The following is a 243,793-nucleotide window of genomic DNA, read 5'->3' on the forward strand; positions in this document are numbered from 1 at the left end:
TGTTTAGAGGAAATACGGAAAATTTTTTTCCATTAGAACAATTTTTTCGTTCAATTGTAAGACAAATAGAGTACTCAGAAAAATATTAGGGTTTCACTCAAGATCGAGATTATATTGGTCTTGTCTTGACCTCGTCTTGATTTGTCAAGACAAGACCAAGACGATATTATAGATCGCGATTCAAGACCAACACCAATATAATTAAAAACATCTCGCTAAGTCTTGAAAAGACATAAAAATGCAATAAGTATAAGTATATCGACGTTCTAATTAGCAAATCGTCTAACTCCATTTCAGAAAATCCTCCATTTATACGAAACAAAAGTAATTAAAAAATTTTTTTTTTTCCAAAAATCAATTCCATATCTATTATATGTATAATATTTGTGTCTAGGTTACTCAAATAATATTTTTTCTGATTATTACTATCTGAAACTTGCACAGAATCACCTACTAAAAAATATTAAGTTAGACAATTTGCTAATTAGAATGTCGATATAAGAATTGCTCGTAATAAGACTCCATCCTTTTAAAAAGATTATAACTATTGACTTTATTATAGCTTATTGATGATTTTAAATGACAGTATTTTTGGTATCGATAAAGCTTACTCTTAATACGACTGTATATACATATCTATACCTATATTAATATACTTGTATAAATTCCAAGTAATAACGAATTATGATTGATATTAAGAAAATTTCAGGTTACTCAAGACCAAGACGAGATCTTGACAAGACAATACAAGACAATATTATTAATAACTTATTTTTCGAGATTGATGCAAGGCTTACATTTTGAAGTCAAGATCAAGACGAGATCGAAGCTTTCGAGATCAAGACAAGACTTTCCCAATCTTGTCTTGTCTCGGCTCGAGTAAAGCCCAAGAAAAAATATGTAGATTTCAGTGTAGATTTTAGACAGAAATATAAGCAAAATGATTTGGAAATAACTGCGCCAAAGAAAAGAATATCTTGAAAAAATGAAATTTTGAAAAATGAGCTCTGGATACCGTCAATTGAATTTAAAGTTATTCGAAATAAAAAGTAAAATATTCTCAGCTCTCGTTTATATATTTTGAGAAATGAATGAAACGAAAAAAAAAATAAGTGAATTAATGAGTGATTTTTTAAAATTGTCAATCTAGCCACTGGTTTCTGAATCATCGAGTCGGAAAATTTTTTATCACTAGACACTCTTTGCAATAGATACATTTTAAGATCTTTATTCCGGAAATAATAGGCGTTTAATCGAGTATCCATATTTACATTGATGAACAATAATCTAGTAACACCTCGATAATTCTCTTGTGGCTACATATCAGTAGCTTCCGTGTTCCACGTTACATGATTCTTTTATTTTTTTCCATTTTATATCTATTATCAAAAAAGAAAAAGAATTAGAAATATTTATATAGATATAGAGGAGATTGAGACACAGTATCAAGCGGATCATTGAGCTCGAAGCTGTGACACACTTCTATCAGTCTGTTTCATAGCTTGTCAGGCTGAACTGTCAAATCTATAATTATCTTGTCGACAAAGTGAACACATGTCGTACTCCACTTCTCTCAATATCGCTCGTAATAATAATTGAACGGAAAGAAAGAAAGAAAAAAAAATTAAACATGTTTGTGTAATTTCGATAATCGCTTGAAACTCTTTACTACCTACGCTTTGTTCATTATTTGATTATGCACTTACAATTACTTGGCTGGCTTTGTTTTTAAAACTTTCAAATCATTGATTTCAACATTTTCAAATAATTAATTTTTCTATTTCATTAAATTTATCAAATTATTATACAATTTTTTTATTCAATTTCCGTGTCTTTAATTTGTTTTTTCATATATTAAATATAATTTCATGCTAATTACTTTAGTGGATTCGGGACAAAAGTTTTCTAATTAAAATTAATTTATCATTATCAAAAATTAAAATATTGTAAAGATTTGTTTAGTTTCTTAGTATTAACCCTATTCTCATAAAATGAATCAGTAAAAAGTACTCCAATCAGTGAATATTCACTGCATAAATAGTCCCACGTATGTCACTGATTCAATCAGTGATATACTTGAAATTGATTCGCAGCGAATATTCACTGATTTGCAGCACTGTTCACTGATTCATTTGAATAGAGTGCGCTCTTTCTAGTAGAGGTGGGTAGTTCCGGGAACATTCCGGATTGAACCTGGAATGTCTCCGGAGCGAAAAGGATCTAGTTCCTGGAATCATATCCGTGGAACTACTTAATGTTTTTAATTCTCATGAAGGCTCAGTATTTAGAATGTAGACCTACGAAATATTCTAGTATACACAACATTATGCTATCCGACCTATGTGTTTAAGAGGCATTATCACGGCGAACTATATTATTTTATACTAAATAGAGAATGAATTATGATTGATGTTCAACTCAAAGTTCCATAAGAAATCACTAATCAAAAATTATTCTGCTGCTTTACTGCTTGTTGGTAATGACGGCAGTGGTGGACAAAAAAGAACTAGTGAGTATACTAAAGTGAATTTTGAGGAACGATCGGACGTATCCGACAAAAGACATAGTTCATGGAACTATACAGGTCCGGAACTACCCACCTCAACTTTCTAGCATCTCACTTACACCCAAACAATCACCATAAGTTGAGTATTGATAGGACGGCACAACATTCATAGGGCAAGTAATGGAAGGTTAAGGAAATTTAAAAAAATTTATAAATTATGACTCCCCAATATTTGATTTACAGCGAGGTAGCCACTACATACATATTTCATAGACATATGTGTCATACATATTAAACGTCTAATGCGTATATGTGTGGGCTCATTTTAAAAAAAGGAAAAGGTCACTACATAAGTAACCGTATCTAAGTAATTTCTTTACATACATTAACTACAAGTCAGTTACTTTGAATTGTACTCTACATAATTTATTTGTAATTTTAAACAAATTCTAAACTAATTTTTCCATTACTGAGGAATTAAAAAAATTTTTGGCAAAAATTATTTGAATCACTTGGAAAATTATTGTCATTATAACTGTAACTATTTAGTTTTTGAAAATACATATGTATGCAGAACATCATTGAAATACTTGACAAAATATTATGTTGCATACAAATTTACCTGAGTATAATGATAATAATATTAGACTGGACTTTACTCAAAGTATCCCGAGTGGTAATAATTGAATTCCAGAATAATTTGCAATCATAGTGTATCCCAAAATTAGCGACATATCTCTCGTAAAGTAAACTTTGGAAATTGTTAAGCAATTTCTCGAGTGTCGTGAGTGAGATTTCTCCCCTGACAATTATAACCCTATATACATACATATGCATATACAATACATACATTCAGTTATAAATATATACTGCTATATAAACATTTATATACATGTCCGTATATTCCTCGATCCATACAGATCTTATATACATATATTACCAGATCTCCCGCTGTTTCTGCCACAGTACGCCCCCAAGGTGTCCATCGCTAAGCAGCTCGAGCATGAAATCAAACTAGTAATTCTTGTCCTCCTATCTTTACTTTTAGTGTTTGTTCTTCTTCTCATCTCATCTCATCTCTTCTTTTCTCTTTTCTTGGTTTCAAAAATTGAAAACTTCAACTTCAATGTTTACTACCCATCAACAGAACATTTTTTTAGCTCACTAGAATTAACGCATAAATGAAGTCATAAATATGTACAGAAGAAAATTATATCCGTATTTAAGTCTTGAGCTTCATTAAAATAAAATTTTAATTTTATGAAATCTGATTACATACTTCAGTTTTTTTTTTTTTTTTATAAAAGGTACACAAAGTGAAATTTATAGTAACCGTTCCTAGTACGTTTATGAAATATCATCCTATACCGTTATGGTAATAATTACTTGGAATTATGGGATATAGGCCTATACTGCCGTGATAAGGAAAAGGGCAGTAACTTCATTTACTGCTTTTCTGTTTAACTAATGTTAAATTAACATTGGTAAGATAAAAAGGCAGTTAGAGAAATTACTGCCCTTTTCCTAAGCACGGAAGTATGCTTTCTGGGAAAAGTTCCCATCATTACGATAACAGTTCTCATATCGAATGGTAATAGAAATATCAGGAGACACGGTAGTGTCTCGCGCCAAGTACACGTTCAAACACATGTATACGTGTGAAGTTTGTAATGATTACCATATTCATAGGAATCGTTTCCATCATTACGGTTACAGTTCTCATATCGAATGGTAATAGAAATATCAGGAGACACGGTAGTGTCTCGCGCCAAGTACACGTTCAAACACACGTATATGTGTGAAGTTTGTAATGATTACCATACTCATAGGAATAGTTCCCATAAGCAAATTGGAACAAATCTCATAACCACATTGTAACGGTTCCTAAGTGCATATGAAAATAAGCCCTATATCAATCATGGTAACCATTCACATAATATCATGGTAAGTATTACCATAATTTTAAAGCAACCATTACCATAACATTATGGTAACCATTACTATAATCTTATAGTAGCCATCACCATATGGTATGGTAATCTTGTCTATACATTATAAAAATTATTGCCATAATATATGATAACTAATATCATAATATTATAGTAATGGTTAACATAATATTATGGGAATGATTACCATAATATGTATGGTTGCCGTTCCTATAATCGACATTTCAAAAAACCGGTTACCATGCATTATGGGAATCATTCCCATAATATATTGTAATTGTTACCATAAATTTCTCTCCGTACAGTCAATAATCTAATACTCCTAAACATAAGAAATGAAAAGTTATTATTTTATTTAAATAATTCGCCAATTATTTGACCGATTAGTACCATAAAGGTTTGTAATCACTTTAAAAATATTAAGTAGATAATATTTTTAAAAGTAATTTCCTAATTTTTTTCCAGGCACTTTATTTCTAGAGTAAAAATTGGGAACACAGAAATCCAATAAATATTTTCATTAAATTAATTTCAGTCAAGTAATATATCTTGGTCGAGTATTATTGGATTCAAAAATAAAAATATTTATTATTTATTGCATTTCATCATCACGTTGACGATATCCGTTCGTCTTCTCGTAAGCAGAAAAAAAAAAAATAAAAAAAACAACAATAACAATAAAAAAACAGTACTAGAAGAAAAGCTCGGCACTCGCGGCAGCATCGCAGTAAAGAGCAAAAGCGAGATGAGCTCACAGTAAAGAGAGTGAGGGCAAGAAAGAAGTAAATATAGAATAAAGAGGGTAGAGAAACTCAAAGTCAGAACGTCACGTTTGCAGCAAACGACGCACATGGCGCAGCTGGAGTCTCTGCACCGTCTACGTGCCTTCTATCGGTTGTACGCGTTTACGGGCCCATCCCCATGCCCCCGTAGCTCTCATAAACTTCACAATACTCTTCGCTCTTTGGGTACATCCAGCTAACCCTTTCATTGCTATCTCTCTTTCTCTCTCTCGTTATTCTTTCTTTTTCTTCATGTGCGCCACCAACAACGGGAAATGGGGCACGTCCGCAGACGCATAGCCATCGTACCAGCTATTGTCGCAGCTGTCCAGAGTAGAGATCCAACTTGGTCTCTTCTACTCTCTTCTCTTGTACAAAGTCACAAACCAGCACATAACAACCTCTGAAGCTGCACTAGCTACACTAGTTGGTACATTTTCTCTCCTTCACTCTGCCCTACTCTTCACTTCACTTCTCTTCTTTACTCTACTGCTGGGTTTCTTCTTTATATCACAGTGCACATACAACCTCATATATACCTACATATATTTTAATGTAGAACGTTGTCATAATTTTCTTTCTTTTGTAATAAAAACAACCCGTCGTTAATTCAGTTGACCTTCTTAACCACTAACTAAATTTCAGTTTTTTTTTTCAACCGTCAACAAAAAATTTTATTTATTAAAACAAAAAAACAGTTCAAATTAATATGATATTTCATTATTTGATAGAAATATATATAAGTAATATATTTCATTTTTCGTTAAGTGACTCGAGGCTCGGCCGTATAACTTTCACTTGGACCTGATAGATCAAAGCTAGATTGCAATTTAATGACAGAGTAAAGAGAGGAGCTTGAAATTGGATCCGGATGTGAATACGGCTGCGAAGGAAGGAAGACTTTAGAAAACCTGAATACGTCGCTTAAGAGCTCCGTACGAACGAGCAGAGACCGGGAAGAGAAGTAAAGACAAATAAAGAGGACAGACGATTGAGGATTGAGGGTAGAAACAAACAAGAGATAGAGTGGTTGTAGAGTATAGAAAAGAGGAATCGAGACTAGAGCGACTAGAGTATATAGTAATAGGAATAGAAGTGGGAACTGGGGTGGGAATGGGAGAAATAGGAATAGGACAGATAACCGGGATCCTAGAGTGCCAAGATAACCTGAGTCGACCCGCGGGTCCTTGCTGAATAATTATGGAGGCTGTACTTACAGTGCATTTGAGGCAGCGTAGCAGGAGACCTGAACTTGCTGGCTTTTACTTCCTTTATTTTTTTTCTATGTTTATTTTTATTAATCTGTTATCTTACACAGTTAGAAATTTTATGAGTTTGTGTTAAAAAATTATTTGGTTAAATTTTTTGTGTTAATTTTCAACACAGAAATCTGTTAATTCAACACAAACCGGCTGTGTTATTTTACTTTAACAGATTTTTTATGTTAAATGATTAGAAGCTCTGGAACGTTACACATTTCTTATGTTATTCGAAAATTAACACAAAACTTGTGTTGTTTAGCCCAACACTCCCGCGCGTTTCTTCATTACTGTAACCAAGCAAAGCATTGTAGTAGCATTGTCTGCAAGGAAACTTGGATTATAATTGATTTACAAATAAATATAATCATAGATAACTTTCATATTTTTACACGGAAAGATTGGGACCCGACTGGTTACTGTTCTGCACCCGACTCAGTACGGTGCAGAACAGTAACCAGTCGGGTTCCGATCTTTCCGTGTATGATCAGATTCAATGATTTTTTTTTATTCTCATTTTACGGGAGAATAAGTTACAGCTCCGTTTTTTAGAAAAATCACGGAAACGCGAACTAATTGCTTGCTAAATAGACATAAGTTGTACTAAGGTTAGATCAGTATACTTGAGTTGATTAGGTTATGTGTTTATATTTATTATTCAATTTTAACACGAAATGTCTGTTAAATTTACACAAATTTTCTGTCAAATTAACAGATTTTATGTGTTCAATTATTTAACATAAAATTTGTGTTAAAGATGAACACAAATACAATGTGTTGAAAAGAAAAAAAAATAGCTTTATTTTTTTTTTCACCGCCACTTTGTTATTTTTGCATCTACATCTAAAATCCTAGTTCAGCCGGTTCCCAGTGATATATTGAATCTAAAAATTCAAAAACTTTCTGTTTCAGATTGTCTATTTTTAAAATTTTAACACCAAGTGCAGACCTACCTACTAATCGAGGCGTTGTATTCGAATCATGTCTTTGTATGTTAAAAGCGTATAAAATATAAAAAAAAATTTTTTTAAATGTATTTCGATAGGGTATTTATTAAACCTAACAAACCCTACTTGTATATCTTTATTCATAATCTTATTAAAACTTCATAGAAGACAGCCTTTTTTTCGAGCGTTCAAAGTAGAATACTGCCTTGACACAAACATTTGTGTAGACCGTTTGCAACACACGATTTGTGTTGAATTTAACACAAAATTTCTAGCTGCGTCCTCTTCATCTACGAAGACGATTGTTATCGACTTTTATTAAACCAAGAGCTTTTTTTTTTACGAACTCTGCGGTTATTTTATTTTATTTTTATTGCTTTGAAAAGTTGATTATGATTCTGAGTGAAAAAAGCTTTTCACACTTGGATTAGTTTTATAACCAGTATTATTTTGTGGTTTTTTGGGTTTTACTTTATTTGTTTTTCTGACGATGATAGTGATGGTTTTTTTTAAAGTTGTGCTTTATTTCCGAACCACGTAGCTCACTCATCGCCGAAGTACCCAAGTCCTGGCACTTGCATTTTAGGATCTACTAGTAGAGAGTGGAGGTACCAAGAACAAGGAGGAGAAAGGAGAGAAAGGGTTGCAACGTGACCAGCACTGAGTACTGGAGCACACTTAAGTGCATTCGGTGGGTACCGAGAAACAGTGAGTCTGTGTACCTAAGACCCAGCTTCTAAACTAAAACCCAGCGTATATGTATATGTGATGTGCACTCTGGAGCAGTCTGAGCATGTATGTGTGCAGTGGAATGCATGGATATGGAAGGACGAAAGCAAACCGAGTCACGAACCAACACGCACGATGGAGATAGATCCTCTCTACCAGAACAATATATAGGCACTTGAGAAAACGCTGAGTCGCTCTCTAAATCTCTAGACAATTGTCTCATTTTTTTTATTTTTCATTTTTTTTCATACTCATTCTCTTTGCTGTGTTATATGAATCTCAATAAAAGTTAATGCTGGTTTTTCCGACTCATTGTTCATTTTTTAAATTTTTATAAAAATATACGCGGGAATTTTATGTTTTGTGGTGAAATTTTCTCTAAAACGTTTGTAAATTAAATTTTTTTGTTTTGCTTTTCTAAATAGTGTATGTAATAAATAAAAAGGATTTCATAAAAACCCCAGTGTTTATTTGAGGATTATAAATATAAATAATGTACCAGACCTACATTTTGGTGAAAATGTCTTATTTACTCGGGACTTTCGGCAAATCATAACGTTGCAAATATCATAACGCAAAGCTTTTATGGCACCAATACCACGAACTTACACTTTTCAAATTTTATTTCTTATAACTAAAACTTTATTTTCAATTTTTTTACTATCTACTATTACTTAGGGTGGAACGGTGCCAGAACTTCAAAGACTATTATTTAATAACTTGAGCATTCATGATTTCAAATGATGATTATTATTAATTATTATTTTTGTTATTTTTTATAAATATAATTATGATTAATAAAAATGCATGTCTCCTTCCAAGGTACATATTTTTATGTTTATGTTGCGTAATTACAACTGCAAATTCAAACGCAGTTGTACTCACAGCAATTAGAGACAGCACTTATTTAATGTATATAATTTTTATCAATTACTCGAGCTCACTTACTCAATTTAAATACAATTTATTAATAATAGTGAGCTCGAAATATATCAGTATTAAATAAATTAAACCAACGATTTAATGTAACCCAGTAATGTGTGCTGTGACAAATAAAAATAATGTAATATTTTTAAATATCCCACACTCAGAAAATTAAATAATAGGAATTACTATCTAGTTACGGTAAAATTTTTACCATCAATCTGATATTAGTGAATACTATCTAAATTATTGTATAAATTATCTAGATTTTAACAATTATTATCAATATGGTGAATGTTACAATCTAGGTGATTTATATAATCATTTAGATAGTATTTACTACTATCGGATTGATGGTAACATTTTTACCATAACTAGATAGTAATTCCTATTATTTAAGTTTCTGAGTGCAACCACCAACCAGTCCGGGCATGCATTTATCTAATTAATTATCCAACATTTTAACATACTACAAATTGACTATGTTTCTGTGTTTTGAATTTGCAATTAAGTGTCGAAGAGCCGGAACTTAAACTTTCTCATGTTTCTTCTATCACAGAACCTTTGAATAAAAATAGTCTTTACTATACCGAATATTATTATTTTCAAATGTTTTTTTGCTAATTAATCAAATAATTGTAGTACAATTTTTTAATTCAATATTCTTTGACTAACAGAGATCTTTTTATTTTGGTCTAAACTGCTCTCCGTAAACTAAAGTCTAAAAAGAGTGACTCATGAAACAGTAGAATCCAAAATTTCGATTTTAAAAAGAGCTTTCGAAATCTCATAAAAAGAAAACAAATAATAATTATGGATTTTCTCTAATTCGCTCTATCACTTGACTAGTTTTAGACCAATCATGTTATTTTTATCTTATACCCTCTGTATTGTGTTACGTAAATGCCAAAAAAAATTGCTGAGTGAATCAATAGTAAGTGGCTCAGCTGCACATAATTTCTCATATTTCCTCGGATTCCGTTTATAGCACTCGTATTATGTAGATTGCTTCACTAGCTGCATTGATCGGTACTGCTCTGAATTATTGAGCTACAATATATTTTTAACAGTATATATTTCATTTAATTACAATATTATAAATTTCAAATCTCTATTAATAACTATAAGTGTTAATAACAATTAATCATTCATTTTAAAGTTTCCAATACATAAATTACATTATAGCCAATCGTAACGTAATCCCTTTCCCTCGTCATTAAAAATTAAAACAAAATACAAACAAAGTTTAGGTCATCAATTTCATTTAAAAAATAATTGAGTCACTTTTCATCAAATGCATCAAATGCAAATGACCTATTAACATACCATTATTTTCAACGACTCTTCAACCAAATATTTATCTTTTCTCAACATTCAATTAATTTAAAAAAAACTGTATTAGTTATTGATTTTTAATAATATCATAATATTTAATAAAATAAATCATAATTGATCAGTATCTTGAGCTCTCATGGCAACTAATCATTACCATATACTCCAATAGATTGAGCATTGATTAAACCTGTCCTCAAGCACTTAGCGTATAAAATGCTATCTATACATATCATCAATATTAGAACTACACACACACACTTATATTCACACATATATTTACATGTGTGTGATGTTAGTAGACATCAAACATTCATTTTTTTTTTTTTCAATCATACTAAATTCATTACAAATTTGAAAACGTCTATGTCTTTCCAGCGTGGACGTGTACACGACTACTCGTACTCTACTCTATACATTGAGGAAGAAGACTCTCTGGTGTATATACCGCTTATGCAATATGCATTAACGCACATCTACGTTACATAGACAATTGTATACATATATATACATATATATAAATGTAGTCATGTATACAGTGAGTTCATGTAAACACAATGTGAAAACATGCAGACATTACCAAGTGTAAGAGTAACTAACTCTAACCTCGGGTATATATCTAAATTTATATATATACATATATGTGTGTGTGTGTGTAATATAGAGTACAAGCATCAGAGAAACGCATAAAACCGCTCCCCGTGGAAATGTGTCGAGTGCAGTTACGTCTAGTCGTTTTCCCCATCCTGACATTAACCTACCTCTTAACACTTTGGTCCTTGCTGTAGCTGGAAAAATATCATCCTCACGTCCTTATTCTTTTTTATTTTATTTTTTTTTTTCAACACTTTATAACATGTATATGTTTATTTACTGGATTATTTAGTGTTTAAATAAAAAAAATGCCAGTGAATGCAAAAGTGCATGTTTCAGATGATTTATTAATCAGTGAGTTTTTTGAATACACTGTAAAAAATTAGCGAAGTGAACGCAGATTAAATCCAGAGTGAATGTGGAGCGGATGGCTGTCTATTTATTTAATTCTCTCGGAGTTAAATTTACTCCGAAGGGGAGTAAACTAAAACTCCGAATTAGAGTGAATGTGGGTTTGAATAAAACCCAGATCACTCCGAAATCACTCCGCTGAAAAAACAAACTCCCTATTTACTCCATATGCAGAGTGATTTTTTTAAACTCCGTAACTCCGAGTGTCGGAGTGAAATCGGATTAAAATAAAATTCCTAATCACTCCGAATTCACTCCGATTTTTTGACAGTATATTTCATAAACTTTAATAATGCAACTTCAATTTATTTTATGGACATGAATATGATGATTTTAATTGCGATACTCCATAGGATCATGCTTTGAGATACGCTAAAGCTGATTGGAAAGAAAACGAATTGATTTATTGCATATTTTTAAAGATAATGTGTACTATTGGACAATCAAACGCACGGACAGACCAACTGCCATTGATAAAATAAAAAATGAAAGCAAGTTTTGTTTTTGGACATAAATTATGGTTGATTTTACAAGAAAGAAATTTACTTTGTGAAGTAGCAGAAGGTTAAGGTAATATACGTTAAGAATAAGGAGAATAGAATAAAAAAGATGGCGCGGGTGTTTTATTTGCATCGGTAAATCGCGGGGTTCGTTTATTTAAAGGCGATGCAGCGTGAAGATAGTCGAAGAACGATGGATGGAGTCAGGTCTCTTGGACGTTTAGCAAGAGCCGTTTGTAACGAGGGCTCGTTTTGTTGGCCAAGGCTTAGAGACTACTCGCAACTATAATGAGAGTGGTTACATGAGGAGCCAGAAGAGCAAAGGATATAAGAAAGAGGCAGATGGCCTGATGAAGGATAGGGTGGAGGTGGAGGAGGAGGAAAAGAAGATGAGCAGTACCTGCTACCATTACTCGCTACTGTGTATCTTGGTTCGTAAACGCTATCCTAACCGAGCATTAACCCATCATCCATCACCAGTTCAAGTCTCGCATCGGGAAATCACTGCTCAGACCGTGGACTTTAAATTATTCTTTGTATTTTGTTTAACAGTCGTTTAATTATACCAAACGATGCATTACTAAATTAATAGTTTGGATCACATTTTTTCATTCAGTTTATTAACGAGAATTTCATCAATCATCGTTATTTTAAATGTTTTATTTGTAACTTTTATTAAAGCACTTATATGTTACCACTTGCACACCTCGAACGCAAAAGCGCTAAGGCTGCTTTTTTGAATACACTTTTTAGAGTATATTAAAATAGGTTTAAACATGTCATCATCCGGAGAATTTATTAAGGAATAATTATAATGCAACATAAAGTAGTTTCCTTAATATGTTATTTTTAAAATAAATAGTTGAGTTGAGAGGAGCCCTGATGTTAATAAATTTACTGATTTTTTTGTGATCCCGATAACTCCGAATGAAACGGCTCGTAGGCCAAATTTTTCTTTTTATTAGCGTTAGCTTGATCACTAAAAGAGCCCTCTCATTAATTGTAATTAATTAAAAACGTACAACTGATTATTCACGAGGCATTTAGCTGCCATTTTTATTGTTACTATTGTTATTATTTATTATATTTTCCTTTTTTCTCTTCATCAACAACTGGCAGCAGCACTAGTGTAACAATAGGATTGGAAAAAAGAGCGACATCTAAGACAAATAGGCGGGACATTTAAAAAAATATAAAACTGAAAAAATGAAATTGATAATTTATAAGTTGAATAAATATTCGTAATTAAAAAAAAATTAATATTGTAAAACAAAATAAAGGAATGATTTAAAAAAAAATGAGCAATTGAGGTGTACACTTTAGGATTCTCCAAAAATTTTTTTTTTTTAGTCTATTGCAGAAACTAAAAACGGAGCTTATTAAACACATGTACAAATGGTTATACTGAAAGCTGGTGTATAGCCAATTGGTATGTATTAGACAAACAAACATTACAGTAGTCAATTGAGATAAAAATATTTCCACATACAAACAAAACATAGGGTGGTGGTAAACAATTTATTCGAGCGTAATGTAAAATGATCGAATGTATGTAAAACAGATTTTTCCATACCATCGAATGTGTAAATCGTTTAGGATCAAATGGATTGTTGTATTCAGTTTGTGAAATACCTGCTTGTTCACTCGCCCGTAATTTTCTCTGTTATTATGTATCACTTTAATCGTTTTTTTTCATCAATATTAAATGTACGTGTACATTAACGCAATATTTAATTGTAAAACTATTCTACTGTAATGAATAATTTTATTTATTATTTACACGTCATTTGCAGACTGTCAATAAAAAAAATCGTATCAAAAATACGTGATGCAATAGCTTTGTAAATTATTTAATCGAATCAACAGTAAACTTTTGTATTTTCCACCTCATTCTGAGCGATACTGTTTTCGATAATTGTAACGTTTCAGGACCCTATCAATTTCATGCAGTTATTGAATAAAATATAACGTAATTATTATTTTCGATATTTGTCACTTTCTTTGTTGCTTATTGATACTTTGCAACCAAAATAAAATTATAAACAACAGAGATGAAAAAAAAATTTCGAATTTTAAGAAAATAAAACAAATTTTCAATTGAAATAAGAAATGGTCTTTTTTTTTGTTAATTCTCCAACAAAACGGGCTGACCACAAAAAAGATGAAAAGAAAAAAATAAATAATAGGGGAGGGAGAGGCAAAACGGGGTAGGAGGCATAATTCTCAAAATTCTCTAAACAAAACGTTTGTTTTTAAAAATTTTTTTTGAACATTCCAAAACTATTTTTGTAACTACAATTAAGCATTGTTTTTAAATGTAATTTTTCTTTATGTAAATTACTTCTAAAAAAATTTATTTTAATCAAATTTATGAAATTTCTTTCCGGCTTTTTTAGGGGGTAGTCCATTTTCCCCGTAGGAAATAAAATTTTTCTTTTCACCGCAGCTGAAAATTTTTCTATTCACTTTGAATGCCATTAAAAAGAAAAAAAAAGATTTAACGTTATTGAGTCCCCGAAAACTCAATATTTCTTTAAGTGGCCCGTTTTGCCCCTTCCTTCCCTAAATAGATTTTTTATTCAAAAGCTTTAAACGGAACGCTTAAAATAATTAACTCAGTATCAAAATAATTAAATTAATTTACTAGATTCTGTCATGTAATATTGAATATTGAGAAAATACAAAAAAAATAATTGAAAAAAAATAAACCTTCGAAACATAACACAACGTAAGCAAGCTCTAAACGCACAATTTACTATATGATCAAGTCAAAAGATACTGAAGGCATTTGAACTGGATTTATTATCAAGTAATCCTGTCGACCTGCTCACCTTCGCTGTCGAAGAAAACTCGGATTGCGACGGATAGGAATGTCGCGTATGTATTGCCGCACGGAGGTCATTATAACGAGGTGTGTATATATATATATATATATATTCCTTATACCCTTTATATATCCCTAAACGGATAGAGTAAAAAGCGAAAAAAAACTACAAAGGATAAGAAGAAGGTTCTCGAATAAAAGAGAGACGGTGAGGGATAGAGAGAGACTGAGTTGGACATGAGTAGAGTATCAGCACATGAGGCTTTGGTAATGGGAATCTCACGACAACGAGGACGAGTCAAGTGAGAATAGCAGTGAGAGAACGAGGCAGGCCTTGTCGCGAACGTGTGGAACCCTCTGTCCCATTCCGCAGCAGCTGTTAATTCGACAGGGATGGTACGGCACGTACGACCAACGCCGGACATCCAACATCATTGAACGCCGAACGATCGCCAAAGATGTTAAGTATAGGTGGTTGTTCCATCTCACAGCATGCGCTGTGCAGTGTTGCTGGAACGACAGACAAGGTGAGCCAAAAAGAATAAAAGACGAGAGAGAGAAGGTATTCGAGTGGTGGGCATATATCCGTATGGAAAGAAGCCCCCGTATCTCACTGGTCAAAGCCACTTAATTGACACGCGGCGCGTCCCTAACACGTCGCGACCCCCCAACCGGACGGTTCCACATGCGGCACATCGCGAATCTCCATCTGCCCCGTCACCGATTCTTCTACTCGCACTGCCGTCGGCCAATCACGGAAAGTGGAATGCTTCATACGCGTATATAACCACTACATTTTTGTTTCCATTAATTCTCGTTACGCGGATCAAAAAATACGGCCTCACTTTTTTCCCTCTTTTTTTTTAATTTTCAAAACGTGGAATCGATAAAATTCATGATAACAACAGTATCAGATAAATTATTTACATTTTAGACAAGTGAAATTTTTATTATTTTTAATGATACACTAAAGTAATTGAACAAAGTGAATATCACAACTTAAAAATAAAAATAAAAATTTTTAAAAAGGTCTTTAGTTTAGGTAAATTGTATTATGATCTTTAAATCGTTAACAAGAGGAACTTAAGGGCCAAATGCACGCAAAGAAATACAAGTACCTATATATACATATATATATCGAGTAGTATAATCGATCACGCCTATTTATCCAAGCCTTTAGGGCTCGGGAGTAATTTATGGCGCTCTACGGCCGTCACTCGACCGCTAGAGCTGTGCAGCATAACCATAAGATCGTGCTACGATGATGCTGCTCGGGGTCTCCGCGTGGCGTTCTTCACGACGAGGATGAGACAAGGTCTCGTTCGTTTGCTTGGCACTCTTCCCCCACTCACTTACACACTCATAAAAGATCCACACACATTAACCGCGAAGGTGGATACGGGGACCAGTAGGCACAAGAGATCCCCCGCGAGTCCCGGAGCCGCATAACCGTGAACCCTGGCCTCTCGTATGAGAATATAAAAAAACGCGAAGAAGTAGGAGGCACAGTAGATGAACGAGGATACCGCGATGTTGAACTAGAAGAAGAAAGAGAAGCAGAGGAGGAAAGAAAAAATAATAAGAAAACGAAGAAAAAGAGGCAGGTAAACAGGCAAACGAACAGGATGGACAGGACTCACAAGATGAGAGAGGGAGGATATAGAGGTTGCTCTGGATTCCAGACGTGACCCTCAAGCTGACCCGACGAGAACACATCTTGGTATTTTCTCTCTTACTTGTTCGTTTCCATCGTCTCCCTCCGCAATTATATACTCCCTTTTCCCCCTTCCCTCCTATCTCAGCTAACAGTCTCACACAGTCCACTCAGTAAGTACTGTGGGGATACATGAGTGCTTTAGGTGGTATTACTGTAACGCGGATGTGTCTGGACGAAGTATGCCCCCAGGACACTGGTGCATGCATCCGCGCTTGAAACGTGATCCTGATGCGTGCCTATACAGCCACCCCGGCAGAGTATGATGGTCACATTCGTGCATCGATCTGATGTGTAAATGCCACGCATTTCAAGTTACTGGTCAGTAATAGCAATAGCTAGTTGTTGGTTACTGGTGTGGATATGTGAGGATCATGCTGCCTCTAAACTTGCTCGCTTGCTCTGCGTACACACAGTCATACATACATACAGAGATAGATACATACGTACATAACATAGAACACGCTTTGCCACATTGTGTTACGCCAGCACTCCGGATGAAATGCGAACATTGTTGACTTGCAGTGTGGACATGTTGAGCCTTCCGTAGATGATCCCAGCTTGGGTGATATTTGTCCCTGACATTATGCTGACACATATGACGTCAACATTTACTACTACATATTACTTCTCTGTACCTACTCTTTATCAATGATGAAACATTTATGATAATTTAGGTTACAAGGTTTTCCGTATCAATACTATTTTTAATCAAAAGTTTTAGATAAATATAGGGGAGGGAATGGCAAAACGGGGTGCCCCCAAAATTTTATAAAAAAACTTTGTTTTTTAGACTTTTGTTTTACGAGAAAATCTATTAGAATTTTTTTTTACTTCCTTTGCATCCAATAACTATGTGAAATGTAATTTTTCTTTATGTAAATTACTTACACTGTAAAAAGAGCGGTGTTAAAAATGGACTCATTTTAACTCCGCCCGGTGTTAAAATAAAATTACACCGGTGTAGGAGGCGTCATTCGGCGGTGTTAAACTGGTGTAAAAGCGGAGTAAACTGCGTCCTCTTGGAGTATGAAATTTAAAGATTATAAAACACAAAAAATGTCAGTTCTTTATGAAAATTAATAAAGAATATCATTTATTAACAAGTATAGTGATCGAGTAAGTGAAAATATTCACAAAGTAAAATATTTTAACATCGATAAAAAATATTTACACCGGCGGCGACATTATTTTCACACCACTTTCGGTGTTGAAATTTAACACCGCCGATTTTAACACCTACACCGCTTGGACTGACCCCGGTGATTTTTTACAGTGTATAAGAAAATTTAATTTAATCACATTTATTTATTTTCCAGAAATTTTTCACTTTTTTCAGAGGGTAACCCATTTTGCCCACAAAAAATGACAATTTTTTCTATTCACTCTGAATATCATTAAAAAATAAAAAAAAAAGAGTTAACGTATTTGAGTCTTTAAAAACTTAACATTTCCTTAAGTACCATTTCGCTTCTCCCTTCCCTATAATAAACGTATTCTTCTGTTCTAGTTAGTTTCCAGTATACAGTAATTCCGTTCGAATTAGTAACATTTGAATTATTTGCATCAGACGTATAAATCAACAAAGCAATGCCAGTAATTGAAGTAAATAAGATTGAAAGTATAATGACAGAAGATGAAGGCGCAAGAGGTAAATTTAACAGCGGTTTGACCCATGGATTCGAAGTAATTCGATGATCAATGTACGCGTCTGGCGGATTCCTCCAGGGCTCTTCGTTTAACCGCAACGCGCGTTTGCTCCAACAAAGGACCGCACGGGCAAACTAGGCGGAGAAATTGCTCACGTGTATTACAATGGAACAAATGCAATCACTAACAAAAGACACATTTGTTATTCCTTTATATATATGCGTATACACCGTCGTCGTGCCCGTATAATCCATTGTTGTTTCACTGCTCTATTGCCGAGGTGTCAAATTTTCATGCTACTTAATCGCTACTTTATTTCAATACCCATATTTTATGTCATACATCATAATTCCCGCCCTTCCACTTTACTTCATTAATTACTCCCATTAACTTTATTAAATATTACTATTATACAATACTCTTTCTCGATCATATATACTCGGTTTTCTACTTCTTCTTCATTAATTGTCTCCAAGAGTTTTATCGTCTGACAATTTAACGAATAACAGCCGATCTATTAAAATTATCAGCAACTCAACTTGATTGATTGTGTACAGACATAATTGAATGCAAACATTTGCATTTCATAAATTTATAACAAAAATATATAAATGAATACGATTCTGTACCCTGTAAAAAATTGTCGGTATGAAAATGGTCCCCGAAGACTTTACACGGTCTGCTCGGTGTGAAATTTTTTTGGTATGAAATATTAAGCGGTGTACTTTTAACACCATATGAGTGTTATCTTTCACATCACTTGGTGTTATTAGCGGAGTATTGTCCGATATTATAATCTGTAGTCAACAATCAATAATTAACACAGAAGTTACAGCACAAGTATATAATTATTATCACTGATCTAGATTATTTTAAAATAAAAATTAAATGCCTAGTGTTGCAGTGATCGATAGTTTTAAATAAAGAACATACATTTACACCATTGATAGTGTAAACGTTCTAATTCACTCGGTCCAAAATTTAACACCGTACGTCGTGTAACTTTCTCACCGGTAATATCGAAAATTTCAACACCAAATCATTCACACCATACCGTGGACTCAAAATTTCGTTACGGTGTAAGCGTAAGAGTCAAAGTTATATAAACTCAGCAGCTATTGTTGTCGATCAACTGCTGGTGTGATCAGTTTGTTTGCATTGAAAAAATGCGATATAGCTTAGTAACATGTGATCATGCGAAGCGTTGCTGTTGAGCTCGACACAACTCATCCATGCGAATATTTTTGCGCCGATTACACCACGTAACTATTATTAAATAAATATATCAACGACGTAATCTATATCCGTAGAGGGTCGTATGTCTACCAGCCACCACCAAGTTGTAATTGTCTGCGATAGTATATCTTTTGTCTTTAGTCTCTATTTTACATCAACACACGACAAACTGTATTGTCCACTGTCTACACATAATGGGCACTGATGCATAACAAGCATTAGGTCGTTTGTGCGTAAAAATTGTAGTATATTTACGTATAGGAGTGGATTTGCGTGTGTGCATGAAGGAGAAGACAGTATAGAGAGGTAGAAGGTGAGATATATTTATGCAGTGTAGAGTAGTGGAGTTTATGTGTGTCTTCGTAGGGCATTCAATATCACGTTTGAAAGCGTAAGGCTTTAATTGACTTTAATTTGCGTTCCGGAACGCGACGCTGAAGACTGTAAACAACTGTAGATGTGGTGGAGAAGCCGACGTGGTGGCAATGTAGCCAGCAGAAGTTGCAGTAGGAAGGTTGCCGACCTCCTTTGCAAATGGTATACTATAGAAAACCTGAGCTAGAGGTTGCTTGCCTGAGCTAACTTACTCTCTTGCAGAGAGAGTAACCTTAACCCTGGAATTGCTTGATTTAATTTCAACTCGAGCTCCCTCTGTGAATAGTACTAGGTATAGTCCTAAGACGTTGTCGAGTCTCTGATGCTCTCCCTGCTGTTTGTGATGCTGTTGCTGCTGGTTGCTGGGTTGTTTGGTTGTTCGGTTGCTTATTTGCTCTTATGCTGTATGTTGTTTGCCGGCGAGTGAATCGTGCATGCGCATGTACCTATCTAACATCCTGGCCGGTCGCATTACAAGCTAACACACTTGTCTGACCTGAGCATTGCAACCAAGAGACAATCCTACAATTTGTGATTCCATTTTCTCAAATTCTACATTACTTTACTTTACTTTACTCTAAGCTACTCTACTCTACTCTACTCTACTCTACTCTTCTCTCTCAACTAGTAATAACGTTGAGCAACTTATAGTGCACGACTTTGATGCTAACTTGTTTTACTTTTTTTGCTACTGCCATTACTTCCCTAATACAAATAATTACTGAAGCAATAATGTTAATTTACTATTATTAAGAAACTAATTAACTTTTTTTACTAAAGTTATTGGTTACAAAAGTTGCTTATGGGAAAGGAAACAAGTAGTGCTCAAGTTTATTACTTATTGGTTATCAATTTATAAAGGAACAAAGTGATTCGGTGGAGAAAAAATAAAAATTTTAAAACGGATTTTTATTGGGCAATAAATGTTTCTATTGAGAATGATAATTTATCCGAAAATTAACCTAGAGAGACATTAATTAAATTAAGAGCTTGCAACGTGGAGCCATAATAAAAAGTAAAATGCTAGTGAACTGGTCTGGGCTCTAGTCTAGTGGAAGTTCAGGTACATATTCCTGTCTGGCCACCGTCTGCAACCACTTTGACGAAACGATCGCGTCTGGCAGCTATAAAGTCTAATGCGTTTGTTGTTGGTCGGGATTAAAGAGCTAGAGGTTGCTTTCCAGAGCTCTGCTGGCGGTATGTTATGTACAGAGATATTTTATAGTAGGAATATATTGTGTGTAGGTATGCTTATGGTAAAACCCGTCATGGAAAGAGACGATGAATTTTCGTAGTGCTCATAAAACTGGATATGGATTGACGCGTTAACGGATGCAGTAAATGCTGCAATGTCAATGCGTTATGAATGCAAAGTACGGTTTAACCAACCGAGCAAACCTATCCATCAACTATCCCTTGCAAATAACTCGTGCTGGTAGAGACAAAACGTGTCTACACGTTTACAAAATACACATACACGCACACATATATATAAATATGCATACAAGCATTGTCTAGCTTACTTTCACACCCTTCTATTCTAGCATCCATACTCTGAACCATCAGACAATGCATAGATACGTGTTGTTTCCACATACGCATACACCCTCAACTGTACTCTTGTGTCTTGTTTATCTCGTAATTCAATTTACATCGCTTCGATTTATGATAGTTGAATGTTGACCGAGTTGCTTTTGTATACGTTATTACCACTATTACTCGTACTATGATATTATTGTTGCAGCTTGTGAGATGACCAAATTAGTAAGTAGTAAGATTAGCAAACAACTCAATGGCTCGCATCAACAAAGAGAATATATACTGAAAAAAAGTAATACTCGTCCCAAATAAATCAATTTATTGGTGCAATTTTTTGAATACTTCTTAATCAGTGCTGCCAATCTCCTAATACCGTAAGAAGGACGGTGACGATAGAAAGGTCTAACTAAGAGTTGAAAATAATTTGAACTTTTGTAATAGTGAAAATTGGCATATTTTTGTTATTTTAATACTTTCAAGGTGTACAACAGCTCACCTGACACTTTGTTGCAAGTAGTTTGAACGGTATCCGCCTTCCCTTGCCAGTATAGTGTCTGACTGAAGCCCACAACACAGTTTTACGCCAGCGCGTACTAGTAAGAGATGCAATCTAAGGTAAGAGTGCGTTAACATAGCCTTACTGACGAGTCTGTTAACGTACTCAGGACGAAACTACAAAAATCATGCAAGTAGGCATATACCTTGAGTTATGGTGGTTGACTTATAGCTCAATACACTGAATTACAAGTAATATAGTACAGTGTAGCACAGAACAAGTGCATAGTATAAGGATAACCAGTGGAAAACAAGCGTTACCCAAAAAACGGGTAATTACCCGGAGATTGGCAGCACTGTTCTTAATGACAAACAAATATATTTAGGGGCCATTCATAAAATACGTTAGGTAAAATTCTATCATTTTAGACCCCCTCCTCCCTACGTCACACTATGCCATATTTTCTTTTCTGTAATCCCCCTATCAATTATGCACATAGAAATATTTATATATTCACACATATGGAACGAATGACTTTCTATCGTAATATAAAAATAAAATTTTAAAAAACCGAGAGAAAAATTTGCAAAATTGTCTGATAAGCTGCGAACGTCATGTTTCCTTAGACCCCCGACCCCCCCTTGTTTCATCTTGTCGCAGTTAGCTACATCCCCTCCTCCCCCATAGGTGCGAACGTATTTTTATGAACGGCGCCTTGATACAACTAAATATGACAGTTGATTCAAATAATTTTGTAATTTGACTGAAATATATCGTTCATTTATGGTTAAAATATCAAATTCGTAACGAATAACGGAAAATTTGGTGATAATTAACATATATTTGAAGCACGAGGTCCAACTAACATTTCCTACATCAATTTAATCATTTCTTTACCACAAATAAATCACTTATTTCTCACAATTAAATATTTATTCGACCATATGCAACTATACGATATCTTTGGCTCAAATAAATCTTCTTTTCAGTGTACATATATAAATACATATGTATATAAATATTTAAAGTAAAAAAGAGAAAGCTCATTAACTGTCTGTCAATTAAAGATATAATTATATTATATATAACAGCGGTTGATCTGGATGAATTTACCTAAATGTGAATTTATTAGCTACGAAAATTACGTCTTTGTTCTTCTCTGAGTATAAAAGCATTATGAATGAAATGCACTCTTGATTCAAAACAGTTATATATTCGTGGATGCGCAAAATATAATCCATTCACTCTACTCGTCTACACTCTGCCAGAGAGGGTCGTTTCTCTATTGCATTAGCTTAACTTTTTAATTTAATATCAACACGCGGTATACCGGAAACAGTGCATTAAGCAAAATAAAAAAAAAAATAAAATCATAATAATAAAACGCTGAAAACAAACTAACCAAGTTTATTCAAATAAAAAAGACTTTTATAAAATGATAATAATAATAGTAATGGTAGTAAGTTAAATGATTTAATTAGACTTCTGAGTGTGACATTTAATCAATATGATTATGGAGAAATATTTTCATATTTTTTTAAAGAGCTTAAGTTGAAAAAAAAAAATTGTAATTTTTTGTAGATGGATTTTTTTTCGATACCGAGCGGAAATCACGATAGAATACTTTACATGGCTTTATTCATAGACTATCCCTAGTAAAATTTAAATCGAGGCACTAGCCAGCGCCTGGTCAGTTTCGCTAAAAATCATCTTAATCGAATATGACGGCTATTGAAATGCTGTTACTAATTTTAGAGTTTTAATCTATACGTTAGAATATTGAAAATAATTAATTGTAAAATCAAACTAATAAGTTGATAGTGATAAATTAATATGATTAACATAAATATATGCAAGGGATTAATATCAATTAATTTAAAGGAATTAACGAAGTGACTATAGATACATTCAAACAATACCAGTGAATTCAATTAAGTGACGTAAATAAGCTACAAAATTTTAAACTAAGAAATTATTTACTAATTAGAATCAACTATTAGATAAAAGAATTTGTTGAACATATTGATCAGTATATTATTATTTTTATTAATATTAATTTTAATGATAATAAAGCAAGGGAAGGGGGGCAAAATGGGTCCCCTAAAATTTTGGATGTCTCGAAATATGGGGGCGAAATAGGACATTGAGGCAAAATGGTCCCCTCAAAATTTTTAACATGGAAAGTGTTGGGGGGGGGGGGGGGGCTAAAATCTTCCAAATCTTCACTATCAACTCTTTTTTATACTAAATACATAGCAAAAAGTTTCAAAACATAAAACAAGCGAGAAACATACATTGAGTTTTGTAGGGGGCCCGTTTTACCCAATTTTTCAGGATTTTTTAATTTTGATAGACACAGTAAATTAACACCAAAAACTCAGCAGAAGAAAAAAAAAAGTGAAACAAGCTGAAAAACTTACATTATAAAAATTTTTTGAGGGGGGCCCATTTTGCCCCACATTTTTTAATTTTTTATTTTTAATTTGCAGAACAAATTAAGGTCAAATACTTGACAAGGGATTAAAAAAAAATGAAACAATAAAAAAAAACTGAGGATTTGAAAATTTTTTTCTTAAGGGGCCCATTTTCCCCTTCCCCTCCTTCCCCTATATTACAAATTATCACATCATAAAATATATACAGCGTTTTATTTTTTGATTTAGCAATGGTTACTACAATTGAGTTTTAGGTTATTCAGTGTATCATGTAAATAAACACAATTATTTATTGACGTACGTATTCCATAGATGTATGTAATGTCAATTTCTTACTTCTAGGTGACGCACAATCTCCAAAATTGTCTCGATCTCGTTTAGTTTGAAACGAGCCGGCCCTTGTCTATTTTTATTATGGATAACGAGGGAATATTAATATAATTTTAGTTTTTCTACATTTGTCAGCAGTATTCAAAGTTGACCGTTCAAAAACTGGGCAGGTATGCATATAACATATCAAAGGGGCTGGTAGTTTATTGTCAGTGCTAGTTAAAGTTGATGAAAAGACAGTTTTCTGACTACGCCACACATTGCGTGGCCACAAAGGTTATTCAAAGACACAGATACAGAAAAAGTGGCTTGGAACAAAGACCTTCAGGTCAGTTCGCTAGGTTTGCCGACTCAGTAAAAGGGGAGCGAAAATATTTTTCTAATACGTGTCGTTTAACGACCCTTACGATGTCAAACGTTATTTCAGCTATCAACCAACTACATTAAGTATGTTCTTTTTACTTCATCAAACAGTTCTAATAATAGTTACATTGCAAACCCTCCTAAATTATTCCACGTTTGTATACTTGATTAGTCGGTTATCATTCTCATGCACGTTCTTTCTCCGAAATTAAAGATGTTTTGCGATGACGCCGGGTAATCCACGTGTATTTTAATCACTTTACTTTGCATAGTATAAATACTATCGATCGTCCTCAACAAAAATATCACTTAAAAAATTATACGCATATATTTTTTAGTTATTTTAGTATCATAAATTATAACCTTCACATTTAGCTGCCAAATTCGTCCTGTCTGCGTAAAATTTTTTTGACCCCATAATTAAATTAAAGACTTTGAACCATTGAAATATCTATATAATTATGTATTTCATGCATCAGATAAAGTATATCTACATACATGCAGGTTAATAAAAAAAAAATAGTAAAAAGAATTATGTAACAGAATAGGAATAAAAAAAAGCTATGCAAGTATTTTTTCCTTTCATTACGATGAATTTTATGAATACCGAAAACACTTGGTACGTTCGTTTGCAAGTATCGCACAGAGGATATAAACGTGGTGCGTGAGAGAGTGAGTTGCCGAGTTGCACAATTGTCGTATATTTGCTGCATATACCAACGAATAAACGAAAATAACCCACACGAGGATGAATATACACATATATAGAGTAACCAATATTCGCACATTCACCCTTTCACCCGATCACCTACAAAGAACGTCAGTACAGGGAGAGAAAGAGACTTTGAGTCTACCAAACTATGTATAGGAAAATATATGTGCGTGTGCGTTTGCGTAGACTGTGTGACTACGCCGAGAGACGCGATAGTAGTAGAGCCACATACATAAATAAATATATATATAATCTATGTATATGTACATAGAAAGGATATAGTATATAGGAATAAGGATGAAGAAGAGGGTGTGGGTTAGGGGACAATAACGGTGCTGCGTTTTCGGGCAACGACCTGTCGCCATTCCAGCAAAACCCATCCGACCTAACCTTTTCGCCTATTCCGGGAAACCGACCTACCCACCCTCATCTCCGTTATCCAACCTCTCTGCTTCTACGTCCTGAATTTCGTCGAGCCTGTGGGGCTTGAGTATTCTCTGTATACTCTCCCTTTTTCCATCATCTTTTTGCTCTCTGCGAGAGGAACCTTTTTTTTTTGTTTCATTTCTTCCTTCGATTTAATATTTTTTGTTTATTTCTACTTTATGTTAATGCTATTTTGAACTTTTAACGGACTAAAAAGTTACTATAATGAACTAATCACGAAGAAGAGGACGAATCGTCAGAAGTACTAATCAACGTCCTCTAAATTAATTAGAATGATATGTAAAGGATTGATCGGTCAACTTTGCGGATAAAGGTATGCCTCTGGTATAGTGGTTGTGGCAGGGCTTGTGAAGCTTTGCGGAAAGCATCACTTGAGAATTCGAGGCTTTAGTAGAGGACCGAGGTTGAACTCTACGGCCAACAGGAAAATGTCGTTATAACATGTGAATGTGTGTGTGTATGTGTGTGTGTGTTTACCACTTGTGTATAGTCGCACAGAATTTCACACTGCACACGCCCAGAAACTCACCAATTTCTCTGTATACGATATACGTTACTGCTATTTATTTTCCTTCTCTCTTATTCTAGCGAGCGACGTACTCTCGGTTAGTAATTCGGTAATCAATACTGGAGAGACGAGTGCTCAATTGAGATGCCAATTGGTGAGCTTCAAAATCCTTTGCAAAGATCCTATGTACTCTTGCATACATCATTCCTGTACCTATATGCTGATATTGGTTATCGTGGATTAAAATTTTCCATCACATTTTTTTTTATATTTCACGTATAAAATAATAAAACCATCAAATAAAATAAATGATAATTTAATATTTAGTTAAAACTATTTTTGAATTCCCTTATGTCTTAAAAATTAATTTTCCCAGACTATCGTCGACTGGCGTTTTAACCCATTTACTGGGGTAAGAAAAGTTTAAAAGAAAAATGAAGCACAAGCAAGTTTTTTTTTTGTTTTCAAGTTTTTTGCTTGTTTTTCTTCTTTATTCGAATAAAGTAAAAGTAAGTACACGCAGAGGGAAAAGACAACTCTTTGAAGACAACGATTATCACTGTTACCAAAAAAGCCTAAACTTTTTGGCTTTGCGATTCCGAAAATATTATCGTGCGCCTCTGGGTTCAACAAAGTCAGACGTTGGCTATTCTACTAGTGTGAATGAACTCCGAGCTGCTATATATATATAGCTGAGTGTGTAGATACATATATATAAGTCTACGAATGAGGAAAATGAGAAACCGAGAAGAAGCTAAAATTTGATAGTGTTGGTAGTGATGGAGACCGCCCAACTCAGACGAAAGTTAGCTAGACCTCTAGCCAGACGGGATATATATTCGGCTTCGTGCGTGAGCGAACCTTCGAGGGTTGAGGATTTCACCCTCGGGGATAAGTTATGTCTGACGATCAGCCGGCTGCAGGCTTCATAAAATTTTCTTCGAAATACTTCTTCTTCTACTACTTCTTCAGTTGTGGAGTAAAAAGTAAAAAAAAAACAAAATTTCCAATTGCAACCCACGTATTAAACTTAAGAAGTGGAATAAAAAACAAGAACAACAACAACAACAGGAGCAAAAAAACAGCGAAACCTCGAAGTACACTTAAATCTTCTCCACTGAAATTCCAGGCCGTTAATAAATTGAAAATACGTGGGCTAAAAAAAATAAAATACTGTAAAATAAAGTAAATCGAGCGGAGGTTGCGGGGGGTGATTCAACCCCGTGGAGGAAGAGATTGACTCTTCCGAGAGTAAAGTAAAACCTGCGGGTTTATCCCAACGACTAATCCCTTGATCTGGGAATTCTCGACGGACTTGCTTGCTATATACTTCCTCAATCCACTGTCGTTCCCCCTCTCTCTTTTATCTTTATCATTATTTTTTGCTCATTTGCCATACACTGAGAGCACAAAACAGTTCACTCTCGCGGGTGCACCAACTGATTTTCCTAACCATCCGAAAGAATTCGAAAGCAGCTTTGGCTTAAGCCCCGCAAATTCTTTCTTGAAACAATACAACCTAAGGCTCTATACTAAAAATAAAAATATTTTTAAAATTAAATAACAACCCAAAAAGAAATAAAGAAAAAATAAAAAAGCAAAAAGAAAGTTAACGAAACAAAGGAAAATCTTTAAGAAATAGATATTTTCTTCAGCGTGTATTTTTCTTTCTGTCGTTTATTTTATCTCGAACCCAAACGTTAAAGGAATAACAAAAGACGTCGGTGTGAACGAACTCGACGGCTCAGACAGAAAAAGTTTGATGCCCAGACGCACATTTTTCTTCGGGTGTGCGTGCGCGCGTGTGAATCCTTGGGGTAAGGACATAGTATATAGAAGTAATATATATATATAGGCTCGTGAAGAAGGGTAGGTTGATGGTTGGAGGTAGGCCAAGGGTTGTGAGCGTGGGCTAGGGGATGGTGGCGCGTCGTTGTCGTCGTCTTTCGTCCCGGAGTTTGGGAGTAGAGGGAGGTCGCGTCTGGTAGCGCGACTTGACCCCAGTTGACCCGACAACGACTATTTCTCCTCTCTTTTTCTTTCTTCCCCTTTTCTCTACCACCTCTCTGACGCTGTCTATCTTCGTCTTTGTCTCTGGCTCTTTCTCTTTTACACTGCTACCACCACTGACGTTTTACTACCTGACTGCTTTTGACAACCGTACTCGGAACCCGCGCATTTCACCCACGCTTGACAACCCTCACGCGCCCTCTTTCTATTTCTATATCTATATCTTTTAACGTCTTGTCATTTTCCTGGACGTAGGTAATTATTGATGTGTCTTACGTCGATGACCACCAAGACTACGTTAGTAAAACAGAGGATCAGCTAGAGGTTGTTTGTCTGTGTTGTTACAAATCTACAGTACACGCACTTATTTGTATTTTATATAACATTATTATCGTATTTTTTATCACTGTCAACTTCGTCTTTACACTCGATACATTATTTATAGGGCCAACAGACATGCACGAGAATATTATACTGTTTAATAAAGCAACTGAATTATTAAGAAAATAAAAAGATAAAAAAATTGAAATGAGAATAGTAAAAAATAAAGATAAAGATAAAGATATAAATATTTATGATTCGCTTCGATCGGTTCCAATAAATATTTTACTTGCGTATATATATTTCTGATACTGAGTAGTAATTTAGTAAGTTCGGTATTGGTGGAATAGAAAATTATTTAAAAAATGTAAACTTCCAAAGTGTTTCCGACAGTGTTAGACTTCTTAGCGGATATACTAAAGATGAGGTTGTAAAAAGAGAAGGAAGAAGCAAAGAAAGAGATGGAGAAAATTATCGACCAGGTTAAGTCGACAAAATGGGTAGCCTCGTTAAGAAACTTCGTTACCTATACACCCTTCCAACGTCTCGTGATGTTTCACGAGGGTAAAGTAGCTTTTGAAACTTACAACTTTCCACTTTCCCGTAAGTAGCGTCTACGGATAGTTGCATCTTTCATTTGGCTATTTTTATTTTTTATGCGTTGGAAAAAAAAATTTCATAATTTAGATTTATGTCAGTTACTTTATTCTGCCTAAATTTAACTTTTAAATTGAGTCGAAATATAATAATGTATTTTGTTACTGGATTATTCGTATGATTATTATTACTGACAGTACTTGGGATTTATTTTGATGCGAAATTACTTTATTTGTTAACAATAAAAGAGAGTGAAATACAAGTTATAATTCAGCTATTGTCTAATTGAATTCACTGTCTACAGATATCTGTTTATTTAATAATTTAAAATCTACAAAGTTTTAAAATAAAAAATCTGAAAAACGGTTGATCCCGTGGGCCAACCCCAAGAGTTCCCGCTCCGAGAGCTTGACAACATTATTATTAGTAAACATTTGAGCTCTTCGAAGTCAAAAAACTATTGGACCGAAAAAACATCCATTTCGCTAAAAATAAGTATTTTTTGTCAAATGTAACTTTGGAACAAATCGACCGATTTGCACGTGATCTGCGATAATTGAAAGAGTTTGATGAGAATCAGATTTAATCGAACTTTGAAATGAATCGGTCCAGCAATTTACGAGTTATGCAACAGAAACTTGAAACACAATTTTTTTGTCATTTTTATTTTTCGTATAACTTGTAATCTACTTAATCGATCGACTTCAAAAGCTAATCAGTTCTAAGTCTTGATAAGCCGTTTCGATTGCCGCCAAAAATGTTCAAATCAGTTAATTCGTTCCAAAGATATCGTCGGACAAAAAAGTTTACACACACACACACGACCGGAAATAGTCAAAATAGTTTCCTAGGACCTCTAAACGTCAAGATCTGATAAAAACTCGATTTTCGCAAATTGGACCGAAACCAATAACTTCCTTTTTTTTTAAACTTTTCAATTTTCATAGCAGGAAGTTAAAAAATAAGTATATTCTAGGTTGGTAAATAAGAACGACAGTAAATTTTATTCTGATGTTTGAAAAGATCACATTACGCCCCTATATAATGCGATGCAGTTACCGATGTATATATCTATACATTTAGTGGGACATTAAATGCTTCCAACGCGCGACCTACTAGCACAGTTTCCATGCAAATTCTGTTTACTCCCTACTACCTTTAGCTCTTTCTCTCACACTCGTGTGAACGGATTTGTATACACAGAGAAATCCATGTGCTTGCACTCACTCTCGTACAAAAACCAACACTATACAGGTGACTATTTAACGCGCTTTATCACCCCTTTCTGGTTGCCATCTAGCTTCCTATACACTCTCAACTCTCAATCCATTTAATATCTTAATGTCGCGACAATTGAACACACAATTAAGTATATATTTATTAATAATTTACATACCGGTCACGATAACTCTATTACATCAGATTAATCCTATTCTATTATCTTGTTTATAGTAAGGGGATTTGTTCCACTTATTTATTTTTATTTTTATTTTAATCTTAATATTTAGTATTTAGTAGATGTAAATTTACAAATAGATGGAGTAATCGAGTACTAGTTCCCTGACCGGGTACTGAGTCTCTTACCTTACCCAGAGAGGGAACTACCACGGGCCCAGACTTGGCCCAACTTTGCAGAACCTTGGACCAGGCTTGTAAGCCAGTCTTGGCCCAGTTTTTAGTAAAAGTCTGGAATGATAATTAATCTTGGGCCAAGTCTGGTTGCCAGACCTGGACCATGCTTCGTTGCCAGTCCTGGCCCATACATCGAGGAAACGAATGAATTTAATTAGAAAAAAATTTTATTATTATTAACCTCGTAGAACTCATGATCATTAACGTTTAAATTATCTAAGGGAGGTAAATGATGTGAAAAAACTCAGTGAAAATTTTGCTGGGCTCTGGGCGCGAACTGCCGTCCTTCTGATTGCTGGGCCGAACGGTAGCTACTGGACGAACCTACTAATGTTGTACTGATACATTTATATGATCTACTTAAATAAACCATAGATATAGCCAAACTTGGGTAATCCTACCTTGGCCCAAGTCTGAGTTGCCATTAGACGGCCAAGGCAGGGGCATTCAGTATTGACCCAAGCTCGGGTAATCATTGTAATGGCCAAGGCTAGGTTATCCAGTCTTGGCCCAAGCCCGGGAAATCATTGTAACGGACAGAAATGAGTACCCAATCTTGAGCCAAGCATGGGCCAATATAGGTGTGCCAAAGCTAGGCTCCCCAGTACTGGGCCAAGTAGCGGCCCGTCGTTCAACTCTGAAACTCCTGCATGGATATATGCAAAACAACTCAGAAATCTAGTCATCTAGTAGGTTTTTTAATTTTCAATTTTTTCTTTTTTTCTTTTCATTGCGCGATAGACGTTCCGATGTTCAGGTACACCCATGTCCGATTTCGGTCAATTAGCATCTGCTGTATCATTAAATAGTCGCTGTTCTAAATCGTTTGTTAATATAAAAAATTTTCGAAAACGTAAGTTTTGACAGCGAAATTAGTAATACGGAAGGGTTGTTCTCAGTGGATATTTTGTGAGTAGTATTACATTGGCATCACAGCAAAGCGAGGATTGGCCGGTATACGATATACGGCGAAAATGTTGCTTAGCCGCACGCGAGTTATCCTGACTGTAGAAACAATCCAGTAAGCACCGGATTGGGGTTATTAACGTTGATTTATGTGGACGGCTGTCGCTTGCCGTTAATTGCTGGTGTTACTTGATGTGAACGTATAATTCAAGCTTGCGTATATTATCATTGTGAATTTCTACGCAAAATTTCATGTATCTCTCGATGCATTGATACATTGGTATATCCATACTAAATATTTAAACACATGCGTACATATTATACATCAGTCACTCTCGATTATAACGATATATCAGCTACTACTACTATAATACAAAATTTCCAACGAGAGTAGCAACTATATCCTCAGCATAAATTGCATTGAATTTACGTCAATAATCCGTGGTCATTCTGTAATCATACAATTTAATTTTGTCGTTTAATTGAATTCGTAATTGCCACGCGAATCGCTGAATTCACATTCGTTCTCTCTTTATATACAATTTCGCTTTTTGACAATAAAATTCTCGTGTATATGGACATATTCTATTTATTTGTTTCTATATAAATGTATTTATACTTTGTACTAAAAGCTATTTTATTTTATCGTAACGTTGATCATAAACCGCAAAACCAAAAACTCTATATTTTAATCGCCATTATACGACAATTGGTTTTTTTTTAATTTGGAGTAAAGCCGGGTCAAGTGGAGCGCTAAAGAAAAAATTAACTTTTTTTATATAGTATATGCAAGCGGTCTACAAAAATTTTTGTATTAAATAAACACATAAAATCTGTTATTTTGACAGAAAATTTAACAGACTTTTCGTGTTAAAATTAACTTATTAATGTAAGCACATAACCTAACCAACTCAAGTATACTGATTTAATCTTTGTACAACTTATGTCATTTTAGTAAGCAATTAGCTCGCGTTTCTGTGATTTTTCTGCAAAACGGAGCTATAACTTATCCTCCCGTAAAATGAAAATAAAAAATCTGGGCATTGGTTGGCCCCGCAGGGCCAGCCCAAAAACTCCTTGAACTGAAAACATTGAAGTGAATACATTTTCGAGCTCTTCGAGCTCGGAAATACTTTTGTATGCCATTGTTTTCTTATGAGCTTTTCAAACTCAAACACATTATAGTACATTATACAATAAGACCTCGTTATAAGACTCTTCCCCTCAATTTGTTAAAACTCGCTCGGAACGCTTTCCCCACCAACAACTCAATAAAAGTTTTGCGCCGAAACCTCGCTATAAGACTAACGTCCGGTACGACTAAAATCGGAGATAAAATGTACATACATACATAAAGATTGTAGATTAAATAATTTATTTTCATAAAGAATACTTGAAATCTCGTAGTGTCAGATAATTAATTAACAGAAAAGAACGACAAAATTCTGTTTATTTATTAAATAGATTCACGGTATAATAGAGTAGAGTTGAACCGAATACATAAATAAAACGCAAAACGGTGATAGTCTTATAGCGAGGTTTGGGTGCAAACACTGTTAAGCACAATAGTGGAGGTACCTCAATTCTAAGAATTTTTTCCTCTACAGCCCCGAGCTAGTCTTATAACGAGGTCCTACTGTATCATGATTTATCCGGGGAAAATGACATAAAATGTTATTTTTTCAGCTCTTGGTCGTCGATATCGTTTAAACTAATTGAAGGATTTTGATGTTCAATGTAGCACGGCTGCTCAATTTCAAAACACAGTAAGTGACAAATTTTTCGAAATCGATTTTTTAGTATTTTTAGTTCCAGTGGGGTCTTGTGAGCATGATTCGATGCATATTTCAAAAATTTTATTTTTGTCAGTTACTGTGTTTTGAAATTGGGCAGCCGAGCAATCATCGCGTTTTATTGAGTTTTCGAGCTCGAAGATCGAAGTCTGAGGGACTTTCAAAAAAATAGGAAAAATTTTTGTCTATCAGATTGTTAATGAAATATAATAACTACTGAGATTCTCGTTTAAGTTTAAGTAGTAAATGTGATTTGCAATAAAATTTATAAGGAAAAGTGTCAAAAATAAATCTGCATCTCATATAACTTATAAATATAAGTTGATTAATAAATTTCGATTTGAAATATTAAAAAAAAATTAATCATAAAAAAAAGAACTTTATTTTAAATCAGAACAGAAAAATGTCTGATATAACTTTAGTCTCTTTGGATAATTAATATGTGAATTTTTTAACTCATTTTATAATGTATCATGTGACGCAATGCGAATAACCAACGACTTTAACGATTAAACGGTATCCATGGAAACGCAATAATGATTTTTATAACTTCATGTGCCATGATCGAAACCAATAAGATTCGCTAAATGCATTTTTATACATTCATATCTTTAAATCGACGAAATAAAATATATAAATAATAGCAATAAAAAAAAACGCACAAGCACGAGTTCAAAAGATATTTTAAAAGCAAATGCTTATTTTATATTTTATTAAATATCATTCATTTCAATTTGTCGAGCTTTTAATATTGCATCCATCCAGATTTTTAATACATATTTCTATAAATTATTTTTTATAACAAATAAACTATACACTTTATATTTTTTTTAAATTTATCAAAGTAATAAAAATAATTAAACAGTTATTTCAATTTGAAAGTGTTTGAATAAAAAAAAAAAATAAATTAGCTACCGACCTACCGCAGAGGAAAACGATGTACGGGTGATTTATAAAAGGGTTGTCTTGTCAAGTTGTACTTCTCTGGATGTTGTTGCTGTTGTTGTTGCTGTTACCAACTACCAATGTATATAATGCTCCAATTCCCACGTTCCGTGTATACTCTTGCTCAAGTACTACTCGGCGGCTTGCTCAGCCGTCTTGGCTATTTATGCAGCGTGTATCTATCCGTAGTACGCAGTGCGCTTTATAGGACATATCGTAGTGGACTTGAGGCTGCTAGCAGCCGAGGAATTACTCAGAGCAGCATCTAAAGAGTAGAGAAGTAATGTAATGTAAAATGTTAAGAGAGTTTTAGTTTAACATATAGATTGTATGGTAGTTGCCGTTTTATCCAGTAACCAATAAAAAAGCTGGCAACGCGTGAACCCGGAACGCGCTCTCGATCACGAGTGACCTCCTCCTACGATCAAAGAATCATCCGTGCCGCGTCAAACTCATTGTAACGGTTTGTCCTGGCATATCTGATTATCTTTTTTTATGTTTATTATATCACTGGGTACCATTATCATTTTGTAAGCGTTTTATTCTTATATATTTTCAAAAAATTATAAAGAATTATTTACGCTTATTTTTTTTTTTAATTTTTAGGCCATTAAGTACTTATAGAAATTAGTCTTAAGAAATTTTTATTGTCATTTATTTCCGTTTGAGAGACAAAATATTTTTTATAGTTTGAAAATATTTTCTTACACGGATAAATTATTCTTGTTTAAAATGCTTATGGTGTCATAGTAAAGCCGGGCCAGATTGGCCGCCTGACGGAAATTGAAACAAACATAAAAAATTACTACACAGTAAAAAATTTTTGGTGTGAAAATAGTCCTCGACGACTTTACACGGTGACCTCTGTGTGAATTGACGGTGTAAAAATTTTTCGATGTGAATCATGAAGAAGTGTACTTTTAATACGGTATGAGTATTATCTTTCACACCGTTCGGTGTTATTACCTCAAAACTGTATCTACATTGTACAAAATTTGGTGTAAAAATAGTCCCCAAGAGCTCTACACGGCCGTGTAGTATGAAATAACGGTGTGAAAAATCATCGGCGTAAATTATCCATCCGTTTCATTTTAACGCGGTGTAACCTACTTTATTACACCAGTCCGTGTTACTCGTTATAATTCTGATATTAATTTTTGTCAGATATTAAATAGTACTTTTACTATTTCAATATTTTTATGATTATTCTTCTGAACGCGAAATTATCATAAATTACATATTTATACGTTCGATGGTGTAAAGATTTTTAATTCACACCACCTAAATTTAACACGATATTTGGTATAATTTTCACACAAAAATTTCTACATCGAGTCATTTACACGACACCGTGTAGGAAAAGAGGTGGTAAATTTAACACCTCGGGCAATGCAATCAAAATTTTTCGAGAAGGGTAAATTGTATTTTCAAAGCGTTTGCTAGTTTAATTTTTTTTTTTTTTAATTAGGGAGGACTACAAATAAAATGGAACTCATATTAAATATGATTCGACTAAGTCGCATAATTTTAGAACGAGTAGCCATTTTTTTATTTTGTAAGTGGTAGGATCACTTCAATTCATAATTTATTTACATTATCAATTTATAAAAAACTACAATAAAGAAGTTTTTGTTGTTATCATAAACCTATGATTAAAAAAAAATTTTTTATCTTCTTTTATAGAAACTAGGTTTTAGATTTAATTATAGAATTATGGAATATTTTAAAGAACGTACAACATTAAAAATTAGCTCTGAGTCAATAGTACCAGTTTATTAATTTTTTTTTGTAGATATCGAAAAAATAAATTCCTTTTGTACCTCGATATTAATATTAGATGCAGTTGAAAAAATACGTCGTCTTTATATTAGCTTCTGGCTGAACAAAAGTGTAGATTGCTCATTTTTCCATCTATCGAGATATTTTTAAAATATACAAATGTAAAAAATAAAAAGCATGAAGGAAATATAGAAATAAAAATATAGGATAAAGAATAAAAGAGAGGGAAAGAGGAGAGAAAAAAATAATGATGGGTGGATGAATTCCGCATTGTCGATATAGTCAAGAGGAATTTTTTCGTTATGCTTCGGGTTTGGATATATTTTTTTTTCCTTTTTGCGCACATACCGTTTTCACGTTGGGTTTGTCTTTTGTTCGGGGGGACAGGACCGCGCTAAGATGAAAAACATCAAGTGAGCCTTGCGGCCGATTGGAGCCACGCCAAATAATATACTGGCACACCCTATCCGACGAGGACTAGGCCTCTAGTAGTTTGCATTTACGCTACCACTCTATTCATATTTGTATGTATATCTATACCTATATTATTCGGTGTCCGCTATTGGACGAATAGGGGGATTGAGAGAATACTTTTATATTTATTACAAGCTATGGGTTGAGATTACGATGGAAGTAGTGTGCCATAGTAATTTTTAGTATGGCTTTGGTAGCGAATCCACCCTAGATTCATGTCTTTTGTCATCCATGTTACTATCCACCATTTTTATTTTTTTTTTCATAGCTGAGTGCACAGTGCAATCATTCTTACAAATACGTCATTTTTATATCTGTATTGGATATTATTTTGATATTTTTTTTTCTATTATTAATGATTAATGGAAAATATTAAGTGAGAAGACCGAAATGGACTCGCTTAGGAAATTCGCGGTCTCAACTTCGAAACCCACTAATAGCCAAACTTTAACGAGCTGATGTTTCTAGTATATCGATACTCTATTATATCTTTTACACGCTATATGTTTTTTTTTTTTTTTATACAATAATTAGAATAATTTTTTTTAAAAAACGAATTTCACACTAAGTTAGAATCAACTCTTAATTTTTAATTTGGACAATAAAAATAACATGCATTTAATTAAAAAACGTCGAATTTTTTAATTTCACTGAAGTCAAGAAAATAAAAAATTTTTATTACTGTTGACAAATTTTTTCTTGGGCGTCCCAAATATATTTTCTATATTTTTGACCAAATTTATGAAGATTTTTCCGGGAAAAAAAATCTCAAAGGTTATATACTTAATTACAATTTTGAAAAGTCGCGATAAATTATATGACGTTGCCAAAACTTTGTTCCATAAAAAAATCTTTGTTCTGCAACATAAAATTTTCTACGAAATAGTTTTTTAATTTTTTTTTATGATGTCAAAACTTGAAAAGTGGTGACTGATTTATCGGAACGGTAATAAAAAATTAAGTTCCAGACAGTTTTCCAGCTATAAATCTTTATGTAATGGGCTTTTTTGTTGAGAATATTATGCCTTATAAAATCGTATTATTGATAACGCGAGAAATATTTTTCCAGAGAAGTGCTTTTTAAATTTCTACCGAAAAATGTCATCATAAAAAAATTTTGACTGCTAAATGACACTAATTTTGACTGTTTTCACCGAAATAAATCACTTTAAAGAAGAAAATAAATTAATTTAAGACGCATTGTAATTTTTTTGCATAAAAAATGGGTTTTAGTTTTTTTTTTTTATAAAGATACTGACATTTGATTGCGATAATAAATTTAATTTTTTATGAACTCAAAGTGTTCTCTAGTATGCGTTATAATTTTAGATGACGTCTTTTAAAGTGAATTATTGAAATTAGAATAATTATATGATATATAAAAAATGGAAAATTATAAAAATTAAAAAAAATGTGGGCCAGAGAAATGACCGGATTTTCACGTAAACTACAAATCATCTAATCCATAGTCATGTAGAATAAAGAATAAAGAAAAATAAATATTGCATGGACTGCACGCATCCGCATATTGTTCTCACATTGCAAAACCTCCCACTGCAAATATGGTATACATATATATATATATGTATAGTATATGGTATACATAGAGCACTATATATACAAAGCCTAGAAATTGAAACGTGACGACTGTACAGAATCGTTAAATCATCTGTCAGCACGATCACGAGGTGAATTGTGCGGTCCGTTCACAAGAGAGAAACGATCGATCTTGGATTCTCATCCAATCTGGATGCTGAGTAAATTCCGCGAAGGTGGAGATCGACTCATCCAAGTGAAGAGAAAGATAGAGGGAGTAGAATAGGCAAGAGAAGACAGCCGAGATGAGTAGTGAAACGACAGTGGCTATTATCTACACACACACACATACACACACTATACACATCAAGACTATAAGACTAAAACTAAGACAAAGACTATTTCAAATAAAGGAAAAAAAATATCCGGATAAAAAGAGAGCTCTCTGTGCGATCCCAAAGTACAGTTGAGCGCACACCTTCCACGAACACTCTTTTCCCTGGTCATGAAGTCAAGCCCGAGGCGAAGATTGCGGCGTATACAGTGCGGAAGATTCTTCGACGATAGCCCACGAGACTTCTTTACTCTCTATCCTTATCCTTTTTACCTCATCCCAGTATACATACAACATATAAGAATCGAGTCAAACAAGAGTTCGCGAAGAAGAAAGAACAACAAGAAACAAAAATGAAAAAAAAAAAAAATAAATAAGAAAGAAAGAAAGACAAGTGAATGCACACGCGGAATGAACCAGATTATTGGCTGAACCCTGACCGTGGAATTACGTATTCGGTAAAACTCGAGACCGTGGCGTCGTTTTTTATCCTGGATGCGTGCAGAGCGTTCCCACTACTTGGGTATACCTACAACGCTCACACAGGGAGATCTTTGCGGATGTACGTGGACCCGAGCATCTTAACTCTTTCTCTCTTTCCCAATGTGTGTGCTATGCAGTTTGTAGCTGTATAAATATATTGCGAGTGTGTGTGGAAGGTAACAACGGTAAGCGAGATTGTATAGCTGAAGCGCCGGCGTGAGGATGGTCCTGCTGGATGTAGTTAAGAGAAACAAGGACGGGAATAAGCTGCTGAGAATAAATTCAAGTAAGATGAGGACAAGTTGAATAAGGTGGTAGTGTCGATGCTGGTGGTGGTGGAGAAGCTAAATCGGTGGTGAAGAAAAGAGAAGTCAAGAGAGTAAGAAAGGTTTGTCTGTGGTAGGGAGGATCCGGGTCACAGATCAGCGTCCCGCGTGAGCTGAAGAGCCGTTGGATGCCCAGTCCCATCGAGAGCGCGTATCGCGAGCAAAAGGGTACCTTGTGCTTTATACCTGCTATTCTTCTCATCTTCCTCCTTCTCCTCCCCTCCTCGCGGTACCTCGTCTTATAGTCCTTCTCATGCCTCCCCCTCTTCTTCAGCAGCAACGCTTCCTCGAAGGCTCCGAGATGATCTTGACTGCGTGAGCACGTTGCGTAGCTGGAATCTGCTCCTTTCCAATCCTCGCTTCTCAGACTTTATTCTAGGCCAATGGCAATCAATTATTTTAATTATTTTTTTAAGTTAACTAATCATTATATACTTTTTTTACTTTATTTAGAAATTGTTACAGATATTTATTTACTCTACATATTATTTTATTCTTCTCGTACTTATGTAATGGAATTCGTTAATTAACATTTTTCACATAAGAATTCAACTTTTAATTATTTAAAACATCTAATGAAATCAAAAATAATTATCATAAATTTTTGTTATCTATTTAAGTTGGTATAGAATTGTAAAAGTAGTAAAATTAATAAGTTAATAAATGAGTAAGTACATTTTAAAGTTGTAAATATTAAATGCTTTTCTACTGTTTCTGTCAAAATTTGAATTATTAAAGAACATAAATTATTTAAAAACTTTAAAAGTATTTAATAATATAAATACTTTTTACGGATATTACTATTATTATTATTATTATTATTATTACTATTATTATTAAATTGTGATAAGAGATGAAGTTGAAGTGATCAGATTGCTTCAAAAGATGATTAGATTAATCAATATCTGATGATTTTTGATGGTTAATCGAACACTAACATAACTTTAATTTCAGTCTATTCTAATTTCATGCTCAGCTATTTTGATTTCAGTTTATCGAACTGGAACTATCAGTGCTGTTTAGTAGAGCACTTTGACTAAAGTTCCAAAGAGCGTAACCCGTGGAGCAACAAGCCTGTTCTCTTGTCATTTAATCAACCATCACACGCACAAAATCTCACTCGTCTTCAGTGCTAACGTGTTTTTTTTAGATTTTATTATTGTTGCACTGTAAAAAATTTGCGGAGTAAACGCGAAGTGGATGACTTTTTATTTATTCACTCCCCTTCGGAAGTTTCGGAAAATATTAATTACACGGAAAAAAATGAACTATATAAATTGAGAATGACAAGTAATATAATGATAAAGTTATCAGTAAATACCATCATTCTAAATGTTAATTTTTTTATTTGTGATTAAAACGTGAATAATTACAGGATAAGTATGAAAATTTATTGTCTATGTAAGAAAAATTACTATTTGAACTTTAAAAATCGTAACTGATACTTTGATATTTCGACATTTATATTGAGTACGGAAATAATTACGAGCTTCCTTTCCATATATTCCATATTCCATATATTCACGCGAAATGATTTTTAAAAATTATAAGCAGCTGATAATAAAACTAGAATAAATATAATTTCACTGAGTATCAAACTATTGTATGACTTACATCAGTCATACCACGAGATAACATTTCATATTGTACCGAAATATCAAATGTTCCCATAAAAACTATGTCACTGTAGCTATTCAATAATTTCATATTTTCACTATGTATTAAATATATGAAATTATAATTTAGTGTGTTACTAAAACATTTTATAAATTAAAAACATAATATTTTAAGTTAAATTATTAATATCTGAATGAATTATTTATTGAAAAAATTATGTTTCTAATTAACAGCTGTTTTTATTAAATATAAATTTATTTAAGTATTAAAACTTGTACTGCAGCTTTTACTAATATTACAAATAGATTACAACTTAAATGACAAAGGAAACTGAATGCGTGTGTTAGATTTATTTATAAAATTGCTAGGTTTGAACATGTCAGTGCGTATTCTAAAAGATTAGGTTGGTTAAAGTTAAAATCGAGGAGAGACTTTTTTATTGCTTGCCTATTTTATAAAGAAATGCATTTGAACTTTAATCAACTATTTAGATCGAAATTAGAGTTTCTGCCTGTTTTGTTACGTAGAGGAGATATTAAGCAAGACTACTGAACAATACCAAAATGTAGATCATCAATATATGAAAACTCGTTTTTAATTCATGGTATGCACTTATGGAATTCTTTACCGCCAGAACTAACGACAATGCAAACTTTTGTAGAATTTGAGACTGCTTGTTTTAATCATTTTTTGAATGTCAATAATTAATTAATTAATCTTTTTGTTAAAAAATGTAAAACATGCACATGTATATATTTTATAAGATTTTTTGTATTTTTTGGCTCTGGGATCAAATAAATATATTTATCTATCTATCTATCTATTAAAACTCCGGACCGGAGTGAATGCGGATTTAAATAAAATCCGCGTCACTCCGAAATCACTCCGCCCATAAAAAAATCCCTATTCACTCCTTGTGCGGAGTTATTTTTTTTAAGCTCCGGAACTCCGTAGATTAAAATAGAATCCGTATTCACTCCCAATTTTTAACAGCGTGTTGCTATTATTTTTCTATTCGTTTATATATTTCCTATTCATGAAACGACAATAAACGAAACGCGATGAAATATTTCGATTGTCATGATTTTATTTTAAAATTCCTCGTCTCTGTCTCCAGTCGTAAATTAAAACAATCCTGTCCTGTCCTCTATACTCTATCCAGCCCCTTTGTTTAAATAAAATTCGCCAGTCCATTCGCGGAACAAAAGATTGCGTAATTTTAACCTTCGCCGAAAGTTAAACCGCACGCACGCACGCTATTTTTTCTTCACAACTTATTTTTATTTCTAAATAAACCTAGGTTATTTATTTTTTTACACACACTTTAACCTTTTTACTCGCTTAATTGGCCAATCTTTAAATCTTTCTTTAAACTTGAATCAGCTATTAATTAAGATTGCGAAATAACTCACACGGTGGCCCCGGACGCACTTTATTTCTCTCCATTACTATTATTTTTAATTCAACTTGTTTCTTATCCCGACTTGATAAATTTATAAAAATAAATTTACTTCTTGATAAATTGCTACAAATTATATTTTATTTATAAAACATAATGTAATAACGTACAGTAATAATTGTAAAACAAAGTTATTTGAACGATTTTATTACAAAAAAAAATAAAAATAACATATTTATCGCCATTATTAACTAGGCATAATGCACAAAGGATTTTTTGATTTTCAATACTTATTGCCTGGCGATCATTGATCCTAATGCCACGTCATAAGGTCATATAACTTTCGTTCCGCTCTCTTAATCATAAAACTCCGCGAGAGCCGGAAGGTATCAATGTTTTACAGATGAGTATTTACCTGCTTTCTTTAAGTACATTTCTCATTGTTATTATTATTATTATTATTTATATACCTCCCCGGAGATAACTTGGGCATTTTTTAATTTTATGTACCCACTTTGACTGTATATGCTGCGCTGTATACTAGCAATCAATAACATTAACAATAGTAATAGTAATTATTAGTATGGTAAAAAAATTTTAAAAATAACTGATGTACGAGACATTTCAAGATTGATTGCAATTGCGTGAAAGCAAAGATGCGTAGATAAATATTTAAATTATAACTATACTTCATATACATTTGCTAACACTTCCGCTAACTTTATATATCTAGTCTGGCTTCATGCATTCTTGACGTTCAATTCTTGTATTCACGTCAAATAGTCTGTTACGTATTGGTGTGTGTGTGTATGCTGTAGTAAATTAGTATTCATGCGTATTTGTATATATGTTTGTATGTATTTAAGAGTTCATGAGCAGGATCCTCGGCCGCACCTAATATAAGACTTTTCAACTGTGACCAACTGCATCAGAGTACAACGAATGATTCACGCTACTCAAGATAATACTCATTACTAGTTATTTAAAACATTTGATAATTAAAAATGATTAATTTCCTATTAAAAATAAAATAGATTTCATTTTTATTTTAAATATTTATGTGTAATTACACAAGTTGATGTAAAATGTTTAATTGCAGTAAAAAAAATTTGATTAAAATATGTAATACAATTATGCCTGAAGCATATAAAATATATATGAATTTAAAAAAAAATTAAACGAAAACAGTTGAAAAGTATTCGTTATCGTTCAATTGAATTTAATCCCACGCTCTATTTTATTTTATCATCAGTCGCAATTTATACTCGCGCATACCCTCGATCAAGTCCGCGTAGTACTCATCTCTCTTTTATTATTATTATTATTATTTTTTTTTTTTAAATATACCATCTCACTCATTTAATACATCTTCTCTTTCTTTCGCAGACCCGATGGGTGTATACAACAGTCGCGAGAGATGATCGCGCGGAGATCTCGTTTCTCCCAACGGAGTTCACGTTCGAGACCGCGAGGTCATTGGGCAGCCTGCCCGACAACAAATCATGGCTAATGATCTACTCGTACCTTTTCCATGCCCTGCCGTACTGCTGTACTTTACCGAGGTAAGTCTCTCTTTTATATATATATATATATAGTAAGTAAATAACTAAAGCAAGTAAAAGAGGAAAAGGTAAGGACGGAAGGAAGGAAGACGAAGTGTAATACAGCTTCACTCTACTGATCTTAAACTCACCAGTCTTATATTACACAGGACCGGAGTCTTCATGTATATATTTCTCCGACAGAGAAAAGGATCTTATGACAAAGCGGAACGGGCGTGCATTTCACTCCCACAGCATTTCTTGTCCTCCTGTATCTCCAAGATCCCTTCTACTATCACCTCTCAACTCGTGACTTGCGTAATTAAATATATTGCAATTATACCCGAGACTCCGAGCCCTTTGGACCAATTAGCTTTGAGCGTTAATTATTTCACTGTCGTCGTCGTTGTAATAATAAAACGCGCTTCACTAATACATTAATGTAATGCTACGATTAATATTTAAATTACTACTCTCATTTGTCAATTGTTTATTTTATTTTTAAATTAAATATTCTTCCTTAGTATTTAATTCCAATGTATATACATTTGGATACTTGTTTAACGTGTTGTTCAAGAAGTTGGCGACAATCTTTGTCGCTGGCAATCTTACTTAGTATTATATTCTTAAATGAAAAAAGTATATTTATATATATTTATATATAAGACTGAACTAATACAAGATGAGGATTTCTCCTTCGTGTAATCGTAATTTCCAATTTAAGTGGCGAGTGGATCGAAAATTGTCCAGCGAATCTCAAGGAGAATAAGAAAAGGAAGAAATAAAAATAAGGAGAAGAATAAGAAAAAAAAAATAAGAGTAGATCGATATAGAAAGAAAACGGGACACACCGAGTACTCAACGCTCTCTTACTCTCGAGTATCCAATTAGATGGGAAAGACGACAGGAGCGTCGTCGTCGTAGTCGTTGTCTTCGCGTGGGTGCGCTGCTCAAGAAGACGGACCAATAATTATGAACCGACGATGACCCTGCACTGGAGATCCTGGGATTAAGAACAGAACTAGTCGGTTTTATGTAGTCGCGAGCATGAGTAGGGTGGCCACACGCTTTTCTTTTATATGTATATGTATGTGTTTACTTGGACCCTCGATTGCCGATAGAGAATTTATGACGCTCGATTTATGACCACTCGTATAGATCAAATCTGCTTTGTTTATAGTTTTTTTTGTTGTTTATTTAATAATGTTTTTGTGTTTGTTAATTACTTTTTTGTTGGATGCTGGAGGTTCTGAATGTAAAGGATCAGATTTTTATGTTTAATGATGGAAAGGCTCGTGTGTTCTTGTTGGAGTTGTATGTCGATGCTGAAGTAGCCGGAGCGAACGAGGACATCCACGTGGGTCAGATGGGGTCAGTGCGACGCAAAGAAGTTACAAGCGCCGTGCACAACTCTCGGTGTATATATAATATAAAAGGGCCTAGTATATCGTTCTCTTTCGAGTGTATTGGAGTGTAGAGTCCGGGGATATTGTGCAAGTCGGCGGTGGCGGTGCCAGCGGTGTGTGTGCCCGCACGAGAAAACGGATCGGAGGCACGAGCGCACGCGAATGAATCGAGATCCTGCTGAAGAGATACGAATACCTAATCGTACATTCCGGATTGCCCGGATTCATGTATTATCGCTTTATCTCAGAGTCTCGTCCGGGTTTAAAGAACACGCGTGTGGAAAATTTACTTTTGTACCCTTAAATTTTTTTTAATTAGGTTTAAGTTATTGTGAATTTTTTTTTGTTTCCAAAAATTTACAAACTGAACTTAAGTCGCAAGATTCAAAACTTTTGAGTTTACTTTTAAAATATTTATGAAATTTCAAAAAAAAATTTTTTATTGATTGAAAAAATTATTCAATTAATAGATTATAATTTTTTTGAATGCAAAATTAATTTTAGATAAAATTAAAAAAAAAAAAAATTGATTACAGCTTAAAATAATTTTTTTTTATATTATAAAAAATTTATAAATGAAATTACAGTGAAGCAATTTATCGATTTCGTTTCGAGATCGTCGTGATGATGATGGGGTATGATTATCCTGCTACAGAAATTTCCAAGGGTCACGTTTGCAAGCTTGTCGATTTATTTTTTTTATCATTTATTTATTTATTTTCATGACTTTTTTTTATCATTCCTTTGTGTCCCGCACGCACGTGCGTCTGAGCAAGGCAACTACGTGAATTGCGAGAATGGAAGCTGAATGTAAACGCAAGCCAAGGGATACTTACAGAGGACAAGAGTAAGATGAACAGTGTAAGTACTAAAAAAGGATAAATATATGGCATATAAAGATGAGACAGAAAAAAGTAAAGTACGAATACGAAAAAATGAAAAATACAAAAAAAAATAGTTGAGAAAGAAGAAGTCGTGGACGCAGTGGGCGGTTCCGCGTGCGTGCGTGATCGTGATCAGGATCGTGAGGTAAGATAGTGAGGTCGCCATCATACGCCTCTCACGTCTTCCAGGGTGGTCCAAAATGCTTGCAGACACTATTATAATAATACAACAGACGCTTTATTGGTCTATACTTTCTATTCTTATAGAAATCTATTAAACAATGGACACTTTAACTCACTAATGTAATTTTTAATAAAAAAATTATTATTTTAAATGTTTTTTTTACCCCAGTCTTCTCTAGTAGGAGAGAGGGGGTCAAAATGAACCCCCCAAAAATTTTTGTTTAAATTAAATGATTCGAGAATAAGGAGCCCTTACGAAGAGTTTGAGATTGTGCTCGTCTAGAAAAAAAAATCTTATGAACTTGAATTTGAAATTAATTATGTTTTTAAAAGCATGAAAATAATCTGGAATTTGAACCAAGACCATGTCCGCTACGCGCCCAGTGCTTTTCGAGTTGAGCTATCCGAGCTTATACCATAGTCCGTTTAATTTAACTGTATACAAAACATTAAAATAATAACGCGCGAAAAATCAATATTTTGAAAAATTTATCAATTAGCTTTTAAGATGAAATAAAATAATAACCGGATTTCAGTAGATTTTTTAAAGAACCCATTTTGCCCCAAATTTTTTATTTTTCGAGCATATTGATTACACAGAAAAAACAGATATCTTGAGTCAAGAAAATATTTTTGAAGACAAACGTTTGCGGGAACCAAGTCAAGATTTTCTTGAGCCAAGAGAATTCGTCTTGGTTGGAGAAGATTTCTACTTTATCTGAGAAAATTTAGGTCTCCAAAATAATTTTCTTGAATCAAGAATATTTACCTTCAGTCGAGAATTTTTTTTTTGTGTGTACGAATTGATGGCAGAAGACTAGAAAAAGTAAAAAGGATAAAAAAAAGCAAATTTTAAAACTTTTTTTAGGGAGGCCATTTTGCCCCAAATCTGAAGATTTTCAATTCACAGCAAACGCGACATATTGAGACCAAATACATGGTAAGGGGCCAGAAAGAAGTGAGACCCCCCCCTCTTCCCCTATTTAAAGAAAATTATATGAATTCTTTAATACATTTAATATTTAATTGAATTAAAATTTCACGAGTATAATTCTTTTTTCAACTCAGACAGAGAACGAAAGTTCAAATAAAAAATAATTTTTTTAATAAAAAAATTAAAATAACGAAACGTTACTAACTTTAATAATTCGTATGTCTGACACATATCATCCTAATCAAATAAACATCGTAGTGGTCGATCGAAATTATTCATCTTTCTGTAATTTGATTCATTAAATAGAAGTTGTAATTTTCTGATATGTGACACATTTAATCAAGTTGTCGCTGAATATTTAAAATAATTATAATTTTATCATTATCCAATGGTACAAAATTAAATAATTAAATTAGCAAATTTGCAAGTGGAAATTGGGCCAAGATTTATTTATGAATTTTATAATTCATGATGAAAATATTATTTATTTTTAAATATTTTAATGGATTATCACTTAAAAAATTAAGAGAATGTTTGAATTAAATTTTAATATTGACATTTCTTCTTTAATTAATCAGGATAATTTACGACTGTTTCCTGTAGTTTATTAAATTATTTTATAAAACATTATTCATATTTTTATCATTCATATTTTATCTCACAGTTAACTGACGTATCATTTTTTCCATTTGACTCGAAGTATTTTAGTAATTTTACTTTTCATCCCTGAAACTGTTTTAATTTTTCAATTATTTTATTTAAGAAAAAAAAAAAAAATTCAATCGATTTGAAATTTTTCGGGACATAAAGTATAGAAAAAAAAATCAATTATGAATTTTATTTTTCCCAGAGCTCGAGATAAAAGAAAGAGGTAGAAAAATAATTTCATTGTTAGATAGAATTAAAAAGAAAATTTCATTTCAATTATCTTCGGGTGCACGTTCAATCCACAGTCGTCATTTCTATTTTTTTTTTTTTTTTTTCTTAATTTTTTTATTCGTTTGGATCGCCTCATTACTAACTCGACACGTGGCGCGACAGAACGTCACGTCCAGGCTCACGAACCAGCTATCGAGGGTTATTTCATTCCCTATTGAAACGCGGCGCTGGCTAGAGAAATTCCTTCTTGTAAGAACGTTCGAACATTCGAGTATCCTGACTATCACACATCTCTTATTTACCAGCACACTGGTGGCTACAACTAAGAACAAAAATAAAAAAAAAAACTGCTATAGAGGTAAGATAAAAAATAAAATAAAATTTTACTGAATGAAGGTACGGAAAAGAAGACAAGAGCCGAATTTAAAGAAATCTCAATGATGTCACATAAAATGAAGAAGGTGTAGATGAGGTTATTGTCGTATGAAAAAATTTTCTACAAGAGGACGTATTGGATTCTGTCACGTTTCACATTTGCACGCACCGAGGATTTTTTGAGGAAAAAAAATTAAAAGTAAAAGACGCAGCAAAGAAGAAGAAGAAAGAGAATAAGGTTATAGAAATAGTGCTGATTCTTTTTTCTGCTCTCGCAAAAGCTGATCACAGCGTGATCGTGCCGTCTTTGCTTCGACGTGATGCAGCGTGACGTCTTTATGTGCTCTACCACTCTCTACTCGGGTTTACCTTTTCCTCTAGCTCTCTCATTCTCGCATTTATCCGATTCCTATATTACCCCCTCAGTCTCTCCTCTTACTTTGGTACATCACATCGTGCTGGTACGATAGCATCGATCGATCAGAGCTCTCGGTACTCTTGGATACCGAGCTGTCTTTTTTCTTCGCGTGACTTATTATTTATCGCACATTCTCCTTCTCTTTCTCGGTTTACCAAAAAAATAAAACGTTTAGGTTCATTTAATGTCTTTGTCGTCTATTAAAAATAATGTATAGATAACGTTATATTTATATAATATATTTATTTTATCATTATCCTATAATTCATTCAAATAAATAGATAATTAGCTTAAATATTGAAAACATTGTTCTAATTCGTTTTCACCATACCTGCGCCGAAAGTTTACATTCCTGCCCTGTTTAGAGGGAAAAAAGTTCTTTTCTTTTATGAGAAAAAAAATGATAAAAATTAGCACATGCGCCATTCTTCTCTCAAACAGAGGCTGAAATTTAAACTTTCAGGTGCAGATATGGTAAAAAAGTGTATACACATCACGAAGGAAGGTAGGACCCCATGCAGGAGCTGCCAGAGTTGAACGACGGGGCCCTACTTGGCCCAGCACAGGGGAACCTAGCTTTGGCACACCTATATTGGCCCATGCTTGGCTCAAGATTGAGTACTCATTTCTGTCCGTTACAATGATTACCCGGGCTTGGGCCAAGACTGGGTAACTTAGCCTTGGTCATTCAATGGCAAGCCAGACTTGGGCCAAGACTGGGTAACCGAGCCTTGGCCATCCAAAGGCAAGCCAGACTTGGGCCAATACTTGGGTAACCTAACATTGGCCGTTCAATGGCAAACCAGACTTAGGCCAAGGCTGGGTAACCTAGCCTTGACCATTCAATGGCAACCCAGACTTGGGCCAAAATAGGACTACCCAAGTTTGGCTATACCTATGGTTTAATAAGTAGATCATATAAATGTATCAGTTCAACATTAGTAGATTCGTCTAGTAGCTACCGTTCGGACCCAGCAATCAGAAGGACGGCAGTTCGCGCCCAGAGTCCAGCAGAATTGTAACCGAGTTTTTTTCACATCATTCACCTCCTTTAAATAATTTAAACGTTGATGATCATAAATTCTACGAAGTTAATAATAATAAAATTTTTTTTAAATTAAATTTATTCGTTTCCTCGATGCATGGGCAAGGTCTGGCAACGAAGCATGGGCCAGGTCTAGCAACCAAGTCCGGCCTAGTGTTATCATTCCAGAGTCCTACCAAAGCTGGGCCAAAGCTGGCTTACAAGCTTGGCTCAAGTATGTAGAACCTTGGCCCAAGCCTGGACCCGTCGTACCCGTCGTACGAAAATTGTACTCATGGTCATAATAATTTTTGCATGTGTTTATTTCGATTTCCGTCAGGTGGCCAACGTGGTCCAGCTTTACTATGACACCATAGCATTTCAAACAAGAATACTTTCTCCGTGTACGGAGTAAATAGGGAGATTGTTTTTCTGGAGGAGTGAATTGGATTTTATTCAAATCCGCATTCACTCTGATTCGAAGTTCTAATACTAAAATAAACTCTCTTTGGGGGAGTTAATTTCACTCCGAACTGGAGTTATAATATTAAAATAAACTCTCTTTCGGAGTGAATTTTACTTCAAGAGGTTTAAATAAATATACAGTCATCCGCTCCGCATTCACTCCGGGTTTAATCCGCGTTTACTCCGCAATTTTTCACGATGTAAAGACGCGCAGAAAATTTTTAATTAAATGAAAAAATTAAAACATGTATATTTTTTTAACTCAATTTGATTCGTAAAAAATAAAAAATATTTAGTACAATAAAAGCAATTTAAAACTACAAAATGTGATAAATACCCACGAATTTTTAGCTGATAATAAATAAAAAATTATTAAAAGATTTATGTTTTTTTTTTCATTAATTCTAATCATAAGTAATAGCCAGTAAAGATAAAATTTCTAGCCTGAGGAATTGATATCTAATACACAAGCACATTTTTTAATGTTAACTTTTGTTATTGATTGCAGTCAGTCGTCTGCAGTACGTTAAATACAATAAAAGTTTGATAATTATAAAAATGTGTTCAATAAAAAAACAGTTATTATTTATTGAAACCATAATACTTGCAGTGATTATTATTAATGGAAAAAACGTACCGTTGTATGATTTGTCTGGTGGTGACATAGTTAATACAAAATATTTGAAAAAATTATCAACTAAAATTTATGGGAATATATTTGACGGTCATAAAGAAAAAAAATTTTTTCATATTGAGGACTTTACAGAGAATCCTGAGATTGTTTTCTACAAAGAAGAATGTTTACCGTATCAATCTTTAGAATCATTTTATCGTCCAAAAATTACCATTGATAATTTGATGTTAGATACGACAGAAAATTTCTTTGACTCAAAAAGACTATATTACAATTACTTTGGCATTAAACAAGATTATATTAATGATCGATATTCGTATGGTATTGTCAAATTATGTAAGATTGTAGAATCACAATATTTAAACGTTAAAGTGTTTGATGATAACAGTTTTCCAATCATGGATAAACACATCAATTATAAATTATTGCTTGATCAAACAGCTATTTTACGATTCAAACAAAAAAATCATACGCATATTGTGTCATCTATAAATACTGGGGACTGTCTACTTCAAGTAAGAACTTGTTTATAATCAGGAGTGAATTCGGACTTCATTTCAATCAGAATTCACTCCGTCACTCGGAGTTCCGGAGTTTAAAAAAAATCACTCCGCATAAGGAGTGAATAGGGATTTTTTTATGGGCGAAGTGATTTTATTTAAATCCGCCTTCACTCTGGGCCGGAGTTTTAATACTTAAATAAATTTAGAGGAGTGTGGGGCACGAAGGCCCCCCTCAAAAATTAGTTAAAAAATTTTTTTTTAATTTTCCGTCAAAAGTTATGACCTCTATAATGTCTTTATCATATTTCAGGCCAATATGTGATATGTGGGGCACAATGGACCACTCGAAAAAAAAAATGGAACGAAAAATTTTTATTTTCCTGGGGCACGGCGGCCTCCTAACCAAAAAATTATTAAAAAAAATTTTGGGGGGCCGTGCCCCAGGAAAAAGAAAAATTTTTTCGTTATAATTTTTTTTTTCGAGTGGTCCATTGTGCCCCACATATCATATATTGGCCTAAAATATGATAAAAACATTATAGAGGTCATAACTTGACGGAAAATAAAAAAAAAAAAATATTTACGTCATAAGGCCGTGAAGTGGCGGTTTTCTGACAGCGACGATATTTCGATATGAGCTTAAGGTTTGTGGCGGGAAGGTTCGAAACGGGCGTAATTTTAACGTCCGAGGCGTAGCTGAGCCACAAAAAAGAACAAGCCGGATTGAGGGGGTCTTCGTGCCCCAGGCTTCCCTATATTTAATAGAAACAGCTGTTAATTATAAACATAATTATTTCGATAAATAATTCATTCAGATTTTAACAATTAAACTTAAATTATTATGTTTTAGATTTATGAAATGTTTTAGTAACTCACTAAATTATAATTTCATATATATAATATAGGTACACAGTGAAAATATGAAATTATTGAATAGCTATAGTGACATAGTTTTTATGGGAATATTTTGTATTTCGGTACTATATGAAATGTAATCTCGTAGCATGACTGATGTAAATCATATGACAGTTTGTGACTCAGTGGAATTATATTTGTTCAAGTTTTATTACAGCTGCTTATAATTTTAAAAAATCATTTCGCGTGAATATATGGAAAGGGAGCTCGTAATTATTTCCGTACTCAATATAAATGTCAAAATATCAAAGACCTAAGCTCACTATGCATCAGTAATTTTTTTTTATAATTAATATTTTCCGAAACTCCCTTTCAGAGTGAAATTCACTTCAAGGGAATGAAATAAATAAAAAATCATCCACTTCACGATAACTCCGAAAATTTCTTACAGTGTAACATTCATAAAATTTAAATTGCAGGTTTATGTTAACAAAGCAGATGTATGTAATTTAGCAGATGAATGCCGAGCAAAAATAGATATTCAAAACTATTTTTTCCAATCTTTTCTACATACAAGCCGCGTAATAATTGCTAGCAATAGTTCCAGTCGTGAAAATATCATTAATGATTATTTGAATAAATCTGGAAATTCACTTTTAAAATTAATAGATTTTCCAAAGAAATCATACAACAATATGTTGAATCTTCTTACTAAACGATTTGTTATTGATCTTGAATTACATTCGCTTCCTAAATTACCGAAAAGAACAAAAGAGAAATTGGTAACTTACACAAGCTTGGTCTCATTTTTAAAACCAGGTGACATTATTAATGTTGATGATCTAACAAAAATCGATTCATCTATAATAATCGATAATATATTAGTTGACATACACGATGAAACAACTGAACCATCTTCATCAGTTGAATATAGTAATTGTTATGAATATATTGAAAATGAACATGTCAAACTAGATTTCGTAAATTATAAATCATACGCACATTATCGCGCAGAATCTTATTATAAATTCAACGTTTTTGAAGAAACAGTCAAATTCAAACACTACGGGGTCGATCGCAAATATTTGGCTGAAAATTATAGGTGTGTTAAGATAACGGTCTGCTCTAAATTTGAAAGACGTAAAATAATTATTCCATCTATTCATGCTATCAATCTTGACAAGAAAGCCATTTATAAAACAAATTTCTTGGACAGTGAAAATATCGTCTTACGTTTTATGATAGGAAATGAAACTCATTATGTCGCTCGCACAGAAAATGGCAATTGCTTGTTTCAGGTAATTTAATATTCATTATTTCTTTAAGTGTTTTGTTATTTTGAAATAATTTTATTGTGTTTAAGGCATTGATATATCCAAATGACGAGAACAGCCAGGAAGATAATAAAATAAATTCACCTCTTTTATACATAGGTAAAATATTATCAGCAATTAATGATACTGTCCTCGAAAACTGGGCAGAAAATTATGTCAAAAATTTTAATTCTTCTTACAAAACTTTAATGGGCGTGATAAATAATCCTGATTTTGAAAAACGCTTTTTATCAGAAATAAATCGGAAGAAGTATGGCAGTGCTCTCATAAATGTTTATATAGACGAACTGCATTAAATGTCTTGAGTTTTATAAAAAACGATTTACTACTCATCAATAATGATATCAGTCAATTAATAGTAACCCTTTCAAAAAAATACATATAGGAATCCAACCTAGATTCCTATGAAGGTTTCCACCTAGGAATCTAAGCTGGATACCCATATGGTTTCCTACACGATAAGAAATGCATGGCAGATACTAAAATAGTATGTGAAATATTCCAAGACAGTATTGTAACGAGTCCCAGAAGTATGGCGTTATTTACTATACTGTATAGTATACTGGAGCTATTGTATTGCTCACACTTATGCATAGCAGGCACAGCGAAAGAGCATGGCCCTGAGACCCATACTACAATGCCGAGGGCACAATGCTACTAGTTTTTCCCGTCATTCATTCTGGTGTATCAATTAATGTATACTAACGTATTACCAACAAAACTATATAGATGTCGTTACACTAGGTTTATCTGCCAGGAGCATTGTGGATACGGCAACGCAGTACGGGTCTGACGACAATACTGACATTGCGGCGTCCGCGACTACTATTGCCAATGTTACTATTCCTGCAATGGTTGAATCATCTATGCATACAATTTTATAACATATAAAAATCTTTGATACCATACAGTATGGCGTTCACGCCCATACTGGCATAGTGATATCCGCAAAATATTTCTTACCGTGTGGATCTATTGTATTGCTCACAAGTATGCATAGCAGGCACGGCAAAACAGCATGGTCCTGAGACCCATACTACAATGCCGAGAGCACAATGCTACTAGTTTTTCCCGCCATAATTTTTGGCGTGACAATCGATGTGTACTACCGTATTACCACCAAAACTATATAGATGTAGTTAGACTAAAATTATCTGCCGAAAACATTGTGGATGCGGCAATGCAGTATGGGCCTGACGGCCATACTGACATTGTGGCGTCCGCGACAACTATCGCAAATGTTACAGTTCCCGCAATGATCGAATCATCTATGCATACAATTTTACAACGTACAGAAATTTTGAATACCATACAGTATGGCGTTCACGCCCATACTGGCTTAGTAATATCTGCAAAATATTTCTTACCGTGTATAGGAATCCAACACAGATTCATGTAGTATCAATAAACGATAGACGTCGAAATCCAGATACCCTTGATTCTACAGAAAATACTTATATAGAAACCCAGATTCCTATATGAACATTCCACAAAGAAATCCATATATTCCTACGTCAATTCCTATGGATTCTTACATAAATCCATACTTATCTATATAAATTCCTATGAGTTCCGAAGCAATCCCACATGGATTTTTTCGATAGGGAAGTTTAAATTTTAACTTGCAACTACTGGTTACTCAATTTTATTGAGTGAAAAAAAAAGATATTTTAAGTATGAAAATAAATTCTAATGATTAATCAACAAATTGTAATTGTTTTCTTTGATTAACATAAAAATTATCGCCTAAAGTATTACATGTTTTTGTTTCGGACATTTTTGATCCAAGTTTTATTTGTTTTTTTAACAATCATTCACTATCCGTCAGAAATACAAAAATAAATTCATAAAAATTTGCGAAAAAAAATGTAAGTTTTGAAACTGTGCTTCAGATTTTTTTACAATTGTAAAAGTTGTGTCTTTTTTTCGTTAATAATTCATAATCCTAAAAAAATCGTCTTAGAGCTATCACTGAGCTCCTTTACTTGATGGGAAATAATCTATCCAAGAAGACATGACATTGAGATCGATGATAAAAATTTTTCTAAAACAGATTTTGGGAACAAAAAAAAAAAAATTGAATATTTATTCTTTGCTATTTTTTAATTTACTAATGATAATTTGAAATAAATTTTCAAAATCATAACTGTACAGTCATAACTAGAAAATGTTTTTCATTGGAGCATTTGAACATCAAAAAATATTTTAATACAATTTTTCAATTTATTTGTATTTTTGGTTGTATATTTTTTTAACTATAAGTCTGTGGTAAAAAAATTATAGAAAATAGCTCGATACAAAGCATTTGAATGGAAACTAAAACCAACAAGATTCAATGAGTAAAAGCGATGTAGAGGATTGTTTTAGTTCTAAAACCGCATCATATATCGTTCATTTAACTTTTATTTTTTATATTCTCATTCATACCCAAAATTGATATTGAAATAGAAATTGAATTGAAAACGATGTTTTTCTTAAAATAATGAAAAATATAAAACTATTTTATTTTTTTAACCGAAATTATCTTTTTATCAATATGGAATAGAGATAAAGATTAAGTTTAAGGTAAACTAGGGAGGAACGGAGATGAAAGTATATTGCAAATAGCAAATGAACCAAAAGTAATCCGCAAAATGTGCAATCGTTTAATAGTAGAGAATTTCGTGATATTTTTACTCAATCAGAAGCATACCGCCAACGCGCATCGATAATTGCCGAATGCTCCCTCTGCCTTCTCTCTTCAATGAGAGGCAGAGAGTAAGCCCATTTAAAATCTGTAACGCGTTTAGTTTGATGAGTAGTTTGGTGAGTCGTGCAATTTAACGGCATTAAATTGCCATCCCATTTCCGCCCGTCAATTGATTTATTGTATGACGAATTTTGCGATTACTAAATTAACCAACCTATCCAATACATTTATATATTTTTAAACCGCATTTTATATTTTCAGAGAAATTAGTGTATTATCAAAAAATTTAAAATACTTACAAAAATAACTAACAATTCAAGTTTTCTTGTTGTTACTTTTGAATGTAAAACAATCCGAGGAAAATAAATTATATGTAGAACTTGAAAGTACGCAGATATCATTTTTTGAGAATTTTTATCCCAGTAGATTTACAAAGATGTGAAGTTCACAAATGATCATGCATGCGAATTAGATCTAGTACATCTGAATAGATAAATATATATCTCTTGAGATTATGGAAATCAAATTTTAGTAAATTGAGGTCTAACAAGATCGAATTAGGTTAGACTAAATATAAGGATGATTCTGTATTATCTTTGTTAGAGAACCAATTCCCTACTTATAAAAAGAAAGACAAAACTTTTTGTTTCAATATATATATTATGAGAAATTTTCTTGATTTTCAAGCTATGACTTTATGGAAATCGGGAAAAAAGTGTTTTCAAAGCAAATAGAATCGAAAAATTTTAAATATTGATTACTTATAATCAAGAAAAGGAAAATTATCTGTCTTATATCTACAGAGTAAATAATTTTAGTCTAAAAATGGCCCCCAAATCCGTTACACGGCAGTGTACACGGAGAGAAATATATGGTTACCGTTCCTAGTACGTTTATGAAATACCATCCCATACCTTTATGGTAATGATTATTTGGAATTATGGGATATAGGCCCATACTTTCTGGAAAAAGCTCCCATAAGTATGGGAACAATCCCATCATTATGGTAACAGTTCCCATATCGCATGTGAAAGAATTATGGTGATAGTTGCCATATATTATGGTAATTGTTACTATATATTGTAGTAATGGTTACCATAATATTATGATAATGATTACTATAATATTATAGTAATGATAACTATAATATATATGAGTGCCGTTCTTATAATCGACATTTAAAAAAAACCGGTAACCATGCATTATAGGAACCATTCCCATAATATATTGTAATTGTTATCATAAATTCCTCGCCGGGTAATGTGAAAAAAACGATGTTAATTATCGATCCTGTCATTTTAACACGGTGTAATCTACTTTTTAACACCATTATTCTGTGTTACTCGTTATAATATTGATTAAAATTATCATAAATTATACATTCACGCGCTTGACAGTGTACATATTTTTAATTCACACCGCCTAAATTTAATACGATATTTGGTGTTTTTTTCACACCAAAATTTTTACACCGACTCATTTACACAACATCGAGTCCAAAAATTTTTTACATCGTATACGCTGTAAATCTAAGTACTTCACACAAACCGTTTATTCTTAATCCAAAACATTTTAGTCACTTTTTGACCCTTCAAAGCGTTTTAAATTTCCCATACCAGTGTATAAAAAAATTAAACACTTCCAAGTGTTTCATAAATAACTGAAATACTTTGCATAACAAGATACTTGCGTAAATCCCATCCCATTATCGCTACGCTTGAATTTATCTCCCGTCAAATTATATCAGATTAATCAAAATAACTTTTTTGATTCCTGTTAAAATAAAACAAAGGCTCGAAAACTTTGTCTGACAAGGTCTGACTGAAGCTTGACTACTATTGGGTGATCCCCGGTGCTTGTATTATAATATATATATATATATATAAATATATAGTCAATACATGTATAAATTGAGAGAACCACCATAAGTGAGACAAGTAAGTGATGTAGTAAGAGAGGAGAGAACTAAAAGCAGTAAAGGCATGTATATATAAGGGGTGGAGCTGAAACTCTGCGCAATAATTCAACTTGACTGTGTTATTCAGCTCGCGATAAGGTTGTTATTAAGAGGACACCAATAACCTCAGCAATACAGCTCTATTACTGCGCACCGTTAATGGATCAGTAAGTTGAACTATCGATTTACGGACATGATTTATGTTAATTCACTATACTCTGCACTCAAATGCACTGAACTGCACTTTGGTATAGAGCTTTTAAATAAAAATAAAATAGACAGTTTAACCATCTCACTCCTTTAGCTCTTAACTCTTTAGCTATCGCCTGTGAAGTTAAATCTGTAAGTGAGTTAAGCTCATAGACATTTATCTATATACATATATATAATATGATCCAATATACCGCAATAAATATTATGTTTTTTACTGACCAATAATTATTAGTTAACAATAATGGTAGTAAAATATGTTAGTGATTAGTTAGTAATATTAATAGCCATTTTTTTTCAAAGAGTGACACACGATAATTGCTTATCATCATCAATCATTAATAACGTTTTTTAAAACCATTTAATACACATATGTATGTTGTATTTAATTTGTTACTCACCATAATTTAACACGGCTGATATATTTTTCATTATCCGTTTAACGTTTTTTCCGATACTCAGATATCGAATGCGAGTTGTAAACGTGATAGATGAGTGAGTATGCACTCAATATCCACACACTTATTCTGCCAACCACCAGCAAATATATCTATATATGTATGTGTGTATATGAGCATAAGAAGATAGCCGATAGTTTCTTGTATTACTTGAACGAATACAGCAAATCATCCACATCCGGGGTAACGATTTTACTGATGACTACTCGTTTACGCGAAATTCTCACGGTATATTCGTGTTAATTTCAAACACTCTTTCGTGACTCTGAAACATTTTCAAAGAAATTAAATTTAATTTTTATTTTATCGACTATAAATCTTAATATATTCATCGCTTTTTTTCAAATTTTTTAAATTATTACTCTTGAGGTTTTTAGTGAAATTACATAAATTTTTTTTAAATATCTATATTTAAATATAATTTATACGGCATTAATTTTTTTTAAATAACTACATCTTTTAAAAATGTGCTTGAGTATGTGGTCAGTAGTTTAGGGGTCAAAGTTGTAAAAAAAAAAAAAAATGACTTCATTAAATATTTGATTAGTCAATATTTTCTTATAGGTCACAGATTTATTGTAAATAGAATAATAATAATAGCAAAAGTATAAAAAAAAATACATAAATCATAGAAGATGGTCCCTCGTTATTTACGCCACTGTCTCAGGTTTGAAAGAGATCGTGAGTCAGCTAGAGAGGTCCCGGTTGGGTTCGCTGCTCGATTGCAACGCGCAGAGTAGAGATCTTCGCTCGATTTTAAATTAGCCGACTTTTAATACGCGTGCTATTGCATGTTCCACGGATACGCTTCGTGCGCGTTAGCATCCTCATCCTCAACCTCAGGCTTTCCTCTCACGCCCCCCCAAGTGTATACGGCAATTCATTTGCCATCCTCTCGAGGCTCGAGCTAGCGATACTTGTGTACCACCAAGCATCCACTACGCCAGAGCTTCGAGGTTTCGCTGATGGCAATTACCTACCCCAATGTCACTATTTTTATCGCCTCTATTTTTATATACCGACGTGGAAATTAATTACTTACTAATAAATACATTGTTTGGCTCAAGATAAATAAATTTATCTACGATTGTTCTTAAATTTATTTCGATATAATTATTTTAGTGTACTCAATAAATCAATGACATTGATCAGTTAATGGAACTTCAGCCATTTCAATATCAATTAACGGATAATTAACCTAATTGTTATCTTCGTATAAAATGTATGATTTTACGGAATAATATATAAGTACGTTTTAATGTTAACTCATTAGTTTATTAAATTATGACTCAAATTTCAAGCTGATAAATTACTTAGTAATGATGGAAGTTTTAAAAGTTTTCTAAAATTATTTGGTTACCTAATTGACATTTATAAGTTTTATTTACATCTGCATCTGCAACGGCATTGCAATCGACGTGAAGCTTTTAATAAATAAGTCAGAAGAAATAATTTAACCAACGATTATTAAAAAAATGAATTTATTATGAATTCTTATTCAACTCTTAAATTATTAATTTGATTTTTAATTTTCGTTCTTATTTTCAGTTTAATTTTTTTTTTAATTTTCGCTTTATTAACTTAGATGTCGCTCTTTTTTTCAAACCTATACTGTTACGCTAGTGCTGCTGCCAGTAGTAAGATAGAGAAAAAAAAAATAATAATAGTCAAAATAAAAATGGCAGCTAAATTTTTCGCGAATAATCAATTTTACGTTTTTAATTAACGACAATTAAACTAAAAGGATTTAGATTATGATTTTTAATAGAGTTCTTGTGATAAAGAATACAAAGATAATAAAAAAAAGTCAGGCTGATTAATTGTGTCTATCGGGAATTATCGTGTTTACTAATAAGTTTCATACACAAAAAGAAGTTACCCATACAAAGTCACCGAGCTTCGAAATTTTCCCATAGATCGGCCGATGCCTGGTTTGCAATGATTGGCCAATAAATGGCTAACTATACTGGCCTGTGCATGGTGAATCATTGGCAGTCGTCTTTTTGCTTATACAAATGGCGCACAATTAACAGCCGTTCGTTGGCCAACGGTTTGATCGAGTGTTCTTTGCACAAGCGCTACTTTCTTTATATTAGCTGATTCTGTGTCCGTTATTTATTTTCTCAATTTATATAAATGATTATTTCAAATTTGATTAAAGAACAAATCTTACATTTCAATTTCATTCACCATGTCAGAGGTTCATATCAACGCGTAGAAACGCGAATTCATCATTTTTATTTAGTATAATTGTTATTAAATAATTGAGATAAATTAAGCTTTGGCTGATGCTTGATACCAAGCTTTGGCCGATGATTGATTGCCACGATTGGCGAATGCTTGCGACTGCCATGCTTGGCATACCGTTATCATCCGCTATTTAGCCGATCTTCGACCGATGCTTCAAAATTGGTAGCCATTCACGACCCAGTAAGAGGCCGATTTTTTTATTTTTGTATGGATATTTTTGCTTTTAGTCGATAATTTTTTTTTCTGTGTACACGACAATTGACAACTCATGTTTCTGTGATTAAAATAATTTGCATTTAATTAATAGAATAATTAATCAACTTTAATATTGGGTCAAAATTATTCTTGAATAAATTGTCCTTCTGTTAGTATACAATTTAACTCATTTTAGTGTAATCAAATGAGTGTAGAGATAATTTAGTGTAAATAAATTAATCGAAAATAATAGATCGATCATGAAGCAGCCTCAGCGATTCGCGCGATATTCGTTTTTTCAAATGTTATTTCAAAGAAAATATTGTTAATTTTAATGATACATATTTCTGAGTAAATTATTAGAAAAAATTGTGATCAATATTGTATTTTCATTTTAAAAAATATTGAACATCATTAAATTGAGTGATATTTTATGTAGTAGCTGTTATAAAAGATTTCTAAAGGGGTTCAATTTTTCACAGCGGCAAAACTAAATTGCAAGGTAACCGATATTTTGCTTGGAGCGAGCACACGCGCCTTGACACAAGATTGTGATGAAAAAAAAACACACACTTGCTTACATCATACATAAACATGAAAATAAATTTACCGAGATATTCTAGTAAGATAAAAGTTTATCGCCAAGATTAGTATTGTGGTGAATTTAAAATGATATAACAGTTGATGGCCTGAATTTATTAATTAAATAAAAATATATTTTTACAAATGCAGTTAAGAGCGTACAGTAAGAGTTGAGGGCAATGGCTGACTTTCTCGCAGTTTAAAGCCGCAAGGCACCAATTTTCGCGCAAGTACGAAAATTGCACGATGCCTCCACATACATTATCGCGGTTGTACCTAATAGACGCCCGACCACTTCATTCTTTACTCGTACTCATACTCATCCTCATTCTCTTTAACTTCCACTTCCTATATTTTGCATCACGCCATTTATTTTTTTCCCACTTTTTTTTTTAATTCCATTCTTCATTCCTCATTATTACGCATTTTAATTTTATTCAAAACTCTTATTAACGACTTTATTACTTCTGCATAATTATTTTTAAATTGGAGTGTAAATTTTTTTTAATTAAAACTCAGTTTTAGTTACAAGAAAAATATTTATATCTGTAACTTAAGTATTAGTACATACTGGTAGTGTTTAATGTTGATACTGGAATGTGTACGTGAAATAACTGGTCATTAGGCAGTTCATCGCAAAAGGCACGTGACACATCGCGGGTGGCTAATAAATGGTCTGCTACCAAGAATTAAAATCTCTATTATAGGCACGAGTGTAATTTACAGACTGTGCTATCTAGTAAGTTTTTAAATTACTCGAGGAATTACACTCTATCAACTTTTTAAAAAAATTTTTTTTTAATTGTGCGGCTATACTTAGCCAGTCATTTTTTTATGTAATTAAATTCGAGGCATGAATTGTGACATTTATTTTAAAATTTTTCTACTGTATGACTATAGAAGACTCGATAAAAAAAAAAAAAATTAATGGTCACACAGTTTAAAAAAACCATCATTGTAGTTTTTATTTCAAGAAATGGTTAAAAGGTATATCAGAGTTCATTAATTCAATCACCGTAAATACCTGCTGTCAAAAGTATTTATCATTATTCATTTTATTACAAGAGAGAACATACACAAAAGATATTCGCGACGACAGTTGATAAAATTACATCATGGATTTGCGTATAGTATCCATGTACCAATAGACTTCATAAGTATGACCCTTTTCATTGCTGCAGAAAGTGCTGACCTATGACACGCATATTATAAACGTTTTACTGTACATTTATAATATATACATATATTTATACAATACATTGAATATGTAGGTGTGTATGTGTCTATAGATGTATATGTTCATACAGTAAGTGTATTAGTGTTGTTATAAGCGTTTTAAAACAGACTGCCTGGAGGACTGTAGAGTATGAGTTGTACTCTGAGAGGACTTAGTCGTTTGTGTCTTTGTCAGGTTTACTGTCATCTCATAATTTTGCTCATATGTATGTATAGATATATATAGTTCAGTTACGATAAAATACACATGTTATATTTACTTGTTTACTGTCCTCTTTCATTCGTCTCATACCATTTCAATAATAAATACATATATATATGTATATAGTATACAAACCACTCAACTTCCGTGTATTGATTTAATATTTATAATTAATTCCATACTACATAAATTTTTCATATTTTCCTAGTAATTAAAATAAAACTGTCTCATACATATTGCTTCAATTTATTTTCCATTTCTCAATATTTCCTTTTTTTTTTTTTATTGATTAATTAATATAAATTTCTTCGTTTTATTTATTTGTTTTCTCATGTTATTAATTGAGAAATTTTTTTTAAAATGTCAGTTTATGCACGGAAAAAAATTTACTGTTGCTGCAACAGGAGGCAGTCATATTGCAGCAACAGGAAAAAATCCTGTTGCAGCGACAGTATTAATCCTATCGCTGCAACAGGATTTTATTCCGATGCTGCAGCATGACCGATTTGTTGCAGCTGCAGGAAAATCCTGTTGCTGCACCCAAATTTTTTCCTGTTGCTGCAACATGACTGCCTCCTGTTGCTGCAACATGACTGCCTCCTGTTGCAGCAACAGTCAATTTTTTTCCGTGTGTTAAGCGTTAACTCATGCAATGTTTTTTAATATGGCTAACAGTAGAAAGGGAAATTGACCACCGAAATTCCGTTAAAATAAAATTTACGGGTACAATCAAATCCTTAGAATTTTTCTGGAAAATGATGAGGGGCTAAATAGTCATAACAGGGCATTCAATTACTTGGGATTTTGTAAAAAATATTTAAAAAATTCAAAATTAACTCTCAAAATTTTTATTTTACTATCAGGTAAGAGACCCAGTACCCGATCAGAGAACTAATACTCGATTACTCTTTAATGAATATAGATATACTACTACATGGAGTGATCGAGTACGAGTTTCCTGAGCGGAGACTAGGTCTTCTATTCTGATAATTTTTTTTCTTCAGTTTAAAAGATTGTCGGAAGAAAAAAAAGTCCAAAGAATTTTAAAATAAAGAAATAAAAAATTCTTAGAAAAGACTCAAGTCTTACGCCACGCGGGACTCAAAGATAAAGCATATGACCTTTCCGCGAGTTTCATTCGGGTGCATCGTGATGCACATCGGTCAAACGAGTGAGAAAACATCCCATACAAAATGAGAGACAGCGTACAGAAGCGCGGGAGGCGTAACTTGATACAACTTTTTAGAACTTTTATTTCTACAAAACTTTTTATTTTTGTCATTATTTTGAATTTTTATTTTTTTATTTCAATGGAAGAATGTGAGTACGAGGATCAGAGAGATGTGTAGTATTACTTAAAAATAGCGGAGGGAAAGAATATTTGTTAGACAAGATCATTATTTTGTTGTTAATTTTTCCTTTTGTATTTATTTTAAAAAAGAGTCTTTTTGTTTTTTTTTGTCATTATTAACAAGACTCCAACATCAATAGAGGGTAATCAACATATTTTTGGATCCATTCCAAATACAAATATTACTTTTCATATATATTTCTCTATTCTTTCTCTTTTGGGCTATTTCTTGATGATGATTTTTAATATTTTTTTCAGCAGTTATGGAGCTAATAATCACCACACGCGAAACCTCAAAGATAATAGATGTGTGAGCACGCGAGTTTGCAATGAACACGATTATTTTACACGATTTATTGTGATTTATTTTTTACTTTTGTCGTCATAGTTACAACTGTAAATATTAATTTGCTCAAAAAAAAAAAAAAAAAAAAAAAAATTTTTTCCTTCCCGGGTCAAAAATAAAACTTTATTCGGGCTCGCTTCACCTTATTTTCTTTTGAAGTTATCGATTTGCCGACGATTTTCCGATAAGATTTCAACTTTCTCGACTTAAAATAAATTTTTTTCAGCTGTTAGAGCTTTTTTCATCTTACTTTGAACTTATTCATCTTCAATTCCTACTCGACAGTCATTCGACAGTCGAAAAAAAGTTATTTATTCGCATTACTGTAGATTTGCTCAACCAAGTCAAAAGAACGCAGTACTTTTTGATACAAAATGTGTTTTTCGCGTTTTACCTTAGTGTTGACTTTTTCGCCTTACACAGTTACTCTCTTAAATTGAATCAGTGAAAAGTGTTGCAAATCAGTGAATATTCACTGATTTGCAGCACTTTTCACTGATTCATTTTAAGGAAGTAGAAATTTTGTGTTAAATTCAACATAAATCGTGTGTTGCAAACGATTTACACAAATTTTTATGTTTATTCAACAAATTGCGTTTGTTTTGATCTTTGACACAATCTTTATATTAAATAATTGAACACATAAAATCTGTTATTTTGACAGAAAATTTGTGTTAATTTCGCAGACATTTCGTGTTAAAATTAACTAATACATTTAAGCACATAACCTCACGAATTCGAGTATGCTGATCTAACCTTACCCGTGTAAAAAAAATTGTTGAAAAAAGGTTAAAAAAGTGTTGACTATTCTAAACTTCAAAACTTGACACAATGACGACCTTTTTTCAAACGATTTTCAAACTTCTAAAAATGCACAGAAAAAAAAATTGACTTAATACTACAAATTAACATTTTTCAGTACACAATTCGTTCAGAAAAAACGGATTTTGAACTATTTTTGACCATTTTTCGTTTTATCTTATCTTAATAATATTAGGACATTTAAGATTTTTCCCCGGAATTTTCAAAAGTTTAAAAAACGTTCAAAAAAAATTCGTCGTTGTGTCACGTTTTGAAGTTTAGACTAGTAAACACTTTTTTAACCTTTTTTAAACAATTTTTTTTACACGGGTACTATCTAAAAATGAATCAGTGAAATTCACTTCGAATTAGTGAATATCCACTGGGAACCAGCTTTAAGTATACCACTGGTTGAATTAGTAGGAGAAATAGTGACTATCCACTGATTCGCAGTTAATTTCACTAATTCATTTATAGAGGGAAGCACAACTTATGTCATTTTAGCAAACAATCAGTTTGACTTTCTGTGATTTTTCTAAAAAACGGAGCTAGGAATTATTCTCCCGTAAAATGAGAACGAAAAAATCATTGAACCTGATCATAAAAATATTCAAGTTATCTATAATTATATTTAATTGTAAATAAATTATAATCCATGTTTCCTTGCAGACAATGCTGCTACAATGCTTTGTTTGGTTATGGTAATGGAGAAACGCGGGAGTGTTTAGCTAGTCAACACAATTTTCGTCAATTTCGACTTGATTTTGACTTCTCATCTCCAATTTAAGTTGAATAAGTCGAAACCAAGTCAATGTCGACGTGATTTAGACTTTTTGTCTTAAATCGTGACTAAGTAAGCCAGTGAAGTCTAAACCAAAGCGGAAACTCAATGTATTTCATATCTTTGTAAAAAAAAGTCGAGATTACCTTGTGAAAAACCGCGCTAAATTTCGACTTAGTAAACCAAGCCTATATCAAGTTTTATTTTTGACCCGGGTTTAAATAAAGAAAAAAAAAAATACGAACCCTCAATAATATTTATTATCAATTAAATAATTTTAAAAAAAAATATGATGAACATTAACAGTTTAAAAAACAAGTAATTTAATATAGTAAACGTATTCTTCTATTTATTTACTCTGGACATTTTCATTACAGTTAGCCTTCGCGTTTCAGATATCGCAGACTGTTAGATCTCCGTCTACGTATTCAAGCCATTACTACTACAATAATAGGTAATTAAAAAATAATACTACTTAAATTGATAAAATACAAACTCTAAAAATGATTAAAAATAAATATTCAACAATTAAGAATTCTAATTACATTAAAAGCGGAATAAAAAATAGTTTTAATCATAAATCAATCACCGTTAACTATAATAAACAAGCAAAGGAAATAAAATATAATAAACATCCGGTTAGTAACTGCAGACAAAGTGTTACAATAAAGAAATCAGCAGCCCGCGAAAATCGGCAGCAATCGTCAGAGGGAAATTAATTGTTTATCTCTCAAGTTATAGTCTGTCTTTTACCGCACGGCCACCGCAAAACGTTAATCCGTGGGGTCTGTCGGTGGCATAACAGCAGTTAAAGAACCAGCATCATCATCAACATCAACATCAACATAAACACTCTTACACCAACACCATTAACGATTTCTCCTCTCACCGTCTTATTCCCAGGATACTTAAGTTCTGACAGACGCACTACTACACATTACGATCGACGAGCATGTGCGCATGAGGACGCACAAAAAAGCAACGCTAATTTACACCAGCACACACCAATACCAAACCAGTATCAATAAAACCGGACATGGTGGATGCGTGCGTGCATGCGTGGCGGCGGTGGATCCAGTAAGATGAGTTCCTGGAAGTGGCGTGCGATATCGTCCAACTCGATTCCTCATGATTCCTCTCTCACTCACTCGACAACTCGTCTTCTGTTACCTCTATTTAATTCTTTTATTCTTATTTTCATTTGTCTTTTTTTTTTTCATTTAAAGTCTCTTTGATTCTTCGTGGGTTGGTGATACAAGACAACGTATCCCTATTCCCGCTAATAAAAGTATTTTTTTATCAGACGTACAAAATACCTACACAGAAAAAAAAGATTTTTTGGCACAAGAAAAGTTTTTCATTATGAAATGAAAACAAAAATTTTCTTAGAACTAGAAAAAGTTTCTTGGGACGAGTAAAAAATTTTTTCATCAAGAAATCATTTTTTTCTGTGTACCAATTCATCAAATAATGCGATAGATTTATTTACCTGTTTATTTATGGGAATTAAATGATGAAAAGAAAAAAAATTAGCAAGTAATCAATCATGTGTTAAAAAGTATCAGTTAGAAAAGTATGGGGAAAAAAATTGAAGACAATAGAGGAGATGAGAACGAGGACGAGGGTGACGTCGATGGTGGCGGATGGTTAAGGTGGACAAGGAAGACTGAGCAGACACAGACAAGAAGAGCAAGAGAATATAAGGCCAGCAATCTCGTGGTAATCTAATTTCAGTGTGCGGAGGGTTCCAAGAACGCGGCGTGACATTAGCGAACCACCTTCAGCACACCACGTCTGTCCGTCTGTACATCTATCCAAGGCGTTCGTGGTTCTTCTCATTTTGCTTACTCGCTACTTCTTCGGCTCTCTTACTTGCTCCCAAAGCTCTAAGTCTCTTGTCTCTACTCGCAAAACCCACAGCTTCTATACATATACTACCTGCACTTGAATTCCGTCTAACCAAATTTCCGGATTCTCTTATTTAAACTTCACCACTTCAACCCTCGGCTTTATTTTTATCTCTTATACCAACAACCAAACGGACGTAAAAAAAAAGTGTCGTGATTATTTTCGCTTCAAGTCAAATAATTATTCTCTTTGATTGAGAATTAATTGAATTTCAACGTCAAAAATAATAAATTCAATTTTACTTTTATTTCACTCCAAATAATAAATAAATAAAAAATACTTGATAAGGAAAATTAATTTAAATGAAAATTTCTCAGCCGACAAAACTTCTTTTTTGATTCCACGTTTTTTCATTACTTTTTTTCCATCTCCGATCCAGAATTTAATTAATTATCGACAGGTTTTCTTTTAACAGTGAAAGCTAATCTCTGGTTGCAAAAAAATTATAAAAAATTCAGATAAGCAAAAAGTACAATTTATTTATTTCTCATTAATTTTCTTATCAGACTTCATTTTTAATTTACCAAACCTTTTTTTTCTTTGATTAACATCAAAAAATATTTTAGATTACTTTTACGGTTAAATAGAATTTTTTATATCGATAGTTAATAATTACACTGTAAAGAGAGCGGTGTTAAAATTAAATAACACCGATGTAGGCGGTGTAATTTGGCGGTGTTAAATCGGTGTAAAAAAATTCCACGTATAGAAATTAGAACAAAAATGTATTGCACATAAAAAAATTTAATGTTGCTATGTACTTATTTAAATAATTACACTGAAAAAAATAATCGCTAGCTGCTAGCGATTTTTTTCTTTAGCAGCTAGCGATTTTTAATCGTTAGCTGGAAGCGATTATTTCGCTAGCTGGAAGCGATTTTTTCTTTAGCAGCTAGCGATTAAAAATCGCTTGCTGGAAGCGATTTATTCGCTAGCAGGTAGCGATTTTTTCTTTAGCAGGTAGCGATTAAAAATCGCTTGCTGGAAGCGATTTTTTCGCTAGCCGGAAGCGTTTTTTTCGTTAGCAGATAGCGATTAAAAATCGCTTGCTGGAAGCGGTTTTTTCGCTAGCCGGAAGCGATTTTTTCGTTAGCAGGTAGCGATTAAAAATCGCTTGCTGGAAGCGATTTTTTCTTTGGCAGGGAGCGTGAAAAATACTGTTTTTATCATTGAAATAAATTTATAAATATACATATTCATATATATTTATACATATATATAAATATATATATATATTTATATATATATATATATATAAATATGTATATATATTTATACATATATATAAATATATATAAATATAAAAATATATATATATATATATATATATATATATATATATATATATATATATATATATATATATATATATATATTCATATATTTATTTCAATGATAAAAACAGTATTTTTAATCGCTCCCTGCCAAAGAAAAAATCGCTTCCAGCAAGCGATTTTTAATCGCTACCTGCCAACGAAAAAATCGCTTCCGGCTAGCGAAAAAATCGCTTCCAGCAAGCGATTTTTAATCGCTACCTGCCAACGAAAAAATCGCTTCCGGCTAGCGAAAAAATCGCTTCCAGCAAGCGATTTTTAATCGCTAGCTGCTAAAGAAAAAATCGCTTCCAGCTAGCGAAATAATCGCTTCCAGCAAGCGATTTTTAATCGCTAGCTGCTAAAGAAAAAATCGCTAGCAGCTAGCGAAATAATCGCTTGCAGCTAACGATTAAAAATCGCTAGCTGCTAAAGAAAAAATCGCTAGCCGCTAGCGAAATAATCGCTTGCAGCTAACGATTAAAAATCGCTAGCTGCTAAAGAAAAAAATCGCTAGCAGCTAGCGATTATTTTTTTCAGTGTATTTATGTTATACGTATTTCATTTAAAAATTACACAATTTTACGCCCACCATTTCAATCACCAATAATTTAATTAATGAATAAAAATGCTGTTTAACTGTACACTGTAAAAAGAGCGGTGTTAAAAATGGACATTTTAACTCCGCCCGGTGTTAAAATAAAATTACACCGGTGTAGGAAGCGTTATTCGGCGATGTTAAAATACCGGTTCTAAACCGGTGTGAAAGTGGAGTAATATCAGTGCAAAAGCGGGGTAAACTGCGTCTGCTTGGAGTATTAACTTTAAAGATTATAAAACACGAAAAATATTAGTTCTTTATGAAAATTAATAAAAAACATCATTCATTAACAAGTATAGTGATCAAGTAAGTAAAAATATTCACAGAGTAAAATATTTTAACACCGGTAAAGAATATTTACACCGGCGGTGGCGTTATTTTAACACCGGGGAATTTTTTTTAACACCGTTCCAGTATATTTACATCGGCGGCGGCGTTATTTTCACACCGCTTCGAAATTTAACACCGCCGATTTTAACACCTACACCGCTTGGACTTACCCCGGTGATTTTTTTACAGTGTAGTGTGATCGATTAAGTAAAAATATTCACAAAGTTAAATATTTTCAACACCGAAAAAATTTTAACACCAGTAAAGAATATTAACACCAGTAATGGTGTCATTTTAACACCGAAAATTTAAACACCTACACCATCTGGTCTTACTCCGGTTTTTTTTACAGTATAGAATTGATTTTTTTTTTATAAGAAAAGAAGTAATTTAAATTCTAGACAGTAGATTTTCTTATATCTTTATTAATAATGATAGTGAATAGATAGAAGTAGAAGTAGAAGTAGAAGTAGTAGTAGTAGTAGTAGTAGTAGTAGTAGTAGTAAAAGGTATAGTAATGCGCAGCAAATAAAGCGGTTCGACATTTACGCCCGAATAGCTAACAGGCTAATCCTCCGATTTCCTGTGGCAGGTTGAAGCCCTAGGGGTATAAGGCTCTTGCAGTATCAGAGCCAACATAGATGAAACTGGAGGTAAACTAACAACAACTAGAGCAGCAGCAGCATCAGCATCAGCAGTAGCATCGAGCGGTGGTATCAAGTATAAGACTAGTACCGGGCTTCTATTTACCTTTACGTCTGATAAAACTTCATATATATACGATCCACGAGTAAACCAATTCTAAACCCAGTGAAGCTGGATCGTGGCCGATGAGCAGGTGGGTCATGGACCTGTAGATGGATCATGTGGATAAAGTTTGATAAGATTCGTTGAATGGCTTGTGATAAGACTTAAACTGAGTAAAGTAGAATCTTCAATATAGAACCAATTTATATAATGTCTCGTCTGATATTTTAGCTTCATTCATATCAAGTTGACAACTAGAGAAGCCTTAACCCCAGTGCAGTTAAGAAAAGAGGAAGGATAACGTGAAAGACTGAATGTGAAATCGAGCAAATCGACGTCACTTGCCGGAAGTGATGACTCTCGACGTTTCTCTTTATCCCTAAGATTCCACCCATCCTTTATAAATTCAAACATATAAATATATATACATATATACATATATATATAATATGTGCACGCAGAAAGACTTGATGGAAGATTTGCACTCGGCAGGTTGCTTACTCGCTCCGAGGCGTCAATTATCCAGTGGCATTAAACGTAATTGATGTTGTAGGTGGAAACACTCGAGTATGTACATATATATAAAGTATGTATGTATGTGAAACATTGTATGCTATCGTAGATTATTAATTAAGGTTTCAAATGTTTTATGAAAGAATACCATTAAGATTTTTTATAGATAAAACGTAATAGCTGAGACTATAAATACTAACTTTGATTTTTATTTTTTCATTAATGAGTTTATTAGAATCTATTACTATATTTATTGGATATATACTACCTACTACTTTATTATAATCAACTATCATTTTGTTTATTAACAATAAGCAAATAGAAAGTTCACTATGATAAATTGAAACATTATTGTTCAATATATAAAATGTAAAGTGTTATCAATATTTATACTGAGAAAATAATTTTCAGATTGGCATGACAGACAGCCTTTAATGGTTTTAATAGGTCACAGGTCATACAGTATGCTTACATCATTTCTTCCTTCAAATTACTTCAGACGTAAATACTCGACTGATCAGAATTAATATTCAAAAAAAACTTTTTTGTAACATAATTAAATTATTAAATGTATTAATTGTAAATATGCAAAAAATTTTACTCAATTTTTTATATGCTTTAGAAAAATATATTACGGAAATTAAAATTTTGCAATATTTATTTTTATATCATCGTCTTGGGGAAATTGGGCAAACCTATCGGCCAACCTCAAAAGTTCTCTGAGCTCGAGAACGTTATTGTTTATAAATTTTTGAGCTCTTCGAGCTAAAAAAAATTATACCGAAAGACAGTCACTTTACTGAAAGAAGGTCATTTTCGTTCGACAATACCTTCGGAAATAGGGATGGGCGATATCTATCGATATTTCAAAGATCGATGTTTTTTTTCTAAAGCATCGATGTTTTCTATCGATATTTTTTGGACAAGATATATCGATACACGAAAATAAAAAACTAAAACTATCGATGTTACGATATCGATGTTTTTTTTTAATGGGGATGGGCGATATCTATCGATATTTCAACTATTGATGTTTTTTTTCTGAAGTATCGATGTTTTCTATCGATATTTTTTGGACAAGATATATTGATAATTGATACTCGATAATAAAAAACTAAAACTATCGATGTTACGATACCGATGTTTTTTTTTCAATATCGCCCATCCCTGTTTGGAAAGAATGATCCGATTAACACATTCTTACCGACTTCTTGAGACCCTGATTTGATTAATTTTTCCAAAAAATCGGTGTCGCGAATTTCGAGTTCTGCAACAATAATCGAAAAATTAATTTCATTTTGTTATTTTTAGTCTTCGAAATATTTGGGAACTACTCGACCGATCGACTTCGAAATCTAATCAGATCTGATTATTGATGAACCCTTTTAATTGGCGGCAAATCAGTTCAAATTGGTTAATCCATTCCAAAAATTTCGTACGACAAAATTATGTTTGAACAAACCGAAAAAAACTTTTTATAACAAGAAGATAAGAGAACTTACAGTTGCAAACTTCTGCCTTAATATACGGATAACGAACAATTCGTTCTAATAACGATGGTTTTGAAACTCTAGCGAATTGTTTGTTAAACCTAGCAATCGTTTGTAACTGCGAAAAAACTGTTGTGTTACAGTAAAAAACTTGATTTGTTAAAATAACAAGGTTAATTTATAGCACTGACAAAAATTTTGTACTCAAAAGCTAAAGTACTTGGGGTAACAAATTAGCACTTGTCCCTATTGTCGACGGCAACAGTTCTCTTAACAGAGAATCTATCACTTTCCATACTTGCTACAATAATTTTCCTAGTGCAGGGGGTCGTATCGAACGCATCTGAGAAGTTGTCGCCCTATGACTTCATTTTTTGATATTTTTTCTTACGATTGTGTGGCCCGAATCGGCGGTTTGGTTCATTTTTGGCCATATTCGAGACCAATAGCTCCCTTGCTAAAACTCCACGGTTTCCCTTAATTGCTATCATAATTTTTCTAGTGCAGGGGGTCGTATTGAATATATCTCAGAAGTTGCCGCCCTATGACTTCATTTTTAGATATTTTCTCTTACGACTATGTGGCCGGAATTAGTTACCTGTTTTAAAATAAGATGATACTGTTATAATGAATATCATGTGTTTTCGTAATCAATTGACTACTTAATTACGACACAATTTTATTCGTAATCATAACAATTTCATTTGTTACCGTAAGCTTATCATGTTGGTCTCTGTAAAGAAATCGTTCGTTATCTCGTCTTTTGTCATGAGCACGAAAGTCTTTTTTCTGTGCACACACACACACACATGAACGTCTTTCTGAAAAGAGTCAAAATAACTTCCTAAGACCCCAATACGTCTAGACCTGATGACAACTAGATTTTGAAAATGTCACTGAAATTAATATCTTCCCTCTCTTTGAAAATTTTCAATTTTCCCAGCGGGAAGTCACAAAAATTATTTTCATAAACCGCCATAAAAGTGGCTTATTCATAAAAAGCAAAAGTATAGAACTTAAGAATTATTTATTCGATCTATTACTTTCACAAAATGACTTTTCATTTAAAAAAAAAAAAAATGATTAATTAAATAAATTTGATAAAAAAAAATGCATCAATGATAAATCATAAAGTTACATAAAAATACATAAACGTCCGATGGTAATGACCGACCAATTAATAATTGTCTTATAATTACCAGAGTGATCATCATCATAATTAAATCCAACAGAGCTTTCATTGAATAATATATATTTATATATACGTAATAAAAATTACCATTCAATCAGTGATATGTAAATGAAAGTTTTTAGTCAGCACGTGTCTTATATTATATGACGGGTGTATGGCAAGCAAGTAAGCAGCCGAGCCAGCCAACGAGCAGCCGAGTAGAGCAAAGAGAAGAGTAACCACGACGATGTAATTGAATAGGAAATCACGAGTGTGTTAAAGAAAGGGTGATTAACGGTGATGGCATTCGATACGCGCGGCGTATAATCTGCCGCTTCTGGTCGACACATTATTAATGTGACGTGTGGCTTCAGATAGCTATAGCTACACTTACACTTCTCTTCTCTTCACTATTCTATGTCTACCATCATACATACTTATATATATATAAATATAATACTATAGCATAACATAACATAATATATATATTGGATACTATAAAGGTAAAGGTAAAGACTTAGATATGCGCGACGTTTAGGTTTTACCTACTCAGCGATAGTGCGCCTTGATGCGAATGAAGGTAGTCGGGAATTTTCTTATGACCCGTGAACTTCTGCACGCAACTATAAGTCGTACGCCATTTAAAATAAATAATAAAAAATTATAAATAAATAAATAAAGTATAAAAGAACGTATAGGAGCTTGGCAGCATTTGCCGCCTCCACTTCTTTAGCATCTACAGGCTGCGAAGCATACGCTGTAAGACCGTATAACCAATGACCTGGTACATTAGTATATCTATATATATATATATACAGAGTTGCTCTTACACATCGCACACAGTACACAGTGCACCTCACTCTTCACCTACAGGCTCCATAAGCACGTTTGCTCGCCTCCGGCCCTAATAAATTATCCCTCTTACATATATCTCCGTGGTCCCGAGCGACCGTTTGAACTCCCGCAAACCATTATACCAGCACCTACTTATGAGAGTACCAACGATTGAATTGCCACGACTATATATACGTACCAAACTCTTCTTCATATACTTACATACATAAGCGTTCCTATATGAGTGTGTACGTCATACATATATATTTTATTTATATCAAACGTGCCGACGTGTCGTACTTTGTAATGAGTTTTCGACAAAAATAAATTTTATTGTATTTATATAAATATTTTTTATTATTTATTTATTATTATAATTGTGAGTGAATTAAATTTATTTGAGATATATGTAAATAATAAAGGGAAAAAAAGATAACGAAAAATAGTGGATGTTGAGAAATAAAATATTATAGTTTTTTAGCGGAGGTCAACCACGATAAAATCTGTTGGAAAATATTCTTAAGGTATACAAGATAGAAGACAATATACAGTCATGAGAAGTTTATTCAGAGCAAAAAATTTCCCGGGCACATTCTTAGCGTTACGTGAAATGCCGAGTTAGGGAAGAAAATAATATAAAAAATAAAAAAATAAGTAAGTTAAGCAAGACACAAGTGGACGAAAAGAATATAGAGGATAAAAAGAAAATAGGAAGAAAAAAGTTCGGGGAGGAGGAATAAGAAAGTGGATAAGAGAACCGGCAACAAGGGAGAAAAGGGTAAGACGATACACACTACAGAAACGTACTCGCGCGTGCATCACGAATATGGAGCGTAGGGCAAGGGGTGGCCGAGTATATTCTTAGAATGCTGGCTGCCGAGGAGTAGTCTCCAAGTCGATGCCACGAAATGGCTGCGCAGGACAAACACGATGTCAGTAGTAGTCTTATTCTCATTCGTTCTCTTTAGTTGCTTAGGGTTTCACCCCCTCTTGCTCTTTCTTACAACTATCTTTCTTAGTACACCTACGTGTGCACTCACGCGCGTGTTATTTTATTTTTTTCATTTTTTATTATTCTTATTTTTCCCTCATTTCTTCTTTCGCTATTTTTTGTACCACCGTCTGCCCACTTCTTTGCCACCCCTTCGTATTTTTTATTCCTTATTCGATAGGCAGCTTAACGAGACGCAACTATATTTCTTTACACGGAAAAAAAAAAATAGTGGCAACTCTCTGAGATAGTACTGAGTACTTTCTGTAAAAAAAAAAATTTAAGAAAGTACTGTATTCGGTACTCTCTGGTTAGTACTGAGTACTAACCTAGACAGAAACCACCAATATCTCATATATTACACTCTTAGATAGTAGTCAGTGGCATCTGTAAAGCAACGAGTACTTTGCCGGAAAGTAGAGGCGCGTTTCTAAGATACTAGAAGATACTATCTGCAGATAGCACGTGTGTCGATCTGTAGATGACAGTGATTACGACGCAAGACAGGACTGTATACTTTCTGAGATAGTAACCAGTACTTTCTTAAATAGTTTTCAGGAATATCCAAGACAGTAAAAGTGAATTACGATTTTGAATTTTATTAATTCATCAAATTAAGCCGAATCAAAATCAATTAACTTTAATTCAAGGAATGAAGTCGTAATATCTAATAATACCTATAAAAAATTAAAAACTAATGGTGTCGAACAAATTTTTTTTAACGTTCAATTTTATAAAAAGGTAGATATTGGTGGTTTCTGTCTAGGTTAGTACTCAGTACTATCCAGAGAGTAGTGAATACAGTACTTTCTTAAATTTTTTTTTTTACAGAAAGTACTCAGTACTATCTCAGAGAGTTGCCACTACTATTTTTTTCCGTATACCTGCTGTTTGAATGATTAGAGTTGAATAATTAAAAATTCAAAAAATTAAATGTAAAATTTTTCAGAAAATGTTACCTGATGGTCAAAGCGGCCAAACACCGCTATATCTGTAATTATTATTGCAGGGACATGTTCTTCGTGAATTACTTTTTTATGTCATTATAATTTTATTATATATTATACCTTAAGGTTTTAATACAGATATCTAAAAATCTACGATGTGTATAAGTCAGCGTTCCTTCCATTACTGCTCTCTAAACATGAATAAGTGAAATAAGTGAATATTCACTAATTCTGAGTGCCAAACGAACCATTTTTGAAATCATTGGTTTGGTTTGCACTTGGAATTAGTGAATATTCACTTTATTTCACTAATTCATGTTTAGAGAGTGAAGTATGAATAAAATTCATTCTCTCAAAGTAAAAATAATTTATTTGTTACACTGAGAAAAAAAAATACTATTTTTCAAACAAGAATTTCTTGGTTCAAGAAATCCGTTCAAAATATTTATTTTATTATTATTAATTATCAAATTCTTGAGAAAAAAGCATCGAATTTATTTTTGTTATTATATGAATTTGATATTATATTATGAGTAAACAAAAGAATAGCTTCACTTTAATTAAATAAAAATTATTTCCTTCAATTCTACGAATTCTTGAGACAAAATTATATATTCTTGAAAATTATCAAAAACATATGTTCTTGTATCAAGTAAATGTTCTTAATAAAAGTATTTTTTTTTCTCAGTGTATAAAGTGTAAGATAGTAAGGGGTGAAAAATATGTATCCACAGAACGTTTACTATTAAATATTTTAAAATGAATTACTTCTTTTTTTCTTTGTTACAGTTTTCACACAGTATTCTTTTTTATTTATATATTATTAATTCAAAAATTATATAGGGGTTGAAAAAAATAACACTTACAATATATATCACATTTTTAAAGGTGAAGAAAAGAATGAAGTTTACTTTATATAAATGCTACTTTTGTAGCACAGAAAAAAAAGTGTGAATAATAAAAAAGTTTGTGAAAAAATTATCACCTATCGACCTATTAAAAAGTAATGCATTGACATTTGTTCGAATTTAATATTTTTAATAAAAAGTAATAAGTTTTATTTTATTGTTTTTAATTAGACAAAAATGTTGATTTTAATTTCTACACTGTGATAAAATGAATTAAATTTTACAGAAGACTTTTTGCATAAATGGAACATTTTTTTATAATAATTATGTAAACTTGACTTAAATATCAGCGAAATATAGGCAGAACAATTTTTACAAAATCGACTTTGAAAATGGTATTGATACTAATTTTGAAAATGCATCTGAAGATCGGAACGTTTTTCGCGGAACGAAAATAAAAAAACTAAATGATAAGTAAAAAGTTCACTGGATCTAAATTTCTGAAACGTTTTGCTTGGGTGCTAGTATGAGCCGAAAATTTCAGCCACCCCTAATTGCCCCCTTAGTCAACTTTAAGCAGTCAATTTACATAAATTTTTTCATTATCGTTAAGCGAAAAACGTTGCGATCTTCAGGTACATATTTTGAAATGAACTGCGAATTTCTGTTATGGTTAATAGTTTTTAATATTTTATACTTTTATTTGAAGATATATGTTTTTGATTTATACTTGTTCTGTTAAGAAATAAAGCAAAAATAAAAATTGTCCACAAAATTGATAAAAACTCAGTAAAAAAAAAAAAACACTTGTGCAGAAATTATTAAGTTCTTTTTCTTGCGATCAAAAGTTTTTTTATTCCGGTTCAATGAACAGATGCCAATAATCATTATTACAAATTTTGTTCTTTATTATTTATGGGCCTGTTTTTTTTAGGATAAACTTTTAATATTTAAGTCATAAAAAATAAATTCAAACAGAGATTCAGTCTCAAGATTTTTTTTTTAATTTCATTCAAAGTAAAATTAGAAACCATCATTTTATCCCCTCATAAACAATTACGGACAGGAATGAGTGATATAAATAATTATAAAGTGAATATCGAAAGCTCCGAGCGATTTAAATATACCATAGAATTTAAAATCCTGTCTTACGGCGTGCGCGTGAAAAAGAGAATCTTTTACACGGCATTCAAATATACACATCTATACACCTACATAACTATTGTATATAATAATAACTATATACATAGATTTGTACCTTTGAAGGAACGAACCAACTTAACTGTGGCCTCGGTCGGATATGTCTCTAGTGAATACGTGTATATAAATGAGACATGTATATCGACGCCATTGTTCTAGAGTCGTGACAGCGCCGCGGGTCAGGAACGCGTGTTGCCACGACGGCAAGCGGCGAGGCCGACGGGGGAACCAAAAGGTGTGTGGGGGCATCGCATTAGCATAACCCTCTCTGGATTGCCCTCAACTTATTTTCCTCTCTCTCACTTCATTTTACCTCCCTTCTTATATTCCATGTCTCTTTCACAATCGGTAGCTTAATCTTACCCCGATAACATTCAACTCTGGTCTCTTGTCTCTTTTGGAATATTTTTTATTTCAAACATAAACCAAACAATGTAATACCGAACAATACAATTTATATTTTTAAAATTAATTATTGTTTGAAAAAGAAAAAAATATATAAGTTTATATATAAATATATATTTCTTGCTATTGCAATTGAAAGATATTCAATAAATTCAATAAACAAAAAGAATTCCGTTCGCGTTTAACGATTGCTGGAGTCTCAACTACAACTAATTGGAATGCCAGGAAGTACATGGAGACAAAAAAAAAAGTAGAGCAACGTTAAAAAAATTTAAACAAAAAAAAAGACGAACGAGTTACAACGAGGAACGTCAGGTCGCGTAGACGAGTGGGATCGCAGCAGGTCGCATTAGCGCCATAGCGCAATTTCGCAGCGCAAACCCTGGCAGAGCGCCAGGGCCATGTATCACTCTGCATTGGAATCCGTTGTTTCTCGTCTCGTTACCGAAAGGTTTTACATTTTTTACTTTCGTCCCCGATCTTTTCTGTCCCATTGCTTCCAACTATCCGTTCACTCCATTGCGGCGGCCAGTATAACCGGCGAAAACATTTAAATGCTGAAACGCTTCCATATATATGTATATGCATATAAGTATATGGTATATATGTAATCTTGAAATCCACAACAAGACACTACTGTCACTTAGTTGTATTTTAGTCTTTTGCAACACTCTCTGTTCATTTCATCTATTATTTTGTGGAACAAAAGCTCATTTGCTTTTTTTCTGATTGAATTCAAATAAACCTAAATTTTAATTTTTTTTTAATTACGCTGTAAAAAATTACCAGAGTAAATCCGGAGTGAATGCGGAGCGTGTAACTGTTCTTTTAATCTTCTCGGAGTTAAATTCACTCCTAAAAGGAGTTTATTTTAAATTAAAACTCCGAATCGGAGTGAATTCGGTTTGAAATAAAATCCGTAATTACTCCGAATTCACTCCCTATTTTTTAAAGTGTAAATATTAAATAATTTAGGTAAGGGCTGATTAAAATGAGATTTTTTCCCATACAAAAAAAAAAAAACGAATCGGCCCATTACTGGGTCGTAAATGGCTGCCAATTTTGAAGCATCGGCCGAAGATCGGCTAAATATCGGATGATAACGGTATGCCAAGCATGGCAGTCGCAAGCATTGGCCAATCGTGGCTATCAATCATCGGTCAAAGCTTGGTATCAATCATCAGTAAAGAGCAATCGATCAAACCGTTGGCCAACGAACAGCTGTTAATTGTGCGCCATTTTTATAAGCAAAAAGACGGCTGCCAATGATTAGCCATGCATGGGCCAGTATAGTTAGCCATTTATTGGCCAATCATTGCAAACCAGGCATCGGCCGATCTATGGGAAAATTTCGAAGCTTGGCGACTTTGTATGGGTTCTCAAAGTTATGATAAATCTCTTTAATTTTAAAATTTTATTGAAAATGTGAAAAGAAAATTTTTAATAATAATTTATAATTAATCTCATTTTCTTCAAATTTACGTGGCGATGAGTAAAATATCTATAATGTATCAATTTGATAAAAGTACATTCTCATTATGTCTGGCCCTTCTCTCCTGTATTCTATAAATTAAAATTTCAAATTTAAATGTAAAAAATACATCGATGTATTTAAGACATATATAATTATGCAAAAAATTAAATTTGCATTGAAAGAAAGAAAAACTTTTATATTAAACATAAAATAAAGTACATGAGTAAAATGCCGAAGCCCTTATGGGTGAATATGTATATATATACATATAACTGAAGTCCTGACAGGATTATGAAACAAGAACCCTTGAAAATGATTTCAGAAGTAGGATATTAATGACTCCCCTGTCACTCTCAAGTATTATCATGATGTTTAGAAATTAATCAGAGTAGTAATCATCGGCATCATCGAAAAGCCTCAGACCTTGAGTGCAGGATTTATAATTCGGCCCTAGTAGTGTAGTTATCTATTGAGTACAGATAACTAGGGGTAGTACTCTTGTCCTAGTCGAGGGCTATTTCATATCTCTTGAAGCTTCGTTCATCCTACACAATAATATAGACACGGATAAATCTCTCACATGAGAGATAGAAAGGGAAAGATGTGTTAAGTGGCCTAAAAGAGACATATATATGACTATTATATGTGCATGACGTTTTGGAGTCATCATGTCATTGCGCCGTCAAAGTAGCGTACGTATATATGTCTACAGAAAGACGCCATAGTAATATTTGAAGGGCAACACCCTGCGTGGATAAACGTCATGATGTAATCATAAAACCTCGACCTACCCCAACGACTAAACAGAAAAGGCACCGATGAAAAGTAAGACTTTGCACGCCCTTCTGTTTCCTCGTCCATACTGTTTTCCCCACTGACACACACAGTATTAAATATACTGCTCCGAGGGGCTGTGAGCCCTAGTCCTTCTGTTGTGTCAGACAACCCTAACCAGCCTCAACGCAACCCTACGTGGGCGGGGTAAGGTGTTTTAGAGGTTACCCTTTATCACGATGGGAACAACTCTAGCATCAACCCTTCAACATTACTGAGACACTTTTGCTTTTCGAACCCCTCGTATTCATCCTCACACCTTTTGTGTAAGCATATGTATATACGTCTATACGTGTATGTTTCTCACGACATTCCCTCGATTAACAGAACAAGTCAGTTATAGTCAGCTCTCAGACTGACCCTAAGACTTGACAATAAGCTAGACCAGTAATTAAATGCCCAAATCAGAGTCGTTTCTAGTATAGTCAAATTATTTTCTAACAAGTAGATCTACCATAGCCATATTTTTAATTTTTTAAGTCGCGGGAACGCTTTAATTTAAAATAAGTTTTTTTAATATCAAACTCATTTATATTCAAGTTAGAAATATAATCAGAAATAGAATTTAAGATCGAATATAATTGAAAAAAGAAAAATTTCCAATAGTAAGCTCCAGACATCTTAAATTAGTTAAATAAATGACAATTTAGAATTATTTATAAAAAATTTCTTAACTGAAAAATATTCATATTAAGTTTAAATAAATAAAACTTCTAATAAATATCGTAGCACTGTAAAAAAATTTGCAGGGTGAACGAAGATTAAATCCGGAGTGGATTCGGATTGGATGACTGTTTATTTATTTGATTCCTTCGGAGTGAAATTAACTCCGAAGGGGTTTATTTCAATACTAAAACTCCGAATCGGAAAGAATGCGGAATTCAATAAAATCCAGACCACTCCGATATCACTCCCGATTTTTTACAGTGTGTAGAGATAAAAAAAAATTTTAACTAATTAAAAAAAAAAATGATTGTAAATCTAGGGCAGAAAAATGAGGTGAAGTTATCTTCGATTATTTAAAACTCTTATTCTCCACTTCTCCCTTGTATTTAAAACCCCTCGATGATGTAACACTTTATATACATATTATAAAGTCTACAAAATATACTATTGCCCCACGTACATACATGTACACACTCTTCCGTCGAGTAACACTTGACAAAACTCAAGATTCCATGACGTAGACATCCGCTGCAATATGTCATCTACTCCGGTGGCCCCTTCAGGTCACTACCAAGGGGAAAAGATCGTGACTGCGTCACTACTGGCACAAGTCGACTAGACCAGGCCTTTTTGCAACGGAGACACACTTTTTTTCAATGAGACACTCTTCTCATCTTTACTCTTCTCTTCTCTGCTCTAGTCCCTCGACGATCCTCCGCACAGTAGCGCAGTCAGCCAGTTACATCATCCCCCTCTAATGGAACACAACACGTGCACTCTGCGATGATCTACTCTATTTTATTTTTTTTTAATTTTCCGCATCCACGATCACCATTAGCTTACATCACAAATTACTTTTTTACAACAGTTTTGCACTTTGTAATAAAACAAAGTCGGCAAAAACATTTTCTTTATGTTTTAGTCTTTTAAAAAAAACACTAATGTGCAGTACAAAAAAAAGTAATGGGATCTATATTTATATTAATAAATAATTCCACGAGTTAAGAATCATTTCTTTAGGAGCCTTAAAAAATAGATAAGTTAAAATTAAAACTTACCCTTCTGGTAGAAAAAAAAAAACTTATAAGATACAATATAATAACATGATTTATTTGTCACTGTAAATTAGTAATTTACCTGTTGCAGTAGTACTCGTTACTCGTTAGTAAGCTGCGATCTAACTTTGTAGTAACAGTATAACTACATCCCCGACACAAGAAGTTGTACGACAATTTGTAACCGACACTGCGAGAAAATCTTGTGTATATTTACTGAAAGCTATTAAAACTCCACTTTAACATTTAAACTATCCCAAATTCATTAGTTTTGAAAAAGAAAAAAAATACCATTTTTCTATTCACCTAGACAATTAAACAAAAACCAAAACTAGTTATCATTAAACTATTTTGAGTAATTTGTAGTCATATGCCACAGGCAAGTTATTATTATCATATTTTAGACTTTTTGTTTTCATATGAAAACAGATTCTCACATGGATGTAACATTTATTTCACCTTTACACTGTAAAAAATTGGGAGTGATATCGGAGTGATCTGGATTCCATTGGATCCGCATTCCAATTCGGAGTTTTAATATTAAAATGAACTTTTTTTTGGAATGAATTTCACTTCCCAAGTCGAAATATTAGACATAAGTTGAATGTTCTTAACGTTTTAAACGTAAATTGAACGTTCGTAATGTTTTAAACGTAAATTGAACAATTTTTTTGTATTTTGGTTCGAAAAAAATTGGTAATTTCATGAGTTATGATTTTAGTTTAATGATAACATTAATTAATTTATTTCAACATTAGTAATCACAATTTTCATAACCTTGATATCATAATATATGAAAAGATATAATAGTGTTAAAGATAGAAGTATGAAACTAAAAAAATTTTTTTTTTCAAAATACGAATTTTTTATTCAAGAGCTAGAAAAGCGGAGGACAAAATTTTAGAGAATTGACGTGATTATAATCCAGGAGTACAAAATCGATGGATAAAATTCTTTGGTATGCTTATGTTTTCTTATTGTAAGTCTAAATAGGTTTTAGTTACGTTTTCGATTTATGATACTCCAATCTACGTTTTGAATAAGTTGAAAGTTGTCAAATTGAGTTTTCAATGTCCAAAACGTTAAATTTAAGACGTTTAAGACGTTAAGAATGTTCAATTTACGTCTAATATTTCGACTCGGGTTCGACCCGTATTTTCAATATTAAGTTAAACTCAACACTGTAAAAAGAGCGGTGTTAAAAATGGACTCATTTTAACTCCGCCCGGTGTTAAAATAAAATTACACCGGTGTAGGAAGAGTAATACACCGATGTTAAAAATACCGGTGTTAAAGCGGAGTAACCGGTGTAAAAGCAGAGTAATACCGGTGTAAAAGCGGGGTAACAGGTGTAAAAGCGGAGTAATGCCGGTGAAAAAGCGGGGTAAATTGCGTCCGCTTGGAGTATTAACTTTAAGGATTATAAAACACAAAAAATGTCAGTTCTTTATGAAAATTAATAAAAAATATCATTCATTAACACGTATAGTGATCGAGTAAGTAAAAATATTCACAAAATAAAATATTTTAACACCGGTAAAGAATATCTACACCAGCGGTGGCGTTATTTTAACACCGGTCTAGAATATTTACACCGGTGGCGGCGTTATTTTAACACCGCTTTCGGGGGTAAATTTAACACCGATAATTTTAACACCTACACCGTTTGGACTTACCCCGGTGATTTTTTACAGTGAATATTAAACTCCTTTCGAAGTGAATTTCACTCCGGGGGGATTAAATAAAACACTTATCCACTCCGCATTTACTCCAGATTTACTTCGCGTTCACTCCGCTAATTTTTTACAGTACATCAAAATAGTGGCAAATCAGATTAGTATAAAACAAAATAGTTATTAAATTTCCCATTGCTCAATTGAGTTTCTCAAGAAAACTCCACCCTGCTTAAAAAATCCGATAGATTCTTATAATTGTATGTATGAGGCCCTATACTTTAGGGGTAACGGTAACCGATTTTCAATTCAATTTAACTCACGGACAAACACTGGAAACCTAAAATAGAGAGGCTTTAGCGTTTTTTGAAACCTTAATAGAAGGCTAGAAGTTTCGTATTTTCAAAAATTCTAATTCGTCTCCAAGAAAAATTGTTTTAAGATTCTCATTTACTCAACGAGTGCAACAAAGATAGTCCCGTTTATTTTTCTGAGTGTGAGAAAGAGGACCGGTAGCGTATCCCCTTAACTATAGCATTTCTCATAGAACTTATTCATTCTTATAAAATTTCTATAGGAATTTATGAGAATCTATTGGATTCTATGAGATTTTCTAAACAGGGTAATCTCAAAAAGCAAAGAAAAATTTCAACGAATCTGTTTCCTTTACATTAAAATAGATGGATCGAAAATAGTTATGAAGTTAACTTCGTATCCAATTATCGCAAGAATACGGACCACGATTCCTGATTGGTTAAAATTAAGAAGCGCAATTTGAATTTCTAGCTTTTATGATTATTATAAAATGAATACTAAATTATCAAGTTACTTAAATTATCTTTTTAACATTCATCTTATGAACAAAAATAAACACACAGTATATTTTTTACATCAGATTAAAGAAGAAAATTTCCAATATCCCTCGAAAATGTTACTTTTTTACGACATCTTTCAATTTTATCACGCAACACATCCAATAAGGCATTTGACCCAAAAATACCCAATATAAAAAAAACTTAATATAAAAAATATCTAACAGTTTTTATATATTCTCAGTTTCCATTTTATCCCTCGAAGCTTCTTGACCTACGTATCTCTATACACTCTCTATCCACATATACCTGGTACATCATCTAACCAACATCTGAAACTTTCTTAGAGCAACGTGACGCAATTTCAACACAGACAAAACTGAGCTCTCAACTTGAGTAGTCTTAGAGTGAACTTACGTGTACGTGACTCTGCAGTATCCATCTCCAACACATTTCATCTTTACTCGTGCACTCAACCGCATACACACACACACACATATATATATACATACAGATACACGTACCAAAAGATTATTCGTAAGTACATAGTCATACATCTATATATACATATATGTGTGTGTAACTAAGATAATATGTATATGTAGATATTAAACGTGTACATGAGAAGACGTAATGTCGCTTAGGCCGTCAATAGATTTTACCATCGGGAAGACGTTACAACGTATCCTTCACATGTATATCTATATATTTATACATATATAAGCTCGATAGTGGGTTTGAACCAACTCCTCTACACCAGGATAACTCTCATATCCTCTGGGCCTCTGGGCTTCTCGAAGAACTCATCTGACTCATGCTCATCTACTGTCACCTGGGCTTTCTAACCACCACAGATGGTTGTACGTTTTATACAACCATCCTCTGTGTGCTTTATAATTATACATAATATAATATGTTATACATGCATTAGTATACACACACATATATATGTTGAATATAATACAGAATACAGGATAGGTATATAGATACAGTTAATATAAGCGACATTCACGCCAAGGAATCATCGTTAACTCAATTATGAGAATCTCTTGCTGGCTGACATATCTCGGATGTATACCCATTGGATTTTGACTCAGTGGGTTTATATAAAAGAAAAAAAAAGCGATTGTCGATCGTAATCGTCGGTGAAATTGACAGATTATACGAATATTGTGTACGTATTCTATATGAATAGAGTGTGTCATGAACGTTCTGGCTCTTCTATATAATAGAGCGTATGGTTAATTATTGAGTGAATTTTCTACGTCGCATGACTTTTAAAGGCTCAAGAAAATAGAGGGTTTTTATTATTAATCATGACGAGATAATTTGGTCATTGAAGAAATGACTTTAAGTCAATCATGTAGAGTAAGGTAATACGAACAGCTGTCTATATTTCAACGTGAAATGGGGCTAACTGTTATTGATCTCTCGGTTACTTGTTTCGGGTTATTTATAATGAGATTAAAATTATTTTATCTATAAAATGTTTGTAAAATTATTTATTGTTATTTTTTGCCAATAAAGTTGGGTAAAATAATTTTTCCGGAGAAGTAGCTATAAAAAATTTTCTAATGAAAAATAATTAAAACCGCAAGGTTATTCCGATAGTTTCATTAGCGTAAAAAAATAGTGTAGGCTGAAAGCGAGATAGTGTCGAGTGACAAACTGCTCAATTGGATTTTCCACATACTCTAGAGAATATTGAAACTTTCTCTTCTCTCACAGAACCTACACAGACCTACAAACACCCTCACCATGTATGTATACCTAATACAGCAATGTTGTCTATCTGCGCTCATCCTCGAGCAGATCCTCGCCCCACTCCCTCGTCGTATCTCACTCTGTTATTTTTTAGCCTGGTTGTTCTCATGTTGCACTACACGAATAAGAGCAGCTCCATGCATGACACACTCAAGGACCTCGTAGTTGGAGCAGAGGATGGGTTACCGGATGTTACTTTGCACCAAGAAAGTTTCCTATGCTGTACTCAGCACTGCATAAGCATTACGACAGTGAGAGTGAAAGTGGCAACCTCATCTGTGTGTATAAAGTTTAAGTTTAGTAAGCAGGTGATAATAGTTCTGACTTGAACTAACTTTGCCTTCTACCAAACATCTTCCCAACAACATCCATGCATACATACATTATTACCTAATCCTACAATTCAATAACAATTTAATTACGTTGCCGCAGATCTTAAAACAAAATGTCCATTGGTAAAAGCGTCTATTTGACAAAATTAAAATGTATTTCCCTACGAGAAAAAAAAACATAACCGAGACTTGTGTAAGTATTTATTCAATTAACAAAATAAATTAAATCACATGATTGGAGGCGGATGTATTTAGTTAGGATTTCCAAGGCAAAACAATTTCACGATCTATCCATCGACCGTTAGTCTCTAGAAGCTGCGGTGGTAGGAATACTAGTACCATCAGTATCTAGTAGCTCTCTAGTACCAAGAGAAATTATCCGTATTGCCATTCCCCGCAATTCCCTTGCAAGCTCGTTTCCGAGACACAGAGCCTTTCGGTCCGCCTCGTTTTCCTAATCCTTCTCGAGCGGTTGCACCGCCGTCGATACTCGACTCGACTCTACTCTGCCAACACCATCAAGAGCACAAAGGAAGGACAACTAGAGCGACCGAGAGAAGAGATAAGGACTGGGAATGTACTGCTGGATGCTGGAATCCGAGTACACTGGAGGACAGAGAGGACCAACAGAGACGGAAAGAGGAAGATTCTCTTGCTCCTTCTTTCTACAATGTTCTCTTTCTCTACGGCGAGTACTGAGTAAAGAGAGACAGAAGCAAAGGCAGAGGTAGAGTAGAGGCGGGATTCCGAAGCTGCAGTTTTTCCAGTGAGAAATAGGGTCTTGGGTGTGTAAACCCGGTTACTTATGGAGGCCATTCCGGTCTGCGGGCTCCGGCCGCCGGCTGAGAGGTTTTAAGGACTTAGCTCGACATTAGCGTCCTCCGTGTGTGAGAGACCGGCACACGATGACGAGCAACCTCTACTCACTATATACCTACATACTGTACGGCAGGTGACACGTGATGTAAAAGCAATAAAAGAAGAAGAAGAAGCCGGGATAGATTAGCAGACAGATGGATTGCTGTAGATATCTAGATAGATAGATATCTAGATAGATTGATAGATGGGTAATAAAAGTAAAAAGAAAAAAGGCGAGGCTGAAGATCGAACGAACGCAATGAGGATAGGGTTGTGCTGAGAACGAACAAGTCTGTGTGGGTGTGTGTGTGTGTGTGTTCGTAACAGTATAAAGATATATAACTACTATCGACTACTACAACTACTACTATTTCAGTATCTAAAGAGTGGCAGGAATCGCGCGGGCGCGGAGAAGACGAAGGAGTGAAGAAAGCGCAGGAAGAGTGAAGAAGCGAGTGAGGATGAGGACAACGACAAGGATAGGATGGATGTGCGGCGATTTGGTTTCCAATCATGGGACGACGGGACGCGCCTCTATCGAGCGAGCTAGCAGGCCCGGCCATCCACCTCATCCTCTCTCTCATTCTGTCTTTCTCTCTATTTCTCTCCTTACTCTGGTTACTCTCCTTGCTTGGAGCAATGTCGGAGCTCTGGTGCAAATCGACCCAACCCAATCCTCGTTCTCTACTCCTGAGCTCTTCTATTCACCAACTCGTATACCTATATATCCACCCGACACTCGACATCTATACCTATATCAGCTCAACCGCCTTGACTAGTCACCCACCGGGCGACCACCCGTCACCCTCTTACGACAGCATCCCGTTCCTCCTCTTCTTCTTCTTCCTCGTCTTCGTCACTTGGTCCTCTGTGCGTTTGTGCTGATGGCACTGCTGTTAGCCTCAACCCTCCATCATCCCCATGTACCTTCGTCACTATCATTCACATGCAACCTCCACACAACTTCCAGTACAGTTTCAACCCCATCGGCCATCAGACTACAATGTCATCTAAACTATCTAACTTTGGACGCCAGCATGAGAATGACTTTTGGACCATCACGTGCGATTTTACTCCACAGTTATCAGCGATCATGTACGCCGGTTGTTTTCCGTTATCGTGAGATCTATCAAGAGAGTCGGTGGGGAAAATAAGTTTGCTAATTTTCGTGGGCTTGATAAGAAAATCTAGTTGATGAGTTTTAAGGAATAGGAAATACAGAAGACAATACAAGTATATATGTATGCATGTACGTATGTATGTATAAGTTTCAGAGAGAGGTATTGCTATTGCTGCGGTATTAGTTGGTAGTACTTCTAGGTCTGGTGTCTAGAGAAATCTACGAGCAGACCCCTTGGGGCGTATGAAAAATCACAGGATCACACGACAATTTCTTGGCAATTGTAAAATATAGACAATTGGGTCAGGTTCATGTGGTACTCAGTGCTCGTACGTGGGTCTTGAGCCAACTTGAATTATGAGATTGTGAAACGATTGAGCTGGTACATTTATTATTGCATGCGGGCTTGTAACAGAAATTTATTTTTATTTGTTTCAACTTTAAGTTGCTGAAAAATGTCTTGAGATTATTTTTTTTTTGTTTATTAATTGTTAGAGGCCACAACTTTTTAGGTATTAAATACCGGCTTTTATTGTACCGTTGTTCCTTATTGATGTTAATGACTCATAACTTCAAACGAACGTTTATTTATTTTATCGAAAACTACTTATAGATTTATGCTTCTGATACTCGAGGGTTTATCAGATAAAATGATTTTTAAGTTTTATGATTTTCACAAGATGGATGAAAATATTTACGGGTATGAAAAAAGTCAAAGAGTGAGTTTATTGGATAATAAACAGAAAATTCAGTTTTTACATCAGTGCACATGGGAATTGAATAGCCTTGACATTTGGTTAGAGCGCCTGTAGCGTCGCAATAAAATCTCATTGAATATCTGTTTGACCTAGAGAGAACACGAGCCAGAGAGTTTGCAAAAGAGAAAAAAGGAGAAGAAAATGAGCTTTGGCTGTTGCTAACATATATGATCCTTTATATATTTCTACATATATATATGTATACTTTTTCCTAAATTTTTTTCTAAACTCGTGTAAATAAACTAGATCCACATTTTTTTTGTGTGCATCACAACTTGAACGAACTAAAAGTAGATACCACACTGCGAGCTATCTATTATAAAATTTGAAAGTTACTTTGCACAATTGTGTTATGTTTTACATTTTAATTCATAACTAGCGATATTTAATATTTACATAACTTTTGTTATTATTGTTTTATGTTATGTATATATACGTTGCTGTCTTTTTCATTTTACGCAGTAATTTATATCATATAGTTTTATTTATTATTGTTAGAACTGCGTGATACGTTTAAATTTACCGTTTATTTATGAGGAATAGTGTAAATTGTGTGTAGTATTTATCATCGATATCAAAACTATGAAATCTATAGATATCATCGGATTCATTGGATTGGAACAACTACAGTTATAACTTGTTATCGAAAGAGTAGTCTAAGTTACTCCTTATTCCGTACTCCTTATTCCTTAGTACACAACTAAGTTTCCATGGAACTCAGTCTCTTTCGATGATCTACAAACATGCTTCGCAGAAGTTTGCCTTATACTCTAGTACTCTTTGTTCTCATGGGAGGATGACTTTTAATACTTTGTGTGTTTTGTACTTATTGTAAATCACTAAACTACAATAAAAAACTATTTTTTCATTTTTTATAATCAATTAAATTTATTTATTAATAAAACCGGGTCGAAAAATTTGGTCTGATTTTAGAGTAACTAGATTGTATTTGGACTTATTGGCCTGTTTTTGAATCCTTATAAAAATTTAAAGATGCTTTTGATCTAAAGACGATCAAAAACAGACTCATAAAAATAATAGGCAGTAAAAGTTTGATTTTGGTCTGGATGAGAAAAAGAAGAATGATATTTAAAATAACCGCCTCCGCTAAAAGCTACTCTAGTAGAAGGGTCTTGCATAGGGATGTTACGACAAGTTTATAGAGTCCCGATACCACGTTCCCTGTCTTCTATATTTCATCATCCGTCATATGCTGTCGTAAAAAGTATTGTTGCTAAATTTAAGTGATGATTCATCTCTAATATCAATTTTATTAAGTATAGTTAAACTATTACAGTTTGTTTAACTCGTAGGCCTTTTTACCCTGTCGTAGTAAAATAAGGCCTATTCGTATGGTTTTTGTAAAAGTTTAATTTTTTGTTTGTTTGTGGTATAAATTACCATTACTTCATTATATTTTATGGCTAATGTATTGAAAAAAAGATTAATGATACGTTTCGATAATTAACTGCAATATTTTCGATTCTATTCAAAATCTCCCTTAGTTAGGCCTTATTACCCAGCGGTATCTTATTATGAGAGAAAAGTCTGATTTCAATTTAGAGGCGACCGAAACCAGACTAAAAATGATTGAAAATATTTTAAATGAGGAATAGTACACTGTACAAAATTGGGAGCGAATTCGGATTAATTACGCATTTCATTTATATCCGAAATCATTCCGCCATTTGAAGTTCCGGAGTTTCAGAAAAAAACACTCCGTACACGGAAAAAAAAAGAAATGTTGCTGCAACAGGACTTAGTTTTGTTATAGCTAAAGGACACCCTGTAGCTGCATCAGGAAAGCTGCGTAGTATTAAAGCTGCTTCAAAATCAGTCCTGTTGCAGCCATAGTTCTATTCTTGTTGCTGTAACAAAGCAGTTCCTGTAGCTGCTACAGAACTTTCCTGTTGCAGCAACAAACTCATGCTACTGGCCCTATTCCTGTCGCAGTGAGAGTTATGTTTTTTCCGTGTATAAGTAGTAGGTAGGGAGTTTATTTTTCCAGTCGAGTGATCTGGATTTTATTTAAATCCGCATTTACTCTGATTAAGAGTTTTAATATCAAAATAAACTTCCTTTATAAGTGAATTTCACTCCGAACCGGAGTTTCAATTCAAAATAAACTTACTTTCGGAGTAAATTTTACTGTTAGGAAATTAAATAAATACAGTCGACCGCTTCACATTCACTCAGAATATTTTTTACAGTGTACGAGCAAAACTCAATTAAATTTACATGTTAATTAAATACAAATAAAAAGTAAAATTGAATGAAGATAACTTAAGATTTTTATTCGATTTAAAACGGATCAAATTTTTCGACCCAGGAAATTGATCACTTTATTGTTTGACTCTACCTAATTTCAAGTGTTAGCTAATTTTCCCAATCTTTTTTCTATGAATTAAAAATAAGTAACATTCGAAAGTTTTTGATGATATTAGAAAAAGACTGACCACTATGACGCTAAGGAGCAAATGCAATTCTCGAATATAAATTTTAATTTCTCTACAATAAACAAAAAATAGGGTAGAGGTACCATTTGTGGCCACTGCTCCATTTTTGGATATTTGATACCTTATTTTAATTAATGAAAAAGTTATCAAATGAAATTTCCAGTTTAGTAGCTGATTAAAAGTATCTTTGAATACATTTTAAAAATTAATTTTGTCATTGCGTCTTTTACAAATTATTTTATTAAAATTTTTCAAGTGTCCAAAACAGGCCCTAAAGTGGCCAAAAACGGTACCTCTACCCTTATCAGAATTATGATTTGAATGAAATTTATAAACATAGCTTTAAATACATGAAATATTAATAAGCTTCGGTATATTTTATCTCAGTCATTAAATTTATTACGACAATCTTAGTTAAAATCAAATTTAATGTAAATTCGTTTGGTTAAATCGAGCAACAATTAAATAATTAACTCCCGCTTAGTAATTAACAACTAAACAGTTGTTTTGATATTTGGAATAAATTAAAGTTTGCAATTAAATATTATACTGGATATTTAACTCAAAACTTTACGTAATTTGGATGTTTTTGATAGTACACACGAAGCCTAACTTTATAATTTCACTAGTTTATTTTCAAGCTTATATGACTGCACATATATACATATATATTTAATGAGTTACATTATGAATCACATACGTTAACCCGTCGTTTTGCAAGAGAATACGAAATTCTCAACCACTATACACCAGAGTTGATAGCCACCTGTGGTTCACCCTTTATTCTCCCCATGAAACACTTTCTGCATGCACACAAACGTCGTTTGGCTTCGCTACTCTTGTACTACTTTCTCTCTTTTTCTTTCTCTCTCTTCCACTATATATATGAACACGTTTTATTCTAGACACGTTTTCCGACCGAGAAAGAGTTTACCAGGATTTTTATTACTCCACACCATCTTCCTCTCAATATTCATATTTTTCTTACCCGCGAAAACCCCACCAACAAAAATAATCTATTACACTCCTCTGTCTTTTTAACCGTACATAAATATATTGTTATTATTATTATTATGCTATACAAACTTTAACAAAACATATTCATTGTATTGTTTATCTCACTGAAAAATTCTATTATCACAACTTACATTAAATTTCAAAAATTAAACAATCATAATTATGATTCTTGTTTCTCGTTCGTTGAATAACTACACAGTTAGAAGTTTTGTGTATTCGTGATAAAAAATTATTTGGTTATTTTTTTTGTGTTAAATAATTAGAAAATCTGTAATGTAAAACATTTCTTGTGTTAGTCGAAAATTAACACAAAATTTATGTTGTTTAGCTAAACACTCCCGCGCGTTTCTTCATTTCTATAACCGAGCAAAGCATTGTAGCAGCATTGACTGCAAGAAAACATGGATTATAATTTATTTGCAATTAAATAAAATCTGAGATAACTTGAATATTTTTACACGGAGAAAAATGTTGGCTCGAAACCGACTAATTTTTATTATGCTGTCTACCAAACTTGAAACAGGAAGTGAAGCATCCAAAAAATTATTGTGCTCATACGAAAAATTATCATGTTGTATCACAATTCTTACTACGCGCGAGGGACTTATCGATAAAATTTAATAACAATTACTTCTATACATTATAATAATTGTGATGCGGCATAATACGTTTCATAAGAGCATAATAAATTTTTGGATGCTTCACTTTCTGTTTCAAGTTTGGTAGACAGCATAATAAAAAATGCTAGGTTTTGAGCTAACATTTTTCTCCGTGTATGATCAGGGTCAATGATTTTTTCATTCTCATTTTACGGGAGGATAATTCATAGCTCCGTTTTTTAGAAAAATCACAGAAAGTCGCCTGAGTCAAAACACAAATTCTAGTTTAGTTCTCAAAAGCCTCAATTACTTTGATGTTTCATTTGCCACCCAGAAAGTAACTCTACTTTAGTACTCAAAATCCTCAATGAGAACTATGAGGTCTAAATGCGAATAATTTATCGATTTTAAATTATAAGTAAGACCTCAAAATCCTCAACGAATGAAAAGTTATAGTTCGGACTTTGAAAAATTTTAGATAGAAAAAGGGAGGGGAGAGAAAACGTCAAATGAGACTTTTGAGGTTCAAATGTGGATACAATTATTCCTGTACGTTTTGAGTATTTTGAGGCTCTAATCCTGCTTACGTTATTCTAGTTTAGTTCTCAAAGTGGTAAAATGGGTCGTAACTACTACTTTGAAGACTAAACTAGGATAACTTTCTATACTGTTGTCAATCGTAGAATTCTAAATTGATCCTCAAAAACCTCATTGAGAACTTTGAGACTTAAACCCGAATTTGTTTTTTGACTCGGGCGAACTGATTGTTAGCTAAAATGACATACTTTGAACTAAGGTTAGACCAGTATATTTGAGTCGGTTAGGTTATGTGCTTATATTTATTAGTTAATTTTAACACGAAAAGTCCGTTAAATTTACACAAATTTTCTATCAAAATAACAAGTTTAATGTGTTTAATTATTTCACACAAAATTTCTAACTGCGTATGCGGAAAAAACTATTGCTGCAAAGAACATGATCCTGTCGTAGCAGGAGAAATCTAATTGTAGCTATACTGACTATTCTTTCGTCGTCTGTTTTCGTAAAATTTCTTTTATTTTATCAGTGCCTTACGTCACTGCAAGTATTCTTCGTAAGCAATTAACAAAAAAAATGATAACAATAAATAAAAAGACTCTTTGAAGATAGTCGCCGAAAAATCCACCCTAAGTAACGAAATAACGAGTTCAACACTTTATTTGGTGAAAATTAAAAAAAAAGAATCAAGAGCTTTGTATTATAACCTAAAAAACTAATTATAGCACGTAGTTAATATACTTGCGTTTAACGGGCGAAAAAATGTACAATTACGGCGAAACAATGGGAGCAGAAGACTCGAGACATTAATTGACGTTGAAAAGTGCGTAAGGGTTGGGCGGCCCGAATGCCCTACATAGTCAAGAGTACAAGTGACTCTTGAGCAAGCAAAGATAGAAAGAGAAAGTACTCAGCTTCATGTATAGAGACAGTGCATAGCTAAGAGTGAGAAAAGGTGTAAGGTGTAGGGTGTGGGGTGTTGGGTGGTTTAAGTAGTAAGGACTGAGAACAAGAGTTAAGAGAAAGACGAGGGAGATCTCTCTTGAGCTCGTCGCACACCCTGATATCCCAGTTTGGAGACGTAATAGAAGGAGTGGCAGTTGAGGAATCGCAGTAACAGCAGCACGAGGAGAGAGCGAATGGAAGAGAAACGAGGCAAACGCCGTAGTAAGGAGAAGAGAGGAGAGAAGTGAGGAGTTGAGTAAAGGAAAGGAAAGGAAAGGAAAGGGGTTGAGAGAGGGCTCTTTGGGCTCTGAAAATGCAGCGTAATTTGTCTTTGTCTGGCGGGGGCTGCGGGGTAGGCGAGCAGTGCGGTATAACGACTAGAAGGAGCTTACGCGGGGGTGTGAGGTCGCTAGAGTTTGTAGGCAGTAAAAGGGTAGAAGAGGGTGAGTTGAAGGGTAGAGATTCCGTGCTTGACCCGCCTGGGATCGATGCGTTCGTCTGCCAGAACACCGTACCGAGACGCCCGCTCATTTCTTCTCTGTCTTCCCCTGAGGACACGACTGCGCCTCTCTCTTGTCTTCAGTGTCTCCTATCTACTTCTCTTTTCCTCCTGGTTCGTGCCTCTCTTTCTTTATCCATACACCTCATTCGCTTGCTCTCATACCCCACGTAGAACTGGCGTATCGTCTCGTCTCAACTTAAAACCGAATGGAATAGAAGCGTACTGGTGGTTTTACCCAGTACCTCTGACGCTCAAATTCTCCTCTACTATCCTATACTTTATTGTTGTGTGTATGTATATATGTATATGTATATATGTATATCTGAAGTATACAGTAACAGCGGCTGTTGGCCGTCGACAACGCACACGCCATTACCGCACTGCACAACGCGTGCTCTTCTATCGTATTCAGCTATCTCGGTATAGTATTGGTAAAGTGTAGTGTGTAGCAACCATTTCTCTTCTCATATAGCCCACACGGTTGCTGATCGTCCTCCATCCCAGAGTAGTGTCCTTCCGAGGTTTCCACAGTCGCACATCCCACCCACGCACCCACTTACCCGCCACCAAAGCCCCTGACGCCGTCCCTGAGCTTTCGACCCTAGGCTAACAGCCTTCTCGCTCTAACTGTATTGTAGAGTTTGCTTTATCGCTATACTGCCTCCTCGCTTTGGCTCGGGCTCAATGTGTTTGGGAGAATATGCGCTTGTTGTAGCTCTGGATGTACCTTCTGCGTTGTACGCGGAAATTCAACTGAGAAAGAGAGAGAAAAAAAACAGACAAAGGGGGAAAGAGAAAGCTTTGGGAGCAAGTGTGGGTGAGATTGTGCAAGTGTACTTGCGTCTTTCTTGCCGTCACATTTCACGCAAACCCCTCGGGACCTCAATACCCTGAGGGACCGCACCCCAAATATCGAGCGCACTGGTTTGGTAGACGTCTTTTTAGAATGGAAAAAAATATAAAAAATTAAACTTTATTTGAAAATCGATTTGCTGGACTTATTTTTTAGAGGAATTAAAATTTAAAGGTTTGTTTTCTTCTGCTGGCAGAAAGTTTTTAATTGTATAGAAAACATTTCGGGTTTAAATTTATTGATAGAGGTTAAAAGAAAATAGTTTGGTATTAAATTTATTGTCGAATGTATGTTGTGAATAGGATTGTAAGCAAACGATGACATTCGAGTCGGATTTTCAAGAGGGAGTTTGAGGTTAAATAAATATTTATGATACGGCGAACCATTAATTTCGCTAGCGTAGACGCGCACTACCCCTAGTAAGGGTGTGTGTACATCCAGTTTGTGGTGGGAGTGTTCTGGCAGTTTGAATTCTTAACTCCACTTTCGCACGCTGAAAGATTTATAACTTGGGGACAACGTCGATTTTGCAGGTGACGTCGCTCCGTGAAATTGGTAATTAAATGCTGTCGATTCGTGCCGCGAGTTGCCGATGACAAGTTTTACTTTTTTTCTTTTTCATTCAACCGAGTTGCGAGGAAACTATTTGCAGTAGTGTCCGGCTTTTAAGCAAGTGAAAAATCCAAGTGGAAGCTTGACAATTTTTTTTTTTTCTGGGTTATACGGAGACTATTTTTACTTGGCTGATGTATATTTTAACATCCGCTTCCACTGCGGTTTTTTTGTCACCTCAGCTTGGACTTATCTGTTATTATATATTTGCATTTCTGGTATGGAAAATTGTCAGAAAGCCAACGGGTCAGATATTACATTTTCTTTATGTATTTTTTTCTTTTTTTTATTACAATATATCACTTCGAATAATTTTTTTTAATTGAAAAAATATTTTTAAATTATTAAAATGTCGTTACTGATAAATCGCGATCGAAAAAATTAAAAATATTATTTTAACGCATGAGTAAATGTATAGAAATACAACAGTTACATATGTGTAATAATAAAAACAGAGTTTTAATGTATTGTAACCAACAGTATAAAGAGAAATGTTATTCCAGCTGATAAATTTAAAAGCTATAAAATAAATGACGCGAAATTTATCATTTTAAATTATTATCACTCGATCGAAAATTGATATTGACTTCTAAACGATAAAAAAAACACACACACACAGTTAGAAATTTTGTGTATTTGTGTTAAATAATTATTTGGTTACATAATATTTTGTGTTGATTTTTAACACAGAAATCTGTTAATTCAATCCATATCGTTTGTGTTAATTTACTTTAACAGATTTTTTATGTTAAATGATGGAAAATCTGTAATGTTACACATTTCTTGTGTTATTCGAAAATTAACACTGAATTTGTGTTGTTTAGCTAAACACTCCCGCGCGTTTCTTCATTACTATAATCAAGCAAAGTATTTTAGCAGCATTGTCTACAAGGAAACTTGGATTATAATTGATTTACAATTAAATATAATCATAGATAACTTGAAAATTTTTATGATCAGATTCAATGATTTTTTTATTCTCATTTTACGGGAGGATAATTCATAGCTCTGTTTTTTAGAAAAATTACAGAAAATCGAACTAATTATTTACTAAATTGACATAAGTTGTACTAAGGACAGATCAGTATACTCGAGTTGGTTAGATTATGTATGCTTATATTTATTAATTAATTTTAAGAGCATTTTCAGACAGTGCCCCCCACGTTTTAAAAATATGCAATGACTTTCAACTGTCATAACCGTATTGAAATGTTATTAATTAATTAAAAAAAAATTAAAACCTTACCTAAAAAAAGGACAACGTAGTCGTAATTTTGTTGAGACACAATTTAAAAAGAATTACAATCGATAATTGTTTACTTAATTTTAGCCAACAAAATTTAAAAACTCGAATTATAAAATTGACATGACAATTTTACTGAAATTTATTTAACAAATTATGTTTAACTCCTAATTGATATCAAGAGTTAATAATTTTTTTTTAAATCTATACCTCGGCGAAATTACTTCTACGTTGTCATTTTTTCAATTAATGTTCTAATTTTTTTTTTAATTAATTGATAAAAATTTGATTCTCTCATGACAGTTGAAAGTCATTGAAAATTTTTACAAAGTGGGGGCACTGCCTGAGAATGGCCTTAACACAAAAAGTCTGTTAAATTTACAAAAATTTTCTGTCAAAATAACAGATTTTATGTGTTCAATTATTTAACATAAAGTTTGTGATAAAGATCAACACAAACGCAATGTGTTGAATTAATACAAAAATTTATGTAGACCGTTTGCAACATATTACTTGTGTTGAATTTAACACAAAGTTTCTAAGTGTGCAATTAAAAAAAAAACAATTTATTTGTCATAGATTAAAAAAAAAATGTTTATATGTATAACCGATAAAATATTTAAAATCAAATTGTCGGCATTTGCAGGTACTTTAGTTTAATGTTGCCGAAAATTTAAGCAGGCAAAAAAAATTTTTTCAATTACGTCTGAGACGGGCTTTCATTTTCAAGGGTCCAAAGCTTTCAGCCTATTCAGATGAAAGACTTAGAATTTGCTGGAAATTTAAAAACTAGAGCTGATATATTATTTATGGACAAAAACTACTGGTGAAAATTTTTTTATTAAAAAAAAACATTTAATTTACATTTTAAATCCTACGTAAATATTTAATAACAAAAATTTTTTGTTCAATTTATTAATTTAAAAAAAAATGTAAATATTAATTAAAGAAAAAAATTTTTTTTTTTTTATATTTGAACTTAAGTAGATACAGATTTATGTTCAGCCATGTAAGGAATAAAATAAAGCTCCAGCTAATTGAAAATGAATATTAATAGTGTGCGAGTACATAACAAGAGAGATAATAATTTAAGCCCAAAAGCATCGTTCAATTCACTTAACACCCGACATCAAACTATGTAATGTATTATATCGCAATGTAAATACACATTAAAGTATCTTTATGGCCATTCTCAGCGAGTTTCCTCTTACCCGGACGATAAAATTTACAACGGCTGGCAATAACCGACTGGGCTTCAATACCTTGTACAACTAAATCTCTCTCCCTCTTCCCTCTCTTTTTCTCTTCTTCATCAGAAACTTCTTAAATCTTAAAATAATCGTCACCGGCTTATCGCTTTTTCTCATTATTACACACGGTAAGAAATGCATGGCGTTCAACACCATGATGGTATGGTCTCCAGACAGATACTAAAATAGTATGTGAAATATTCCAAGACAGTATTGTAACGAGTCCCAGAAGTATGGCGTTATTTACTATACTGTATAGTACTGGAGCTGTTGTATTGCTCACAAGTATGTATAGTAGGCACGGCGAAACAGCATGGTCCTGAGATCCATACTACAATGCCGAGAGCACAATGCTACTAGTTTTTCCCGCCATAATTTCTGGCGTGTCAATCAATGTATACTATCGTATTACCACCAAAACTATATAGATGTCGTTAGACTAGGTTTATCTGCCAGAAGCATTGTGGATACGGCAATGCAGTATGGGCCTGACGGCCATACTGACACTGCGGTGGCCGCGAAAACTATTGCCAATGTTACTATTCCCGCAATGGTTGAATCATCTATGCATACAATTTCATAACCTATAAAAATCATCGATATCATACAGTATGGCGTTCGCGCCCATACTGCTCTTTAAACTTGAGATAGTTAAATTTTCACTGTTTTTCCCAGTGATCAACTAATTCGCTGGAAAAAAGTGAATTTTACGTATAAATAGTGAAAATTTTACTTTTTACAGAGTAGATTTGAAACGTTACTTTTTAATAAGTAATTATCGTTAGAACTATTTACTACTAATAACTACAGTGAATTTCAATGTTTTCATAAGTGCATCATTCCACTGGGTAAATGCGTGTATATGCACTAATTCCAAGTGGCCGACTTTTAGCTGTGGCAAATAGTGAATATACACCGCGAATTAGTGATAATTCACTATTTCAGGTTTAGAGAGTGGCGTTGATATCCGCAAAATATTACTTACCGTGCAGTAATGAGAAAAAAAAGTTATCTTAAGTCGAGAAAATATTTTTGAAGACAAACGTTTTCGGGAACCAAATCAAGATTTTTTGAACCATAGGAATTTGTCTCGGTCAGAGGAGATTTCTACTCTATCCCATGAAATTGAAGTTTTCAAAAAAATTTCTTTGAATCAAGAATATCTACTTTCAGTCGAGAATTTCATTTTGTGTGTATCGACATACATTTATCCGAGCCATCGCTACATTTTAATAGTAAATGCTTTAGATTAAACACTAACACAAATTTTACATCGTAAAAATAACAAACCGCGCAGTAAAAAAAAATAATAAATATATAAGAGGTAAAGTAAGTATTACTCTTTCTTTCGCTAGTAGTTTTCGTGAATCTAGTTTGCATACAATTATTCTACTTTAAATCTTTCAAGAAGGATTCTCAAAACACAAACACTATTTTAGCATTTTTTTACAGTTTTCCCGCTTTATTTATTTTTTTTACTTCAAAGCTAATGCTATGAATTTATTAACTACCAAGTGCTACATGTTAAATAACTTGATCTCATATATTTGCATTAAATAAAATATTTTTTCAATGAAATTTTTATTTGATATCAATTATAAATAATATTTATACTTTTTCATTTGTGGACGTGCAATTATTAAATAATTTTACCTTTCTAGACCCCCCCCCCCCTTCGTCACACTATGTCACATTTTCTGTGATCCCCTTGTCAATATTGCGTCACAAATAATAGCCTCCCCTTCCCATTATGACGGAAATATATATGATTCTGAAGTTAGCCGATGTCTGATAATTTTTGAATTTTTTTCAAAGCGATTAATTATAAGAAAAAAATATTTTTAAAAAATTGCATCTATACATTTTTTAATTTTTTGCATGTGCATTTTTTAGTTTTCCTATTTTTTTAAAATTTTTTTATTGTAAAATAAATCCGAAAATTTTTAATTGTCTGCTAACTTCAGGATCATAATTATATACATAGAAATATTTATATATATTCACAAATATGAAACGAATTACTTTCATCGTAACAAAAAAATAAAATTAAAGAAAATCGAGAGAAAAATTTTCAAAATTATTTGATGAGCTGCGAACGTCACTTTTCTATAAATTCTCCGCCCCCTTGTCGCATCTTGTCACAATAAGCGACACCCCATCCTGCCCCATAAGTGCGAATGTATTTTATGAACGGCCCCTAATTGATTAAACTTTATATTTAAAATATATCCAGTGTTTTTTTCACTTAGGGGAGCCTGAGCATGACACCTGGGGCAAAATGGACCAGCCGAAGATTTTGAAAAACTAATTCTTTCAAATTTTTATCGTCAAATTAAGAAAAAATTTAATTTATTTTCGCAATTTAGCCCTACCCATAACACCTAGGGCAAAATAGACCAGCCGAAAATTCTGAAAAAATGATTCTTTCATATTTTTATCGTCAAATTATAAAAAATTTAATATATGAATCCATTTTTCAGCCGGTTCTTTATAGCTGGGGCAAATTTGGCTACTAAAAATATTCGAAAATAATATTTTATTTTTTAATTGATAAAATTTTTTAAATAATGCAAAATGATTTGTAATCTAAAAAATCAAAAAATACGTTTTTTAGGTTCAAAAGAATGACAAATAAGAAATATAGAATTGTTGTTTTTTTTATTAAATAACAATCAGTAATTAAGCTAATCGAGGGGGAACGATTTAGTACACCTTAAAAAAATTTTTTTGAGTAATATAAAACCGAAAATAGTTGTCACGAGAAAGAAATACATTCTTAATCATGAAATCAATTTTAAAAAAAAATATTTTATCATTTTTTGGAAGGGGTCCTCTCTGAAAAAATTTTTTTTTCAGAATTTTGGCAAAGTGTCCATAAATTTGTTCGAAATAGGGCAAAAGTAAAGTGATCTGATGGTTGAAAGCCACAAAAAGTAATAATTGGCTTAGGGGGCCGCTCTACCCCACCCTTCCCTAATTTAAATGAAATTGTATGTTAACTAACTTCGTAAAGTAACATACTTATTAATGTAATTGTTGTTATTTATTTAGTCTTTCCTTCGTTAGCTCGCGTGTGTCTTTAATACCCGGGTATTAGCGAAATAAGATTGTGTTATTGGATATATATTTTCTCGTTGGAGTAGTCTGTTCTCTCAGGCAAAACGTCCGCGCAAGCAGAAAGCGCGGATCGTGGTTCCGGGAAGAACCTCAAGTTCCGGCAGTACGCACGAGAAATGGGACTAAAGTATCATGTTAGATCAGCTGTAAATGACAAACTGCAATAAGCTTTGTCTACAGTTCCAAGTCTCACTAGTGAAATACTTTTAAATAAATGAGTCATGCATTATTTTTCACGATAAAAACCAAAACAAACAAACAAACAGACAGACAAACAAACAAACAAACTGGAGAAATAAATAGATAAAATTCAAAGTTATGATAGTTGAAATAAAAAAAAAAGTCTGCGGGATATTTAAGTTGTTTTTTTTTTAAATTTTGTGTTTTCGTATGTTAAAAACTGTCGAAAAGGTGAAAACGTTGAGAAAGTTTAATCTTAGCTAAAGTTTTGGAATAAATAGTGTATCTTTGTGTACAAGTATCACGACAGAGTAAAGAATGTACATATAAGAAGAAAAAGAAGAAGAAGAATAAGAAGAAAGAGAACTGTAGAGTGTTGGTACTCGAAGAACAATCCAATGTCACATAAAAGAAGATGGAGAAATGCTTTCGCACTCTAGTCACTCTTTTACTTTTCATTTTATTTTTTAAAAATTTACTTTTTTCTTCTCTGGTTTATTCTTTTTTCTCAACAAACGTAGACGATGTTGAGCCGTTCGTGCCGGATTTCCCGTGAGGAAAGCAAACGTCTAACCGAAAAAAACGCGCGCAGGTCCTACCACTACCACGTACAGATGCGTCGATCTCAAAGTCGATTACTCTTTCTCTTTGCTGAGAGGTTTCTCTCTGGAGAGGATACCGTCGGTCGAAAGGCAATAGACGAGTGTGAGTGAATGAGGATGAAAATAAAAAAAGACAGAGACAAAGACAAAAAAATGCACCAAGAAACGGAAGGTACTACACAGAGTTTGTACTAGAGGGTGTAAAAAATAAAAGAGAAAAAAGTTAAAAGGAGAGAAACTAAAAAAGTGAGTGACGGAAAGGTATAAAAATAGATAGAAAAAAAAAATGAGGGAATTCTGAGGGATCGGAACTGGAGTCCGGAGGAATTAGATTTGCTCGGTGCTAGCCAAGCGCAACGAAGAGAATGCAACGCAATCCTCTGGTAATTTTAAACGCGCTCCTTTAAAATACGGAAATTCTTTCTTTTCTTCGGATTGGGCGAGGTGTCTCTTGACGTTTCTACCACTCCTGTCTTTCCGTCTCGTAGCGATGGATCACGACACTCGAAAATTCACGTGATCGAATCTTTTATTTACTTTTATCCATCTCAATTTTCTGTTTATTCAGTAACCTCAGCAACTATTTTTCTTATCAGCAAAAAAAAACTTCAAGTCATATCACTATTAAATATCAGCCTCTAATTATTATTTTATTCGCGGAAAACAATTCGTTGAAATTTGAATAAAACTAAAAAACACAAAGACAAGAATCAAATGAAAACTAGGTCAAATTGCGTCATGATAACAATATACGTCGGCACCATCATCAGTTTCTCTGGTACTTCTTGGAAATATCTACTGTTCCACTTTGTAATTTTACTCCTGTTTCTCTTCCATTACAGATCAATCTCAAACGAGTGTCTATCTTCACTCTACTCTTTTCCTTTTACCTTTGTACATATATATCTATATATATATACCTCTGATATACACATTTATAGTGCGACGACATAACAACAGCGTCCATTAAATTTGCGTTGAACGAGTCTTAACCAGCGGAGAGAATTGGAAATTTTCTTGCTTCTCAGAATCCAACAAACTGTACAATCAAATTCCATTTATCGACTCTTCTCCGACAATAGTATATAATTACAAAATAATATAGCAAGACAACAAAAAGTAAAATAATCGTAAAAGTATATTTTTTACCCGTCTGTCATAAAAGGGAAAAATAAAAGAGCCATGAGGAGGAAAAAAGACGAACCGATATATTCACACGTGTAGTCATCAACTATAACACGGTCTCAGCTCTTTTCCCCATCTCGTGTGCTCAGCATGCAAAGCAGCTAAAATATGATACGCTTCACCAGAAACGAGTCTCGCGCAGGTGGCAAATACGACGGGGACGCTGACGGAAAATACTTGGTATACACTCTTGAACGGTATTCCTTTAACCTGGTTATGAGTTTCACGTCATGTGGAGCCGCTTCTTGGTCTCTACTTTACTCTAATATTTTCTTTTCTTCCTCCTCATCCCTATTTCCTTTCTACTTCCGTTCCCGTCGACACTAAAAATAAGAAATCCCTTATGGCACAGCAAGAGCGTGCTCTGTTCCCGCCCAACCAAAAAGAAAACAGCCACTTTTTCCTCTCAATACCGATTCTCTTTGACAAACAATAGACTGCAAAAAATATCTCGATATCGACAATTTTCGTTCATTTTTTTTTCGATACATCCAATTTTTTTTCAAAATAAATAAAAATTTATGTGGATAAATCGAGGAAAAGTTATGTATTGGTGTATATCACATGCTTAGCATTTTGTGGATATTTTTACCTAAGCTTTGGGAATATATATATTTATATATCCATGTATTATCCATCTATGTACCCTACACTCATCTGACAATCAGTTTCTAACTCACTCACTCGTGCAGCTCTCGAGTTCTCCACCAGTTAGTCTCTCTTTGGCTCGGTCTGCGTCTGTATTGTGTAATTGGGTGTGAAATGAAATCTAACGAAAACCCTTTTAGGCGTGTGCACAGCCACTGAGGCTGTCGACAAGCCCGGCCCAACCCAACTCAACACAATCCACCACCAGCAACACCATCAGCACCACAAACTATCTATACACTATTTTTCTCTTTCTCCACGTCTTTTCTGCTTCACAACCTGTGCTGATCGCTTTTAGGTCCACGCATCAATGATACGGTCTACATATTTACCATCAAATAATTTTTATTTTTTTTTGTTATCACATCCCGTCAGCCATTATTTTTTCTGCCCCTTCGTGGCTATAAGAAGTTTTTTAAAAACTGTTCAAACGCTCGGTGCGACATAAAGGCAAATGTTTTTTGTGAAAAGTTTTAAATGAAAATTTAAATTATTTAGCCGTCAAATAGCTGCTGTACACAAGCACATGGCGGTAGTTGTCAATTAAAGTAAAATAGGTAAGTAAATTTAAAAAAAACGATAAGGGAAATTGAACGAAGCGCTGAAATGCGGCGATCACAAGAGAATACATTATCTTTCGTAAATCTTACAACTCGGGCACATTGATCTTTAATTTGGTATTGTATTCGAGTGTCTTATAATCATTCAGAGAGACGTTATTATCGTTGATGGTGAGAGAAGACGCCAATCTATTGTCGGTGTGGAAGACAATGTCATCGGATGATCGTCAGTCGTAGGCCCACCCGAGTCTTTAACGAGACATAAGACTTGGGCTCTTGGCTCTTACTCAGTGGTCTTTGGTAAAACTAAAGAAAGATGGGAATCGACAATTGACAATCGAGGATCAATGACAATTGTGAGTGCGTCCTGCCACGATTTTGTGTCCAATCGTTTAAGTACCGCGGCGACAAAAATAATAAGGAAAAGGAGGATAAGAATGAAAAGTATAGAGCCTCGTCACCACAAGTGGAATTGCAACTCGTTAAAAAGCATAAGCAAGACATTTATGGGTACGCGTCGCCCTGGACAGAGCCAATTCTAACGTAATTGTATGCCCGTAGGGCGTGTACGTCCAAGGTACGTTGAAGGCTACTGCTTTTCTTGATGCTTCTCTTTCTGCTGATGCTGCTGCTGTTGCTGCTACTTTTGCTTTACTTTACTTAACTCTCGTCTGGTCTCACTGCTACTTTATTGTACATCTTTGTCTGGCAACTCTTGCTGTCCACATCTGAGTCCAAGTATTCTCCAGATCACTCGCTTGCTCGCTCGCAACTCGCTGGGACTCAAGACGTCGCTGGTTTATTTTATTGGCTCGTAAATAGCGGTCGCTGGGAGCGGAAGTAGTCGACTGCTTAGCTTGGGCACTTCCAATTACGAAACGCTTTTCGTTCCCTGAGCATTAGGGAGGAGAATATGCCAACATTGAACGTCCGCTGTACATTAACGCAATAATTTGTTTAAGATTCCTCTACAGCAATGTGCTATCTTTCTGTGTACTGTTAGACTAAATGTATATATGCCTGCTGCTACTGCTACTGCTACTTCTGATGTTTCTCTAGTTGTTACGCTGGCTGAGCTGTATTTTCTTTTTCCACTAGTTTCATGAGGTTATAAAATCTTACTGAAGCGTACTGCAATTCAGATTCTTCTTTCGACCCCATTATTAAATCTATATCCGTGTCTATGTCTTGTTTCATTTTTTTTTATAGGCAAATAAAATATTTATGCCTTTTTTTATTTATTTAATTTAACAACGGATTAAATAAAAAATTTTATCTAAAAAAAATTTTAATGAAGAAAAAAAAAATGTCGAATAATTGCGAAATTATTTTTAAAGTGTTTTCTGTGCGACCGCGTATCGTTAATTTTTTTAAAAATATATTCGAGAATTGTTTGGCTTCAGTGAACTGGATTTTTTAAATTTTTTTAATAAAAATAAAAATAAGCGCCACGCTATACGGTTGATTATAAACTTTCTCAAATCGTTTTGTCAAGATTTAATTAAACGTTTTTAATTAATATTACCGTAATAACTAATAACTGTTTTCACTATTTAACTATCGTGAGAAAATATGCATATAGATCAGCTGGATAATAATCATAATCATGTAGGAATAACATTTACATTTATGTTTATATTTACATTAACATGGTATATGGATTGCGGCAAATAAAAATATCCCTGTGAAACCTCAAATTGAGTCGTCAATCAATTGTCAGTGTCAATCAATCTGCGGTTAACCTCACGCATTATTACAACAAATATATACTAAATTACAAAACAGTATATTTTTATTTTAACAGGCGCAATAAATAAAGTCATTCAAGGAAATATTTCTTATGTTCATTTACGGAGAGAATTTTATAGTAAAAGTTATCATCTAGTTGTAGTAAAATTTTTAAACTGAACTCGATTGTAGTGAATATCATTCAAATTATTCAATAGACAGTCTGAATCGTAGTATCTACCGACTATGCGGTAAAATCTACAATTATTGATGATAATCAGAAATGATAGCTTTTATGATCTTAATTAATTACAACTATTGCACGCAGAAAATTTTACGGTATTTTTTACATCAAAAATTGATAGAAAAATTACTATGTCATAGTAACATGAGGACAGTATGGAATTATTGAACAAATTACCGATAACGTAGAAATTTTTAAAATACATAGAACAGAATTTTCAAGGTGCATTGTAATTTTATCCAAGAAATTTAAATTTCTTAATCTGTTGCTTTGTCAAAAAATAATTCTATACTGTCTTCATGTTACTATGACATAGTAATTTTTCTATAAATTTTTTATGTAAAAAATACCGTAAAAATCTCTGCGTGTATCAGCATCGTAATTCTTGATAATCTGATGGTAATAGTTACCATCAGCCCAAATAATAATTACTATCGAAACTAATGAAGAATTCAAAGATCGGCGTTACAGATCAAATGATGCTCCATTATTTTATGTTGTAAAAAAATACTGATTATTGATGATGATAAAGTTTTCTTTGTCATTCAATACTTGGATGGTTGCTATTTTGATGATCATACCCAATCATTTAAAGGTATCAATAACAGCTCCAATATTTGGAAAGTTTTATTATATTCGGATTTAAACGATTGTATTGTTACTTATTTTAATTATTTAAAGGACAAAATGGACGTAGCTAAATTATGGATATAAATAAAGGACTTAAATTTATCCTATTTTTTGGTTCATAATTTTTACAACCTTGAATGGTAACAGTTACCATCTTCGATTATAACAATTATAATTATTAATAGTTACAATTAGCATCTTTGATTGTAATCGTCACCACCATCAATTGTTACCGTTATTATTCTCAATGGTAAAACTAATTATTTTGCCACTGAAAAATTTTTCTACCATTCTCGAAGCTTAAATTAAAAACTTAGTATGGTAAATAGTATCGTGTACACGGAAAGAAATGAACTCTAAAAATTAGTGTTTGAAATTATAACCCGGAACCCGGGTGTCAATATGGGGAATTTTAACATTCCAAATAATAAATTTTATAATACGTGTAGTCAATTTTCTACTCTCTAAACATGAATAAATGAAATAAATGAATATTCACTAATTCTGAGTGCCAACCGAACCACTTTTTGAAAATAGTGGTTCAGTTTGCAATTTTCATACGTGTCCTGTAATTGTTCACGTTTTAATCATTAATGAAAAAATTATTATTTAGGATCGTAGTATTTACTGGTCGTTTTATCATTATATTCCTTGTCGTTCTCAATTTATATAGTTCGTTTTTTCCATGTAGTAACAATTAAATTTATTAAAAGTACTGTTAAAATTTTATCAGAATATTTATTAAAAAAGAAAAATATGTATACATATTTATAACAAAGCATCAAGAAAACAAGAATGAAAACTTCCGTAGCGCCTGACAAATTGGTCCATCAGCAAGAACGCTTGAAGGCTTATACACGAGCGCATATATACATTTATTTTTTACTCGTCTTTCTCTTTGGTTTTCTTTGTATACTGGCACCTGTGCACGCGCGTTGCAACAACCTCGACTCAAAAAGGAAAAAAACGAAGAATAAAAAACAAAAAAACTTGATTGCGTTCACAGAGAAGTCAAGAAAACGACAAAGGTAAGTTGAGTAAGGGGCAAAAAAAAGTAAAAAAGAGAAATGAAGAAACTCGTAACGATCGTCGTTGGTGACGTGAAGCAGAGCGACAAGCGATTCGATAATATCTACGCCCGATTCAATCTCGCTTCAGGGTTTATTATTAAGGGTAACACGCCCGTCTCCAGCCGTCTTTTACTCTTCTAGTTTAACGAAATAAAAAAAGAAAAACGAGAGAAGCAAAAAATCGAAGAAAATGTCATACCTCAAGTAAATACTCTCATTCCCTAGCTATACACTGTATGAAGAAAAAAGTACGACAGTATTTCCTATACAATCTCATCGAGCTTTCAGAATAAATTTAAAGTATTCGATAGAAAATGATTTAGATCCGAAGAATAAAAATACTTTTTCACTCGACATCTTTCTAATGACCTTCCTTTCAAAAGAAACTTCATTTCGGATTCTGGAATAAGCTTAAGTTTTATTTCTACTAACAAAATTGAATGATAAAAAATTTAAGAATTAAATAAATTACATTTCATTGTTGCAAGAAATTTTTATCACGATGCAATTGACTAAAAAGCCTTTAATGACAGAAAGTAATTTGTTTGAGCTACAAGACCGAAATCTATAAATCACTGAGGTCCAAAAAATTATGTGATTCAAATAATTAAAAAAAACCCAAATAACTTTTAAAATTGAATCAATTTTTTTAATACCACAATCAGATATTATTTTATTATGAAAACTCTATTTTAAATTAAAGTCGAACGAATGACGACTTTTGAAAAAATAATGAATTTATAAAATATTTAAAGCTGTACTCAAAAGTATCCAGAGAGATAAAATATATCAGTTATATAATTGGAGTCCCTATTATAAATTTATATGAATGGTAGAATAATACCCTTTTAAAATTTTTTTAAAGATCAAGTTAAAAATTTTTATAAAAAACTATTGGATACTTAATATCTGTATTATTTTCTCCACGTCCCCATTTCGCCCACTTGCCCGCCATTTTCCTATCGTTTTCTCATAACCAAAAAAAAAGTAATAAATGGGCATTTCATAACCCGCACATTAAAACGGTGAATGAAATTGTATAAGAAAACTAGCATTCATGTCTACTCATGTATTGTTCTATTGAAAATTTTTACAGTGCACACCCTGATGCCGCAGTTGGAGTAAACAATTTCCGGTACGCGGTATAAGACTCACCCGGTGACCACCAACAACGGTGAGCAATGACCGGGCATCAGTATACTGGACGACGGCAGGCATCTGACCAGTGCATCCAGATACAGGGTTGCAGAGAGGGACAGAAATAAGGCGAGCCATATAACGTACTAAGTATGTGCGGGGATAAACTGAGAGAAGTTAAGAATAATAATAAGAAGAATAAGAATAAGAATCGGAGAAGAAACAACAGAGAAAAGAGGCGAGAATATCTCATATAGGTGTTTCGCCTACTACACCTTACTCCCACTTGGTACATATGGCCCCACAACGACCGTGTGTGTGGCCCATTCAGGCATAATGCGTTGTAACGTCGTAACATAATGCCACGGACGTCCGTCTTGTACCAACAGATGCTCTCTGCATCCGCGAACGCAAAAAGGTGCGCACATTGCCCCTTGCTGAGCTACTGGTTTATTTACCTCGGATACTATTCTACTGACTTTTAAATAGTATGTACGCATAAGCCTACGCTTTAATGCTGATAAATTAAATCCATTTAAATTCTTACATCTATTACTGAAGGACTTAACTATGGAAACTACGGTCTTGTATATTAATAATATGTATTAATAATTGTTATGTTCTCAAGATATACAAGTAGGTTTGCATGTATTCAAATGTCCCAGAGGGCATTATTATAGGTAAGGATAAGAATATCATGTATGCACCAACGCCTGGTTTCTATTAAAACAAACATCATAGAAAACTTAAATTACAAACCCCGGAGGCTAGTTTAATTTAGTCCACAAAAGTTCTTATATTATACAAGCCTGCCCGCCTGCACTTTGCGTATACGTAACTTCTTTTACTTTGTGTGAGTGTTTAGTTTTCAGAACTTGCGTTTACCGGTTATGTGTGCATATATATTTATATATGTACACTCGCTTATTAATCGGAGCCTCAGATTAAAGATCTTTCAGAGATGGAAATTAATCTGCTGGCTGATGTGGATAAAATAAGTTACGTTGAGTGAAAGTTTACTTGCTCTGATAGTTGAATTTTTTTTTTCGCTTAGTAGCATCCAAAGTTTGCTGTTTATTCTGTTTTTTATTTTTCAAGTACTTGATAATTAGGGAACTACTTGAATTTTGGAAAATTAATTTTAAATTGGAGCGCTTTTGCTACACGGTAAAAAATTAGCGAAGTGGACGCGCAGTAAATCTGGAGTGAATGCAGAGCAGATGACTGTCTACTTATTTAATCCCCTTGGAATGAAATTGACTCCGAAGGAAAATTTAATTTAATGTTAAAACTCTGAATCGGAGTGAATGCAGATTTGAATAAAATCCAGATCACTCCGAAATCACTCAGCTGAAAAAAACAAACTCCTTATTTACTCCGTATGCAGAGTGATTTTTTTTTAAACTCTGAGACTCCGAGTGACGAAGTAAATTCGGATTTCGATCAAATCCGTAATCACTCCGGATTTTCCACAGTGAACTTGAAAAATTAAAATGGAATAGCCGTAAAAAAATAAAATATACATGTGTATATTTTTGTTATATTTGTAATGAAATATAAAACAAGTCAATGTAATTTGAAAAATTCAACTATTTTATTTTTTGTGACAGACACTTGAAATCTACGACATTTAGCGCCTATAGCCGGCAGCTAAAAATATTAGATAAGATACAGCTGGTAAAAAAGATACCTAATCGTTCTAATAGTGACGTCATCATCGGATCAAAAAATATTTTTTGGTTACATGTGCGATAGCAAACGACCAAAAAATATCGAAGTAACTTAACGAGCCATCTTGTGACAAAATTTATTATCATTTTAATTCGTCCACTTACCGACTTCTCTCTAATTTTCAACAAATACTCAAAACAATCTTACCAAATAAATAAACGCGGATTTATAGGCACTAAATGTAGTAAATTTCAAATATCTGTCACAAAAACTAATGTATTTATCTAGTACAATCGAGTCTAAGACGCTCGTGTGTTGGTACCCTCGCCTTCGGCTCGGGCACCAATCTTCACACTCGCGTCTTAAACACGATCGCACTCGATAGATAAACTACTATTTCGTCTCCAAGGTCTTTAAAAACTACTCGATTATTTTCATTTGTATAAATGCTGTTTGATATTTATTTATACTTTAGAATTACTAAATTAAGTGTAACAGACCGAATATATTTGAATGGCTATTGCATACGTTGTCATAAAATAATAATAATTACTCAGCAATTGATTGTATTTACTTTATATGCGATTACATACTGTTTGATTTATGTGCATTAATTAATAGTACTTGATTTATCTGTCCATTTACCGTGCAATCGAGAATAAACGTGGATTGATAATAATTTCAGTGTAATTATCAAAATTATGTATACGTGGGGAAAGAATTTTGGCTACCAACCATAGTATTGTAGTAAGACATTGATGATTGTAGTTAACGTTACTACACGTGTGGTTGACGTTATTTAAAGATGGTGAAGTTTCTTTACTTCATTTTGAAGCACAGAGTGACCTCAACTACGCAGTTGCTGTTATAGCAACCACAAGTTTTTTTCCATGTACACGATAAGAAATTTTTTGCGGATATCACTATGCCAGTATGGGCGTGAACAACATACTGTATGGTATCGAAGATTTTTATAGGTTGTGAAATTGTATGCATAGATGATTCAACCATTGCAGGAATAGTAACATTGGTAATAGTAGGCGCGGACGCCGCAATGTCAGTATGGCCGTCAGGCCCATACTGCATTGCCGTATCCACATTGCTTCTGGCCGATAAACCTAGTCTAACGACATCTATATAGTTTTGGTGGTAATACGATAGGGACCGTGCAAGCATTGTAGTAACCAGTATTGGTTTTTTATAAAAAATGTAAAAAATAATAATATTTGGGTTTTAACAGATAAAAAAAAATCGGGTTAGAGGCCAAAATGATAAAAAAAGACGAATATTTGAATTTGGTCATATCTTCAATGTAATAGAAACCGAAGATTCAAATAAGCAATCGGTTATAACCTGCGCAATCGTCGCTCAAATCAGTGTTTCCAATGTTTACAGAGCTACAATTATCGTGAATATTTTCGACGTTTGAAGGTTATCCACACGGTGTTCAGTGAACTTTCGGGGAAACGATAAAATTTCACCTGTGTATTATTTTTATATGGAATATATGAATACAACACGATACTTTTGATGAAGACATCTCGAAAATTAATTTTATTTAAAAAAAAATTAATAATTAAAGACACTGATAATGCTAAACTAATACTATTTATCATCATTTCGCTTGTAATTTTTCTCGGCAGATGGCATACAGGTCAACTTTCTCAGTCCTTATAGTATACATTGATTGATTGACACGCCGGAAAAACTAGAAGCATTGTGCCCTCGGCATTGTAGTATGGGTCTCAGGGCCATGCTGTTTCACCGTGCCTGCTATGCATCGTGTGAGCAATACAATAGCTCCAGTACTATACAGTATAGTAAATAACGCCATACTTCTGGGACTCGTTACAATACTGTTTTGGAATATTTCACATACTATTTTAGTATTTGTCTTGAAACCATACCATCATGGTGTCAAACGCCATGCATTTCTTACCGTGTATGTTTTTTAAAAATAGGGTAGAGGCACCGTTTTTAGCCTCTTTAGGGCCCGTTTTGGACACTTGGATAATTTAAATAATATATTTTGTTAAATATGCAATGACATAATCAATTTTCTAAATTTCTTCAAAGATATTTTTATTGACTGTTACAATGGAAGTTGGTTTTTTTACTTTCTCGTTAATTGAAAAAAAAAATATCAAATGTCCAAAAATGGAGCAGAGGTTACAGATGGTACTTCTACCCTATAATTTCTTGTCCGGTTACAATGAATCGACGATATATATCTTATACGAATTTTAAAATTGAGTTTATCCAGCAATTTAACGATCGTTATAAAAAAAGCTATTTTAACTCTAAATTGTCAACGATTTGATGTTAAATTTCCGTCATCCTCAACACTCACTCATTCTCTTTTTCTCTCTCTTCAATATTTTATTTCATTTTTCATTCTTTTTTTGTCTCTTTGGTTAAGAGTCCGTTGTTCAAATCAAATATCCGATAATACTATCCAGAACAAAAATTTCCACTTTGACAACGAATAATATTTTCATTTCAATAGATACATATATACATATATACTTTAGTTTATAATTGAAAGTATGATTGAAATGGCAGTCGGTCTATATTCAGCATTTATACCAGCGACATGTAAATTGAATCCAACTGTGAACTTCAATCAATCATAATTACTGTCCCATACTCTCAGTATAAATGAAAAAATCAATTGTTTTGTATATATTCTAAAATAAGTTTGAATAATAATAATAATAATAATAATAATAATAATCATCATCATTTTTATAATAATAATATTTGATTGACCTATAGCTATTGTGATATATATAAACATAATTGCTGGACATATGTTGATGGTCAGCTTAATGCAATAATTGACAACTGTTTGAAAACAAATTAAAATAAACTTTTACATGAAGAGAAATAAATATTTTATTTTATTTTCTCAAGTTTTTTTTATCTACACAAAGAAAATTTTATTATACTATTTACGATAATAAATTTTCAATTTTTAACTATTGGATATGGTAGCAAAATTTTTCAGTGGCAAAATAATTAGTCTTACTATAGAGAATGATAACGGTAACAATTGATGGTGGTGACGATTACTATCGAAGATGATAATTGTAACTATTAAAGACTACACGGAGAAAATTAAATGATTGCAGTTACTATCTATTTATGGTAAAATTTTTTACCATCAACCCGATGGTAGTGACAACTATCTGGATGATTGTATAAATCATATTTATGGTAACTGTTACAATCATGTATGTTAATTAGAGATAGTTACAGTTATCATTTTAAATAGTTATATTTACGATCTAGATGGTTACAATTACCATCAGAAATTGTAGTAGTTACCATTAAAGATGATTAAAGTTACCATCTAAGACAATTAATGATGTTACCATTAATGATGTTCTTGTCAGCATTGGATGTCATGAACCCTTACCATACAAAATAGACGACCTTGTTCAAGACATTCAATGGACAAGTTTTCAGAATGATAGAATAACAATTAATTCAATTATAATGAAACCGTCTGACGAACCATCATTTTACCAAGTTAAAAAAATACTAAATATCAACAATGGCCAAATTTTATTCATTACCCAGTACTTGGATGATTGTTATTTCGATGAACACACTCAATCATTCAAAGTTATTAACAGAAGCTCTCTCGCTTGGAAATTTTTATTTTATGCTGATATTGAAGACTGTACAGTAACTTATTTCAATATTTTAGACAATCAAGTGTACATAACTAAATTATGGATTTAAATAATTGTAAAAAATAAATAATTGTCATTTTTTTGTAAAAATTTTATAAATAAAATTTAAGTATGTTTGTCATCATATTTGCAATAAAAAATTTATAATTTTGCACCAGTACTTGAAAATTATTGAATTTTTGATCAATTTTTTTTATAGCATTTAATAATATTTATCAGTGATAAATTATCACTATCCTTGATAGGAAACATTATTATCCTGATGGTAAATATTACCATCCTGATAGTAGCTGTAATCATCTTAATGGTTACTGTTATCATCCTGATGGTAACTGTTACTATAAAAAATGGTAACTGCAATTATAAAAAATTGTAGCACTAACCATCTTTACACTGAAAAATTTTTTAATCATCCTAGATGATTGCAGCTACAAATTTAGTATGATAACTCCAATCATTTATTTTTCTCCGTGTATAATTGTTATAATCGATGATGGTAACTGTTAGCATTCAAGGTTGTAAAAATTCTGAACCAAAAAATATGATAAATTTATACAAATTAAAATCATTTGTTTACATCCATATTTTAGCTATGTCCATTTTGTCCTTTAAATAATTAAAATAAGTAACAATGCAGTCATTTAAGTCCGAATATAGTAAAACTTTCCAAATATTAGAACTGTTATTGATAACGTTAAATGATTGGGTATGATCATCAAAATAGCAACCATCCAAGTATTGAGTGATAAAGAAAACTTTATCACCATCAATAATCAGTATTTTTTTTACAACATAAAATAATGGAGCATCATTTGATCTGTAACGCCGATATTTAAATTCTTAATTAGTTTAGATAGTAATCATTATTTGGGACGATGGTAACTATTACTATCAAGTTCTTAAGAATTACGATGTTGATAATAGTTATAATTAGATAAGATAATAAAAGTTATAATTTCTGATTACCATCAATAATTGTCGATTTTACACGGTAAGAAATGCATGGCGTTCAACACCATGCTGGTATGGTCTCACGAGAGATACTAAAATAGCATGTGAAATATTCCAAGACAGTATTGTAACCAGTCCCAGAAGTATGGCGTTATTTACTATACTGTATAATACTGGAGCTGTTGTATTGCTCACAAGTATGCATAGCAGGCACGGCGAAACAGCCTGGCCCTGAGACCCATACTACAATACCGAGGGCACAATGCTACTAGATTTTCCCGCCATAATTTCTGGCGTGACAATCAATGTGTACTATCGTATTACCACCAAAACTATATAGATGTCGTTAGACTAGGTTTATCGGCCAGAAGCATTGTGGATACGGCAACGCAGTATGGGCCTGACGGCCATACTGACATTGCGGCGTCCGCGAAAACTATTGCCAATGTTACTATTCCCGCAATGGTCGAATCATCTATGCATACAATTTTATAATCTATAAAAATCTTCGATACTATACAGTATGGCGTTCACGCCCATACTGGCATAGTGATATCCGCAAAATATTTCTTACTGTGTACTATATAGTTGGTAGATACTACAATTCAGATTGTTTATTTAATAAATTTATTGATATTCACTACTATCGAATTCAGTTTACAAATTTTACTATAACTACTTCCTTAAATTTGAAATAGTGAAAATAATTACTATTCACTGTTTACTAGTGAAAAGTATGTCACTGATTCGAATAGTGGTATACTTTTCACTAGCAATACGTGACTATTCACTGCCAAACAGTGATCGTCACGTGATTTTTACTAATTTGTTTTTAGAGAGGACTATTTTTACTATAAAATTATCTCCGTGCATAATCATTAAGACTATTTTAGCATTTAAATAGAGGTAAAAATAAAAGATAATAATGTAAGTTAAGTGACAAAGATATCGTTAAGGAGCATTAATTAGTGAATAAGATTGACAGATTTAGTGAATAAGACGGCTGGATAGCGAGTAACGTAGGATGTCAAGTGATTTCAATGTTCTTTATTCTCTTCATGAGACTTGTGAGTCCAGTCCAACAGTTAACAGTAACAGTAGCAGTAGCAATACCAATGCCATTACCAGTAGCAAGGGAGAGTAAAAGTAGCAGTAGCAAGTAGCTAATGTAATGGTGAATTGTCGTGAAAGACGAATGACCGAATCATTGATCTTGAAGAGTCACGAGAAACGACAAGAATCGATCGTTAATGGAACCAGTCACTGAATAAAGTAATCAGTGGAACAACTATCACTCCTGTCACCACCTTTTGATCGTTAAATTTATATATTTTTTAAATATACCATTATTTGAATTATTTATAAATGAAATATAAACAAGTTTATTGTGTCAGAAATTATGAATTACACGGTTTTTATTAACGTTATGAATTATGGGTTTTTGTATTTATTTATTATTTTAATAAATGAGGTAATGAACAAATAGTTATGAATTAACGGAGCAAATCTGTAGCACCGACGCGTTAAATTAATCAAAGCACCATAGCTACTACTTAAATTACAGTAAGGATGCAGTGACGAAACTCTAGCTTCAAAGATTGCCGCTTCGGAAGTGTAAAATAATTACCGCATTACATGCACATTCTACTTGTGACTGTTAGTAAATTCTCGAGAAAATTATTTTTTATCAAGTGCATACCATTATTATTACGGTTATTAAAAATTTAAGCTCTAGAAAATATTTTACCTTTAATCAATTAAATTATTTATCATTTAGTTTATTAATTTTTATAATAATACCGGTGATGATAAAAATAGAGTACATATAAATAAAATTATCATATATTTACGGTGTTTGATAGTAGGCAAGTTTTATGATTTAAATAATAACAAGTTAAAATATTATAAACCTCGTAACAAACGACTGTACAACCGTAAGCTAAAGTACTGAAATGATTGATAGGATAAACTGGTTTCGTCGAAATGTACAATATTATTATTACGACTTTAAGGCGGCACCGACAGCCTCGTAATTTCTGTTTGTAAGCGAAATAAGACGACAAAACACCTGAGCTACGAAAAACGGTGGTAAAAAAATATAAAAATAAAAGTGGGCAAAGGGCGTAAAGAAGGCGTGTAATGGTTATTCGATGGTACATTCGCGAGGGATTTAGTCTGGACTTAAAAAGTACAATCTTACTAGCAAGAGTGTTGGGGACGGTGAGAATTGCCTTTTCACTGGAGGAAATTCCATTGTCGGTTCGACCGTGCATACTACCGTAACGATCTTATACACCCGGTTTTTACTTGTACGCTCACCGACGACGACCGCCGATTCTTTATTATGTACACTCTGCCTCCGAGGTCCTACTCTCTTTGTCGTCGAACAAGAGTCCTTTTATCTGCTGTACTCTCTATACTCTGCTGGATGCTGCAGACTAGTAGGATAGGATTGGAAGGATAGATTATAATAAAAAATACGGACGGAATGCTGAGACAAGAACAACGCAATAGCCACGAAAAAGATTATATTACAACAGGCACGTCTCTTCTTTTTCCTCAGTCATACTCACGCAGATCTTTTAACGAACCGTTAAACCGTTTACGGCCTCATACTTTTGTTAAGTGATGTCTATTTTTATTTTTCAACGCCGATCGTTCTCTAACCGATCTTTGTAAGTATATATATAGCTATGTATACTTGTTGAGTTAACGATCACCTTTGCTAAATTATCCTATGTCTGATTGTGTAAAGACTCTGACTATTAGATCTCCTTAATTTTAAAATTTTCTTTTCTTTTTTTTCTTTTTTTCGTAATTAAGGAAATCAATACCTACATTTTTGTTGCTGTTGCACTTTACATACTTCAAACATATTTTCTTTATTGACTCCGATATCAGATTATTTAAAAAAAAAAGACATCCGGCTTTACTTGGAATTGAGAGATCGATTTCTTATTCAAATACAATAACGCTACAATAGCGTAATTAATACTTATTTTATGAGCTACAACATAAATTTCGAGGAACTGAGTCATCATTCAGAAGTTATTAGAGGACAAAACTGCACAAATAAGTGCTTTTAATTTTTCGTGAAATTTTCAGAAAAAAATCCTAAAAAAAACAAGATATATATCACTATAGTGGAAATTAAAGTTAATCTTTAAGGGGAGAAGGGGGCAAAGTGGGTCTCTGGAAGCAAAGTACGCCCCTTAAAATTTTCAAAACTTTAAAAAATTTGGGGGCAAAGTGGTCCCCTCAAAATTTTCTATACGCCAATAAATCCGGACGGATAATAAGCTTATCGAAATTTCTTACATAATGAGGGCTAAAATAGACCACCAAAACTGTTCATTAAATATAATTTATTAAGAAAATTAAAGACAATAAAATTACGTTTTAAAGTTATATCGCAGCAAACTATTGAAATGATTTTCTATATTATTAAAATACAATTGTTTGATAGTTATTTGCAAACATCACACGTGTAAAAAATAAAAAATATCAAATCTGAAATTTTTTAGAGGGGCCCACTTTGCCCCTAATTTTCGATTTTTCAAGTTTAATAGACGCAGCATAATGAAGTGAAAATAAGTATCAAGGGTCTAAAAAGAAGTTAACGCGTAAAAAAAATTAATGATATTATATTTATTTTCCTTAAGGGGCCCACTCTGCCCCCCCCCCCCCCCCCTCTCCACTACATTTTACAAAATTAAGTTAATACTTTCGTTTCGAAAATTATTTAAGGATAAAGCCAGAAAATTCATTTTTATGAAAATCAAAAAAATTTATAACAACCACAACTTCCAAACTAATCAACCGATTGGGCTCATCTTCGAACTTGATCAAGGTTAGTGTCCGTTGGATAAGTGTATAAAATTTCATGAAGATCCGTAAAGAATTGCGGGCGCTATCGTGATGACAAGACGCGCATATACATACATACATATATAAACTTTTGAGCAAATGGTATTTTTTGACTCTAGAGGGTAAAATAAGACATATGATGGCAAAATTTTTTGATAATTCCATCATGAGACCCATGACAATAGTCCGATTACTAATGAAATCTACTTGATTAAATAAATTTCAAAAAATACTAAAATAATTTACTACTTTGATAAAATAAAAAATTCATGAGAGTGAAGAAGATTAAGTATTTAATTATAATGATTCTATTTAATTAATGAACAAGTGTTAATGAAGTTAATGTTGATTTTCATTTATTTTATTTGATTTCATTTATTTTTTCCGAGTTGTGTGTATGCTCGTGAATTATATCAGTAAAGAGACTTTATTATACGAGTGTTCCAAGTAGAACCAGACAGACAGTCTCAGCGGTTGCTAGGTCCGAGGAATTACGTTCTTCCTGTAGTTCGTGAACGATGCGTATCTTTCACAATCTCGTAATTTCTCAGGGAAGTTAATTGCTCACGCACTGCAGTACAGTGCGAATGAATGAGAGGACGCTAATTCAATCCGTCGGACCGGAATAAAGTTGCTGTAACAGTAAGAGTTATATACTAAGATTTATTTTTTTGTTTAAGTAAGGACTCCACAAGCACTTTGAAGACTATACTGCCTTTGAAGAAACTTTAAACCGCAAAATTGCATTTACCAATTTCTCTCCTTGGTTTTTATTTGAAACATAATTTTTTGTTGAAAATAAATTAACGCTTTTAAAGATAATTTATTTTTTGGTCTTGTGATATTTATTTGTTAAAATAATTTGTTGCTGGTGTGAACAAAAAAAAAATCTTTTATTCATAATACCTTATTGGGTAATCAAATTGATTGAATATTTAATCTTAATTGTATAAATATAGTTTAAATAATGACTACAGTATTTTTACAGTTTAGTTCATCGGATTTTTGAATTTTTTTAATGTTTATAAAATATTATTTTCATGAAAATACATTGAAAATAAATACCCGAAGGTATCACACGCGACTGGTTCTCAATTAAGTTGATATCATCGTCGGAGGATGAACGAGTTCGAGTTAGTACCCGGATCTTACTCTCATTTATCCTTCAACCAAACTGCTTGTTCATCAAAAAAATAAACAAAATATATGTATATATATATCGAAATAAATGTGTTACAATAAAATCTCGTAACGATATCCGACTACACGCTGAAAAACAAAAAAATACCATCTTGCAGTAGAGAATGATTATCATATTGTACGTGATAATCATTATCATGCTTATATGCACTGCAAAAAATTCGCAAAGTGAACGCGAATTAAAACCGGAGTGAATACGAAGTGGATGACTGTATTTATTTAATCCCCTCGTAGTGAAATTCACTCCAAAGGGGAGTTTATTTTAATATTAAAACTCCGAATCGGAGTGTATGCAGATTTAAATAAAATCCAGTCCACTCCAAAATCACTTCGTCGGTAAAAAACCTCCCAACTTACTCCGTATACGGAGTGTATTTTTATTAAATACCGAAACTCTGAGTGACAGAGAGAATTCAAATTTAAATAAAATCCGTAATCACTCCCGATTTTTTACAGTGTGTTAACCATTCTTGTTTCGTATAGTTATATTTGTTATTATCGATATTAGCGTTCAGAGAAAAAAAAACTAGAATTGGGTAAAAATATCTGGCTTCAATATAAATATTAATAATCGAAATTTGGTAGTGATCCACCTACAGAAAGACAATACTTCTAGTTGTAGATATTGAATCTATAATTATAAATAGAACAAACTTTTTGGTATTGATATGGAGCGCTAACTTACTTAAATATGAATTCAATTATTAGTTAAGAGTTAATTTAGCCATCGGAAATACACTCGAAAGTTATAATTACATAATAAAAGTATAGAATAATAAATCAATTTTTATTGATGAATAAAAAATTAACTCAGTCGTACAATAATTAGTTTTGATTTTATAATTTAAATATTATTTAACCTTTCAGTAGAAATCACATATTAAACGAGTATGTATACATGCTACATGCTACCAACTGACCGTTTAATTTGCTCTTCTCATTTTGATGAAAGCTATACAAAAATAAATCTAAATAAACGATGAAAAAAAAGCAAATTATTTTCCGTCGATGCACGTGTATCGGACTATAGATGGATGAGCACGAGGAGAGGAGAGAAGAGTATTAGTATAGTAGAGAGAGAAGGGAAAACAAGGTAGTTCAGCGGTTATCAGGCCACAGGACCAATCAATTACCATGTTGTGCATGCAGTGGCTTACCTGACGGCGCGTTGTCCCGCACATCGGCGCAACTCCATTGGAAATCAATGAAATCCACGAAAAAACTACTACGTTATTGATATACATTGTGATTTAAAGAGAACTGGGTGTACTGTCACGCGCGTTACTACATCAGCAGTACTACTACTGCATTATACCTTTTTATTTTCGATGAGTAGAAGAGCCAAGTTAAATTTCCAGAGCTCATTAGAGGTCATCGGAAACTCGAGAGAATGCACTTGGAGTCGCGGCAAAGATACGTCCAACACGTGGTCCGCAACGAATGCCAAGTAGATGAGATTGTCATATCTCACATTGCAGTCTCTAGCCATTACATCCACCCACAAACGTATAGCTCAAGAAGTTTATATATTTATTGTTTTTTTAATACTTATATTTATACAGCTAAAATTTTTCTGCCTGTACATTTAATCCTGGTATCAATTTATAAATTATCTTGACGTTAACAAGTTAAATACATTAAGAGAATCTCTAATAATTAAAAATACTAATAATTTTCTCCTTTAGTTATACTCTGTAAAAAATCACCGGGGTAAATCCAAGCGGTATAGGTGTTAAAATTCGCGGTGTTAAATTTTATTCCCGAAAGCGGTGTGAAAATAATGCCACCACCGGTGTAAATATTCTGTACCGGTGTTAAAAAAAATTCACCGGTGTTAAAATAACGCCGCCACCGGTGTAAATATTCTAGACCGGTGTTAAAATAATGCCGCCGCCGGTGTAGATGTTCTTTACCGGTGTTAAAATATTTTACTTTGTGAATATTTTTACTTACTCGATCTCTATACTTGTTAATAAATTCACACCAGTGTAATTTCATTTTAACACCGGGCGGAGTTAAAATGAGTTCATTTTTAACACCTCTCTTTTTACAGTGTATTAATAATTGTTAAATAATTATAAATTAAATTGAATACCCAGAGAAGTTATTGATTTATTACAAGAAATAATTTTTACTTTATTTATAACGAGCGTTATAAAAATGTCGGTTGGATTGTCACGAGCATTTATACCCAGAAAAATGCATGCGACGTATCAAAAGAGATAAACGTGAAAAAAAAAACTAAATTATTTCGGAAGCCCATCGTAGCAGGCAGATGAAAATAATCCAAAATAAATTGGACATATCGATCGGAAGTGGCTGCCGGATAGTGCGACGGGATAGGTCGATGGTGGTTTACAAAAAAGGACGAAGAGAGAAAGAGAGTTTACTGGAGTTGTATGAGTTGCATATAATAGTAAGAGAAGAAGTTAGTTGGCACAATGTAGTAGTAGTAGTTGGTTAGCTGTAGTGTTAGCGTGTGGATCAAGTGCACGCTACCGGTCTAGCGCAACGGCGTAAGCATTACGTACACACCAATATCCGCGTAACCTCTTACCCCCCTCTTACTTGAACGAAGCTTTGGCTATACCTCAACTAAAAACTTTTATTTCGTTTATCGGGTTCAACATGCGATTTTCTCCTTCCTCTGGTTCATTCGTTCGTACGTCCGTATACGTACGTCCGTCCAAGCGTCCTACACTTATACAAACGATCGTTTTAGTTTGTTGGTTCGTTCGTTCGCTCATTCGCTCGTTTTATTCCTGAAGTTGCTTCTTGCGACCCCAGTCTACGACCTCAAATGAGATAGGTCGTGATTCGACGATCGTCTGCTGGTTATATCTACACTACTTATATTTATTCCCTTATCCTTATCCTTATCTGTGCAGCTACCAAATTCTCATATCAGTTATAACTTATGTACATTATATAAAATATATAATGATAATAATAATATCCGTGACGATCGTAGACGCGAAATATTGTTAAAATTTTTTTTTAGATTGACAGCTTTTACACTTTATACACATATATATGTGTATATGTATAGATATATATGAGTATGTCTATAGTATAGTATTTACTTATATATTTAAATGTTGGAAAAGATATCAGAGTGTTCAGTGAGTATATAAATTGGATGCAGATTGCCATCAGATCGTACGACATTTGCGCACTCGCGCGAGATGAAGATGAAGTCACGGTCTAGAAATTTTTTGTCATTGTAAATGTTACTACACTGTACTTATTATTGTTATTATTAGTAGAAGTATTATTATTGTTATTATTATTGGATCAGTAAGTAAACGATTTAAAAGCATGAGAAAATAAGACGCGGGATTAAGTCTCATAATATTATTGTCGTTGATTGCCGAGAATTATAGATTGTATTTGTTAAGGTAAGTCTATGATAATTTTTTTTTGTGAGAGAATAAATTTGTGTGTATGTATGGAGGTACGGAGTAAGGTAGATATTTTGCCCTTATGAACATCGGGCACGGATTCGTGGCTTGAGAAGTCGTAATTTCAACGTCGATCGACCTTATCGGTAATCATAAATTCCACGATTGAGTACTCGCCGGATCATCGGTATATATAGTTAATAAAAATCAGATAATATATATGACAAGATTCTGTATAGATATTTTATTAACTAACTATCTATAGTGTGCAATAAAGTAATATTAATTGCGTAATTTTATATTATGTGTTATTTATTTTTCAATAGGATAAATTTTATAAATTTGAGAAAGTCGCACAGAATTGGCGGTGAGAAAATAATGCGAATTTATTTTAAATACACTGTAAAAAATTCGCGGAATGAACGCGGAGTGCATGATTCTTTATTTATTTAATTTCCTCGGAGTGAATTTCACTCCGAAGGGGAGTTTTGGAAAATATTAATTATAAAAAAAATTACTAACACATAGTGAGCTTACACGGAAAAAATTTTTTGTGACCTCAAGATAAGATAACTTACGGTAACAAAATTCTGCCTTAATATACGGATAATAAAGCATTCATTTGGATTACAATGTTTTTGTAATGCTAGCAAATTCTTTGTCGGGCCAAACAATGGTTTGTAACTGTAACAAAACTGTTGTGTTCCAATAAAAAAACTGATTCGTTAAAGTAACAGAATGAATTTGTAGCATTAACAAAAATTTTTGTAATCATAAGCTAAGATTACTTACGGTAGCGAATGCCGGCTTTAAAATACGACGATATAATTATAATCATTATCATGTGTTCTCATAACAAATCGACTTCTTAATTACGACACAATTTCATTTGTTACTATAACAAATTGATTTGTTACCGTAAGCTAATCATGTTTGTCATTATAACAAAATCTTTCGTTATCCCGTCTTTTGTTATCAGGACGAAATTCGTTTTTTCTGTGTAGATCTTTGATGTTTTGACATTTATATTGAGTACGGAAATAATTACGAGCTTCCTTTCCATATATTCACGCGAAATGATTTTTGAAAATTATAAGCAGCTGATAATAAAACTTGAACAAATATAATTCCACTGAGTTGCAAACTATCGTATGATTTACATCAATCATACCACGAGATAACATTTTATATTGCACCGAAATATCAAATATTTTCATAAAAACTATGTCACTATAGCTATTCAATAATTTCATTTTTCCACTATGTATTATATATATGAAATTATAATTTAGTAAGTTACTAAAACATTTTATAAATTAAAAACATAATATTTTAAGTTTAATTATTAATATCTGAATAAATAATTTATTGAAATAATTATGTTTCTAATTAACAGCTGTTTCTATCAAATCTAAATTTATTTAAGTACTAAAACTCCGGACCGGGGTGAGTGTAGACTGAAATAAAATCCGCGTCACTTCAAAATTACTTCGCCCATAAAAAAATCCCTATTCACTCCCCGACTAGAAATTATCTCCACACAGAAAAAAAGAATTTCTTGGCGCAAGAAATATTTTGTATTATGAATTGAAGACAAAAATTTTTCTTGGCTCAAGAATTTTTTTCTCGCTTAAAAAATTTTTTTCTTGTTCCGAGAAAATTTTTTCTTACCCCAAGAAAAGTTTTGTTTTCACTTTATAATACAAAAAATTTCTTGAGTCAAGTAAAAATTTTCTTAGAACAAGAAAAAATTTTTTGCGCCAAGAAATCCTTTTTTTCTGTGCAAGCATACAATGGGACCCCATTGGGTATTGATGGGGCAAGCCCGATAGGGTTATCTCTATTGAGATATGATTGGGGACATATCGGGTAAGCCCAACATTAAAATAAAAAATTGCGATTGGGTCCACCCGATTGGGATAGGATTGGTAACATGTTGGGAAAACCCGATGCTAAAATTAATAACTCGATAATGGGTTTGCTCAATAGGGAAATTTTTAGGAACTTGTTAGGACAACCCAGCGTCAAAATTAACAATCATCTTGGGCTATGCGTTACATCCCAACGTTGGGTTCCCTATTAGAAACCCAATTGGATACCAATAGGTCTTACAACTTTTTTTCTAGTCGGGTCCTTATGCAGAGTGATTTTTTTTAACTCCGGAACTTCGAATGAGTGGATTCGGATTGAAATAAAATCCGTATCCACTCCCGATTTTTCACAGTGTGGACGTAAAAAAATTTTAATTGATTGTCAATTATTTACAATATTACCCGATAAATTACAATAGACAGATAATGGATCTGATTAAAAATTAATGCATCATAATGCGACTCTGCACTCTATTTTTATTAACACCCACGACTCTCGTAAATAAAATCTATAAAAATTCACTAAATAATTTTAGCACTTAGAGCTCTCATATAAACGTACATACAATATAGATAGTATATTGATAAAACATTAACAGTATAAAGTAAGCTGATAACGTAAACGAGAAATATCGTTACAAACTTTTGAGAAATGTACATTAAAAAGTGACAAGCTGAGAATATTTAAATTAAAAGTTAATAATAGACCCGCGCTATTATAGCTTCGGACACTGTCCAAAGTAACTTAACTTACATTACCGTTAAATCTATTCTATGAACTAATATTATATACTTTAGTGAAGAGCGACCGGGGGCGAAGGAAGGAGGGGCCTAAGAGCGTCAGTAGTTAACCGGAGTGTATAGTCAGCCTGACGACGAGATGTCGTCGCTTATGCTTTGCATTATGAAAAAGAAGTTTCGATCCGTTCTGGAAACACTCGAGTCCGTGTTGGACAAAATCCAAGGGTGGGCAAGCGAACGACGACACTTTTACGATAGTAACACGTTCGATCAACGAGTACTTAGTGACTCTTCTTGTGATCACTAAAATTCCATTTGTAAAATGCTTCGCTACTCTATTAAAGCTCTCACCCGTTTTTCTTTATACTTGAAGAAAAAAATTAAAAATAAAGTAAAAGCTTCAGTACATTTTCAATATTAATTATTAATTACTTTTTAAAAAACTGTAATTTGATTTCATTATTTGACGAGTAAAAAAAATTAATGAACATAAAAAAAATTTACTATTTTTTTATGCTGATTATTGTGATGAAAAATTTACAAGGAGTTCATTTTTTAATTTACGGCGTAGAGGCAACTGTAACTATTGTGAATTATAAACAACGAAAATTAATAAATAAAAAAAAGAAACAGAATATGTATTTAAAAATAAAACTCTAAGGAAAAAAAACTTGTCTACCTTTGAAGTTTGTTGCTTACAATATAGAACGACGTTTAAAGCGATGGAATAACTAGTTATTTTGTTGAACTCTGGAAACAACGTGTCGCATGACAGTAATTACACGTTGCACTGATTAAAGACTTGTACAGGGAAAATACGCTTAAGCTTGGATAATTCAAGGGATATTACGATACATTGATTTTATATTATTTAATAATTTACGTGGCTGTTTGTTGTTTTCTTTTATGTGGCTTTTGCTACACTCCGAGTATATGATATCATGATATGAAGTATATGGTAACGTATTATTATGAGTATAGATAAAGTGACACGGGTGTAAAGACATAAAGTTGTAAGTTTGTACTTTATACTAAATGATAAATTAATAAATGAAAAAAAAAAAGAATTGGTCGTTAATGGCCATAAATAATTATTTTATATTGAATGAAATTTTTGAATAATTAATAATAATAGAGAAAAAAAAGTAGGAATGAGGAGGTAGACATTTAATTAAAGGTTGAGATAAGAACGATATTTTAATGCTGTTATAGAAGTTCTTAATATGATATATAGTAATTGGTTCTAGGTAACTGTTATTTTATAATAAATATTGTACTGTGATTTAGATTTAATTCAACAAATACTTGTATAGAAAAAAGAGATTTCTTGACGCAAGGAAAATTTTGTGTTATGGAATGAAAACCAAAATTTTCCTACACACACGGAAAAAATTTACTGTTGCTACAACAGGAGGCATTCATGTTGCAGCGATAGGAAAAAATCTTTTTGCAGCAACATGGCTGTCTCCTGTTGCAGCTGCAGAAAAATCCTGTTGCTACAACAGAATTTTTTCCTGTTGCAGCAAAAGTAAATTTTTTTCCGTGCAGAAAAAAAATATCTCGACTGAAAGTGAATATTCTTGATTCAAGAAAAATTTTGAAAACCTCAATTTTTTCGGATAAAGTAGAAAGAAGTCTTTTCTGACCGAGATAAATTCTCTTGGGTCAAGAAAATCTCGACTTGGTTCCCAAGAACGTTTGTCTTCCAAAATATTTTCTTAACTCAACATAACTTTTTTTTCTGTAAAAACTAGAAAAAGTTTCTTGGGGCAAGAAATTTTTTCTCTTGCCTCATTAAAATTTTCGGTTTCAATTTATAATGAAAAAATTTCTTGGGGCAAGTAAAAATTGTTTACGCCAAGAAAATTTTTTCTGTGTACTTAATTCAAGAAATCGTTCATTAAGTAGATACATTTCCTTGAATTCGTGAATAATTTTTCTTAATGCATTGTCAAAATTAAAATTAATCTAGTATCTGATTTTTTTTATTAGAAATAAGGTAAAAGACCCAGTACCCGATCAGGGAACTATAGTACTCGATCACTCCATGTATTTGTATATCTATATATAGTAAAATTTAGTAAATATAGATATACGAATACATAAGTGATCGGGTACTATTTCCCTGATCGGGTACTGGATTTCTTAAGTTATATAAAAAAATAATGTAGATGTCATTGAAAAAAAATTAATTAAAAAACTTCAGTGTCAGTGCAGTAATAAAATATAACAGCTGGAGGCATTAAAAAAATTGAATTGGAAAAAAAAAATAAATAAAAAAAAAAAGTGAAAATAACAATTCAATTACTATGGGAGTTTCGTGACAACATTAAAGAAGTTAAATTGAAAAAAGTTACCCAAGGTATTTAATCTGTTTGATCTTGACCCAGGAGTAAGAAATGAATAAAAAAATGTTGCGCAAGGACGTTATTTTTTGGATAGAGGGTGCGAGGTAGAGTATAGCGTGAGCTTCGCAAATGCGGGAGTTTCCTACAACTGACGGATCGATATTAAAATGGTGACCGAATTCCACGAGCCACCCCGACCTACCCCAACGGCATTTTGCGAGCACCCTAGCAACTTCCGACCCTCTCTTTCTTCTCTTAGTCGTCTGGGTTTCTTCTCCCTTCGTCGCCCAGTCAGCGACGAGTCACATTCTGGTTACCCAGTCACCCTTCTACTTTCCATGCCCCACTTCTTTATTTCTTTCATCTCTCATCTCTCTTTGTATCTCTGTCCCTTTATCTTTTACCCGGCATGCACGCTCAAATCGAAAATACATTTTGGCCTTTTTTTATTTTTCATTTCATTCAGCGACAGTTTGAAGAGCTAAATTTTTTCCATCATTGAATACTGGGGTTACCAGAAAGGACCAAAGAAAAATTCCAATCGAATATAAAATTCCTTTGATTTTCTCATCCATTGAATTTCCCCTTTATTTTATTTTTTTTACTATTTTATTTTGTTATATATTTTATATAGATGTCTAAATTATAAAAGTATTTAATAATTTTTTTTATGCGCAATGTTCTATATTTTTTTATTGGATTAAAAAATTTGAAAAAAAAAAAAATTCATGAAGGAAAATTTTCAAGCCATTTATATTTTTTTTTTCAAAATAAAATATATTTTTTTGTAGAAATAAAATGCGTATTAAATCGATTTAATTCTATACTCTGAAACTAGTAGTTAGCTTCGTCATTATAAAAAAAAAAAAAAAAAAAAACGTATGTTTAAGCTTTAAAACGACAAAATGAGCAAGGACGATAATAACTAACAGTTGATTCGACCGTGAGTTTTTGCATCCATGACATGCGTGCACATATTTTTAACGATAAGTTTAATCTTATGAAGGTATATGACCATATATAAATAAATATGCAACAAGAATTTCCACAGCATATTTATCGTAGAAAATACTAGTTAAAAAAAAAATTAATAATAATTAGAGATTAATCCAATAAGATAAGTCAGTTTATAATTGTTAATTAACGAGATTTAATTAATAAAGTAATTAAAAAAATTTAATTTTGATAAACGAAAAAAATCTCGAGTTTTATGTGAGACAAAAATATCTGGAGCACGCATTAATGTCTTTTTTTTTCTTCATTTTATTCAAAGGTTTATATATCAACGGGTAACATATTACAGAAACCCAACTAAAATGTTCCAGTTGGTTTTATCCTCGGTGTTGAAAAATATTATTGTGACTGTGTAGTTTGTAGTAGAGAGGCACAACGAGTGAAAAAAGAAGATAAGGACTAAGAGTTAAAAAAGAAGAGAAGAGGAGAGTAGAGAATAAACGGAAGAATGAAAACTCACGAGGGCGTGTATGAGCATACGTACACCGGCGTAGGTAGAAACGTACGAGTGATGAGGTGTCCGTTCATAATCAAGTAATTACACTAAAATGTGAGCGTCAGAATAACGTGATGTACAAGATAAAATGTCAAAAAGATGCGTTTTATATACGACAGCTTGTTACTACGTGACAAAAAAATTCATATACATTTGCAAACACTATCATTCTTTCGACTTTATGATAAATTATAATAAGTATATTATGCTTTCATGTATTGTACTAATGCACATAAGTAATCTTAATAACCAATACCTCAAATATTCACATTCAAATTTTGAATTCGTAAATTTAATTATCATTTAATGAGTTTGTTTTTAAACGCAATAATTGGATTAAAAAATACTTCAGATTTTTTTAAATTTATTTGGATGGTAATAATATTTTTGAAAAACTAAATATTGGAGAAGAAAGGTAAAATGGACATGCCATTAAAACTCGAATTTTGAAAAATAACTCATTCTAAAAAAATTTATTTTTGAGCTAAATATCGCATTTTCTAGAAAATTCAAAATGAAAATGCTCTTTAAAATAATATTTAGAATATTAATGGTAAACATAATTATAGAATAAATGCAAAACACCCGATACCATTCGTCGTTAAGAGAGCACGAAATAAGTTTTAAAAAATATTTATCCGTACATTATATAATTCTGGAATGAAAAGGCAGGAAATGCATGTGGAATTTCTTTTCTGAACACCTGATTAGCTAAAGACTAAAGGGACGAAAGATGACTTATAAATATATGAATTCAATCTACACGAAATATATGTTAATTTAAATACATAAAAAGCGACACGTACACAGAAAAAAAAAAAATTTCGGCGCAAAAAATTATAACTCACCCCTAAAAATTTTTTGCATTAAAAATGAAGAAAAAATTTCATGTATTGAGAAATTTTTTCTCTTGAATTCATAATTCAAAATATTTCTTACGCCAAAAATTCTTGTTTTTTCTGTGCACGCGTTTGCACGTTAAACAAGAATTCTAGTATGCAATTATGATGATTGAAACTATAGTTCACCCCTCGGTCTACGATGTTGAGAATATATGTATACATATATTATAACAGTTTGATTATCATAAAATATCATGTATCTGACAAAAAAAAATCAGTTATAATTATATACATGAAATGCATATATATCATGAAAAACAATTTTTAAAAATTTGCTATCAAGTTGATTAAATTTTTTTTCTCACTTAACCAAGTAAAATATTTTAAAAAAGTAAAAAAAAAAGAGCATAGAAATTTAACTAAATAATTGTGATATCGACTATAGTTGTCAATCCGTTATAACGGATTATTCATAGTGCGAGTGACAAAGGATTCGATATTTAATTTATACTCCAATTCGAAATTCTCTTGTTTTAAAATTATTTATACGAATCATAAAACATTTACTTATTGCTTAATTTTTACAATAAGATATTTATAAACATTAATTTCTATCAATGGCTTCAATTTACCACCGGATTAAACGTAAAAAATCACTTATGAAATATATATTTGACAAGTCAAAAAATGTATTCACTTGAATTTATGATTTATTTGTTTATTTGAGCAAATATTTCATTTTTCATCATGAAAATTCGTTAGCTAACTGCATAACATCACTTAGTTAAAAAAACGTTTATTTATTCATTAAACATGGGTTCAACAGCAATTGCAATCTACATAGCCAATAAAAAAAATAATAGCGATAAAATAAAATCCAATATCTGTCAAACAGTATAAAACACAAAAGTAAATATTGAATTAGTTATTAACCGATTGGGTTTAATTTTGATTTAAAAACAGAGATAAAATTAAAGACAAATATTTGTTTTAAAAAAATATAAATAAATAAAATAAACGTTTTTAAATGATAAAATAAAATATGTGCATTTACACCCTGAAACTCGGTAGATTAAAGATTAATATTAAAATAAAATCTAAATAAAAAAGGTAATAAATAAAATGAAAAGCAAGGGTCCGAGATGGTAATACTGAGCACGTGCGGCGTGGGTTTAAAAGATGTACAGGCGTTATGTACATATAACAGAGGAGCAAGCTTATATGTTAATGCGTTATGTACTGAGATATACAAGCGAATGGTATAAACATCAGGCAACCGAGGATAAGGAAAAAGAAGGAAGGCATATACACCTTACCTCCGGAGACATGGAAAGAGTATATATAATATAGTGTAGTGTAGTATAATGTAATGTAATATAATGTAATGTTGGTAAGTGAGAGAAAGTGTTAAAAGAGGCGCGAGATACGTCGGCTTATTTCTCACACACAATATATATAACTAAACACGTTTGGCTTGTCGAACGACTGGTAACATTCAAACATTACCCTCATGTTGCTCTCGCGGACTTTTATTCCTCTCATCCACATTATAAACCCACCACCTCAAATTAATCAAACAGCCCCAGTGATATATCTTAAGATTTCGAGATACTTACGAGGATATAGAACCGAGTGATGCATTTATATGATATCACTCTAGCATTATCGCTCTGGAGTTTAAAGTTAACGTTATCTTGTTAATGAGTGTGTGCTGAAATGTTTACTCACTCCATTAGTTACTTTACTTATAATACGTTTTCTTAATGATTTTATTCGAGATAACAATTTTTTGTTTTCTTGAATTTTTAGTGGGGCGCTAAAGCTTAAATTTATTTCAATTTACGGAAAGACAAACTTGTCTCGGGCGCTATCGTTAAAAGGACTCGTGGGTTAATTTGTATATGTATATGTATATGTATATGGATGGAATATATATGTTTGGTAGAGTACTGTGAGTGTGGTGGGTATGTATATTTTCGTTATTCATCGAGTGTTTCAAACTATGGCATTTTTGGGTCGCTACGGCGCGACATCATTTGGCACTCGGGCGGCAGTATATCACGCGTTGAAACGCGTAACTTTCACGCTATATATATATATATATATATATATATATATATATATATATATATATGTGGGCTACGGTGCGAACCTAGTATAGCAGTAGTAAAATCGTAAATACTGCCGGACCACTTTGTCGCCGCACGACTGATTGTTACAAACATTTTCATGCTTAAGAAAGAAATTTTGTGATAAATAATAATGATTAATTATACAGAGCGTATAATTTATTCAAATAGTATAATTACGTTGAATAATTATTTAGAGATCAAATCGTGTTAAATTAATTTAGTGAAAAAAGGGGAATATGCGATAAAATTTTGAAAGATTGACATTTAAATTTTTGAATGTTTAATAATTGACAAAATTTTACTGTTTATTATTATTGATCTTTTTTGCGATTTTTAATTTTTTTTGTATGAATTAAAATGTAACTAATTTTTTCTCACTATCGTTAAAAAATAGGTACTAATTATAATGCCAAAAAATATTTTTTTAAATTTATTTCATGCTCTCTTAACAAATACAAGTCCTTTTTTTAGCCCGAGTCGAAAATATAATATATTTATTTTCAATTTTCAAAATTATGCTAAAATCAAGTTATTTTTTTGATCCGGGTAGTAGTCTGCATTTGTAATTTTTCTTATCATTTTATTAAACAATATTCTACTTCTGACGTTTTGAACCCACGACATTTAGCTCTAAGTAATAATTTCTATATATCAATAGAAAGAATAAATTATTTTTTCAAAAACTGAGTTTCAAACTCATCTCCACCTTATTTATAATTCGCAAAATTTAATTTTATTAATACTGTTGACATTCGAATTCAATTTCTGAGTATTCAAATATTTTTTTCAAATCGATAATCGTATTGAAAAAAATATTTAATTACAACTCAATTTTTTGAATTTATTAATTTCATATAAAATTCAAAATAATTAAAAATTCTACTCCCACGCAGAAAAAAATGATTTCTTGACGTTAAAAATTTGTGCATTATGAAGTGGGTACAAAATTTCTGGGGCGAGGAAAAATTTTTCGTGACACGAAATATTTTCTAGTCCAAAAAAAAAATTTTGATGTCATTTCCTAATGCAAAATATTTCTTGCACCGAGAAATCCTCTCTTTTCAGGCAAGTATTCGAGGTATCAATTATTAAGTAATATTTTTTTGCACTAACGCAATCGGTATATATACATTTTCTTCAATAACAAGTCAATATCGACTCAATAATGATATGTACTTTGGAAAAACAAACCGTACTTATATCACCTTTTTATGGATACGTATACCTTGCAACCCTGCGTGGGAATATTCAGAAGCGCATCGAACGTTTTCAACGATAATCATGTGACTGTAGCCACTGACTCGCTTTTCAACAGCTTCAATTTCAGAGGTTCATTACAGCTCCATGCTTTACTATCTCAAAAAAAAACTTCAAAGCCGCATCAATAAAAAAAAAAAAAGATTTTTCCACTCAAAAAATAAACCGAGTAAAATTTTTTTAGCCAACTTTAAAATAACCATTTAAAATTTTAATTAAAAAAAAAATATATCCATTTAAGAGTATAATTATAAATTTTAAGAGAATAGTTACTTATCGACCCAAAATAACTTGTGTATGTACGTATAATTTAACTCAATCGCGCGCTCCCCCGCAATCATCGTTTAAGTGAGTATACACAAAGCAAGCGCACATACATACACACACAAAGTAAAAGGGCAATGCTTTAAAACGTCCCTGTGCACACCGCGCGCTGGACGGTATTAGCGCTTGAGTTTTTTACACCGGCAATTAGCGTTGCGGTGGCCGCGTTTACGAGCCATCAACTCGATGGTTTATCAGAACTTGCGTCTACTAATTTTAAACATTTTTTATTCCACTGACAAATAAGAATAAATCGTATCTCAATCATCATCTCTATAAATGTTATTCACTTATTTTATCCATATGCTTTCACAAAAACTAAACTAAAATATTTAAAATTTATTGATTTTTATTATCATAGTTATTATTATAAAATACAATATGTAAAAATTGTGAGAAACTTTAACCCGGAATTATTGTAGTACGTAAACGTCAAACAAACAAATCTTCTGTTGTCTACAAAGAGAAAAAACATCGGTATTTTTCCAATTTTCGCATACTGTCTAAAAATGAATCAGTGAAATTCACTTGGAATTAGTGAATATTCACTACGAACGAGCTGTAAGTATACTACTAGTTTAATTAGTAGTATACGTATAGCTGTTGAAATAGTGACTATCCACTAACTCGCAGTGAATTTCACTAATTTATTTTTAAAGGGTAATTTTCCAACGGTGACATAGGCATTTTTGATATGTCAAACAACAAAAGAGTCTCTCTTATGTTACATAGTAAATGTATCTATGCTCACATAGGAATAGTGATTTTTTCTATGGTAACATAGTGAAAATAGCTGTGCAACATGGAAAAATGTCTGTGTTATTATAGGGATTTTTCCTATGGCAACATAGTAACAATCCCAATGTCAAAATCGCACAGAAAAAAAAGATTTCTTGTCGCAAGAAATGTTTTATATTACCCAGGTAGGAACCGCCAATGATGACAATTGGGCCAGTGCTAGCCGTTTTTTAATTTGCCAAGCATCGATAGCCAAACATGGCTGAAGCTTGGCCCTATTGTACGACCAAGCTGGAACCAAGCCTCGGTAACCAAGCCTGGCCGAAGCTTGCTTCTGTAGTAACACCAAACTGTAACCATGCAGTCGCAATTACGTATGAAATGAAGACAAAAATTTTTTTAGGACTAGGAAAAACTTTTTGGCGCAAGAGTTTTTTTCTCGCCTCAAAAATCTTATATTTCAATTTATAATGCACGAAATTTCTCGGAGCAAGTAAAAATTTTTTGCGCCAAAAAATCTTTTTTTTTCTGTCTGGATAAGTCTTTATATAACATAGGAAAAACACCCATAAATTATAGGTATTTCTCCCATTTTTACATATGGATTGTTACTCATGTTCACATAGGAATTTTTCCTATGTAAAAATAGGAAAATACTCATTTTTTTTCTTCGTGTAGAAAAAAAACAAAGAAAATCCAAAGATTCGCGCACTATATAAAGTCGTAATGTGAGGAAGCTCTAGCAAAAAAGTAAAAAAGAGAATAAGTAATGATGATTATATAGTGTGGGGTCATTTAATGACTCCGTGTCGAGTGACTGACGTACATAAATAAATTCCAATAGACATTACATGTGTATATACACGGGTAGAACATATCCCAACAATTTTTCAGCAATGCAACTTGTTGTATTTTAATTGAGCTATTACATTTGAACATCATTGTAAGAGCACGGTTAATACCGCATAAATTTTGATATCAAGGTCACACTGACAGTGGATATTTCTCCAACTACTTTATAGAGATTCAACTTCGATTTTATCACGACTGATTAATTTTATTAATTGTCTTGGTCTCAATGATTATTTGACAAAAAATTTATTTATCAAATATTTAATTTTAAAATTGAATATAAAAATTTTTTAACGAGTGATGTTATTTATTGTGGGCAAAAAAAATAAGCGGGAAGAGTTTTAAACGTGAGAAAATATTTTTTTTAAACGTCAATTAATTTTTTATTTACAAGTATAACGTGTATAAAGTAGTAGCTGAGAGTTATGTACCTTATACGCAAGAACGCAACAGCAGCCGATCTTACAACAAATCTATTTCCACGCTCAAGTAAAAACTCAAGACACGGCGGCATACCGGATAATGAACTAATCTAGTAAGAGAAGAACACCGGGAATACTGGTAGCTCTGTAGATCCATGTATATAAAAGCTCGTGTTTATGTTAAGAAATGTATATACTATAGGAGACTACATATATATGTATAGAAGATTGTGAAGTGAAGAATGAGATGGTAGAATTGGATAGAAACAGATGACATGAAGAAAATATAAAAACAGAAGACACCGCGCGAAACAAGAGGACTTTTATTGCGACTTAATAACACGAGTTTTTTCTCAGCTCCACCGCAGACTCTCGTAAACGCTTTTAGAATTGGAATTAAATTTAAAAAAAAAAATGTTAAATTATATAATGGAGAACAAAAAAGTATTTGTATATATTAGTGATGCAAAATGATCGTCATTTTTATTTTCAGTCAGACCGCGAGAAATTGACAGACAATTACTTGTCAATTGACGTCAAAAATTTTTTGATCAATTTTTTACTAAAATTATTTTCTGAGAAAAATCAAGTTGGTGTAGAAACCGCCAATAAATTCAAAAAATGACTGGTAGTAATTTTTCGCTGATCAATTGACGTCAATTATTTGACAATTGCCAGAAAATTTCTCTGCCTTACATCACTAGTAAAGGAGGAGGGGGCAAAGTGGGCCACTGGGGGCAAAGTAGGTCCCTTAAAATTTTCAAAACTTCAAAAAATATCGGGGCAACGTGAGCCCCTCAACTGAAATAGTTTAATGATACACGGAAAAAAATTTACTGTTGCTGGAACAGGAGGCAGCCATGTTGCAGCAACAGGATTAATACTGTTGTTGCGACTTAATAGTAAAATATAGTTACACGGTAAAAAATTTTGCGTCATTACGTCAAAAAACTCGCGTTAAAAATTTTTGTGTTAAACATTTAACACTTTTATGTGTACATTTAACATTTATTTTGTTAAATCAACACAAAAAAGCGTTAAATATTTAATACTAAGTTTTTTGACGCAATGACACAAAATTTTTTACTGTGTAACTATATTTTACTATTAAGTCGGAACAACAGTATTAATCCTGTTGCTACAACATGGCTGCCTCCTGTTCCAGCAACAGTAAATTTTTTTCCGTGTACTTAATAAAATTGGTATTAGAGATGAATCATCACTTAAATTTAGCAACAATACTTTTTTAAAGACAGAAGATTAGATATTTTTTTACGATTTCTTCTGCGCTACGAAATCATATGACGGATGATGAAATATAGAAGAAGGAACTTGGTATCGGGACTCTATAACCTTGTCGTAATATTGCTATGCAAGACCCTTCTACTAGAGTAGCCTTTAGCGGAGGCGGTTATTTTAAATACCATTTCTGTCACTTAGGCCTTATTATCCGCCGGTACCTTAATTGTTTTTTTCTTAATTATCATTTTGTCCATATTTTGTATAAAAAATTAAAAGCTTTTTTTCAAAACTTAACATAAAATAATAATAACATTTTAATGAATAAATGGAATGAAAAAAAATCATTTTATAAAATTTATCGAAGAAAAAAAAAGTATTTCAAAGAAATAAATTATAAAATTATACATTTTTTTTAAAAAGAAAAAATGAAATTAATTCGACTTTTAAGAATAATGAAACTTAGCAAGATTGCACTACAATGTCAGGGATTTTCGACCCCGTCCGACAGTAGCAATAGCAGTATGAGAAGCCAAGACTGAGAGGCTTAATAATAATAACGTTGGGGATTTTCTGTTGGCTGTACCCAGCTATGAGCGCGAATCCTCATTCTGAGAGATAATGATGATCTCGAAGGTAGGAGATGAAAGTGCGCGTACAAGAGAGAGAATAAGTGAGAGAAAGGAACAAATGTTAGAGTGAGATGATAATGCGTGGCTACTGCAGGACGCCCGCTACGCTGTGTGCGGCTCGGTTGCTCTGAAAATCCGACACAGCTTACGTACGCGCGTAAAGTTAAAAGTCCATTGCTTTATTTCCAGTTTCAGTCGTGTATATATGTATTTATATATATATATATATATATATATATATATATATATATATATATATATATATATATATAAGTATGTACTTTGCGAGTGTATTATAGAACTAACGGTTTTGCTATAACGATGAATTATACTGGAAACAAAATGGCATCGGACAAACTCACCAACCGCCACTTCATTATTTTGATATTCAAAAGCTTAAAGTTTAAAGTGCTACTCAAGTAGATATTCATTAATTTACTTTCAAAGAGGATATATTTTAAGCTGCACAAAATTTTTACTACTACAGTGTACGTTTGTTACAAAAGTGCGCTTATCTTTTTTAAAATTTTCAATCTCCTGAAAACTTGTTACACTGTAAAAAGAGCGGTGTTCAATCGGGGTAACCGGTGTAAAAGCGGAGTAAAATCGGTGTAAAAGCGGGGTAACCGGTGTAAAAGCAAAGCAATACCGGTGTAAAGGCAGGATAAACTGCGTCTGCTTGGAGTATTAACTTTAAAGATTATAAAACACAAAAAATATCAGTTCTTTATGAAAATTAATAAAAAATATCATTTATTAACAAGTATAGTGATCGAGTAGGTAAAAATATTTACAAAGTGAAATATTTTAACAGCGGTAAAGAATATCTACACCGGCAGCGGCGTTATTTTAACACCGGAGATTTTTTTTTAACACCGGTACAGAATATTTACACCGGTGGCGGCGTTATTTTCACACCGCTTTCGGTGTTGAAATTTAACACCGCCGATTTTAACACCTACACCGTTTGGACTTACCTCGGTGATTTTTTACAGTGTACTACCGAAATACTAATAAAACAAATTATTAAATTAAAATTTTTATTTGAATTAAAATAAAAGTTGTTCGACTTGAGAAAAGTTTTAATTGATCAAAATTATCGGGAATTAAATAATAAAGTAATTTAAAATAACCGCAGTCTTTTTCCCTCGGGGAATAATAACGTTCGTGTGAGATTGGACGCGTCTAAATGCGTGAGCCGACGCGGCTAAACACGATCCGGACGCAATAGTTGTCTGGGAACCGCACTAACCAGCTGAAAAATATCTTTAAAAAAAAGAAAAAAAAATGGCGCCGGAGGTTACGCACAGAGAGAAGTAAAAAGGGTCGAATACGAGAGTCGTAAAATCGGAAAGTCCGTCGTGTAAATCCAAACGCCTCGATGCCTTTACTACCCTACTATACAACCAACCAAAGCCTTATATCGTTGCAGAGATCCTTTTTTTCTGTAACGAGTCGCACACTCGTAAATATATTGGGTCGTGCACACATCCGACTTCTCCGCACTCACTCAGATTTAAGAGATCTCTACATTCTTTCTTGTTTTCTATACTCTATACTCGCACCTGTTTCCTAAAACATTTACAGCCTTCCAAACTCGCGTTCCTCCTCTTGTTTTTATTATTCAGTTTTTACCTCTATAAAATATTTACACACCCAGTATAACTATAGAGTTATATGTCTATTAAAGGATTTTGAGTGCGTGCATCAGCAACAAGATCGCACACCCTCGGGCTATAAAATTTTTTGGTTAAAAAAGTAATGAGATTCGAATAATTACCCACACTAACACACCAATTAGAGTGAGATAAATTATTTGTTGAGCTATAACTTTTGCGTGTCTTAGAAAATCGCGGTAAGAATTATTCTTATTTCCATAAAGAACAACAACTAAATAAATGAATAAAAAAATTTTTTTCTAATATGTAGTCTTGGGTGATTGATACTGACTACTGTTACCTCTGATGTGTATATGTCTGATCCGTAATGTATTTACGGATCGTGCGACGGGGGCGTAGTAATTGTAAGTACCAAATTGCACACTGGTGTACTGTATAACTGATATTGAGTAGAGGTTGCTTGCCAGGGCCCCTATGGCATAAAATCTTGCGCTAAGCCAGTCTGCCAGACCTTACAAAAGATTTGAACCCATGGCATCGCAGGCATAGATAATCAGTAGCATCCTCGGCAATTGATATCTGAGCGGTGTTCCTGAAAGTCCCGAGAAACCGACACAGCGGGTCAAAGCTTCTATTCCAAGATGGCCGGGAAACCGCGGCTTTAAAGGGCTGGAACCGATTAAGTAGACTCCTGACCAAACATCTGTCACCCCCAGGGATATGCATACGGTCGTCAACGTCAACGTGGGCGCATTGGATGCATAGTATGCATAGTATACATAAAGAAACTCTTCCTATGTGAAAAATTTTTGGATTCGGTGAAGTGTATGACTCGGTGTAAAAATTTAGGTGGTGTAAATTAAAAATTTTTACACCGTCAAGCGTGTTAATGTGTAATTTATAATAATTTTGCGTTGAAAAATAACCATATAAATATTAAAATGTTCAAAATACTATTGAATATTTAAATAAAGTTACACTGAGAAAATTAAATAACAGGAATAACTATCTAGTTATGGTAAAATTTTTTACCATCAATCCGAAAGTAGTGAATACTATCTAGATGATTGTATAAATCATCAGTAGTGAATACACTGTAAAAAATCACCGGGGTAAGTCCAAGCGGTGTAGGTGTTAAAATTATCGGTGTTAAATTTACCCCTGAAAGCGGTGTGAAAATAACGCCGCCGCCGGTGTAAATATTCTGTACCGGTGTTAAAAAAAATTCTCCGGTGTTAAAATAACGCCGCCGCCGGTGTAGATATTCTTTACCGATGTTAAAATATTTTACTTGTGAATATTTTTACTTACTCGATCACTGTACTTGTTAATAAATAATATTCTTTATTAATTTTCATAGAGAACTGTCATTTTTTGTGTTTTATAATCTTTAAAGTTAATACTCCAAGCGGACGCAGTTTACCCAGCTTTTACACCGGTATTACTCCGCTTTTACACCTGTTACCCCGCTTTTACACCGATATTACTCCGTTTTTACGCCGGTTACCCCGTTTTTACACCGATTTTACTCCGCTTTTACACCGGTTACCCTGATTTAACACCGGTATTTTTAACACTGGTGAATTACTCCTCCTACACCGGTGTAATTTTATTTTAACACCGGGCGGAGTTAAAATGAGTCCATTTTTAACACCGCTCTTTTTACAGTGTAGTGAATACTATCAAGTCAATTTTTTTATCAGTGTAACATTCACCATATTTATAGTAATTGTCACAATCCTGTATGTTAACTGGAGTTAATTACATTATTATTCTCAATGGTTATATTTATAATCCAGATGGTAACAGTTACTATAAGAAATTATAATAGTTACCATCTACACGCTGAAAAAAAAAATGCTAACTATCACCATCTTATAATAGGGAATGATTACTATCTGTATGTCATATTCATTATCATGCTTTTATGCTAACTATTTGATTCTCATATAGTAATAATTACTATTGCCGATAGTAATAGTTACCATCTCGATAGTAATATTTCTTATGTCTGAAAAATTTTTAAATTTTGCCTTCTAAGATAGTAATGATTATCATCACGGATAAGAATAGTTACCATCTAAATAAGAATGCTTACCATCTCCGATAGTAATAGTTAACATAAAAGCATGACAATGATTATCACATACAGATGGTAATCATTCCCTATCACAAGATGGTGATAGTTAGCATTTTTTTCCAGCGTGTAAGGTAAGTAGAATTTAAAAATTTTTTCATAGAGTTCAATAATATTTATTACCATCCTTGAAACTAAATATTATCATCCTGATAGTAAATATTACCATCCTCATAGTAACTGTTATCGTCCTGAGTAACTGTTACCATCCTGATATTATTAATTCTATTTAAAAAAATTATAACACTAACTATTTTTCCACTGAAAAACTTTCCAATCATTCTAATAGATGAAAAATTTGGCATAATAAACACAATTATTGAAATTTTCTCCGTGTAATAAACTTATTGGTTGAGTAGTTAAAAATGTTCAATGATCATTTATTGCTCATTAATCAAAATTATAATGAGTAACACGGAATTGTGTAAAAAAAAGTATATCACACCGTGTTAAAATTACACGGATGGATAATTTGCACCGAGGATTTTTTACACCGTTATTTCACACTACCAGCCGTGTAAAGTTCTCAAGGGCCATTTTTACACCAAAATTTTTTCCGTGTAGACCATCGGAAGTCATAGTCATATAACATATATTAAATGTTAAATTTTAAGTATCTATATATGATCTATGACACCCTTGTTGATGCTGATTCTTTTATTATATATGTATATATTAAGGATATAAAAGAACGCAGTGTGCGCGGTGTTGTTAAACTAAATGGTAGGAGCGTGCAGTTGTTGATCGTCTGGGTTGGAGAAAATTGTTGGTGGCGTAATAATATCAGAGGTATATGTGTGTATGGATGTGTAGTATACATATATACATATAAAAATTTAAATGGAATACCATGAGTTTTGCATGAGAAGGGAAAGAAAAATATATACCTTGAGTTTAAACAACCACCGATAGAAAATTTCATGTCACGTGGATACTTCGTTTAAATGTGAGTTAAAATTTTTGCCGAGCATTTAGGATTTTTTTGCTTTAATTATTAAAACATTTGTGGAAAGTGTTGTTTTATTTTTAGGTTAATTTATTTAGCTTTTTTGAGAACTGACCTGCTTTTTGAATTGATGCAGATGGGAAGATAAATAGTAGATTTATTAATGTTAGGTCAGACTGGCGGTAAAGTTTCGTCGATAATAATGGTAACAAAATAAAGGACTGAATTAATTAGTACTATTAATTAATTGATTCAAAAATCTGCTCGGGTAGTTCTATTATTGTTGGCTTGTTATTTATTATTTAAAATTGTTACCGATTAAAATCTACCGATACAGAGGTGCAGCTTCGACGGTATTGAGTCATGACTTTTTAATTTACTTACATTATTTTAGATGCTCGATAAATACTTCAATTTTGATGAATATTTTAATTGTCGTAACGTGTATTACGTGAGTTTTAGTTTATTAAAAGTTATTTTTAATAGTGTTAAATATTGTAGTTCGTGTTAACGAATTTATAAATACGATGGATATTTTTGCTGATATGAACGATATTGAGATATACGTAAAATAGTAATTCAAAATTTATGGATTAGATTAAATTTTGAATATTATCAAGAGCGTTGTTTTATTTTTATTATAAAAAAGAAACTTTGATTTTTTTCAGCAAAAGCAGTGAATTTAAATTTAAAAAACTCTACACTAAGAAATCGAAAGTAAATACGGGTTTTATTTCAAACGGGATTCACTCCGTCATTCGGAGTTCTGGAGCTTAAAAAAAACATGCGGAGTAAATATAGATTTTTATGAGCGAAATGATTTCGGAGTGACGCGGATTTCATTTCACTCCGGTCTAAAGTTTTAACATTTAAATAAATTCATAATTAATAGAAATAACTACACTCAGAAAATTAAGTAATTGTGTTGATTATCCTAAATTTTTAATTCCAATCATCTAGAACGATTCGAAAAATTTTAAATGCAAAGATAGTTAGTGTTATAATTTTTTTTAATAGAGATAATAATATCAGGATGGTAACGGTGATTATCAGGATGATAACAGTTACTATCAGGGATTGTCATTAATATTATTACGATCTAGATGATTTATACAATTATCTAGATAATATTCACAACTATCGGATTGATAGTAAAAATTTTACCATCACTAGATGATAATTCCTATCATTTAATTTTCTGAGTGTAGAGAAATATTCTTCCTTAACTTTTATGTGCTAGCTTTTTTCATAACAGTGAAAATATTTCATTCCTAATTGTTATTGCTACTCTTCTTCCTTTTGTTAGTTTATAACATCTACAAAGGTAGGGCCTATTTAATATCAAGTGAATATTAGACATAAGCTCACAGAGAAAAGATGTAACGGTACGCGGCACGTTGTATAATGCTCGCAAATATGGTGGACGAAAGTAGATAGATATCAAAAGTGCCCACCCAAGTGTAAAGACACTAAACTTTACCCGGTGTATCGCTTGATTAACTTTCAAAGTGTCAACATGAGATGCTAAAATTCCAAACACTTATACACTATTCATACAACAGCTATCTAGACAGACTACCTTCACTCTGATCGTTACATATTTTATAAAGAAATTTTAAGCCCGCATGCCCTTGAGATACTTTTGAAATAATTAAAATTTTATAATTACACGGAAAAAAATTTACTGTTGCTGCAACATGAGGCATTCATGTTGCAGCAACAGGATTAATACTGTTATTGCGACTTAATAGTAAAATATAGTTACACGGTAAAAAATGTTGTGTCGTTGCGTCAAAAAACTTAGTGTTACAAATTTTTGTGTTAAATATTTAACACTTTTATGTGTACATTTAAGATTTATTCTGTTAAATCAACCCAGAAAAGTGTTGAATATTAAACACAACAATTTGTAACACTAAGTTTTTTGTAACACTAAGACATGGCTGTCTCCTGTTGCAGCTGCAGGAAAATCCTGTTGCTGCAACATGGCTGCCTCCTGTTGCAACTACAGGAAAATCCTGTTGCTACAGCAGGATTTTTTCCTGTCGCTGCAACATGAATGCCTCCTGTTGCAGCAACCGTAAATTTTTTTCCGTGTAGTAATTATAATCATGATTGTTATTATATAATAATAATTTTGAACGAATTATTAGTCCTTGTGCAATAAAAAGTAAAAAAAAAAAATTTCAACAAATAATTCTCTTGTTTGAGTGCACAAGTACCCACATTTCTTTTACTTCCGTGACAGACGACCGTGCAGTCGATGTACATGCGTGTTTGAGATTTATCAAAGTGCAAACGTTACCTCAATATATATACATTGATAAATAAATAATCGTATATAGAACTACTGTTCTCACAATAAAATTCTCTGAATCGCATATATAATATTTATAAAAATAATAAATAATTATATACTCATTCAATAATTTTGTTTGCTTTTATCTTTACTATTAACATAATTAATTATATGATTTGTGTTATTCATCCGTTTTTAAACGTTTCATTAATTACTGTATCAACTCGATTAAAATTCATTAAATTAGTATCAAATAAACTTCCAATTGCCATTTATCGTACGTAAAATATCAATATTTATATTGAGTTACATACACTGTAAAAAATCGGAAGTGGATTCAGAGCGAATCTGTATTTTATTTTATGGAAATTCACTCCACTACTCGGAATTCCAGAGCTAAAAAAAATCACTTGTAAAATGGAGTAAATACGGAGTTTTTATTTCAGCCGAACGATTTCAGAGTTATATTGATTTCATTTAAATCAACTCCGATCAAAAATTTTAATGTTTAAATAAACTTCTCCTCAGAGAAAATTTCATTCCGAAGGCGATTAAATAAATAAAAAATAATCGAATCCGCAAATTCTATATAGTGTATATAATATATGTAGCTAATTAATAAATAATAATAATAAAAATAATGAAATAAAAAAAATCAAAATAAATAATAATAATTTGTGACAACATCCGGCGGACGTATTAGTTGATTAAAATCTAAGGATTCGTCGCGTAAGATCAGTAGGCAATTAGCAATCACGCATATTTATTCCGTAACGGTCTTGCGTAATGTAACGATGCCTGACGAGCTGAGATAAACATCGGCCCACATGTAGAGACACATACTACACTACACAAAACTTTAATTTATATATCTTCATATATATAACACTCAACTAACTAACTTCCGTAAAAATTATATGCGTCTTCTCAACTTATTTCCTCTTTTTTATTTAATAATCTCAACAATTCTACACTGAAAAAAAAACGTATGCCTCCAATTACACTTTTTAATTACCATAACCATCTAACAATAAACATACTATGTATTCCTACAGTTTTTAGATCTTTCCATACAACTTTCATGTTAAGATTTTTATCATGGGCGAAAAAAAGTAAATTTAATTTTTTTAAATCTTAATAATTTTAGAGATTCGTTTTGTAAAAAAAAATTTTTTATCACTGCGATCTTATACACTGTAAAAAATTGGGAGTGAATTCGGAGTGATCTAGATTTAATTTAAATCCGAATTCACTCCGTCACTCGGAGTTCCGGAGTTTTAAAAAAAATCACTTCGCTTATGGAGTAAATAGGGAGTTTGGTTTTTTAGCTGAGTGATTTTGGAGTGATCTAGATTTTATTTCAATCTGCATTCACTCTGATTTAGAGTTTTAATAATAAAACAAATTCCGTTTAGGAGTGAATTTTACTCCCAAGCAGATTTTCAATATTAAAATCGACTCCCCTTCGGAGTCAATTTCACTCCGAGGGAATCAAATAAATAAACACTTATCTACTCTATATTTACTCATTGAATCCGTATTCACTCCGCAAATTTTTTACAGTGTATTCAAAAATAAATATTTAAACCATAGAAATTATTAGAATTTCCCGCGGACAATAATTTTTAATTGCCTGTATTAAATACAAAATGCTTCACCTCAATCATGACAGTGTACTTCGAGAGAATTTTCGAATACCACTGTCTGTTCGAGATCGGGCTGTGAGGCATAATCATGTGCTTTTTCAATCGACATGCAAAACTTCGACTTACGAAAAATCATTTTGATTAACAGCTATAAGAACTTGGAATCAACTACCTTCAGATGTTGTTGCACTAAATACAAACCAAAAATTTAGATCAACCTGTTACTCGTTATTCTATGAAATTTATAATGTATAAATGTAGATTTATTATCGTCATTACGATTAACAACAATCTTTGAAAAATTTAATTTGTATAGAGTTAATATAGGGTAGAAGTACCATTTGTAGCCACTGCTCCATTTTTGGACATTTAATACTTCATTTTGATTAAGGAAAAAGTATAAAATAAAATTCCCATTTTAATAGTGTGATAAAAGTATCTTTAAATATAGTTAAAAAATTAATTATTTTATTGTGGCCTTGACCAATTATTTTAGATAAATTTATCAAGTGTCCAAAACTGGCCTAAAGTGGCCAAAAACGGTACTTCTACCCTAATATGAATTACATCTGCACTATTTATATACTTTTATATTAGCGGCCCTTAGGGGACATAATTCTCAGGGTCGATAAAATTAATAAATAAATAATTGTCTTATTGATCTCAATCGATTAAATATTTCGAATTTTGATGACAATCATCATTTAATTTTCAGTGTGTAAGTATTGCTGTAGTAACTACTTAACTTTATAACCGCTACATGTTTTTATAAATATAAACTTATATTTATATAAAAATGAATATATTTATATGCGTTTAATGTAACACGCAAAATACCAGGAATCGCTGCATAATTCTAAGTACGACAAAGCAAAAGGCGTTACGTGTCGCGCGTGTACTCATTTTTTAAACGCTCCACAAACCCCAGAGACAAGTCTCGTCATGAAAAATTGTTATATTATTTACATGGATTTTTTTTATTTTCGTAACTCAGTCCTTGCTTTTCCTCTACTGACACTCAATAAATAATGAGTCATCGACAATGAATTAAACATTTCAATTTGAAAATGAAAATGAATAAATATTTTTAATCTTTAAATCAAATTTTATATTTAAATTTATACTGTTTATGTAAACTGTGATAAAGCGAAGCTATTTGCAAATAATCAAGTTGTAGGACGATTAATATAACCTCTTATAAGCTGCTGATGGGAATGGCGCGGCAAACGCGTAAAGTCATGTAAGGGTTGAGTGCGTGTATAAGTAGGGGCGCGATCATCAGGCATGCTGACTAACCTCAAGACATGAGAAATGATTTCACGTTGAAAGTCACGCTATTGTGAATTTTTAATCTGCAATAATAACTTGGCTACCTATTTTTTTTTTTATATATTATCGTCATTTAATGTTACGTAATTATTACATTTTTACCTCGTACACGGTAAAAATTTTGAGTCCGCCGTGCAGTGTGAATAATATGGTGTTAAAATTTTCAAGACTTCCGGTGTGAAAGTTACACGACGCACGGTGTAAATTTTGGACCGCGTGAATTAGAATGCTGTAAAAAATCACCGGGGTAAGTCGAAGCGGTGTAGGTGTTAAAATTAGCGGTGTTAAATTTACCCCCAAAAGCGGTGTGAAAATAACGCCGCCGCCGTTGTAAATATTCTAGACCGGTGTTAAAATATTTGACTTTGTGAATATTTTTACTGACTCGATTACTATACACTGTAAAAAATCCGGAGTGAATCCGGAGTGAATTGGGAGTGAAATAAAATCCGAATTCACTTCGGATTCACTCCGCCACTCGGAGTTCCGGAGTTTTTAAAAAAATCACTCCACATGCGGAGTGAATTGGGAATTTTTTTTAGCGGAGTGATTGTGGAGTGACGCGGATTTTATTTCACTTCCAATTCACTCCGGACCGGAGTTTTAATACTTAAATAAAATTATATTAATTTATATTAAACTGCTAAACAATGTGTGTGTGTGTGTGTGTGTGTGTGTGTGTGTGTGTGTGTGTGTGTGTGTGTGTGTGTGTGTGTGTGTGTGTGTGTGTGTGTGTGTGTGTGTGTGCGCGCGAGTGTGTGTTTGCCTGCATGTGTGTTTGGGTGTATGCAGGTGTTTGTGTGCGAGTGTGCAAATGTGTGCATGTGTGAAAATTTGTGCGTGTGTGCAAATTTGTGCGTGTGTGTGCGAGTGCGCGTGTGTGCCTAAATATGTATGTGTGTATGTGTGTGCATATCAGCTGATCAATAATGTAATACGCGAATTTTTACTTCGATTTTATTGAGTGGAGTTATATTTTATTAATAATATTTTCAAAACTCCGCTCCGGAGTGAATTTCACTCCGGAGGGATTAAATTAATAAAAAATTATCTACTCCGCGAAAACTCCCCCGCGGAGTGAATTTTACTCCGAGGGGAGTGAATAATTAAAAATTCATTCACTCTGGATTGAATCCGCATTCACTCCGCGAATTTTTTACAGTGTACTTGTTAATAAATGATATTTTTTTATTAATTTTCATAAAGAACTGACATTTTTTGTGTTTTATAATCTTTAAAATTAATACTTCAAGCGGGCGCAGTTTACTCCACTTTTACACCGGTTACCCTGCTTTAACACCGGTATCTTTAACACCGGTGAATTACTTCTCCTACACCGGTGAAATTTCATTTTTACACCGGGCGGAGTTAAAATGAGTCCATTTTTAACACCGCTCTAGAATATTTACAACGGCTTTAATTTTTTGTTGGCAAATGGTACCCCCTAAAAAAGGTGAAAAAAAAACTTCTGGAAATGAAATAAATCTGATCAAATTAAATTTTCTTATAAGTAATTTACGTAAAGAAAAATTACACTTCAAATAATTATTGGATGCAAAAGAAAAAAAAAATTATAATAGTTTTTATAAAAAACAAGCCATTAACTTCTTCGACTGAATCTTTTGATTTTTGAAAAAGTTTAACAAAAAAAATTCAAAATAATGCTCATTAAAATTATATTTACACAATTAATTTTAGAGTGTTTAACAAACATTTTGAAAAACAATCTTTTTTTATCAAATTTCAGAGGTACCCCATAGTGCAACCTATTCCATTTTGCCTCTTCTTCCCCTATTATTAGATCATTTTTAACGACAAGTTATTATTGGACAATATCTGAGGTAATAACACCGAACTGTGTGAAAACAAACACTTACACCGCTTGATATTTCACACCGTCAATTTACACCAAGCAGACCGTGCAAAGTCCTCGGGGATCATTTTCACACCCAAAATTTTGTACAGTATACTTGACCTTTAAACTGCGCCGCGAATTTACAAAAAAATTATTCTGACATTTTTGATAATTAGAATACTACTTAGAATAATGAAATTAACCCACTGAATAAGAATAAGAAAATACTCAAGTAATAATCAAATAGACGGCGTATACTTAACCATTAATGGCAAAACTTTGGTTTAGCCTCAGCCAAGTAGATTGCCGCAAGAAAGTCTCGTTATGTGTGCGTGCATCCTAACCCAACCGACCAACCAGGTACTACACCTGATAATTTCCTAGAAATTGGCCTGACGCACGACATTTGTCGATAAAGAGTAAAGAAAAAAATAATCGATCGTTACTTTACTATTTTCTGGCATAAACTCTTTCATATATATCTATACACACATATCTAATATACAAGCATGTACGTGAGTCTTCTGCTAATATTAATGCACATAAATTAAACTTTCAAGCGGAGAGTAGACTACTTTTTATATACTGAATTTAATTTACCTATTTTTTCCATTAAACCATGTATCGATTTAAAAATTTTTTAAAACTTTTTAGTGTCTAATAAAAAAAAAGCAGCATGCAGTGTGTGATATTAGAGACACGCAGAGACTTACCAAGACTTGGACTGCAGAACCCCTTCGGTGGCCTTGTCCTCCTGTTTCTCTTTACTTGTTCTTCTTCTCCTTGTTATTTTTTATTATTATATTTTATTATTATTATCATTATTATTATTTATTTTATACTCTTTTCTCCTTTGGCTATGAGAGCTAGGTGTATAGTTAAAGCTGAGGCTCCTCCACATGGCAAATCACAGTAGACTCGATCGATATTATATTCGCTTATCCGTAACGAGTCTCGTGTGTACACAACGCGGCCTCGACGAGCCGTGAATCAAAGCTCGTCTGATCGACGAAAAAAAAAAGACCAGTATAACAGATCCGCGTCAACTCTCTTCTCTATTCTACTCTACTCTCTAGCCACTCTCTTCTCTCCTCGTCTCTTTTCTCGACTGTATAGCAGAGTAGTACACCGACACTCTTTACTTGACGATGACAACGACGAGTTCGTCGGGGTCGTCGCACTACCGTAGTTACACTGTAAAAAAAAATATTTATGGAAAATGACAATAAAATAATAAAAAACTGTTATTTTCAACTTTACTGACTAAATTTCGAAAAAAAAGTCACAAATTTAAAAATACACTGATAAAAAAGGTACACGGGAAGAAAATTATGGAAACTTTTGCTATGCATTATGGGAATAGTTCCCATAATGGTATAGGAGTAGTATCCATACTATTATAGGGATGGTTCCCATAATGCAGTTGGAATAGTTTCTATACCAATATGGGAACCATTCCCATACTATTGTGGGAATTATTCCCGTAATGGTACACTGAAAAAATCACCGGGGTAAGTCCAAGCGGTGTAGGTGTTAAAATCGGTGGTGTCAAATTTCAACACCGAAAGCGGTGTGAAAATAACGCCGCCACCGGTGTAAATATTCTAGACCGGTGTTAAAATAACGCCGCTGCCGGTGTTAAAATATTTTACTTTGTGAACAGTTTTACTTACTCGATTACTATACTTGTTAATAAATGATTTTCTTTAGTAATTTTCATAAAGAACTGACATTTTTTGTGTTTTATAATCTTTAAAGTTAATACTCCAAGCGGACGCAGTTTACCTTGCTTTTACACCGGTATTACTCCGCTTATACACCGGTTACTCCGCTTTTACACCGATATTACTCCGTTTTTACACCGGTTACCCCGCTTTTACACCGATTTTACTCCGCTTTTACACCGGTTACCCCGATTTAATACCGGTATTTTTAACACCGGTGAATTACTCCTCCTACATCGGTGTAATCTTATTTTAACACCGGGTGGAGTTAAAATGAGTTCATTCTGAACTCCACTCTTTTTACAGTGTATAGGAACTATGCCTATAATACTATGGGAATTATTCCCATAATGTTATGGGAACCATTCCCAGCATAATATCATTAAAATTTTTTTTTGCAAAATAGTGTAGAAATTTCCTTCATGATACACAGTTAGAAATTTTGTGTTAAATTCAACACAAATCGTCTGTTGCAAACGGTCTTCACAAATTTTGGTGTTAATTCAACACATTGCGTTTGTGTTAATCTTTAACACAAATTTTATGTTAAATAAAATTGAACACATAAAATCTGTTCTTTAGACAGAAAATTTGTGTACATTTAACAAAACATTTGTGTAAATTTAACACATTTTTTGTGTTAAAATCAACTAAGAAACATAAGCACATGACCTAACCAACTCAAGTATACTGATCTACCCTTAGTAGAACTTATGTCAATTTAGCGAACAATTGGACCAGGTCAAAAAGGTATTAAAGTTATCTAAATTTAATTGTAAAATGTATATATTTTATTGTAAATAAATTATAATCCAAATTTCCCTGCAGACAATGCTGTTACAATGCTTTGCTTGGTTATAGTAATGAAGAATCGCGCGGGAACGTTTAGTCAAACCACAAATTTTGTGTTAATTTTCGAATAACAAAAGAAATGTATTACATTATAGATTTTCTAATCATTTAACATAAAAAATCTGTTAAAGTAAAATAACAGAAACGGTTTGTGTTGAATTAACAGATTTCTGTGTTGAAAATCAACACAAAGAATTCAACCAAATAATTTTTTAACACAAATACACAAAATTTCTAACTGTGTATAGAGAGATTTAAATGAAGCTTCTTCGATGCTAAATTTGTTAAAAATTGTAACGTTTTTGCTAAATACGAATTTTTTTTCAATGTTTGAATTTTTGTTTTTATATTTAATTATATTTCTGTGTATTGTAGAAGTGATTACCACACTTTTCTTTAAATTAATTTTTTCATGATAGTATGGAAACCATTCCCATAATATTATAGGAACCATTCTTATAATATTACGAGAATGGTCCCTATAATTTATGGGAATGATTCCTATGAAATACAGGGTTCATTCCTATATATTATAGGAATGATTTCCATAACATTATAGGAACTGCTCCCATAATTTATAGTGATAATTCCTATGTCGGTATAGGAAAAAATTTTACAGAATTATGGGAACTGTTTTCATAATTTTCTTTCCGTGTAACGATTAAAGAGAAAAAATCTTAAACGAAGAATACCTCTAACGAAAATGATTTTCTCTTGACTCAAGAAAATAATTTTCTTAAAAATGGTATTCTTGGTTCAAGATTTTCTCTCTTTAATCCAGTCAACTTTTTCATGAGTGTACATAAGAAATGAGTTAAGTCGACAAATATGAAAACTATAAAGATGATATTTTCAATAAAATAAAAAAAATTAATGTGAGTAGGAAGCATCTTTAGCTTCAGCTTCCGTCGTCGCGTGTCTTGGTCTTCACAAAGTACGCAAGTTCCCACGAAGATCTCGCTCGTTAGCTCGGGCGCGAGAAGAGTACCAGATACTTTTTCGCTATGTGTGTATACATACGAAAGAAACTCTACGACGACTATGGCATCATACATTTCTTCACTTATATATTCTCATCCTCGTCCTTATACTCATATATTTATATATACTATGTACTATGTACTCATATACACTGTAGCTGCTTTAATACTAACGGTAGCGTCCTTCGGCCACGCACGCAGGACCTACTAGTACAAGATCCATGATCTACTAGTCGTGTATTATACATTAGTGGATCCTACCACTCGATTCCCTTCATCAAATTAAACACGCGAGCATCAACGTTAACTTACTTACTTTTCCTTATAAAGTTTACTCTGCCAAAACCTTATCTACGTCAATCTCTAATATAAATTTTCATAACAAAAAAAAATACGCTATCTCATTAAAGTTTTTTTTGAAGTAACTTAGTTTGTGATTTTTTTTTTCTTTTTAGTTTTTAACTCGTTATTGTAAATAGACATCCCCAAAAAAAATGATTTCTTGGTGCAAAAAATTTTTATTCGCCCTACGATATTTTTTTTACTATAGATCGAAATCGAAGATTTTTTTAATTTTCATTGTCTTCTAGTTTATCTTCTTAGTCTTCTAGCAAGAAAAAATTTCGTAAGCAAAAAAACTTTTTCTAGTCCTCATAAAATTTTAGGTGTCATTTCTTAATGAAAAGTTTTCTTGGGGCGAGAAAAAATTTTTTCTTCGCGGGAACTTTTTGTAGTCCAAAAAAAATTTTAGCTTCCGTTTCATAATGAAAAAATTTTCTTGCAGCAAGAAGTTCTTTTTTTCTGTGCATGTTGCAATGATTATTTAGCATTTGTTTAAATAAATTCGTGATATCTAGTATCGCGGTTATGGCAAACGTGACCTCTAGTAGCGTCCAGCTAGTCTATTATCTATTCGTGGCCACGCAACGTGGGCACACGCACGAATCTACAAATACTATGCTTTGAAGCCGCCAGCAATATAATAGTTAAACACGTTATATATATTATATAGAAATATAGCCGAGCTAAGAGAGCTTGGTCATAACGAACGGTTTGTTACTTGAGTAATACTTCACAGTAGTACTGGTATGGTACATATATGAAATATATAAATGTATATCTATATATCTCTATATATAAATTTTCTTTATACACTATATCGTGTCTTGTCATTCAACTAGAGATATAATATACACCGCGAACTAAAGATTTCATGCACCAGCTTAGATAAATGTTTTCTTCTTCATCATCACTTCCACAGGACTTTTTAATAATTTATTATATTTTTATTATTCTTAATATATATAAGGTCACACATAAATAATGAACTATAATTAAAACTAATAAATTATTAAAATTGCTAATAAATAAATGGTTAAATTAATTCAAACCATATTTAATCACTCAAACGATGACACTTTAATTAATTATTTATATATACATATATGTATATATATATATATTATTACTTGTCGACAATAAATGAAAACAATTAACTTTTATTTAGTTCCGACTGACATTTATGATAAGTATAATATTAAATTACAAGTATCTTTAAAATACAATTAATACTAAAGCAAAAGTTATTTTACGAAAGTAAAAAAATAAAAACTATCAGCTTTAACGTTACTCAGCAAAACAAGCCTTTTGTTATAATGAAACCATTATATTGTTACATAGAAGCCGTAATAAATATCGTTATTGTTTCTTTAAACTACAATTTCTCTTCGCACCAATAATTTTTTATCCTCATCTCAATATTTTTTTTTTTTTTTTACAGCGCAAGTAAAACAGAGCTGAGAAAAAAAAGTTAAGTCTAAGTAATTTCCGAGCGCAAAATGTAACACTGAGACTCAAGACCAAGAAATATCAGCAGCCGAGAATCCTTTGACGTTTCTGAGATTTCATTCGTAATTACAGGACTATTTCGCTTAGGCAGTAATAAGTTTTTCTGTGCGTGCACTCAAGAACTTACTATACAACCGTTTCGTTTAATAGTCGAACGTCAAGTAACCCGTGCACTCATATAATACTACAGTGGTGTAAAATATATTTATATTTATATTTATATACACAAGAAAAGAAAGCATCCTCTCTTTTATGACACTCTAATAAGTGGGAATAAAATGTAACATTGATTATTGCTTTAACTACTTCTCTAGCTGCTCAATCCTCTGTCTACATATATATTATTACTATCATTATTATTATTATTAATCCCTCAACTCGTACAAATTTAATGACCATACATATATTTGTAATAACTCATAAACACAATTCACATATAATTTATACGACTACACCAGTAATCAATAATACCTCTTGTCTTTTAACAACTTTCAATTAATTATCACGTCAATTCTTACACTGTACACAAAAAATATATAATTTCTTGGTGCAAGAAATTTTTTGTATTTAAATTGAAAACAAAAATTTTTTTTAGACCAGAAACATTTCTTACACCGAGAAATTCTTTTTTCTGTGTAAAAAGAGCGCGATAAAAATGGACTCAATTTAACACCACGCAGTGTTAAAGTGAAATAACACCAGTGTAGGCGGTGTTAAAATACCGGTGTGAAATCGGTGTAAAAAAAAATTCCACGTAAAGAAATTGGAGAGAAAAAATATAAAAATTTTATGAATATGATCTGGAGGAAATTCGAATCCACTATCTACTTATTTAAATAATTAATTATGTTATAGGTAATTGATTTAAAAATTACACAATTTTACGCCCACCATTTCAATCACCAATAATTTAATTAATTAATAAAAAATACTCTTTTATTACTTAGCAATTTTTATTATGCTGTCGACCGAATTTGGAAAAGGAAGTGAAGCATCCAAAAAATTATTATACTCATACAAAAAATCATTATGCTGTATCACAATACTTACACGCGCGAGAGACTTATCGATAAACTTTAACAACCATTACTTCCATACATTATAATAATTGTGATGCTGTATAACAATTTTTTGGTTCCATGCGTTTTGAGCACCTGACAAAATATCCCCGACAAAATATCTCTGGACAAAATATCCCCAGTTTTGTGTCAGTTTTTTTGGCTTTTTTCACTATTTTTGCTTTCTTTTCATGGAGACATTTTGTCCGGAGATATTTTGTCGGAGATATTTTGTCAGGTGCTCAAAACGCCTGATACCCAATTTTTTATAAGAGCATAATAATTTTTTATATGCTTCACTTCCTGTTTCAAGTTTGGTCGACAGCTTAATAAAAATTTCTAGGTTTCAAGCCAAGATTTGTCTCCGTGTAGTGATCAATTAAGTAAAAATATTCACCAAGTAAAATATTTTCAACACCGAAAAATATTTTAACACCGGTAAAGATTATTTACACCAGTGGCGGTGTTATTTTAACACCGCTTTCGGTATTGAAATTTAACACCGAAAATTTTAACACCTATCCTCTTAAAATGAATCAGTGAAAAGTACTCCAATCAGTGAATATTCACTTCACAAATAGTCCCTAGTATATCACTAATTGAATCAGTAATATACTTGGGACTGATTCGCAGTAAATATTCATTGATTTTCAGGTCTTTTCACTGATTCATTTTAAGAGTGTACACCACCTGGACTTACCCCAGTTTTTTTTACAGTGTATTGATCACTCCATTACATTAAATCCCGATAATTTTTCGCATAAAAAAAACTTTCCTATCATTAATTTACTCCACACAGTAACTAGTAATTTATTTTATAAAAGATATAAGTTAATAATTGTTGGGTTACTTTTTAGTTGTGTTTTTTACTAAGCTATTTATTTAATAAAACAATCTCCAATAAACGGTTTATATTTTAAGTCGAGAGGAAGTTATTATATTAAAGAGAACTTAAGTTTGCATGCTTAGACTGGTATACTAGACTATCGTAATTATTTTAAAAGTAAAAAGTTAACAACCCGATTTTGCCTTCAGGTCAAATGGTTTAATATATTTTTGAGATCTATAGTTAACGTATAGGTATATGGCGGTTTATAAAAACTAATTATCCGTTTAACTTAAAATGTGCGTTTATGTTGTACCTGTACTACTTTTTACGTTTAAATTTTATTTTTAAAATAAAAATAACCAATCAACTTTATGATACTGATGCCTCTAGAAATCTCTAATTAAATATTTTTATGCTAAAAAAATTTTTTATACTTGAGAATTGTAAGATTTAATTTCTATTTTACGCACGAGATGCATGCAAATGTTGCACTTTTTACTTTCTTACACTTTCATAAATGCTGATACATTAATTTGTTGATACGCAGTTCGAGTTACTCTTCCTAGTAAAACATCACTAACTTCTCAACGTTTCATCGTCAGAGCTATCGTTAATTATTATATTCTTATCCAATACAATGACAGTTTTGTATTCAAATATTAATATGATATTTTTTTTTGTTATACTTATTCACTTAATTTTCGTGTTGACGCATCTTTTTTGTCTATTGTTAATTTATTTATAGTAATTGCAGTTTTATTTATTGACAATTAAATTTACTAATAAGCATTATTGAAAATGAAACCGGATATTCGGATTCAATTCGTAGAAAATTATGAAATCATAAAATATTAATTGACTTGTTGTATTTATTCATTTATCTAATTTATATTTATTTAATATTTCGGGGAATCGTAAATATTTTTATGAATTTTTTGGAGTAAAATGACCCACACGGAGCTAATTCAGTGATGCCAGAACGTGGAATTTTTTTACCCCTTCCCGTGGTGAAATAGCATGGAGTGTAGTGGCAGGAGGGTAAAAAAATTTCACGTTCTGACATCACTGAGCTAATTATTGATAAAATTTACCGTACAATTTAGACTAATTCTGGACCAAGAACGAAATAAATACGCAAAGAGTAAAATCTGATTCCTTTTGTATTAATTTTTTCTCTTTCTTATTTAAAAATTACTCGACCTTGAGTTTTTTTTTATCCCTGATTAAACACCATCTTGAAACGGAAAAGTATTTTTTCAATCGGGTCCAATTTTCTTCTAAGTAATTTGTAGACAATTTTGTGCAAGTCAGTTGTAAAAATTTTTTTACTTACCGGAGTATTGTTTGTAAAGAAAGTGCACAGAAAAAAATGATTTCTTGGCACAGGAAATGTTTACTAGCCCCGAGAAATTTTTTGCATTACAAAATGAAAACGAAAATTCTCTTGAGCCAAAATAAAATTTGTTTACGCAAGAAATTTTGTCTAATCCTATAAAGGGAAATTTTTTGTTTCCATTTTATAATACGAAATTGTTCTTACGTCAAAAAATACTTTTTTTTTTTTTTGTGAATTTTTCAAAAAATTAAAAAGTTTAATTCTTTTTTGAAGGGTCTATTTAATTGCTTGTAATTTTGTGAATTAATAGTGAATTTAGATTTCTGTTAATTAAAAAAATTTATAATTAATCAAGTTATTTTATTAATTTTGTAGAAGCAATTGTAGTTGGATCATCATAAAATTTTCATTTGATTTTTGAAGTTAATTAAAAAAATTCATCATGGCAAATTTCATTACAGATTATTAATTAAAATGTAAATAATTAAATAGTTGGAAGCGCACAAAATTTTCAATATTTTTCAAATTGTTGTAACTTGCAACCCGAAAACGCGAGGAAAACAAACAATTAATAGCTAATTAAATTTAAAAACCAAATATGTAATGAATTTTTGGTAACGACCTTCCCGTCATGGAACATTTTTAATTGAAAATAAGTAATCATCACTGATCAATAAAAATTTGATTTGTAATCTGGGTAAGTCGAATATTTATGTTTATATTTTTTTTACAGGGTAAAAATTTATTAATAAGAAAAAAAGAAAAAAAAAATTAGTCAAATTCTTTGTACAAAAAAAGTTTTAAAAGTAAGAAAAGTATGAATGAATCTTACCAAGCAAAATTGGTGGGAGAATAGAGTTTTTTTTTAAAGAGATGAAGGAGAAAAGTTTAAGCGTTCACTTCTTTAGACTTTAGATTTATTCGCTCGTTAAAAGCTTTAAGCTAAAACAGCTACCTGTTTGTTTGCCTTTTGATCCTATAAACCAGCTATTTTTTTCAACCATTTTTTTTTTTAATGTTTATTTCCCATATTTAAATCGTCATCTTATTATTTATTCATTAGTAATGAATCATACAATTTCGATACATAACACAGTTTTTTATTTCTAACTTTATCAAATAAAACTTTTTTTTCTATTTCTATAAAAAACAAATTTTCCTTACACTAGAAATTTAATATAATGACTTTTTTGCGTCATTTCATTTATTATTCAATACAGTTGAATATCCGGTTTTATTTTTAAATAAAAAAAAAGGGGGTGAATGAATATTCGACTTTGATATAATAATTTAATTATTTTAAGCTCTTTTTTCTCTCTCTTATTCACAAACTGATTTGATTTTTTATTAAATACAAATGAACGGTCGGCCTTATTATGAATTTAAACTGAGACTTTAAATTTTGTTTTGCCATAAAAAAATGTATTGAAAAATAAATATAAAGTTGAGAAAGAATGAAGAAGGATTTTAAGGACGGCAGCAGAGTACGCAGATGCATACAGACGCAAAAAAAATTGCGTGGAGTGAGAAATGAAGAGCCTTGAGTTCCGTTTATCACCAACAGGCATACATTTTGCAACGACATGATACAGAAGCCAAGCATTTACTTTATATTTATACATATACATATATATATATATATATTTAAACGGAAAGGGATATTCAAGACCCAAGACTCTATGATTCTACTGCAATGATACTGCTGCAGTAGTAACACAAAGTAACAGAAAGCATCGCATCGCTGTCACAGAAAAATTTTTTCATCCTGTGTCCTGGCTTTAAATAGTAATCCAGTGCGCTGTATTTAATATTAATATCAAAAAGAAACGGCTAAGATTATAATTGATGAAAACCGAAAAAGAATATGAAAATAAAATTTGAATAAATATATAGCTACACTGTAAAAAAGCGGTGTTAAAAATGGACTCGTTTTAACTCCGCCCGGTGTAAAAATGAAATTACACCGGTGTAGGAGGAGTAATACACCGGTGTTAAAAATACCGGTGTTAAAGCGAGGTAACCGGAGTAAAATCGGAGTAAAACCGATGTAAAAGCGGGGAACCGGTGTAAAAGCGGGGTAAATTGCGTCTGCTTGGAGTATTAACTTTAATGATTATAAAACACAAAAAATGTCAGTTCTTTATGAAAATTAATAAAAACTATCATTTTTTAACAAGTATAGTGATCGAGTAAGTAAAAATATTCACAAAGTAAAATATTTTAACACTGGTAAAGAATATCTACACCGACGGCGGCGTTATTTTAACACCGGTCTAGAATATTTACACCGGTACAGAATATTTACACCGGTGGCGGCGTTATTTTCACACCGCTTTCGGGGGTAAATTTAACACCGATAATTTTAACACCTACACCGCTTGGACTTACCCCGGTGATTTTTTACAATGTACACGGAGAAAATTTTACTATACTATCTACGATATTAAATTTTTAAGTTCAACTATTTGAAATGGTAGGAAAATTTGTCAGTGGTAATAATAATTAATTTTACCATTGAGAAAGATAACAGTAACAATTGATGGTGGTGACAATTACTCTCAAAGATGCTAATTGTAACTATTAAAGACTATAATTGTTACAATCGAAGACGGTAACTGTTATCATTCAAGGTTGTAAAAATTCTGAACCAAAAAATAGGATAAATTTACAGAAATTCAAATCCTTTATTTTAGTTACGTCTATTTTGACCTTTAAATAACTAAGATAAGTATCAATACAATCGTTTAAGTCCGAATATAATAAAACTTTCCAAATATTGGAGCTGTTATTGATAACTTAGTTCTATGGACACTTGGATAGAGTTTAATGTACTGATTAATTTATTCTATGAGACCGTAATACAGCGCAATTTTGTTTGGACTTTGATGTTTACACAAAATTCTTCATAGGTATTAATTGAATAATTATGGTTAATAATTTTATTAGAATCTTGATGTATTTAAGAATTTACAAATTTGTATCATATTTTTATACTTGTATATGTGACATGTAAATTATGGTTTGTTATTTTATTAATTTATAAACGCCTGATGAAGTTGAGATTGTCAACGAAACGTTGCGGATTTTGATATGGTTTCAACTTCAAATAAATTACTGATCTTAAATAACCTGAACATTTTTTGTTATTTATTTGCTGAGATATGAATATTACCATCGTTATTGATAACTTTAAATGATTGGGTATGATCATCAAAATACACGGGAAAAATTATCTAATAAACTTTACTCGTTAATTGTGAGTAAAACTGGGCCTGCATGAATAATTATAATTACTCGTCCTTTTCTAGATATTCAATTATGGGGTAAAAACACCCAATTTCGAGTAATTTTTGAATAAAAAAGGTTAAAAAATAAAACAAAACGAATCCGTTTTTATCCTTTTCGTATTTACTTTGTTTTCGACCCAGGTTTACTTTAAATTGCAGGGTAAATTTTATCGGAAAATTCTCTCCGTGTAGCAAGCATCCAAGTATTGAGTGACAAAGAAAACTTTATCATCATCAATAATCAGTATTTTTTTACAACATAAAATAATGGAGCATCATTTGATCTGTAACGCCGATATTTTAATTTTTTATTAGTTTCGATAGTAATTATTATTTGGGCTGATGGTAACTTTTATCATCAGGTTATTAAGAATTACGATGCTGATAATAGTTGTAATTAATTAAGATAATAAAAGTTATAATTTCTGATTATCATCGATAATTGTCGAATTTACTATACAGTTGGTAGATACTACAATTCAGATTGTGTATTTAATAATTTAAATGACATTCACTACCATCGAATTCAGTTTAAAAATTTTACTGTAACTAGATGATAACTTTTACTGTAAAATTCTTTCTGTGTGTGTACATAAAACTATTACTTTTATGGCTTGTAATCATAAATGCAAATAAAAGAATATTAAATTTAAATTCATTAAGTAGAAAATAATGTTTTCGGTATTTTGTGAGAGGATTTGAATTTAAGTAATAAAATGATAATTATGTAATTTGAATTTTAGAATTCATTCATGAGTAAAAATCATAATTTATTAGAGTAAACGTCGCACGAGTAAGTTTTAAAGGGTGACAGTTATTGGAAACGAAGTTGACGCTGGCCTAACTCCTGTTAGTCTAGATTACATTACACAGGTGCTCAAGAGAGAGACGTAAGCAGAGCTAAATTACATGAAAGTTTAACTTACGGTAAAAAGACATAAGTGTTCTTTAGTAAGATGCAATTTATAAAACTTTTTTAATTATTAATCGAAGAAAAATTATTTTCATAAAAGAAATTAATAATTAAGGTCGTAATCAAACAATTTTTTTCACTGAACTCAATTTTACTTATATATATATATAGAAAATTTATGGATGATTAAAAATAATGAAATTGAATATTGAAATTCGGATAAATGATTATTGAGCTAAAATGCATCAAATTAGCATTGATTCAAAATTAAATACCGATTAGTCAGACAGTAATAATAAACTGGTTTTAATCCGTCATGAAACAGTTAATTCTTTAAATAAAAAATTTTTTACACCGAAAATTATCGGCAGTAAAGTAAAGACTCTGAAGCTAAATTTGTTACTAATAAATGTTTGAATGATGAACGACATTTAATTATTTATTCTTAACTCGGTGTCTTAGACTTGCTTTAAGGTAATTAAATGTTTATTTGACAGAGGTCGGGTATTTTAACATTCGGTTGTTAATTTTTGAAGCAGGATTACTGCTATCAATATTATTTTCCTGTTTAAATATATATAAATTGTTTTAAACTATTGCATATTATTTTGAGATTCCCAAAGTATATTGGGGTTGTTGAGGAAAATGGAAACACAGAAAAAATGTAGTTTTCTTTTTTATTTTTAGATATTTCTTGTTCATAAGAAACGTATAATTAATCGAACAAATAAACTGAAATCAAGTCTTGAACCAAGAAAATATTTTCTGCATTTTTTTATCAGTTCACTGTAAAAAATCAAGAGTAAATTTGGAGTAATTACGGATTTTATTTCAATCAAAATTTACTCCGTCACTCGGAGTTCTGGAGTTGAAAAAAAAAACTCCGCATACGGAGCAAAAAGGGGATACGTTTTTCAGCGGCGTAATTTCAAAAAAGATGAAACATTTACTAGAATTTTTGGTAACTTTGTCTGCTTCCCCATTAAAATTTACGTAATATGAGTCTGAGACTCATTGAGTCTCGAATTCAATGAAAACTGATTTTTCAATATGGGTATGATATAGAAATAGAATACACTTGAATTCATGTAGACTTTTAATAGTCAAATATTGTATCTACTTTTCTGATCAAGTATTGGAGACATTTACTAATTAAGTACTAAATCTAAGTTAAATATTTATGTGATATTTTTATCATATATACAATCTTTCTTTAATGACAAGAAAAAAAGACCCAAATCCTATTAAAATGTCAATTTTTTCTAGCTAATTTAGTTTCACTCTAACGAACAGCGATCAAGTGCCCCAGCACTTATCTTAATTTGAAATTCGAATTAAAAAAAACTAAAGCTATTTAAAAATAAAGGAAATTTGGAACATCATTAAAATGAATACTAATGAAAAATTGCATTACAATATTAGCGAAAAAATTTTTTAACTCAATACTGAGGTTTAGATCGTTAAAAGGTTTTGAAGTAATTGAAAAATAAAAAGAAAAAGGCAAAAGTAATATCGGTGATACGCAGGTATATCATTGATACCCGACTAAAAGCCGCACACTCGAAATACGGGACGTATAGCCGAGTCTTTTGGAAGCTGACAAGAGTTATTAGTGGGTGAAGGTAGCCAGTAGCTGAGCTGAGGATCAATACCAGGCAGACGTCCGTGCAACGTAGTAGAGTGCACTTCTCCTACACGGCTCTAGGCTAGGCTACAGCTAGGAAAGGCTAGGACGGAGGTTAGGTGGGGTTAGATCGTGAGATCTCAACGAGTCTACGTAAACCCTGATCCCCATAAACTAACCCGGCCTGACGACGCTGTACTCACCACAGGGGTTCCGCCATGGACAAAATAAGGATACCCCTTTTTTCACTCAAGACTTCTCTTACCTCCTTTTTATACTTTTTATTACAATCTACTTTTCTTCCTCTCTAAGCATCAATCTTCACGATAAGACCCGTAAAGTTAATAAAATATCATTTATTAACTCTATACGTGTCATTAATATTTTTATTTTTGTCCGCTTATTCATGTAATTATACTTAATAATTGTTTTTAAAATTTTTTTTACAAGTAATAACAACTTTCATTAGCTTGAGTAATCACATTACATTGAATACTTTATGAATTAAATTAACTGCGAGTTTACATTCATAATTTAATTTTTTTATTTTTAATTATCGCGTTATCAGAATTGCGACATATTATTTCATTAATATACTAATTAAAATATATAACGTATTAAAAGTTGATTACTTTGTATGGCGGATTTGTAAATATTTTAACTTTCGTTCAAGTGGAAAAAATAGTAAATAAAAAAAAGTTGATGTGTTTTAAAATAATGGATTATTTTTTGGAGTAAATTGTCTTGTAGATGATTCGTGATTTATAGATTGATATCAGCGAAATACGAAGGCAGAGATAAAACGGTAAAAAGTATAAAAAGAAATATGTACGGTATATATAGAATAGATGAGGGGAAGAAATAGACGACGAGGAAGGCAGGCTGGCTGGTGCGGTGGTGACGGTGGTGGTGGCGAGGGTGGAGGTGCCGGAGGGTTGGGAAGGAGAAAACTGTTCTCTCTTCTTCTATCACGACGAGTCGACCCTGTCTGAGTAGTCTGGACGTCGGCTCTGGGCCTGCGTGACGACGCGTACACGCCGGTGCAACGAAGAACAGCAAAGGGGCAGCGGGCAACGCGGGGGGAAAGGGTCGAAGTGAAGGCTCAGCCGTGTGCTGAGCACGGGGAAGTGATCCAAGTAAAGGCAAAGGGAAAATGTAGTATGGAGTACAGAGTATAGAGTTTAGAGGGTAGTATGGAGGAGTACTGAGGAGGAGTGCAGCCTAGCCTAGCTGTTGAGGGTTCAAAAGGGAATCAAGGGGCCAAGGGAACACGGAAGGCTACGATTGATCCGCGGTAGCCCTCCGTCCCCGAGCTCACGAATTCGTTGCACACTTTCGTGTCCTTCTTACTCCAATATCCACCTTATATTCCTATTTTTATCTTCATTTTGACTTATTCTCTTTTATGTCCGGTCATAAAAAAAAACTACATGGACTTTCTCTCTACAAAAATTTTATCGAGCATTCAATTATTTATTTTTATAATTAACTTTAAAAAAATGATTCACAAAAATTTAAGTTACTTGATTATAAAAAAATAATCATTAGTAAAAATATTGAAATAATGGATTACTTAATTTCTTTTTTTTTTTTAGCAGAAACAAAATTAAAAATTATTTAGATACTCTGTAAAATAATTACGATTAATTTCCGATAAACTTGAATTAATAGTTTATCTCGAAAACTCATCAACGCAACTAACGCAATTTATTTCGCTTCATTACTTCATATTTCGACCCAAAACTCATTAGAATTTCATTAAAATTTGTCAGATTAATATTAACGTAAAAATTATTTAACATCAAATTCTAACTCTAATTAATGTGATGTAAAATATTTTTAAAATTTTTCACTAATTATTTTAATTGATAGATAATGTAAGTGTAGTTTATTATTATTGTCAATTATAAATTAATAGTGACTACTAATTGATGTAATTTATTTGAAGTACATGCGTGAGGATAAATGGGATAAAATAAATATAATATTGTGTATGCAGAGGAATTTGAACATATGTATAATAATGATAGAAATAATAATGAGAATGTATGTATTCACAATTCTCAAATTCACGTGCATCTGTGATTCAATTTATCCAATCGATACGCGATAAACCGTTAGCAGTCCGTTATATACAAGAGCAGAAATAAAAAAATAAAATAAACAAACTGTAAGATAATAAAAATAAGTATAAAAATGAATAAGAAAAAAAGGTAAATTCAACAAATAGAAATTCTCTATACTCAATTCCGAATGCGGCTTTAGCACACCATAAACGAAGTCACGCGTATTCACGCGGTACGTATAAGGCGGCGGTGTTAAGCTTCCAAGCCGCATCCTAATTAACCGAAGGAACGAAGAGGAATCACTTTGTTGCAAGCCGAAGGTTACCGCTGTCGTCGCCACGTTGACTTGCGAAAAAATTTACAATATAAACTGTTTGTAACATATAAAAGTATATACCATACGTAATTTTATTTTATATACATATATATGCGAATAAATATATAAATATATTTATATATATATAATTCATAGTTATTTATTCGGAGAAATGTTGTATCATGTTGATTTATTTTCATGTGATAATGAGAGTGTTTATCAAATGAAATCAACGCGCTTTTTGAATATTTTATTATTTTCAAATGATAGCATATATTTTTTATATCGGATAATCCGTGAGAAAATTATAGATTAGAAAATCTGATAAATTAAATAAAAATTGATTTAGGGGAACGGGGGAGGGCCAATAGTTTTATAAAACGAAGAATTTTATTTTTTGAAACATTATTTTGGATTTTTTTGTTAAACTTTTTTCAAAAATCGAGTGTCAGTCGAAAAATGTTAGTGACTTTTTTTTAATGATCGAAATTATTAAAAAATTTTTTTTCTTCCTTTGCATCCAATAATTATGTAAATCGTAATTTTTCTTTATGTAAATTACTTGCGAAACAATCAAATTTATTTAATATCCAGAATTTTTTTTTTTTTTTCACTTTTTTAGAGGGTACCCATTTTGCCCGCAAAAATAAATTTTTTTTTTAACGGCAACTGAAAATTTTTTCTATTTGCGTTGAATATCATTAAAAAAAAATAAGTTTACACCCACAGACACCCACCCACACACACACACACACCCGCGCGCACACACACACACATACACACACTGACATCCATCCGGACATAGTCAAACCTCAAAACATCGAGATCTGATGAAAACTCGATTTTTGAAAATCGGATCAAAACCACTAACTTCCCTTTTTTGAAAATTTCAAATTTTTATAGCGGGAAGTTAAAAAAAAGAATTAACGTATTGGAGTCCTCGAATTTCCTTGAGTACCCCCCCCCCCTCCATAGAGAATTTAATTACAAAATTATATCAAACTATTTTCAATAAAAGAATGTAATGAGAAAATTAAAAAAAAATTAATTTAAATAGACATTTTTTACGATAACGGCGACCGGTGATGTACAAGTGGAATTTCACAAGGTCATCAAAAGGTCTAGCGATTAACCTCATCATTTATATTTTATGACCCTCATTACATAAAACGATTATAAATATTATTTTGTAATTTATTAAAATTAAATTTTATTGAAAACAAAAACATTTATTTTTCTTTATACTTTTAATTACTGTCATTATTTTTATTATTTTATTTTTACGAAACGATAGTACGTTGAGTTGATGACAAAAATGTCTGGAGCTTGCAGAGTAGACAGTAAACTCGAATTTTATAATTTTCTCAAGTAAGTACTATAATTTTTTTTTTAATTTAATCACAGAAATAAAAATCAATTTCTAATATTGACTTTCTTGATTACATACTTCAAAATATATATATTTTTTATAATGAAAAATATATAAATAAATTATGCCATCGTAGGATTACAGGACAATTTTGACCAATTATTTAATTTTTTAATTTGCAAATCAAACAATACAAAATTTTTTAAATTTTGTTTTACATAAATCCGCGATAACACAACTTATCATTATTTAAACATATACACATTATCTTTGATAATAATAGAAAATAGTGATTCTAATAAATATAAAAATAAATATATATTTTTATAAAACAAGAGTTAGTTTGATAAAAGAGTTAAATCGCGTAATTTTTTTTTTATTGACTGAAACTTATGAGTGAAGCCAATAACAATGACAATCTAGTCGCGTAACGCAAGTGCGTCACCGCTAAATAATACGATACGAGGAGAATAGCTCGCGCCAACAATATTATATATCACAATATACATATATATATAAGTATATAAGTATATACATATCTATATGTCTATGATGAGCGTGATGTAAAATGCACGCGGACGCACCCGGACCCGTGCGAATAGAAGCCGTACACGTGAAGTAGAGAAGCAAATTATGAAACACGTCGTACACATCTAAGTCCAACAGACACACACTCTTGCACACAAATAACCAATCCGTGCATTAAAAAAAAAAAAAAACCTACTCATATACGCAAATTTAAAGCTAATATACTCAGCAGTAAAATCTATATAATAGTGTTCAGAACGACTGCACATGCAGTGTATTAATGTAACAACAGTTCCGTCCACGCAATATGCCTACTAAAACTAAAACGCGGCATCAAAAGTACACACAGGTTTTACATTTAATAACAATAATACAATACACATCCATACACGTAAACGTAATTTAAAAGACCATGCCGCACGCACAGCCCGCCAACACGCGAAAATAAAAATCGAATTACAGTGATATGATTCGCAACGCAATTCTCGAGATCTCTTTCCCCTCAAACTCCTCAATTACCAGCACCCACTCACTCCTCCTCTCTTTAAAATCCATCTCTCTCACTCTATCAAGTCCTTCAGCATCAAACTGCTGCGTTTCGCATGATCCAATGCGTTATCTAATATAGAAAAAATAAGAAAATATCAAGTAAATGTACTGTCTATAACACAGTAATAATATACCCTCGTCAAGGATATCCAATACATACAACCATACACTATAATACAATGCTCTTATATGTATATATCGATTTACTGACCACTACTCGGTATAGTAATAACTGTATACATGCAGATATATATATATATATATACATATCTAAACCGTATGTTGCAAGTTACAATTTATCAACCGAAAATCCCACAGTCAAAAATGATGTAATTTATTATCATATCACTAAAGTCTACATATGTATATAAATATCTATACATATGTAGAAACAATATATATGACAGTTTCCCATTCAATTTCCTCGTGTGCATGATGACGCACTTCCATGCGTACGAGATGCGGATCGAACGTGTACGTGTTAATATCGTGAGAATACAACCACCAGAATGACAATTTATATCTATATATATTTATATAATTATAGTGTGTGGGTGTATGTGTCTGTATATAAATGAATAAGAGTGTGCGTATACGCGTGCGTCGATCTAGGCACTCTAGTCGTGTCGACGGTGCTCTTGCATTCTCAAAACATGTGTGTATGGATTCTATTCATGTATGTGAGCTTACTATAGCGATATGAAAAATAGAGTAGTGTTGAAGCGGCGTAGACGACCAGAGCGCAATTCGCGTTACCTAAGAATCTATATAGTTATATTATTATATATATGTATATATATTGAGACGACGACACGCACATATACAGAAAGATACCTTGAATGCACGCGCCTGCGTGCAACGAGTGTGGGTGGCCTTCTGCGCCACCTGGTATCATGTATTATTTTATTTTTAAAAGTTTATATTTTTTTTTTTGTTACTTGAAAACAAATTAATACCTTTTGCTAATTATTTTAAGTGAGCGATTATTAAGTTTTACTTTTATTAGCTTTTTTATAACGCGCAGACGCTGGTTTGTAATTCGCGGTACGAATGCGCGCGCATCCTTATTTATTTATAATTTATAATTTTTATATTTTACCGAGTTTGAAATTTATTTTAGTAATTTTCGTATTTTAATTAATTTTTCCTCATTTACTTTGCGAGAAGTGAAGAGGAAATTTTTTATTTAAAATGTAAAAGAAAAAAAAAATGTGTCACATCTTCAAAAAATAGTAAAAGAAAATTCGGATGCGTGTGACAGATTGTCACTGACACTCATTATTTTTTTTTTTTTTTTGGTCCAACGAGTCTCTTGTGTCTTTGCGAATCCGCGAGATCCGCGGAGTGAGCATGTGTGCGTGAATGTTTCACACCTGAGAACTACGCGAGTCAAAAGATCTGCATTATCGACAGTAAGAATTTTCAGTAAATTGTTTAAAATAAATAAAAATATGAATGAAATAGTTGTGATAAATAATATTATGAATTATTATGATTATTTTGTGTGATGGTTGTTTAAAAAACCGCGAATTAAAATTTGCAAAATATCACGAAGACGGTGGGTAAGTTGACTGCGGGGCCGAGCGAGCGCTGAGCTGACAGTAGGCCGGCGACGTCACAGTGGGCCGGTTGAGCCTTCCTTCGTTCGATTCAGGCAGGCTCTCTATTCATTTTACATGTAGCAAGGTAAATATTGATATACAGTGTCTAATTTTAAACGTGGCCAGTGCGTGCATATTTTTTAACCGCGCGCTTGCCAGTGCGTCGTATCGTGAAAATTAAATTTATTTTATTAAATTCAATGAATAAATTTAATATTTGAATTTAATCTTAAATTTTTCAATCACTAGTGAAATGTCACGATAATTCAAATAAAATAAATTTATATTGAATGTTATTTGAATTAAAAATATCCGCGAGTACCGATAAGAAAAAAAATGATAATTAAAGTAAAGTTAGAAAAGAAGACGAATGATAAGTGATAAAATAATAAGTTTATTGTATTTTTTAAACGTCAACTGACAGTTGGCTTTACTACTCCAGATCATTATTATTCGTACGTGAATGTTACATCAAAGTTTGTATCGAGAGGAGAGCGAGAGAGTGAGAGATTATTATTATGACAAGTAAAAAATAATTAAAAAATCGTATTTTAATATTTACTTATTATTATAATTATTACTATTGTTGTTATTTTTAAGATTACTATTTTTATTATTATGGAGTAAAAAAAGTATGAGTGATAAGATTAAGTATCATTGATAATAATATTTTTTGAGTGTGTGCATGGTGAAAAAGGCTTTTATTTTTTTAAGTATTTTATACAATCGTGACAAGTTGTCGATAATTCTTTACAATTAAACCGTCGCGTTAACGCGCATCACACATCCAGACACGTGAAGACGTTTCGCTACTGAGATAACTTTTGTTCGGCAGTGGGATTCGCGTTTATTATTTATTTTTACCGTAAATTATTTAGTATTTTACTCGTTCTTCTGTCGGGAAAAAAAAAAAAATTTTTCATTTCGGAGCAGATTTTTAAAATTTTTATTTTTAATGTCGGTTGAGAAATTCGTTCGAGTGCAAGGTGTGAAAAAATAGTGAGCTGCACGTCAGTTGAGAATAGTCTTAAATATTTGGCAAGAGTATTTTTAATAGTTCCAAGTGACGTATAGCGGGTGGAAAAAAAAATTAAAACGCGCCGACGGCGTTAATTTTTCACTATAAATGCTCAGAAAAGATAACTTGTGACAAATACATGCGTGTGTATGACATACGAGTATCGTGTATGTCATCTCTTTTATTTATCCATTTTTTGTTGTTGTTATTTTACTTTATTTTTTTTATTTACCATTCGCAATACAGTTCGTCTGCTTTTGCAACCGAGCCAAAATCCCGTCACTCAAGTCTGTGTTTTTTCAATTTTCCCAGCGGATCGCGAAAAAAAGCGGAAGTTCTGCATCGAAAATCATAAACTTTTTTTTTTAGTTTAACTTGTCGGCTTTTGTAGTCTAGTATTTTTAAACTTTTTTTTTTTTCGTGATACTGACCACGGATATTTGACGCGGGAAATCCCGTAAGCATGTGTGGAGTGTGTACAGGCTCTTCCCGTGAGAGCACATGAGCACCCGTTGACACGTGACAAGTGCAGTTGATATTACGCGACTTAAAATCCCGACTTCCGTAATACTACCGTGTGAAAATAATTATTTATTTATTTATTTTATTCACGTGTTTACACTTCTATAAAGTTCAACTTTGCCGTTTTTTTTATTCTCTCATTTATATAAAGAAACGTTGAATTTTGTATCAAGTTACTTTTTTTTCTTTAATTTTCTTTTATTCATTTGTATTTACTATTTTTTTTATTCCTTTCATGTCAATGACCGGTCCCCTGTGTTTGGCGATATGTGCGTGACTTAAAGCATGACGCGTCGGTGTCTTGAGCTGTCAAAAAATAGCAAATAAAAATAGTACAATTGAAACAAAAAATATATAAATACGCGACACAGTCAACTCCGCAGGTGATTTAAAAATTTTTTACTCACAAGTAATTATTAATTATATTTTTTAAATATCAATAAATAAAAAGTTATAACTCTGTTCTTTTGCTAATGGATTTTACAAAAAAAAAATTTAATTTATTGATTGAAATTTTGAAAATAAATTTTAATTAGATACCGAATCAATTGTATTGTAAATGGAGTAAAAAAAATGCTCCAAAAGATGATACTGAAGTTGGCAGACGTCTAATAATTTTTGGATTATTTGAAAAACGATAAATTATTAAAAAAAAAAATATTTAAAAAAATTGCACCTATAGTTTTTTGAATTTTCTACATGTGCATTTTTTAGATTTAAATTTTTAATTGCCTACTAACTTCAGGATCACTCCAAAAGAACATGTTATTTTTTTGTGTAGGTATATGTCGGGAATAAAAGTAAGGTAGATAAACGGTAGTGGGTGTAAATGAAAATACGAGGTGTGATATTTTGACGATCAGATATATAATAACAAGTCGTTAAACCAGAAACGCTTCCTAACCTGCCGGTGGTACTTAAAATACAAGAGTTATGTATATCACACATACACACATCATCTCTTCTCTTTTATTCTCTTTACTTTTATTAAACCTATATTTATATCGATACGTATATGTATATATGTAACCATATCACATGTAATATCGGCTGACCGCAGGCACGCGACACTGTATGAGTGAAAATGACAGAATAAACGATAGCTAGACACGAATGAGACAAGATAAACTGCTAACAAAATTATCTGTTAAAAACTTTTTTTATTTATTTTTTAACAAAATCATTCCTTATATTTTACACAAACTATTAATATATGTCCTTATCATAAACAAACCATGTATACATTGTCTAAGATTTAAAAAAAGTCATTTTTTCACCGCACAGAAAAAAAAACTTTAAAAATTATGATCCTGAAGTTAGCAGACATTTAAAAATTTTTGAATTTTCGTATTTCAACAAATCAATTGCAAAAAAATAAAATAAAAATGTACACATGTAGAAAATTTAAAAAACTACAGGTGCAATTTTTTCAAATATTTTTTTTTTGTTTTATCGTCTAAAAAAAAAATCCAAAAATTATTAGACGTCTGCTAACTTCAGTATCATTAAAAATTACTGATGCTAAAGTTAGCAGACAGTTAAAAATTTTTGAATTTTTTTTTCAACAACATAATTTAAACAAAAAAAAAATCTAAAAATATGCGCATGTAGAAAATTCAAAAAACTATAGGTGCAATTTTTTACATTATTTCTTTTTTTTTTAATATTATTTTTAAAAAAATCCAAACATTATTAGACGTAGGCTAATTTGAGGATCATTAAAAATTAGTGTTTGAAAATGTAACCCGGACCCTGGATGTCAATATAAGAAATTTTAATCTTCTAAACAGTAAATTTTATAATACCTGCAGTAAATTTTTTAAGTTTAAGTCACGGGTTTTGAAGTTAACCCTTCAGCATCCGCATTAAAACAACGTAAAACATTATCCGCGTGATGAGAAAAAGTCTCACGCTTCGGCGCATCGTAAATTTTAAGTTAAATAAAACAAAAATATTATGCACTTTTCCAGTTATGACACAATTATAATTTATTTGAATATTTCGCTTGTTTTCATTTTTAAATTTTCTGTAATGTACTTGTTTTTTACTTTTGAATTTTGTAAGTAATGACAGATGTAACGGCTGAAAAAATGACGGTGATTGCCGAAAAGATTCCGAACTGAGCCGAACCGTATTCATTTTTACGTCTTACTTTACTCGCGTGATGAGAAAAAGTCTCATAGCTTTTTAAAATATTTTTTGTGTTCGAAATAATTTTTAAATTTCAAACTCATAAAAAGCATAAAATTTTATTAAGATAAAAAAAATTTCACTGGGCCATTCCATTTGAAATTACTTAGAAAAAAATATTTAAAGTCAAGTGTGAGAAAAAAACTCATAGCGCGGGTGCTGAAGGGTTCAAATATTAATTTTTCCTGCATAGACAATAAATTTTAATATTTATCCTAAAATTGCTTACGTTTTTTAATTTATATAGTTCATTTTTTTCCATGCGGTTGTATTTTTAAAAAAGTATAATATATGTGCGTATTTATTAGCACAGCGGAACCACCAAAAATATCTGCGTCTTAAACTGAACTAGCATAGAGAGAAAGAGATGAAGAAAGAGAGACACGAATAGAGGAAATAAACACAAGAGTTTGAGTGGGCGATTCTACGATGAAGAGAACTTGCATTGCTATTAAATGATATGTACATTGTATATATACATATATATATCAAGATTGTATTGTTAGTTTGTATTGATATCTCGATCAGATGACGATCAAGTCAGTCAAAAAAAATAATCGCGTGAAACTAACAATTGAAATCATCCGTAACCTTTTATACTCACACTAGCTTTCATTTTTTAATATCAGTGAAGCTCGAAGTGCATCGTCACGTTTCTCGGATTTACCGTTTAAGAAATATGAAAGACTCAAGATAATACTTTAAAAGGTGTTGACAATGATCGAGAAAGTGAACAACAAACTTATATATATATATACATATATATGAGCAACACATATAACAAAAGACTTAGATCAACTCTGATCGTAGTAGTGTAGTTACGCTCCTGTCTGTTATACATATAAACCTTTGACGTTTATTGAAGATCGTTTATTTCCGTCTTTGTTGAGCTTTATATATATATATTAGGGTGATCCAAAAAATAACAAACTTTTTTTTTTTTCTTCCAAACAGGTTCAAAAGTTTCATTTAGATAAAAAAAGACGCCTGTGAAAATTAGAGCTCTTAATATTAACATTAAGAGGTTCCTCATCGCACTTTTCTATTTTCCATAAGAATAACATAGAAAAAATTTTTTTTGCGTCTTCTGATTTTTATAAGTAGCTAACGATGCGTCATAGGAATAATTGGCAGGCATATTTTTGTAGGGAATTGAATGCTCTACAAAAAAAGATTCCTATCATTTTTTGAGGAATCTATTTGTTCAAAAGTTATTTGAGGTTGAAGTCGAATTCATATTAAATTTTGAGATTTTCTACTTTTCCGGTGAAACTATCAGACTTATTACAAAATATCATCAGACCTTTTTTGTAGACAATTTTATTCCCTAAAAGTTATTTCTAATAAAGTTTTTTCGAATTCCGCATTGCTTTCTAGTTATTTTTATTTTAATGTCAAGCTCTTAAAATCGATCAGAAGACTATTTTTTTATGAGCATCACATTAAAATAAAAATAACTAGAAAACAATGCGGAATTCGAAAAAACTTTATTCGAAATAACTTTTAGGGAATAAAATTGTCTACAAAAAAGGTCCAATAGTATTTTGTAATAAGTCTGATAGTTTCGCCGGAAAAGTAGAAAATCTCAAAATTTAATATGAATTCGTCTTCAACCTCAAATAACTTTTAAACAAATAGATTCCTCAAAAAATGATAGGAATCTTTTTTTGTAGAGCATTCAATTCCCTACAAAAATATGCCTGCCAATTATTCCTATGACGCATCGTTAGCTACTTATAAAAATCAGAAGACGCAAAAAAAATTTTTTCTATGTTATTCTTATGGAAAATAGAAAAGTGCGATGAGGAACCTCTTAATGTTAATATTAAGAGCTCTAATTTTCACAGGCGTCTTTTTTTATCTAAATGAAACTTTTGAACCTGTTTGGAAGAAAAAAAAAAAAGTTTGTTATTTTTTGGATCACCCTATTATATATACATATATAGTTATTTATTTTTCTTTATCACTCGTCGTGCATACACTTATCGCGATTACTTTGCGTTTACGCATTTCCTCGATGCTTTGTATTGCTAACTTTTCAATGTTTTTTTTTTTTTTTTATTTTATTTATGATTCTATCGTTACTAATATTATTGTTATTATGACGATGTTTTTTTATTGAATGACGGATTCTATTATATTAGTAAAAGATAGAAAAACAAAGTTTAAAAAAAAAAGATTAAAATGCTCAAGCAAAAGTAACAAATGGATAAATGTACCTACTAACTAAAACTCGTGAATAAATTATAAGTTCAGAAAATGGAGACAGATATAACTCTAGTTACAACCATAAAAGTGTAATAACTGTTGGAGAATGCTCAATCTTGAGGACCATTTACTTCTCTTTACCATGTTAAATATTACATTAACAATTTATATGCCATCAAATTTTCATTTTTATCATCAATTTTTTAGATATAACTTTAACTTGTATTTAACTACTTTATTATCCATTATTTCTTTATTCGACTGATATTTTTAACTCTTGAAATAAAATTAAAATATTTTAAATCTCAACAATTTTATTATTAAATAAATGTTGATATATATATGATATCAAATGCGATTGCAATAAAATTTACCAGAGATGGACAACGCAGAGATTTTATCTGCTTTAAATTTAAAATCAATTTTACACTGTATAAAATTTGGAGTGATTACGGATTTTATTTAAATCCTAATTCACTTGGAGTTTCGGAGTTTTAAAAAAAATCACTCCGCATACGGAGTAAATAGGGACTTTGTCTTTTCAGTGGAGTGATTTCAGAGTAAACTGGATTTTATTTGAATCCGATTCGGAGTTGTAATATTAACATAAACTCCCCCGAGTCAAAAAACAAATTCGGATTTAAGGCTCAAAAATCTCAATGAGGTTTTTGAGGATCAATTTAGAATTCTACAATTGACAACAGTATAGAAAGTTATCCTAGTTTAGTCCTCAAAGTAGTAGTGACGACCCATTTTACCACTTTGAGGACTAAACTGGAATAACATAATTTAGATTAGAGCCTCAAAATACTTACAACATACAGGCATACACAACATACAACTTTTTTTGAACGTTTTTTAAACTTTTGAAAATTCAAAGGAGAAATCAATAAAAGTCCTAATATTATTAAGATATGCTAAAACGAAAAAAGTTCAGAAATAATTCGAAATCCCTTTTTTCTGAATGTATTTTGCACTGAAAAATGTTAATTTGTAGGATCAAGTTAATTGTTTTTTTCTGTGCATTTTTAGAAGGTTAAAAATAGTTTAAAAAAAGTTCGTCATTGTGTCAAGTTTTGAAGTTTAGAATAGTCAATACTTTTTTAACCTTTTTTCAACAATTTTTTTTTTACACAGGGGAATAATTTTATCCCCATTTGAACCTCAAAAGCCTCATTCGAGGTATTCTCTCCCTCCCTTTTTTTATCTAAAATTTTTCAAAGTCCGAAGTATAACTTTTCATTCATTGATGATTTTGAGGTCTTAGTTATAAATTTAAAATCGATAAATTATTCGCATTTAGACCTCATAGTTCTCATTGAGGATTTCGAGTACTGAAGTAGTGTTACTTTCTGGGCGGCAAATAAAACATCAAAGGAATTGAGGCTTTTGAGGACTAAACTAGAATTTGTGTTTTGACTCGGGGCCCCTTCGGAATAAATTTAACTCCGAGGGGGTTAAATAAATAAACAGCCTGCTCCGGATTTAATCCGCGTTCACCCGCAAATTTTTTACAGAGTATTAGTCGATACACAAGGAGATATAGATATGTTTTTTTTTATTTTGTAGCGGTCAGTTAAAAAAATTGAGTTAACTCATTTAATTAGCTTGAACGGAACTTTTTCATTAGCTCGCAAACCATTTGGGAGCCCGTGCATCATTGAGTGATTTTAAAAATAGTTGGGCGCGATAAATCGAATCACAACGAACAAAATATATACTAGAGTAAATCGGTGATAAAAAAAAGTGCATCAGTTTCCCTATCTTTTTTCCTATCGTTAACTGTCTCTCTTTTATTCACTCATACACCCTATTTTCCAATTTCACGCTCGTTTGTATTCCCCGGACGATATCCTCGATCACTCAACAACCACATGCTTCACAATACATACACTCACACCTGAATACCATTTACTATCAGTCTAACAAATCTTGATTAAATACATTATTGATGGAAATATTTAACCGCCAATTTTATTTCATTTTTTTTTATCTCTTTTACCTGCATCTATTTATATAAATAAAATAAAAAAGTTAACTACTGATAAAATAAAATTACGAATGTCATAAATTTATAATATCATTTGACAAAATTAATTAATTTTATTTAATAAATTAGTTAATTAAATATAATTGGCTTCAAGAGGAACGTGTGATAAATAAAATATTTAAAACGAATGTCATCGCGGATAAAAATCTTAACTCATTATTCATTGCATTTTATTTATATTTATTTAAATTACACATCGACGACACAAATACCGAGAGAAGAATCTCACTAATCCCATGCCTTACATCATTCACGCATAATCCTTTACTTAACAACATCGGGCTCATATATGCTGAATCTTCCGCATCGATTGCGCATCTCGCGTGATAATCGTAAACACCCTGAGCGATGTTCGCACATCGTTTCCCGCGCTTTTCCGGATAAAACCGAAATAAAAAAGTTTATATAAAAAGTAGAGAGTAAAACGAAATAGTCAGACGCAAAAACTAGTCATCGATATTTTGCTTTTTCACACCCAAGAAACATTCATATATGTATTTTTATTCGTTTTTTTCTCTTTAATTTGTTCAGTTTCTTTCCTTGCTTTGCAGCGTTTTTTATTTAATTTTTTTAAAATCCGATACGATGATTTATTGCAACCTGATGTTTTTTATCGTCAGCTAAAATATTTTCTACACCCACAAACTTTTCTCCACTGTTACCGTATATGAAACCAATAAATTAAAATATAAATAGGGAAGGTGCAAGCACAGTGGAAACGCTACGGGAAAATACACTTTTGTTATTTTAATTTTTCTCATATGTTTAAATAAAATAAAAATTTTCATTCTCATTTTCAAATAAAATGGAATAATTTAAAAATGAAAAGGACTTTCTTTTTAAATTTCTAATCTAATTTAACGTCTTTAGATCTATATGTAAATTCAAATTATAAATATCAGCAGAAATACTATTTGAGTGCAAAAGCGTTTGAAAAAAAATTTTTCAGAAAAATAATTCTTCTATATCTCGGATTGCTTAAAAAGAATTATAGAAGTAATCAATGATGATTTGAAATTATTATTAAAAAAATAAAAGTGACGAGAAAATTTATTGAACAATAAATTTTACAAATTGTGAATACTCAGTTAAATAAATTGTGTTAAATTTAACACAAATCCCATATTCCAAACGGTCCACTCAATTTTTTGTGTTAATTTAACACATTATACTTGTGTCAAACAATAATACAGGTTCAAAACTTGTTGGGATCAGATAATACATTAAATTTTAGTTAAATTTACACTTGATGGTGTCAAATAATTGACACAAAATATTTAACCATTGAATTTTTATACACAAAAACACAAAATTTTCGACAGTGTATGGTTGATCTTTTCTTTAAAATTTTTACGACTATACTCGGGTCAAAAAAATAACTTGATTTTTACTGTTATAATTTTTTTGACTTGCATTTGGCTTAATTTACTTGATTTGAGTTGTACTTACTTTTTTTTAATTTAAAAATTTAAGTCACGTTGACTTGAATTTGACTTCAATGACTTAAATTTGTCAACAAAGTCAAATCCAAATAAAACTTGACTTGAATTTGATTTAGTTGGCGTAAATCAGTACTAAGTAAGACAACTTAGTTAAAACCAAATGTATTTTCATATCTTAAAATGTGTTTTTCATTCATTAAAAAAAGACCTTAACCTAGTCTTGCTAGACTTTCATTACTTTCAATTTTTAAAACTACATCAAAATTAAATTATTTTTTGACCCGGGTGGTAAAAGATACTTTAAAGTATGCAATTTAAAAGCTCTATCAAACTCAATAAATTCGAAAAATGTTCATTGTAATTTTACCATTATTTATAATAACATCACTTTTGTTTACATAAAAAAAAAGTTGCAAAAAAATACATTTATATATTTAACTAGAAACAAAAATTTTAATTCTTTTATACAAACGTTTGAAGTTTAAATTTAAAAAAAAAAAAAGAAAAAAAGTGCAGACTGTTTTGTCTGATTCAGAGTATATTGATTGCAATTCAACGTTTTCTTATCACTTCGAGAGATTTCGTACGTGCCTATCTCAAGTTATAACGCAGCCAACGCAAGCGTTTATCTTTATACACACGCGTAAATGCGATAATACGAGTAGGAGTAATAGCAACACAGAAACTAACATGTACGTTTACTATGTACATGTAAATGAATAAGCGCGTTTGTATGTACGTGTAAAATCTTTATAGTTAGTACAGTATTCCGAAGCTTAAAGTCAAAATAAAACTGCAATTGCAGTGTTTCATCCGTTGGATAATTTACAAGTTGTTGTTGTCATGACATATTGTTGGCGCACATATATAATATTGGTTAAGAAGTCTCACTTATTTCCTCCCACGCACTTACGCTCGTATACCGAGACGCAAGGATATCAATTAATTCAATTAACGCACGCCAGACAAAGTAATAATTATACGTGTAATCTCTCTCTCTCTCTCTCTCTCTCTCACTTCTTCTGCTTTTCTGTCTTTGGCATTATGCCTTCAGTTTTTTTTATATTTATGTCATTAATTACATCGTGCACTTTAAAAAATCGGGAGTAAATTCGAAGTAATTACGGATTTTATTTCAATTCGAATTCACTTGGAGTTCTGGAGTTTTTAAAAAAATCACTCCGCATACAGAGTAAATGAGGAGTTTGTTTTTTTAGATGAATTATTTCGGAGTGATGTGGATTTTATTTAAATCCACATTCACTTCGATTCGGACTTTTAATGTTAAAATAAACTCCCTTTCGGAGTGAATTTTACTCCAAGGGGAATAAATAAATATCCAGTCATTTGCTCCGCATTCACTCCGAAAATTTTTTACTGAATAATACTAGAATATTTTTATTTATTATTTTACTTCATGCCTTTCAAAATTCAATGAATAAATTTAGCTTGTAATTTCATTTTTAATTATTAACGAAGCTAATTATAATAATTATTTTTTTTTTCGTTTAAATATTTATTTGAATATTTTTCACACTGAAAAATTTGCAGAGTGAACGCGGATTACATCCAGATTGAAAGCGGAGTGAAAACTGTTTATTTATTTAATCCCCTCGGAGTGAAATTTACTCCGACGGGGAGTTTCGGAAAATATTAAAACTCTCTATGCGGAGTGATTTTTTAAAAAATCTTCGAAACTTTGAGTGACGAGTTTGAATAAAATCCGGAATCACTCCGAATTCACTCCAGATTTTTTACGGTGTATTTTTAATTAAATGATTATTGATAAAATTAATTGACTTTTATATACATAAAAAAAATGTATCGAAAATCTACATATTTTTTTTTAATGTGTAGCCATAATAATCAACATAAAAAACTATGACCGAGTGATTAAGAGCGTGGGCACTTTGAAAAGTGTAAATTACACATAAAAAAACAACTTTGTACTCTGTACTAAACTAAATACACATCTTTAACGTTGCGTTAGTGAAGTTATGGCCATAATAAAGAGCCCGGATGAATTTTTATTTACATAATCGCAAACTCGCTATAAAATCGTTAACATTTAAATCCTCTTTATGTAATAATATTATGTATTATACATAAACGCAAATGTTAATTAATTGCTACTGTTATACACTAATCTGAAAAATAAAATCCGATGATCGCTAAAAATAATCCGATGAAATACCACGTAATTAATTTTATAAATTAACAATTTAACCAAAAACAATAAAATCGACAGTTTATTTATTTATTTCAAATGCGATATATTTGCATACATATATTTATCTAATTAACTCAATCGTAAATTAAATGTTAAATCACTGCAAATATACTCAATCACTTTTTCCTTTTTTGTCCACATACTCATATCAATAAATATAAGTATACAGTTAATAACTCACGTTGTCTTAGCAAAGTTTATTTTTAAATACGACATCTACCGAAGTCATTTAAACAAAATAAAATTAAAAAATTTTTTAATTATAAAAAACAATTAAATTATTTGAGACGTAAATAAATTATTTACTTAAAAAATAAATCAGCTTATAATCGATAAATTGTCTGACAATCGTAACGATATAAGGAAAAAAAAATAATTAACGACTCTAGAGTGTTGGAAGCAAAGTGACAGGGAAATATCAGACACCTGAAATCAACTCTCGGGGGCAATCTGCGGCGTCGTGCAATCCCGGCGCTAATTTACTGACACGAACCTCTTCCTTCGTCCGTCCCACGCGCGCCTTCCATACAGATGGAACGCGTATCAATTAACGCGAGCTCTTGAGCCTAAGCTCCGTGTGTGTTATGTTATGTGTTGAGTATGCGATACTTCATGTACAATATATATATATATATATATATTTAAAAGTGAGTATGAAAATGTGTATACTCATGCATGCTTACATATAACATCTGGCTCATCTATCCCGCATATTTGAACACAAGGATAAATGATAAATAAAGAGAATAATAATAATAATAATAATAATAATAATAATAATAATAATAATAATAATAATAATAATAATAATAATAATAATATATAAAAATAAAGTTAACTCAGGATGAGGAAGTTAAACAGCGCGTGATTTTAAATAGGTATAAAGAGACATATGCGTGCATCGTCATTATAAATGGATTGACCCAGAGAAAACCTCTGAAATGACATAAATAACGGCAACTTGTTTTTACTCTTCCTCCTTCTTCTCCTTCTTCTTTTCTACTACTGCCTCTTCTATCTCTTCATCCACAACCTCAACTATCTCTTGTTGAACTTATTCTATCCCTCTCACACACACTTATGTAACACATGATGCGCCCGAGTTGCTTTCAATGCGTTTCAAGATATTCGCGCCTGCTTAACTTCCTTTTTATTTACCTTTACTTCAAGTTAAGTCTCAACTCCGACACAACTCTTTGCTACACTAGAGACAATCCGATTCCTTCTGTACCGTTCCTTTCTATTCACACTTTGAATACCAAAAAGAATCCCTCTCTTCTTTTGAAAAAACGAAAAAAAATAAATAAATTAGGAATAAAAACGTGTCTATTAAACCGGATTAATTTTTAATTTTTACTAATCCGTCGCTAAAACATTTTATTTTTATTTAGTTGGTTTTTTTGTCGGAAAAAATGAACTGATTAACATATCAAGTACACATTATCATTCAGTATATAATTTATATGCAACTATGACAGCTTTATGATAATGATCGTGGATAAAAAATTGTAAACTGCTACAATGTAAACGACATAATTTTTAACTTCATCTATGACAACTTTTTTTCTATGAAACAATTTAATTGCTGACAACTAGAATGAAACGATGTAATTATTTTTTTGCGTATAATACTTCATCATGAATATTTTTTTCTCGGCGTATGAAGATTAATTTTTAATTTATTGAAGACTTTTTTAAATTGAAAAAAAAATACTGCCATGAAAATAAATAAATAATTAATTTCTTAGATATTGAATAGCAATTATAATATCTATATTACGCGCAGAATTTTAAGAAAAAATTAATATATCGCGCGAAAATTACTAATGGCATCATTAATAATAGGATCATGGCTAAGTGGATAAAACATTGATGATTAATAATAATAATTTTTTTTTTAATTTTTTCATCATTTAAATAATTTTCAAATTCATCTTTCGTCTGTCGAAGATGAATTTCAAAGAATTTACTAATAAAAAAAAATAAACCCTCAGGTGCATCGAATTAATATAAAAAAATTTGAAAAACGGTTGACTCTGTGTGCCAACCCGCTGTTTTTGAATTTAGAGAACTCAAGAACGTTACTATTGGTAAACTTTTGAGCTTTTCGAGGTCAAAAAACAATCGGACCAAAAAAATTTACATTTCGGTGAAAAAAAAGTAATTTTCATCCGACGATATCTTTGAAAGAAATCAACCGATTTTCACGTGTTCTGCGGCAATCAAGAGCTTGTTGAGACTTCAATTTGATCAAACTTAGAAACAAATCGTTCGAGCGATTTACGAGTTATGCAACAAAAACTGAAAAAAATTTACTCGAGCAATCGACTCCAGAATCTTATCAGTTCTTATTGAGCCTTTTCGATTGCCGCCAAAAACGTTCAAATCGCTTGATTCGTTCCAAAAATAACGTCGCCCGAGTAAAAAAAAAATTCTAGTTTAGTCCTCAAAAGCCTCGATTCCTTTGATGTTTTATTTGCCGCCCAGAAAGTAACTCTACTTTAGTAGTCAAAATCCTCAATGATAACGATTAGGTCTAAATGCCAATAATTTATCAATTTTAAATTATAAGTAAGACCTCAAAATCCTCAACGAATGAAAAGTTATACTTCGGACTTTAAAAAATTTTAGACAGAAAAGGGAGGGGAGAAAATACGTCGAATGAGACTTTTGAGGTTCAAATGGGGATAAAATTATTTCTGTATGTTTTGAGTATTTTGAGGCTCTAATCCAGATTATGTTATTCCAGTTTAGTCCTCAAAGTGGTAAAATGGATCGTAACTACTACTTTGAGGACTAAACTAGGATAACTTTCAATACTGTTGTCAATCTTAAAATTCTAAATTGATCCTCAAAAACCTCATTGAGAACTTTGAGACTTAAATCCGAATTTGTTTTTTGACTCGGGTGGACAAAAAACGTTTACACACACACGCGGGCAGACGGACATCCGGACATAGAATACACTGAAAAAAATAATCGTTAGCTGCTAGCGATTATTTTTTTTAGCAGCAAGCGATTTTTAATCGTTTGCTGCAAGCGATTTTTTTGCTAACCGCTAGCGTTTTTTTCGTCCGCAGCTAGCGATTATTTTTTTTCAGTGTAGTTTTCAAGGACCTCAAAACGTCGATATCTAATTAAAATAATTCTCGAAATTCGGAGCGAAACCAATAACTTCCTTATTTTTGAAAATTGTCAATTTTCATAGCAGGAAGTTCAAAGTATTTTCACTTAAAAATGCAGTTCCATTAAAAAAGTATACTTAGAAAATTTGTAATCATTATTTCTGCAGTTCATTGAACTCGCGGGGATTATTTAGTTCTTTCATTAATAAATCCGTCGTATAATAGCATTGATGAAGATATTATTCACAACTTTTAGTAATGGATAGACAGCCTGCCGATTAAACTCATGAAAAATATATTACGTTTAATAGAAACCTTCCATACGAATGTCAAATTAAATATTATCGACATTCTGTCTTTAACGAACATATAACTTCCCTTTGCAACGAGAATTTAGAGCAAGTTTTTTTAAATTATTCAATAATTATATGAATAACGCGATTAAAAATTAATAGGTTAAATTGTCATTGTGAAATTAATTATTTATCTTTTGACTTAATAAAAATATTAAATAAAAATCAAAACTAACTAATTTTTCTTTAATTTAAAATAGCTAAGAATATAAATAGAAAAATCTTCATCACTTTTATTACAAATATTATTGAAGAAAAAAAATGAATTAAATAACCATAATTAAATTAATTATTCAACTTTTGAAAAAAGGAATTTATTAATATATTCAATAGAATAAAGTATAAATGAATAACGCATAAAATTTTTTTTTGACATCAAAATAATCTTCATTTTGAAATAATTACAACGAACCAGTAAAGTTTCTTGAGTAATATCAACAAAAAAGTGATAAAAAAAATTAAAAACACGTTTATAACTTCAACTTCAAGACGCGTGACTTAACTTTAGTACCAATTAAAATAGACTTCAATGTCTTACTTTTTGCATGAATTTTTTTCTTCTAAAAATATGTTTTTCTCAGCTGAACAATTTTTTTCCGTACTTACTTAACTACAAAGTTGCAGTCGCTAGAATAAATAATCGAAGCGCGCAATTAGCGACGCTGCCGACTCACGACATTGCTAACGCATACTCTTTTACGTACATCACCCACACTCCTTCACTCGCATCTCACACATCCAAATTCATTTACACACTGATAAATACATTATGTACACTATATATCTATACTTATAAATAAATTCTTACACGCACGTGCGTCGTTTTTCACATTGACAATACAAGCGACGTGAGCAATCATCCGTATATCAGTCGACAACTCGCAAATGGCATAACGTGCGTGTAACATATTACAGTAGTGAGATAATAATAAATATAAAATACATGTAACCTTGTAAAAAAAAAAAATAAAGCTTGCGATAAAAGATAAATTCGTGTATCGTCAGCTAATATCTATCGTGTATCACCACGTATGACTATAATAACGATGAATATATATATATATATATATATATATAAATATAGATAATAATATCAATATGAATTTTAATCTAGTGTAATTATTACGCTGTAATAAAAACCGGGGTAAGTCCAGGCGGTGTAGGTGTTAAAATTTTCGGTGTTGAAAATATTTAACTTTGTGAATATTTTTACTTAATCGATCACTGCAGTTGATTAGTATTTTTATTAAGTAATTAAATTATTGGTGATTGAGGGGTCTACGGTTTCCGTGGCGCCACCAAATGATCGCAAATTCTTGTAGAAGTCGACGAAATAAGGCTTTTTTTCAAATGGCTATAACTTCTTCAAAAATGGACTAATTCAAACGTTTTTGTTTTCAGAATTTTCATCTTTAAATACACTTTCCGGAAAAAAATACAAAAAAATTGAAGATATTAAAATCTATGAAATATTTCATCTTTTTAAAAAAAACGCATTTTTCTCGAAATTCATTTTTCTCAAAAACTAAGCGAGATATCGAAAAATTTTATTCCTTAAGAAAGTCTTATTTCGTCGAGTTCTACAAGAATTTACGGTCATTTAGCGGCGCCACGGAAACCGTAGAATCCCCCAAACTTGAAATTTCCTCCAGATAATATTCATTAAATTTTTTTATATGTGATGCATTTTTTTTTCTAATTTCTATACTTGGAATTTTTTTACACCGATTTAACACTGCCAAATGACATCGCCTACCCCGGTGTTATTTCATATTAACACCGTTCTTTTTACAGTGTATGTACCCAATTCTTGGTTTTTTATATATATGAATATATTGGCGACATATACACAGAATGCGTCAAATAAAGCCTCTATTCCTGTTAGCATCGTTATTATGTTCACACTCATATATATGTATATAACACGACAAGTATAATAACTGAGTACCAGAGTTTAATCGTATCGGTGAAGTAGTTTTGTGTTGGGTAATGTAGACTAGAGCAGCGTAAAGCTATAGAATATAACAGCAACACCACTGCTGTCTCGAGACTCACTCGAACCGCGTTTAAGCGCGGAGAGTGTGGATAGGAGTACATTCGTGCGTCTGATAATATAATTTATTATGTAAAAGCCAAGAGTGTGCACTGGCAGTAGCGAGTAGGTATTATATAGTATAACAGTACGAGGAGAAGATAAGCTATAGCTAGCACGCAGCACATCGATAGCCAATGTCAGCCAGGTTGCATCCGGTATACATAAGCATTAATGGGCCAAGGAGACAGACAATCGTTACTCAGTACTAGCTGTTATTGCTGATGTTGCAGCTACTGCAACTACAACTACTACGACCGACTATAACTACCCGTGTCACATCGACGCTACTTTTATACTATCGCTGCAATTTCTGGATTTCTGGAATTTAATGTTTATGTTTATGTTTATGTTTGTTGTGTGCGTGTATGTGCTGCGAGAGTGTGATGCTTGAATTGCTTACTCGAGTCTTGTAAAACGTAATTGCCTTGACAAGAGACACACACATCGCGATACTCATCTCGTTAATCGCCGTCTCATCTTAAAATTCAGAGATACTTTATTTATTTATTACTTTATTTTACGTAATAAATACACAGAAAAAAAAGGATTTCTTGTAGCAAAAAATTTTGACCTGCCCTAAAAATTTTCTTGGGGCAAAAAATTTTTGTTTTCATTTCATAATGAAAAATTTTTCTTGCGCCAAGAATGTATTTTTTTCTATGTAATTATTTAAAAGTAAATAAATGAAAAAAAAAATATATATACGAATAATTGTCCCACTTGTAAATCGTCTGTTATACTTTGATAGATGGTTGGAAAGTTTGGATAATTGGTAAAAGAAAACGTGATAAATTTGAATAGTAAATAAGTAGGAATAGTAAAGATAATTTAGTTAACAATTGTTGGTATAGAGAAATTGACAGTTTGCTTGTAATTTACAGCAGGGTTGCGGGCAGTTCAGACATGGGAAGTGAGCATTACTGCCTGAGGTGGAACAATCATCAGAGCAACTTGCTGGGTGTGTTCAGTCAACTACTGGAGTCCGAATCGTTGGTGGACGTGACGCTGGCGTGCACGGAGGGACCGTCAATACGTGCGCACAAGGTTGTCCTCTCCGCGTGCTCCAGCTATTTTCAAGCCTTGTTTCTTGACCACCCGAATCGCCACCCCATCGTCATTCTCAAGGACGTCCGTTTCTCCGAACTGCGTACCCTCGTTGACTTCATGTACAAGGGTGAAGTCAACGTCGAGTATTGTCAGCTCTCGGCCCTTCTCAAAACCGCTGAGAGCCTCAAAGTCAAGGGACTCGCAGACATGACCAATATCAACGCTGCAGTTGCGTCTAGAGATGATCAACAACAGCAGCAACAGCAGCAGCAGCATCTAAGTCCGGACAGTCTCAGAGAAATGAGGGGAGAGACGCGAGAAAGAGACAAGGACAGAGACAAGGACCGCGACAAAGAGACCCCCAAAGAATCTGACCAGCAACAGCCGCAGACGAGGGATCAGAGAGACCGAGACCGAGACCGAGATCGAGAAAGAGAGCGAGAACGAGAACGAGAGCGGGAACGTGAGCGCGAACGGGAACGGGAGCAACAACAACCTGTTTCTCAAGTAACCAATAATAGTGATAGTACGGAAGCCGTTGACATGACTGAGTGTCCGGCCTCTCCGGTCAGAGCGAGCAGTCCCTGTCCAGGTCCTCTTGCGCTGGACCGACCGCGGAGGGACTCCGAAGACGCTGTTAGTTTAGAAGAAACGAGAGGATCTCTTAGTCCTATTTCCGTGCACAGTGGACCCAGCGATATGAGTATAAGTAATAATAATAATTCTGGCACGCCCAGTGGTTTGCCATTAAATCTACCACAGAGTCGACTTCCGTCCCCACACAGTACAGAACCTCTTGCAGGACCGTCGGGATTACCTCCGGTTCAACAAGTACCACTTGTAAGTTTTTTTATTCACTAATTACTTTCTTAATTCCACCATTCAAAGTTAATAGCAACTCATTCATTCAACTACAAGTGTTTAAATAATTTTTAAGTAAACTTTTAAATTTTCCCTCACTATCTATTCATTAACTTGTAAATAAATTTCCCTGTAAATTTTTTTAAATAAAGATAAAAATACTTTACGGCACTTTTGATAAAAAAAAAACAAGTACTACACGACAATCAGCCGGTTATTAATTTTTAATTATTACAGTCCTTGAAAAAAGAGGTGGACTGGGAAAGGTCGACTGAAGAGCGTTGTGCAAGCAGCGAAATGTCTGCAGATTATAGACTCCCACCAGATCCGGTGAGTCTTTATTCGGTATGAATTATTTTTTTATTTATTATTATACATTGTTATTTATTATCGTTATCGTATTACTATTGTTATTATGAAGTAACGTATATATTTAATTATTATTAAAGCTCTTTACTCTGCATATTATTTTTGATACTATAAATAATTATTATTATTACTTATTATTATTATTATTATTATTATTATTATTATTATCATTATTGTCAGCTGAACTTACACTCATTTGCAATTATTAGTAAAGCAGGGTCATCAGGTTGCCAATGATAATGCATAAAAGAATATAATTATCGTAATAATTATAGCGTATTATGTATCGTGTTATATCAATTATGGAATTATCATTGTTCATTACCGAATATCCACAATATATATAAATAAATAATAAATAAATACAGCAATACTGTTCCAAGATATTGTCGATACATAATAAAAACGCTTTTATAAGATGTATTAATAAAAAAGTATAACCGTTTGCATGTGAGTTTACTGCATGTTTCCAAACGCTTCGCTGCTCGCTGCTCCTCCTACCCCACATTTAATTATATTTTTATTTAAAAATCATTTTGTTTATTTTTATATTTTTTTAATTTTATATAGAGTACACTAGGTCCGTATTAGCTTTAAACTCGTAAAGATTTATTTATATTATTTTAATTAAATAGAAGAGTATAAATGAATTAGCGATAGAAAAATGAAAATAATTGTTTATAATTATTGAGTAATTGTCGATCAAATGTTGCGGAAGACGTTTTGTTGGCGACCCTCATGTCTCGTATCGCTCTTACACTCAACTCTTTTCGTAAGAGTAGTAGCTATATGTTATATATATTGATATGTAACGAAAAGTAAATTGGTTCATAAATAATTAATAATAATTTTAATAAGACGCGTATTAATTTTTTTCATTGTCTAATTGCGTGATTTTATAAACGTTTTTTTTTTTTTTTTATTTATATCAAAACCGATCTCCATTTTTTCCCGCTCCTTTCAATTAAATGAATCTTCGATTCTTCATTACGACTGGTGGTAAATTTTTTCATTTTTTAACTCATCAAATAATTTTTTTATTAAAGAAAACAACTTTTATGCAAAGCGATAAATAAATTATTTTTTTTTTATCCTTGTTTTCGATTTTATTTAAAAAAAAAATATGTATATCCGCACGGAGAAAAATGGGGTGAGAAATTTATGAATTTTTATTATGCTGACGACCAAACTTGAAACAGGAAGTTGAGATGCCAAAAAATTATTATGCTACACTATTAGTTACCGAATAAAAAAAAATAACTTGATTTTGGCGTAATTTTAAAAATTGAAAATAAAGATGTACATGAAGATCAGAGCATTTTTCGTGCAACAAAAATGGACAAAATTTATGTAATTTGACTGCTTAAGAGGTAGTTCTGGAGGTCGGTGGTGGCCTAAGATTTTCGGCTGATATACCAGCATCTATATGCGAAACATTTTGGAAATCTAGCCATCCAGTAGATTTTTTACTTTAAAATGTTTTTTTTTTTCATTGCGCGAAACACGTTCCGATCTTCAGGTAAATAAATAAAGAAAGTGTAGCAAGCAAAAAGCAAGTCAAGATTAAGTTCTTTTTTTAATAAATGAAAACACATTTTAAGATATGAATACACATTTGGTTTTGACTCGATTTTGACTGTTGTCTTACTTAGTATCGATTGACACCAACTAAGTCAAATTAAAGTCACGTTGTCTTAGATTTAACTGAGTTGACTTAAATTTAAATCAAATCCAAGTCAACGTGACTTCAATTTGACTTATAATTAACTGAAATTTATAAGTCAAATTCAAGTCAAGTTTGAAATTTTTAATTATACTGAAATTAGCCGACGTCTAATAATTTGGGGGTTTTTTTAAAAACGATAAATTTAAAAAAAAAAATATTTAAAAAAATTGCACCTATAGTTTTTTTAATTTTTTACATGTGCATATTTTTATTTCTTTTTTTTTTAAATTAAATTATTAAAAAAAAAAATCCAAACATTGTTAATTGTCTGCTAACTTCTATAGATCATAAATTTTTAAGTTAAAAAAGTCATATTGTAGTTAACTAAGTCAATAGCAAGACAAATAAATCAAAATCTAGTCAATTTTTTTGACTCGAGTATCTAAATTAGGAATTATAGTAGAAAATAAAAAATTTCTAGAGGCTCACAATAATAATTACAGTGCAGCATAATAATTTTTCGAAGACCCAACTTCCTGTTTCAAGCTTGGTCATCAGCATACTAAAAATTCGTACATTTTTTGCCTCCATTTTTCTCCGTGTGCCTTCTAACGCTCATTTACGATTATTTGCCTAAAAATAATATTTATAATTTATCTGTGAACCCTATCCAATGGAAATCCTCGCCAAAGCCTGTCTTGCTAGCTCACTGTCAAGAAGTTGACCTTCGTTTTTGGCCATGGTTGTTATTTATTTTTCATTTTTTTTTTTTTTACTCAATTTTTTTTTCAATATCAACTACATATCTATAATATAAATATATATTTAATAAATGTATAAGAATATCTAATATACATATGAATATATGCATATATATATATATAAATTTTTAAAATTGATTGGTGACAAGTAAGCTCATGCCTCCTTCACATCTCATATTAACATTGAATGCATCGCGAGATGCTGATGGCGTTGCTTGAGTTACTGAGCCCACAAATAAATTTAAAAAAGTTATTTCTTCATTATATAAAAATCTATACCGTTAACAAATATACGAATATGCTAATACACTAGGATGGTCGTTAAAAATTAAATTTCCTCAGGCGCTCCATAAAAAGCTTCTTTTTAGTGAAAAAATACGTGGGGAATTTAGTTATTTCTTTTTAAATAAAAAGAACACGTGCCGCAGGACGATCAAAGTTCAGTTTTCGATACGATCGCGGGATTTTTTAAATATCTCATGAAATATGCAGATTAAAGGAAAAAATCATAGAAACAATTTTGTAGGAAATTGAATTTTTGACAAAAAAGGTCATGTTCATTTTTTTTATAAAATGTGTATTTATGAAGATATTTTAAGAAAACTTTTTTAGATCTTATCAATTGAGCATTTTAAGGATTACGAATGTTAAAAATAATGTTTTTTCTTACACGGAAAAAAATATACTTTAAAAATTTCTATTTGAAATTATAACACGGATGCCAGTTGTCAATATGGGGAATTTTAACATTCAAATAGTAAATTTTATAATACGTGTCGTCTATTTTCTAAGTATCAGTTACGATTTTTAAAGTTCAAATAGTAATTTTTCTTACATAGACAATAAATTTTCATACTTATCTTGTAATTATTCACGTTTTAAGCATAAACGCAAAAATTACTATTTAGAATGATGGTATTTACTGACCACTTTATCATTATATTACTTGTCATTCTCAATTTATATAGTTCATTTTTTTCCGTGTAAATATAGACAACTTCATAACTCGTAACATATCAATCATTAATGCTTATTATAGTTTCTATTACTTAGAAAAATGTTATTTTTAATCCTTGAAACGCTCAATGCATCAGATCTAAAAAAAGTTTTTTCAAAATATCTTCATAAATACACATTTTATAAAAAAAATGAATATGACCTTTTTTGTCAAGAATTTAATTTCCCACAAAATTGTTTCTATGATTTTTTCCTTTAATCTGCATATTTCATGAGATATTTAAAAAAAACCGCGATTGTATCGAAAAATTTTGATCGTCCTGCGGCACGTGTTCTTTTTACTTAAAAAAAAAAAAAAAAAATTCCCCACTTATTTTTTCACTACAAAGAAGCTTTTTATGGGGCGCCTGAGAAAATTCAATTTTTAACGACCACCGTATACACGTATACTAATAAAAATATATATATTTATATTATTATATTTCATAACATCATTCTTTTTGTTTATTTTTATTTAAAATAACATTTTTATATACTTAAATATTTGTAATTAAATTGTTGTTTGGTTGAGTGCAATGCGCCTTTGCTCCGATATTAATTATTGCGTTGCGGTATTTTATTATTATCATTTATTTTAAATTATTTAATCATTTAAAAAAAATAAAATTATAATAATTAATAACATGTTGAAGAAACCAACACGAGCCGGCTCTTGTTGGTTAAATACTAGGATAAATTATTAACTCTGTGAGTTGAAGAGTAACAGAGGAGATGAAATTTGGATATATTTTAATAATAATATTATATTTTTACATGGTGCATAATTAATATTACTGATAAAAATTACTATAATTATTACTATTATTATTATTATTATTAATATGATTATTATTATTATTATTATAATTATTATTACTATTATTAAAATGCCCTGCATAGTTAAATTGGAAATAAAATAAAAAAAAAAAAGTAAACGGGGGACGGGCGCGCCAAACAAAAATGAGCGTCAACTTCTTGTGCTGCCGTTATTCACGTTAGTTTATTAGTGACAACCGCGAGAAGTTTCCATACTTCTCGTTAAATCGCGCTTGAACACTTACTTGGCAATAATTAAGAATAAAAAAAAAACGTAGAGTAGATTGATAATTAGAAAAAACTAAATAAATAAAAATAGAGTGAAAGAGAGTGAGAGAGTGACAAGTGATTCTGCACGCGACACTCGCCCACATCCCGTATGCAGTTTTCCTAGCGTTCAATCAGAGCTTACAACAACCACGACATGACAATGCAATGACAGATAGTGCTGGTGATGTGTAGCGCGTAACGCCTGCAGAATCCTTGACCTTAATTATTTGTTTTATTTTATATTTTTTATTTCCTTGAAACAGTCTTGCTGTGACCTTTAAGGTCTTTTGTTGTGTAAAGGTCCACTGCTATTTTAATTTTAATAAAAATAATTAAATTAATTATCAAATTTGTTTTATTTATTTTATTTATTTTTTTTTTTTTATATTAAATTAAATATCTATAGAGTCGGATAAATAATGAAATAAAAATAGAATTAGTTAGGCAACTAGAGATTGAAAGAGAAAAAAGAGAGAAAGAACGAACGAGCTCTTGTTTTGTTGTTGTTTTAAGAGAGCTCGAGAACGAGAGAAAGAGTGAACGAGAGAGTAAGAGAAACGTTAGCCGGAAGCAAGAAGTTGATGTTCTTGTTTGTTTGGTTGCAGGAGTTGATGGGTGTGGATGAGCGGGTGTTTGCGTGCATGTACTGCGGTGCCTCCTTCCTCCACCAGAGCAAGCTGACACGGCACATCCTATCGCACAGCCTCGAGTCGCTCAAGTACCGCGAGCAGGCGCACCTGCAGCTGCAGGCTCAGCTGGGCCTCGAGCCCGGTATCCACCTGCCGCCGGAGGCGCACTTTACCTCTGGTGGTCCGGTTGAACCCATGGACTTAGAATTGGCTGCCCATTCGGATCCAACGTCGGGCGTCGTGCTGTGCAAGTTCTGCGGCAAGTCTTTCCCCGACGTTGGCTCACTGATAGCCCACCTACCGGCGCACACGGGTGACAGGCCCTTCAAGTGCGAATTCTGCGGCAAGGCCTTCAAACTCAGGCATCACATGAAGGATCACTGTCGAGTACACACCGGTGAGCGGCCATTCAGGTGCACGCTCTGCGGCAAAACATTCTCCAGGTCGACGATACTTAAGGCCCACGAAAAAACCCACTATCCAAAATACGTAAGGAAATTCCTGTCGCCGAGTCCCGTGGATCCAACGGAAGAGGAGGCACCTCAGCCCCCGCCGCCGCCACACCATTGAGTTCACCGCTACCGCCGACAACCGCCAATCATCGTCACCGCAACAGAGACCATTACTTCAACTTCAACTTCTTTAATTACAACACCAACAGTAACAACAACAACAAATACTACAGTACCACGCTCATCCGCTCACTTCGGCCGAGCCAAACGCGACACCACCAGCAACATCATCAACAAGAGACAACTAACAGCTACGAACATCAACGAGACGGACGCCAAGTGTCGAATTATCGACGTCCCTACTATCCATCATCACCTCCCCCATCACCCACCTTTCCAGTCTTGTCATTGACAATGAATCCTTTTGTTCGGAACCTCATCCAAAGATCCCACCCCCTCGAGCTCCCACGTAGTTACGATCTATTATTTTTTTTTTATTGATTTATCATCTCTTTTTATTTAATTTTTTTTTTTTTTAATTACATCCCCTCCTTATCTTGGCGTCCCACTCGCTACGAAGAGACTTGATCGTCATCGGTGTGTTGTGTTTAATTACAAGTCAACGTGATGGCAGTGCCGAAGGTATTTCTAGTTAGTCCTGTGATTTTGATTAGGATTCGCGTGGTTTAAACGCGTGTTCAGAGGGAGGAACACATGAAATATAAACTCCCTCGTTTAATCAGTGCTTTAAGACAAAAAACTTTTAGCTTAATTACAACATATTATCATTAATATTATTATTGCTATTATTATTAATAATAATATAATCATTTCTATTATTACTATTATTATTATTATTATTACTATTATTATTATTATTTTTATATCGGTATTAATTATTGAAGTAAAATATTACGAGGATGACACGCGAAGATGAGAATTGATATAAATATATAGTGTAGGACAAACCAGGACGAGTTTTCTTGGGTGTTAATTGTGCGGATCAATAGGATAATTATAATTTTATATTTTTTTTGTTGAAATAATAATAATAGTGAAAAAGAGAGGGAGAGAAAGAGAGAGTAATTGAGCCGCCACGGTTGGTGCTTTTAAAAGATTTTGATAAAATGCTGTGAATATAGTATATTGGTTAATAATATATATATGTATGTATATTGTATATATACATATATATATATATATATAAACTTATAATTATTAATTGTAATAGTGTACTAATAACGTTGTACGAGATGTACGATGACTGTTGTTGATTCGATTGAGAATATTTTATACAGTTGACGAAAAAGGGGTGATTAGAGGGGTGGAGATGTTTCATGCGTACGACGTAATTTATTATTATTGGGGAATACTGAGTGATTGGGGGTGTTCGTAACTGAGAGAAAATTTTATTGATAGACGTAAGCTGAGATCGCTGCTGATGGAAACGACATTCAAGGTACAGTGACTCAATAACACGGTACATACACTTAACATCTTCATCATCATCAATGTATTTTATTATTGATTAATTCATTACGCGGATGGCAGCATAATAAATGCGAGATATGTGTAATTATCGGGCTGTTATTTCACTTCAGATAATTTTTAATAAGAGTGCGCTAGCATACACTGAGAAAATTAAATGACATGAATTACTATCTAGTTATGGTAAAATTTTTTAACATCAGTCCGATAGTAGTGAATACTATCTAGATGATTGTATAAATCATCTAGATTGTAACAATTATCATAAATATCGACGTTTTATTTAGCAAATTGTCGAGCTCCATTTCAGAAAATCCACCATTTATGCGAAAAAAAGGAAAAAAAATTTTTTTTTCATCTAAAAATCAATTCCATATCTAGTATATCGATGATATTTTTGTCTAGGTTACTCGAATAATATTTTTTCTGTCTATTACTATCTGAAAATTGCACAGAATCACCTACTGAAAAATATTAAGTTAGACAATTTGCTAATTAGAACGTCGATATGGTGAATGTTACAATCTAGATGATTTATACAATCATCTAGATAGTATTCACTACTATCGAATTGATGGTAAAAAATTTTACTGTAACTAGATAGTAATTTCTATTACTTAATTTTCTCAGTGTAGTGGCTTTTAAATTTGATAAATTTTTCAATTTTTCGTTTTTTAAATTAATTTTTCGATCAACGACAATAAGTCATACGCTGTAAAAAAAACTGGGGTAAGTCCAGGCGGTGTAGGTGTTAAAATTTTTGGTGTTAAATTTCAACATTGAAAGCGGTGTTAAAATAACACCGTCGCTGGTATGAATATTCTTTACCGGTGTTAAAAAAATTTTCCGGTGTTAAAATATTTGTCGATGTTGAAAATATTTTACTTTGTGAATATTTTTACTTACTCGATCCCTACAGTTAACACAGTTTTTATTAATTAATTAAATTATTGGTGATTGAAATGATGACCGTAAAATTGTGTAATTTTTAAATGAATTACGTATGACATAAATAATTATTTAAATAAGTACATAGCGAAATTGAAATTTTCTACAGATAATATTCATTAAATTTTTATATTTTTTTATATGTAATACATTTTTTTTTTCTAATTTCTATCCGTGGAATTATTTTTTACCCCGATTTAACACCGATATTTTAACACCACCAAATTACCCCGCTTACACAGGTGTTATTTTATTTTAACACCACTTTCTTTTTACAGTGTATTTAAAAAATTCGTCAGTTTAAAAATTTTTTTAAATTCATAATTGCAGTGAAAAAAAAAAAATGTCAAAAGTTCAATTAATTTAAATGAACATTATAATTTTTTAAATAAAAAATTTCAATTTCTGAAATGAACTAGATAAGAAAGAAATTCAAGAGGTGAATATTCTAAAATAAAATTCACTGTAATAATATTTTTATAACATAATAAATATTTAACTGTTTTAATCAATGAATTTAAAAATAAAGTTTTAAAAAAAGATTTTTTAACTGACGAAGCTTTTTAATAATTTAATCCATAAATTCATAACGGACTATACATTCAGATCCCAATAATAGCGCGGAAAATTGAAGACTAAAAAGGGAAAAGGAAAAAAATAGAACAAACGCGAACCACTAATTTACGCCAAGCATAGATCTATAAATATATGCATTACACAAACACGTGTCTGTATTAAAGTGTATTTGTAGATGTATAAAGACCAAATCGAAGCATACCCGTCGATGCGGTAGCCATTGAGACAGTGCAATAATAACTACACATGTAGATCTACTACCGTTTCTCTTTTTAGTCTTATTTTGTTATTTCATATAATAAACTATAATACTACGTGTCGTGAATTTTAAATTAGTTATGTTATCATACATTGTGTTAAAATAATTGTTTTATAGAGCGCACTCGGTGATATTGATTACCTGCTATTAACACCACTTACATAAATTTTATTTCCTCTATTTAATATTTATTACTTTCATCACTATGTATATATACACATAACAACGTATTGTACATGAGTAAAACCGAGAAAATAATAGCGAATTTATTGACGAGTTGTTTTTCATTAACGTGTTGAAAGGAATGATTATGATATAAATAATTTAAATAATTATACGCATTAGAAATAGTTATTTTGTTTAATTATAATTTTCTAAGTGATATCTGCAAGACAGTATTCAAAAATTTTTTATTTCTAATTACGCTAGTAGATAGTAGGCTAGAAAAAAATTTAATTTCATGATAAATAAATTAATTATATTAAATTTTAGAACCAATCAATTTAAATAAAAATATTAAGTCGCGATCTAATGAATTCAGTTTCCATTTTTAATGAGACTGATTAAAATTTTTTGTACGTTTAATAATTTTGATCATCAAAGTATACGATTAAATTGATTAGTAAAACAAATTTTGAATCGCGTCGCAAAATAAATTTAAAATTATTGTGATTTATTCTAGCTGTGATTTTTTTTTTAATACTGACGAATTTATAAAATTCTTGTTAATTTTAGTACACACGACTTGGATAAAATCGGCTCGGTTTACCCGCTATCTAATAATTTTTACGTAATTAAAGTATGAATTATTTTTTGGTTAAAAAATTTTCATTATTTTGTAATTAAATGATAATTTAACTGGCACTCGCACTAAAAATCTTGCATCGTTTTTAACGACGTGTTTTACGTGTTTTTGGATCCAGCGTATCCACGTTGGTCACATATTATTACTTTAATTTGGAAAAAAACGTAAACCCGGGTGTGTAATTACCTACCCGAGTCAAAAACGCAGGAGGCAAACTCGTGGATTAGGACGTCCTACTTTCCTTCGTGGTGTGTATGCTACTTTTTACCAGATCTGTACCTAAAGTTTAAATTTTTCCTGTTTTTGGAAAAATGGCGAATGCGCTTATTATTATCATGCACTGTAAAAAATTGGGAGTAAATTCGGAGTGATTATGGATTTTATTTCATTTCGCATTCACTCGGTCACTCGGAGTTACGAAGTCTTAAAAAAAATCACTCTGCATACGTAGTAAATAGAGAGTTTGCTTTTTCAGCTGAGTGAGTTCGGAGTAATCTGGATCTTATTCTAATTTTTTAATATTAAAATAAACATTTTCTAACAGTAAATTCCACTCCAAATCGGATTTTTGATACTAATTAAACTCCCTTTCCGGATAAATTTCACTCCTAAGGGAATAAATAAATAAACAGTCATCCACTTGGCATTCACTCCGGATCCACTCCAAATTTACTCCGCGTTCACTCCACTAATTCTTTACAGTGTGTGTTCTTATGAAAGAAAAGAACGAAATTCTTCCCTCTAAACGGGCAGGACTTTAGATTTTCGGAGCAGATATGGTAAAAAAATTTTTCGGGACACTAGAAACTTCAAAATCTCTCAAAATCTTCTGATTCAATATCTTATAAAAGCTCAAAATTTTCAATTGATTCTTATTTAATTTTCATTAGATTTAATTAAAATTTTGTTGTAAAATTAAAGTATATATACTTTAATTTTACAACATATATGTTTACAAGCCGAGTCAAGTTTATAATTTCCAATCTATTTTCGAAAAATATAATAAGTATGAAATAGAACACCTCTAATGAAGGTGACCGACCTAATGAACTTTGAAAATTGAACTTTACCAATTTGAACTTGACAATTTGAACTTTCGCAATTTGCACTTTGGTAAGTTTAAACTTTGGTAAATTTGAACTGTGACAACTTGAACTTGGGTAAATTTAAACTTTTATGAATGCAACAACACATTAATATTCTTATAAATATTAATGATGATGATGATGAACATAAATAAATCAAAGTTTATTGGCAAAAAAATAATGATATTGAAAAAAAATTATTTTTAATGAAAGTAATACTAAATTATTCAAATTTACCAAAGTTCAAATTTACAAAAGTTCAAATTTCCGAAATTCATTAGGTATGGAACCCTAATAAATGATAAATACAAATAAAGACATCATTACATGAAATTTCAAAATCGGTACAAGCGCGCGCGAAAAAAAAAAACGACAACTTAATAGCAGTAACAACAATAAAAAAGTTTTTCTAAATTGCAAACATAAAATTGAAGTCTAACGGATTATTCATAGTGCGAGTGACAGAGAATTAGATATTTAATTTATACTCCAATTCGAAATCCATAATATTTTTTCAGTTTCTTTATACAATTTACTACTTCAGTACATTCCAATTGCTGTGACTTCTTTCTAACTAAATTAACTAATCGAATTTCCCTCATTAATCTGTAACTTTTTTTCAATTTACTAAAAAACAGTATACAACTTTAACTAGTGTTAATTACACTTTCCTCAATAAAATATGATAATTGCTATTATCTTAATACAATTATAAGTATAAATATATATTATTTCTAAAATTTAACTTTGCTTGCGCGAGCACTTGTATACGTACGAATTACATAGACAGTAAAGTAAATGAATTTTTATGTAAAAAAATTTCTTTTTATTAAACAACGATATAGTTCGCAATTCTATAGGTTTTACAATATTGTATAAATCAATAAATAATTAACATTTTAATAGATATTATGAACAAAAAAATGTTTGTTCGATTTAAACAGTATTGTTCGACCTATGAAGGACATTATTGCCAGAAGTATTAATCACTTTAATTTATTTAAACACTCATGCTTCTTTCGCACTCGAGTGTTAAAAAGAATAAAAACAAAAAAAATAATGCAGAATACAATACTTCAATAACTTTTTTTAAACTTTTCACGTCTGTTGTACATGCTATCTCTTTAAATAATTAATATTTAATAACTTTCAAAAGATAATTGCCATAGTTTAAAATACATTCCATACACGTTGCTTACTATCATTTAATTACCATAACTAACTAATTAATTAATTAACTAATAACATACTATTTAATTATTTATTCTAAAACTTAGCCGAAAGAGTTATCGATATAAAGTAAAATTTTTTTTATTTAGATAATTTATATCCGGTGTACACTGTAAAAAATCGGGAGTGAATGCGGAGTGAGTTCCGGAAATTTAGAAAAAAAAAATCACTCTGCATGCTGAGTAAATACACGGGAAGAATTTTCTAATAAATTTCACTCGTTAATTGTAAGTAAAACTGGGTCTGGATGAAAAATTACTTTTCCGTTCCTAGATAGTGTTCAATTATGGGGTAGAAAACCCAAATTTATGTACCTGAAGATCAGAAAGTTTTTCCCGAAACGGAAATAAAAAAACGAAATGAATAGTAAAAAATCTACTGGATCTTGATTTCTGAAAAGTTTCACACGGCAGCCGAAAATTGCAGGCCACCCCCAACTATCCTTCAAGTCAAATTGCGTAAATTTTCTTCGATTTTGTTGAGCGAAAATCGGTTCGATCTTCAGGTATATCCGAATTTCGAGTAATTTTTTAATAGAAAAAAATCAAAAATAATATAAAAGGAATCTGTTTTTATTGTTTCCGTACATTTTTTTGTTTTTGGCCAAGATTTACTCCAAATCGTAGGGTAAATTTTATCCAAAAATTAGGGAGTTTATTTTTTCAGTGAAGTGATTTCGGAGTGATCTGGATTTTATTTAAATCCGCATTTACTCCAATGCGCTTCAATACTAAAATAAACTCCCCTTCGGAGTAACTTTTACTCCAAGGGGATTGAGTAAATACACAGTTATCCACTCCAAATTTACTACGGATTTAATCCGCGTTCACTCCGCAATTCTTTACAGTGTAGAAAAAAAGTGCAATGAAAATAAAATAAAAAAAAGCTGAGCTTAGGCGCACCTCTGACGTAGAGTACAATCGATTAGGAAAGTTTCAATAAAACTTAGAAACCACCAAGTCGTTGACGTTTTACATTTAAATGTCATTGAGTTATGGTTTTATAGACATAATTTTTTAATTTAAACTTGTCGTTAATAAATATGAAACTTGCCGTACATATATTATTATTAATTATTTAATTAATAAGTAAATAAATGAATATTTTTTTGTAGATAGAGTTTATAGTAATAGTAAGCTATGCTACTTAAAGATATACTACTTCTTCTAAGTAATTTAATTTTGTAAATATATGACAATATTTTGAGTTATTTTATTAAATCCACATAAAGCACCCGAGTGGCTTGATTGGCTCTATTGAATTTTATTTAAAAATATATAAATATATATAGATAAATAAATATATTAATATTATACATAAATAAGTAAATAAATATCACTTTTTTATAGTCGTTGAATTTTGTGGATAGTTGAGAAATTAATTTTATTAAAACCTCAACTATTTATTGTAGTGAACAGTATTTTTTATCTCCATTGTTGTCTATGATAACAATGAATAATGTACAATAGGCCAATTAATATTAACCATGAAATTCTGCACGTAAGAAATATACGACTGGAATTTTATGAAGCAAAAAAAAACTGGTTTGTTAAATTTTTGATCGCACGGGTCAAAAATAAAACTTGACTTAGACTTGGTTTACCAAATCGAAATTTGGAGCTCTTTTTTGTAAGACAAACTCGACTTTTTTAACGGACGTATGAAATATATTAAGTTTTCGCCTTGGTTTAGACTTAATTGGCTTACTTAGTCACGATTTAAGACGAAAAAGTTGAAATCAAGTCGAAATTGACTCGGTTTACACTTTTTCAACTTAAATTTTAAGACGAAAAAGTCAAAACTAAAGTGAAATGATTTTTATATATTAAGGCGGAAGTAAGGCGAATAAATAAATTTTTTTCGACTTGATTCAGCAAGTCGAAAGTAAGGTGAATGACTGTCGTGCTCGAAGTAGAGACGAATAAGTTCAAACTAAGATCAAAAAATTCAAATAAGTTGAAATAAGTTAAACCTAAGATGAAAACAGTTGAAAAAAATTTAATTTAAGTTTAAAAAGTCGAGATCTTATCGAAAATCGTCGGCAAATCGATAACTTCAAAATAAAATAAGGTGAAGCGAGCCTGAATCAAGTTTTATTTTTGACCCGGGCGAGAAAAGAAAAACGTGATTTCAACAGTCGGGGACCATCGAGTATTCGTGAAATAAATAACAATAATTATAAATATGATGAAAAACTATAGGGTTGATTGTTTAATTTTTTTAGGATCTGAAAACTTTAAATCGTCCCGTCAGTGTTACAGTATTAAAGTATACTTGCAGCTCCCATTTTTGTCGGTTAAATACTTCGTATGTTAATAAAATAAAAAATATTGAAATCTTAAATTTCAAATTTAATGTTACTTTTATTTATTCATTTAAAACTTTTTCAACACTGAATATTTAACCGGAGGTGCATTAAATTTGTATAGTAATTATGAATATACAATGTATATTAAGGTAATTTTTTTGAAACCGAAAATTATCATTCGTCAATTTTATAATTATTAATGTAATGACTATTATCACAAAAAAAAATATAAATATTCTTTTACTCAAAAAAATTATCTTAATATGACAATAATATATATGATATTTCCGAACTGAAGTTCCTTAACTTGCAATATAAGTGACCTTGATGTGATGACGGTGCTTTGTTTCACTTCGTTATAAATAAATAAATAAATATATATATAAATATAGATGAAAAATAAATTCTATTATTAATTATCTTGTTCAATTAAAATTATAATCATATATAGAATTTAATTTATCATAACATAACTATTATTCGTAATATTAATTTTAGAACCATTATATTATTTTTGTTTTAAAAACTATTATTATTATTATTATTATTTTATTATTATTATCATTATTATCATATTATTATTATTAATTGAAATACAAACGCCTATTTAAAAAAAATTATTTTTTGTTCATTTTATTTTTTTTCATTTCAGGATTTTTTATTTCCTTCATTTTTTATTTAAAAACTGAAAATTTTTCGACAATTTTAACTCTTACAAATAGGACCAGGATTTTTGTTTTTATTTAAAGATAACAATTAATAATTAATGGTGTCAAATTTTGGAATTACAGTGGAAATATTGGCTGCATAAAAAAATTTTTTAAATAAAAGTTGTAGGAAATTTTATTTTCTAGTGAAAATGTCTCTTATGATTTTTTTATACAACCAATATTTTCACCGTAATTTCAAAATTAAGATTTTCATAATTAATACAAATTTGAATAATTCATTATGAATCTCAATTTTGAAATCACGGTGAAAATAATGGTCGTATAAAAAAATCATATGAGACATTTTCTCTAGAAAATCAAATTTCCTACAACTTTTGTTTGAAAAGTTTCTTTATAAGACCAATTTTTTCGCCGTAATAATCATTTGAACCATTCATTTCGAAGTTAAGGCAAAAATCTTGTCTCTACTTATAAACAATTTGAAAAATAGTTTTTTTTGGATTTCTCTGACGATAAACTACTACTTGGTAGTTTTTACGTACCTCTGTACTCTTTACTCCTTGTATATATATATTTATATATACAAAGTAAGTATAGTCAGGTATTCAAGAAGTACTTGTCAAATCTAATACTCTTCCCCTACTCCCTGTTGTACTTCAGTGAACCAATTCTCTTTTCGCTGATTGCGCTACCTCGTTTGTCGTAATCCTGTGGTCTCAACTGTTTATCACTTCAAGAAAACTAATTGCGTAACTAACACGACTTTGTCTATTCGACATAGTTTATAATAAAATTAATTTTTAAAAAAATAAACAAACCGAGTTAATAACAATCGTATACAATTAATTTAAAATTCAAAATTATTTCAAAAATAAATATCATAATCATTCCTGAAAAAACATATGTAGTAAATTCTGATAATTTTTATTCCGTGGTTATTTAAATTAATTTTTTAACTTGAATATTTAATTTTATTAGAATCAACTTATCTACCGTGAGCAAAGTTAAATTTGGGATAAAAAATTAATTATCAAAATTGTTTACACCGGTTAAATAATTTAAAATAAATTACGAAAGTTTTTAATTCTAGAAAAAAAAAAACAATCGTGATGGAAAAAAAAATTTTAAATAATTAAGCGCCTCGCCGAGCAGAGTGAACGAATGAGTTTTCATGTGCAAGTGAAAAAAGCCCTACACGTGCAGACTGATGAGCGTGAAAATATGAAGACTAAAAACAAAAGTAAATGAGAAAAAAAAAATAAAATAAACATCCGCCGAATCCCCCCATGACCGCAGATTCCCGCGAGATCGTGCACCGAGTTTTCATAGATAGCTGGCGCACTCGACTGACCATAAACTTAAGTAGATGTATAGTAATTAATAAAAAGAAAACAATAAATCGCATAGTTAATTATTTACACAATAGTATTTTATCGTAAAAAAAAATTTAAAACAAAAAACATTTTGTCTTGTTCATTAAATAATTTAGCGAATTAAATTAAAATTTTACTTATGATCAATAGGGTACCGGTACCGTTTTTGACCACTTTAGAGCCAGTTTTTGACACTTGAAAAATTAAAATAAAATAATTTGTAAAATACGCAACAACATAATTAATTTTTTAAATTTCTTCAGAGAGACTTTCATCCCACTATTGCTATGGAAATTTTATTTTACACTTTTTCATTGATTAAAATAAAGTATTAAATTTCCAAAAATGGAGCAGTGGCCACAAATGGTACCTCTACCCTACATGCTTGTAATAATTCGATTAAATCGGTAATTAAATCAGAAAAATTATAAAGAGATTAAATTAAAAAAAAAACACACGTTCAAAAATAAGTAATAAAAGTTATTTAGACTAGTCTGGCATGATCGCACATAAAATAAGATACAAAACAAGCCGACAAACTCTCACTAATAATACAAGTATTAAAGAAGACCGTCACGACGGCGGTAATTATGTAGCGAAACGGAACGTATCTCAGGCTAGACAAGGCGCGTACTTCTGAGATACTTGTGGACAATGACGAACATATTCATACGACAACTAAAACCACAACTATGACAGGCCTCGAGACGACCGAACGTGTGCATTTTATTTTTTTTACTTCTCTACATAACGCTACGCCTGGTACATAATTAAATTTAGGTTATACTGAGCAGCAAATTATTTAACGCGGATTTAATTGTCAACAAATTTATGTCTATGCATTTATTAAACACATACGTATACTATTATTATTATTACAAATATTATTAACTAAATGTTATTTTTAATTTGTTGGAATATGTGAGAAATATAAGTGATAAAAAAAAAAAAAAAAAAAAAAAAAATAGTTGTCATATGTATAAATAAATAAATATAAATTATATGCATTGGTAATAAACGTCTACACGGACGTTTGAATGTGCAATCGACTGCTTGTTGAAGGGAAAAATGTATTTGAAAAAAATTAGAAAATTAAAAAAAAAAATGTTTAATCTATTTTTTTATAACAGCAATATTAATCAGTCATCAAATTTTTTAATAAACAGTCGAAAATTATTTTTTAAACCAAAAAAAAATAACATAGCTAATCACTGTAATACTAAATAATTATTTAAAATAAATTGATTAAAATGAATTGTATTCCCTTCAATTACAATGGATTGCAGGACTCGATAAATTTAAAGTAAATAATAATGTAGGTTAACATAAAATAATAATATCAGTTCACGCAAGAGAACCTACCATGCAATGAATCCAATAGCAATAAACGTAAAGATTTTAAAATGGAAGAGTAAAAATGAATTTAAATTTAAATTTAAATTTGAGTAAATAAAAATAAAAATTAAAATCGAGAGGTCGAAACTTAACCAAATTGTCAGTTTTCGTTTCCACTTCTCTATTTTTATTTTTTTTTATGCTAAACTTTACATTTATAAATAAATTAATAAAGATAAAAAAAAATATATATATATATTATATGTCAAGAGATATTTATACTAGTATTTTAATAGTTTAGTACTTAAATAATTATTGCATATAAATAATTAATTATTTAATTAATAAACCGATGTACTATACGAGTGATAGAGTAATCGAACACTGTACATATATTAACAAGAAAACACATAGAAATTATAATTACAATTATAATTATTATTATTTTTACTAATCATAAGATATATGGATATATATATACATATATATGTATATGTGTATGTATATATATATTAAATAATGGAATAGTGATAAAAAAAAATATTATGATTATTATTATATATAAAATATAATTATATACACCAGCATATTAATATATAGTTGAATATGTGAATAGGAGTTAATCTCACCACAATTATCTATATGAGTATTTAAGCTATGATGAGAATTTATTATTGTGAAAAAAAATAAAATATGGCGTAGATATAATAATATCACAGATGACACGTAATTCATAATTATTGATATTATGATATAAGAGTAATTAAATAATAATAATAAAATAAAAAATAAAAAAAACATTAGGCGAGAATAGTGCAATGGAAAATGATAAAAGAAAAGTAAAAAAAAATAATTAACGTTGATAAATATTTAGCTAGTATATTGTTTGTACATTGGGCACGATAAGCGCTGTATTATTTTGTCAGATTTAAAAAAAAACTCCGCGCGTTTTTTACGGTTTTAAAAAAATAACTAAAGATTATAATTGAAAGAAACGTCAATCCGCACATTCATCGTTGGCATTTAATCATCACTTTGATAACTCGCGATTCGAATTTTATTTAAATCTTCAGTAACAGCTAAATTAAATTTCATATACTCTCCGTTCAATTGGCCTGTTATTTATTTTTATTATTATTATTATTTATAATTTACAAAAGTTTTTTGATTAAATATATAATTAAACGCACAATAAATAAATGGAGAATTTTAAACAAATGATTTTGAGTGAAAAAAACACTCGCCGCCTTATTAATAAAAAAAAAAGAACATCCGGTCGTACCGCGGAGTGATAGAAACAAAAAAGCGCGGATGTCATTCTAGCCACAAATGCCTCGCAAAAGTAAAAAAAAATAAAAGAGATAAAAAACGCTGGAGTAATTTTCAGCTAGTTATTATTATCATTATACGCTTTTCTACCGTTATAAAAGTTTAATATAAAAATAATAAAAAAAACACCCGGACAATGTCCTACTTATTTAAGTAACATAAACAATTTAATAATTAAAACGAGTCTAAATAAGTTATGGTCGCCAAGTAAACAGAAATAAATAATTTTAACTTTTACTAACCGCCGATTCAAAATTTTCATTGATCCGCGCAAAAGCCGATAAGAAAAATAATAAATAGCTCAATGACGTGTAGCGAATACGTAAAGTAACAATGACTTGTCGGGTGTTATCTGATGCTGCAGCACGTCTCTCCCACCAAGGGCAAGTAACCCCGCGTCGCGACGCCCCACAAACACTTCTACCATCAGCACCACCACTACCACCGTGTATACGTTCTTGCACACATATATCTACATCCAATGCGGTAAACCAAGCCATGAATTTGTTATTACCGGAAATAAGTTTGCACGGAACATCGGCACGCGCCTCTACCGATGCCTCTAAAGAACTTTTTCCAGCAAATAAAAAAAAATGAACCAAAAAGAAAACAAGAATGCAAAACCAATAAATGCTAAGCAAGTAGACGCAGTAACCGCCGTGTCACTTATCTACACACGTGCATAAGACACCTACATGCACCAAGTAACACTTACACATATGCGTCATAAGGCTGTGGCTGACCTAACGACAAACCGATATCAATTCGGTGACACGCGTTAAGGTCAGGGGTGTATTCACCTGGCACCGCCCCAAGGCACGCCTACCTGCGCATCTTGGGGGTTTTGGTACCGCCTACGCGCCTACTACATTGCCTACGCCTATGCCTATAGCCTACTACACACGTTCCCGCACTACTCACTTACACGGACACTTGTCCCCCTCACATCTACCCACAGTTATTTCCTATATACACAACTCTGTCTACGCCTACGTTTGTTACTTAAATCCGCATCTTTATGTCTCCTCTGATATATTTATTTCAAATTATATTACCCCTCATATGCATTTATGCTTACACGTCTGATTATAATTTTATTTATCTACTTATACTTCAACTGTCCCCTTCTATTCGTAATGTCCATATCTACTTAAATTGTCCGCATCTACTCCGTCTTTATCTACTTAACTCAGTGTCCTCATATATTTCCTCTGTCCACGTTATATTAATACTTCTACCCAGACTGCCTACTGCTCTACTCTATCCACTTGAGTGCACGTGCTCAGATCGACAATGGCGGTAATAACATCTCTATTATCTTACAACTACCCTAGTATATCATCTTAACATAATAAAGTAATGAAATGAAATTCAAACTCTTGTGTAAATCCAAAGCCATGAATATTTCAAGACGCTATGTCTCGAATAGATGCAGGTTTAAAGCATTTTTTCCATTATATTTTTTTTTATTATAACCCCGGGTCGATAAGTTGTGCGTAGAAAAATATTTGTAGCCTCCGCGATGCTATAGCTCATGATCCCCACTACCATCGATCCGTTCTCCTCACCAGCCTTCTATTTCGTTCTGTTCTGTGCAGTTATGCTGAGCAATATCGAGCAAGCACCCAGACAACCAGACATCAGTTGTAGTAGTAGTCGTCGTCTGCCGGATTAAACCTACGCCTATGGCTCCTTCCTCAGTGCCTTCGCACACGCCTACGTCTTTCTCCCACCATTTAACATTCGACCACTGTGGTGAGCTACTACTACCCTAGTTGTGCGTTCCCTCGTGTCTGTGGATCGGGTCACCGGGTGACGTAGCGCGTGGCATATCCGGACGAGGGTTGCACAAGGCTTTAAAACGCTTCACAAGAGAACCCGACCCTTTTTATACCTATTACATGGACAGCTCAGCGTTTCTCCACCCACCACTCAACCCTACACTACTGCAGCACGTGACCCATCCTCGTCATTTTCTCATACTCTCGTATTAGAGTTCTGCTGCACTCTTATCCTTATCCAATACGCTCGTCTTAGGTCGAGGAGAAATAATAAAAAAAACGTACTGTGCAGTTTTATCGAACGGATAACCCCTTGCTGGATAATCCGATCATCCTTTTTGTCACACGCCCTCAAGGATAACCCTATCAAACATAAAACTAGAACGGCTACGATACGATATATATGACAGTTAAGGCGAGGTTAAACTGGAACAAATTCTTCGAGTTATATTTCATTTTTTTTTTTTTAAACTTTATACTCTCTGCTTTACTTTGATAACTCTTTACTTGACTCGTGTTTGCTAAGAATAGTGAACGATGTAAAGACACATGACTTTGAAATAATATATATATTGAACAGACATCTGTCTTATGTTGCGCTAATATGAGCTCTGGAAAATTTATTAAGAAAAGTAACATAAGGTCGAGTAACTCCGACATGTGTATTTCTAATTCATGGACTTATATTAGAGACTGTTACAAAGGTTAAAAGAAATAGTTTTCAACTAAAAAAAGCGGGTAAATTTTACAAAGAGAATTCATTATTAGATGAAAAGATATGGTTATTATTATTGATGACATTAAGGTGGAAAAATATGAACAGTTTATAATTATTTATATTTGCTTACTAGGGACAATAACTTAAGACTCGATAAATATTGATATGTTTATAGGTTTGTTTATTTAAAACGTAAACTTGCACGATGGGACGAATAGTGTGTTCGAGTTAAAAATAAAAAGTAATAATAAATAAATAAAAAACCCGCGCCCCTTTATAGAATCGAAGCTCACACAGTAGAAACTGAAGAGAAAGAAACTAAATAAAGTATATCATATAAATAAAAATAATAATAATAATAATAATGAATAAAATAAACAGATTAAGCTTTTCCGTACCGATATATAAATGTGAAAACCTACAAATTGTTATGTTTTTCTACAGTAACATTTGTACCGACTTACAACAAATATTTGTACAATATTATAATAAAAATAAAGTTAAAAAAAGTTTAAATAAATAATATGTATACCTATACGACATAGGTACACCCAGATGCAATAACTTTTTTAAATGTTATTAAACAACGGAATATTTTTCATACGTCAGACGATAATCACGGGCCGGCTAGACGCCCCCGTGCACAACAATTTACATACCTTAACTAATTTCGTTTTGTGCCAACCAGATTATATTTTAGATTTGCGTTTCAGATAATAAAATGTGGTTTATACTCTTTCATCCAATAAATAATACAATAATAATACTACTAATATGTCGGGACAATATCCTTGCTATTTATCTACTTATACAATATCATAAACATGTTGATACAATACCCAAGCACGTCATCCTCAAAACAAAATAAAAAATGTATTATTATAATCCGTCATTTTTTATTTTTAAATAGAGTCATTTTAGATAAAACAGGAATCGTTTCTCGTTTTGTTGAAACAATTAAATTTATAAATATTTTTTAATTATTTAATATTGGAACTGTAAAAAATCGGGAGTGAATACGGATGTTATTATTTCAATCCGAATTTACTTTTCCTCGGAGTTCCGGAGTTTTAAAAAAAAATACTCCGCATAAGGAGTGAATAGGAATTTTTTTATGAGCGGAGTGACGCGGATTTTATTTAAATCCGCATTCACTCCGGTCCGGAGTTTTAATACTTACACGCAGATAAATTTTTAGTAAAAATTACCCATAAAATTTGATACTGTGGTAAATATCAAAATTTTTCCCATGCACATTGTGAAATATACTACTCGATAGCATGTAAATGAAGTGCAATTTCTACTAACAATACAGTAAAAATTTAGTTACTGGATAGATGTCCTTACAATACTAAATTTTATGGGTAATTTTTATTGAAAAATTCTCTGCGTGTAAATAAATTTATATTTAATAGAAACAACTGTTAATTAGAAACATAATTATTTCAATAAATAATTCATTCAGATATTAATAATTAAACTTAAATTATTATGTTTTTGATCTATAAAATGTTTTAGTAACTCACTAATTTATAATTTCATATATATAATACATAGTGAAGATATTAAATTATTGAATAGCTATAGTGACATAGTTTTTATGGGAATATTTGATATTTCGGTACAATATAAAATGTTGTCTCGTGGTATGATTGATGAAAATCATATGACAGTTTGCAACTCAGTGGAATTATATTTGTTTAAGTTTTATTATCAGCTGCTTATAATTTTTAAAAATCATTTCGCGCGAATATATGGACAGGGAGCTCGTAATTATTTCCGTACTCAATATAAATGTCAAAATATCAAAGACCTAAGCTCACTATGTATTAGTAATTTTTTTTATAATTAATATTTTCCGAAACTCCCCTTTGGAGTGAAATTCACCCCGAGGGAATTAAATAAATAAAAAATCATCCACTCTGCGTTTACTCCGAATTTACTCCGCAAATTTTGTACAGCGAAAGTTATCCATTAAGTTTGGAAAGTTACAATTATTATACTTGATTAAATTTTACTGCGATGGATAAAAAATTACCAGTAATGAGTAACGATACCTGTTTTAACCTAAAATATTTTGTTAATTATAAAATATAAATTTTTGTATCATGCACTTTGAATAAATCTTTAAAAAAATATTAATAACATTTTGTGTAGAAAAAAATGCTTTAAATTAACGTTGAGAAAAAAATGAAGTTAAAAAATGCGTAAACAGTTTTTGTTACAACTCTGGCTTTTAAATAGACGTTACTTAAAAAAAAAGTTTTTGTAAAAATGGATCATAATGTACTCACGAAATAAATTCAGACGTCAAACACTGATGTAGATAATTGACAATTACACGTTATTTTGTAGCTCGAAGAGAACAATAATAAAAGCAAAAACAAATAAAACAAGGGGAAAAGACAGCAAGCGAGCAAGGGAGGGAAATAATAAATGGAATAAAAAATAAAACAACAATAATGCTCGTCCCAAAGTACTATTACCACCCACACTGAACTCGCAAATTAATTTTCTTGAGGAAATAAATAATGTTTGTCTATGATGTTGAGGACAAAGTTAACACGAGTTATGTGATAAATAAAATAAAACATCAAGTTTTTATTGATGTCTTAGTGATATTGGACCAGACTTAATTGCAGATATTTCATCACTTTATTTAATAAAATGAAATAAATAACTTTGAAAGACTATATACATTTATCCGCAGCTTTATGGTCAACTGTGTCCTCAAAAATCATTGAACCATCATGATTATTATTATCTGTGAGCAAAAAATAAATAACATATTTTAATTTAATGTATAATAATTTATGTTTTTAATTTCTTAGATGAATTAATGCATATCATAGTTGTAAATTATCAATTTGTGAAATAAAACCTGCAAACTGTTTATGTTATTACTTAATTTTTTTATGCATCATATATATATTTTATTATTATTATCATTATTATTACTATTATTATTACTATTATTATTATTATTATTATTATTATTATTATTATTATTAAAACCTTGTAAACAAATTTTATCAATATTTATTTAAATAACAATCATCGCTTTGAAAAATAATAAAAAACTTTTTCATTAATTAAATTTAATTTTAAAGACACATGTAAATAAAAGTATATTTAATTTTATAAATCTTCATCTTTATCACAACTAATGAAAATAAATCAACAACTAAAATAATTAGGTGAGTATTAATAATTAGAATAAACCACCAACTTCCTAATTTAATTACCCGATGAAAATCCAGTCATTGATTCCATACTCCAACAAATTAAATTTCACAAAATAAATAAATCCAACTGTACACAATAATAAAAAATAAAAAAATTGAAGTCATTGACCTCTTAAATTCACCTGTTGGCAGATGTCATTGGCCCTAGGTCTGGAAGCAGGTGGCTGGGGCGCACTAGTGGAACGTAGTTCCAGTGGCAGCTTGAGCCCACTTTTACCCCATGGTTCGGGTGGATTTGCCGCTGGACTAGCGTCTTTAGCACGTCGATGCGGTGTCTGCTTAGCGACCTTTCCATCAGCCTGGCTGCTCGAGCGTCACGCATTGCTTCAGCACGCCGGCCAGCCAAATGACGACAAGCCCTTCACCTGTGAGCAGTGTGGGCAACGCTATCGCTACCGTTCGGCCTACGTAAAACATCGGGAGCAAAACCACCGAGCACGTTTGCCCGCCGACAAACTCTTCACATGTGACGTTTGCGGGATGCAATTCAGGTATCTCAAGTCTTTTAAGAAACACAGGTTGAACCATGCGTTGGAGCGACTTCAGCGTATCCCGGAGCATCATCGAGGCAGTATTTCTTCAATAACATCAACCGCCGCAGCTGAAAGAAGTGACCAGGTATCGAGTACTGGTGAACCAGTTCAGCCCGAAACGGGAAGTGATGTCGCGAGTTCTATGGACGACCGTGACGAACCGCGCGATAGTTTGGATAATAATCGAGATGGTGTTAATACTAAAGAAGAAGCTACATCCGAAACTGCTAGTGTTCAGGGGCAAGATGGTACTGAAACACCATCGCTGGCCAGCGGTACCCGCGGAAGAGGAGTCGAAGTCGATGCACCGGATGAAGGTAATGTTCATCAAACGACACAGGATGATGATCGTCATGAGTCTACTACTGAGCGAGTTATTGCGGAAATAGTACGAAATCATGATTCAGATAGACGTGAAAGACGTTTCGCTTGTCCATTCTGCGGTAAGTGTGTACGGTCTAAAGAAAATCTAAAGCTACATGTCCGTAAACACACGGGTGAACGACCGTTCGTTTGTCTGTTTTGTGGCAGGGCTTTTGGGGGTAAAAGCGATCTTACGCGACATCTGCGTATACATACGGGTGAACGACCTTATCATTGCGAAATGTGCGGCAAATGTTTTGCACGGGCTGATTATCTATCCAAGCATCTTACTACGCACATTCATCAACGCTAATTTTTTATTTTTTTTATTTTGTTAGAATTCGGTAGAAAGAGTTTTTCGGTGGGAAAGGCAGATGATCTTCCTTACAAGCTAATATACATATATATTTATACATATATTTGTTTAATATTTTTTTAGTTTCAAATTATCACCATTATTTTAAGATAAATTTTATTTTTTTCTACAATATTATTTTTAATTCGCGGTGTTGGAAAAAATTTAATTATTTTATTTGAAAATTTAAATCTATAAAAACGCAATACCATTTTAAATAAAGTGAAGATGAAACATTTTATTTGTTAAACAAAAAATAGTCGGTCATTTTTTTCAACACTGGGAATTAAAAAAGTCAATGGTGCTATTTTATTAAAAAAAATAATTTTTAAAAAAATTTTTAAGTAAAGCAGAGACTAAAGTTTTTTTTTAAAATAAAATGCCATCCTTTAAAAAATCCAGCCAGTGACCCACTACGATGTGTCAATTACCAAAGAAAACGGGCTATTAGCAAATATTCCTTCGAAAAAAATAAAGATCGCTAGTAAATTCCATAAGGACACTAAAATAAATAAATAAATTACTTAATAAGATTGATGATTGATAAGTATGTAATAAAGAAAGAAAAAAGTAAAAATAGACGCGTATGTATAATATATTAGACCGATAAAAAAGAATTTGTTATGACTAGTGAGACATAATTTGTGATAAGGACTGAATTACCAAAGAATGCGCGGGAAAGTTAAGAATTTTCAACCATGCTAACAAAATAATTAAATAATTAACCTATCTCTCGTTTTTTCGTTCCAGGGCGAATTTTATTCGTCATTTACGAGTGATATATATGTTATATATAACATGTATGAATATGTAATTAATAATTAATGATTAATAATTAATAATTGATAATGAGTTTAACTGAATGACAGGAAGAAAAAAAAATACTTGAAAATGTGTATCATAACACACAATAATAATAGTAATTATCATTATTGTTATTATTATAATGATAGTAATGTTAGTTATGTAACAAATAAGTGATGCGAAATGCCAATAATCGTGAGCGATAATTTTCTCACACAAGTTCCATAAATAACGAGGTCGTTTAAACGCGATGCTATGCGTTTTAAAAATGTATGCGGCTCTAAAAGAAATGAAAAAAAATAAAAACATAAAATAAAAAAGTCGTGGACAACAGATGCGACGACGTGTGCATGAAACGGACGGACGCTCGGGTTTAATAGATTTAAATAAATAAAATAAACGAGTTAATATTTAAATAAACATACAGCCAAATAAAAATAAACTTTTAAATGATATAATTTAACGAAGTAATAATTAATTGATCCGACGCGTCCTTCCACAGACAGCGTGCCGGTGCCTTTGAATTCAAAAATTCTTTTACGTGGATAGCAATAATTATTTTACTTCTCATCTTTGACAACTTGGTAACAAAGACATTAAGTAAAATATACGTTAATGTCATTCAATAAAACCAACGAGAATATGAAAATGGAGTACGCAGATGAGAATGAAAAACAATTAGTAAGAACATTTGCTGAGTAATTAAAAAAAAAAAAGAAGCCACGTTAAAAGAATGAAATAAAAGATTTGAAGTTTTAAATTGAGACGAATAGATAAAAATAACAAATGGTGATTTTAAAATTTTGTGTATATAGTAAATGTAATTTGTGTATGTACAAGCTCATTTAAACGGCTTTAATTTGTCCATTAACTCTGTCCATACATTGTAATTATAAATTCACCGGAAGTAATTAGTAATAGATATGAGGCAATCGATTCATCTTTATTATGTTAATATCTTATATTGCATTATATTTATTATATATTTATATAAATATTATATATTATTGTGTTTTTAATTGAAAACTAAAGGGCAATTATTTGATTATGTAATTTAAATATTTTAGTCGATTACGCACAAATGTTTATTCACAAAAAAAATAAATAATAAGAAAAATAATAATAAATAATTAAAAACGAGAGGAAATAGTCGAAGTATTTTAAAATATATAAATTATTGTCATATTTAATCCATTAATATATACAATCATTTAAGTAATCAGACGAAAGTAATGTACAATCATATAAAAAAAATAAAATAAAGAGAAATAAAATTTATTTAGTCCACATGTATAATAACCTCAGCTATGTCCATCTCGTTTTGTTCAAGTGCCAAAGTGTTATGAATTAAGCATTATTAATTAAAAAATAATATTTATAGCAAAATAAATGAAAATGAACAAACATATAATAGAAAAAAAAAAATATAATGTTATTATTTGAAAATGTGTCAAAGCAACAAAATAAATAATTAAAATCACGGATTATTTCTGTGTAAAATTGTGGAGTATAATTATTAAGGCCTAGAATTATTATTATTATGTATGATGAATTATTTGCCTCATATCTTTAAATTAATTATATTTAAATAACCGGTGAACAAAGTTGATTGAAGGTGCTAATTACCTATTCAGGCCTGATCGTAATCAAGCTGAGTCTCATGCCAACGAAAAGTAACAAACGTTATAATGATCTCGGTCATGCCAGAACGATTAAAAAAGTAATTATTAAATTATTAATTAGTAATATAAATAAATACCCACACGTATATATCTATATAGGTATATAATTATGTTTACCCGGGTCAAAATATCTAGCCTCAATCCAGCCTCACTGAGTAAAGAAAGCATTTTGAGCCTCAAATGATTCTCAAAGATCCTCAAGAAGCCTCGATGAGCCTCAAATGAACCTACTACTCGATCATGTAATTTAAATTCGATTAGCATTAATTGAGGCTCTATGATCACCGTTTTAGGCTCATTGAAACACTTTGAGCATTAATTGAGGCTCATTGATGTTTTTTGAACATCATTTAAGGCTCAAAATGCTTTTTTTACTCAGTGAGACTGGATTGAGTTTCGATGAGGCGAGATTGAGGGCAGATATTTTGACCCAAGTATACATCTACACTGAGAGAAAAATTTACTCATTTGATTCATTGATTTATTAATGTTTGATAAATCATCTGTGTTAAATATTCGACTATATTAATTAAATACCAGTTTACATATATTAAATATTGATCTTTTACATCGACTAAACAGTAAGTTGATATTAACATTCGATAAGCCGATGATCACTACTTAGAATAAGTTTATTAATAATTGATGAACTCGTATTAACTATTGATACGTGAGATTTAGGAAGTATTCATTAGTGTGGTGGCATTGTATCCTCTGGCCTATAACATACTGCCTGAGAGACGTGCTACGGTTAATAAATTGTTTGCTTACTTGTTCAAATAATTTAAAATAAAAAAATGAAGTGTTATGGAATAACTATTAAAGAAGTGGGATTTTTACTAAAATTATTTCCAAATTTGATATTTGTGTCCATATTTAATAGTATGTTATTAGATATGCCTTTTTTTTATGTAATGTTGTTCAGATTAGTTTTGTACCTTCACAAACATTTGTTTTATAAATAAATAATTTTACTCTACGTAAGATTCTTTAGCGCGCTCAGCCGCGGTGGCTTATATTTAATAGTATTTGATAAACCGTTGGTTAATAGAGTTGATAAACTGTTTATTAATAATTCATAAACACGTTTACTAATATTTAATAAACCGTTTGCTAATATTTGATAATGGTTTACTTGGGAACAATCTAAGTAAGCCGTTGATCAAATATTAATAAATAATATTTCACAGGAAATTTTTGGACACCAAATTTTTTATGTAATGATTATTTTATTATTTTTGTACAACGTTTCATTCCTTTCGAAACTTTGTCAAGAATTCAATAAGCTAATCATTAAATTTTGACATTTAATGATTAGCTCATTGAGTAGATGATAAAATTCCGAAAGAGACTAAACGTCTTACAAAAATAATAAAATAATTATTATGTAACAAATTTGGTGTCCGAAAATTTCCTATGAAATATTATTAGCTAACGAAGATGGACATGAACCGATGAAATTTTATAAATATCTGATAAATTCTTCTCTCAGTGTATGTGTGTGTATTTAAAGTGAATACAAAAAATAATAAAACCAAAGAAATCGTGCTAGAACCGAGAAAACGTATGTTCTGTTTCCCTCCAAATTCGAGACCGGCTGGCTGCGTTCTAATTGGCCAAATATTTAATATGTAATTCGTAATTTATTATAATTAAGGTTAATATTTATTGAATATTACTCGTATTAATTATATATTAAACTCTCGTTGACGATGGGTTATGCATGAAATTTTAAATATTTATGCATGAGTGAAATAATCAATACAACGTTTTCTGTTTCCAACGATTCATTACTCTCATTATATAAAAAAAAATCCATAGCGCCTGGAATTTAATTAATTCACATTGTTTTATGGATAATTAAATTCATCTGAAAATATATCAATTGAAGTTATTTGAAATCTGTTCATGCTTTGCGTTAATTAAATTAACAAAAAACTTTACCAAAGCTTATAACAAAAAATCTATGCTAAAAGTGAATAGAATCGTGTCATTAATAATTTAAAAGTTATTAAATATTTAAATGCATACATTTTAAAAATTATATGACACTCGAATTTCATTGATTCAAGTTCAAATTATAAAATATTCAATTAAAATTTTACCACTTTGGCAGTAACTGATTGAAAGCATTGAATTAATGATTAATTTTTTAAATTATAATTATAGATAGATGAATATTACGAGCTTATACACTACTGTGTTACGGCAGTAAAATATAAGCTAATTTCCAAACCACAATGAATAAATAGATTAAACAAATAATTGAATCTCGAACAAAACCAACGAAATTCCGTACAACGACATACATTTTTGAATTATCATATATTCAAAGTTATATTTAATTACATTAATAAAACAACGATTATGACAGCAAACAGCAGTTATGAGTGCGCAATAAAATTAATAACACAATTAATAATAATTATTTAAAAATATATAAATATATAAAAACAGATCGTAAATAATCCAGGCGCTACGGACTGAAAATAATTCAAAACCACGGCTATTATTTACAGCAACCCAACACCAATTAACACTCATATATATATATGTTCCTATATTTATACTGTTTAAATATATATTACGTATTGTGTGAATATTAAATAATTTCAAATTTTTACCCAAAAAAAAGAAAAAAGAAAAAAAAAAAGTTGTCGTATATCTAGAGTTAGTAAATTGTCGAGTTACATTTTAGAAAAGTGAGGAAAAGTCACTCGTGAGTCAGAAAAAAAATTAATAAGGCTCATAGACATCGACGCGAATGGAAGATGTAGTAATAAAAAAAAAAAAAAAAATTAAAAAAAAGAATAGAAGGAAGAAACGATTTAGAAGAATGATTTATAATATGTAAGCAGGTCGCGCGTGGCGGAGGCAAGGGTCTTCCTATATTGACTGAACGATCAGATGTGATATACGTGTAAGAAATATTATTAACTAATTATTTAATATAATAATCGTGTATATTTAACTTAATCAATAATTTTATTAATATTATATTATAATTAATGAGTTATACAAACATTATATCTATACATTTGTGTAATAATTATTGAGGAAAAAAACTAGATAGGCCAATATACAACGTTTTTAAATCGTTTATCGATCTTCCGAGGATATAGCTAATTAAAAAAAAAGTTATTAGATAGAAAGATTTGAAGGACTCATGATTGAATGCTCTCGACTGAAAGGGACCGTGCGAATTTTATAATCATAAATATTTAAAGAAAAATTATCAGATATAATTAGTAAATTTGGAGTGATGTAATTTTGAGTTCTAACGGAGTGATTTTTTTGAAATTTTTTAAGAAGTCGGTTATCAAGTTTTATGAAATTTTTGTCATGCTCTTTTTCATTTTTTAAAATAAAGAAAATAAAATGATACTTTGATTTTTTTCATGGGCATTATGGTATAAAATCGTAGTATAATGTAATTTTACCACAAATATTTCATTTTTGAATTTTTTATTGTGATAATATTGATTAATTCTGTTAAAATTAATTAAATTTTCATCAGTGTCAATTTTTATATTTTTACTAGCTCATTATTATTTATCAGTTAGAAAATTTGAAATTTAAATTCAAAAAATTAATCGGTTAAATTCTTAAGTTTTTTAATTCAGTAAAAAAATGGTGGTAATTTTTCAAAGTATCTTTTGCCGTATTCTTGGCTAAAAAATTCAAGTCATCAACTCGTTACTGATACTTTTGAATTAAAAGTTATTCTCAGCAATCTAATAATATATTTTTTTCAACAACATTAATACAACAGCTAACATATATCCAATATTCAATACTTATAATTATATCTGATTTTTTTTTCATGGGATTTCATGACTATATTTTAAATACATGATCGGTTTTTAAAAACTGCTGATTAACAATAATAACTAATAAACCATATGTGAAAAATACGTACAAAAAATATTACCTCTATAAACAAAAAAATAAAAAAAATATAAATATATTATTAAATAATTATTTATTATGCTATAGTTTACTCTCAAGCGCTTCCTTTATTTAAATTATCATTATTTATGTTATTATTATTGTTATACTGTAAAAAATTAACGGAGTGAATGCGGAGTAAACCCGGAACGGATGACTTTATTTATTTAATTCCCTCGGAGAGGAATTTTACTCCGAAGGGGAGTTTAATTTAATAATGAAACTCCGCTTTGAAGTAGAATTGACTCCTAAAAGATGTTTATTTTAATATCAAAACTTCGGAGTGACTCGGAGTGAATGCAGATTGGAATCAAATTCAGATCAGTCCGAAATCACTCAGCTGAAAAAACAAACTCTCTATTTACTCCGTATGCAAGAGGGGGAGGAAGAGGGGGGGGGGGTAAACTCTGAAACTCCGAATAAAGGAGTGAATTCAAACTGAAATAAAATCCTTAATCACTCCGAATTTTTTACAGTGTATTCTTATATGAAATATAAAGGATGATTAATTAATAGAGAAAGATTTAGTGTCAAATATATGAGGTGCCAATTATTGTATTATTTAAAAATAATTAATTAAACTCGCTATGTCCCTGGCAAAAAAATAAAAAGTTAAATACACCAGCAATATTTAACGTCATTAATAGTAATGAAAATCCAACTAATGGCAGAAGTAGTACGAGATTAGTTTTGTGCAATAACAGTTTGCTCAATCCTCGGTCTCCATCAACCAGTAGTCAGCTCGGTGCGATGAGAGCGACTTTTAGATAATATTTAAAATAGTTAATTAAATTTTTAGATTAAAAACCACTACAGCCCATATTAATAAATTAGTACTTATGTAGTCGTAGTTGTCTTAAAAAAAAATAAATAAACTATTCCCAAACTAATGTAGATCCAATATAAAATTGACCTTTTTTCAATTATTCTCGCGTCTCGGTGTCCTTGATGTTTAATCCTAATTCTTAATAGTATAGTATATAGATAAATTAAATTGAAAGAAATTTGTAGTCGAATTTGTCTCTAGAACTAATGTATTTAATAAATTTTTATATTTAATATAATTGCAAATAAATAACAGATTTTTTATTATAAAAATAAACATTTCATTGAATTTAATGTAAATACATTTTTTTATGCCAATCAACTCCTTTTTTAATGATAATTTATTATAAATTAGTTAATAAATTTATTTATTTATTAAGATTACGAGGAATAAAAATAAATTTTGCAATTATATTAAAATATAAAAATTATTTATGACGTGCTATCATCGTTTTCATCGTACCTCTGTAAGAGATATATATATAAATATAAATATATAATTATTATTCATATATGGCACAATTAATAAGTAATAAATAATGTAACATTAATATAAAATGCATTGACAAGATGTCAAATGCGACAAAAAAAAAATTAAAAAATGTAAAAAACCAAAAAAAAAAAAAGTCGATTTTGCAAATCGCAAAATGCTCATGCATTATAAAAACATAATAAATGTTAGAAATATTTTTTAACTTGTACTAAATGTGATAATTGATGAATTGACAATGAGCAATCTAACTGTAATATAAATATTATTTATAAATTATTACCATAATAATAATAATAATAATTATACATATATAAATATATGAGTATAAAATAATAATAATTGATGTCCGTCGTAGAAGTGACAGATTTTTTTTCCATAGTACGTGTTAGCTGTACGTGTATTTAAATTTATAAGTGAGCACAGTTAAGTTTTAAGATAAAAAAAAAAATAATAAAGTCATACACCGTCACAATTCTGTCCACAATTCGTCCAATGACGCGAGGTGACGAAGGTAAATTTATAATCTAATTATCATTCGTCCTTCGTTTTATAGTTTACACAAATAAATGTTTTATAATTAAAAATAAATAACAAGAATTTGCAGTTTTTAGATGAAAGTAAATGAAATAAAAATAATGAAACTGATTAATGACTAAATATTTATATTAATTACTACAGTACTTGCTCTTTCAATTTAAATATTGGTACAAAATGTCATTTTAAATCCGATCCGATTTCTCTCATAGTTTTATGGATATTTAATCGACCAAACAAATAATTGACCGATAAAATAAAAAACTAAATACTTGTAATAAGAGAGAACGAAAAAATATACACCTCGCGCCAATGGTGTGTGTAAATGATTAAATGAAAATAAAATAATTATTATTATATAAATTATATATATACATGAATTATAAATATATAAATAAAATAATGATGAAAAAAAAAATTATATATATTATATATACATAATGAATATAAATATTAAAATACCGCTACACTATATACACAATATAACCAGTTGTTGTCTACAATATAATGTTATTTTTCTAATTCATATTCAATTGTTATTGTTGAGGACGAACACATCGAATTTTAGACGAGGAATGTGTATGTGTATGTATTTTTAGTTACTTTCTTTTTTTTTTAATTAGGATAATTGTAATTATGCACCGACTTTTAAATCCAATAGCATCACATAACAATAATTATTATTATTATTTTATTATATATTTATATGATCCTGAAGTTAGCAGACAATTAACAATTTTTGAATTTCTTTTTTCACCAAATGAATGACAAAAAAAAAAAAAAAAATATGGACATGTAGAAAATTGAAAATACTAGAAGTGCAATTATTTAAAATACTTTTTTTTTTTTATAATTTATCGTTTTGAAAAAAATCCAAAAATTATCAGACGTCAGCCAACTTCAGTATCATTATATTTATTTCAATTAAAACAAAGTGCTATAATTTTTCTACACAGAAAAAAAGACTTTTTTGGCGCAAAAAATTTTGACTCGCCCCGAGAAAATTTTTTCCTTTTTTAAAAAATTTTTTGCATTATAAATTGAAAGCAAAAATTTTTTGGGATGAGAAAAAATTTTCTTGGAGCAACAAAAATTTTTTTGACACGAGAAGGAAATTTTTGTCTTCTTCATAATGGAAAATATCTTTTGCGCCAAGAAAACCTTTTTTTCTGTGTACAATCACGTCAATATTTATTACCTAAATTGATTTTAATTGATATCTAAAATTTTAACCAGCCATACTAAATAATTAAAACGTTAATTAATTATCAATATGCTTAAGAATTTATGCAAATTATATTTTAAACTCCTAATTGCGTTTAATTCATTTTCACAACTATAAGTTCGTTCATTTTTAATTCAATATTGATGACTAAAAATTAACAAAAAAAGTTTTGAATAGAAAAAAATTAATTATTTAAATTCAAGTCTAGACTAAAAGTTAATTTTTAATTTATCAATTTTAATCAATAATTTATTACATTATTTCCAAGTATTGATCGCTTACGTTTTTTTACCGATCGTATATCTAAATTATTAAAAACATTGCGACTGCTTATTGTCAGTTTGTACAGGAAATTTTTTATTTGCCCCAAGAAATTTTTTTCTTTATAAATTAAACTCAAAAATTTTCTTGGAGCCAGAAAAAATTTTTTGAAGTGAGAAAAAAATTCTTACGCCAAGAAATTGTTTCTAGTGCTTAGAAAATTTTTATCTTCAATTCATAATTTAAATATTTCTGGCGCCAAAAAAAATTTTTTTTTCTGTGTGGCTACAAAATTAATTATTTATTTTTTTAGCAAAATATCGACGCTAAAAGTTGATTTTAAAAAAACAATCGTTTCAATAATTAATTTAATTAAAAATTAAATGAATCAGTCCCTTATAATGAGACAATTATCATATAATTACTAAAAATAATTAAAGTAATTAATTTTTGTTGCCACAAAAATACTCAATAATTTATTTAATTAACAGCTGAACAATTAGTAATTAATACGATTGGTAAAAAAAATATCAGCAACCAAAACCTTTCCATCGAAAGTACTAAATAAATTAAAAAAGTAATAATTGGCCACATTAAAATTATTTCGAATCGATATATTGATTCCAGATCTCATTCGTCCTGTCATTTATTATTTTAAGTAATTTAATAACCTATAGCATATTTGTATGAAAATTATAAATAAATTATATATTTATCTGTATAATAATATTAATTATTATAATTAAAATAATTTATTTAATTTAAGAAGAATGTTAATCACGAGAGGATAATTGAAAAGATGACATAAACACGCAACTAAAATATAAATAAATATAAAATACTGCTAAAGTAATATATAAAAAAAAAAAAAAATACTTGCAAGCGTGCATCCAGGCAATTTTAATGAGCAATACACACCACTGGTTATCGACAATGCGGCGAACACGTATTGTATTTTTTGTAAGGCCTATATTTTGCCAGATTGTGATAATCGAGTTCGCAACATCGTCATTAAACCATCTCCAGTACAGCTCACAAGTTAAATTTTGCCATTTTTATTTTTAAATTAATTAAAATAATAACTGATATTCGGATTATTTTAAATCAATAATTAAAAAACAGCCAAAGCTCATTTTTTTTATTATTAAAACATGTAGTCAATTCTCAAAGCATATGTAATATTGTTATTGCTTTGGGAATTTTAAGAAAAAAAAATGTAAATTCGTATGGATAAGTGCAGATATCGATAACTTGAAAAAAATAAAATAAAATAAAGGAGCAGTTTCGGAACATGACGATATAAGTATAAAATTATACTCGATCATTTTTAATATTATTAATAAATAAATAAATAAATATTCTATTAACGCCGAAGATAATTTAACTTACAAGTGTAGTAGCATTAAATACTACACTGTTAATTAATAAAAAAAATCGTAGCAAATTATAAAATATAAATTGTTACAATTTATTTAATAACTTATGTCAGTGTCATGAAAAGAATTAAAATTAAGCGACTAAGCTCCTCGGTGTTGTTGGATATAAGTCAAAAAAAAAGTTTCTTATTCCTATTAACCCGTATATTAATGATGATGATGATAACTATTCGTACTACTCGTAACATTGCATTGAAACCATTTTAATCTACTTATTAAAAAAGATAAATAAAATACATTCTGTCCAAATGCATTTATTGTTTATTATTTATTATTAATATCATACTAACTATTCTAATCTTAAGGAGGGAGAAAGAAGTAACTTTGATCGCCGTTTTGCGTTTTATTTATGAATTCGGTTTAACTCTGCTCTATTATACAGTGAGTCTATTTTATGTATAATTATAAATCAACAGAATTTTGTCGTTTTTTTCCCTTAATTAATTATGTGAAACCACGAAATCGTAAGTATTCTTTAAGAAAATAAATTACTTAAAAGAGGGGTTCCCACTTTTCTCTCTATTACACTCAAGTCCACGAACGGTACTATTTTTGTTGCACTTGTGCAGTAAATGTAAACTTTGGCCGAGTTTTTCTCTTAAACAAACGAATATTATCAAATAATTAAAGTGCACTTCACTAGATTCGACAGTAGTACATCAATGTGCGGCCTGTTTTTTGTACTTAGAGATTTTGTTTCCGAAACGAATTTAGCGGAAAATATCTGATAACTCCTGTTAATCTACAATCTATATGTATGTAAATTTTATCTTGATTTTAGTCGTACTGTTCGTTAGTCTTATAGCGAGGTTGAGGAGAAGAGTCTTATCACGTGTAGTCTTATAAGAGGATCGACTGAATTAGCTAATTATTGATACGGTTTAACATTTTTTTAACTGACGAATCTGTAGGATTTTATGCAAAGAAGATGAACAAAACATCGGCTTTATTCAAAAATTTATACTCCTAAGAGTCAATAATAGGGTCAAGTACCCGATTGCCAACCTCCTATAAGTATCCAACCTCGTCCTATGTCAATTTCGTTAATAAAAGAATTTCAAGATTGATAATTATCAATTTTAGTTCTCAAAAAATAGTTATTTTAATTTCATTAAATTAATACTTTAATGGAATGATTACAGGCATCAAAATAACGTGAGTATAAAGAAAAATTTTTTAGAGGGCTAGTATTTAAGGGAGTAGTAGACTAGATTGTTTACTCTAATATTAATTATAAGTCTACTCTGCCGAGTAAAAAGAAATAAATTTTTGAAAGATTTCAAAAAAGTTTATGCAGAACTTGTCAATTTGAAACAGCGTAGAACTTTAAGTAGACTTTAATGTGAATGTTTTTCGACTTTTATATGAAAATCAAGTTCTCAATATATTACTTTCATTTTTAAATTTTCCAAAGTTATACACCGTCTTTCACTTTCAAGTTCTACATGCCAAGATCTGTACCTCAAAATTTTTAAATGAATTCATTTCGTTGTATACCGCACGGATTCAAATTTCACTTATTTTTTAACTTCCCACTGTGAAAATGTAAAATTTTCAAAAAAGGGGGAAGTTATTGGTTTCGATCAGTCTCGAAAATAGAGTTTTCACTATATCTCAATCTTTTGGAGTCCTAGGAAAATATTCTGAATATTTTCAAACAGACGTCCATTTAAATATAGTGGAAACCTAAACATGCAAACCTTCTCAATAAAACAATTTATAGATAAATTGAGAAAAATATAGATAGCCCGAACTGGGAATTGAACCCAGACCAATTCGGTGTCGCCTCTCCCCCATATGTGTGAACTTTTTTTGCCCGACAATATCTTCGGAACAAATCAACCGATTGGAACGTATTTGGCGGCAATCGAAAAAGCTCGCCAAGACCTAGGACTGATTAGATTTGGAAGTCGATCGCTCGAGTAGTTTACAAGTTATACAAAAAATAAAAATAAAAAAACTTTTTTTAGGTTTTTGTTGTGTAACTCGTAAATCTGTCGATTGCCGCACAGCGGTCGATTTGTTCTAAAGATACCGTCGGAAAAATTATTTGTTTTCAGCAAAATATATATTTTTTCGGTCCAACCATTTTTTGACCTCGACCAATAGTAACGTTTTCGAGTTCTCTGAGCTCGAAAAGAGCGGAAAGTTTTGTGGCCGGCCCACAGGATCAACCATTTTTCAGATTTTTTTTTATAATAAAGCAGCTGAAAATAAATAAGAGGGAAAAAAGGATCAGTATTTTTTTCACTCAATCACTTTTTCACCTCACAATTAACTGCATTTACTCTTTCATTCACACTAAGGTAACATAAAAAAATCCATCCATAAAAAAATAGAGGATGTTTTTTTATTTTTGTTATAAAGAGTAAACAGTGTTAATTTTTTTATTTATCGTATAATAACTTGCTCCTTACAACTCAGCATTACATTGTTATATATTACAAATTATTATATTTTATAACTTTTTATTTATTTTTATCTAACATTTATGTACCACAGCAGAGATTTTTATTATTTAATAGATAAATGTCATGGTTTAAAATATTTCTCATTTGATTTATTTCATCTTTAGATAGACTTTCAATCTAATTGTTCATTTAGATCTATTTGTTTGTTTGTGTTTTATCACTATCAGACATTACTGGCAGTAAGTCAACATTATACTGTTGTTTTTTAACGAAACTAATAGAAAAGCAGGTATGTATTTGTGTTTTTTTACTCTTTGTACGTTAAATTAATGTAAACTTTTAGAATTAGTCATATTATTTATATTTCTAATAAATTATCAATAGTAATTGAAAATAAAAATTATAATTATTTTATAATCTTTTAAATATTGATTAAAATAAATTCTTTGAGTCATTATTTTAGATGACTTTTAAATAAAAAATCTATAAAATAATAAGCTACACATCAGTTAATTTTAACTAATAATCAGTTCCCACTACTAGTATTAGTAAAAATTTATTACTGCAAAATATTAAAATTTTATAAAAAATCAGTAAGATGTAACTAAAAATAAAATTAAATGACTTTATTTACTGGAAGAAATTGCAGAAATTTTATTCAAAAATATTTGAAAGCATTGAAAATGCCAACTAATGCACCATTATTATTATTATAAATATTCAAATTCAAGGAATGGTAAGTTATTTCATAACTATCTCTATTGCTTTTAAAAAATCATGAGTCTATGATTCTCTATTCTTATTGCCATTATTTTTTTTTTCATAATGAACTAGAAAAAATATGTACCTGAAGATCAGAACGTTTTCCGCGCAATGAAAATTAAAAGAATTATGTCAGTCGACTGCTTACGGCTGACTAAAGGGGCAGTTCCGGAAGTTAGGGGTGGCTTAAGATTTTCGGCTGACATACCGGCACCGGCATGGAAAGGACAAGATTGTACTGGCTACTATGCCAGATTATACTCAGTTACATCTGAGGTAAAAAAAAATTATAGATAGTAACCACTTACATCTAGGATTGCAACCAATATAATCTACCGCTGTATGATTTGAGATGTCCCCGATCAAAAATAAAACCTTATTCAGACTCGCTTCATCTTATTTTCTTTTGAAGTTGTCGATTTGCCGATGATTTTTCGATAAGATCTCAACTTTTTCGACTTGAATTAAATTTTTGTCAACTTTTAGAACTTTTTCCACCTTAGTTTGAACTTATTCATCTTCACTTCGAGCACGACAGTCATTCACTTAACTTTAGAGTTGCTCAACCAAGTCAAAAGCAAGCTGTATTTTTTAGTGTACACACAGAAAATTTTACGGTATTTTTTGCATCAAAAATTTATAGAAAAATTACTAGTCATAGTAACATGAGGACAGTATGGAATTATTGTACAAATTACCGATACTGTAACAGATAAAATTTATACCAACTGCATACTAAATATTCTGATTTAACCGAATAAATTTTACTATGCAGTTGGTATAAATTTAATCTGTTGCTTTGTCAAAATTACAATGCACCTTGTAAATTCTGTTCGATGTATTTTAAAAATTTCTACAGTATCGGTAATTTGTACAATAATTCCATACTGTCCTCATGTTACTATGACTGTAGTAATTTTTCTATAAATTTTTGATGCAAAAAATACCGTAAAATTCTCTGCGTGTAAAAGGTATTTTTCCCGTTTCACTTTATTTTATTTTATTTTTATTTTTTTTTTTTATTTCGTTTTAAAATCCAAGCGGAATAAATCTAAACCAAGTCAATTTCGACTTGATTCAAAAATTTCCATCTTAAATCGTGACTAAGTAAGCCAGTTAGATCTAAACCAAAGCGAAAACTCAATATATTTCATATATCCGTAAGAAAAAGTCAAGTTTGTCTTGTGAAAAACGGCTTTAAATTTCAACTTGGTAAACAAGGTCTAAATCAAATTTTATTTTTGACCCGGGGTAACTGAGTTAAATCTGAGATAGAACTGAATATAATCCATGTGTAAGTGGTCACCATTTGAAATTTTTTCTACCTCAGATGTAACTGAGTCTAATCCGGGATAGTCTCCAGTACCATTTTGTTCTTGACGTGTGTATGCGAAACATATCAAAAAATTTAACCACCCAGTAGATTTTTTACTTTACAATTTTTTTTATTTCCGTTGCGCGAAAAACATTCCGATCTTCAGGAACATGAAAAAATGATTGTAAAAAACGGAAAGCTCTTCGATTTATATTTTCTTTAAATAGAAATTATTCAAGTCCAATAAACGATGACTAAAAATATTCTTTATTCATTAGAATAAAAAACTTAATTACTAAATATAATTAATCTAAATTATTATCTATACTATTAGCTACCAGATTTATAAAAATTAGATTTATAGTTTACGCGTACATTATATTTATGATAATGCACAATCGCAGAAAACAAATAAATTTTTTTATAAAGCTCAGTAGTGTAAAAATATAAGAAATAAATGTACGTTAGTAAAAGCATTTATAAACCTATATATTTTTAATTAATTTGAATTTGCCAGCCTTTTTAACTCGAGAGAAAAAAAATCGATATGTATTACACGCTGATGTATGATTATTTGTCACCATCAAATGTAATTTTAGCTTTATTTTCATTTTGTTATTTAAAATATTCTCGTGATAACGTTTTGATAAAGAAAAGTAATTAAATTATCGAGTAATAAAAATAGATCAATTTTAAGAATTAATTAATGTGAGCACTCTGTGCTTAAAATGAAAAGTAATGATCAATCTCAATTGAAAATAGCAATGATTCAATAAAAAATAGTAAAAAAAGAAAAATTAATCTCATTTCTCACCTACAACCGGACTTTCAATTCTTCCATTCGTTGTTTTATTCTACGTCGCATTTCCTTGTACCTGGAAAGATAAAAATAGATAATAATTAATCAACTAATTGAATTATAAATTTATTGAATAAATGGTGAATTTCATCAACTAACTTTTCTTTTAATAGCAAAATCTGTTTCTCTTCCTCGTAATGGTATCGTTGTAAAATGCCCTGACACTCAGCTAATGAGAGATTCAAAAATTGGGCGACATCTGAGCTTATTTCGGGAGTCGATAATTTGTCCACGAGAAATAGACGTGCAACATTTTCATGTGGTCCGAGAGCTACACGAACTTCTAGAGGATATTCATCATCTCTTAGTCTACGTTGCTCTAAAAATAATAAAATAATTTAATGTAAACAGTCATTAATTATTGGAATAATACAATTACAAAGAGTATTCTCATTCAAAAATAGATTAATCTCAATAATGTTAATGAGATTAATTAATATTAATATAACCGTATTCAAATTTGATCAATTTATTAAAAAAAAATTAAAACCTTAATTAAAAAAAGGACAATTTCGCCGAGATATAGAATTTTTAAAAAATTATTCACAATTGTTATCAATTAGAAGTTAAACGAGATTTGCTAAATAAATTTTAGCCTACAAAATTTGAATATTCGAATTATGAATAGTAATAAGGTAAAAAACCCTATATCCGCTCACTTTTCATTGGAGTGAGATTAAATCACTCAATATGAATTAATAAATAAAATGAAAAACCATTTTTTTTTTTATAGTTATTTTTTTAAGTTTCGAGTATTAGAATAAAATTTTAGTCTGAAGAATAATGTTGTTAATTAATTATTATTAATTATTTAAATAAGCTCCTTGAGTGTACCCATAGTCGCTCACTAAAAGTTGTGATGTACCATTACTCGATCAACACATGGCCCTATAGTCGCTCAAAGACAATATCAATTAAACTATGATAAGTTTATTGATTTGGACAAATAATTTATAAATTATACTACTTTATTCTTTCATAATATAAAATTTCATAAATTTTAAAAATGTATTTAATAAGTTATAGTTATAAAAATTCGTAAAAAATTTGACGTACCCTAAATTTAATCTAACGAATGAACGTTAAAGTAAAAAATGCCCGGCTGAGCGCGATTTTGAAAACAGTCATTTAATTTAAATTTATAATCTATTATAAAATATTTTGATACATCATATTTTAATATATTTAGATTCACAAATAATTATTTATCAATAATAATTGTGCTGAGCAGGTATAGGGGCTTTTACTTTATATGTTTAAGGAAAAATTATCTCTTTTATTTTGTTATTATTTTTTTTACTATATAATATTGCAATATTAAAAATTATGGTTAGTTTTATTCGGAAGCACATCTTCTGCCCGCAAATATATTTTTGTTTTTTGTATTTTTATGTAAAAGTAACCCTGTAATTAGCTATGGCTGTTGGATTTATTTCTAAATAAATAAATAAATAAAATTGACATTAAGATTTTACTGAAATATTGATCAAATTTTGTAGGCTAAATTTTATTCAACAAATTTCGTTTTACTCCTAATTGATAACAATTGTGAGGAATTTTTTTTTTTAAATTCATGTCTTAGCGAAATTGTGACAACATCTTCCTTTTTTCAATTAATGCTTTAATTTTTTTTAATTAAACGATCAAATTTTCATACGCTTATGACAGTTGAGTCATTGAAAATTTTGAAAAATGGAGGGCACTGTCTGAGAATGGCCTTTAAAAGAATTTAAAAAAATCAATTTACCTGTTTCATAAGAATACTTTAAAAATAAACACTAATTTAAAACTTACCTCCGTTGTCACGTACGACAAACAAAGCAAAATTATCTGATTTAGCGTCGACTTTATATTTGTCAAGCATCAAATTAATAACCTCTTGAGTACTAACAAGACTAGTGACCCAGACTGACATTTGTGATCCATGTGGTGGAGTAAAAAAACTTGTTTCCCGGTTGTAAAAGTGCCCGTTGATGGAACAACGGCGACGCAATCGACTTCGCGACTGTCTTCTGCCACCAGGACGTCGACGTATCGCCGTAGATCCTTGTTTACGACGCAGAACAACGCCATCCAGCTCTAACCCACTGTCCGTAGACATGGTCATATTGTCGTCATCACGAAAGTGGAGCGAATTAACTGAATCAGTATCACTGTCGCCGCGATGTCTTTGAAGGCAATCAGGTCCAGACATCGAACGATTTAATCCTTTCTCAATCCAGCTGTCATCGTTACTCATTCTCCGATTATTGCTGTTTTTTTCTAGACTATCGTAGTACTCGACTCTGCGTAAATTGCCATTTCTGTTGGGAGTTCCTTGACAATTATTAGGAGTATCTGTGCTAGATGAAGTACTGTCTAAGCTGTGTGTCGGCGTACTATTGATGCTACTGTTGTTAGTTTTAGTTTGCGAACTAGCACTGCTGTTGGTCATCGAGCTTCGATTCTCTGACGACCCGTCAAGACTCGATTGACTCGCCGACTGCGATGTTTCAGTGACAGAATGCGACATCGATGGCAGATTTTCAGGCATTGTTTGATACAATTTATCACCGTCCTCAACTTTACGTTCAACTTGAAGCAACTCGTCCAATTCGTCTAGCTCCATATTCTTAACATCAAGTTTCATCGGTAAGGTCAGACTTTTTAAGTGATCGGGTGAGGTCGGCACTGAATTTGGCTCACTCTCCAAATTACTTTCCGTTGGTGATAAATCTTTTTCATTTGGACTAGTACGTTTTCCATTGTGATTATCATTATCGTTGTCATCCTCATCCTCATCTTCGTCTTCAACTTTTTCAGCAACACTACGACGACAAGAATTACGATTTCGTGCTGTTACGACTGTTCTCTGATCATCATCCTCTTTTAAATGAATTACACCACGTACCCCCCAATAAATTCTTAGAGCACCTTCGAGAATTAATCTCCCATTGACTTCTCTACTTCTTATCCCACCACTTTTACCCTCATAATACTGATTAAAAACTTTTAATTTTGTTTCTAAATGCGACCTGTAACAAAAATTTAATAAGCGAATACGTAAATAAAATTTTATATTTAAAAATATCATACAGTAATTAACAAATAAATTACCTCGGTAAAGTTGATCGCGGCTCTTTTTTACCAAAGCTTGTATGAGATTCGACTCTAGTACCATGACCAAATAATTGTGGACCAAACAACGCACCATAACAAGGAACGTGACAGTACGGTACTCCTTTATGCTGTAAATTAAATTAAAAATTAATTATCTAAAGTTCGCACTTCCTTTAATATTAATTTATTGTTAAAACTGCATCATTTAATTTTAGTTATTGTTAAAGAATGTATAAAGAAACGACTGTAAATACGAGCTATAATTACCGAAAATTAATAAATCAATGAGCGATAAAAAACTGACTATCCTGTGCAAAAAAAAATTCGCTCGAAAAAGATTCCAAAAAAGTTTGACGTGTAGAACTTTTAAACTTGAGACAGATTAGAACTATTTTTTAACTTTAATAATTTTTATAGTAAAAAAAAAAAGTTTTTTAGGATTTTATATGAGCAGATTTTGAGTAAAAAAAAGAACGACTTTGAAATATATTTTTACTACATTTTACCCTCGTTCCGAAAAAGTTCAAAGCCTCAAATTTAAAACTTTTTATGAACTTTTTTTTATTCTTATGAGCTATTGGTTTCTAATGGGAACTTTTTCGAAACGAGGGTAAAATGTAATAAAAATACTTTTCAAAAAGTATGTTTAAAATTTTTTTTTTTGACTCAAAATTTACTCGTATAAAATACCAGGTAAAGTCTTTTTTTTACTATCAAAATAACAAAAGTTCAAAAAAAGTTCCACTTAAAGTTCTAATCCGTCTCAAGTTCAGAAGTTTCACATGTCGAATTTTTTGGAATCTTTTTGAAACGAGTTTTTTTTACACGGGACATTGCCATAAAATATTTTAACTGCCTAATGATTTGGAACGTCTGGTAGAATACATGATAATTTATACAAAAATAATAAACCGGATACTGTCAATAGATTTATGATAATCTTAAGGTCTAATGTTAAACTACAATGATGATTTCGTAATATTTGTCTCGAGAAGAAAACAACAAAAATAAATATCTGATTTAATAACAGTAAATATGATAAAGCGGAAATTTCAAACTTTAAAAATTTGAATTGATCAAATAATTATAAGTTCCTATCCCCAGTAACACACTTGGCTTTCACATCTAAGACATTAGTTTTGGGTCTGTTTTTTGACCTATTGATAAGGCGCTAAAACGTTGACAAACAGAAATTTATGTCACCGAAAAAATATCTGCTTAAAAGAGTTGACACAAGTAACGAAAAAAAGTAAATTACAAATAATTGTCAAAGAAGTCATCATCTAAACGATTTTTTAATTGAAATTACTTTTTTTAAATAGGAAAAAGAAGACAAATTTTCTATGACTCCTAGGACCAACTTCTGTAGGTCTTATTTATATAAAAAAAACTTGACTTTGACACAAAAAAAAATTTGTCATGTCTTTTTCAAAGACATTTTTATGACATCTTAAAGTTGATTCTGTGCTCCTTGGGATTCTTAGACAATATATGAGTGTTAACAACTAAAAAAATAATAAATTAATAATTCTACCTCAGCATGTTGGCCTGGATTTAATCTCTTGCCACATTCCTCGCATCTTAAACACTCAGGATGCCAATCATAGCCCAATGATTGTTTTCTTTCAGCTGTAATAAAATTTATAATAAATAATGAGTGTCAATATCTGACGATTAGCAATTTTTTTAATTTTGCTTTAAATAAATAAAACCCAAGCAGAGTGAAAATTAAAAAATACGTATTTAGATATCAAAAAAATAAGTTCGCGCATTTTTTTCAATTTCATTATTCAATTATTTAAAATTCATACTGTCTCATGTCTGCTACATTCACACTCATTAATAAATGATCCTGAAATTAACAGACAATCAAAAATTTTTTAATTTTTTTCAAACAAATTAATTATTAAAAAAAAAAAAACTAAAAATATCCACATTTAGAAAATTAAAAAATCTAAAAGTGAATTTTTTTCAAATTTTTTTTTTATAATTTATCTTGAGAAAAATAATTGAAAAATTATTAGATGTCGGCGAACTTCAGTATCATATTAATAAATATTATACTAACCTAAACTATTTAAATAAATCATAATAATAATAACAACAAATATATACAAATTGTTAACAAATATTTTGTTTATCTTTAAATATGACCTTGAAATGACTACAATGACCTGTCTAACTTTATTATTATTCAAAAGATTAAATATTTAATGATCTTAATATATAATAATAAGTTATTCAAATCATTGTATTAGAGTCCAAAGATGTAGATAAATATTGTCATATATTTATTTGATTGTTTATATATTTTTTAAAGAAATATTAGATTCTAATAACAAGTAATTTATATTTACCAAAATAAACAGGCTTTCCGCATTTATGACACTTCCACATAATGTTGATGTTGAATTGTATATGTTTAAATATATATCACAATTATTTAATCTTAATATGATATATTTATAATCTCGTTTGTTTATTATTATTTTAAACAAATAATACTACAGCATCTTTGATAATGCAGGGTATTAATTAATAAAATATAATAATTCACGTGAAAAATATCATGACTGTAGACTGTGTCAGTGGCACTTGAAACTTCAAAGAATTTAAGAAGATCGTGATCAACGAAAAGCGAAATCAAGTTTCGTTTGCTACAACGAAAAAAAAGAAATAAAATAAAACTGTATATACATTTGTACATAAATATTGGTGTATATTTGGATCATATGTGCGTAAAAAATATGTGCATGTGTACATGTATTAAAAAGATGATAAAGAAGAAATTTAAACAAATTTCGCGCGTTAAACAAAGATGGCGTGATCGTTGTTAGAGCCGGTTACCGACCTGACTATGACGACTCGGATTTAAAGAATGATTGTTAGAATAATAAATTAATTATTTTTAATAATTACTACTTATAATGGACGATAAAAATAAGCTGGTTATTAAATTTTTTTAAAGAAATTTTTGTGATACTGTAAGTAGCAGTGATCCAGAAGTTAACAGACGATTAACAATTTTCAGATCTTTTTTTCAACAAATTAAATACAAAAAAAAAAATTAAAATTCTGCACATGTAGAAAATTTAAAAAACTATAGGTGCAATTTTTTCGAATATTTTTGTTATTATTATTTATCATTTTGAAAAAAATTCAAAAATTGTTAGATGTTGGCTGACTTCAGTAATGAGTATAGATGTAGCAGACATTAGACAATTTACAAATTTTAAATAAATTAATTAATTAATTAAAATGATG

The 243,793-nt window shown here is 31.4% G+C and overlaps 2 protein-coding genes across 9 annotated transcripts; one reads left to right on the forward strand and one right to left on the reverse strand.

Annotated features, from left to right (window-relative positions):
• Window positions 1–34,563: 34,563 nt before the first annotated feature.
• On the reverse strand, window positions 34,564–243,209 carry LOC130668432 (ras association domain-containing protein 4). Of its 3 annotated transcripts, XR_008990013.1 has the most exons (10): window positions 242,887–243,209; window positions 242,064–242,158; window positions 240,527–240,657; window positions 239,225–240,444; window positions 237,530–237,749; window positions 237,386–237,446; window positions 155,207–155,687; window positions 59,407–59,728; window positions 39,885–40,073; window positions 34,564–35,031 (listed from the first exon to the last, which is right to left on the reverse strand). XR_008990013.1 is itself a non-coding variant. In XM_057470727.1 (6 exons), the coding sequence occupies exons 1-6, from the start codon at window positions 242,924–242,926 to the stop codon at window positions 237,386–237,388; spliced, it is 1,767 nt and encodes a 588-aa protein (XP_057326710.1). In that variant the 5' UTR covers window positions 242,927–243,209; the 3' UTR covers window positions 234,408–237,385. The 3 variants fall into 3 exon arrangements, 1 of the variants encoding a protein (XP_057326710.1); XR_008990014.1 differs by lacking the exons at window positions 39,885–40,073; window positions 59,407–59,728; XM_057470727.1 differs by lacking the exons at window positions 34,564–35,031; window positions 39,885–40,073; window positions 59,407–59,728; window positions 155,207–155,687 and having other exon boundaries at window positions 234,408–237,446.
• Window positions 175,373–232,081, forward strand: LOC130668430 (zinc finger protein 628-like). 6 transcript variants are annotated; one of them, XM_057470723.1, is made up of 4 exons: window positions 175,373–175,458; window positions 193,488–194,493; window positions 194,752–194,859; window positions 219,757–232,081. In XM_057470723.1, exons 2-4 carry the CDS (start codon window positions 193,510–193,512, stop codon window positions 220,831–220,833), a joined length of 2,169 nt encoding a protein of 722 aa, XP_057326706.1. In that variant the 5' UTR covers window positions 175,373–175,458; window positions 193,488–193,509; the 3' UTR covers window positions 220,834–232,081. The 6 variants fall into 6 exon arrangements, with proteins under 6 accessions (XP_057326706.1, XP_057326703.1, XP_057326704.1 ...); XM_057470720.1 differs by lacking the exon at window positions 175,373–175,458 and adding an exon at window positions 175,681–175,898; XM_057470721.1 differs by lacking the exon at window positions 175,373–175,458 and adding an exon at window positions 175,681–175,898 and having other exon boundaries at window positions 194,752–194,844.
• Window positions 243,210–243,793: the final 584 nt, after the last annotated feature.

The sequence above is a fragment of the Microplitis mediator genome, chromosome 5, assembly GCF_029852145.1.
Source record: "Microplitis mediator isolate UGA2020A chromosome 5, iyMicMedi2.1, whole genome shotgun sequence".
In the NCBI taxonomy this organism is placed as follows: Eukaryota; Metazoa; Arthropoda; class Insecta; order Hymenoptera; family Braconidae; genus Microplitis; species Microplitis mediator.

What these genes read in the sequence shown, in the direction of transcription:
- LOC130668430 (XM_057470720.1), top strand. Translation starts at nt 175,837, where the DNA reads ATGTTACATCAAAGTTTGTATCGAGAGGAGAGCGAGAGAGTGAGAGAT. An exon ending in AGAGATTATTATTATGACAA is followed by an intron (nt 175,899 to 193,487) that starts GTAAAAAATAAT and finishes TGTAATTTACAG; the next exon opens with CAGGGTTGCGGGCAGTTCAG. An exon ending in ATCCGGTGAGTCTTTATTCG is followed by an intron (nt 194,860 to 219,756) that starts GTATGAATTATT and finishes ACCTGTTGGCAG; the next exon opens with ATGTCATTGGCCCTAGGTCT.
- LOC130668432 (XM_057470727.1), bottom strand. Translation starts at nt 242,926, where the DNA reads ATGTGGAAGTGTCATAAATGCGGAAAGCCTGTTTATTTTG. An exon ending in CGGAAAGCCTGTTTATTTTG is followed by an intron (nt 242,159 to 242,886) that starts GTAAATATAAAT and finishes ATTTTATTACAG; the next exon opens with CTGAAAGAAAACAATCATTG. An exon ending in TGTCGTACGTGACAACGGAG is followed by an intron (nt 237,750 to 239,224) that starts GTAAGTTTTAAA and finishes TATTATTTTTAG; the next exon opens with AGCAACGTAGACTAAGAGAT.